The sequence below is a fragment of the Lygodium microphyllum genome, chromosome 15, assembly GCF_053477565.2.
Source record: "Lygodium microphyllum isolate KBCC chromosome 15, Lygodium_microphyllum_v1.1.10, whole genome shotgun sequence".
Taxonomy (NCBI): Eukaryota; Viridiplantae; Streptophyta; class Polypodiopsida; order Schizaeales; family Lygodiaceae; genus Lygodium; species Lygodium microphyllum.
The window spans coordinates 105805087-106093444 of NC_141149.1; the positions used below are offsets into that span (position 1 = coordinate 105805087).

At 41.5% G+C, this 288358-nt stretch overlaps 3 protein-coding genes and 2 pseudogenes across 11 annotated transcripts; 3 read left to right on the forward strand and 2 right to left on the reverse strand.

The window, feature by feature from the left end:
- Positions 1-8447: 8447 nt before the first annotated feature.
- LOC148024862 (uncharacterized) lies at positions 8448-198247 on the reverse strand. 8 transcript variants are annotated; one of them, XR_015693366.1, is made up of 6 exons: positions 197002-197082; positions 71709-71868; positions 12377-12429; positions 11765-11846; positions 9408-11669; positions 8448-8846 (listed from the first exon to the last, which is right to left on the reverse strand). XR_015693366.1 is itself a non-coding variant. In XM_087694537.1 (4 exons), the coding sequence occupies exons 1-4, from the start codon at positions 198181-198183 to the stop codon at positions 8760-8762; spliced, it is 348 nt and encodes a 115-aa protein (XP_087550663.1). In that variant the 5' UTR covers positions 198184-198247; the 3' UTR covers positions 8448-8759. The 8 variants fall into 8 exon arrangements, 1 of the variants encoding a protein (XP_087550663.1); XR_015693365.1 differs by lacking the exon at positions 12377-12429; XR_015693368.1 differs by lacking the exons at positions 12377-12429; positions 71709-71868 and adding an exon at positions 143850-143884 and having other exon boundaries at positions 197002-197013.
- Positions 9807-194695, forward strand: SHOC1 (shortage in chiasmata 1). Its single transcript, XM_087694536.1, has 8 exons — positions 9807-10274; positions 10550-10627; positions 10796-12744; positions 71826-72027; positions 143468-144016; positions 192262-193324; positions 193423-193802; positions 193891-194695. The coding sequence occupies exons 1-8, from the start codon at positions 9807-9809 to the stop codon at positions 194002-194004; spliced, it is 4803 nt and encodes a 1600-aa protein (XP_087550662.1). The 3' UTR covers positions 194005-194695.
- LOC148024864 (uncharacterized) lies at positions 151703-153171 on the forward strand. Its single transcript, XM_087695048.1, has 3 exons — positions 151703-152003; positions 152053-152279; positions 152694-153171. Exons 1-3 carry the CDS (start codon positions 151722-151724, stop codon positions 153169-153171), a joined length of 987 nt encoding a protein of 328 aa, XP_087551174.1. The 5' UTR covers positions 151703-151721.
- Positions 170946-171498, forward strand: LOC148024865 (uncharacterized; annotated as a pseudogene).
- LOC148024866 (uncharacterized) lies at positions 194534-196470 on the reverse strand (annotated as a pseudogene). Its single transcript, XR_015693443.1, has 2 exons — positions 194771-196470; positions 194534-194666 (listed from the first exon to the last, which is right to left on the reverse strand). The product of XR_015693443.1 is annotated as an uncharacterized LOC148024866 (transcript).
- Positions 198248-288358: the final 90111 nt, after the last annotated feature.

Here is a 288358-nt window from a genome sequence, read left to right on the forward strand (position 1 = left end):
GAGGTGGAATTGTTAAATGATCATGCGTTGCATTTGATGCCAAGAGAGGTCAAAGAATATTATAGTGTTGATTCTCTTACAGAGACTAATGAGAACTCCTTCCTGTACTATGTGGAATATCTTAATTCTCTTGACCTTGAAGGTATTCCTCCTCATGTCTTGCTATTAAAGATAAATGCTCCATTATTGTTGTCTAGAAATTTGAATCCTGCTAAAGGTCTATGCAATGGCACCAGACTTATACGGAATGCATTTTACAAAAAGGTCATCAAAGATAAATGCTCCAATACTGTTTTGAATCCTACTAACGATCTATGCAATGGCACCAGACTTATATGCAAGGCATTTAACAGAAAGGTCATTGAGGCTAAGATAATAATAGGAACCAATGTTGGGGAAAGAGTATTCATCCTAAGATAACATTTATCCCAACTGCATTGCAACGATTTTACTCAAGAGAAATCATATATGAATATGTTATTAAGAATATAAGTATTAAAGTCTTAAAGCACGCAATGAAATACTTTACACTTGCACAAAAACATTGAAAAACTATCAAAGTAGAAAAAGGGAGATTACAATACTCTTCGTAGAACTTCCTTAGATACAATGTTGATGGTGGTATATACCATATCCTCTTTCTCATCATTGAGCAAAATTTTCAATCCGTGTGGTCATTTTACTTGAGAGAATACAACATAAAGTTGCCTATGAGTAAAGACTGGGGTCTTTAGATATAACCCCAAATATGATAGTGTTTATAATTGAGATTAATTAATTGTCACTATAAATGTTAAATGGATAGGGAATTGTATATTTTTCATAGAGAAAGGGATTGAAGGTCGTGCTTAGTGAGAAAGAGGATATAATATACACCACCATAAACATTGTATATAAGGAAGTTCTGCAAAAATCTCTCATTTTCTACTTTAACAAATTATCACTATTTAGTTTGGTTTATCATTTGTTCTTTGTGTGTTCTTAGTTTCAAATGTATCTTATCTTTATAATTGAGTTTATTAAATATTGTTAACAAATACTAGTTTTGATGCTTTTTAATTATGTTTTGATAGATGGCCCAATCAGTCTTCCAACATTATCGTACTTAAACTTATCAAATGTAGTTGCAAGAGGCATTACAGCCATTAGCAAAACAAATGATATTATTCATAGATCTCTTGCAAGGGTGATCAAAAGATTGCTAATAGATGAGTTAACTAATGGAAACTCTCCTTCATATAGAGAGATTTTGTATTATGGTTATATCTAGTGCTACTATGTTGTGCAAATAGATGATGACTACTATATACACAACTCACACACCAATTGGATACCAAATAATCAGAGTAAATGAGAGTTTTAGGATCTCCCACGTTTTGTTACTTTGCATCAATTTCATACAAATTTTGCATATTGCTCTACCAATGCTAGGGATCAACATATCATCACCCCATATAATAGTTACAAAATTTTGATTCTCGAACAGATTTTACATAAAATACATTCAATAAAAACTATTTTTCTATTTTTTTAATTGTTTAAAGGTCTGGTAAGCAATGTTGGCATGTGATATAGGGTAACATAGTTTGAGAGGGGATGTGGCACATCCCCCTTAGATGTTGTGCAATACATGTTAACTTTGAATAATTCAAGTAGAAAGAGGATCCTATCTTTCCAATAGCTAATGTAGGGTGATTTAGAATGATGGATGTATAAGTCAAATTTTATATGAGCAATGTGAAAAATGTTATCCATTTCTTTTTGGATATTGAAGTTTTTAAAAAGTAAAACTATGTTTTGGAAGATAATGTTACATTTTCTATTTGATATGGGATAATGAATCTATGTTACCAGAAAAATGTATGTAACTTTATTCATTCATCTTTTTATATATATGGTTGAGATACAAAAAATTGTATTATGCACTAATCCTTTTCTGATACTTTGATATTGTTATAAGTAGGGATTATATAAGAAAGAATTTGAATAACATTCTTAGTTCAATTTTAGATGGATCCTAAAATTATATTGACAATATATTTAAATATGTTTCTAAATTTATAGAAGTGCTTTGAGCTTCAGTACAAATTACCAAAAGAGAACAATAGTGGTTCTTTAAAGTTTGGTGTGAAGTACCAAACGTAAGCTAGCATATAGTGCCAGACCCAATGCGAAGCACCAAGAGAAGGCCAAGCATGGAATGCCTAGTTGTAGTTTACAGGAGAGAGTTGCTAGAATTTTTTTAAGCCAAAGAAGGGGGCACTACCTTCTTTAGCTTTAAATTTTTTAGCAATTCTCTCTTGTAATACTACCTTAGACTCTCTCCTACATTAATAGCTTTAGAACTTTATCAATACACACACATACACATTCTCTCTCTCTCCCCCCTCTCTCTCTATGTATGTGTGAGCATAGAGTGCGTGTGAGTGGCTTAAAACAATTCTAATCACTCTCTCCTATAATATCATAATACTACCTTTGGGCTTCTCCTACATTAATAGCTTTGGACCTTTATCAACACACACACACACACACACACACACACACACACACACACACACACACACACATGCATGTACACACATACATACATACTCTCTCTCTCTCTCTCTCTCTCTCTCTCTCTCTCTCCAACTTGTGATCAATTTCCTCTATTTAAAAGTTTTTTCCCTAAATACAATTAGACTAAAAAGTAACATTTTGATTATTATTTCTATATTAGAAAACTTTTAAATATTTGATAAGGTCTTTATTTTCCCAAACACACAATGCCAAGACAATAGCCATTATGTGATATATCAATTGTTAGTTTTCTATGTTAGAAGAAAATATTTCGCCAAAAGAGAGGGTTGATTTTTGTTCATAAGGTCCAAACATTTCATTATATTTCATTTACAAAGTTTGTCTACTATGTCTCACATTAAAAAAATATCATAATTACACACATAATATAATATTCTTGGCTAGTAATCATTTTCTATCTCTTCCCTCTCTCATCAAATATTATTTTAAAACTCACCTGTCTCATCTTCTCTTTCATCAAAAGTTTATTTCTCTCTCTCTCTCTCTCTCATCTATTTGAGTCCTAATGGAGAGAGAGAGAGAGAGAGAGAGAGAGAGAGAGAGAGAGAGAGAGAGACACACACACACACATGCAAAGAGAGAGGTGTATACACATATGCACAACTTAATTTATTGCTTATTAATAACTTAACCACTAATCATTTTTAAGTTATATATATATATATATATATATATATATATATATATATATATATATATATATATATATATATAGAGAGAGAGAGAGAGAGAGAGAGGGGGGGGAGAGGGACATAGATGAATGAGAGAGGAGTGAACGAGACGAATGAGAGAGAGACACACACATAGAGAGAGATTATGCAACTTGCTTTGATTTTTTATTATTTATTATCGAGAAGGGGTTTGTTGGCAACCCCTTTTTGGTTTTTTAAAATTTTCCACAATCCCCTCCACTTCTCTTAGGAGAATTGTGATTTTTTTTTCATCGAACAAGGGGCTAATTTTAGCCCCTTTTGGACAAAAAAAAAATCGCATCCCCTTAAAGGGTTGAAGGGAACTTGTATTTTTTTTTTTTCATTGGAAAAGGGACAGAAAAAAAAAATCGTGAGTCCCCTTAGAGAGAAGGAGGGGAGTTGTGATTTTTTTTAAAATTTTGGGAAAGGTTGTAAACAAACCCCTTCCTAGTGGAAAAAAAGTTCAAAGCAAGTCACGTACTCTCTCTCTCTCTCTCTCTCTCAATGAGGAAACTATTACAACATTCAAGTGGACAAATATTTGTTCTTCCAATTCACACATGAGATAAAGAGAATTTCAAACTAGATGATGATATATCGGTGTACTAAAATATTTGATTGTTGAAGTTTAGAGTATAAAATGAAGAATTCTTGGAAGGAATAACACTAAGTAAGAAGCAATACAATGCTACATTTTATGGAGATTATGAAGCAATTGCTTATAAGGGTCTATTATAAATGGATGTATAACTTCAACCCATACATAAGCCTAATCAAATGAGAAAGAGAGGAATGTGTAAGTATATGTGTATATGTATGTCGTTTTGCTCGTTTGTGTATAATTGAAGTACTAACACGTTAGGATATAATTATAAAATACTTGCAAATAAAGAAGAGAGGGGAGATATGAATGTGTGTGTGTGTGTGTGTGTGTGTGTGTGTGTGTGTGATATCACTTGTGTATGCACAATTGAACCACTAACGTTATGATAATATTATAAAAAATAAGCACATAAGCTTAATCTAATGATGTAAATAAGTTAACTAGAGAGAACTATTAATGCATTGTTAGAGAGAGAGAGAGAGAGAGAGAGAGAGAGAGAGAGAGGGGGGGATGTGTAAGTGTATGTGGTTTTATTCATGTGTGCACAATTGAAATACTAATACATCAAGATGTAAGTATAACATATGTCAAACCATCGAGAGAGGGGATATGTGAATGTATACGTGAGTGTGATATCAATTGTGTATGCACAATTGAACCACTAACATTGTGTTAATATTATAAAAAATAAGCACATACGCTTAATGTAGTGATGTAAAGAAGTTAACGAGAGAGAACTACTAATGTGTTATTTTAGAGAGAGAGAGAGAGAGAGAGAGAGAGAGAGAGGAGAATTGGTTGTGGTGGAGATGGTGGTTACAATGGAGAAGCAATGGTGGTACTTGACATATGCCCACATGAAAAAGAGGACCAAGTGGACTATGTGGAATAAAATTAGAGGTTGCTAAGCAAATCTCGCTCAAAAGATTGCTTCTTGCACACACTTGAGAAAGCTTACCCATGGAAATGGACATCATGCAAGGATTCCTAGTAAGCACCGATAATTGTAGTTCAGTAGTCAGTGCATGGATTGCATTTCATAGAGACTTACATTTTAACACTAGGTCGACCAATGATGGCATTACAACAAGGAGTGATTCATACTAGCTATAGTGGGGGCATGGAGCAAGTTAATATTCTCTTACTAAAGTTTGGATACCCCTCGAGTAATAAGAGCATAGTTGTGCCAACTCTAGTGGGGTAAGGAGCGAGTTAATGTCCCCCTACTAAAGTTTTGGTCACCCCTCAAGCAATATGAGGAGTGAAAATGGCCATTAATGGCAATTATAAAAAAATGTTTGTATCAATTAGTGAGTTTGAAAAATGAAAATGTCATTAGCAAATAGAAAGTTGTTGAGCACCTCAACACTATGCTGACACTACTAGCACTCATGTTTTTGGTAAGGGCTAGAAGCAGCTCCAGAGTTTTAGGAAAACCCTACTCTCCTTATAGGTTATGGATGCAACATCTTGCTTGGTTGGGGTTGGGGGGGGGGGGGGGGGGGGGGGGTTGTCACTATGTAACATGGGGATCTATTCCTTGAGGAGATGGGATCAATAATCTAGTATTGACACATGGGTTTGAGAGACATCTAAATGTCCATCTTGATTAAAGTAACTTGAGATACATATAAACTAGTAACTTGAAAAGTGAGACTCCACATTTGAAAATCAGCCTTTCTTGTTTTTTCATTTGATTATGTTCCAAAGGGCGAAACCTAACATTCTTGCTTGGGCAAGTTTAGCTAGTGTAGCACGCTGGATCACAAGCATAAGTGGGACTTGAATCTACCATCGTGCACGGAGCACATTCTAAGCACTAAGAGCCATGAAAGTAGCATCATCTAGGATTGGAAAGCTATCCCTATTGACTTCAATCAACCATACAGTCCAAGTTTATCAATTAAATAGTGAGAGTTTGTTAAGTTGTGCCATTCATTTAATCTCTACAATGTTGTATTGATGCATGCAATTACAATGCATGGCATGTGTGGTTGGAATCTTATGGATTCCATTTTTCTTGTAGGTTTGTGCGCATAGATGCTTTGGTTGATGGTACAAATTAAACATCATTTGACAATATGTCCAAGTGAGCATAATAATGGCATCAAAATAGTGCCACCTTGTATGTCAAGCCCACTCTTTGGTGGCAATAGTTACTCGCTAATGGAGTTGAATTTGATTGGGTCAAGACCTGTTATGCTAGAAGTGCTAAAAGCACATGACATCATGAGGTGTTTAGACCTAAAGAAGTGGAGGAGGATGAGAGATGGGTTATGTGTAGTCCAACAACCTAATGGACTTCCACACACATGATTAAGATAAACAGGGCACCCAAGGATTGCCCATGTGGATGAGCATCACGGAATCTGCTTATATAGATACTGAAAGCCAGGCTCATCATGGGTCTAATGCAACAAATTTGACGCTTGAAAGAGCAATGGTGGTTGGACAATCACCACTATCATGGGATTTCTATTGCTTTTCATTCTTATGGATGAATTGGACTAAGGAAGGCATCATCCATACCTATTGTAGATCTATGTCTTGGCAACAAAGTTGCCACAAATGCAAGGGCAACCAATATCTATACCACTAATCGAACTGAATTAGTTAGAGTGATTATTGGTGTAGATCATGATAGAGTACAATATATTGCTTGCAATCAAGTGGTCCACTAAACATGTCCAACAATCATTGCAATCCATTGCCAACTAGTTTTGCCATGGAGGTGGCAAAAAACTATCATAGGTAGAAAGGTACAAAGGGACAAGACTTCAAAGAGATGTGGTTGCTCGTTCCAAGTCACTATGAAGTTCATGTATGCTTTGGACAAGGTCAATGTGTATGTCCGTGCTCCTCATTTTGGACATGACTCTTCAAGAGAAGATCTATATCACCTTCCAATGTAACCAATTGTGATCCAAAGCTACATGGATAATCTATTCAACATGGGAGCATATTGCCACATGGCCAAAATGAGCCTCTCCATGGAGAAATTTCATATGAAAAAAGCAATTGAGTTGGATTTTGCAATCTTCTATCCAAAAAAATGTGCAGATGATGTCGTTCTAGATGCAAATCTAAGGTACTCATTTTCGTTGTTTACATGCTTTGGTGTGTATAGTAATTGGAAATGATATCTTGACATATGTTGTGCATAGAAAGACCATGTGATAGTAATTGGATCTCTATGTGCATGGAGGCAAAGGGGCTTCTCACCCAAGGCAAAGTGCTCTACTTTTAGCCATACAATCCTAGGCAACCAATGAGATGGAGAGGCCATTCATTTGATTGGCATCCCCCTATGGTTTATGACATGCATGTGTAATGTTGGCTCTAACCAACCGAGGGTGGCTTTATGAATGACTAGTTTTTCCATGATGGGAAATCTATAGCCATCAGCAGTCATTATTGACAAGTGCCTCTAGAAGCTCGAGGAGTTCTCAAAAGTTATTAACAAATTATCCTTGTTGTTGGGTTCTAGACCACCAACTAGGGAGATGTTCGGTTGCATGTTACATTTTATTGTGTTGGTTCCATGCAAAGAAGGCATGGGTCGAGAGTCAATTGCCATAGGTGCTTCATCATGGTTGGTTGGCTTTTTAAGAAACATACTTGTCAATATAAGACATAGTACTTTTGTTATCTTGATGTTTTCTCTTCTTACGTAGGTGCCAACACGTTTTCTTAATATAGTCTATGAATCTATGCTAGACTTGACACATTCAAGCACTGAGGGTGAGTTCGATTCCAGGCATTCAACCCTCCTGTAGGAGCAGCAATTGGAAGTGCCCTATCAAGGAGCAGTAAACCCAAGCCATAGTAACCCTCGATTTTTGAACTAATCTATTAGTGGGCATCAAGCGTAAAACTAGTCGCCCTTGCTTTTTGAAGTACCTAACTGAGAGAATAAATATTAATCTAGGTAACCTCAATGAATTGAACAAATCTAGCATAAAGTACAAGGTGCAAATTTGGACACCCTGTAATAGACAACACATAGGGAGCAAATGCAAACATCCCTTGATAAATTGGCCTAGCTTACCAATAGCGATGGGGCCACTCAATTGAACGGTAACAATGCTAATAATCACTTTATTGAATCCCATTCACACCATTTATAGAGTATTTAGCAAAGGCAGCTTCATACATAATTAAAGTTTGTAGACATTGCATCGAATGCAGTTCACCACATTTGCAGAACATTGATCGCATGGCCACTTTACACCCAAGTATAGTTTGTAGTTATTGCGTTGAATGCAATGTGCAACTTTACACATGATTATCATTTGCAGTCACTGCATTGAATGCATAGTTAAGAGTAGGTCGCACATCTCAAATTACAATCCAAAACCAACTGTGCAATCCAGACATGCCAAATTACATCCCTAAACTGAATGCGCAGTCTGCGAAGTGCGCATGTTATATTACTAGACTCTATGAATAATACTACTGCACACAGAAATTTTGAAGATTTAAGTTGCCATTTTTTTTTCCCAAAAAAGTGTAAGAGAGAGTTCACATAAGTAATAGAGGATTTGTTATACCTATTTAGTCAATGGCCATGTACTTTGTAAGGGTTGAGAATGAGGGGTGATCTTATACTAGCATTAGTAAGTGCATTTACATGAGTGTTTGAAAAAGGCAAGTAGCTTTTGATTTACTTGTTCCCCAAGAAGCATACATATTCATATACCAAATGACTATCAATAGACACTAGAAGAGTAACCTAGACACCAATGTAAAAAAGCATAGAAACCAAAAGAGCAACAAAGAAATCAACATGAGAAAGTAGTAGAGTAGAAATAAGCCACAACGACACCATCCAATGAACCAAGCCATCATGAGACCATTAGGAGGTCTCTAAGCCTCCCATGTCAAGAGCAAGGCTCTTGCACCATGCATGCAAGCACTCTTTTAGTCAGCTCCAACACATCCACATGCATGAACCATGATCGCATTATCTACACATGAAAAATCACCATCAGTTGTTGTCAAGTAACCGTTGAATGCAAGCAAGTAGCTGAAAGCAAAACGAAACTACATGATGCATGCAAGGAAACAAATGAGGGACTTGACCAATTCACATGCGATCTCTCCAAAACTGCACCCTCTACTAATGTATCAATAAAAAACATCACATAAAACCCATAGTCACACCATTCGATTGCACTAGCATCTGTGTGCCCACAATCTTCAATATTTGGACATCCTCGAAGTTGTCATGGAGCTACACACACTATAAGTAGTGCGCACACATGCAAACCCCGTGAGTATATACTCAAGCAAAAGAAAATATAGTACAAGCAATATTCTTACTTTATTCTTCATTTGTAGCTATGATAAACCTATCAAGACGATTAAATCTCCTCGTAATGTCCCTTTGTAAGTATGAAGGAGGAGCTGCTGAATTTTGATTCGAGAGGGCCAAGTTGAGGGTCCTTTGGAATGAAACTCATATTATGAAATTTTGAGTGGCAATAGCCGGATATCGAAACTCATGTAATATTGCAGACTGTACTTACCTTCCCACCAGTAAGGCCTGGCGCGAGTCGCGACCGGCTCTAATCTCTTGGCATTAAAAAATATTCCAATTTCCCAGTAAGAGAATGGAATCATGACGCAGGTATTCAACGTCATCGTGGTCTTAGGACAAGGATTCCCGTATCAGACAATTTTCGAGTTCTCGAACCTTTCCCGCCTGCAATTGGTTTTCCAAAAACCAATAAAACAGCTTCTTCGATTTCCTCCCTCTTCCCGCAGGTTGCAGCCGTCGCTTTGATCATACCTATCGACGTGAAGAACGCTTCTGTGCTGCCTCGCTGTGTAGGTCTTCCGGATGCTCCGCTCTCCCTATAGATCGATCAACCTACCTTTCTTTTCACGCTCTCCCTATAGATTGAGCAGCTCGCATTTAAACAATCATGCGCTTGCGCTTTCTGTGGATTGATTATTACGGGGAAGCTTCGGAGGCGGCGGAGAAGAGCCGTCAGCAGAGCCAGCTTATCGTTCCCTCCTCTCTCACAGAACGCTTTCTTGCCGTTTTCCATTGTACGTGGTCTCTCCATCCATGGATCCAATTCCCGCCGGAGGTGTCTGTCGACGTTGTCGATCCCACAAGCTTGCAGCAGCTCTGCATCAACAACGTACACAAGCGATTCCTATCCTCTATTTTGCCTCTGAAAGTTCCTCTTGCATCGAACTCATCAGAGTCTGGAATGAGAGCGGTATCACCGAAAAGCTGTGTTTTAGCGACAGCAGCACGTCAATCAAACCCTGTTCACGAATCTATAGCTGCAGATGACGGACTTCTCACTCCTAAAGTGAACCACGCTAAAGAACTGAAGTTGAAGCCCCGACTGGAGAGCGTCAGCATCGACATACCTGAACCGGTAATAATACTTAGGGTTGCTGCTTAGAGTTTAAGATTCTGTGGACCTTTGTGAACCATTTGCCTTCAATAGTTTTTGAATAGTGCCGCACCTTTTGTGAATCATCTTCAAGGACCATTTGCATGGCAAAAGCTTCTAATAATAATCTCTATTCTAGGCATTCGGCAAGTATAGGCGCAACATGTTAATGTCCGGAACCTGTATGTCTTTTTCGTCCAAGGTGTGTAAAATATCGAGTCAATGTGCTCAGAAGTGGCAGTCTGTGATATAAGCAGAACAGCATACTGAAGGTTATTCTATCTGAAATCTTTGGCAACGTCACTGGAGACCAAGAGAATACGAAACCTTTGGAGGTATGGTTGAGCAATCAGCAGCTACTTTAGACTCTTCTGTTTTCTGCATCTAGATGAATGGTCTCTCTCTACAAACTGGAGTTTCACTGCCAGAGGCTGCATCTTTGTACGTCCAATATTAACTACTTTTGTAGTTCAAGTTCTTCTTATTACATTGTTTGTAACCAGTTGCAGAACCAGGAGATAAAAAAATCTGGTTGGACAGTAGCAAATTATTTGTTGTTCCAGTCTCAAGATGGCAAAGTCAGTTCTATCTCCAGCTCGCGTAGCTTCCTGGGGCAGAGAAATATATCAACAACAGAGCCCCTTGTTTCTGATGTGCAGACGGGCATTTTACTATCAAACTATTCAAAACTGAAATTGTTTCTTTTAGAAGTTGCTATGACTCATGAAGCCTGCCTTCATTTGAAGGCTTCATACTTGCAGCATGAGTTAGAGAACTTTCAAACTGGGGTTTATTTGCAGCAGGCACCTGTACATATAGTTGGCCTTGATGACCATCTGGCACTGGGACTGGCAGCAGAGCTATTTGCTCACAAGTTACCTTTCCAAATGCAGATTCGGGAAGATTTGGGGGAAGGTTTCTTGGAGGAATTACATGGTTCCAATGACTCATCTTCTGTTATTGGCAAAAGTTTATTATTTGAAATACCAATCCTCCTGTGGGAGACTCTGAATATTTCAGCAAGCTGGGGTTTTCAGCAGCTGTTGAAGGCAGATGGCTGTAATATTCAGAGTGTAATTGCTCCAGATACTGTCAACTCTGGGTACTATGAACAGTTTGAAACTCTTGTTGTGATGCCTGAACTTGTCTTGACTGATTGTCTTTTGAGCTCTCTTCCAGTTCCATCTTTCAAAGAACAGGAAAATAAGTCTGTCGCAATAGATGTCTTGGTTGAAGCTGTTTCTTTGAGCAAAGTCTTTGTATCACCTGCCCTCAATCTACTATATTTAAACTGGCACTTTTCTCATAAAAAACAGTGTGGGAAACATGCTTGCTTCATGCTCGACGGCAAAATCAATGAGACTCCCCAGCGTGAACCTGTTTTCCATCAGAAATATGTGGACTTTAAGCTGCTGCTTGATGAAAGTGATGTGGGCCCACAAAGAAACTGCCCTCAAGAAAGAGAGGTTCACCTTGTAAGTCCTAAACATAGTGGGAGCTTTGAGTCGAGAGAATCAGTAGGCCCGTTTATTCAACCCCAGCAAGCAAAGAAATCTGAGCAAATAAATGAAGTGTTTGTGAATGGCAGCCCTTCGAAAACACCTTCCAACATTTCACATTGCTCACCTATGGATGATTCAATCATGCAGGCGGAAATTGGAAGTCTTTTTGCATGCAATGACTTGACATTTTTCTTGCAAGCAAGAAACGGAATTGTGCATGCATCAAAAACCTTCAAGGATGCTGAAGCAAAACAAGTCTCAAATATCACAGCCTTGCACACACATGAAATTGATATTAGTGAGCCGATAGTAAAGCTGAAAGAGTCTCTTGAGCTAGATTATTCCAGAATAATAGAAACTGATCAAAGTCTTCAAGGGGAGCTGCATGCTTATGATGTCTTGCAGAAGCTTTGTACAGATGACCAGGCAAAGACTTCTCTGGTTATCTTAATTAAAGAGAGAGCCCAGAACCAGGAAACTCCAGAACAGCAAGAGCTTTTAAGGGTGTTAATTGCTCTTTATATCTTACAGCAGACAGCAGACAATCTCTATGTGTATGGAATTAAAGTTGGCCATCTTTACATGGAAAGCTGGTATCTGAATTTGAGGTTTTTGAGAGACCTGATCTGCTTCTCCTACACAGAGTTTGAAGAGGCTTATAAGAAGGTGGAAAAAGGACTACTGATCGATCATCCCAAACTGATTGTATTTGAAAACATAATTAGAAAACACAAAAGTCAGAACTCTCATCCAAAATTTTTAGTCATAGTGGAGCGCCGTGCGCTTTTTACACTGTATAAGGTTTTGGTGAGTTGCCAATTGAAGCCTTATCAGTTTGACCGAGAAGAGAAATTTCTCTATGATGACAATTTCTATGAGAATCCAGAGTTCTTCAAGGAAGCTGTTGAGGTTACATTGTTTAAATGTGACTGTCTTATGATTCCCCCTGAGTAAGTATTCTATAACCTCAGTTCACTGAAAATGGCTCTTGTAATTCTCTGATTGAAATTAGGGAGCAAAAATATGGAAATCCTTAGAGATTCATAGTGAGGTAGAAGGTTTTACTTTTTCAAGATTCTCTTCACAAAACTAATGCAAGAAATGCCACCAGTGAAGCAGCAAAAAGCTTTGATACTTGGAATTCCTCGTTATTCATTTGTGAGCATGTTTTCATGTGTACATAACTAGCGTGCTTCATGCAGATGCTGTATGTGCATAAGTTTATTTTCCTGGGTATGTACATGTTAGATATAGATGTGTTACTCTTGATGCAATGGCACAGACAAGCTTTACACAAAGCCTTGCACCTAAATTTGGACCATGCTTTTGGGCCTATTCATGATCTTTCAATTCCAGATCAAAACACACGAAAGGCTAGTTTTAATCCAGGGATTGATCTTACAAGTTAAGCACTCTTAGACTGCATCACACTGACGAACTTTTGGAGTCATATACTCATAGAAGCAACCGTCTCATCACATTAGACCTCATGGCATCACATTAGCAAGACCCTTACTAAAGCCGCTCGGCTGTTATTCATATTGCATCATAAATGGTACGTCTGGTGACTTGTTTGTGCACATGTGAGATGTCTCAACCGTACTTGCTTAATATATTTCAGTTTAGGCAGCTCGCTTTGTAACCATCATTGACCCAGATTAGTCAATTGAGCAGTGGTGTCGACATGGTGGCAGCATGACAGGCCACAAGATGCTCATTCAGACCGCTTATACAGCACTTTGACATCCCATGTGGCAGCCAAGGTGGACCCCCCTTTGGGCTGTAGGTCACCCACTTCTGCTACAGGGTACAGGAGTCTTTAAGGGTCTCTCATGTTTAGCATTACATCCGATTGAGCGCAGGCTCCCGTAATCCTCTATTCATAAGATCCTACTGTTACAGCAGATCCCTGCCTTGTGCATTGTAGATCGGTCTGATCCCTTGGCATGTGTGACCATGCATATGCTCTAAGTTGTGCGGTGGATTTGCAAAGGGTTTTGAACTCACTTACACTCTCTATTTGCATAATTTGTGAAAATTGCTGAATTAAAGAATAATCATGTGTACAATAGTCCCTCCGGCCAGCATGCAAAAGCCACATGCATGGCTAAAAAGACAAAGCCAAGAAATCCACATGAATACTAGTAGCAAAATGGAACTTGTTGAAGCCCTTGAATGTGTGATTGAATTGTTAGCATTTTTTGTATTTCTTGTTGTCATATCTTGGTTGTGAGCTCCATCAGAGTCTGACAGAGATGGAGGAGCTCTGACATAGTCTTCTATTTATATGTAATATTTCCACGCAATAAAAGTTAGTTGGTTAGTTCGAAAGTTAGTTAGTCAGTTAATAAGCTAGTAAGATTACTAACTAAAGACTAACTGAAGTAAAAACTAACTAACGTTAATAGCTAATAATTTTTATTTAATTAAAAATATATTAAAAAAACCGAGAGTTATAAATCTTATATTTTTCTCGGATTGACAAGGACCGTAGCTACCCTTCACGGAAGTTACAACATGAACGAGAGTTATGAGCCATATTAATCACTAGTGTTAATGTGTATAGTATGGACGGTTCAAAAATATTAGATTTTTGGGAAAAAAAAAACTAGTATATTTTAGATATTATCCTAAAAAGATAGAACTGGATGTCATTTAAAAGAAAAGACAGGTGATGTTTTAGTTAGTTTTTGAGATTTTATAAAAAGAAAAAAGATAAAGAGAGTAATTGACAAAATCGTGCTTGCCATGATTGCAGTCTATAGGCAGTAGACAGCACTTCGAACAGGGAGAGAAAAAAGGAGTGATCTGAAAGCTTTCTAAGAGCAAGTGTCTTGGAGTTTTACTCCCCTTTTGGAGCCAATGGAACCATCAGATTTATGGTATGAGCATCAGATCACTGATTCTTTCAAGAGCCCCTTCACTCTTATTCTCAGCCACATCCCCTCTTCTCTAATTCATTAAAAATAGGAGGCATGGGGAGGGACAAGGAAGCATAAGGAGACCCTGAGAGGTTGCGAGAGAGAGGTAGAGAGAAGGATACCCCTCTGAGAGAGAGAGAGAGAGAGAGAGAGAGAGAGAGAGAACGAACGCGCGTGAGTCGTGCAGAACGTGCAGAGAGAGAGAGAGAGAGAGAGAGAGAGAGAGAGAGAGAGAGAGAGAGAGAGAGAGAGAGAGAGAGAGAGATGTCGGGGAGCACGTCGCCTGTCGCGCCGCCATAGCCAGGTTCGCCACCGTCGTCTGCGCCCGTCGTCGCCTGCAGCTGCCTGCCGCCCGTCGCCTGCAGCTGCCCGTCCCCTGTCGCGGCCCGTCGCCCGTCGCCTGTTGCCTGCAGCTGCCCGTCGCCTGCAGGCCTGTCACCCATTGCCCGCCCCTGACGCCCCGTTGGCCGCGGCTGCCCCTGGCGTCCTGTTCCGTCGGGCGCAGCTGGGTCCTTCGCCCCGCTGCTGGTCGGCCCATCGCCAGCGGCCCCCGCCCTGTTGTCGCCCGTCTGAGTGGTGGGCTCTGCACCACTTTTTGTTCGTTTGCCCTCTGAGTTTTAGGGTTTCTGCTGGCGAGGCCCCTGCCCTGCGCCCTCGACTATCCCGTGCTGCCGTCGACTGCCAGACCTGTGCCCCACCCTCAGGCCCGTGCACCGTTAGGGTTGCGCCCTGCCACACGCGCTCGTGGGACAGGCCACGACTCAGGCTGACAGGACGCGTGTAAAGACAGCAGTATGGCTGGCCTGGATTTGGACTTTCTTGACCGGACGGTGGCAGCCCTTGGCCCTGATTCCGATGCAGAGGAGCCGGAAGACATGGTTCCATGCATGGAGGAGTTACCGCCGACTTCTGAACAGCCGCCTGCCGGCAAACGCTCCAAGTATATGCCTGATGAGCCAATGAGCCCTCCGGAACGCTCCTATGCGCAAGTGGCCTCTGACCCTGTGGATTCGCAGGAAATTGACTGGGAGCATTTGCTGGACTTCACCAATACTCTGCTTGGTGATTATGTCCAGCATAATATCGAATCTTTTTCTGTTGCGGGAACGGATGATGTGCTGGAAGCCACGGTTGACCCCAAATCAGTCTTGCAATCCTTCTCGGTGTTCTATGACCGTGCCGTTATACTTTTCTTCACTGGCAGGATCCCAGTGCTTTCGCACATTCGCCAGTGGTTGCACCATTTATTGCAAGGGGAGTCGGTTGAGGAGATCTTCCTTGGACCTCGCGGGTTTTATGAGGTCCTGCTGAAATCAGAAACGCATCGCGCTAAGCTCCTGTCCAAGTTGCCGCTATTCTTTGATCGCCGCTTGGTTCATATGGCGCCCCATGGCCGACTTCCAGCGTCTGCTTCAACGCGAATGCCCGGTGTGGGTGGAGGTGGAAAACTGTCCGGCGGTCTATTGGCCCATGTTGAAGGATGCGATGGCAGTTGTGGGAACAGTGCTGGTTCCCCCAAGCCTCAGGGCGATGAACCGCAACCGTTTATGCATGCTCTGGGACACGGCCAGGAAAAGGCCCGCGTGGCTTCGCCTCAATTGTTCGGGCATGCATCCTTTGTATTTTCGCTTAAAATGGGGCAACTTTGTGGGCCACTGCTTTTCATGTGGAAAACTGGGGCATTTCATGTCGGAATGCCCTGAAAAGCAGGCGTCTTCGGAGGATGCGCAGGTTGTGCTGCCCAAGGACGACATGGTGCTTGATGCCACGCCCCAGGAAGCCCTTCAGTCTCCTCATGTCATGGATAAAGGCAAACAACAGGTCCTGAGTGTGGATTCCGGTCGCACTGACTGGATTGAGGCACGTCCTAAAAAAGGTAAAAAGTTGGATGCAGGCCTGGCAGATCCTGGGCCTCCCGCTTCCCAGGATTCCGTGCGCACGTATACGCGCCGGAAAGACATGCCCACTTCACAGCAGGCTGCGCGTCCTACGGCCCCGTCGGGCCCCCGCAATCAGTCTCCAAGGAGAGCCTATACCGACGGCCCCAGAGGCCCACCTGCCAAGCTGGCGTTCGATGCCAAAGGAAATGTTATTACACCCTGGGATCGGCGTTATCCCCGCCCCTCTCCCAAGGTAGTGGATTTCCCTTCTACCTCCAAAGCAGGTCGCCAGAATTCTTTCGCAGTATTGGCTGATTTTCTGGATGAGGGTGTCCTGGATGCTCTCGCGGAAAAGGTGAAATCGAGGCAGCAGGCGCCTCGTTCCTGACTTCCTTCTTTGAGAATACATGAAGATAGCCATGTGGAATGTGCGAGGCATTTGCTCTCGCCATAAGCAACATGCCATGTGGACCGTCTTGCACGAGAACCAGTGGGATGTATTGTGTGCAGTTGAGCACAAAAGTCACGGTGAAGCAGGGAAAGTGATAGATTGTCATGGATTTCGTCTGTTTTATGCAGGGACTCATGCTTCGCACTATTCGGGCGTGCTGATGATTGTCCATGAGAAATATCAGCCTGTCCTTGTTAAAAATGATGTGCAGGGCCGGTTTCTGGTGATCGAAGTCTTATTTGAAGGAGAGATTTTATGGCTGTTGGGCCTCTATGCTCCGAATGATCCCGCATCCCGACGGGATCTTTGGTCCACTTTGCAAGGCTCCATGTCACTCGGCCGAAGGGGGTTCTTGATGGGCGATTTCAATATGTGTGTTGACTCTTCACAGTCCACTTCAGGGCATTCGGTAATGGATACGCCGGAAAGCCGGGTGTGGAATTCCTTTGCTTTGCACGTGGTCAAGCAAGATCTTTGGTCGTGGCTTCACCCTTCTTTTTCAGGGTTTACTTTTCATTCCGCACAATATGCAACTACCTGGTCGCGACTGGACAGAATATATATCATGCAGGGCAATGATTTTCTTCCCGAGATGCTGGAGATGAAGGTCTTGCGGCAATATGCGTTGTCGGACCATTTCCCCCTCCAGCTTGAGATGCGAGCACACTCTATTGCACCTTTTGTGCAATTCCTGGATAGGCTCCCTTTACGTTTCAACTCCTCTTATTTGAAGCATTCAATTTTCCAGGGCTATATGCAGCAGCTGATTGAGAGGTTCTTATTGGACTTCGCCTCGGAGGGCTTGCCTTCATTTACACGACTGCTCTCCAATGTGCAGCGAGTTGCTCGCCAGTATGGGATCCATCATGCCTCGCTTTGTCGCCGGCGTCGACATGCAGCAGAAGACCTACTGGCGTTGGTCCGTTCCTTGCTCCTGGATTCCCCTGATGATGATTTTCTGCTGTCTCTGGAGAGGCGGTTGGCCCATCTTATTCAAGTGTTTCAGTTGAAATCTTATCAACAGGCCAAGCTGCACAACTTGATGGACACAATGCAAGACAGCGCCTGCCAGTCTCATAAGTTCTTTCGCGCCTTGCATGCGTCTCCAGCTCGCGAAAATATGACCAGACTCCAGGATTCGGAAGGTCGCATGGTCACGGATCCGCAAACCATTGTCACTATGTGCAGAAACTATTTTATGGAACTCCTTGGTTCCTCTTCCTCGCCTTCTAGCCAGGTTACGCATGCCCGTTCGGTCTTCTATCAACTGGTCCGCCAGCAGGTTCCACTTGATATGCAAGCCGCTTTGGAGACGAATATTTGCGAGGAAGAGGTTATGGACGTTTTGTTGCACTTGTCGAATGATAAAAGTCCTGGCTGGGATGGTCTCACTAATGAATTCTTTCAGACCTCGGCCACGCAGTTGGTGAAGCCATTGGTGGCCATGTTTCAGCAAGTGTGGGAAACGGGGGTCATGCCCTCCTCATGGAAAGAAGGCCTTATCAAACTAATTCCAAAGGTCCCTTCGCCGTCAAAGTTGCAACACTGGAGACCAATCTCTTTGATGGGCTCCATGTATAAAATCTACTCCAAAGTGCTGGCGAATCGGCTTCACAAGCACCTTCCAGCTATTGTGCATCCTCTCCAATATGGCTTCATTAAGGGCCGCAACATTCTGCATAATATCTTAAATGTGCAAATGGCGATTGACTATGCGCGGCACTCCGGTCAGCAAGTGGTATTGATCCAATTGGACTTGGAAAAGGCGTTTGATTATGTGGACTGGTCGTTCATTGCAGACCTCATGTCGGCTATGGGCTTTGGTACCCGCATGTCCCGACTGATCTACACCATTAGTGCTGAGGCTTCCTCCAGAGTTATGCTTAATGGTGGAGTTACAGAGCCATTTGTCCTTGCGCGCTCGGTCAGACAGGGTTGTCCTTTGAGCCCGCTCTTTTTTGCCCTGGCGACTCACCCGGTCCTTTCAATGTTATCCTCCATGGCAGCATCTGCTCAGCTGGCCGGGCTGTCTCTTCCGTTGGGTCAGCACTTCGTTAGCCAATCTTTGGCTGACGATACCTTTATGATCTTGCAGGCGGACAGGGACAACATTCGCAGGGCATTAGATGTTTGGACACTCTTTGGTCAGGCCTCTGGGCTTCGCATCAATGCCCTTAAGTCAGCCATTCTCAGTTGTACGGAGCCTGATCTGCAGTCCTTAGGCTGGCAAGGCCAGGTGGTTTCCCGTGGCTCCATTGTCAGGCATCTTGGATACCCATTGGGGGTGGATGTACGGCCAAAAGACCTGCTGGACTGGATTTCACAAAAACTGGCGGCGAAGTTTATGTATTGGAAGTCACAAGCGTGGCCATTCCATGTCCGCCTCAAAGTGGCCCAGACAATCATGCTTCCGATGCTTACATATTTCCTGCCTTTGTTGCCATGGACGCCTACTACTTTGAAGGCCCTCACTCATCCCATCCGTTTCATGTTGTGGAAGAAGGATTCACTGCAGGCCGGCATTTCCTGGATTTCATGGTCACACGCATGTACCCCTAAGCGCATGGGTGGAGGAGCTATTTTGGATGCACACACTCATATGTTAGCTCTCCGCTGGTCCCTTTTTCGTGCCATGTGTGTGGACCATCACCCATGGACCATCATAGCCCGCTATTTTCTTGAGGACAGCGGGCTCCGCCATGGTAACACACGGCTTCGGGCCTCTTGGTGGCATGTCCTTAATGCGGACTCTCGTGTTTCCAGTCCCTCTTCCTCTTTGTTACTGCACTTGGTCGGCTCGTGGAAAGTGGTGCTCCAAAAGGCCCGTTGGCACCCAGCAGGGGACCGCTTGCAGACTAACTCCTTTCAGCTAGAATTGTTGGCAGTATCGAGATTCCTTTCATGGGAAGATAAACATCAACTCAGACCGAGATTTAATCGCATGGCCCGTTTAGGTGTGACGTCGGTGGCGGATGCTACCCTTGCCACTCGCAATGTCCTCGTATCTTTTCGGACTGCTCGGCGACTCTTCAAGATCCCGCGTGGATACCGTAATTTATGGGAGCAGCTTTCGTCGGAACTTCAGGGTCGGCAACCCTTTCCTGCCTTGACTGTGGACCGCCCTTGGCAGGACTGGGACCTTGCAGGCCGCCTGAGTCTGGAAAAGGCCTCTACTAATCAGGTGTATCATCTTCTTGTTCAAGATCACCAATGGCTGGGAGAGAAAGCTAATACTGTTTGGGGACTGCGGAAATCGCTGTCATGGTGGCAGAAAACGCTGATGGAGGGCTGGCTAAATAAGACGCCTTTCAAATGCAAGGTTTTTCTTTGGCGGGTGATGATTGGTGGTCTTCCTCTGGCCTCGGCCCTTGCCAAGCGTCGCATCTCGAATGGCAATTGTTTCTTCTGTACCACACCGGCGGAATCGGCCCGACATCGTTTTCTCTCTTGCCCGCTCGCCAAGAATATCTGGTCGCTCTTGTCGCACATTTGGCGCGCGGTGGTCGGGTCCTCGCTAACTCCTTTCGACTGGGTTTTTGTGCGCCCGAAGTATCCTGCCCCGCCACAGTTGCATGAGAAGATCTTATTTCACTTTTTCAGATATTGGGGATGCTGGCACATTTGGACCACGCGCAATGCTTTTCTCTTTGATTCGGCCTCTAATGTACCCCGACATATTGCCAGGCTTAAAGGGCTCTTGCATTGGCAGCTAGATATCATCCGACACTCCGACCTGCTCCCTCGGGAGGATTTGCATCCGTGGCATATGGCAATTGCCTCGGGGTCGTTGCCATGATTGGTGTAACCTTTTCAGTGCATTACTACGGGGTTTCCCCACATGTTGGCCTAGGGCCCTCGTGTATCCTGTAATCAGGAAATCCTCTGCATCCTTGCCATGACGTTGTAACTTGTAGTACTTAGAATCTCTTCACATGATGACTTAGATTGTCGTCATGTATCTTGTAATCAAGTAATCATGTACTTTTTTTCGTAATTAATACAATTACCTTTTACGAAAAAAAAAGAGAACGAACGCGAGCAGGCGATGGCGGATCTAGTGCCCTCTTGACCACGCGACCTGTTTTCTGCGTTGTGGGCGACCTCTGACCTGCGCGCGATTCAGTCTGCCTCGACGTCAACATCGTGTCCTTGACCTTTCGACTTGCTGACCTGTCTGAAGGCACCGCCTATTGTCTTGTTCGTTTCCGCCTGACGTTCGCGAGCAGTAGGACACAGAGCAGGGATGCGACAAATCATTCCGTTCAACGAGTAGACAGGGTCCACAGGACAGTCCGACAGGCCACGGTTTTTGCAGAAACAGGTATCCTTCGTCCGCTGCCCCGTCAGCCATCTGCATTGCACTGCGTCTGCTGTCCATGGATGCATGCCCTGTGCATCTTGCTGTGCCGAGACAGAGAAAGAGAGGCATAATCTGGCGGCACGCGACTGCAGCCCTGCACAGATCAGAGAGTTGATCTGCTTCTGTACACAGAGAGAGAGAGAGAGAGAGAGAGAGAGAGAGAGAGAGAGAGAGAGTTACAAAGGTGTAGATTTCTATTACAGCAGACAGAGATCTGTGATACAGCAGACACACAGTGAGAGAAACAGAGAGAGAGAGAGGCTTGTGCTGTCTTTGGTTTCTGTGAGCTTTTGGTGTAGCATCCAACCTGCACAAGTAGTGATACAATATGGCTAGTTTGGATATGGCCTTTCTCGACCAAACGGTGGCAGCCCTTGGTCTGGATTCGGAAACAGAGGAACCAGAGGATATAGTTCCTTGTACGGAGGAGATGCCCCCTCGTCCTGACTTCCAGCCTGTGGGCAAACGCACCAAGTATACTTCGGAGGAGACAATGGATCATCAGGAACGTTCTTATGCGCAGGTTGCTTCTGATTCTGTGGATTCTCGGGATGTTGATTGGGAGCATTTGTTGGAGTTTGCCAATACTCTGCTTGGTGATTATGTTCAACATAATCATGAAGCGTTTTCTGACTCTGGAATTGAAGATGTTCTGGAAGCTACTGTGGACCCGAAAAATGTCCTGTGCTCCTTCTTGGTGTTTTATGAACGTGCTGTTATACTCTTCTTCACTGGCAGGGTTCCAGTGCTTGCTCATATTCGCCAGTGGCTGCAAAGTCTACTACAAGGGGAGTGTGTTGAAGAGATTTTTGTTGGGCCTTGAGGATTTTATGAGGTGCTGTTGAAATCCGAGAAGCACTGTGCTGATCTGCTGTCTAAATTGCCACTGTTCTTTGATCGCCGTTTGGTCCATGTTGTGCCATGGCGCCCAATGGCAGATTTTCAGCGCTTGCTTCAATATGAATGCCCGGTGTGGGTTGAGGTGGAAAACTGTCCGGCTGTCTATTGGCCATTGTCAAAGGATGCCATGGCCGTTGTGGGCACTGTTTTGGTCCCCCCGAGTCTAAGGGCTACGAATCGTAACCGTTTGTGTATGTTATGGGACACTGCTCGGAAAAGGCCTGCTTGGTTACGTCTTAACTGCTGTGGCATGCATCCTTTGCACTTTCGACTGAAATGGGGTAACTTTGCAGGCCATTGTTTTTCGTGTGGTAAATTGGGGCATTTTATGGCCGAATGTTCAGAAAAGCAACTGACTTCAGATGCGGAGCATGTTTTGCCTCCCAGGGAAGATATGGTGCTTGATGCTCCGTCGCAGGATGCGACCCAACCCCCTAAAGTTTTGGATAAAGGCAAACAACATGTTTCGGGTTTGGATTCCCGTGATAATGATTGGGTGGATATACGTGCCAAAAAAGATAAAAGGTTTGATGCTGGCATGGCGGATATTGTGCCTAATGCTTTACAAGATTCCTTGCGTACTTATGCACGCAGGAAAGACATGTTGTTGTCAGAGCCCCCTTCTCATGCTAGGGTTTCTTCTGTTCCTCGCAATCCGTCCATGAGGAAAGTATATTCGGATGGTCCGAAGGGCCCACCTACTAAGTTGGCTTTCGATGCTAGAGGTAATGTGATCACCCCATGGGATCGGCGTTATCCCTGTTCCATCCCCAAGTCAGTGGATATACCATCTACCTCTAAATCTGCCCCGTCGGAACTCTTTTGCTTTGTTGGCTGAATTCTTGGACGAGGGAGTCCTTGACATTCTTGTAGAGAAGGTTAAAGTGAGGCAAGTGTTGCCTCGTTCTTGATCTTCTTTTTCAATATACATGAAGATAGCCACGTGGAATGTGAGAGGCATTTGTTCTCGCAATAAGCAACATGCCATGTGGAGTTTATTGCATGAGAATCAGTGGGATATCTTGTATGCTGTTGAGCACAAGAGTCACGGCGAAGCAGGAAAAGTTGTGGATTGCCATGGCTATCGCTTGTTTTATGCAGGGACTCATGCCATGCATTATTCTGGTGTACTTATGATTGTCCATGAGAAATATCAACCTGTTCTTATAAAAAATGATGTATATGGTCGTTTTGTGGCGATTGAAGTTTTATTTGAAGGAGAGATCTTATGGTTACTTGGGCTCTATGCTCCAAATGACCCTTTATTCCGTTGGGATCTTTGGAATACTTTGAAGACCTCCTTGTTACTTGGCAAACGGGGTTTCTTGATGGCGGTATTTAATATGTGTGTTGATCCTTCGCAGTACACATCAGAGTATTTGGTGATGGATACTCCGGAAAGCCGTGTGTGAAATGCATTTGCTCTTGCCGTACTTAAGCAAGATCTTTGGTCATGGCTATACTCTTCTTCTACAGGATTTACTTTTCATTCTGCGCAGTATACATCTACATGGTCGCGGTTGGACCGTATGTACATCATGTAGGATGATGCTTTTTTCCTTGAGATGCTGGAAATGAAAGTATTGTAGCAATATGCCCTGTCGGACCATTTTCCTCTACAGCTTGAAATGCTTACATAAGCCATTGCACCTTTTAAGCAATTTTTGGATAGACTCCCTCTGTGTTTTAACTCGTCTTATTTGAAGCATTCAATCTTTCAGGGTTATATGCAGCAATTGATTGATAGATTTTTATTGGACTTCCCTTCTGAGGGCAATGCTTCTTTTGAAGGATTGCTCTCTAATGTGCAGCGGGTTGCACGACAGTATGGGATCCATCATCCCTCTCTTTGTCGGCGGTGTCGACTCGCCGCGGAGGAATTACTGGTTTTGGTTCGTTCTCTACTGGTGGAGACTCCAGATGATGTATTTCTGTTGCCATTGGCTATGCGTTTGGCTGATCTTCTTAAAGAGTTTCAGTTGAAATCTTATCAACAGGCCAAATTGCAAAATTTGACAGAGAATTTGTAAGATAGTGCTTGTCAAACTCATAAGTTCTTTCGTGCTCTTTATGCATCTCTCGCTCGAGAGAATATGACTAGATTCCAGGATGCAGAAACTCCTTCACCTTCGGACCAAACTACTCATGCTCGCTCAGTCTTCTATGATTTGGTCCGCAATCAGGTTCCACATGACATGCAAACTACTTTGGAGACAGATATTTCTGAGGCAGAGGTTATTGATGTTTTGTTACACTTGCCCAAGGATAAAAGTCCCGGTTGGGATGGTCTCACCAATGAATTCTTTGAGGTTTTTGCTACCAGTCTGGTGAAACCATTGACGGCTATGTTTCAGCAGGTTTGGGAAACGGGGTTCATGCCTTTTGCATGGAAAGAAGGACTTATCAAACTGCTTCCAAAACTTCCTTCGACGTCTCTGTTGACACATTGGCGACCAATTTCCTTGATGGGTTCTATGTATAAAATCTTTTCCAAAGTAATGGCGAATCGGCTCCATAAGCATCTTCTTGCCATTGTGTATCCTCTTCAATATGGTTTTATTAAGGGCTGAAACATTTTGCATAATGTCTTGAATGTGCAACTGGCTATTGACTATGCGAGGCACTCTAATCAAGAGGTGGTATTGATTCAATTGGACCTGGAAAAGGCGTTTGATTATTTAGACTGGTCCTTCATTGCAGACCTTATGTCTACTATGGGCTTTGGTACTCGGATGGCTCGTTTGATTTACACCATTAGTGTTGCGGCTTCTTCGCGAGTTATGCTGAATGGTGGTGTTATCGAGCCTTTTGTCCTTGCACGCTCTGTGAGATAGGGTTGCCCTTTGAGTCCTCTCTTTTTTGCCCTTGCGACTCATCCGGTGCTTTCGATGTTATCTCATATGGCAGCTTCTACTCAGTTGGCTGGATTCTCTCTTCCTTTTGGACAGCACTTCATTAGTCAATCCCTGGCTGATGACAGCTTTATGATTTTGTGTGCAGATAAGGATAATCTTCGCAAAGCATTAGATGTTTGGACTCTCTTTGGGCATGCTTCTGGTCTTCGTATCAATGCTTTGAAATCAGCCATTCTCAGTTGCACGGAGTCAGATTTGCAGTCATTGGACTGGCAAGGAATGGTTGTTCCCGGTGGTTCCATTGTCAGGCATCTTGGGTACCCTTTGGGTGTTGATATTCGGCCGAAGCAACTACTAGAGTGGATTTCGCAGAAACTAATAGCTAAGTTTCTGTATTGGAAGTCACAGGCTTGGCCTTTCCATGTTTGCCTCAAAGTGGCTCAGACAATTATGTTGCCAATGCTCACATATTTCTTGCCATTGCTGCCTTGGACTACTACTACATTGAACGCTCTTACGCAGTGCATTCGTTTCATGTTATGAAAGGACTCCTTACATGCAGGTATTTCATGGATCTCTTGGTCGCATGCATGTATCCCCAAACTCATGGGTGGTGGGGCTATTTTGGATGCCGAAACTCATATGCTGGCACTCCGTTGGTCTCTTTTTCGTGCCATGTGCTTGGATCATCACCCGTGGGTCTTGATAGCCCGTTATTTTCTTGAGAATCACAGGCTTGTGCATGGTAATACTCAAATTCAGAGCTCTTGGTGGCATATGCTTAATGCAGACTCTCGGTTTTCTAGTCCTTCATCATCCCTGCTTGCTCACTTGGTATGTTCCTAGAAATTGGTTCTCCAGAAGGCTCACTGGCATCCAGTCGAGGATCGATTAGCTACTAACTCTTTTCAACAGGAACTGTTGGCAGCCTTGCGATTACTTTCTTGGGAAGGCAAACATGAGCTCAGACCAAAATTTAATCGTATGGCACGTTTGGGTTTGACTTCAGTTGTAGATGCCACCCTTGCTAGTCGCAATGTGTTGATATCGTTTCGTATAGCAAGAAGGCGTTTCAGGATCCCTTGTGGATACCGTGATTTATGGGGACAGCTTTTGATGGTGCTCCAAAGCAGACAACCCTTTCCTACCCTTGCTTCGGATCGTCCCTAGCAGGACTAGAACCTTGCAGGTCGCCTGAATTTGGAAAAGGCCTCAGCTAACTAGGTGTATCATCTTCTGATTAAAGATCATCAATGGCTGGTTAGTAAAGCCAATACTGTATGGGGATTGCGTAAACCTCGGTCATGGTGGAAGGCAACTGTGATGGAGGATTGGATGAACAAGACACCTTTCAAATGCAAGGTATTTCTTTGGAGGGTGATGATCGGTGGTTTTCCTCTTGCTTCAGTCCTTTCCAAGCGTCGAATCTCCAATGGCAATTGTTTCTTTTGCACCACCAGTGTGGAATCGGCCCGTCATCGATTTATTTCTTGCCCTCTTGCTAAGAAAATCTAGTTACTCTTGTCGGCAGTTTGGAGAGCAGTGGTTGGTTTCTCGCTAAGCCCTTTTGACTGGGCTTTTGCGCGGCCTAAATACCCTACACCGGCTCCGTCGCATATGAAGATCTTGTTTCACTTTCTTAGATACTGGGGCTGTTGGCACAATTGGACCATTCGGAATGCTTTTCTTTTTGATTCGGCCTACAATATTCAGGGACATATGGCTAGGCTTAAAGGCCTCTTGCATTGGCAGATAGATCTCATTCAGCACTTTGACTTACTTCCTCGGGAGGACTTACTTCCCTGGCATATGGCAATTTCCTCTGCGTCGTTGCCATGACTTTTTGTGACTCTTTTGGAGTTTAGTGCTTTAGAGAGCCAGAAAGATTACACATGATGGCTTAGAGCCATCGTGTATCTTGTAATCATGTAAACTTGTACCTTTTTTCGTAATTAATACAATTACCTTTTACGAAAAAAGAGAGAGAGAGAGAGAATAGCCACTCCAAGAGGTTGCAAGGGAGAGAGTTAGCTCAATTTCCTCTATCTCGATCCTCGACTTAGCCATCTTTTCTTATGCTCTCCCATCTCGAATCTATTCCGCCTTCTTAATCTCTCGAGTCTACTTGCGGGTGATGGCCTCCAAGCGAAGAATGTCGCCTGCGGATAGCAATCCTACAACTAGCAACGAAGCTTCGGGTGAAGGCATCACTGTCAATCCAACTACGGTTTCGGTCGTAAGTAATGCATTTCTAAATTGATAGATGCTTGCTTTGATTCTCACATGAGATACATTAGACCCATGCTATGATGTACGAGAATAGGCCATGGGAAGGGATAAGCCTCTTCTCACATATTTGAAGATGGAGTTTGCAAAGTGCATGTATTAAGGAAAGTTAATTGCACTTAGTTGCGTATGGCTTATTCGTTGATAGAGCAATCGGTCAGGGGTTATGAATAGCATAATTGTAAAAAGAATAACATTAGGAATTGTGCATATAAGTATTAAGTACATTTTGCATAGAATCGCTCTTTGATTCCAAGGGGGAGAGCGAATACGTGATTGAATTATTATCCCATCTATTCTTGTATTGTTTCGGAAAGATACAATTAGTTTTGTTGGTTGATTGAACAACATTCTAAATGTTTTTTTTAAATCAACTGATTGTTGCATTTGCGATTTAGGTAAATATTCCAAGTGATTGTGCTTGATGGTAAAAGCATGGCAAGGGTCAATAATGACAAGTAGCCATGGGAAATAAAGAAGATGATATTAGGTTGATTGCTTTGATTATGCTTGATTTTTAATTGGATTAATTAAGGAAGGATATTTTGCACGGGTAGATCATCTCCAAGATCGCACCGCAGATTATCTCGAGAGGGCACTGCTCGATTCACGGGCCGAAGGTCGAGTGGTGAAAAGGCCAACCACAGAAATGGCATCTCACTCCTAGACCGCTTGTGGGTCAAGTGGAGCTTTGGACACTCCTTGCTTGCCCAGAATGGAGTTGGAGATCCCCGTGAGCCCAACGTTTGGGGCATTGGAAGATCCTATTCTAGATAAAGAATGGAAATTATGGTGCCATATGATTTGGACCGGGTACTTTTGTTGGACATAAGGGATACATAATTCTCCTGTATGGGCAGGAGACAAAGATTAACTTGAAGATAAGTTAAGGAACTTGTTTGTCAAAAGGACTGCTTGTTTTGTTTTTGTATCTGTGTTGTAAATTATGCGAATAAACCCTGTTCCCTAAAAGGCTTAATTAATGAAGCTGATTTTAAATGTCGCACATAAATGTGGTAGGACCTAATTAGAAAACTAAAGCTATTAAGGGAAGCGAGTGGACGGAATTTCCGACGGGTCCGTCCTACGGTTGGGTGGTTCTAGAGAATTGGGAGGCTTTTCACAAGGATTTATCACCGTTTGACTTTAGGTATTGTTAAGTTAGAACCCGATTCATGCCGTTTTAGGGGACCGGAATGGGACTATGCTCTACGGGCAGAGAGGTTGAGCGGCGCATCTCTCTCGTTTTCCATTCTCTTTAAACCAAGTGCGATATGGATCTGCTTTGGATTGGATATCTATGTGTAAAGTAGGATGTCCAAAACCCGATGCTAAAATGCTGTTAGGAGACCTTGACAACTAGGAACCCAGATTTCAGGTTGATCCTAGTGGGTTTGGTCGCGAATGTTCCGTTGCGAGGCGGACTCGGGAAATCCTAGGCGACAAACCCCGAAACATTCCATGGGAGTGTCGGGCGATAACGCTTAGATTCGTTTCTCGATGGACCGCTTAAATGTGCTTGGACAGTCGACAGGTGGCCATGTTACATTATAGAGGCAGCAACTTTTAGATTCCTAATGTTACAGTCGATAGTGAAGAGAGTGAGAGAGTGAAGACACGACTCCTAATGCAATTACCAAAGAGTGTAATGAAAGCACAAAGTACAACCCTTAAACCTTAGGGTTGTTAATGTGGGTTCACACTTGAAATGTGTCAAACACAATAAGTGTTCGAACTGTGTAACATAAGCACATAAAATAAAAGATAATATAAATGGGGAAAAAAACCTCTCATAAGGAAAGTAAAAAGTGCTCTAGTGTCCTACCTGTTAGCTTGCCTATTTTAGCATGTCAGTCTGTCATCTTTGGGTTGTGAGCTTCTGTCAGAGTTTGGCGGGAGACAACGGAGCTTTGTCAATTCATTCACCATTTGTGTGTATTTGCATTTCTTTCTCGGGTGGCAGGTAGCACATTTTAGGGAATTTTTTGTAGGTCGGCCACGGATTTAGGGCCAGTCGGTGTGTTTTGGCTGGCCGCTAGTAGGTCAGCTAGATTTTGGGGGTGGGGGCTATATATAGCAGCTCCCGCAGTCACTCAGAGGCACACCCTTCTATAGATTTCAGCATTCTATCTCCCGTTTCTCTTCGACATTGGTGGTGCCATTCATTTCAGCCTGATTTGGTGCCCTCACTGACGCTCGAGGCTGCATGCAGGGACTGACCAGTCCACATGATTGTATTCAGCATTCATTTTAGTCAGTGTAGTATTTTTTCTTTTGTTTTTTGCTCTCTCTCTCTCTCTCTCTCTCCTTCCATTGCGCACTCACACTACTGTGGATCACTGACACTTTGTGAGTGTAGGCGTGAGTCAAATCCAACAAACCCTCCCTAGAGTGAAAAGTGATCAGCATACAAGGGTCATTCACATTTAAAGCATTGCGAAATGCTTCAAATTTGTCACGAGAAATAGCTTTGGTAAAGATGCCTGTCACATTATTGGTGGTAGGATAGTAGATAAGGTTGATATCTCTTACATGTAGCCTCTCTTTGACAAAGTGATAGTGGATCTCTATGTATTTCATGCGTACATGAAATATTGGGTTTTGTGTACTGCAATGGCACTTTGACTGTCAATAAACAAAGGAGTAGGCTTTGTGATAGATATATCAAGATCAACCAACAAACGTCTCAGCCATACACATTCAACTGTTGTAATGAAAGCTGCCTTGTATTTCCACTTGTAGAGTAATGTGAATCAAAATCACCAGCCCAATTCGAATCACTGTAAGCATGTAGTTGCAGAGGTCCCCCCTTGGCATAAAGCAGTCCAAGAGTCCTAGTACCCTACAAGTAACAAAGAACATGTTTCACAGCTTGCCAATGTGACATGTGCAGGCTATGCATATATCTGCTCAGGGCGGAAACTACAAATTGAATATCTAGCCTTGTATTGCATAAATAAATGAGACATCCAACTGCTGGAGCATACGTATGGATATCAAACAAATCACTGTCATCATGCAAGGAGAGTTTGAGTCCAGTCTCAATTGGCGTGTTAATTGGCTTGCAATCCTGTAAGCCAAACCTCTCAAGAAGTTTACCAATATATTTGGATTGTGACAATCCAACGACTCTAGCATCATGAATAAATTGAATGTCCAAATAGTAGTGCAAAGGCCCCAAATTTGACATTTCAAAAGTTTGTTGCAAATTTTTCTTGAATGCTGAAATCTGATCAGCATGTGTCCCTATGAGCAGAAGATCATCTGCATAAAGACATATGACTAGCAAGGATCCCTCCTCTTTGCATACATAAAGAGTAGACTCTGATGAGTTATTAATGAATCCTTGGCTAAGTAAAAAAGCATCAATTTTTGCATACCAAGCTCGGGGAGCTTGCTTTAAACCATATAAAACCTTTTTCAGCTTACATATCAAGTGTTCGGATCTCTCAACTGTAAAACCAATGGGCTGCTATACATACGCTTTTGCTTGAAGCTTCACATGTAAAAATGCAGTCTTAATATTAAGATGGTGCACAATCCGACCATGATGGGCATCCAAAGCAACCATAGATCAAATGGTAGTCATATAGGATGTAGGAGCAAATGTCTCCTCGTAGTCAATGCCTTTCTTTTGTGCGTAGCCTTTGGCCACAAGCCTAGCTTTATACTAATCAATGGATCCATCTGCATTTCTTTTCAGCTTATAGACCCACTTTGTACCAATGTCTTTCTTTCCGACAGGCAATGTCATTAAATCCCATGTTTGATTCTTTATGATAGAATCAAATTCAGCTTGCATTGCTGCCATCTAATGCACACTTTGTTGTGCCTCCTTAAAACATTCAAGCTCCTCATCATCAAGTGTGTGTGTTGCCATAACAAACTCCATTGTATTAACATGATCATGCAGATGCTCTTGTCTTCTAGTACGACTAGGAATAGGAGCATCCAAATGACCATCTTTCATAGTCTACAAGTACTATCTAGGCATTTGCCTAGCTTCCTGATTGTGTACAAGCTCTTGTTGAATCTCAAATTTAGCATCTTGATTCTTGTTGAATATTTAGATCAGCCATAGGCTGAATTTTTGCATTGCTCAATGGAGCAACTGGCTGAACATTGTGTTCATTTATTGAAGCTCCAGCTCTATCACCAAAAGAAATGGGCAGCAGGCCTTCAAACACATCATTTGCAGCCTGATATGTGTTAAAACCAGCAAAGGATAATTCTGATTTTTCATCAAAAACCACATTTCTACTGACAAAGACTTTCTTGAAAACAGAATCATACAGTCTATATCCTTTGCTCTCACTGTTGTACCCTACAAAAATGCATTTAACAGCCTTGTTGCCCAACTTATTTCTTAGTACTTTGGGAATACGAGCATACACAAGACAACCAAAAGTACGAAAATGGCCAACTAAAGGTTTTCTATTGTTCCAAGCCTCAAGAGGCATAATATTTTTTAATGCCTTGGTAGGGCACCTATTCAAAATGTGGCAAGCAAACATAAGTGCTTCCATCCAAAAGCCATGTGGCAAACTCTTAGCTTTCAGCATATATTTGGCCATCTCTACGAGTGATCGATTCTTCCTTTTTGTAGTCCCATTCTACTATGGAGTATATGCAGTAGTATATTGATGGACAATGCCTTTTTGCTTCAAAAAACTATTTAGCATGGAATACATGTATTTCCCCCTCGGTTCCGAACGGAGAGTCTTAATCCTACAGCCATATTGATTTTCAACAAGTGCAACAAAAGCCATGTCTCCTTGTTTCTTGCTACTCTGTGAAGTGCTTGAACTTTCGAAACTCTGCAGAGCATTTTTAGATTGGATGCCCTTGCCCTTCTGCCTTGCCATAAAAGCTTGTTTAGAGGCTATTACATCCACTCCACTGTTCTTTCTTGTTTGCTCTTCTTCTAGAGCAAACTAACCAACTGAAGAAAAGTAAGTGGCTGTGGAGAAATTCTCATGGTGAGATTTAGGGCCGTATGAAAGGCCAAATAAGAGGGCGGCAAAAAATTCAGAGTAGTAGAGATCAACTGTGCATCCGAAGAATACTCATCTATATTCATTAACTGCTCATGCAAGTCTTGAATTTTGTTAAGATGATCTTGTATGGAATCACCTTCATTTGTCTTCACATTCTCAAGCTCTTTTTTCAAGAAAGAGATGCGTGTCTCATTTTTTCCAGCAACATCTGCTTCACGTGAAGAAGCTGTAGATCGTATGTACGGGATTATAGACTGTTGAACTGCCAATGCAATCAGTAACAATGCTTGAGCATCTTGTGTGTCCCAAGCCTTTTATGTTGCTGATCTTTGGGGAAGTGGTTGAGCTGGAGTGCCCTTTGACCATGTCCTCGTGTAGGAGGTGTTGCAGGATCCACAACTCCAGGATGGACTTCTTCACCACTAACATAATCCAAAGATTTTTCGCAATCAACATATTCTTCATCATGAAAGACCATATAGAATAGTTGTTGCCATCCAATCTACCCTCCTTGGATACATATGTGAATATATCACTCTGTCCACAAGAGCAAGAGCTAAAGCTGGAACAACTTGGAAATCAAGAAATTTCCAAAAATTACAGTATGCACCACGTTGTATTTGACAAATTTGTGTCACACTCTGTCAAAATTGTCCAATGTACACGTTGTTCAGTGCACAAACAATGCTCAGCAATATAATCAATGCAAAAGGCCCAAAATTTTGTTGTCCAAAATACACAATTTTAGTCTATTTCAGATTAAACCTGAAGTACATGTGCCAATGTTTGCATTGAATCCAAACGCCCCAAAATTTTGGTCCGAATCTCAAGAAATTTCTGTAATAAATGTGTCCAAAACACGTCCAAGACCAAAAATGGACTAGCCAGGCTAAAGCTCCTCTTTGAAATCCAAAATTTTGAATATAACAAAAATGCTCTGTTACCTTTAATGCTAGCTGGCTAGTGCTAACGAGAGCTAACTGGCTGGATGGAACAGGAGACACTTGGTGGGGCAGTGCTATTTTGGCTGGCTAAGTGAACAGGTGGTGGGGGAACTAGGAGCAGTTGAGCTAGAGAAGACGCCCAGGATGGAGCTGAAGGAGGCTTTGGTGGCACTGCAGGTGCTTGCTGTCGGGGGTGGACCTTTGGCAACACTACAGGTTGGTGGCGTTGCAGGCGTAGGGGATGGTGTTGAGGAGGCGGCTTGGCGACTAGGCAGGTGGCGCCCAAGCTGCAGAGGAGCTGGCAGCTAGTGAGACAGATGGCGTTGGCTGTGGTGGTCTAAACAGAGGCAGTGCTAGTGTTGCAACCAGCGCATAGATCCGACACTAGTGGTGGGTGATGTTGGGCTGGTGGCTTGAGCTTGAGTTGATCTAGCTAGGAGGACTTGTAGCTGGGCTGAATCTTAGCTCTGATACTAAATGTGAGATGGGGTAGATTGAAGCTAAGCTGAGAGTACACAGTTGACAATGAAGAGAGTGAAAGAGTGAAGACACGACTCCCAATGCAATTACCAAAGAGTATAATGAAAGCACAAAGTACAACCCTTAAACCTTAGGGTTGTTAATGTGCGTTCACACGTGAAAGGTGTAAAACATGATAACTGCAAAGGACCCTTGGTTCATAGCAAAGTTATGGTAGATCTACATGTTCTTTGTAGTTTTTTGGACAAGATAGTACAATTGGGGCTAGGACCTCTTGGTTGGACAAATCCATATAGATGATTGGACTTGTGATGGGAGAGATGTCATGGGGATATGGAATTTTAAGATGCTTTAATCTTGGTGATGACATTTGATTAAGTTATTAATCAAATGTGCAAGGCTGTTTAGCACATGTGATGCACATGGCAATTATTTGATGGTAACAAGCCAAGGACTCCGAGGATACAGTGGGTGATAGGACAAAAGTTGTGATAAGTTATGCAAGTTGGGCTTTGGGGGTCAGTTGGTGTTAGTTTAGCCCTAGCGCTATTGTTTGGCCAAGTGTTAGTTGTGATACTAGGGACTAGTATTAATTAATTAATTAATGTCAATCTAAGGGTCAACGGAGGTTGGGGATCACTCCAGGTTGCAAATGGCTTGGCCAATTTAATTATGGATGGGCACATTTAATTTTGGGCAGGGCCAGAATGATTGAAATTAATTTTTAGGATGATTTAATTGTGAAAATTAAATAAATGGTCGGATAATGTTGAGAAATGGCTTTAGAAGGCTGCCACTTGGCAAAAATGCCCATGCCAATTGAGAATTTTTTTTTGGGGGATTGGGTCTCAACCATTCAGTTAGGTTATATAGCCTGGGAGAGAGAAGAGAGAGGGAGCTATTGGTCCATTTTCTAATTAGAGAACAACAATTTGTTGCAAAAAACCACCATCTGGGGGCCTTAGCAAGCAAGGGATAGTAGGGAGATAGCTTCTAGGGGCTGGCAATAGCATTGTTGATCAGGTGATAGCATTTTGGAGGTGCTTGACAGTAGATGACTGCATTAAATGCATGTTGGAGCAGGTAGCAAGCAGATTTTAGAGTTTTCTCGTGAAGAAAATCAGATTTTTCTCCCATTTTGGCTCTCTCACCTTCTTCAATAATTTCTCAAAAGATCTCAGTATTTCTTATCCATTTGGAGCAGATCCCAACCATATTTGGTGGATAGCAAGAGGATTTTTGTTGGAACCCTAAATTTTTGTAGAAATTAGGGTTTGACAGCCACCTTGAGACTCATGCCAATAGAAGAAGGCATCACACATTAAATCCAGTACCTGAAATTTGTGTAATTGTCGGGAAATTCAGATGCCAGCCTATTCATTGGAAATTGGGACACCATTTGGCCAGTTTGTGGTTCCGATTGTGCAAGTCTTGGGTGAAAAGTTTGTGGTTCCAATTGTGCAAGTCTTGGGTGAAAAGTCAAGGGCCAAGTCATTTTTAGTAGGCAAGGCAGTTAGAGACTTGGATGAGAGTATGCAAGAGGTGAGCTCCTTTCTTAAGGAGAAGACTAGGAGCAAAAGGGAAGGTTTCTTGGAGAGACAGAGAGAGGGCTCCAAGAGCCTCTTTGGTAGTAGTTCAAAGGGATAAGAAAAGAAACCAGGATGCAGGTGGGTGGTAGAGAGGATGCGTGTTGTAAAGAAATGCTCGTCTACAAATAGCAAATACAATTGTATGATAGAATAGACTAATAAAGAAACATACTTAGGGTCAAGGTAACTCGGAGACAATGAACACTGAAGAAGTTAATGAATAAATACTGAATGTTGAATATATGCGATACTCAATGTAGTAAACACACTATGCAAAAGTGGAATATTGACCCTTGAACTCCCATGTCTCTAGGACCAGGTAGAGAAGTACGAGTTGGAGAGTGTGCTGTACTCAGATAGAACTTGAATTGCAGAAGAAAACCTCAAAATATGTTAGATAGTAACAAAAGTGGTCCATAGAGTGGCTGGATCTATGTTAGAGGCTGAAACAATTGAGAAGCCTGCAAACGCAGTAGTAGAAGATGATTTGGCAGCTGGTCAACAGGTGGCGGTTGCACAATGCAGCCTGATCTGATGGTGGCAGCAGTAAATGCAGCCTTTAGAACAGTTGTGGCAGGTTGGCAGGTGATAATATGCTGTAAATGCAGGCAATCAGGAGATAACAGCAGTAGATGCAACACTTTCTACAATGGAACAAGCAGAAAACAGGTCACTAATAGTAGAATAGGGCTGGACAGCCGTCACTAGTACGTGAAGGAGAGGGCTGGACAGCAGGTGCCAAATAATGGACAGCAGTGGACAACAGCTAGAACTGTGATATCCTCCGCAAATACGGTGTAGATAGTAGAGATATGGCACTTGCAATCTATGAAAACAAGATTGTTGGTCCGAGTGATGGGCAGCTTGTTTATTTATAGATGGATGGGTCTTCTGAAATTAGGATTTGTCGTATGGGAGACAAATACTCTCTAAGATTGCGTTTCTTTTTACTAAAAGCTTTGTAATCTTGAGTTTTGGGATCCTTATTAAGAGTTAATTAAGTTTAGAATACCTTGTTAGCTCATCATGTAACTAGCATTCCTCCTCAGAGAGGGTGGTAAATAACTTGATTAAGCACTAATTACAACAAGCATAAAATTCACATAAATTGAAATGCACAATTTACCTTAATAATCTTGGACATTGGACACCTTGTTGGCCTTAAAAAATTGGTGTCTTTTGCGGTATTTCTTTATCTTACATTGCAAATTGAAGGAGTACAATTGAGATTCTCTAATCTCCTCCGCTAATCCAAGTGTCTCTTGCTGTGAAAACTAACTAGCAAGCTTCCAAACCAATTTACCCCTTGATTTGCTTGGGAATTGGCTTTCACTTTGCTCCTTGAAAGACAAATTTAGTCCCGAATTTGATGTTGGTTGATTGGTCTCTTGAATCTCCTTGAAATTCCTCAATTTCAGTAGGAATTCAAGTCTTAGGCCCTCAAGTCTAAGCATGCGTTCTGAGACGGTTGTCAAAACTCTAATTTTTGTTGTAAATTAGGGTTTACAATAGAGATTGATTGAAATCTCTTTCTATGATAGTTCAAATTGTTGAAAAATGCTGAGATAATTTGAGAGATGGTTGGGGGATGAGAGAGAATGTGTAGAGAGAGAAATTTCAAAGTACTACTGTTGCCCTACTCAAACATCCATGGAAGTTGTTACCTACAACTTAGGACCATCAGAAAGACTGTTGTTTTCCCTATATGTTGTCACATGCACCAAAAGAACCTTGGGCTGGTGTCACTTGCTCTTCTCACATTGTCTACTGAGTTTCGGTGCTGAGCTTCGAACCTGCCTTCTTTTCACAATTATAACTATTGTCTTTGTCACCCATTGCATCCTTGGGATGCTTGGCCTGTTACCATGAAATAATTGCCATGTATATCACGTGTGCTAAACAACCTTGCACCATGATTAATATCTTAATCAAATGTTATCGGCAAGAGTAGAGCATCTCAGAATTTCACATCTCCATGCGATAAACCTTTCCCTTGGAATCCCTATAATCGTGCTTGATTGCACTGCATTGTGCCGAAGGAAAAGCATACTGCACTAGAATTTTCATAAGGTATCACAGCCACAACATTGGCCATTGTTGTCCAACCATGCCATATGCCCCAAACCTGCTAAAATTTCCAGCTAGCATATACATAATATAAAATTGAAAATTAGTCCAAAACCGTTGCTAGAAACTCATTGGATACATCCATAACTCATGTTTCTCAACTCTTTTAACTTCAGAATCATAGTAAAGCATATTCTTAGCATAAACCATGGTTGAAACTATCAATGGCATTTACTAACATGTTGTTGTCTATGAAACCATCTGTAAACCATTGAAAATTGAGTATCAACTGTTCATTAACTGATTACTTTCTGATTTGAGAATTGATCACAAACTGCTGGAAATGTGACCATAAACAGTTCTCAAACTGATAAAAAGGTGAGCTGAAACTGCTCAAAATTTGATCTCAAAACTGAGGCAAAAACTCATGCCCAAGTGATCATGAACCGATGCAAAAGTATAGTTTCAGTATCCAAGTGAAACTCATACTCATCTATATAAATCTCACAGTGATTAGTACCTTGAGTAGTGACCTCATGGTAGACATACTGTCAGCACAATACCTTGGATTCATGTTGAATACATTTGAGATCCACTACATACAAGAGCTGTCCAAAACTGGTGGAGTGGAAGTGCTTCCTCTTCCTTGAGCATCAGGCAATGCTTTGGATCCCTACTTTGTTGAACCTAACTGAGCCCGAACTAAAGTCGGCTCTAGCTAAAAGGCATCTTGGTAAAGTTGCAACAATTGAGGATGGTCTACCAAGTCATTCTTTTTCATCCACTTTGCATCTATTGGTGAAACAATGCTGAAGCTTCACCAAGGAGTAGATGGAAACTTTATTTCTAATTGTACTTGTCTCGAAACCTCCACTAGGTTGTAGGCCTTTCTTCTTCTTAAGTATTGCAATGCTTTATACTTTCACACTGTTACAAATTCAACTTAACTAATATGCAACATTGTATCCAGTTAACTAGTCCCTCATGAGTACGTGACATGCTAGGAGTACCAAATGCATTAGGAAACATTCTTGTTTGCATACTTTGGACCATTGCAATGTGATTGTGCATGCGAATTTGCATATTATCAGGCATACCGGGATACATTTTCCCATATATTGCATGCATTACTAGTTGCATTTTTTCTCATGCAAGCATTACTAGCTGCAATTTTTCTCATGACCAATACTGTATGGAGCATTTGCATGACCAACATTAATACCATGAGTCCCAAACATAGTGGGCTGCATATATGCATTACCAAACTTGCCGCATTGTATCCCAGCATCATACCAAGATTGCTATATATGGGTTATGCATAGTACCGGCCATACTTGGGATGCACTAGGTCTTGCACACCATGCATTGATTAGCACATATCATAAGGAGTTGTGCCATACATCCTTGTATGCGGTCCCAAGCCCACCATAGCATGGAAACCAGTGCCACACGAAAGTACCATGGTTGCTCCATCACTACGTGCATGCCTTGCTATCCAAAAAGCATTGGATTGGCACTTCCAAGTTGGCCTGGCATATGCATTAATTATCCCATCTGTACCATTTGCTTGTGCTCACTACCCACATTTGGAACATCATGTTTTTGTCTTGGCTCTCCCTTCGGTGCATCTTGATGTTCCAAAGTGCTTTAAGACGATTTCTTCTTGTTGCCTTTGCTCCCCTTCTTTAAGGGGTTTAAAGAGCGCATGAACTGAAGACCATTTACCAATTGCATTAACATTTCAATTGCTGTCCTCAATTGATCTTTACATTGCCCATCAAGCTCCTCTTTCTTTTGTTGATCATCAACTTTTAAAGGCTTAGGACCCACATTTTGGTCTAAACCAACATTATCAGCTTGATATCCATGTTTCGTGCCTTATCTAAGGCTATTTTTGTGCTTGCACCTTGTACTTGCTCCGCCACCACTTGGTCGACAGGTTCGCCAGGTTAGCCAAGTCCACTCGCCTAGTCTTGCAGCTGCGCTGCCACCACAGGTTTGTCTCCAGTGCCAATTGTGCCCTGGTCCCCCAACCACCTCACTACTCATCAGTCTTGTCGGTCCATTAAGAAGATAATGGGATAATTTTTTTCATTTTTTATTTAGATTTGATTTTTAGAAAGAGGCTTTTGCCCAGATAGACTATGTCTGTTTCTGCATGTGTATGGGATATATTTATTGTAGAGAATTCTTGAATTTCAGGCTAGAAATTTGGAGCTTTTTTGGTTCAGCTCAAACATTGGCAAATGTACATCAGGGTCACTTTACAATAGATTGAATTAGTACATTTTGGACAGTAAAATTTTGGGGCTTTTGCATTTTTTGTACTGCTGAGCACTATTAGTGCATTGGACAGCGTGTACATTGGACAATTTTGACAGAGTGTGATCAGGTTTGCTAATTAAAGCGTGATGCTTGCTATAATTTCTAGAAATTCTCAGATTTCGAAGTTGGTCCAGCTTTAAGTCTTGCTCTTGTGCTCTTTGGACAGTGACATTTATCATGGCCAATCGAGGACAAGGTGGTGTATTTACATATGTATCCAAGGAGGATAGATTGAATGGTAACAACTATTCTCTCTGGTATTTCATGATGAAAAATGTGTTGATTGCAAAGAATCTTTGGGATTATATCAGTGGTGAAGAAGTTCAGCCTGGAGTAGTGACTCGTGTAACACCTCCTCTAGGAGGATGTGATCAAAGGTCCGCTCAATCCGCTCCCCTAAATCTCACCATGAGAATTTCCCGGCAGCTACTTACTTCCCTTGAGTTGGTTAGTTTGCTCTTAGAAAAAGAGCGAACAAGAAAGAACAGTGGGGTGGATGTAATAGCCTTTGAATAGGCTTTTATGGCGAGGCAAAAGGGCAAGGGCTGCATTTTTCTATAGGCGATGATATGCGGATAAAACTACTGTTGCTATGTAGCAAAGCTTTTGTATGTCAATTGTTACGAAGACATATTAACTTAATGATTCCAATTTAATTTAACGCTCATGTACTTTGAAAGGCGATATGTATTATTTAAGCGTTTCAAAATATGAGTAAATGTTAATCTTTCTATTCAATTGTGGTTAATGGCCAAAATACCCTATAATTATACTTTGGTCATCATTGATGAGATGCCCAAGTTAAATTAAAAGTTTAGTTGAGCAGTCAGATTGATCAAAAAGCTTAGATGACTAAGACTTTTACACTCAGATAATCACATTGATTAGAAGTCCATCTAAGGCATGATGTAGAATAGTTTGTTAAGACATGCATTGTATGCCAGAAGGTAAAGCATGATAGGCAAAAGATGCTAGGTTTGTTGCAGCCCTTGCCTATTCTAGATAGACTTTGGCAGAGCGTTGCAATGAACTTTATTTTGAGCTTTCTAAGACACCTATAGGATGGGATATGGACTATCATTTGCAGGCTTAGCAAATAAGCCCATTTCATTCCGGTGAGGAAGAAAATAAAGGCTGATCATATGGCATGATTGTTTTTGCAGTACATCTTTAAGTATCATGGTATGCCAGAGTCGATCATTAGTGATCAAGACTCTCGGATGACTAGTTTATTTTGGAAGGGGTTGTTTGAGAATATAGGTATCATATTGAAATTCTTATCATTCTTCCATCTGCAAATAGATGGTCAATCTGAGGAAGCAAATTCCACAATGTTAGATCTTTTGAGGTGCTATGTTTCAAACCACAAGACACAGTGGGAGCAGTATTTGTCCTTGGTTGAGTTTTGCTTACAACAACACAATGTATAGTTCTACAGGCAAAGCTCCATTTGAGGTGGTTGAGGGTGGCAAGAAGGTACCATCTATTCTGCAAACTAAGGATAAGATCTTCGAGGTTGATCGTTATGTGGAAAACTTGGATGTAGCCTATGCAAAGATAAAATATGCACTTCAGAGATCCCAAGAAAAGCAAAAGAGAGAAGCTGATCGCCATAGACATGGTTTGCAATTTGCAGAGGGTGATTATGTATTGTTGCGTTTTGAAAAGGCAAGGTTGAAAAAGATGAAATGAAGAGAAAGATTGTATCTGAAGTTGAGTATGAGATACTATGGGTCCTTCTAGGTGTTGGAGAAGATTAGCGATGTGGCATATCGACTGAAATTACCTCCATATTGGTGGATACACAATGCCTTTCATATCAGTTTGTTGAGGCCTTTTCATGATGGTGATGTGTTAGCGGATATGTTTGCTGAAATTCAGCCTAAGGTTGAGGAGCTAGATGAGATTTTGGTACCCGAGCAAATTTTGGCACATAAGGAAAAAAAGGTCAAAGGTAAAGTTTCCAGGCGATGGTGAAATTTCAGAATTATTCACCAATGGATGGAAGAGGATGACTTGGCAAACCATTCTCAGTTGTTGCAGCTTTATCTAGATGCCTTTCGGTTAGAGCCGACTTTAGTTCGGGCTCCGTTAGGTTCAGCAGAGTAAGGGTCTGGAGTATTGCCTAATGCTCAAGGGGGAGGTAGCACTTCCACTCCTTCAGTTATGGACAACTCTCGTATGTAGTGGATCTCGAATGTATTCAACATGCATCCAAGCTACCGCGCTGATAGTATGTTTGCCATAATGTCATTACTTAGTATACTAGTCACTGTGAGATGTATGTAGATGAGTATTGAGTTTCATGCGGGCACTAGAACTATCTTTTGCATCAGTTTATGATCAATTTGGCATGAATATTGCCTCAATTTTGAGACAAAAATTGTGATCACTTTCAGCTCAGTTTTTGATAAGCTTGAGAACCGTTTATGGCTACTTTTTGGATCAGTTTTGCATTAGTTTTTGCATTGATTGCTGGTCAGTTTTTGCAATGAGTTTGTGATCAATTTGGGATCACATTTACAAGAGTTTGTGATTAGTTCTCAGATCAGCAAGTGATTAGTTTATGATCAGATTATGCTCAGTTTTCAATAGTTTAGATCTAGTTCCATGGACAACAGTATATGTTATGATAACATTGATGTTTTAGCCATGGTTTATGGTTGGTTATGTTATGCTATGGTTTGGTTCTGCAAGATGAGTTGAGCTCATGAGAAGTAGACATGTCACATGATAATCTGGCAATGTTTTTGAGATTCTTTGTGAGTCTTATGTTATGTTATGATTGACTGGTAATTTTCAGCATGTGTTGGGCATATGGAATGGTTGAGCAATAGTGCACAATGTTGTATTAACTATGATGCCTTGTTGAAATTCCAATCCACTATTTTGCTTTTGATGCATTTGGCAGTGCAAATGTGGACGATTGTAAGGATTTAAAGGGGGAGGGTTGTCATGAGGACATGCATTTTTGAAACCTCAGTTAACATGTGGATTAATTTTTAATCACATGGTTAAGTAAATGTTACATGTGTGAGATTTAACTGGGGTTAGAGTAAATTTACAAGCTCGGGACCCGAGGAAATCACGAGATGGCAAAGGCAAAAGTTGTTATAAGTTATGCCTCATGGGTACTTGGTGGTATTTGGTGCTAGTTACTGGTCTAGGTCATTCATTTGGCCATAAGTGTCAGTTTTGGAGACACTAGAGAAGTGGCGTTTAATGGTACCTAACGTCAATCTGATGGTCAAAGATGGTGCAGAGGCACTTGAGAATGGAAGTTGCCTAGCCAATTTAATTATCGACTAGTCAGATTATTTTTTATGGCATCGAAATAGTTATTAGATTAATTTTCAGTATTTAAAGACTGAAAAGTAATATTTAATTATTTATAATGCTGGAAAAACCAATTGGGAGGATCCCATTGTACATCAATTTCTTCTTCAATTAAGTTAAATAAATACCAAAAGGAACGCTAGTTTTGGGGCCAACAAGGTGTCCAATGTCCAAGATTATATGGTAAAGTGTACTTTTAAGTTTTGTGAATTTGTTAATTGCTGTAAATAGTCCTTAATCAGGTTATTTACCACCCTATCCGAGGAGGTAGGTTGGTTACAACTACCCTTTTGTATATGATTCAAGCACTTGGTGCCCGTGGTTTTGTTTCAATAAATTCTTGTAAAGGGGAAGAGGTGGGTTCCCCTCTCAATGTAGTGTGGACTTTCTTTTTTTCATGAAGATAATTGAATTAACTAGCAATGTTTACATCAAACTATCAGGTCAGCAAAGAAAAACAGACCCAAATGAAAGACTACCAAGACGGTAACACACAAATATCACACAGAAAGGATAGATGGTGTGGAGCAAACAATATCCAGCCAGGGAGCCGCAATGTCAAGAAGAACCAGATTAGCTGAAACCATAGAGATCTGTCATAATACTAAATCGCGAACACAGGCCACATGACCAAGGATGCTCGAGGCCTAGTAAAAAATAAAGGCATTTCGAGTATGCCAAATATGCCAAAGAGCTATCCATCTAAGGAAATGGAAGAGTCAAGAATGATTTGATTGCAAAGTAGACATAGAAATCATCCTTCCCATAATCCACTACTGAGTTGATATCTGTCGAGCAACAAGGCAAGAGACAAAGAGATGAAGCAATATCTCATCACATATAGTGCAAAATACACACCAACCATGGGAGATCTTGCAAGTACGCAACATGTCCCTAGTTGGAAGGATCCCAATAAGCAACTTCCTAATGAATACTTTATCTTGATATAAGGAACCTTAGACTTCGAGAGTTGGATGAATCTTTCTTGCCACTTCTTTTTGCTATCGTGAATATGCCATAATTTATTAGCCTTTCTAGTGACCCATCTCTTGGCCTCGACCATTTGATGATAGATTTTATTAGTTAACCTTTTCTCGAAATCATTAGGAAGCACAAACATCCAATCTCATGAGGGAGACAATGGCTGTAAAGCAAGCAAAGGAGAGATTCTCAAAAGCTTGTCCTATATGGACGACCAAATGTCATGATAGCCTCGAGACACTCGAAAGTGCTGATGATATGCTGGAAAAATAAAGATAGAGTTGTCTAGGAATGACACCATCATGCACTGTCTGTGACCCCAAAGGAGCCATCCTATTAAACTTATCTCTTTGCAAATCTTTATCAGGCCAATCCAACAACTTGGAGGTAGTCAACACTTGTCATTGCAGCGAATTCTCCTCCTTATGAAGATCAAGGGGGCGCTAAATTGCAAAACGTAACATCTCTTGCCAGGATGCAATCAAATGAGAAAGGAGAAAAGATTGGGAGATCTTAATAGGCCTTGTGGAGTTAAGCACATGTCACCAAGAAACTTGAATGCCAGTCTTTTCTATGAAAAATTTTGCAATGTTTGACCAAGGATGACTCTCTACACATAGTGCCTGCAAAAGTGCTAGTCTCAAAGCAACCATATGCAAATTAACATCCAATAAAACTGCTCCCTCTATCCTTTTAGGAAGAGTCACATGTTGCTGCGAAATCCACACTTGGCCCAAACAATTCCCTTTTTTTTTCCACAACATGAAGCGGATAGTCTGAACCAGTTCCAAAAGAGATTCTTAGTCCAAGGAAGTAATGGCAGAAAAAATGATACCATACTGATCATGATGCATTAAGCAACTTTAAGTCTCACATGAAGAGGCCAGCGTTGAGATTTCGAGTACATGAACCGATCATGAATATGGGATGACATCCAATCAAGAAAGGCACGGGGAGCTACATCCACACCAATAGGATAACCCAAGTGTTGGGTTATCTCCTTTAGAAATCACAACTCCTTGTCAACCCAAAGCTTGCAAATCATTCTCCGTACAAGAAAGCAGTGTAGATTTCTGAGCATTAATATGAAGTCTTGACGCTAAACCAAATCCCATGATGGACATCAGTTGCCGCAAGAAAGACCAGTTGACATGATCAAATGCCTTTTCAAGATTAAGTTGAAGCATAACAACCTGTTGGCTTGAGGCTTTGGCATAATCAATCCCCAATTGAACATTCAAAATGTTATGCATTATATTCCGTCCCTTAATGAAATCATATTGATGTGGAAGAACCAAGTGCGGGAATACTTTTGCAATCTGTTGGCAATGATTTTAGAGAAGATTTTGTACAGAGAACCCATAACAGAAATGGGTCTCCTTTGTTTGAAGAGGTCAGAGAAGAAACCTTAGGCAATAATCGAATCACAACAATCTTCTAGTCTAAAGGCATCCTACCAGAATTCCACACTTGTTGACATAGGCGAGTTAATGGGTCCTTAAGTTGCTCAACATGAGCTGAAAGCAGCTCATTAGGAAGCCCATCCCAGCCAGGACTTTTCCTTCATGGTAAATGGGATAACACATCCTTCACTTCATCCTCTGAGATATTGGCCTCCATCTAATCAACCCATTCAAGCTTAACTTGATTACTAACCAAATCGTAAATGTATCGACGAGCATAGTGAATAGCATTAGAAAGAATCTCTTGTGGATCCAACAAAGATTTATAAAAGTCAATGCACATTTGAATGATAAAAGCAGGATCAGTCACCATAACACCTTGCTCATCCAACAAATGCACAATGTTTTCCCGAGCATATTTCCACAATAAACGAGTAAAAAACTGATGAGATTGACAGTTATTATCACATAAAGCTTCCGCTCAGGCCAGCAATTTGTATTTAGCATATTCCTCCTCCTGAAGAGATCGAACTCTATATTTCAACCATTCAATGCATGTGAGCAAGTCATCAGTAGGATCCCCTGACCGATACAGAGATAAGGAGTGGGCCAACAAAGATTGCGAATGCTGCAATTCAGCTCTAAAAGAAGAAGCATGTTGAATACCATATTGTTGGGACAATGCATGTGCATTATCCCTAAAAACAGCCCATGCTTCCATCCCTCCAGATAGGACCCTCGAGCTAAAAGAAGCAATCAATTGTTGAATACATTCCAAAAACTGATTTTGCAGCAGAAAAGATTGGTTGAAATGTAGAGGTAAACGAGCAAGGAGAGCCTTAAAAGGCATGAACATGCTTGTGGATCAAATTCAAAACCAAAGGATAGTCATTTGATAAGACATGTTGTTGCTCCACCCACATATCAATGATTGTAGGAAGAAACGAATCACTCTGACAAATGTAGATCCTATCAAGTCTAGCCTAGGTGCTTGGATGTTGAAGTGAACGATAAGTATATTCAGATTGTGAAGGATGCATCCAAGTGTACATGTCCTGTTTCAAAGACACAGCTGCTAGTGCATCCCAAGCCTGCCATTCACGACCATCCATGATCGAGTGCGGTGAAGTCTCCTGATCCGTAGATACACATGCATTAAAATCACTCATAACAAAACCTTGACGACCCCAAGCTATGGAAAGGCAATGCAAGTCGTCCCAAAGCTGATGTCGTTCTCGAGCAGTAGAAGAAACATACATGTCCACTAGCCACAAAACCTCTTCCTCATATATGATTTCTAGTTTTAGAAATCTGCCGCAAGGGTCCTGAGAAACCAAGGATGGTTGCAAGGAAGATCTAACGGCCAACATAACTCAAGATTTATATAGAACTCGACCATTAAAAAAACTGTAAGAAGATATTGCCAAAGCACACTGTTTGTGCTCCGCAACATAAAAAACATCCCAATTACCAGCTAACACAATTTTCCACAACCGATACTGCTTATTACTCGAAGAAATGCCTTTAACATTCCATAAAGCAAGTCTCATGATAAATCACAGGAGAGAAAACTACCGAATCACCACTTTCCCTTTCTCTTTAATATCAGTAGCTTTAGTTGCTTGAAATCTCTCCATCGCACTACGGATCACATCTACAAGATCCGCCCTCTGCAAACTAGCAATTGAAGCATGAGAAGGAAACTGATGTTGCTGAGAACGGAAAATATCCCGAGGAGGCACAAGCCTCCCACGCGCGTCAAAGCTCAAAGCAGAATCAGAAGCCCTTTTATCATCCACACCAATTGTAGAAACACGTGAAGATTGAGGTTTCATATAAAACCCCTTACCTCTGCGTTGAAAAGTTTGAGTAATAGGGTGTGGAGATGGGCAACGAACGAGATTCCTGTCTAGCGTTACGTCTAATCACAGTGACCCAAGAATCATCATGAGGAGGCAAATTTTGATAAACCAAAAGCGATGCACACTCAATACCAACTTGGGAGACATCCTTACTTCCATCATCATGTCCATGCAGGGCAAGAGGCACAGGAGCAACATCTTGTTGCTGAGCCATCTGCTGGGGATCATGCTCTTGCATATCCATGTCAGGATCCAAAGAACACTGCAATATCTCAAGGCTTCTATCACATTTTGAAATAAAATGGCCCAATTGGCCACATCTAAAACAATGTCCAGTAAATGTGCCCCATTTAAGCTCAAAAATCAATATTTGCAACCCAGGGACCTCCAAACAAATTTTGGTTGGCCGAGGTTTTCATTTGTCCCAAAGCATACAAGCCTTGTTCCTATTGCGGGAGTCCAACTGGGCTCCAACAACACCTCACCAAGGGTTCTCAAAACCAAAGGAAGAAGTCGGCAAAGATGTGCAGGAAAATCAACCACCTCCACCCAGATTGGGCATGCCTGTCTAAGCACCTCTTGAAACGTAGCCATAGGCCTCCATGGGACCATATGTACCAGCTGACCATCCATGAACAAAGAAAAATGTTGCATAATGTGAGCATGCACATTCGGGGAACAAAAAAGGGCTTCAAAAAACCCTCTCGGTCCATCATAAATCTCTTCAACGAGAGGGGCTTGCACTTGCCCTGAAACATCATCTTGACATGCATCAACACTGACAAGCATGGACTGCAGTCAAGCATGAATCTTAGGAATCAAAGGAGTCCTTCCCGTAAAATAAATGATGGCTGCCCTCTCATGGAAAGCAAGAATCTGCTGTAAAACCAGGTCAGTTCTAATGAGAACAACCACTTGATATCCTTCCGGTAAAGAGCTCACTTTACCCTCATTGGCACGAACATAATCTGACATAAGATTGTTGGCAGTGGCAAGCATAAACTGAAGAGACCCATCAGTCTGCGAGTAAGAAGGATGAACATCTTGCTGAGGCAAATTCGGAGCACATAAAACCGGTTCGTCAATCTCGATATCTTAAGATGTTTTTCCATCTCATCCCCATCCATCAACTACCCAGAATCCTCAGCCAAAGAGTCACCATCCGATTCCGCCGAATCTTTATCATCCCCATGCCCTATATGCTGGTCGAGAAAAGCCACATCAATACCATTTGACACCTGCATATTTGCCATATCAGAAATCTCTCTCTCTCTCTCTCTCTCTCTCTCTCTCTCTCTGTTGCTGAACTCAATTTGTGTGTGCGTCTCTCTCTCTCTTATTGCTGAGGTCACACGAGCTAAACCACAGATTTTGCCTGCTGTGTCAGAAACCTGCACATCTATGTGCCAGAACTGAGAACAACAGTGCTGTTTAGGGCAGTGCATGCCTGCCCTTCAATTTCTCTGCAGGTCGACACCTGAACAGCACCCACCCCCTTCTCTCCCTGCCACCAGGTCACAGGGTTGCAGGGTGACACCCTTTTGGTCTTCTTCTTCTGTGACGTTTTTGCAGTCGAGATGGCCACCGTAGGACTGCAGGTCTTCACGCAAATCTGGAGTTCTGTTTGCGCGCAGGCATCAAATACTTAAGTCTGCAAGTCTGACTGCGTGCGGTGTGGACTTTCTCTCTCTTTTTTTCTTTTCGTGAAGATAATTGAATTAGATAGTGAATATTTATATCAGACCCATCAGGTCAACATTCTCTCTGAATCTCTTACTTTCTATTACATCAGACCATCAGGTCAGCATACTCTGTCTCTCTCACTCCCTGTGTAACTAATATTTACATGAGGCCTGCAAGCTCTCAGCACAACCAGAACAACCTATTACATGAACAATACTAATAGATCACACAAAAGGAACAGCTGGAGTAGAGCGAACAATCGCTAGCCAGGGAGCAACAATATCTGGAAGAACCAGGTCCGTTGACATCATAGAGGAGATTTGCCATTAACACTATTCCACGTACACGGGCCACATGCCCATGGATGCCCAATGCTGAATAAAAAATAAAGGCATTGTGAGTACGCCATATATGCCACAGGGTTGTCCATCTAAGGAAATGAAATAGGTAGGAACAATCTGAACTCAAAGAGGGTATAGAGGACATATTTCCCATAATCCATGAACGAATTGATAGGCGGTGCTGAGTCACCGAGGATCACACATGGGAAATGAAATTCTAGATCTGTTGTGCAACAAGGCAAGAGACAGAGGTGAAGCAATGTCTCATTACACGTAGTGCAGAAAACACAACGCCCAGTAGAGCTCTTTCGGGCACGGAGCACTTTTCCCATTGGAAGATCCCTAATGAGCAACCGCCACATGAACACTTTTCCCTGGTACGGGACCTTAGACTTCCAAAGCTGGATAAATCTTTCCCGCCATTTCTTTTTATTGTCCCTATGATGCCATAACCTATTCACTTTCTCCATGACCCATCTCTTGGCTTCTACCATTTGATGATATATCTGATTAGCTGACCTTTTTCCAAAATCATTAGGAAGCACAAACATCCAGTCATGCCAAGGATCCAATGGCTGTAACTCAGGCAAAGGAAAGAACCTCTGAAGACTGTCTTGTATGGACGACCAAATGTCTCTGTATCCATGAGGCACCCTAAAGTACTGATGAATACGCCTAAAGGAATAAGGACGGGGCTGCCCAGGAATAACACCATCATGGACTGTCTTCAACCCTAACCTAGCTATCCGATTGAACTTGTCTCGCTACAAATCTTTTTGTGGCCAATCCAACAACCTTGAGGAAGCTAGTATTTCTCCTTGCAGCGAATTTTCCTCTTTATGAATATCCGGGAGATGCCAAACTACAAAACGAAGTATCTCTTGCCAGGAAGCTATCAAATGAGAAAGGAGAAAAGATTGAGTGACCTTTAAAGGCCTCGTAAAATTAAGCGCATGCCACCAGGAAGCATGAATAACCGTGCCACCATGAGAGATGCCTGTCTTTTCTATGAAGAATTTGGCAATGGATGGCACTGAATACATAGACTTTGCGATAGGGATAGCCTCAAAGCGGCCATATGCAAATTGACATCTAGCAAAGCTGGACCCCCCATCCTTTTTGGAGTGGTCACATGCTGCCACGAGATCCATACCTGCCCCAAACGATTGCCTTTCTTTTTCTAGAGCATAAATCTGATAGGTTGAACCAAATCCAAAATTGACTTTTTAGTCCAAGGAAGCAATGGTAGAAAGAATGAGGTCATACTGATCATAATACATTGAGCCACTTTTAGTCTGGGCAACTCTAGGATTTCCAATACATGAACGTATCATGAATTCGGGAGGCCATCCAATCTGGCAATGGGGAGCAACCTCCACACCAATAGGATATCCCAAGTGTCTGGTTATATTACCCCTTGTGATCACAATTTCATTCCAGCCCAATGCCTGCAGATCATTCTCCTTACATGAGAGAAGGGTGGATTTTTGAGTATTAATGTGAAGACTCGATGCCAAAGCAAAAAGATTCCAGGCCACCATTCCCCAATTAACATTAATATGCTCTGCCTTAAGGAATATGAAAGAATCATCTGCCAAAGATTGACCCACAAGTTGGTCACCGCCGGGAAGAGTTAAGCCAACTATCTAACCTTGAGTTGCCAACTTATCCAGTAATGAGAGTATAGGGTGAGTTACCAAAGCAAACAGCAAAGGGCTGAGAGGACAGTCTTGCCAAAGGGACTGAGATAAGGCAATTTCCTCCGTAATCCCTCCATTAAAAGCAATATGGGTCACAACATCCTGATTGATGGTATCAACTAGAGAAATCATACGCGGCCTAAAACCCATTGTAGACATTAATTGCTGCAAGAAAGACTAGCTGACATGATTAAATGCCTTCTCAATATCCAACTAAAGCATAACAACCTGGTGGCTAGAAGCTTTGGCATAGTCAATTTCCAGCTGAACATTCAAAATGTGGTGCATTATATTCCGACCTTTAATAAAACCGTATTGACGCGGATGAATGAGGTGCGGAAAAACTTTCAGCAATCTATTGGCAATAATTTTGGAGAAGATTTTATATAACGATCCCATAACAGAAATGGGTCTCCATTGTTTCAAAGAGGTCGGAGAGCGAACCTTGGGCAACAACCTGATGACAGCAATCCTCCAATTCGAGGGTATCATACTAGAGTTCCACACTTGCTGACACAAGCGAGTTAATGGGTCCTTAAGCAGTTGCAGATGGGCTGAAAACAGCTCATTAGGAAGCCCATCCCAGCCTGGACATTTCCTTCAAGGCAAGTGAGATAGCACTTTTTCCACTTCATCTTTAGAAATATCAGCCTCCATTAGATTCCTCCATTTTGGTTTGACCTGATTACTAACCAGGTCACAAATATATGTTCGAGCAAAGAGAACATCATCGAAAAGATTCTCTTGCGGATCCAACAAGGCTCTATAAAAGTCAACAGTCATCCGAATAATACAGGTAGGATCAATCACTATATTACCTTGCCCATCCTTTAAGCGCACAATATTTTCCCGAGCATATTTCTGATGCAGACGAGCAAAAATTGATGAGTTTGACAGTCGTTATCATGTAAAGCTTCAACTCTGGCCAACAATTTGTATTTTGCATATTCCTCTTCTTGAAGAGATTGGACCCTGTCTTTCAGCCATTCAATACATGTAAGCAAGTCATCATTGGAATCCCCAATTTGACACAGAGACAAGGAATGAGCTAATAAGGATTGAGCATGCTGCAATTCAGCTCAAAACGAGGAAGCATGTTGAATACCATATTGTTGGGATAATGCTCGCGCGTTATCCCTAAAAACTGCTCATGCTTCCATCCTTGTAGATAGGACCCTCGAGCTAGAAGAGGCTATCAGTTGCTGAACGCCTTCCTACAATTGATTTTGCTGCAAAAAAGATTGATTAAACCAGAGAGGCAAATGGGCAAGGAGACTTTCTCTCTCTCTCTCTCCCCTAATTTTCATGATGATAATTTATCGAGTTTGTTAAGTTCAAAGTATTGTCATTCTCACGTTCTTCCCAGTGCTTGCATTGGTATCAGAGCAAGGACTTCTTCTTTGCAAGAACTTTTTTGGATGATGATCATTGAGCCAACTTTCTCACCATGTCAAGAGGTGAAGAGGAGAATTTTGATGAACAAGCGGAAGGCTCTCGACACTCTATATTTGTATGGTTCTCTGATTGGAGAAGATACAAAGATACAAGGAGCTGGAAGTTGATCCAGAAATTCAATCTTTGATAGAGAGAAGGACTAAAGCATACGTTGAAGCGAAGGTCCTTAAAGATTTCCTTATTGAGAAGGCTCTTGAGATAGATGGTATTACGGTTGCGAAGGTCTATCTCAATATAAAATGTATTAATGTTATTGATGCAACTAAGTCTATGAAAGGTAACCCATCACCTATTATTCGAGGATCCACGCAAGCGGTGACTTCAAAGTTTCATCATAGAGAATTTGCTTTCTCGTCCTACGAATCCCTCCATAGAGAAGGGCTAGGAGAACATCAAAGAACCGGCCATTTTCATGGTAGTTGAATCTCCAGAGATGCTTTTAGCATAGAAAAATGATGCTAAAAGAAACTTCAAGCCTGGAGAGAAGAGCGTCAAGTTCAACATTTTCTATGGTAAGAGAGATTCTCAGAAAGATGTGTCTTTTACTAGATAGCTTGATGCTGTTTTTGGTGGTGAAGATTATATAGAAAAATAAAAAATTAGAATGGTTAAAATGTATCTAAAGGATGCCACTTTTTGAATTGGTGGCTCAAAGTTGTTCAAGAGGGAAAGGAACCGAATTCTTGGAAAGAGTTAAGGAGATGTTCAACACAAGTTTTTGTCTTCATTCTTTGAAGGCGATGTGCAACAAGAATGGGGTGAGCTGAATCAAAGCCATGGAGACAATGTTGAGATATATATCAATAGTTTTGCAGCTATTTCTCTTAAATTTACATCTCTTAATGAAGTTCCTTCCAATATAGAGATGAGAAAGTTGAGCTATAGATTACATCTTACGGTACAATGAGCTATCAAGATGACAAATCCTAATACTTTGGAAGCAGCTAAGATGTGGCCTTAGAAGTTGAAGGACTACATATGCCATGGATGCTTGATGAAGCCTTAAAAGAAAACCACAAAAGAAGAATACCGGGATGTTTGACCAAAAGAAGTGAGATAAATAAGAGACAAAGCATAAGGATGGAGGTACATCACCTTTGCCATCCAAAAAGAAGCTAATATATTAGGAGTTAGCAAAATATACAAGAGAAAAATGATGTTTCTCTTGTGGAGAAAAAGGATATATGGTTGGTCAATGTCCTAATAAGGCAAAAAAGGAAAACCAATTCCAAAACACATCTCAAGCAAATGCTCTACCTAAGGAATCCTTACAACAAATAAAACTCGGTCAGAGAAAAGGAAACTTTTTATGGCTTGGGAGAAGATTGCTAATCAACTTGTTATCATTCATTTTGATACAGGGGCTACATATTGTTATATCCATCCTCCGATTGTTGAAGCTTTACATCTATCAAAGAAGAGGTTTGGAACACTAAAAATGTTAAGTGTTGCTTTTCAAGGAATGGAGTTTGAAGTTACTTCCATTCTTGGGAAACTATGAATTGAGATAGGAGATTATGTAGGTGATGAGAGTTTTGTCATGGGAGATCTTGGTCATTGTGAAGCTATATTAGGAATATCTCAGCATAGAAGAATTGATTCAGATTCCTTAGATAGGGTAGTAAATAACTTAATTAAGCACTAATTATAACAAGCATAAAAAAACATAAACTAAAATGCACAATTGATCTTAATAATCTTGGATATTGGATACCCAGTTGGCTCTAAAAATTGGCGCTCCTTCGGTATTTCATTATCTTATATTGCAAATGGAAGGAGTACAATTGAGATTCTGTGATCTTCTTCACTAATCCAAGTGCCTCTTGTCGTCAAAATTGACTAGCAAGTCTCTAAATCAATTTGTCCCTTGGTTTGCTTGGAGATTGGCTTTCACTTTGCTCCTTGAAAGACAAATTCAGTCCCAAATCTAATAATGGTTGGCTGGCCTCTTGAATCTCCTTGAAATTCCTCAATTTAGTTGCTAGATTTCAAGTCTAAGGTCCTTAATTTTAAGCACATATCTTGAGGCGGTTGTTAAAACTTTAATTTTTGCAGTAAATTAGGGTTCACAGTAGAAATTGATTGAAATTTCTTTCTCTGATGGCTTAAATTACTAAAAAATTTTGAGATAACGTGAGAGATGTTTGGGGGATGAGAGAGAATGCCATAGAAATTTCAAAGTTTCATTACGAGAAACACTAAAAAACTGTTGTTGCCTTGCTCAAACAGCCATGGAACTATTATCTACAACTTGGGACCACCAAAAAGACAGTTACCCTCTCTTATATGCTGTCACTTAAATTAGAAGGACCTTGGGTTGCTGTTACCTACTTCCAGAGGGATCCAAATTGCTGTCACTTCTTGTAGGACTACTCCATGATGGCTCCAAATCATATCAACCGCATCTTCTTGCTCTCTCACAATCTTCTCTCTCCTCATAATGTTGAAATAGACTCCATTAGCTTCTAAAAACGTTTTCTCACTTGTATGGGCAAGTTTTGCCAAGTGACAGTCTTCTAATCTCATTTTTTAACATTATCTAGCTTATTAAATTGAAATTTAAAATATTAATTTTAAAAATTAATTTAATAATTATTCTGGAAAATTAATTTCACTGAACAGTTATTGGCTCTTAGACTGGCATTAACTAACTAATTAATTCTTAGTTTTTAATGCCACCATTCACATTAGTTGCCAATAAAGTGGTCTAGGCTCAAATTTGACATTAAGTTCCACCTAGTACTTGTTAGACATAACTTATTATAACTTTTGCCTTTGGTACCCACCACTGCATTCTCGGGGTTCTTGGCTTGTTACGATGAAATAATTGTATTGTGCATCACACGTGCTAAACAATCTTGTACATTTGATTAATATCTTAATCAAATGTTATTGGCAAGATTAAAGTATCTCAAAATTTGATGTCTGTGTGACATCACCCTATCATGTGAGTCCAACACAACAAGAGGAGATTATGAAGCAAGTGAATGAGCTCTTGAAGAACAGTCTAGTAAGACCTAGTTTCTTACGTTTTTGCTTTCCTTTCCTCTTAGTGTAGAAGAAAGCTTGATCTTGGTGCATGTGTGTAGACTACAGGATTCTCAACAAAATTACAATGCGAAATAGGTTTTCTATTCCAAGAATTGATGATATCTTGGATAGATTGGATGGATCCAAAGTATTTAGTCGGATTGACTTGAAGAGTGGCTACCATTAGGTAATGATTGCTCCTCAGGATATTCATAAAATAGCATGTAGGATAACTTTTGGTTGTATGAGTTTCTTGTGCTACCATTTGGTCTCACCAATGCTTTTGCAACCTTTAATAGAATGATGGAAATAATCTTTAGAGCACATCAGAAGTTTATAAGTACTTTCTTTGATGATATTTTGATTTATCAAAAGATAAGAAGAGCATATGTAACACTTAAAAATAGTGTTTCAAGAACTTTGCAAATACAAACTTTATATGAATGACAAAAAGAGTGAATTTTTCCTACAAGAGATTTACTACTTAGGCCATATTATATCCAAAGATGGGATTTTGATGGATCTAGAGAAAGTCAAGGCTATTGTAGAATGGCCAAAATTAACAAGCTTTCATGAAGTTCGAAGTTTCTTGGGATTATGCTCTTATTATAGGAGATTCATTAAATGGTTTGCAGTGGTTGTTGGACCATCGCATGATTTAACGAAGAAAGCAGTGATATTTTGGTAGACTAAACTAGAGAAGGAAGCATTTGAAGCTCTAAAGTTCTATATTAGCAAAGGATCTATTTTGATTATACCTAATTTGTCAAAACTTTTCTTTATGGAATGTGATACTTCAGGAGACTACATTAGTGTAGTCTTAAACGAGGAAGGGCATGCAATTGCTTATGTAAGTAGAAGGTTGCAAAATGCAGAAAAGAATGCTACTATCTATGAAAAGAAGTTAATGACTATCATTCAAGCATTAAAAGATTGGAGACACTATCTTTTAGGTGGAGAATTTCTCATGAAAATGGACCATGACAGTTGAGACATTTTTTAAAGCAACCAAAGATTTTTGAAAAGCACATTCGATGGGCTAATTATTTAGCTCAATTTAACTTTCAAATATTGCATATTCTTGGGAAGCAAAACAAGGTAGCTGATGCCCTGTCAAGAAGACCTCAGATTCATACAGTATCCATGATTCATCATATAAATTTCACTAGTATGAGGGACATGTATGCTTTTGATAAAGATTTTAAAATCATTTGGGAGAGTCTACAACTTGGTAAAAGGGTAAACTCTTATGTTATTAAAGATTGATTTCGTATGATGGAAAATAAGTTATGTGTTATTAAAAATTTCAAGCTTAAAGTAATAAAAGAATATCATGCGGCACCTTACATGGCTCATCATGGTATTTTGGTCACAACCAAGTCATTTGAAATGTATTTTTTTGGCCAAATCTTTGATGAGATATTGAGCAAGTTATCAAAGAATGTATTGTGTGTTAAAATATTAAGTTTGATCACCAAAAGCATGCAGGGCTTTTGTAAACATTATTAATTTTCAGTCAATCTTGAAAAAGCATTACTATGGATTTTATTTTTGGCTTGCTAAAATTAGCAAACTGCAATGATGTTATATAGACTATTATTGACAGGTTTAGCAAGCAGACTCATTTTATTCCAGTTAAGAAGACTATTAAGTCTTAACATATGGTAGAATATTTATTCAATAAATATTTAAGTATCATAGGTTACCACAATCCATTGTGGGTAATAGAGATCCATGAACCACTAGTCTTTTTTGGCGAGCTCTTTTTGAAAATTTGGGTAGAAAGCTTATATTTTCTTTTTCTTATCATCTTTAAACGGATGGTCAAAGTGAGATAGCCAATCTCACAATATTAGATATCTTGAAGTGCTATTGTCATGAAGCTAACCAACAATGGAAAAAGTATTTGCTTTTGGTAAAATATATCTATAACAACATAGTTAATATGTCTATAGGTACCATTTGAGATTATATATGGAAAACCACTCTTATTACCTATTCTTAAAACTAAAGAGGAGATATTTCATGCCGATGAGTTCGTGCGTGATATGAATATAACTTTCACCCAAGTTAGACGAGCTATCTAAAGATCTCAAGAAAAACAAAAGAAATTAATAGATAAGCATTGAAGGCAATTGATTTTACAAGAAGAAGATTGGGTGTAGTTGAAATTTGACAAAGCTTGTCTAAGAAGCTCTAACATGCCTTCATTCCAAGTAAATAAGCTCGTAGCAAGAAATTATAGGCCATTTCAAGTCATTGAAAAGGTTAATGATGTTTCTTATAGGTTACAACTTCTAGAGCATTAGAGAATTCACAGTGTTTTTCATATCTATCTTTTGAAGCTATATGAAGGGCTTTCACCATTGGAACTTGTAATAGAGGATTCACTTAAAGTAGATGAACATGAGGAGATACTTCTACGAGAGCAAATAGTCTTTTGTATAATCAAGAAACAAGAAATATATAAATATAAATAAATAAATAAATAAATAAATAGAAATTTAAAAATTACTCTCATTTAGATTCTAAATGGATGCCAGAAGAGTATTTTAAAGACTATCAAAAAATACTTGTAGCTTATGAAGACATTGTAGGATCATAAATACTTTAAGCAACGTCTTGAGAATAAGACAGACTTCAAGAGGGAGGGATGTAACAAATCTTTTGTATATCAATTGTTATGAAGACATTGGCTCAATGATTTCAAATTAATTTGATGCTCATGTACTTTGAAAGGCGATTTGCATTATTTAAGTGTTTTAAAATATGCATCTTTTTATTTAAGGGTGATTAATAGCTAGAACATCCTTTTTATTATACTTGGATTGTTATTGATGAGATGCCCAAGAGAAATTAAAAGTTTAGTCAAACGGTCAAGTTGATCAGAAAGCTTAGATGACTAAGACTTTTATATTTAGATAGTCACATTGACTAGAAGTCTATATAATGAGTGGTTTCAGAAAGTGAAACTAGATGCTTATAATCAAAGAAACAAACTATGAATTGGTGAACCTATATAATGAAACTCTCTAGAAGCTAAATTTGGTGACTCCTAAATTTTAAAATATTACCATTTTTTGAAAGTTATTCAAATGAAAATTCTGTTTGCGTCAAAGGTTTCGGAATTTTGCAAGGAATAATTTTGTCTTTTTAGTAACTATCTTAAATTCTTAACCATTTGAGAGATTTTTAGAGCAAAAGGTTTGGAAGCTTCTTTCTTTAAAAAAGAGACATGTGGCATTTAGAATAGGACATGTGACATTTTGAAGAGATGAGTGTCCCTATACTTGTCATTTTCAGCAAATACTTGTCATTTGTAGTCTCTACTTTTCACTTTTGAGCACCCAAGCCTAACATCTATATATTGGAGGTCTCTTTCTTCATTTGAAATAAGCTCTCATGCTGAAATTTGAGCCACATGCTTTGTATTGTCTTATCTCTCTCTCATCAAGAAGCACTTTCTACTTAGCTTGATCTAATCCAAGCACTTAAGAAGAAAATCAGCTTGCTGGTCGAAGTTTGTAAAAATTGGGATTTCAAAACCCTAATTTTTAGAATTGCAGCAAAACAATCCTTTTGTATATGGTTCAGACACTTGGTGCTCGTGGTTTTGTTCCAATAAATTCCTTTAAAGAGAAAGGGGCGGGTTCCCCTCTCAATGTGGTGTGGACTCTCTTCTCTCTCTCTCCTAATTTTCATGGTGATAGTTGATTGAGTTGGTTAGGCTCAAAGTATTGTTATTCTTACATTTTTCCTAGTGCTTACATGCCAAGCAATAGCAGTCGTGTAGGCAGGAAGGGCTGTTGCGATGATGATGGGGCAGTCATAGACAACAACAATGGCATGGTTGATGTGGTAGAGGTTGGACACTAAGGGTGATGATGTGTGAAATAATGAGGATGAAGTCTAGCTTTCCTTGGCTCTATTATGTGGACTTTAGGTATACAGTATGACTACTCGATGAAAAATTTTTGAAGTTCATTGAATTTTGGTATTTTTGGGGCTGTTCTAGAGAATGTTGGCCATTTAGTTAGCTCTTTGTTGGCTTGATTGAGCCATGCATAAGAGAGAACGAGGGGGAAACAATTAGGGATTGACCATGGAAGCCATGGGTTGGCACTAGAGAACCAAGTATGGGCAAAACATAGCACGGTGTAAGGTGTGTTGCAAATGGGTGTACTTTCAATTGGTGTTGACTGATTCTTCTTAGGAACATAAGTGTCTTTAGGAGTATCAGTAGTTTATAGGCCCCCTTGGGGTATCTTCTTGATGGTCTCTTATAATTGGAGTTATTGTTTCTCTTTGTTGTTGGAGTGTGATCATAGTACTAGTATGAGGTGGTCCATTGGGAGTAGTGTGTTACCTGTCATGTATTCTTACCATGCTGGACTTGCTGGTGGCACTTTAGTTTTCACAAGTTTTTGACATGGGCATGATTTGTAGGTGAGACTAGTATAGTAGACATTTGGTGAAGTCTCACTTAGTTAGGTAGCATTCTCCTTTCCAAAATCAAAGTTGCATGTAACATTAATATCCAGGCTAACCATGACTAGCTAGTAGACTGTGGTAGTAGCTATAATTAATTTGGCACTTTGGAATGTATGCAATGGCAGTGATTAAGGAGATGGTTGCTGACAATTGGTGCTTACTAGCACCAAGCTGTATTTCTTTAAGAATTTTGCTTCAGTTTATGAATTTGGATGATAGCAGTGTGACAAAGGACAACTATAGTCCTAATGGCAGGAGGGGTGTAAACATCACCATACTTGTTGTGATAGTACTCCTCAAATTCCTCCTCTGTCATGTTAGTGAAATTTGGTGAATGTAGAGTGTTGTTCTCCTCACCGAGTCCATAATGCCGTCTCAGGGCCTCCAATGATGGAGAAGCTTGATAAGACATTATAGGAACTCGAGAAGAAGGTGTCTAGGACATTGTGATTCGGTTACGAGTCGTATTGTGAGCCTTGTGCAAAGACTAGCTCTCCACAATATTCGTAGGATACTCTTTACAAGAGCACTGGCTCTGATACCATATGAAGAAAATTGCTAGGGTTTGCACTGAGGACACATAGTGTGTACGACCACAACACAAACACAAAGAGACAGACACAGAGGGCAAAACTCAAACCCTAAACGCAAAACTCAAAACTCAAACACAGAAACTCAAACACAAAGAGAAGAAGGGAGAGAGAGAACACAACTCGGAAGTGAATGAATGTTGTAAATGAATGTAAGAGTGTACAGTGTGCTCAAGGGCAAAGCAATGTTGGAGTGTGATGTCTATTGGAGACGGATCCCAAGTCTGTGACCACCAGTCGGAGTGTAGAGTGTTGAATAGAGAATGGCAACAGGCTGGTCACCAAAACGCAGCAGTTTGGAGGCTGGAAACTGGTAAATGCAGCAATGTACCGCCGATCGGAGGCTGGAAACTATGCACAGGTGCTGTAAACAGTAGGTTGAAACAGTGTCTGATGTGGTTGGTGATGATTGGATGATCAGATCGCAGCAGATGATGATGTCGCCAGTAGTTGACGTCAGCATGGATGAAGGGGCCAGCAGCAGGAGCATACATGGATGGAATGGTAGCAGTCTCGAGGGCTGGACAACCACATGGGAGGAGGTTGATGGCTGAAATCTGCATGTGGAGTGAGAAACTTGCACATACGGAATACGGTTGAATGTGGGCAGCCTTCCTATTTATAGATGTAGAAGGGCGTCCCAAAAATTAGGGTTTCCACTGAACTCTCTCGAACCGCTCCCCGTTTTAGGGTTTTTACTCTAAAAAAGTATTTTTTAGTGTGTTTTGGGGCTATTTAAGAGGGTAATCAGCAAGTAATGCATATTTTAGCTCAATAGTGCATACAATTGCAATATACACATTCTTGGATGTGGATCATAGAAACAGGGAACAGCCATTCCGGCGCATAGGAACGGATTAACGCGTTCCGGGAGGTCGGAGGCCAGGAAACGTCGGCGGAACGTTCCAGCCCGTTCCAAGTCCCGTTCCAACCGTTTCCTGTCCGTTCCAGGGCCGTTCCTTGTTTGGAACGGCCGTTCCAGCAATGTAAATTAATTTTTAAAAAAATTGTTTGTTGCCCGACTTCGCCTCTCCTCTCCCGCCTGTTGCGCCCGTCGCCTACCTGCTTCGCCTACTTCGCGTGGCCCGCTTGGCTTGCCTGCGTATCCCGCCAGCTCTCGCCTGTCGTGCCAGCTCCCACCTGTCTCGCTAGCTCCCGGCTGCTGCTCCCGCTTGCCCTGGCTGTCCCGCCTGCCCTTACTGCTGCTCCTGCTTGCCCCGCTTGTCCTACTTGCCTCGGTTGCTGCTCTCGCCTGCCCTGCCTATCCCGCTTGCTTCTCCCGCCTGCCCCGCCTGTCTCGCCTACCCCGGCTGTTGCTCTCGCCTATCCCCCCTACCTCGCCTGCTGCTTCCGCCTGCCCTGCCTGCCTCGCCTGCTGCTCCTGCGTGCCCTGCGTGCCCCACCTGCTTGCTCCTACTTGCCTCTCCCGCCTGCCTGGCCCTCGACTCCCGCCCGCGATCAGGTGAGGATTCTCGCATCGAGCATTGACCGAAGTGTTTCAATGTTCTCTACTCAGTACTGATTTTTGTTCTATAGGACCATTATCTCCCCCAAATTTGGGGCATTTTGGATCAGTTATCGGCAATTGCCCCAAAATTTGGGGATTTCTCAAGGATTGGGGCCCAAATTTGGCTGCAATATCCCCAAATTTGGGGCATTGGGATCCATCATCCCAGGATCTAAAAGAGCCCCCAAATTTGGGGCATTTTGAATCAATCATTGCCCCAAATTTGGGAGCTGAAAATGCGTCAAATTTTGGGGCATTTTCAGCAAGGGAATGCAGGCTAGAATGCCCCAAATTTGTGACATTTTGAATCAGTCATTGCCCCAAATTTGGGAGCTGAAAATACGTCAAATTTTGGGGCATTTTCAGCAAGGGAATGCAGGCTGGAATGCCCCAAATTTGTGGCATTTTCAGTAGAAGGAATGCATCCTGAAGTAACACCAAATTTCAGGCATTTTTGCAAACATTTAACACATGCATGTTGAAATTTTGGTGCAAATTTCTGCAATTTCATTGAACTTTACTAATTATTTGTCACTTTTATATAGATGGCAGCATTGACATCTATGGGATCTTCATCATCCTCAGCAGGTACTTCGTCAACAACTGGACGAAGTCGAAGCACTAGTTGGTCATGGTGGGATGAGATAGATGCAGGGGTGCCATTGAGAGGTGGAGGGGCTCGCCCTTGGAAATGCAAACTTTGCACTTATGCTCGCACTAGTGGGGCTGATAAAGTGAGAGCCCATCTTCTACATGAGGAGGGGAAAGAGGTGCATTTTTGCACTAATGTATCAATTGAGAAAAGGCAGGAGTTACTTGACCGCATAGCCACTTCTATGGGGAATTCACATGCCAGGAGGACGCCAAATATAGCAGTGGATCCAACAACCTAGACTCCAAGGCCAGCAGGGCATGGTGCTTCATGCAGAAGACCACCAGGATTAGTGGCTACACAACCTTTTCGTGGGCCATCAGCAGGTCGTGGTGTTAGACAAAGTTCATTGCATACTTCATGGGAACCAAAGAAAAAGGAGGAGACAGATGCAGCAGTGGCACGCTTTTTTTACCATGGCCATATTGCATTCAAATCAGCTAGGTCACCTTATTTTTTAAATATGGTGACAAAGATTGCAGAGTATGGACCCACATATAAGTCCCCTTCATCAGAAACTATCAGGACTACATTGCTTCAGAAGGAGAAAGCAGCCATAGAGATTGCAACAACAAATATTTGCAATCAATGGGAAGGAAATGGAGTGACATTGATAGCAGATGGATGGAGTGACACACACCATAGGTCCAAACATGGTGTTGTCGCATATTCTCGTGGGGATGTATACTTCATTGGTAGTCATGATGCTTCAGAGATTGGAAAGACTGCAGATGTATTGACATCCGAGTGGTGCGAGGTAGTGCAGGCTGTTGGGGCAGAAAATGTAGTGCAGTTTGTGACAGATGGTGAACCTACAAACAAGGCAGTAGGAAACATTTTAATGGCAATGTATCCACATATCACCTTTAGTCCATGCATGGCGCATTGCTTGAATAACTTGTTGAAGGATATTGGGGGCTTGCCATGGATTGCATCTCTTGTTGCGAAAGGCAACAAGATTATCACATTTATATGTAATCATCAATAGTTGCATGCTGAGTTTCGCAAAAGAAGTGACAAAGGACTTCTCAAATACTTGGATACACGATTTGCATATAACTTTCTTATGCTTGGTCGATTGCACTATTGCAAAGGTGCAATTAGGGAGCTATTTGCTAGTGATGAGTATGAAAATTGGACTAGGGCTGCCACTGCTACTGTTGTGTTATGTAATGCATGTCTCTGATAGAGATTTTTGGGATGAAGTGAATTGCACCAACCAAATGGTTGATCCTATTATGCACATGTTGAGGCTTGCAGATGGCATGGATCCATGCATTGGGAAGATCTATGAAGGTATGGATTGCATGATTGAGAGGTTGGAGAGTTTGGAACCAAATGCAGACAGGTATGAGCACATCAAGGAGTTATGTATTAGTAGATGGAATGAGTATGACTCTCCTATGCATGCTGCAGTATATGTGCTTGATCCTAAGTTTCAAGGAAAGATGCAAGAAAGAGACCTTGAGGTGGTCAAGGCTTGGAACACATTGCTTGCAAGGCTTTATCCTAGCCATGAAATGTAACGCAAAATTAAAAATCAGCTCTCTGTGTATCGGCAAACATTAGGGATGTTTGGTACAGAGGATGCACTAGAGGACAGGACAAATATTGGGGCTGCTTTATGGTGGGAGGACTACTGGGTAGAAGCTCCAGAGTTGCAGAGTTTGGCTATTCGTATTCTTAGCCAAACAGTTAGCTCTTCTTGTTTAGAGCAACTATGGAGCTCATTCAATCACATTCACTCAAAGAAGAGAAATCGTCTTGGTACAATGAAGACGAATGACCTAGTTTATGTGAGCTCCAATCTTCCCTTGCTAGCTCGTACATAAGTTGCAAAGGCTGATTCTTTTATACTTTGGGAAAAAGATGACGATGACGATGATGATGGTGATGGTGATGGTGATGGTGATGGTGATGGTGAGGATGTTGTTCAACAAGATGAGCATTCAGGCACAGTGGAGCCATCTTCCATGAATCAGAGCACTTAGCGGCTAGCCTTTTAGAAATCCCCAGTCTGCGTAACATGGATCTCTTCGATCTTTACACTGGACTTCGTAGGTATAATACTGCAATCAGAAGACTTTTTCTGCACTTTATCCTTCCCCTTGTCCTTGCGCTTCTCATTGCACAACTCATGACATTGTGGTCTGATATGGCCCTTTTTCCCACAGTGATGGCAAGTGACATTAGCGTTGCGCCAACGCGACTTATACGCGACTTTCCATGAGATTTGGACCGACCCTTCTGAGAGTCATGGCCACGGCCATTCCCACGGTCATTACTGTCATTCTTGCCTCTAACTATCAAAGCATGAGAAACACGAGAGGCATCCAAGTTCTTCCTGTTGATCTCTTCCTGCAGAAGAGCACTGTTGGAGATTCGACGCTTGGAAAGGGCTGAAGCAAGAGGAAGACCACCAATCATCACCCTCCAAATAAAGACCTTGCATTTGAAAGGTGTCTTGTTCAACCAGCCCTCCATCACAGTTACCTTCCACCATGACTGAGATTTACGCAATCCCCATATAGTATTAGCTTTAGTAACCTCAGCCATTGATGATCTTTAATTAGAAGATGATACACCTGGTTAGCTGAGGCCTTTTCCAAATTCAGCCGGCCTGCAAGGTCCCAGTCCTGCCACGGACGATCCGAAGCAAGGGCAGGAAAGGGTTGTCTGCTCTGGAGCACCATCAAAAGCTGTCCCCATAAATCACGGTACCCACGAGGGATCTTGAAAAACCTCTTGGCTGTACGAAACGATATCAACACATTGCGACTGGCAAGGGTGGCATCTGCAACTGAAGTTAAGCCCAAACATGCCATGCGGTTAAATTTTGGTCTGAGCTCATGTTTGCCTTCCCAAGAAAGTAATTGCGATGCTGTCAACAATTCCAGTCGAAAAGAGTCAGTAGCTAAGCGGTCCTTTGTTGGATGCCACTGAGCCTTCTGGAGAACCAATTTTCAGGAACATACCAAATGAGCAAGCAGGGATGATGAAGGACTAGAAAATCGAGAGTTTGCATTAAGCACATGCCACCAAGAGCTCCGAATTTGAGTATTACCATGCACAAGCCCGTGATTCTCAAGAAAATAACGGGCTATCAAGACCCACGGGTGATGATCCAAGCACATGGCACGAAAAAGAGACCAACGGAGTGCCAGCATATGAGTTTCGGCATCCAAAATAGCCCCACCACCCATGCGTTTGGGGGTATATGCATGCGACCAAGAGATCCATGAAATACTTGCATGTAAGGAGTCCTTCCATAACATGAAACGAATGCACTGCGTAAGAGCATTCAATGTAGTAGTAGTCCAAGGCAGTAATGTTAAGAAATATGTGAGCATTGGCAATATAATTGTCTGAGCCACTTTGAGGCGAACATGGAAAGGCCAAGCCTATGACTTCCAATACAGAAACTTAGTTGTTAGTTTCTGTGAAATCCACTCTAGTAGTTGCTTCGGCCGAACATCAACACCCAAAGGGTACCCAAGATGCCTGACAATGGAACCACCGGGAACAACCATTCCCTGGTAGTCCAATGACTACAAATCTGACTCCGTGCAACTGAGAATGGCTGATTTCAAAGCATTGATATGAAGACTAGAAGCATGACCAAAGAGAGTCCAAACATCTAATGCTTTGCGAAGATTATCATTGTCCGTACGCAAAATCATAAAGCTGTCATCAGCCAAGGATTGACTAATGAAGTGCTGTCCAAAAGGAAGAGACAATCCAGTCAACTGAGTAAAAGCTGCCATATGAGATAACATCGAAAGAACCGGATGAGTCGCAAGGGCAAAAAAGAGAGAACTCAAAGGGCAACCCTGTCTCGCAGAGCGTGCAAGGACAAATGGCTCGGTAACACCACCATTCAGCATAACTCGTGAAGAAGCCACAGCACTAATGGTGTAGATCAAACGAGACATCCGAGTACCAAAGCCCATAGTAGACATAAGTTCTGCAATGAAAGACCAGTCTAAATAATCAAAAGCTTTTTCCAGGTCCAATTGAATCAATACCACCTCCTGATTAGAGTGCCTTGCATAGTCAATAGCCATTTGCACATTTAAGACATTATGTAGAATGCTTCGACCCTTAATGAAACCATATTGAAGAGGATGCACAATGGCAGTAAGATGCTTATGGAGCCAATTCGCCATCACTTTGGAAAAGATTTTATACATAGAACCCATCAAAGAAATTGGTCGCCAATGTTTTAACATAGACGGCGAAGGAACTTTTGGAAGCAGTTTGATAAGTTCTTTCCATGAGGAAGGCATGAACCCCATTTCCCAAACCTGCTGAAACATAGCCGTCAATGGTTTCACCAGTCAGGTAGCAAAAGCCTCAAAGAATTCATTGGTGAGACCATCCCAACCGGGACTTTTATCCTTGGGCAAGTGTAACAAAACATCCATAACCTCCGCCTCACGAATATCTGTCTCCAAAGTAGTTTGCATGTCATGTGGAACCTGATTGCGGACCAAATCATAGAAAACTGAGCGGGCATGAGTAATTTGGTCAGAAGGTGAAGGAGTAAAACCAAGAAGGTCTAGAAAATAATTCCTACACATATTCACAATAGTATGAGGATCAATGACCTTTTGGCCTTCTGCATCCTGGAGTCTAGTCATATTCTCTCGAGCAGGAGATGCATGGAGAGCTCGAAAGAACTTATCTTGCAAATTCTCAGTCAAATTTTGCAATTTTGGCTGCTGATAAGATTTCAACTGAAACTCTTTAATAAGATCAGCCAAACGCATAGCCAATGGCAGCACAAATACATCATCTGGAGTCTCCACCATTAGAGAACGAACGAAATCCAGTAATTCCTCCGCTGCTTGTCGACGCCGCTGACAAAGAGAGGCATGATGGATCCCATACTGCCAAACAACCCGCTGCACATTAGAGAGTAATCATTCAAAAGAAGCATTGCCCTCAGAGGAGAAGTCCAATAAAAATCTATCAATCAATTGCTGCATATAACCTTGAAAGATTGAATGCTTTAAATAAGACGAGTTGAAACGCAAAGGGAGTCTATCCAGAAATTGCTTAAAAGATGCAATGGGTTGTATAAGCATCTCAAGTTATAGAGGAAAATGGTCAGACAAGGCATATTGCTGCAACACTTTCATTTTCAGCATCTCAGGAAGAAAAGCATCATCTTACATGATATACATGCGGTCCAATCGCGACCATGTAGTTGTATACTGCGTAGAATGAAAAGTAAACCCTGTAGAAGAGGGGTGTAGCCATGACCAGAGATCTTGCTTAAGTACGGCAAGAGCAAACACATTCCACACATGGCTTTTCGGAGCGTCCATCACCGAATGCTCTGATGTGGACTGTGGAGGATCAACACATATTAAAATCCCCCATAAAAAAACCCCATCTGCCAAGTGACAAGGAGGTCTGCAAATTATTCCAAAGATCCCGGCGAGATAAAGGGTCATTTGGAGCATAGAGCCCAAGTAACTATAAGATCTCTCCTTAAAATAAAACATCAATCACCACAAAACGACCATGTACACCATTTTTAATAAGAACAGGCTGATATTTCTCATGTACAATCATAAGCACACCAGAATAATGCATGGCATGTGTCCCTGCATAAAACAAGCGAAACCCATGGCAATCCACAACTTTTCTTGCTTCACCGTGACTCTTGTGCTCAACAGCACACAAGACATCCCATTGATTCTCATGCAATAAACTCCACATGGCATGTTGCTTATTGCGAGAACAAATGCCTCGCACATTCCACGTGGCTATCTTCATGTGTATTCAAAAAAGAAAATCAGGAACAAGGTAAAGCTTGCCTCGATTTAACCTTTTCTGCTAGAATGTCAAGGACTCCCTCATCCAAAAAATCAGCTAACATGGCAAAAGAGTTCTGACGGCCAGATTTAGAGGTAGGCGATGTATCCACTGTCTTGGGGATGGAACGGGGATAACGACAATCCCATGGGGTAATCACGTTACCTCTAGCATCAAAAGCCAACTTAGTAGGTGGGCCCTTCGGACCATCCGTATATACTTTTCTAGTGGGTTGATTGCGAGGAGCAGAAGAAACCATAGCATGAGTAGTGTGCTCTGAAGACAACATGTCTTTCCTGCGCATATAAGTACGCAAGGAATCTTGTGAAGCATTAGGCACAGTATCCGCCATGTCAGCATCAAACCTTTTACATTTTTTGGCACGTACATCTACCCAGTCATTGTCACGGGAATCCAAACCTGAAACATGTTGTTTGCCTTTATTCAAAACTTTAGGTGGCTGGGTCGTATCCTGCGACGGAGCATCAAGCACCATATTTTCCATGGGAGGCAAAATATGCTCAGCATCTGAAGTCAGTTGCTTCGCTGGACATTCGGCCATAAAATGCTTCAATTTTCCACACGAAAAACAATGCCCTGCAAAGTTACCCCATTTCAAATGAAAGTGCAAAGGATGCATGCCAGAGCAATTAAGACGTAACCAAGCAGGCCTTTTCCGAGCAGTGTCCCATAACTTACACAAACGGTTACGATTCGTGGCCCTTAGGCTCGGGGGAACCAAAACATTTCCCACAACGGCCATGGCATCCTTTAACAGTGGCCAATAGACAACCGGACAATTTTCCACTTCAACCCACACTGGGCATTCGCGTTGAAGCAAGTGTTGAAAATCTGCCATTGGGCGCCATGACACAACATGGACCAAACGGCAATCAAAGAACAATGGCAGTTTAGTCAGCAAATCGGCACGATGCTTCTCGGATTTCAACAGCACCTCATAAAAGACTCGGGGCCCAACAAAAATCTCTTCAACACACTCCCCTTGTAGTAGACTTTGCAGCCACTGGCGAATATAGGAAAGTACTGGGATCCTACCAGTGAAGAAGAGTATAACAGCAGGTTCATAAAACACTGAGAATGAGCGCAAAACATTTTTAGGATCCACAGTGGCTTCCAGAACATCTTCAGTTTCAGAGTCAGAAAACGCTTCATGATTATGTTGAACATAATCACCAAGCAGAGTGTTGGCAAATTCCAACAAATGCTCCCAGTCAACATCTTGAGAATCCATAGAATCAGAAGCAACCTGAGCATAAGAACGTTCCTGATGATCCATTGTATCTTCCAAAGTATGCTTGGTTCGTTTGCCCGCAGGCTGGAAGTCAGGACCAGGTGGCATTTCCTTTGTGCAAGGAACCATATCCTTTGGTTCCTCTATTTCAGAATCCGGACCAAGGGCTGCCACCGTTTGGTCAATAAAGGCCATGTCCAGACCAGCCATGTTGTATCACCACTTTAACAAGAGATCTGAAGCTACTTGCAGGGCGCTCTCTCTCTGTGTGCTATTTACAAATAGGTACAGATCAATAGTTTGCTGTCATCCTGTGTCATAGGTGTCTTCAGTCTACAGTCACTTTCACAATGACAGACCTGCTGCCACAGTCTGTCTGTACCCGCAGAATTCCAGTACTGCCTCGCTGAAGACCTCTCTCTCTCTCTCTCTATATATATATATATATATATATATATATATATATATATATATATATATATATATGAACAGAGTCAGCACAGCTGCTGTCACACAGAGTTGAAAACGAAACCCTAGAACAGTTCTGCAGCTGATTTCGAAACCCTAAAACAGGTCTGTACAGGAATTCGAAACCCTAAAACAGCAGCACAGATGAAAACGAAACCCTAAAACAGTTCTGCGCTCTCTCTCTCTCTCTCTCTCTCTCTCTCTCTCTCTGTGTTTGTGGCTGCCTCAGCTCTACACGCTGACGCAGAGCAGGATTGCGCAGGCGTTCAGGCCCCGACCTCTCTCTCTCTCTCTCTCTTTCCTTAAGTGTTGATTCTCTCTGTCTCTCTCATATATATATGCTGTTCCCTCCGTTCCCGTTCCCTACTTATGTATATATATATAAGTAGGGAACGGGAACGGAGGGAACAGTATATAAGTAGGGAACAGGAACGGAGGGAACAGCATATCTATATATAGATAGATAGATATATATATATATAGCGTTCCCCCCGTTCTGGGGGGTCCCATTCATATATATATATATATATATATATATATAGCGTTCCCCCCGTTCTGGGGGGTCCCATTCATATATATATATATATATATATATATATATATATATATATATATATATATATATATATATATATATATATAGCGTTCCCCCCGTTCTGGGGGGTCCCATTCCTGTTCCTGGTAACTATGATGTGGATACAAATAATCCTCATCCACATAGATGCCTGCTTTTGTATGACTAGAAAGACAAGCTGAGTGAGTAACAATCCAAAATGCCTGCTCTTGTATGACTAGAAAGACAAGCTGAGTGAGTAACAACCCAAAATACCTGGGAGTTACTTATTTGACTTGATGTCTTATTGATGTGCCTTGAAGACCAAGTGCAAGTGGGTGTTTGAACAAGAATATAAATCATCTTCTGAAGATTCTGGGTACTCGTTGTACGGCTCAGATGTAGATTTACAGTAGGTGGGCAGAGTGTGAACAATTCTTAAGGAGATTGTAACTGCTCGTTCTATGTTCCAGACATATCAACAACAAGATTTCAAGTGCATGTATAGTTACATTACTTGGGATGGGCATGTGCTTGGGTGCATATGCCACGCTAGATGATCACATGTGAGCGAGCCAAAAAGCTAAGAGGAGCTTTTTTGATTTGAAAGTTTCCCACTGTAACTTGAATCACGCTACACATGACCACTTTGAACAAGAGCATGGTTCTTGTTATCAAGGTTAAGAGATCAGTTCTGGCAGTATGAACAGATAATCAAAGCTGAATACTCACTTAAGTATGCTGCAGATAGATTGACACTGAATATTTGGTAACAGTACAGAAGCTCAGTTACTTTGGCATGATTCTGATTTCTGATAGACAAGTGCTTCTGTACTTCTGATCTTTCAGGTATCTGGTGAAATCATTCCCAATGGATCAGTTTACTTGTGTTCTGCATTACGGAAGTTCCATTTCCAATAGTCAATTCAATTGCATGGTAGGAACAGCAACTTGTGCTGCAGAATTCCACACCTTTAAACTCACATCAAAGCAGCCAGACATGCCAAAAGAAGGGAGTCTATTCAAGGTGGATGGTGAGACATTCCCACTGGTAGGTTTATATTGAAAGCAAGGGGCCATTCCAAAGTCATTGAGTTTCATTCGCATCTTCAGATATTTAAAGTTCATACTAAAAACAATGGGCCGTTTCAAAGTCATTGATTTTGGTTTACAATTTGTACAATTTGAAGTTTCAGGTGCCTCATGTTAGATGGTTTTCCATGTGAGTGGAGGGAACTCAGAACTGTAGAAAGAGCTGACATCCAAGAATCAGTACACTCATTGGTCAAGATATGGTTGTGACATATGATGACACTTGCTAAAGTAGCATGCCTTGCAAGTGACAAATACGTCCCTTCATCTGAAAAATCACATAATGGGGTCTCAATAGCACATCTTAGAGAATAGAAATATAGTACTAAATATGATGTGCAACTAGGTCTCTGATAAACTGGGACAAAGAGACTCTTGGCATGGAGTACAAATAAAGCATGTTCCATCCCATATTCTTTGTCAGTGAATTGCATTGGTAATTGACAAACCTCCTATGGTCCATAGTACATTACACTCTTTGATTATTGCATTGGGTGTAGTGCCCTCATTCTCATGCACTCTTTTCATTGTCAATTGTACTCTTAGCTGAGCTTCGATCTCTGTGCATCCTCTCACCTCTCACATTTGATATCAGAGCTGGCCTTTAGTTCAGCTGAGCTCTTGGCCACCACCAGCTGAGTTGCCACTAGCAGTGTCAACAACCCACAGCCACAGGTGGCATTCAGCCCCACTAGCGGCATCAGGTCCGTCACTAGTAGTTCTGCTTTGCCCCAAGTGCCACTAGCCTTCGGCTCATTGCACCCGGTCCTGTAGCTGCCCACCAGTCTGTTTGCTTAGTTCATTGGCCTATGCCCGCCAGCCGCCTATGGTTCCTCCTACCTGTGCTAGCAGTGCCCTGCCTATCTTGTGCGCCGCTAGGTCTTGTCCACCTCTATTAGCACCCGCCACCTGAGCCTGTCCGCTTGACTGCGCCTCCAGTGGTCTTGTGTGCCGCCACCACAGGCGTCTGCCAGCCTTGGTCTGCCACCACAGCTCCTTGCAGCTCCACCTCCAGCTTGACCACTGAGCACCACCTGCAGTTAATAGCTCTGTTGACCTTTGCCACCATCGAACTGCCCATCACAACTTAGCTCAGATTTGATTTACTAGAAGGGGCTTTTGTCCAGGCAATGTATCTTTGTTCTTGCAAGTGTTTGGGACAGATAGAACAATGGGGTGGATGTTATAGCCTCTGAGTAGGCTTTTATGGCAAGGCAAAAGGGCAAGGGAAACCAAGCTAAAAATGCTCTGCAGAGCTCTGGGAATTCAGGTACTTCACAGAGCAGCAAGAAAGAGGGGGCACACAAGCCAAGAAGGACAAGGGTCGGAGATAAAGAACACATGACTTTGGTTTTGACTAGTACTTTATGTCATGGGTTATGTGAGTTAGATGCTTATTTAGTTGATCAGTCAGTCTATCTAGTGCCTACTCTCACTCCTACTATGTCACAGGTAGAGTTATGACATACTTGCATGGGGCATGTTAACTATGGCAGCTTGATGCTTATGCAGTGTATATAGATGCTTGATGGCTTACCTCTCTTGGAGAGACCTCTTGAGCATATATGTGAGGGATGCATTTTGGGAAAAATGCGTCGGTTTTCATTTCCTCATGATGTTGCTTTTAGAGCAATTGCTAGATTACAAATTGTGCATTCAGATGTATATGGCCATATGCGGACGAAGTCATTGGGTGACTGTTACTATTTTGTCACTTTCATTGATGACTTTACTCGTTTTTGCTATGTCTACTCTTTGATGAAAAAGTCAGACGTGTATGATGCATTTTTTGCTTTTGTAGCACTTGCTGAAAATCAATTTGGTTGTAGGCTTAATACTCTCCACTTAGAGCAAGGGGGGGAATAGATGTCTTCCATGCTGAATAAATTTTTGAAGGAGAAAGGCATTGTCCATCAGTACACTATTGTTTATACTCCACAATAGAATGGGGTTGTAGAGAGGAAGAATCGGTCACTCATGGAGATGGCCAAATGTATGTTGAAAGCAAAGAGTTTGCCCCATAGTTTTTGGATGGAAGCAGTTATGTGTGCTTGCCATGTTTTGAACAAATGCCCTACCAAGCATTAAAGAATGTCACGTCTTTTGAGACTTGGAACAACTGGAAACCTTCTGTTGGACATTTTCGTACTTTTGGGTATCTTGCTTATGCTCACATTCCCAAGGTACTAAGAAAGAAATTGGACAACAAGGCTGCTAAATGCATTTTTGTGGGGTACTGTAGTGAGAGCAAAGGATATAGATTATATGATTTTGTTTCTTATAAGGTATTTGTCAGTAGAGATGTGATTTTTGGTGAAAAATCAGAATTTTTCCTTACTGGTGTTAATAGATATCAGGCTGCCAATGATGTGTTTGAAGGGCTGCTGCCCATTTCTTTTGGTGATATAGCTGGAGCTTCAACAAGTGAACATAATGTTTAGCTATGGCTGATGTGAATATTCAGCAAGATGCTGAATTTGAGGTTGAGTAGGAGCTTGTGCATAGTCAAGAAGCTAGGCCAATGCCTAGATGGTACTTGCAGACTATGAAAGATAGTCATTTGGATGCTCCTATTGTTGGTCGTACTAGAAGACAAGCTCATATGCATGATGGTGCAAATACAATGGAGTTTGTTATGGCAGCATATACACTTGATTTAATGAGGAGCCTGAATGTTTTGAGGATGCACAACATAGTGTGCATTGGATGGCAATAATGCAAGCTGAGTTTGATTCTATCATAAAGAGTCAAACATGGGATTTAATGACCTTGCTTGTTGGAAAGAAAGTCATTGGTACAAAGTGGATCTATAAGCTGAAAATGAATGCGGATGGATCCATTGACAAATGTAAGGCTAGGCTTGTGGCCAAAGGCTAGGCTCAAAAGAAAGGCATTGACTATGAGGAGACATTTACTCCTACATCCCACATGACTACCATTTCGTCTATGGTTGCTTTGGTTGCCCATTATGGATGGATTGTACACCAGCTTGATATTAAGATTGCATTTTTACATGGGGAACTTCAAGAATAAGTGTATGTAGAGCAGCTCATTGGTTTTGCAATTGAGAGATTTGGACACTTAGTGTGCAAGTTGAAAAGGCTTTGTATGGTTTGAAGCAAGCTCCTTGAGCTTGGTATGCAAAAATAGATGCCTCTTTACTTGCCAAGGATTCATTAACAGCTCATTAGAGTCTACACTTAACATATGTAAAGAGGGGGCATATATCTTTATGTTGATGTTTTTTTGCTCATAGAGACACATGCTGATTAGATTTTAGTATTCAAACAGAATTTGCAGCAAACTTTTGAGATACCAAACTTAAGGCCTTTGCACCATTATTTAGGCATTCAGTTCATTCATGATGCTAGAGGCATTGGATTGTCACAGTTGAGGTACATTGGTAGACTTCTTGAGAGGTTTGGCTTATAGGATTGCAAGCCAGTTTGTACATGAATGGAGATTGGACTTCAGCTGTCCTTGCATGATGATAGTGATTTGTTTGATATCCATACGTATGCTCGAGGAGTTTGATGTCTCATTTACTTATACAACACAAGGCCAGACATTCAGATTGCAGTTTCAGTCCTAAGCAGATCTATGCACCAGCTACGCATGTCACATTGGCAAGCTGTGAAGCGTGTTTTTCATTACTTGCAGGGTATTAGAACTCTTGGATTGCTTTATGCCAAGGGGGGACCATTGCAACTATATGTTTACTATGATTTAGATTGGGTTGGTGATTTTGATTCACGTCACTCTACGAGTGGTAATTGTTTCTTTCTTGGCTCATCTTGCATCTCTTGGCTTAGCAAGAAACAATCCACTGTGAAGCTGAATACAAGGCAGCTTTCACTACCACAATCGAATGTGTATGGTTGAGAGGTTTGCTTGTTGATCTTGATGTATCTCTCATGGAGCCTATTCCTTTGTTTATTGATAGTTAGAGTGGCATTGCAGTGGCATGGAACCTAGTGTTTCATGCGCGCACGAAACACATAGAGATCCACTATCAATTTGTCAGAGAGAGGCTACATATAGGTGATATTAGCCTTGTCTACTATCGTATCATCAGTAATGTGGTAGACATCTTTATCAAAGCTCTGACAAATTTGAAGCATTCCGCAACGCTTTAAGTTTGATCTCCTTTGGTGGATGATCTTTGTACATTAATCACTCTTCACTCCAGGGGGTTTTGTTGGGTTTGACTCACGCGTACATTCACAGAGGAGTGGTGTTGATTCTCCGTAGAACAGTAGGGCACTTTTTACTCTTCTTACGAGAGGTTTATTTCCCTAGATTTATTCTCTTTTATTTTATGTGCCTATGTCACACAGTTTGGACACTTATCGTATTTCACACCTTTTTGGGTGTGAACACCCTTTAGCAACCCTAAGGTTTAAGGGTTGTACTTTGTACTTGCACATTACACTCTTTGATTATTACATTGGGAGTAGTATTCTCATTCTCGCACACTCTCTTCACTGTCAATTGTACTCTCAGCTGAGCTTCGATCTTTGTGTATCCTCTCACCTCTCACATAACATACAAGAGTCGCAAGTGAACTATCTACATAGCAAATAAACTTAAGAAACTGTAGTATGCCAAGAAACCATGTTGCTACTTCCATATACCCATATTGATGGGATTGTTGGTTATATCTCTCAAGGAGAAGATAGAGGAGCTCCACTAGTTGGCACTTGGATACCTCTCCTACTATATGCATATGGCATTGTATAGATAGTTAAGTCTCCACAAGTATTATAGACTTTTGGATGTATTACACTCTTATACATTGGACAGTGGGTTTTCAGTGAACCTTGTGTCGGGATCTAAAGCGGGTTTCGCATTGGCTGTGACGGCTCTAGCTGGGCTCTTAAACACACCAAAGGATCCCACATGGCCTAGCGGCTAGGAGCATCTAGGTGCTGTAAATGATTCTTCTAATTGTTGTGCTTATAGATACAATTTTGGATTGTAGTTCAACTAATTATCCCTCTCGACTCCAAGCAAGGGAGTTTTCCACACGTACGTGACTATCTCACCTCATATCACATACACAATATGAGGCTACGCTAAAGCAATCTCCATGTTGTGGAACCCATATAAACATTGCACAAATATATATTTATTATCCCATAACATCGAGATCTATCTAATCATTTAATTCTTCTCAAAATCTCGCTTTTTGCAGTTTTACTCAATTTTACTCATATAAACACCTTTTAAAAACCATACCATTCAAGATTTTTTATTTTTAGCTCTCCCTCTCCTCTTAATTGTGATGATTTTGAAGCTTTTAAGCTTCTTAAGCTCTTAATTAGCAAATAACTGGTTTAGTTCTTGCGTGTTTGCACTGTTGATAAGTGGTATTTAAAAAACAGGAGGGGCAAATGAGCTTGGATTCGAGATCTGAAGGTATTGCCACGTTCTTGGCGTCGTTTTCTACTGAGTTGGCCTCTTGAACGCTATTTCCGGCCTCTGGATCACCTAGCTACTTTGTAACGCTAAAGTTGCACCTCTTCAAATGGGCCATCTAATGAACTTTGGTTGAAGAATGGATGCTTCCAACGCATTTCAAGCCACTTGCTTTTGCTTAGAAAATTTTGGCCTCTCTTTATTTTTACTGTAAATGTTGTTGGGTAATTCACTCACGCCTCATTTACGCTTACGCTCACATCGGAGTGTTGGTGATCAGTAGGACACTGGGGCACTTTTTACTCTCGGCAGGAGAGGTTTTTTCCCCCAGACTTATGGTATTATTTCGTATGTGCTTATGACACACACTTATGGGCACTTACCGTGTTCGGGTATGAACACCCCCCTACAACCCTAAGGTTTAAGGGTTATACCTTGTACTTTAAGTTTACACTCTTTAAGTCTATCGCATTGGGTGTCGTGCTTCACTCTCTACTGTCTACTGGTTTTCTGTGTTGAGCTTCGATCTTGTCCTCCCTCACATTTGGTATCAGAGCATTGGCTCTGTTCAGCTGAGGCTTAGTTCTGCTTAGCCTCTGGGAGCTTCTGGCTCTTTCAACACAACCTGCAGCAGCTTGACCAGTGCCCCAACAGTCTTCAGCTGCCCGTGTTTGTCGCAAACATAGCCCTTGAGCCGTTTGTTCGCCATCTGCCACGGTGCCATCTGACACGACAGTTCAATTTGCCCCCCCTCCCCTCGTCAGACGTATGTAAGTCATTGCGCTTATCAACAATCAACAGTTGTCCTGTCAACAGTCACCTTGCCTCGACTAATGCCCACCCGCTTGGACTCTGCCATAGGCGCGCCCGCCTGACGCCTCCTGTTCACCTGTCGTCTGTGCCTTTGCCTTGCCCTGTTTCGTCCGCTTGCCCGACGTCCCGCCAGTTGTTGCACGCTCCGCCCATCAGTCACGTCGCTTGACACCTGACTGACACGACCGCCTATCAAACTGTCTCGCCACGTCAGTCTCGCAGATAGCCCGTTTGAAGCGCCAGCCAACCCGCTTGACATCTGCCTACCAGTCAACCCATAATTTTTTTGGTAAATTTTTTAAAAATTTTAATTTCAGCATAAATTTATGGAAGCACGGGTTTCCAGGGCACAAACACAGAATTCAAGAAACGTGTCGGGGACACATTAAATGCAATTTCTGGACACATTCATCAAAATTTTTGGGGCTGTTATATTTTTTGGGAACATTGGCATACGCACTGCAGTTACAGTCACTGACAGACTGTTTTGACAAACCCGAGGCAAGAAATTTTGGGATTTTACTGGTACAGTGTTGCTGAACACCAATTGCACGTTGGATTGCGTGCATAACGTACAGTTTTGGCAGAGTGCACCTCTGTACACTAATTGCAGAAAGTCATTTCTTGCAATTTTCGAAAGTTTTCAGATTTTCAGTGTAGTCCTGCTTCGACATTGCTCTTTTGCATCTTTCTTTGGTAACTGAAAATCATGGCAAATCAGGGAGGAGATGTTTTTACCTATGTATCCAAGGAGGATAGATTGGATGGAAATAACTATTCACATTGGTCCTTCATGTTGAAGAATGTACTTGTGGCAAAAAATCTTTGGGATTATGTCAGTGGAGAAGAAGCTCGACGTGGAGTTGTGGCTCCAGATACTCCTCCAGGAGGACGTGGACCACGGGCACGTTAGCTTGCTCCACTTCAGCCACATCCCCAAAGAACAACAGCTCAAAAAGCATGGGATACACGGGATGCACAAGCTTTGTCGTTGATTGCATTGGCATTTCAGCGGTCAATCATCCCCCACATTCGTTCAGCAGCTTCTTCACGAGAAGCTTGGCTAACTTTGGAGCAGATGTCTGCAGGCAAGAATGAGACTCGCATCTCTTTCTTAAAGAAAGAGCTAGAGACATTGAAAATGGATGAAGGTGATTCTATTCAAGATCACTTGAATAAAATTCAGGATTTGCGAGAGCAACTCGTGAATGTTGATGAGTACTATTCGGATGCACAGATGATATCTACCACTTTGAACTCATTTACCTCCTTCGTACTTGGCTTTCCATACGGCCTTAAACCTCACTATGAGGATTGCCGCGCAGCCAATTACTTTTCTTGATTTAGTCAGTTTGCTTTTAGAGGAGGAGTAAACAAGAAGAAATAGTGGTGTGGATGCTATAGCCTCTGAGCAGGCTTTTATGGCTAGATAGAAGGGCAAAGGCAGCCAAGTGAAGAAATCTCCCCAGAGTTCTGGGACTTCTGGCACATCACAGGCAAACAAAAAACAAGGGGGCATGTAAGCCAAAAAGGGCAAATGCCATTATTGCAAGAAGCTAGGCCACTACATCACTGAGTGTTGAAAGCTCATTGCCAAAGAGAAGAAAAAGCAGTCAGGAATGTTTGTTTTTGATGCTTCTTCCACTGCTACTGAGTCTGCGTCCTATGTTGCAGACAAGGACTATTGTTTTTACACATGCAGTTATGACACTTCTTGGGCAGATCGAGCATTCAACTCTACTGAGGACGCATGCACTTGGTTTTTTGACAATGGTGCTTCTAGGCATATTACATCTCGCATAGATTTATTTGCATCTGTTCATGCAGCTCGAGTTGGCAAGTCTGTACAATGTGCCAACAATGCATCATACCTTGTTAGAGGTATTGGGGAGATTGTGCTCATAGCCATTGATGGCTCTATTCTCTGCCTACCGGATGCTTTATTTGTGCCATACATAAAGAAGAATTTGCTCTCTATTCCTTCTTTGGCACGTTGTGGATTACAGGTTACATTTGATGATGATAGATGCATGGTGAGAGACAAAGAACACATGACTTTGGTCTTGACAGGCACTTTATGTCATGGGTTATACGAGTTGGATGGTCTTTCAGTTGATCAGTCAGCGTATTTGATATCCACTCTTACTCCTGCTATGATACAGACAGAGTTATGGCATGCTAGGATGGGGCATGTGAACTTTGGCAGCTTGATGCTCTTACAGCGTACGCAGATGCTAGATGGACTATCTCTATTAGAGAGATCTCTCGAGCACTTATGCAAAGGATGTATTTTGGGAAAAATGCATCGTTTTTCGTTTCCCCGTGATGTTGCTTTTCGAGCAACAACCAGGTTGCAGTTAGTGTATTCAGATGTATGTGGGTCTATGCAAACAAAGTCATTGGGAGGATGTTACTATTTTGTGACTTTTTTTTGATGACTTTACTCGATTTTGCTAGGTCTATTCTTTGGTCAAAAAGTCAGAAGTGTATGGTGTATTCTTAGCTTTTATTGCACTTGTTGAAAACCAATCTGGTTGTAAAATTAAGACTCTCCGTTCGGACCGAGGGGGGGAATACATGTCCTCTATGCTGAATTCCTTTTTGAAGCAGAAGGGCATTGTCCATTAGTACACTACTGCTTATACTCCACAGTAGAATGGGGTTGCAGAGAGAAAGAATCGGTCACTCATGGAGATGGCCACATGTATGCTGAAGGCAAAGAGCTTGCCTCACAAATTCTTGATGGAAGCTGTCATGTGTGCTTGCCATGTTTTGAACAGATGCTCCACCAAAGCTTTGAAGAAAATTATACCCTTTGAGGCTTGGAACAGTCGGAAACCCTCTGTTGGACACTTTCGTACCTTTGGGTGCCTTGCATATGCACACATTCCAAAGGTACTCACAAAAAAGTTGGATAATAATTCTATTAAATGCATTTTTGTGGGATATAGCAGTGAGAGCAAAGGCTATAGACTCTATGATCCTGTTTCTAAAAAGGTGTTTGTTAGTAGGGATGTACTATTTGATGAAAAATCAGAATTGTCCCTGGCAGGTTTGGACACATATCAGGCTGGCCGTGATGTATTTGAAGGGCTGCTTTCCATTACATTTGGTGATTTAGGTGGAGTTTCAACAAGTGAACTCAATGCTCAGCCAGCTGCTCCGTTGGAGAATGCAGAAAATCAGCCATTGGCTGATGTGAATATTTGGCAAAGTGATGAAACTGAAATTCAGCAAGAGAGCTTATGCACAGTCAGGAGGTAAGACAAATGCCTAGATGGTATTTACAGACTATGAAAGATAGTCATTTGGATGTACCCATGGATGATCGTACTAGCAAGCAAGCTCGTATGCATGATACTACACATACCATGGAGTTTGTTATGGCAGCAAGCACCCTTGATGATGAGGAATCTGAATGTTTTGAGGATGCACAACAGAGTGTGTATTGGATAGTAGCAATGCAAGCTGAATTGGATTCTATCACTAAGAATCAAACATGGGATTTGGTGTCTTTGCCATTTGGGAAGAAAGCCATTAGAACAAAATGGGTCTACAAGCTGAAACGGAATGCAGATGGATCCATTGACAAATACAAGGCAAGGCTTGTAGCTAAAGGCTATGCACAAAAGAAAGGCATTGACTATGAGGAGAGATTTGCTTCCCGCATGACAACTATTAGGTCTATGGTTGCTTTGGCTGCTCATTATGGATGGATTGTGCATCGGTTGGATATTAAAACTGCATTTTTACATGGGGAACTTCATGAGGAAGTATATGTACAGCAGCCCATTGGTTTTGCAGTTGAGGTCTTGGAACACTTGGTTTGCAAGCTGAAAAAAGCTTTGTATGGTTTGAAACAAGCTCCTAGAGCTTGGTATGCAAAGATAGATGCTTTCTTGCTTAGCCAAGGGTTCATAAATAGCTCATCTAAGTCTTTTACGTATGTAAAGAGGGGGGATCCATGCTGATCATTTGTGTTTATATTGATGATCTCTTGCTTACATGGACTCATACTGATCAGATTTCAACATTTAAACAAAATTTGTAGGAAACTTTTGACATGTCAGACTTGGGGTCTTTGCATTATTACTTGGGTATTCAATTTATACATGATGCTAGAGGTATTGGGTTATCATAGTCAAGATACATTGGTAAACTTCTTGAGAGGTTTGGCTTATAGGATTGCAAGCCAGTTTGTACACCAATGGAACTTGGACTTAAACTGTCATTACATAATGACAGTGATTTGTTTGATATACACACATATGCTCCAGTAGTTGGATGTCTTATTTACTTATGCAACACTAGGCCGGACATACAATTTGCAGTTTTAGCCTTGAGCAGCTATATATATTAGCTATGCATGTCACATTGGCAAGCAGTTAAGCGTGTCTTTCGTTACTTGCACGGTACTAGATCTCTTGGATTGCTTTATGCCAGGGGAGGACCGCTTCAATCACATGCTTATATGATTCTGATTGGGCTGGTGATTATGATTCATGTCACCCCACTAGTGGCAATTGTTTCCTTCTTGGCTCGTCTTGTATATCTTGGCTTAGTAAGAAACAATCCATTGTTGCCACTTCGTCATGTGAAGCTGAATACAAGGCAGCTTTCACTACCACAGTTGAATGCGTATGGATTAGATGCTTGCTTGTTGATTTGGATGTATCTGTTACGGTGCCTACTTCTTTGTTTATTGACAGTCAGAGTGCCATTGCTGTGACATGGTGATATCAGCCTTGTCTATTGAGCTACCACCAGTAATGTGGCAGACATCTTCACCAAAGCTCTTCCTCGTGAAAAATTTGAAGCATTTTGCCATGCTTTAAATTTGATCTCCTTTGGTGGCGGATGATCCTTGTATTCTTGATCACTCTTTACTCCAGGGGCGTTTGTTGGGTATTTCACTCACGTCTCACTTATGCCTACACTCATATCGGAGTGTCGGTGATCAGTAGGACACTCAGACACTTTTTACTCTCAGTAGGAGAGGTTTTTTTCCCCAGACTTATGGTATTATTTCGTATGTGCTTATGACACACTTACGGGCACTTATCGTGTTCGGATGTGAGCATCCCCCTACAACCCTAAGGTTTAAGGGATAACCTTGTACTTTAAGTTTATACTCTTTCAGTCTATCGCATTGGGTGTCGTGCTTCACTCTCTACTGTCTACTAGTTTTCTGTGTTGAGCTTCGATCATGTTCTCTCTCACAAATGTTTCGTTTTTTACTTTAATTTTGGTGTCTAGTCGCACCTCTCATTGGTGACCATGGGGTAGGGCGAATCAGGCCATCGAACCCACGGATTTATTTGCACGGAAATAAAAAATAGTGAGCATCAAGCTGCTTTTAATAATATACACAACATAACACAGAACACAGCTCTCACCCTACCCCTTGACAAAGATCAATGCATGAATTTCATAAGGAATAGGCTAAGCATAATCTGACAAAGAGATCAAGAGCTAGTTGCTAACCAACTGTTTCAACCCAAGCCGGCCGAAAAATTTATCAAAGAGGTTATCCTAAGTGGTGGTTTGACCTGTCTACTAAACATAGGACAGTTGTACCGGAAACGTCTACTGGTCGAGTATTCCTATAGCCTAGTCCACTTGAGTTCATATATTTTCTCATTTTTCGCATTCTCTATTTTTCATTATTTAGTACTCGGATGTGTAAAAAGGACGGACTTGAGTGTATTGTGACCCAAGGAGAACAGAGCATTGGCCTTAGGTCAGGTCGTGTCTCGGTACCTAAGAACCTACCTAGCTCTCATGAGGCGACACTAAATTTTTTTTTCCCGCTCGCTTTTATTTTTATTCCAACCATCCTTATTTTCTTTTGGCGAGATGCTATCCCTAGGACGGCAAGGTATAATCCCCGGGTTTGATTCGGTCTCGAGGAATCTACTAGGTTTTCGCAAGGCGATGAACATCTGCTCTTTTGATTTTTTTGTTAATATTTTTATTTCAAAGGTTAGAATCGCTTTTTACACCTCTGTGTAGTGTGTATTTCAAACACATTTATCATTAAAAAAAAAAATTTGTCAGGCTTTCCTAGTTGCCTCATAACTAGCAGGAATTCCTAGAATTAGCTTCCTAGTAAGCCAAGAGAATAGGGTAATAGGTCACTAGGGTTTTCCTTTAAGACAAATCTTTGTATCTCGACAATGTCTTCGCAAGAGGTGGATAACTGCTCAAACCTCCCTAGCATATCTAACCTAATCTTGGGACTTCATGCCTTGATTGTTGGTTTCTAACAAAGAAAGAAACATCCCCAAATACACATACACATTCTACTTAAGGGAAAAGAACTCGAAAATGAAAGACACCACTTGGACTGGCCACAAGAAGCTTCTACATAGCACTATCAATCGGACACATGGCTCTCTTGGCCTAACGAAATGTAACATTTATATCCAAAATAATTAACTCTCATAAATCAATATAGCTTATACTACATTCCCCCTTGGAGTGGTATTGGACATATAACAAGATGCTCCATTCTAAGGACAAAATAAGGCTTCTAGCTTTAAACTAGGTTGATTAAATTATGACCTATACTTCTTGCATATACAAGAAGAGGCATACGTATAATATGTTGTCTAATGAATCTATGGGTACAGGATAATAATGGTAGATAGGTCTCAGCTACTTTTTACATTACCAAAACTTGCCACCATCTGCCATATAAAGTATGTTTAGATAAGAGTCTCCATAATTGACTAGTTCTCATATCATCATTAAGAGATATATTCGAGTCAAGACCATAGTTTAAAAAGAGATATTCTTCATAAGTATAATTCACTAATGAATCGATAAACTGGTTCTAGCATCGTGGAACAAGTTGAAGAGACACTCTCTTAAACTCGGTGATCAGGTCTATAGCAGTGCAATAATACATAAGAAGGATGGGATTGCGTACCGTGTACATCCCATTTAGTTGATTCAATATCAATTGGGAATCCCCCTCTACTAATAATTAGCGAATACTATCTCTCTTAGCAACATTCAGTCCCATTATCAATGCTTTATATTCCGCCATATTGTTAGTAAATCCTACCCCACCCCAAGGTAGGTAGTTAATTTTATTGTGACTACCCTGATGCTCCCTTTCTTATTGGGACCTTTGGGGGCTCCATCAAAATACAATATATAGGCCCATAAAGAGTTTACATAGCCGGCTATTGTCAATGCCTGTATTCGTATCTATGATAATCAAAGTTCAGCATATTTAGAGGGTGAACTAAAGGCTCCATCCCACCGTTAAAACCTATAGGGATACTTGTCAGGATACTCGACCAATGATGGCAGAAGAGCTTAATTTCCCGGACAAATATTTTGTCTTCTTGCTCCATCACCTTATATCCTTTGCTCTACCAAACAAGCCTTTCCTAATAGTATCATTGTTCCAGGTATGGGTGCTCCAAATAGGGGATTAGCTGTCCCATCAACCGGTTTTAACCTCTCTTGCAGGTTTCAAATCAACATGGCACAAATGTGCAAGGGCATTGTGACATTAATGTGATATTAAAAGGGATATTTAATGTCACATTAAGGTCATAAGTGTGAAATGTGACATTAAAAGGGATATTTAATGTTACATTAAGGTAAATTTAGGGGAACATGCACGAGAGTGACCGTCCGGGCTCTTGGGCGCCCGAACGGGGTCAAGGGGAGCCTAGAGAGTAAGGGAGTCCAGGAATAGTAGGACTCCAGCAAGTTGACGGCTGGCAAAGAGATAAGATTGAGGGCCAGCACTTATCTAGGCGTGGCTGGGAGGTGAAGAACACTCGTGCTTCCATGAGATTCAAGAAAATGGGTTCCTGAAATCTAACATTTTGTGCCCGTAATCTAACATTGGTATCAGAGCCTATGTTTCTGATCAAACAAGAATCTGGGAGGTCGTCAGTCAAGAAACGGGCCATCAGTTAGAAGTGTTCTGTTCCATCGCGTGAGAAAGCGTGTCGTCTACCCTGTCCCGTCGCGTGCAGTACTTCCGCCCAAGAAAATCGTCACGCGATCTGACGGATTATTTCTGTCCTGCACCGTCGCATAAGAGAACGCGCCATTACTTCTTCCGTCCGTCGCGTGAGAATCGACGGATCGTGAGGAAAACGGAGGAGACTTATCACATTAGTAATGTAGCGCCACGTCACGTAAGTGACCTTTAATACTGGTCTAACGTTACGGGGACCTGCGACAGGGCAGAAACGGGCAGAGAAAAAAAAAATAATAATAAAAAACGTGGGTCGCGAGGACCAGGCGAGCAGCCACCAGTATTCGTGAGGACCAGGCGAGCAGCCACCAGCATCCGCGAGGACCAGGAGTGGAGTCGCCAGCATTCGCGAGGACGAACCAGCTCAAATGTGAAGCTGTCAGCAGCCACGAGAAACAGATGTATTAGACTGCTGTTGATGGATAGGACTGCTCCTGAGGCGGATAAGACTGCGATTGCTGGGAGACAGGCTGAAAACTTTATATACAACTGAAGCCACAGCCTGCCATTAAAAATCAGGGAAGTATTTTATCTTGTATGCAAATTTCTTATTTTTGCTTTCCAATTCCAGTGTATTAATGGCAGAAAAAGGGAAAGAAAGGGGAATGGAAAGCTCTAGTTCCGGGGATCAACCTATGGTAGATCCCCATGAACCAGACATACAAGAAGAACAATGGGAAGAATTTTTTGCCACGAGAGAGCAATTTGATGATCTTTCTGCTCGTGTGCAAACTCAAGGGGTTCAAATGGAGTTTTTAACTCAAACACTAACTGAAATAAAATCTCAGTTAACTTTATTGTTGGAAAAGACAAAAATAAGATAGAAATCTCGGATGTCCCATCTTCATCGAAAGATTTAGATGTGACTATGCGAGATCCTAAGGAACCCCAAACCTACCATAAATTGAGGGATAATCCGGTTTTAAAGGATATGAAACCACCTCAATTTTACGGGGAGGAAAAAGATAGGAATAAAGATACAATCTTTAATTTCCTCCAGAAATGGGAAGATTTACATAAATTAAAAAACACCCCACCACATCTCCAAGCATTGGAGGCCAGTTTAACTTTGGGGCCCAAAGCATATAAGTGGTGGCGAACCTTAAAGGAGGCGAATAAAATACCTGAAACTTGGGCTCAATTTGAATCCGTATTTTTAAAAGAATTTCTTCCTGAAAATGAAATGGAAAGAAATTGGGAAGATTGGGATTATGTCAGACAAAAGGGACGACCCCTACTGACATATTTGGAGGAATATCGTGAGATAATCCTCAAACTGGAAGGAATTGATGAATTCCAAAAAACTAGAGGATTCATTAGGGGACTGGATAAAGCCTGTAAAAAGGAAGTAAAACGGAGTTTACCTAAGACGCTTGAAGAGGCAATTAAATTTGCATTAATTTATGAAGATAGTACGCGTCCAGGTACACTCACCAGTTTCACTGATATGGAGCCCAAGTCTAAGGAATTAGAAACCTCAAAATTTGTGGGCAAATTTAAAAGAAAAATGCCATTTTTCAAAGGTAAAAAACAACCTTTTGAAAAGAAACCATATATGAGGCCAAAGCTAAGTCCTGATGACTTTGATAAGGCCAAAAAACAAAAATTGTGTTTTAATTGCCTATCCCCTAACCATGCTGCTTGGAATTGCCCTCAAAAGAAAAAGGGGGAAGACAAAGAAAAGGACAAGGGCAAGGGAAAAGAAAAACAAATCCATGTAGTGCAGACCTTAGAATTAAAGGGCCATGAAAAGTATAAATCTTTAGAGGTCTTGCACATGGATGTACAACATAAGTGTTGTATGTCAACTTCTTTGTGGCAGCCTACCTTTGGGCCACATGATTTACTTAGAGTACATGGATTGATAGCTGGAAAACGGGTTAGAGTCATGATTGGTGACTCTGCCACACATAATTTTATAAATTATGCACTTGTCAAAAAATTAAAACTTCCCCAACAAAACAGTGAGCATCAATACGTTGTGCGTATGATGCAAGGCCAAGACAATAAAATATGGGATACAATGGTATCCAATTTGGAAATCGAGATTCAAGGATATAAAGATAAGCTTGATTTCCAAATAATGAACATGGAAAGAGCTGACATTGCTCTAGGGAGGGAGTGGCTATGGGGATTGGAACCATCCTTAAAACGTAGCTATCACCATAATACACTGGAATTTGAAAGGGATGGTAAGACTTTTGTCATTCAAGGTGAACATGAAGTATCTGATAATCCTTTGCTGTGTTCTACTGAAGTTCAGAAGCTGATAAAGAAGGAAGTTTGTGAGGTATATATGCTATGGTCTCTTCCTGTACAGAGTACTTTTACTTTCTGTAATATAAAGCAACAATTTTCTTATGTTTGCGAATTGAATGTAAATAATGAATTGAACAGTTTGTTAGATGATTTTAAAGATGTGTTTCCTTCTGATTTACCTAGTGGCCTTCCACCAGATAGGGGTGAAATAAATCACCCAATTGATATAAATAAGGACACACACCCAATTTCAAAACCACCATATAGGCTAAGTGAAACACAGCATCAAGAAGTTGAAAGACAAATTAAGGATTACCTGGATAAAGGGTTTATTCAACCCAGTAATTCACCTTGGGCTTCACCAATTTTATTGGTAAAGAAAAAAGATGGTTCTATGCGACTTTGTGTTGACTATAGAGCACTTAATAAAATAACGGTGGAGAATAAATTTCCTATGCCCAGAATGGAAGATCTTTTTGATCAATTGCAAGGGGCAAAATTCTTCACAAAGATAGACTTAAGATCAGGTTATCACCAAATAAGAATTAAGGCACAAGATATTTCCAAAACGGCATTTCGTACTAGATACGGGCATTATGATTTTTTAGTGATGCCTTTTGGTCTCACTAATGCACCAGCTACTTTTATGAAGCTGATGAATAGTGTTTTACGGCCCTATCTAGGACATTTTGTAGTAGTCTTTTTGGATGATATCTTGATCTTTAGTAAATCAAGAGAAGAACATTTGGAACACTTATTATTAGTATTCCAACTGTTAAGAACACATTCCCTTTATGCGAAGAAAACTAAATGTGAATTCTTTGCACAAGAGGTCAAATATTTAGGGCATATAATCTCGAAAGAGGGAATCAACATGGATCCAGAAAAAGTAAGGGCAATTATTGAATGGCCACCTCCACGGAACCTGGAAGAGCTGCAGATCTTCCTAGGTTTATCTGGATTTTATCGTAGATTCATTCGAGATTATGCCAAAATAGCTGTTCCAATGACAGACCAACTTAAAGGGAAAGGGAAAAGTTTTAATTGGGGAACAGACCAAAATGAAAGTTTTCAAAAACTTAAGGTAGCTATTGCTACAGCTCCAGTATTATTAATAGTGGATCCCAATAAACCATTTGTGGTTGAAGCTGATGCCAGTGATAAGGCAATAGGCGCGGTCTTATTACAAGAAGGTCGACCAATTGCTTTTGAAAGCAAGAAACTAGATCGTGCAAAACAGAATTATTCTGTTTATGAGAGGGAGCTGTATGCAATAGTACATGCAATGAAGAAATGGAGGCATTATTTGTATGGTGCCAAACTTTTGATCTTATCGGATCATGAAAGCATTAAGTGGCTTAATGATCAACCAGATTTACATGGGCGTAAAGCCAGATGGGCCGAACTCCTCCAAGAGTTCGACTATGAAATAAGATATAGAAAAGGAAAGTATAATATAGTAGCTGATGCACTCAGCAGAATGCCCATCATTAATGAATTGAGTTTTACTCAGTTCACTTCCAACTTGCTTGAATCTTTAAAAGGGAAATGTCAGGTTGATCCGGCATATTCCAACATATGGGAAGCAATAAAAAATGGGGATCCAAATAAAAGTGCTTCTACTGAGGAAGGAATATCTGAGGATGTTCAACTAGGAAATGGAGCATCAGGGGTTGCTCAAACTGGATTCAAGTGGAAGAATTTTACCATTGATAATGGTTATTTACTCTACAAGGGTAGGGTATGTGTCCCGAAAGATATAGAAATAAGGCGCCAGATACTCTTTGAGTGTCATGATACCCCTAGTGCGGGACATCCAGGAGTTAATAAGACTTATAGTCTTATTAAAAGGCAGTTCTATTGGCCTGGAATGAATAAGGACGTCCTTGACTATGTGGTCAAATGTAATAAATGCCAGGTTAATAAAGCTGAAAAATTAAAAATGGGAGGACTTCTCCATCCATTAGAAATTCCTTCGGGAAAATGGGAGAGTATCTCCATGGACTTTATTGTTGCTCTACCTAGAACACAGAGGGGGCACGACTCTGTGTGGGTAATTGTGGATAGGTTAACCAAAATGGCTAGGTTTATTCCAACTTCAACAGATGTTAAAACACCAGAATTGGCTAGATTGTTCGTAGAGAACATATACCGATTGTATGGCCTTCCGGCAAATATAGTTTCTGATCGGGATAGAAAATTTGATAGCCATTTTTGGCGTGCGGTATTTAGGAAATTGGATACTAAACTTAGCATGAGTACGGCGGATCATCCGCAAACAGATGGTCAAACTGAAAGGGTTAACCAAATTCTTGAAGATATGCTTAGGGCATATGTAAGCAAAAGGCAAACTAATTGGGAAGAGTATTTACCGATAGCAGAGTTTGCATATAACAGTGCCAAACACTCTTCCACTGGATATAGTCCGTTTATGTTGATGTATGGGTTTCAGCCCAGAGCTCCTTTTGCAGTAGGACTGCATAAGGAAAAGGTTCAGGCAGCTAAAGACTTTTTGGAGGATATGAATAATATGTTAAAATTTGCTCAAGAAAATATTAAAAAGGCTCAAAGTCGAGCTAGAGCATATGCAGATCCTCACCGAAGAGACATCTCCTTTGAAGAAGGAGAATTGGTCTATCTTAAGGTGCCTGAACAAACTAAAACTATGAAAAAGGGACATTGTCCAAAGCTTTCACCAAGGTATTGTGGTCCTTTCATAATACTTAAAAGGGTGGGAGAATTGGCTTACAAGCTCCAACTACCTGCTGATAGTAAAATACATCCAGTTTTTCATGTAAGTAAACTAAGGAAGAAGCTGGGGGATTTGGATAATCTAATCCTAAATGATGATATTGAGGAGTTATTCTATGACCAATCTAATCCACATGAACCAGAAAAAATATTAAATGTTCGTAATAGACGAACGAGGAATACTATTTATCAAGAATGTTTGGTTAAGTGGAAAGATTGTTCAGAGGAAAGCTCAACATGGGAGCGAGTAAGTACTTTAAAGAAAAGGTTTCCCGATTTACAATTAGACCTTCCAAATATCGTTTTCGAGGACGAAACCGATTCTTAAGGGAAAGGAAATGTGACATTAAAAGGGATATTTAATGTCACATTAAGGTCATAAGTGTGAAATGTGACATTAAAAGGGATATTTAATGTTACATTAAGGTAAATTTAGGGGAACATGCACGAGAGTGACCGTCCGGGCTCTTGGGCGCCCGAACGGGGTCAAGGGGAGCCTAGAGAGTAAGGGAGTCCAGGAATAGTAGGACTCCAGCAAGTTGACGGCTGGCAAAGAGATAAGATTGAGGGCCAGCACTTATCTAGGCGTGGCTGGGAGGTGAAGAACACTCGTGCTTCCATGAGATTCAAGAAAATGGGTTCCTGAAATCTAACATTTTGTGCCCGTAATCTAACAAGCATTCATCTCATTAGTATGCTTATAGATAATAAGGCTTAATCTTGTTAAGATTAACCTTATTCTTAAATTTTTTCCCTTGTTAATCTGCTAATAATGGAGTGGATTTATTTTTATCCATTCTAACTATTTTGTAGGGACCATCCCACTTAGGCTCCAGTTTTCTAGGAAAAAGTTCCCTTTACACATCATAGTACAAGACTAGTTGTCCTTTTTCAAAGGTATACTTCTTTGCTTTTACGTCATGAAGTTGTTTTATTTGACACTTGGCCACCTCTGTAATAAACTTTGAAGTTTAAGCTTATTGAGATATGTTAAGGTCGTAAAGTGTTCGAAAAGTGCATCTTCATCCCCCAAATAATGGTTGAGCACGAATCTTATGTTTAGGTAATTCGATCTCAAGGAGTAACACACACCTCTCTGTAGACTAATTTGAACGGGGTATGCCCAATAGCTTGTTTAAAGATCGTGTTGTATCCCTATATAACCATGTATAATTTCCTGTTTTAATCTCGTTTCTTTTCTGAAACGATATTTGACAAGATTCCCACAAGTTGCTTATTGGTTCAACTTGCCTATTTGCCTGTGGATTGTAAGGTGCCATTTTATTATGCTTAATTTGTCAAGCTTTAGTTAATCACCTTATTTAGGAAATGAGTTCCATGGTCCGACACCATCTCTTTTGGCAAACCAAACCGATAGATTATCCATTCAAGAAGGAAACTAGCAGTCTCCTTTGCATCATCCTTCCTCGTTGCTTGTGCTTCTGACTATTTCATAAAATAGTCAGTTGCTAGTATGATATACCTCTTCTGTGTAAAAGATGACGAGGTAATTAGGCATACAAAGTCAATGTCCAATTTCTTGAATGGTAATAAAGCCATAATAGGAGTTCGTGGGAAGTTCTAATTCTCTTTACTATCATGTCTTTGGCATATATCGCATCTCAACCACCTAGCAAAGTATCATCCACAAGCGAGTCATGACACTTTTCCAAGATGAATGGAATTTCATTAGGTATAATGCATCCGTAATAAACATTATCTATCCCTTATCGATAGAGAGTTCCTCCAATCAAGGCAAACTTTAAGGTTTGCTGTTTAATTTTCGTTTTCTTAGCCTTAGACAAAGAAGCTTTAGTTTTTTCTCTGGATAGATAATGCGTTATTGCAGCATACCAGGATGGAATGGAGGTTATGTTAAGTAACTTGTTCAATAACTCAGCCATCTTGTCTTTGTATAAAATACTACTTCTCTTGCAAAATATAGTGCCTAAATTTCTTCCTGGCAAAGACCATCCCAACACAATTTTTTCTATATATGTATAATTAATTTTGGACCCATTCGATTTGCGATTAGAGAATGCAATCGAGTGGTATCTTTTCTCATCCCATATTTGAGCTAAGCAGCAGTTGATACTATACATCTTGGTAGTCGAAAATACATAGAATGTCTCATCTCTTTTAGGTATTTTCAGGACTGGCACTTTAGCCAATTCTTGCTTCACATCCTCAAAGGATATTTTGCATGTATCACTCCAAATAAATGAATAGTTAAAGGATAATAAATTTGTCAACGGCAACATTTTTTTAGCTAGTGCATTAATGAGTCGTCGGTAATATCCAACTAACGATAGGAAACTATGTACTTCCTTAGGGTTTCGCGGCGGACTCATAACAACAATTACTTAAATATTCTTTGAATTAGTCATTGCAATTCACGCAGACCAAACTACATGGCCTAACAGTAATCTGTAGGGCACTCCAAAGGCATATTTTGCTCGGATTTAAAGCAATGCAAAACTGTCTGCAATGCTCAAAATATTTTCTTAAATTTATTAACTACCTATCCCTAGCGGTAGCTATCCCTAGATCATCAATGAAAACTTTTAACTTTTTTGGCCAAACGTCACCGAAGGTTTTGTTGGCCGTGCATTGTCAAGAACCTGATGCATTATATAATCTGAAGTCTATGACATGATATGCAAAGGTTTCAAACATGGTTACGAATGTTGTTATTAACTTGCCTTCCTCTGCGATGGCCATTTGATTGTAGTCGGAACAATAGTCCATAAAGGAGTATATATCCCTTGCTACTAGTTGATCTAAGATTTAATTAATGAATGGCAATAGATAATAATCCTTAACTGTCTGTTTGTTATGCTCTCTAAAATCAACACAAAGCTGAATTCGATTATTATTATTCTTTTTGATAATCACCAACGAACACCACTTCATGTGTTGCATGGGAAATGTCAAGCCAGTCTTACGTAACTTTTGTAACTCTTTGAATAGCCTATCTCTTAACTCAAAAGGCATGTGCCTTTCTTTTTGCCAGATAGGGCAATGTTCCTCTTTCAGGGGAATAGTATGCACTGCTAAACTAGGGGAAATATCCCTCAATTCATCATAACTCCAAGAAAATATATCGCAGAACTCTTGGATTAAGGACATTTAGTCCTTTCTTTTTTCCATGCTGAGCATAGATCCTATTTGATCAGTGATAAATCATTCAACGAACCAAGGTCTATCTAAAACCAGCCTTCCTCCTTAGATAGGGTGGTAAAACCTACTCAAGCACTTAATTACAACAATTAATAATTGAGCATAAATTGAAATGCACACATTACCTTAACAATCTTGGACAATAGACACATGGTTGGCCCCAAAACTAGCACCCCTTTCGGTATTTCTTTACCTTTAATTGCTAATGGATAGTGTATAAGTTAAGATTTGACAATCTCCTTTGTTGATCCAAAAGCCCTTTGCTATTCATACAATTAGCAAGCAAGTTGGGCCAATCGCCCCTTAATTTTCAGCCAGGAATTACACAAATGGAACCACCAATTGGCCAAATGCTACCCCTACTTACATTGGATGACTTGGCATTTGAAATCCTTGTCAATTCCATGAATTTAAAGTGCTGATTTTAGTGTACAATACTTTTTTTTGTTGGTAGGAGTTCCAAGGTGGTTGTCAAACCTTGATTGCAAAAATATAGGGTTCAAAGTAGAAATCCTCTTGATGTCCACCAAATTTGGTTGAGATTGATTGAGAATGGTTGAGAAATGCTGAGATCTTTTGAGAAATTACGGGAGAAGGTGAGAAAGAAAAAAAGAAAGATCCAATAACGTCTCTAGAAGGCCAGAATGGACTATGAAACCATAACTAATACAATTGGTATCATCGTGTTTCATCAAAGAAGAAAACATAATTATGTCTAGGCCTACAAGATAAATTGAAATGGAAAATGAAACATATGGAAAATTGAAAAACTCAAAAGAGTATAGAGTATCTCCCTCTTAGTGTATGGAATCCACCAAGACTTTGCAAGCTACTTCGACTGAGTTATCGTGGTAATCTTCGTTTCTAACGAGCAATTATGACACAAATATGTCACATATTAGCATGCTTACATTGCCGAGCAGGTACCCTAGGGCATCATGCTCTGTCATAGCGCTGTAGCTTAGTCTACTGTGATGCCACTTGATGATGTCCCTTGATGGCATCTGTTAGTAGGAGATGTAGTCTCTAAGGTAGTAATAGTAGGGGAGTCAGCTATATTGAAAAAGTTTGTAACTGCTCTCTAGAGGGGTGGATGTGGCTAGGGTTGCCTCCGATCTTGTAACAATGCTGCTCTGCGCTGTTGGAGATCCAATAAGAAAAGGCCGAGATATCTCTGGTTCTCATAGTTCATCACCCTTCTTAATGGTTCAAAGCCCTTCTTAAAGAAGCAATGGTAGTGGCCTCGAATATAATAGTATATAGTGTATCTACAAATGTAGTGTTCCTCCATCTCTGGCTTCTATCCACAAAGCTAGCACATCCTCTCATTTGCTGCAACGTGCTTCATTGCTTGTCTCAATTATCAGCTGATGTGATGAGGTGCGGATCTGTCCAATAGCAATTCGAAGCCGGTGAGAAAGTTGAGCATCCATACATCTCGGCCTCACTATGAAACCATCATGGGAAAGTTGCAAGAATCGACACTGGTATTGTGCCATCTTCGTGCTTAATGGGAAAGGGGGCTTGGACCAAGTCCTCTTTGTCTCTACTTTAGTGATGTTTGCTTTGATCACTGTATTGAACTTTGAACATTTGAGACTCAAAGTGGGACAATCAGGGCTGTAATCAAACAGTGGCAATTTGTCTATATTCATGCCATGCAAGTTCAGCCATGTGCTCATATGTGCATACCAACATTGTCTCTCTCTCTCTCTATTGCAGGCTGTCTTGAAGATTTCAGAGCTAGCCTAGGGTATCGGTCTTTAGGGAGTTGCCATATCCTCTGGAGGAAGGTGATTGCATTAAATAGTGCCTCCACTACCATGGGTGTTGCATCCAACTCTACTCGGATGATCTCTTGTGGTATTGAGGCTTTCGCCCTTATCATACGTGCTAGCATCATGACCAGCGGTCTCTCCATATGTTCCCAACCATCATAATGTTGTGATTCAGGTTTGTTACAGTCCATAAGAGGCGCCCATCTAGTATGATAAAGGCTTGGGCCCCAAGTGGTTGCTTCATAGAGTAGCGTGGGCGTAACTAAAGTGTCAAAGAGCCACAATTTGGTATAGGGCTCTTGGAACTATATGTGTGCACACTGTTGCTCTAGAGTGCCCAAAGCTACATATGCCCATGCGAGCCTAGCGTTTGAAGTCTCCTTCCATGAAAACTATGGCCCTTTGAAAGTGACCCCAAGGTATACATATTGTCTAACCATTTCCACAGATTGACCATCATACATAAAGTGATGCTCTAAGCGTGTCACCCAAGATGTTGAGGTGTTAAAGACCATAATTTTAGTCTTTTGAAGGCCAACTTGAGGCCTTCTCTTCACAAAACACATGCAATGTGTCCAGGTGTCGCTGTAGCCCCTTAGGTGAATTTGATATGAGCACAATATCGTTTGCATATAATAAAATTTGTAAATACCCCAGCCAAGCTGGCTCCCATACTACCCCATGTTTGTATGCAATTTGAAATCTCGTCAATGTACAATCCAAACAGCAAAGAAGAGAGCGGACAACCTTGCTTTACACCAACCGTGCTAGACACTGAGTCTGTTGTGCCTCTAGACACTCGTACTCTATTCTGTCACTGTCTCATACAATGTATAAATACATCATTGCATATCCTCTGGGACCACAACTATTCGCAACCTCTGCATGAGTCTTACACGTGGTACCGTATCAAAAGCTTTGCGGAAATCCATGAAACAACAATAGAGTTTTTACCTTAATGATTGTCCCTCCTTAATAAAGGCTCTCAGCGTGAATATATGGTCTAATGTATTGTATCCTTGGCAGAAGTTAGCTTGTCTTGCAGACTGTATCCCCTTTGTTTCAGCCCACCAACTCAACTCATGCTCCACAATAGAGGAATATATCTTTACTAGCATATGGCCAATCATAATAGTGTGGTAGTTGTTAGCGATCAATGAGAGAAAGCCAAGACGAGAGAGAAATGTGATTTTCTTCTCAAGAAAACCCTAAAATCTACCTGTTGCTTGCTCCAACTTGCGTTTAATGCAATCGCTTATTGCCAGGCACCTCCAAAATGATCTCACCTGATCAGCAATGTTGTTGCTAGCCCCTAGAAGGTGTCTCCTTGCTATCCCTTGCCTGTCGAGGCATCAAGATGGCTGTCTTCTGTAGCAAATTGTTGTTCTTTGATCAGAAAATGGATCAATAACTCCCTCTCTCTTTCTCCCAGGCAATAAACTGATTGAATGGTTGAGACCTAGGTCCAAAAAGGTTTTCTCAGTTTGCATGGGCGTTTTTTCCAAGTAGTAGCCTTCTAAACCCATTTTTCAGAATTATCCACCCATTTAATTAATTTTCAAAACTAAATCATATTGAAAATTAATTAGCCCTTTTGACCTTGTTGAAAATTAAATGTGCCTATTCATAATTAAATTGCTAGGCCATTTGCAAACTGAAGTGGTTCCCAACCTTTGTTGACCCTTAGATTGGCATTACTTAATTAATTAATGTTAGTCCCTCACCACTGACACTCATTGGCCAAACAAGTGTGCTAGGGTTAAAACTGACACCAACTGACCACTAGGGTTAAAAATGACACCAACTGACTCCCAAAGTCCAACTAGCATAACTTATCACAACTTGTGCCTTTGACATCCACTACATCCTTGGGGTCCTTGGCTTGTTACCATGAAATAACTACCATGTGCATCACATGTGCTAAACAACCTTGCTTATTTAATTAATAACTTAAACAAATGTTTTTGAGAAGATTTAAGCATCTCAAAATTTTATGTCCTCATGACACACCTCCCTCTTGAAATCCTTGCAATCGTCCTCGATTGCACTGCATTGTGCCAAAGGAAAAGCATATTGCACTGGAATTTCCATAAGACATCGCAATCACACCATTGGCGACTATTGTCTTGCCATGCTATATGCCTTAAAGCTTACCGAAAATTTCCATCCTGCATAAACATAAAATAATATAGAGAAATAGTTCAGAACTGTTGCTAGGAACTCGTTGGATGCATCCATAAGTCATGTTTCTCAACTATTTTGGCTTCACAACCATAATAAAGCATATTCTTAGCATAAACCATGGTTGAAAACTGTCAATGGTATTTATTAACATGCTACTGTCCATGGAACCCATTGTAAACCATTGAAAACTGGGCGTAATCTGATCATAAACTGATCACTTGCTGTTCTGAAAACTGATCACAAAATGCTGTAAATGTGACCTCAAATTGATCACAAACTGATTGCAAAAACTACCTAGCAATCGATGCAAAAATGATCCCAAAAGTGACCATAAATGGTTCTCAAACTGATAAAAAACCGAGGTGAAACTTATCAGAATTTGATCTCAAAAGTGAGGCAAAAATTCATGTCCAATTGATCATGAAGTGATCCCAAATTGATGCAAAAGTATAGTCTAAGAGCTGTGGTAACAACTGTACTCATTTGCATACATCTCACAGTGACTAGTACATTGAGTAGTAGTGACCCCATGGTAGACATAATATTAGCAGAGTACCTTGGATGCATGCTGAATATATCCAAGATCCACTACATATGAGAGTTGTTCAAAACTAGTGGAGTGGAAGTGCTACCTCTCCCTTGAGTATCAGGCAATGCTCTGGACCCTTGCTTTGCTAAACCTGATTGAGCCTGACTGAAAGGCATCTCGATAAAGTTGCAATGAGTGAGGATGGTCTACCAAGTCATTCTCTTCTATTCAGTTTGCATCTATTGTTGAAAAATGCTAAAGCTTCACCAAGAAGTATATGGAAACTTTACCTTTAACTTTACTTGCCTCAAACCTCCACTAGATTGTAGGCCTTTCTTCCACTTGAGCATTGCGATACTTTCATATTGTTGCAATTCCACCTTAACTAATATGCAAAATTGCATCCAGTGGACTAGCCCCTCATGTGTACCTAACATGGTAGAAGCACCAAATACATTAGAAAACATTCTTGTTTGTATGGTTTGGGCCATTGCAATGTGATTGTGCGTGGGAATATGCATTTTACAAGCCATAGCAAGTTACATTTTTTCATACATTGCATACATTAATAGCTGCATTTTTCTCATGATCAACACTATACAGAGCATTTGCATGACTACATTAATAGCATGAGTCCCAAACACAATGATTGCATATATGCATTGTCAAACTTGCCACCCTAGCATCATGCCAACATTGCTCTACATGGAATTATGCATCTTACTAGACATAGCTGTATACATTGGGCCTTGCAGACCACACATTAATTGTTGCATATGATAAGGATTTGTATCATACATCCCCATATGCGGTCCTTGACCCACATAGCATAGAAACTAGTGCCACTACCAAAGTATCATGGTCGGTGCATCGTTGCATGCATGCCCTGTTGTCCAAAAAGCATTGGATTGGCACTTCCAAGTTGGCCTTAAATATGCATCAATTGCCCCACTGGCATCTTTTGCTTATGCTCACTACCTACATTTGTAACATCATGCTATTGTATTGGCTCTTTCTTTAGTACATTTTACTATCTCCAAGCTCTCGAAGACGATTTGCTCTTCTTATCTTTGCTGCCCTTCTTTAAGGGTTCAAAAAGCACATAAACTGAGGATCATTTACCAATTGCATAAACATTTTAGCTGCTGCCCTCAGTTGATCTTTAAACTAGTCATCGAATTCCTCTTTCTCTTTCTGATCATCAGCCTCGTTATGCCTTAAAGTCCCTTCATGTTGCCCAACAACAACACTTTCAGCTTGCTATCCATGGTTTGAGCCTTGTCCAAGATTAGGCATTGCATTTCTTTTTCCCCATGTGATTGAGTGTCCATATCGAGAGGCATCGTCACTGCTTGATTGCATCTCACTGTATGAAGACATATTGTTGTAATTTCTCAACTCACAGTAAAAATCAGTACTAGCACAAAGATTTAGCTTGTAATTAGGTGCCTTGGGCCCACCAAATAAAGGGATTGAGTGGAATCTTGGTGATGGAACCATGAAACTAGTCTTCCTCCTCGGATAGAGTGGTAAATCTTGATCAAGCACTTAATTACAACAATTAATAATCGAGCATAAATTGAAATGCACACATTACTTAAATAATCTTGGACAATAGACATGCGTTTGATTTCAAAACTGGCACCCCTTTCGGTATTTCTTTACTTTTAGTTGCTAATGGATAGTGTACAAGATAAGATTCCACAATCTCCTTTGTTGATCCAAAAGCCCCTTGTTGTACGTTCAATCACTAAGCAAGTTGGGCCAATTGTCCCTTGATATTTAACCAGGAATTGTACAAATGTAACCACCAAGTGGCCAAATACTGTCCCAATTTAGATTGGATGACCTAGCATCTGAAATCCCTATCAAATTCATGAATTTTAGGTGCTGATTTCAGTGTGTATGATGCCTATTCTTGTTGGCACGAGTCCCAAGGTGGTTGCCAAACTCTAATTTTTGCGGAAATTTAGGGTTTATAGCAGAAATCCTCCTGTTGTCCAACAAATTTGGTTGAGATCAGTTGAGACATGTTGAGATCTTTTTGGAGAAATTATTGGAGAAGGTGAGAGAAAATCAAGATGAGAGAGAAATTTGATTTTTTTCTCGAGGAAAGCCTAAAATATGTCTGCTACTTGCTCCAATCTGCATTTAATGCAATCACCTATTGCCAGGCATCTCCAAAATGTTGTCACCTGATCAGTAATGCTACTGTGAGTCCTTGGAAGGTGTCTCCCTGCTGTCCCCTGCTTGGTGAGGCTTCCAGATGGCTATCTTATATAGTAAATTGGTGTTCTTTAATTAAAAAATGGACCAACAGCTCCCTCTCTCTCCAAGGTTGAAAACTAATGGAATAGCCAAGACCCAATCTTCAAAAACGTTTTCTTAGTTTGCATGAGTATTTTGTTGGGTATCTCACACGCCTTACTTACGCCTACGCTCATATGGGAGTGTGCGGGTGATCACTAGGACACTGGGGCACTTTTTACTCTCGGTAGGAGAGGTTTTTTCCCCCAGATTATGTGTACTATTTTGTATGTGCTTGTGGTGCACACTTACGGGCACTTACTATGTTCGGGTGTGAACAGCCCCTTATAACCCTAAGGTATAAGGGTTATCATTTGTACTTTCAGCTAACACTCTATTCAGTACTATTGCATTGGGTATCGTGCTCAACTCTGTCTCTCACTCTCACACTGTCTACTGCACTTCAGCTGCACCTCGATCCTCTCCCATCTGACATTTGGTATCAGAGCTCAGCTCAGAGCAGTCTTCAGTCTGCAGTCTGCAGCCCACTCCAGTTCAGCCAGCCCCCGCCAGTTCTGCCCCAGCTGCCTGTACCTGTGCGTGTCCTGCACAGCGTGCTATCTGTCCTGCACAGCGCGCCCTGCCCAGCGCGCCACCTGTACCTGCGTGCTGCCACCTCTGCCCAGCGTGTCCTCTGCCCTGTGTCTGCCCAGAGTGCCCCTTCGCCTGTCAGTCTGCCTGCGCAGCCTCCCTGCGCTGAGCTAGACTGTGCCGTCAGCTCCAGCTGCCAGCGCGCCACTTGTTTCCACCACCCAGTCCTGGGTACCGCCTCCTCTGCCCAGCGCGCGCCCAGTCCTGCCTGCGCGTGTCACTGGACCTGCACGCCTGTACCTGTGCGTCAGTCCGACTGTACCCAGCAGTCATTATCTCGGGAATCGTGCCCGTCGTCAACACGCAGAGGTAACATTCTGCACTTTTCTTTTACACAGGAGTTCGTGCAACAGGTTCAGGTTCAGCATTGGGAAACGTGCTGTGTCTGTCTGTGACACATTGAATGCACATTTTGGGGCTTTTGTAACAGACATTTGTGACAGAAATTTTGGGCAGAAAATTTTGGGGCTTTTGATGTTTTAGTGCTGCTGAGCACTAATTGCACCTTGGGAAGCGTGCATCAGTGACAGTTTTTTTTGACAGAGTACCCTTTGCACATTAATTGCAGACTTGTGTTTGCTGCAATTTCTGGAAATTTGCAGATTTCCAGCCCGTACTGCATTGACATTGCTCTATTACCTTTTGGGAAATAATGGCAAATCAGGGAGGAGATGTATTCACCTATGTGTCCAAGGAAGACCGATTGGATGGGAACAATTATTCCCTTTGGTCTTTCATGATGAAGAATGTATTAGTGGCCAAAAATTTGTGGGATTATGTCAGTGGAGAGGAAGCACGACCGGGAGTTGTGGCTCCCGCTACTCCTCCTCCAGGAGGACGTGCAAGAGGGCAACCTCAGCCCCCTCCACCTCACCCCGCTCAGCCACTTCCCCCAAGAACTGCAGCTCAGAAAACTTGGGATACACGGGATGCACAGGCTATGTCGCTGATTGCATTGGCAGTTCAGCGTTCTATCATTCCTCATATTCGTTCAGCAGCTTCTTCACAAGAAGCTTGGTTGATATTGGAGCAGATGTTTGCAGGAAAGAATGAGACTCGCATCTCTTTCTTGAAGAAAGAGCTAGAGACTCTAAAGATGAATGAGGGTGATTCTATGCAGGATCATCTCAACAAAATTCAGGACTTGCGGGAGCAACTCATGAATGTGGATGAGTACTACTCAGATGCGCAGCTGATTTCTACGACATTGAATTCACTGCCTCCCTCTTACTTGGCTTTTCATACTGCCTTGAACCTCACTATGAGGATTTCGAAAGAGCCCATCACTTTCATTCAGCTTGTCAGTTTGCTTCTAGAGGAGGAGCAAACTAGACGGAACAGTGGTGTGGATGGTATAGCCTCTGAGCAGGCTTTTATGTCAAGGCAGAAGGGTAAAAACAGCCAAGGGAAAAATGCTTCGCAGAGTTCTGGTAGTAGTAACACTTCACAGACAAGTCAGAAACAGGGGGGCACGCAAGCCAAGAAAGGAAAATGCCATTACTGCAAGAAGCCTGGCCACTACATCACTGAGTGCAGGAAGCGCATCGCCAAAGAAAAGAAGAAGGAGTCAGGGATGTCTGTTTCTGCAGCTCCTTCCACTGCTAGTGAGTCCGCGTCCTTTGTTGCAGACAGGGACTATTGTTTTTACACTTGCAGTTATGATGTCTCTTGGGCTGATAGAGCATTTAGCTCTACAGAGGATGCTGACACTTGGTTCTTTGACAGTGGTGCCTCACGGCATATCACATCTCGTAGAGATTTGTTTTCTTCTCTTGGTGCACCTCCCGTTGGGAAGTCTGTTCAGTGTGCTAATAATGCATCATACCCTGTTCGTGGTATTGGGGAGATTCAGCTTACAGCCATTGATGGCTCTATTCTCCGCCTACAGGATGCTTTGTATGTGCCTGGCATTAAGAAGAATCTGCTTTCCATTTCTTCTATGGCACGTTGTGGTTTGCAGGTCACCTTTGATGATGACCGTTGCATGGTCCGTGACAAGGAACACATGACATTGGTCTTGACAGGTTCTCTGTGTCATGGGTTATATGAGTTGGATGCTCTTTCGGTAGATCAGTCTGCATATTTGACATCCACTCTTACTCCTGCTATGTTAGAGGCAGAGTTATGGCATGCTCGTTTGGGGCATGTAAACTATGGCAGCTTGATGCTATTACAGCGTACTCAGATGTTGGATGGATTACCTCTCTTGGAGAGACCTCCTGAGCATTTATGCGAGGGTTGCATTTTGGGGAAAATGCATCGTTTCTCTTTTCCCCGTGATGTTGCTTTTAGAGCAACAGCCAGATTGCAGCTTGTGCATTCGGATGTTTGTGGGCCCATGCAGACACAGTCATTGGGTGGTTGTTACTATTTTGTAACATTTATTGATGACTTTACACGTTTGTGCTGGGTCTACTGCTTGAAAAAGAAGTCAGAAGTGTATGATGCATTTTTGGCTTTCAGTGTACTTGTGGAAACTCAGTCTGGTTGCAAGATTAAGACTCTCCGTTCGGACCGAGGGGGGGAATACATGTCCTCTATGCTGAATTCTTATTTGCAGCAGAAGGGCATTATCCATCAGTACACTACTGCATATACTCCACAGCAGAATGGGGTAGCAGAGAGGAAAAATCGGTCACTCATGGAGATGGCCAGATGTATGCTGAAGGCAAAGAGTTTGCCTCATAGTTTTTGGATGGAAGCCGTCATGTGCGCTTGCCACATTTTGAACAGATGCCCTACCAAGGCCTTGAAAACCGTCACACCTTTTGAGGCTTGGCACAGCCGCAAACCTTCTGTTGGCCACTTCCGTACTTTTGGGTGTCTTGCATATGCCCATATTCCACAGGTACTTCGAAAGAAGTTGGACAACAAGGCTGTAAAATGCATCTTTATGGGATATAGCAGCGAAAGCAAAGGCTACAGACTCTATGATCCCGTGACCAAGAAGGTTTTTGTCAGCAGGGATGTTGTATTTGATGAAAAATCAGAATTATCCTTGGCTGGTTTTGATACATATCAGGCTGCCCGTGATGTCTTTGAAGGGCTGCTGCCCATCACATTTGGTGATTCAGCTGGTACTTCAGCAAATGAACCTAATGTTCAGCCAGCTGCTCCTATGGAACATGCAGTAAATCAGCACATTGCTGAAACTGAAATTCAGCAGGAACTTGTACACAGTCAGGAAGCAAGACAGGTGCCTAGATGGTACACGCAGACTATGAGAGATAGTCATTTGGAAACACCCTTGGCTGGTCGTACTCGAAGGCAAACTCGACTGCATGATTCAGCACATTCCATGGAGTTGGTTATGGCAGCATGTACTCATGATAATGAGGAGCCTGAATGTTTTGAGGATGCACGACATAGTGTGCATTGGATGGCAGCCATGCAAGCTGAATTGGATTCTATTCATAAGAATCATACTTGGGATTTGGTGTCTTTGCCAGTTGGCAAGCGTGCCATTGGTACGAAATGGGTCTACAAATTGAAAAGGAATGCAGATGGATCCATAGATAAGTACAAGGCACGGTTGGTAGCTAAAGGCTACGCACAGAAAAAGGGCATTGACTATGAGGAGACCTTTGCTCCTACCTCCCGTATGACGACCATTCGGTCTATGATTGCCTTGGCTGCACATTTTGGTTGGAAAGTTCATCAGCTGGATATAAAGACTGCATTCTTACATGGGGAACTTCAGGAAGAAGTGTATGTACAGCAGCCCATTGGTTTTGCAGTTGAAGGCTTAGAAAATTTAGTATGCAAGCTGAAAAAAGCTCTATATGGTTTGAAACAAGCTCCACGAGCTTGGTACGCAAAGATAGATGCCTTCTTGCTTAGTCAGGGGTTTGTAAACAGCCCATCTGAGTCTACCCTTTATGTACATAAAGAGGGGGGATCCATGCTGATTTTGTGTCTATATGTAGACGACCTTTTGCTCACTGGAACACGTGCTGATCAGATTTCAGCATTCAAAAATAATTTACAGCAAACTTTTGACATGTCTGACTTGGGTATTTTGCACTATTACTTGGGCATCCAGTTTGTACATGATGCTAGAGGCATTGGATTATGTCAGTCAAGGTACATTGGGCAACTTCTTGAGAAGTTTGGCTTACAGGATTGCAAGCCAGTTTGTACACCCATGGAACCTGGGCTCAAACTGTCATTACATGATGACAGTGATTTGTTTGATATCCATACTTATGCTCCAGCAGTGGGATGTCTCATCTATCTATGCCACACTCGGCCGGACATACAGTTTGCCGTTTCAGTTTTGAGCAGGTACATGCATCAGCCTCGTATGTCGCATTGGCAAGCTGTGAAGCGTGTGTTTCGTTACTTGCAGGGTACTAGAGCTCTTGGATTGCTTTATGCCAAGGGGGGACCACTGCAGTTACATGCTTACAGTGACTCTGATTGGGCTGGTGATTTTGATACTCGTCACTCCACTAGTGGCAATTGTTTCTTTCTTGGCTCGTCATGCATTTCTTGGCTTAGCAAGAAACAATCCACTGTTGCCACGTCGTCATGTGAAGCTGAGTACAAGGCAGCCTTCACTACTGCAGTTGAGTGCGTATGGCTTAGACGCTTACTTGCTGATTTGGATGTATCTGTTACGGAGCCTACTCCTTTATATACTGACAGTCAGAGTGCCATTGCAGTGGCACGGAACCCTGTGTTTCATGCTCGCACGAAACACATAGAGATTCACTACCACTTTGTCAGAGAGAGGCTACATGCAGGTGATATCAGCCTTGTCTACTGTCCTACCACCAGCAATGTGGCAGACATCTTCACCAAAGCTCTTCCACGAGACAAATTTGAAGCATTTCGCGATGCTTTGAATTTGACGCCCTTTGGTGGCGGATGATCCTTGTACACTTGATCACTCTTCACTCCAGGGGGGTTTGTTGGGTATCTCACACGCCTTACTTACGCCTACGCTCATATGGGAGTGTGCGGGTGATCACTAGGACACTGGGGCACTTTTTACTCTCGGTAGGAGAGGTTTTTTCCCCCAGATTATGTGTACTATTTTGTATGTGCTTGTGGTGCACACTTACGGGCACTTACTATGTTCGGGTGTGAACAGCCCCTTATAACCCTAAGGTATAAGGGTTATCATTTGTACTTTCAGCTAACACTCTATTCAGTACTATTGCATTGGGTATCGTGCTCAACTCTGTCTCTCACTCTCACACTGTCTACTGCACTTCAGCTGCACCTCGATCCTCTCCCATCTGACATATTTTTGCCTAGTGATATTTTTATAAACCCATTTTTCAGCATTATCTAGTCATTTAATTAATTTTTAGAATTAGATCATCCTGAAAATTAATTTTTGTCCTTCTGACCTTGTTCAAAATTAAACATGCCCATCCATAATTAAATTGGCTAGGCCATTTGTAACCTAGAGTGGTTCCTAATCTTTATTGACCCTTAGATTGACATTAATTAATTTATTAATGCTAGTATTTGGTGTCACCACTGACACTTATTGGTCAAACAATTATGCTAGGGACTATCTCTATCACATCCGCATCTTTGATTCTATCCCAATCTTCTATAGGCTCGTTTAGAGCATCTTCTGTAGTAGACTCCTCTCTTACTCGATGAAGTCTCACTATCAGAAGGTCTCCCTAATGCATCCAATTTTGTCGAGGATATGAGTGCTCTTGCTTGAACTGATACCAGATAAGTATCCATTATAACTCATTTGGCACCTCTACCAAAGATCAAACGACCAGGCGGTATGTCAACTTGATAGTCGGATTGTAAATTCGACGCTAGCTATGGTTACATGGACTTTAGTAATACAACCTTCAAGTTGTCTCAAATTGTCATTAGCCATCCTTAGAATTGTGGAGGTATCTTTTTGGATCTCTAATCTAAGCCTCTCCATCAATTTCGAGCTCATAATGTTAATGGAGGATCCTGTATAGGCAATGGCATTGTCTACCAATACACCATTAACATAAGTTAGCACCCTTGGGCAATGTTTTTTTGCGTGCTCAAGCCAATCATGACCAACACGGGCTATATCCAAGGGTTCGACAAAAAAATCCAGTATGAAGGATCTTCTTAAACTCCTTACACAATCCCGGGGATAGTTTAATTAGCTGTAGGAGGTTAATATCAAGCTTGACCTCACAAAGAGAACTTGCTAGATCAAATTTTTGAAAGTTAGCAATAGTTCTCTTCTCCCGCCAAACCATTTGCTCTCTTGGTTGCTTCATAGGCTTAGGCACCTCTTTCTTAGCCTTTAGTTTTTTCTTCATTGGCTCCTTATTTAGGTCAACTTTACCATTAGCAGTTTTCAAAGGACTACTTGTACGTCAGGGATAAGGATTTGCTTGCCCTTATTATCCTGTTTAGGAGTTGTCTCAATAAGTTTTGCATTATCTTTATCTCCCTCTTTGGCCTTTCGATCTCTCGTAATTGCTTGTAAATTAGAAGCATCAATGGCATTAATATGCATTGCTTCAATCAAACTTATGCCATTGGCACTAGACAGTTTTTCCACAACAGCCTTTCCTCTCTCCAAAGTTTACTTCAGTTCCTCATCTTGTTGAAGATTGTTTCCTCGTCCTTGGTGATTAATAGGATCTAGCTGTCTACTTTCTTGCCGAAGGGAACAAATCTTGCTCTAGAAAGTATTGGTGAAGTGGCCGGACTTCCTCTATATGTCACATTTAACATTGGGATAGTTTTGAGGGAAGTATTGACCACCACACCACTTATAACTAAATCTTGATAGACTTGTATCATTAGGGTTTCTACTATCCATCAGATTTTGTTGATGCTTTAGGAAATTGACTTTCATAGTGATTTGCCAATATTGTTCAATAATTATGTCGGTGTAATGTCTCATCACGTTCTTAACTTCCTCAACAATATTTGATGCGGAGGATTGGTAACCAGTAGCATCGTGAGCCACTTGTACACTAGGTTTCACAATTTAAAAAGGGTTTGGTGGTTGTATAGACCCTTGGTTTACGGTGGGACCTTGCTCGTTACTCATAGATGTCATGGGTCTTGGTTGGGTAACACTTGGCCCTATAGATGTGGGTAATTGAGGCAACCATTGATTTAATGCCCCTTAACTTTGATTCATGATATTATTGGATAGTGGTGGTATTGAGTTATATCCTTTTTAGCATCACATTTGGCACCATCCCAATCATTGAGAGATCGTTTAGTGCGAGGTTACTTAATTGCAGTTGGATCGTGAAATCCCACTCTCGTAAGAAGAATTGCAACTGAGCGACAAGGGGTGATTGGATAGTATTACCCAAACACTGAAAGACTTTACCTAGCTTTTGAGCATATGCTTTTACACTCATTGAATTCTTATCGAGTCTCATTTGAGACATGTAGCCAATATTGGTTCCTCTTTTCAAGAGAGAACTCCCTACGAAATGTAGTGTAGAACGCTTGCATAGTGGCAATCGAATTTGCTGCAAAGCGATAGTACCATTGGGTTACATTTTCCTTCAAAGTCATACACTGAAGAACATCAAATGATATGCTTCCTCATTGACTTGATAATTAAACATAAGTTTTTGGAAGTCTGTGATATGTAATTCTGCATCTTTGTTTGGGCTTCCACTAAAGATAGGCAACGGACACCCTAAAGTGGATAGAGCCGTTGTGCCCATTGGGATTTATATTGCTTGAGGTGGTATTAGGGTGGTTATGTCATCCCTACGGATATAGAAATAGGCTTAGGAAGGACAACTATAGTGCTGCTAATGGCACCACCAGATGGTGGGGTTGATCCTATTGAGATTCAAGCTCATTTATGTCACCGTCACTGACACCAGAGAGCTGTAGCTTAGCTGGACTAGACGTGTGTGTGCCTTAAATAAGTTGGATAGGTTAACCCTAGTTTTACATTATGGTTGTAGACTAAGTGTGTAATACATGCTATCAGAGTAGGAGAGCTCGACCTCATAGTGCACAGGAGCTTAGCTTGAAGGAGGTAGAATGTAAAGACCTGCGAGTGGTCTGCAGAAATGAAGACTTGTCTTGGAGTGCTAGCAGCCATAGCTCAAGATCTAGGTATGTTCTGTTCAAGATCTACATAATGAACAAAGCCTATTGAGGCTTGTAAAGAGGGATTGTTAGCTTGCATTGGAGCTTGGGAAGCACTCATTTGAGGCCAGTATAAGAAGCAGGAATCAAACGTGGATCTGGACTGAAGGCACCTGTTTGAAATGCTTGTTGGAGCAGCATTGAGGAGTGTTGTGCTGAAGAGTAATGTCCCGTGACTTATGTTAAGTATCACTTGGAGCCATTTAAGCATTGTGATGTACTTGTTGATGATCATGGCCAGATCTGGAACTCCCTTACAGTCGGTGTGATCTGCCCAAAACTGTGTGCATTTAGTGGTTGATTTGGAGCATCATAGTCCAACAAATTAGCTAGGCTGTGTCTAGCAAAACAATGAGTGTCATGCCTATTTAGTGGTGCTTACCTAGCACTAGTGAGGTCTCAATGTTATCAACCAAAGAAACCTGCATTCCATCAGTTTCAGGACAGCGTGATAGGCAAGAGTGTGTCAGTTTGTTGCAGACAATGCTCTGACATATCGAGCAGGCCTCTACATGATTAGTGGATGGTTTAAACATTGAAGATTGAGCAGGTATTGATCTGGGCATCATCCTTGATTGGTTGGGCACCTTGAGAAGTTGCTTGGCTTCAGTCATATGCAGAACACAGCATATGTAGTGCTGTAATTAAATCTGGATGGCATGTATTACATTGCACAACACTTATTGGAGTTTATACAGATGTCACCATGGTGATTGGTAATTGTGAAAGGCTTTATGAATTGTTTTGAGCATTTTTTGCTTAGGTTGGACTGGAGTTATTGCTGGTTATAGAAAGCAATTGGTTGGTTACTATATGGACAAAGATTTCTCTTCATGCTTGTTTGATGTGTATGCAATATATGATGTTCATAGCAACATGTATCAACTCCCATATGATGTGGCAACTATCTGAGATGCATTGAGGTGTTGTTGGGTTGAGAGTACTCCACCTACTATAGAGTTTTTCACTGCTGGTCATAACAGGCTGCTTGCCTGTCATAAACTGTGGGAAAGTGCAGTGTATGTCAGCATCAGTTTCGTGCATTCACTGATGCTTTTATGAACATAGTTTGATATTGGGATGTTTTGCCACTGCCCTAAAATATTTTAGAGCTGATTTGAGCTTGGTTTATGCTCAGTTTGATTGTGTTTTTACACTGTTGGAATATAGTTTAAAACAAGCCGTTAGTCAGTGGAAGAATTGGTCTTGGATTGTAGGGAGTCAGACATCTACAAGTGGTATACTATAGTGAATACCTTCTATTGCAGATATGGAAAATGCTATAGGGAGTGACAATATAACACAGATTGTTGGTGAGAAGCTCGATAATAAGAACTTTGCTTTATGGAAGTTCAAGATGCAAAATTTTTTAATTAGTACGGGATATTGGGATCTCTGCACAAGAGATGAGGCTGAACCTAACCTTCCCAAATAGAGTTCGAGTGCAGAGCAACTAAGATTGCACAAGCAGTTGACAGAAAGAGCGAGTAAGGTCTTGCAATGGTTCTCTTTATGTATTTCAAATGCCATGGCCATGTAGATTACCAGTTGTCGCACTCCAAAAGATGCATGGGATATTATGATGAAGAATCATGGAAATGTTACTCATGCTCGAAAGATTAAGTTGAAACAATAGTTTAATAACATGACACGGAATGACAGGAGTATTCATGCATACACTATAGAGATCAAAACTATTGCAGATCAGCTTGCATCCATTGGCTCTAAGATCAAAGAGGATGATTGGATTGTAGTCACACTGAATGGCTTGGGAAAGGAGTATAAGGCCTTCAATACATCCATCTCGGTGAGAGCAAATGCCCTTGATTGGGATAAACTACTTGCCTTGTTGGTACACGAACAAGTCAAACGTGGTTTGAACACTGGTTCCAGTACCTCTCAAGGTAGAGATACTATGTTTACTCTAGTCAACGAGCCAAAGGCGACAGAGCTTATGGAGCTTTTTGAGGTTGTGGGGATACTCCGAATGCTTATGGACGCTTGTTGTACCATCCAGATAGTCCTTAGCAGAGCATTGCAATGGATTTTATTTTTGAGCTTCCTAGGACACCTACAGGGAATGATGGGATATAGAATATCATTTGCAGGTTTAGCAATATGCCCATTTCATTCTGGTGAGGAAGAAAATAAAGGCCGATCATATGGCATGATTGTTTTTGCAACATATCTTTAAGTATCATGGTATGCTAGAGTTGATCATCAATGATCAAGACCCTCAAATGATCAATTTATATTGAAAGGGGTTGTTTGAGAATATGGATACCACCTTGAAATTCTCAGTACCCTTCCATCTATACATAGATGGGTAGTCTGAGGAAGCCAATTTCATAGTGTTGGATTTTTTAAGGTGCTATGTTTCAAACCACAAGACATAATGGGAGTAGTATTTGTCATTAGTTGAGTTTGTATACAACAATATAGTGCATAGTATCATTTTATAAAGCTCCGTTTGAGGTGGTTGAGGGTGGCAAGAAGATACCATCTATCTTGTAGACTAAGGATAAGATCTTTGAGGTTGATCGCTACATGGAAAAACTGGATGTAACCTATGCAAAGATAAAATATGCACTTCAGAGATCATAAGAAAAGCAAAAGAAGGCAGTTGATCGCCATAGACGTGCTTTGCAGTTTGTGGAGGGTGATTTTATATTGTTGCATTTTGACACGGCAAGGATGAAAAAGATGAAAGAAAGAGAGAGATTGTATCCAAAGTTAAGTATGAGATACTATGGGTCCTTCCAAGTGTTGGAAAGATCAACGATGTGGCATATCCGTTGAAATTACCTCCATATTAGTGGATATGCAATGTCTGTCATGTCAGTTTGTTGAGGTCTTTTCATGGTGATGTACCAGATAATATGTTTGTTGAAATTCGGTTGAGGAGGCTATGCAAAGATAAAATATGCACTTTAGAGAAAGCAAAAGAAGGCAGTTGATCGCCATAGATATGCTTTGCAGTTTGTGGAGGGTGATTATATATTGCTGTATTTTGAAAAGGCAAGGATGAAAAAGATGAAAGGAAGAGATAGATTGTATCCAAAGTTAAGTATGAGATACTATGGGTTTACAACTGGTTCCATGGACAGATTATGTTCAGTTTTCAATGGTTTACAATTGGCTCCATGAACAACAATATTCTAGTAAATACAATTGATAATTTTAGCCATGATATATGTTGAGAATATGCTTTACTATGGTTGTGAAGTTGGAAAAAGTTGAGAAAAATGAGTTATGGATGTATCCAATGGGTTTTAGCAATAGCTCTGGACTATTTCTCAATATTATTTGATGTTTATGCATGCTGGAAATATTTAGTAAGCTTTGGGACATATAGCATGGTTAGACAACAATGGTCAATGTTGTGATTGATGCCTAATGGAAATTCTGATACAGTATGCTTTTTCTTTGGTGCAATGCAGTGCAATCGAGGACAATTGTAGGGATTTCAAGGGGGAGGTTTGTCATGGGGACGTGAAATTTTGAGATGCTTTTAATCTTGCCGATAACATTTAATTAAGTTATTAATCGATAGTGCAAGGTTTTTTAGCACGTGTGATGCACATGGTAGTTATTTCATGGTAAGAGACCAAGGATCCCAAGGTTGCAATGGATGTCAAAGTCAAAAGTTATAATAAATTATGCTAACTGGGTTTTGGTGGTCAGTTGGTGTCAGTGTTAACCCTAGGACAATTGTTTGGCCAATAAGTGTCAGTGGTGGTAATACTAGGGACTAGCATTAATTAATTAATTAATGCCAGTCTAAGGGTCAACAGATGTTGGGGGACCACTCCAGGTTACAAATGGTCTAGGCAATTTAATTATGGATGGGACATTTCATTTTTAGTAGGGTTAAAATTGATTTTAAAGATTATTTAATTTTAAAAATTAATTAAATGGCTGGATAATGCTGAAAAATGGGTCTAAAAGGTTGCCACTTGGCAAAAATGCCCATGCAAAGTGAGAAAACGTTTTTGGGGGTTGGGTCTTAGCCATTCAGTCAGTTTACAGCTTGGGGGAGAGAGAGGGGGAGCTGCTAGTCTATTTTCTGAATAAAGAATAGCAATTTGCTTAGAAGATAGCCATTTGGGAGCCTCAGCAAGTAGGGGACAGCACGGAGGCACCTTCCAAGGGCTAGCAATAGTATTCCTAAACAGATGACAGCATTTTAGAGGTGCCTGACAGTAGGTGACTGCACTAAGTGTAGGTTGGAGCAAGCAGCACACAAATTTTAGGGTTTTCTCACGAAAGAAATCAGATTACTCTCTCATCTTGGCTTTCTCTTACCTTCTCCAATCCCTTCTCAGGAGATCTTTGCCATTTTAAGCAGATCTCAGCCAAATTTGGTGGATAGTAGCGGGATATCTGTTGTAAATCCTAAATTTTTGCAAAAATTAGGTTAGTATTTTTAAGCTGTCCCAAAACGTGCTTAATTAATGGAAAACACAAATTTGGTATGTGGTTTAAGAGAGTTTCACTGGTCTCCCAAAACTCTAAATTTTGGGGCACCCTTTAATATTTATAAATAGATGGATTCCCCACCATTTAGCATGATCCTTTTATGTAGGTTTCTCACTCTACTGTGGAGATTTCAGGCATCAGCCACTTACCATCTGTTGTCTAGCCATCATGATTGCAGCCCATCACTATTTAGCCCTAGTAAGTCTGTTTTTAGCCATCGCCTTGTTGTTTGGAGGTCTCTATCTACTATGTCATCATAGCACCTGATTAGCCTGCGTTTTCAGTATTTGGTGCTAGGTTGCAGGCTACTGCCATCTCTCCCATTAGGCGACTGTTGCAGTACTCGCGTTTTTGCTGTCCAATAGGCCATCTACATCAAGAAACACTTCTCCTGTTGTCACCTTAGTTCCCTAACACTCTGTTGATTAGTGTTTGGTGTTTCTCGTATACTAGTGGTCACAACACTTGGGATCCATCTCCGATAGACATCACTCTCTGACACTGCATTGCTTTGTCATTGGGCATTCTGTACGCTCTTACATTCATTTACATCACTCATTCACTTCAGAGTTTCTTCTCTTTGTGTTTGTCTTTGTGTTGAGTTTTGAGTTTTGCGTTTAGGGTTTGAGTTTTGGTTGTCTTTGTCTGAGTCTTTGTGTTTTAGTCTTGGTGGTACTTATGTTTTCTTAGTGCAAGTCCTAGAATATATTCACATGGTATTAGAGCTGGTGCTATTCTAAAGAGTATCGTGCGGTGATTGTGGAGGCTAGTCTTTGTGCCAGACTCACATGCGACTTGATTTTGACTCGTAATGTCTCAAGCACCTTCTTTTGATCCTATGACATCCATCAGGCTTCTCTATCGTTGGAGGCTCTTAGAAGGCATTATGGTCTCGAGGAAGATGTAGACAAATGTTCACCTTTATCATCTTCTATTTCTTTCTTTGGTCATCATACAGATAAATTTGAGAAGTACTTGCGCATCATGTATAGTTTGGTTTACACTCCTTCAACGAGTGCTACTACTTCATCTAGACCGATTGGTGAGACTGGCTATCTCTCTGATCTTGGAGGAACCACGATATTCGGTGTATTTGGTGATTCTCAACTCCATCTCCCTATCCTCCCTATCCACCCTACCTCCATTACACGCATTGTCCATCTCCTAGTACTTCCACTGTTGTTGCAATGGCTAAGAATGCCTGCACGGATAAGACTCGTTTTAATGGGCCAAATTTTACCACTTGGTTGAACTTCATGCAACAAGTGCTTGAATCTCAGGGACTTTGGGACCTTGTCATTGGTACCAAGAGCCTATGCTAGACCGTTGAGTAGCTCACCCTCATCACATCCGTCAATGGAGAGTCTGCAATGCCATAGGCAATGTTGAGTTAAATCAGGAGTTACTTCTTGAGTTTCATTCTCAATTACAACATTTTCCCCTCACATTTGAGCATTAGAGTCATCTCATTGACCGCTATGTGACTCAAGATTGCACTCGATGTATCAATCTCGATTTTGAGCTTCAAGAGTTTTCCATTAAGGAAGGGGATGATTTGAAAGTCAAGTTGGTTGAATATCGCCCAGTTTGATAGGAATTTTTTGAAAATTATCTTGCCTTTTTGTTATTACATAATCAATCCTTTGGAGATGATGTAAAACCATATTTAAGACATGATGTGGGAATTCTTGGTATATTGTTGGGCCCAACCAAGTCCTTGATTTTGGACAATGAAAACATGTACAACTAGAAATCATTTTGATATGAAGTATTGATCACTTGTAGGCATAAGTTTGCAAGCCATAACATTGAACAATAGTTAACAAAAAGTCCTCACCTTATGGCATGCTTTTGATTGGATCCCTCAGTGCTATATTTTGTCTATTTTGCTAGCTAATAGACCTACAAATAAGATGGCTATAAAGGGATGCTAAGGTCCAGTTGTCATTTATTGTGACAACATGAGCAGTATACAGTTGGCTAGGAACCCTGTGTTCCATGCATACAAAGTTGAGGCAAAGCAATGCAACCACCACATTTGCAGATACGATCTTTGCCACCTTGAAAATCATTGCTATTAATTAAGGACACATTGTGCTGTCTTGGATGATTGGAAAAATCTAACGAACACAAAGTGATAAGCATTAGACCACAACCATTGTAGTACCATGCTTGGATGGAACAATGTATTGTAAACTAGAACATCTAGCTCTTCAAATACAGATCCTTGAACCTAAAAGAAAATGAGCTAAATTGACAAAAGTTAGATTAGATCCCTAGGAGAACTCTCTTTGTTACAAGTTCATCATGCTTTTCCCACATTTGCTCAGTTTTACCTAATGAAATTTCTTATTGGTGTTAATAATTTAAAAAGACCCATACTATATGTTGGGCAACTTGAGATGTTGCTTTTATTTAAAGGAGCTTCCCTATTATAACCTCTTCAAACTGTAACACTAGTATATATCAATAATTTTTAGGTCCATCTAGCATATAGTCTTAATTGCTTGTGTTCTAGTGACATCTTGCTTTAGTGTGATTACTTCAATAGATTTATTTGACTTAATCTTTGGTCCTTTTGATAGGTGGTGGAAATAAGTTTATGATACACAAACCCAAGAATTGCATTTCTTGTGGATATGTGCAGATGGCTATTGATGGCTGCATGGGCTTAGAGGAGGACATTTGTGTGTGATGAAATTTATTTATGATGGTGCTTATGAGGATTGGAGGATAGACTCATACATTCACATCATTCATTGTTATTGGATCTCTTCATTGGTTATTCACAAAAACCTTATAATAGACTTCCATTTGTTGTATATTTGGATTTTTGAAAGTCCTTAAGAGGGCTAGCTATTTATTTTGCCTTGAAATATTTTGGTCCTAGGGGATTTATGAATAGATCATTCTTTTCTTTTGTTTTGGGGTTTGGGTGGGGGTGGGGGGAGAGGATCCTTCCCATTTTCAGTTGGGGAGGATGGTAGACTCATGAGAGAGAATGTTGATTTGGCAGAGAATGTAGGGTGCATTCAACACAAGGTTAGGGTGGTAAGTGGAAGTGGTATATTGATCTAAATTTAGCTACTTGTGCACCCATGGGTTGGAGATCTTGAGCATACTATCATATAGCTAGGGAACCAATTTGTGAATATCAGGATTTCCACATCCAAGTTAGCTACTAGGAGTTAAACATTCTTTAGACTTCACCCAAAGGGAGTGGACTACAGGACATTGTCACAAATGGGAGCCCATTTCTAGCATCATTGCCTAGTACATTTGGACCATGAGATGTAATGAGACTACAAAACAACAACATACCTGATGTTCTACAAACTCTCTCATATTTGGACATAGATCATCCATATCTGTAGATAAACCACATATTATCTTTCTCGATTTAGATTTTGGGAACTCCATAATGAAATTTATAGTTATCTCTTGCTATGGTTTTGAAGGTTCAAGTAAGGGTTGTACATTCCTAGTGACTTATGCCAATCATACTTCAGATTTTTAGGAGCCAAACACTCTTTAGAAACTGCTTAAACATCACTTTTCAAAGTAGGCCAGTGGACATACTTGTCACTTGACTCTTGTTGGGTATTTGACTCACCCCTCACTTACGCCTATGCTCATATGGGAGTGTCGGTGATCAGTAGGACACTGGGGCACTTTTTACTCTCGGTAGGAGAGGTTTTTTCCCCCAGACTTATGGTCTTATTGTCGTATGTACTTATGTGCTTATGTTACACACATTTGGGCACTTAGTGTGTGTCGGGTGTGAACACCCCCTACAACCCTAAGGTTTAAGGGTTGTACTTTGTACTTTCTGGTTACACTCATTCAGTCTATTCTCTTGGGTGTCGTGCTTCAACTCTGTCTCTCACTCTCACACTGTCTACTGAATCCCAGCTGTACCTCGATCCTCCCATCTCACATTTGGTATCACAGCAGTCTTCTATCTGCTGTCTGCAGCCCCCGCCAGCTCTGCCCAGTCGACCAGTTCAGCAGCTCGTCTGCCCGCCAGCACCGCCTGATCCTGCTCGCCTTCTGAGCGTGCCCCTGCCCCTGTTAGTCTGCCAGCGTTACAGCCCGCCAGCGCAGCTCCACCAGCGCGTTGTTTGTTAGCTCTGCCCTCGTCAGCCCAGGCGCCAGCTAAGTCGACTGTGATCCTGTTCGTCAGCACTGTCGCCAGCTGGCTCGACTGCTCGTCCACGCGACTTCCGTTAGATTGCCCTGCCGCCCGCCTGACGACCAGCCAGCCCGCTCGCCAGACGACCAACCACCTGCCACACAACTCGCGACTGTCCTGCCTACCCGTTTGACGCCTCCACGTCAGCTCGCGACTGTCCTGCCCGCCGTCTGACGAGTCCACGTCAGACCTGTCACTCTGCTCGTCCGCCTGACCACGTCAGGTGTGTTTTTCTTTAAAAATAAAATTTTTAATTTTAGTCCAGAATCAATTTCTGGCAGAGGAGGTTCATATGCAGCAGGGACCGCAGGCACAACACAGGTGTAAAATAAATTTGATGCAAATTTCTGGACTGGATCATCAGAAATTTTGGGGCTTTTGTGTATTTTGGGGACAGTTGCATATGAATTGCTGGTACAGTCACAGAAAGACTGTTTTGACTTAAATTTTGGCAAAAATTTTGGGGATTTTGATATAACAGTGTTGCAGTGCACTGTTTGCACCTTGGGAAGCGTGCATTAAAAGACAGTTTTCTGACAGAGTACGCCCTTGCACATTAATTGCAGAAACGTGTTTGCTGCAATTTTTGGAAATTTGCAGGTTTCTAGTTCATACTGCTTTGACATTGCTCATTTTGTCTTTGGAAATTTGTCATCATGGCAAATCAGGGAGGTGATGTCTTTACGTATGTATCCAAGGAAGACAGATTGGACGGAAACATCTATTCGCTTTGGTCATTCATGATGAAGAATGTATTAGTGGCCAAGAATTTATGGGATTATGTCAGTGGAGAGGAAACTCGACCGGGAGTTGTAGCTCCCGTTACTCCTCCTCCCCATGGCGCACGTGGACAACGGGGACCTGAGCCCGCTCCACCTCAGCCACTTCCTCCAAGAACTGCAGCTCAAAAAGCTTGGGATACACGTGATGCACAGGCCTTGTCGTTGATTGCTCTGGCAGTTCAACGGTCCATCATACCTCATATCCGTTCGGCATCTTCTTCACGAGATGCATGGTTGACTTTGGAGCATATGTTTGCAGGAAAGAATGAGACTCGGATCTCTTTCTTGAAGAAAGAGTTGGAAACTCTGAAGATGCATGAAGGTGATTCTATGCAGGATCACTTAAATAAGATTCAGGACTTGAGGGAGCAGCTCATGAATGTAGATGAGTATTTTTCGGATGCACAGTTGATATCCACCACCTTGAATTCCTTACCTCCTTCGTACTTGTCTTTTCATACTGCATTGAACCTCACCATGAGGATTGCTGAGCACCCACTCACTTTTATTCAGCTGGTTAGTTTGCTTCTAGAGGAGGAGCAAACACGGAAAAATAGTGGTGTGGATGCTATAGTCTCTGAGCAGGCTTTTGTGGCAAGACAGAAAGGCAAAAACAGCAAGGTGAAAAATGCTCCACAGAGTTCTGGCACTTCGGGCACATCGCAGAATCAGACACAAGGGGGGATGCAAGCAAAAAAAGGAAAATGTCATTATTGTAAGAAGCCTAGCCACTATATCACTGAGTGCAGGAAGCGCATTGCCAAAGAGAAAAAGAAGGAGTCATGAATGTCTGTTTCTACTACTCCTTCCACTGCTAGTGAGTCCGCATCCTTTGTTGTGGACAGGGACTATTGTTTTTACACTTGCAGTTATGACATCTCTTGGGCCGATAGAGCACTTAGCTTTACAGAGGATGCTGACACTTGGTTCTTTGACAGTGGTGCTTCTAGACATATTACATCTCGCAGAGATTTGTTTGCTTCAGTTAGTGCACCTCCCGTTGGGAAATCGGTACAGTGTGCCAATAATGCATCATACCCTGTTCGTGGTATTGGGGAGATTCAGCTCACAGCCATTGATGGCTCTATTCTCCGCCTGCAGGATGCTTTGTTTGTGCCTGGAATCAAGAAGAATTTGCTTTCTATTTCTTCTTTGGCACGTTGTGGTTTGCAGGTCACCTTTGATGATGACCATTGCATGGTTAGAGAAAAAGAATGCATGACTTTGGTCTTGACAGGATCTTTGTGTCATGGTTTATATGAGTTGGATGCTCTTTCAGTAGATCAGTCGGCATACTTGACATCCACTCTTACTCCTGCTATGATACAGGCGGAGTTATGGCATGCTCGTTTGGGGCATGTAAACTTTGGCAGCTTGATGCTTTTGCAGTGTACTCAGATGCTGGATGGCTTACCTCCCTTGGAGAGACCTCCTGAGCACTTATGCGAGGGATGCATTTTGGGGAAAATGCATCGGTTCTCATTTCCTCGTGATGTTGCTTTCAGAGCAACAACCAGATTGCAGTTGGTGCATTCATATATTTGTGGGCCTATGCAGACCATGTCATTGGGCGGTTGTTATTATTTTGTGACATTCATTGATGACTTTACACGTTTTTGCCGGGTCTACTGTTTGAAAAAGAAGTCAGAAGTGTATGATGCATTTTTGGCTTTCAGTGCACTTGTTGAAAACCAATCTGGATGCAAGATTAAGACTCTCCGTTCGGACCGAGGGGGGGAATACATGTCCTCTATGCTGAATTCTTTTTTGCAGCAGAAGGGCATAGTCCATCAGTATACTACAGCTTATACTCCACAGCAGAATGGGGTAGCAGAGAGGAAGAATTGGTCACTCATGGAGATGGCCAGATGTATGCTGAAGGCAAAGAGCTTGCCTCATAGTTTTTGGATGGAAGCAGTTATGTGTGCTTGCCATATTTTGAACAGATGCCCTACCAAAGCCTTGAAGACCATCACACCTTTTGAGGCTTGGAACAGCCGTAAACCTTCTGTTGGTCACTTTCGTACCTTTGGGTGTCTTGCCTATGCCCATATTCCACAGGTACTTAGAAAAAAATTGGACAACAAGGCTGTTAAGTGCATTTTTATGGGATATAGCAATGAGAGCAAAGGCTACAGACTCTATGATCCCGTTACAAAGAAGGTTTTTGTCAGCAGGGATGTTGTTTTTGATGAAAAATCAGAATTATCCTTGGCTGGTTTGGATAGATATCAGGCTGCCCGTGATGTTTTTGAAGGGCTGCTGCCCGTTACTTTTGGTGATTCAGCTGGAGGTTCAGAAAATGAACCTAATGTTCAGCCAGCTGCTCCTATGGAAAGTGCAGAAATTCAGCGATTGGCTGATCGGAATATTCAGCATCATGCTGAAACTGAAATTCAACAAGAGCTTGCACACAGTCAGGATGCTAGACAGCTACCTAGATGGTATTTGCAGACTATGCAAGATAGTCGTTTGGATGCACCCATGGCTGGTTGTACTAGAAGGCAAACTCGTTTGCATGATTCGGCACATACCATGGAGTTTATTATGGCAGCAAGTACTTTTGATAATGAAGAGCCTGAATGTTATGAGGATGCACAACACAGTGTGCATTGGATGGCAGCTATGCAAGCTGAATTAGATTCTATTATTAAGAATCAAACTTGGGATTTGGTGTCCTTGCCATTTGGAAAGAAAGCCATTGGAACGAAATGGGTCTACAAATTGAAAAGAAAAGCAGATGGATCCATTGATAAATACAAGGCACGGCTGGTAGCTAAAGGCTACGCACAGAAAAAGGGCATTGATTATGAGGAGACATTTGCTCCTACTTCCCATATGATGACCATTAGGTCTATGATTGCTTTGGCTGCACATTATGGTTGGACAGTGCATCAACTAGATATCAAGACTGCATTTTTACATGGGGAACTTCAGGAGGAAGTTTATGTATAGCAGCCCATTGGTTTTGCAGTTGAAGGCTCAGAACATTTGGTATGCAAGCTCAAAAAGGCACTATATGGTTTGAAACAAGCTCTTAGAGCTTGGTATGCAAAAATAGATGCTTTCTTGCTTGGTCAGGGGTTTTTAAACAGCTCATTTGAGTCTACCCTTTACGTATGTAAAAAAAGGGGAATCTATGCTGATTATATGTCTTTATGTTGATGACCTTTTGCTCACTGGAACACATGCTGATCAGATTTCAGCATTCAAACAAAATTTGCAGCAAACCTTTGACATGTCTGACTTGGGAGTTTTGCATTACTACTTGGGCATCCAGTTCATACATAATGCTCGAGGTATTGGGCTATCACAGTCAAGGTATATTGGGCAGCTTCTTGAAAAGTTTGGCTTACAGGATTGCAAGCCAGTTTGTACTCCCATGGAACCTGGACTGAAACTGTCATTACATGATGACAGTGATTTGTTTGATATACATACATATGCTCCTACAGTTGGATGTCTCATCTATCTATGCAATACTAGGCCGGACATACAGTTTGCAGTTTCAGCTTTGAGCAGGTATATGCATCAGCCACGCATGTCACATTGGCAAGCTGTCAAGCGTGTTTTTCGCTACTTGCAGGGTACTCGTTCTCTTGGGTTGCTTTATGCCAAGGGGGGACCACTGCAGTTACATGCTTACAGTGATTCTGATTGGGCTGGTGATTATGATACACGTCACTCCACTAGTGGCAATTGTTTCTTTCTTGGCTCTTCTTGCATTTCTTGGCTTAGCAAGAAACAATCCACTGTTGCCAAATCGTCATGTGAAGCTGAATACAAGGCAGCTTTCACTACCACAGTTGAATGCGTATGGCTTAGACGCTTGCTAGCTGATTTGGATGTATCTGTTACTGAGCCTACTCCTTTGTTCACTGACAGTCAGAGTGCCATTGCAGTGGCACGGAACCCAGTGTTTCATGCTCGCACGAAACACATTGAGATTCATTATCACTTTGTCAGAGAGAGGCTACATGCAGGTGATATCAGCCTTGTCTATTGTCCTACCACCAGTAATGTGGCAGACATCTTCACCAAAGCTCTTCCTCATGACAAATTTGAAGCATTTCGCGATGCTTTAAATTTGATATTCTTTGGTGGCAGATGATCCTTGTACTCTTGATCACTCTTCACTCCAGGGGGGTTTGTTGGGTATTTGACTCACGCCTCACTTACGCCTACGCTCATATGGGAGTGTCGGTGATCAGTAGGACACTGGGGCACTTTTTACTCTCGGTAGGAGAGGTTTTTTCCCCCAGACTTATGGTCTTATTGTCATATGTACTTATGTGGTTATGTTACACACATTTGGACACTTAGTGTGTGTCGGGTGTGAACACCCCCTACAACCCTAAGGTTTAAGGGTTGTACTTTGTACTTTCTGGTTACACTAATTCAGTCTATTCTCTTGGGTGTCGTGCTTCAACTCTGTCTCTCACTCTCACACTGTCTACTGAATCCCAGTTGTACCTCGATCCTCCCATCTCACAACTCTATGATGGTCATTATAATGACCAGTATATAGTATACTATTTCCTTTCTCTTTTACAATGCATAAATGTATATTGTAATAAAGGTATCTTCTTTTTAGAACATAGTGAGGAATGTTGGGATCAACAAATATGGCATTTCCGCATCCCGTAAGTGTTGATTAGTTCCTTATTTCATGGGCAATTTGAATGAATCATCATTGGAGATCATAGATACAAACAGAATTTGTGGCCTTGAAGCGTGAACTTGTAGAAAATCACCTCTCTTGGATAAATTTGTGAAGGTATGCTAGGTTTTGCATATAGGGCATAATATTGGGCAGTTTGGAGACAATGAGGAGGAGAAATGCTTTTCTCAGACCGAGGACTCAGGCACTTTCTTCTGTTGTCAGCCCCTTATAGTTCGGTACTATAGGCCTCTGGACTGGTTACCCATTCAATAGGCTTCCCTTGTATATTTTGGCTTACTTGATTGCTTTGTATTTTGTATTTTATCCTTACATTGTATGGAAGTCCCTTACATGATTGCTTTGTAGTTAGTATTTTGCCTTGGATACATTGTCATGAGGGGATTTGTCAAGAGATTTTTTTTCTCTTCTTTGAGAAAAATGCAGTGAACTCATACACAAACACAAAAGAAAAGAACTAGAAATTAATCAATGAATGATTCTTAATGAATGAATGAGTAAAGGGAATATGATAATTTGTAGGGAGCTAAAAGAACAGAGAATGTCTGATAGTCACTCTCTCACATAGGAGCTGACTGATGGAGAGTGTTGGAGAGTTGTCCTTTGGGAACAGATCCTCATTGCACTAAACTACCAAGAAGGATGTGGGTGTAGTGCATTGGAGCTGAGGGCATTGGAACACAGCAGTTGAGGGCCAGTTGATGTGGTAAATCTGTAGAGAGCTCAGACAGCAGGTCGGCAGGCTGGATGTTTGAGATGCAGCAATCTCCAGGGTTGGAATGACAAAACACAATAATGTACAATCTGGCGACAACATTTAAATATGCATGGATGATGTCTAGGATGCAAAATCTGGTGTTGTGCAGCTGTAGCAGCAAAAGACAACTATGGAGATGAAGAAATCAGCAATGTGAAGCAGGCGTATCAAAATGCAGCTGCCGGCTGCTATATGTCCCTGGAATAGGTTGCCTATAGGATGCTTGTGGGAAATTGGTGGTGGCTGGAGGATGCTTTGAACAGGTTGGTGGCAGCTACTGAAAATGGCAGCAGGCTGATGGCAGTTGGGATTGTTGGGTGGCGGCCTTTGATGAAGGCAGATAAGATAGATCATGGAGCTAATGATGATTCCAACTTGAAAGGATACAAGGGATGAATGGTGGTGCTCACAGCGAGTCCCTTTTATAGAACATGTTGGAGCCAAAAGAAGTTTGGTCTCTCTTAAAAAATGGTAAAAAATGCATATTTGGGGCTATTTAATGAGCCATAAAAATCCTAGAATCATAAAATGATTTAGGATGCACATTTTAGCAGCTCAACACCTCCTCTTGTGCCCAGAGATCAATGAGAGTGAGGAGACAGCTCAAACGTGAACCAAAAGGTCCCACCCTAAACAGGCCAAGGCATGAGACCAATGGTGTCACATTGGACTGGCCAAGGACCTTTCAAAACCATATAGGTGATGAATATCTTCTTTTGAGTCACCCAAATTAATGTGACCTAGTTTGTTCGTGTGTGTGTGTGTGTGCGTGTGCGCGTGCTTTTTTTGAGTGAGTTGATTTCAAAACATGCTCCATAGTTCATAAAAAAGTAAGGCCAATGTTACACAACAGGGTGCTAGTGTAGAGGTATAGAAGATGTAAAGGCAGTAGATGTAAAGTGGTAGCTGCTTAGGATCTTTGGTGAGTGATGAAGTGCTCATGAATGCTTTGCTCAATGAGTTAAAAGGGAACCATGTCACAAAATGCATGGGTTTTCGCCTTGGAATGATGCTTACTCTTGTTGGTTTCCATCCACAGGGAATAGTGCATAAAGTGGTATGCTCATGTAGAAAGGTGCCACTTGTACAATGCCCTCATGGGGGAATTCTTCACTTGTCTAGGCGCCCTTTTACAAGGACAACAATGATGTAACAGAATGCAATGATGTATGCAATGCAATGGGAGATAGCACGAAAGGGATGCCCATGTCAAATAAGAAAAAAAGAAAGAAAGATCAATGTCTACATAAAGCCAATGTGGCCTATGAGACAAAAATCCAGAGTACATCCATGTCTAATGTCGTCTCATTAGAAACATGAAGATACCAGCCAGATAAGCCATAAGGTGCTCAAGGAGGAGGAGATCCAGAATCCATTGCAGTAGTGGCCAGCCATTGATGAACATGGATATTAAGGGGTAGAGAATCTACATTGCTGCCTTAAAGAAGACCCCTTGTCAACCTAGATGGAGTGGGACTACCATTGCCAAATGGGGCTGAGGTTGGTATTGGGATATGATTTAGCTTTGGTGTGGGTAGAGTACCCTAGTTGTTGATTGTTTGATTTTGGACATGGGTCTAAGACACCTGACCTTTGAGTGACAATTGCCATCTACATGGTCATGTTTTTGCAAAATGTACAAATCTATTAATTTTAGGCATAGAGAAGCCTTTGTTTAGATGGGTGTTTATTGCTTCCTTTTTCCTTAAAAGAAGGCAAATCATCAGCACATGAACATGGTTTGTGTCGTGGATTATTTAGGGAGGTTGGGATTGGGCTCGAAGTTTTTAGGTGATTTGTTTCCACTCCTTGTTATCTTCAATGAAGGATGTGGTTCATTGACACGAGAAGGGTCCTTGCTTTTTGAGTAATTGGGAAGAGTGGTGACATGGGTGGGAGAGGGATATCCTGCACAACTGGACCAGAGGTTAGAGCGTGACTCCCTTGTTGGTATGTCGGGGGTGCAGAGTATGTGGATAGCATTCCTGGTCATAAAACATCAAGCTGCAAAGTGGTACACATCTAGGTAGCTAAAGAAGGCCTAAAGCCTAAATGTGGATTGTAAACCATGTGTGATAAAACCAGAGCTTATATGGTGGGTTTGAATGAAGGCTCTAAATGTAATGTAGACAAATCTCAATGTGTATTGAAGTGGGGAGGGATGGGCTAGAATTGTAAATGTGAAGCATCAAACTTGTGCTGAAAATGGAGAAGAGGGTATAGGAATACCTTTTGCAGTATGTATTGATCACAAGGGTTTTGCCATATCCATATTGGTATTGATATGGGTCTCCATGGTGACTTACAAGGATTCTAGCATAGCAAAAGGAGCAACATAGACAAAATCACAATCGCATAGATGGATTGTACAAATGTGCCACTAGGCTTAACTAAGATGAAGAATTTGAATTTTTGGTTATACCCTAGTGGATTGTCCTTAACTGAGAGGCGATCAGTCTCCTTAGCTGAGTGCCCAACTGAGAAGCACCTTGTGAAGAAGGACCAATGAGAAATAAATTCGGGCTTTGATGAATGGCCCTTGGAGGAAAAGTAAGTGGAAGATGATGGAGCATTGTCCTCCACATCGAGACCATAATGCCTCAATACGGTCTCCATTGAAGCACTGGCTCGGAAAGACACCAATGGGTCCCAAGATGAAGGACTCTCTGCCATTATGAGTTGAATATGTGTTGGTCATGCAGACCAATCCCTTGTGATAGCTGGTGCGCTACTCTTCAGTAGAGCACTAGCTCTAATACCATGTGAAGGTATGCTAGGGTCTACCTAGAGAAAACACTTAGACTATATGAATGTGACTAAATTACAACAAACTCAGATTAGAACATAAAAGGAAAGAAGAAAGAAGTAATGAATGGGGGAATCCTAATGAATGAATGAGTGAAGAGGATGTGATATAGACACATAAAGTTGGAGGAGTAGAGATTGTCCAACAATCACAGTCTCTCATTGAAGCACACTCTGAGAGTGTGTCAGAGAGTGTTGTCCTCAAATAAGGGATCCTCATTGCAGCAAAACCACCAAGAAGGATGTCCATGCAGTAGATTGGAGAAGAGGGTGTTGAAATGCAGCAGCTGAGGGCCAGGTGATGTAGGAAATCTGATGCATAGAGCTGTGGACAGTTAGGCAGTGGGCCAGATGATGAAACACAACAATCTCTTGGGCTGGAATGGGAAAATATAGAAGTGTACATCTTGGTGATAGCTTCTAAAAATATGTGGATGATGTCTAGGATGCAGAATCTGATGTCATGAAACCGTACAGAAAAACACAGATCTGGAGATGAAGAAACCGGCAATCTGAAGCAAACCTGATCAAAAGGCAGCTGCAAGATGCCACATGTCAAGCTGGAACAGGTTAACTGCTTGCTGGAAGGTAACACTTAGCTGTAGGATGGTCATGGGCAATTGGTGATGGCTGGAGGATGCTCCAGCCAGGTTGATGGCGGCTGCTGAAAATGGTGACAGGCTGGCTGCAAGTGGCAGCATCTTGAATGTGTGGCTAGCAGCACCAAAAGACAGGGTAACAGTTAGGATTCTTGGGTGGCAGCCTCTGATGAAGACAGATGAGGTAGATGATGAAGGCGATAATAATGGCAACATGGGTCATGTGAAAGGTGACATGTGATGTTGGGTGGCAGCCTCTGATGAAGACAGATGAGGTAGATGATGAAGAAGATAATAATGGCAACATGGGTCATGTGAAAGGTGACATGTGATGTTGCAGGATAATTTGTAGTTTTTGGAAGCTGGGAAGTACTAGAGTCGAGAATTCAGTCTCAAATCATTGATAAATGGTTAGCCAAGATGGAGGAAGTCTGGGGGAGTGGCTGGATCGAAGGTGGATGGACGAGGAATGGGGTGGGAGGGCTAGGCAGTGGGTGGTCATACTAGTGGGGAGGAGAGGGAAGGGCTATCTTATGAATAGATAGATGGATATCTTGTCTTGTGAGGACAAGAAAGTGTAAGTGGAGATCAGTCCCCATCTAAAGGGTGCTTATTAAAGATAAGTCACGGTTAATGACAATGAAACATATCTCCAATCCCAAAAGCTTCTAGGCCTTGGAAGGAGTGCTATAGCCAATGGGGATATGCTGTTTGACTCTCTTCCACCCAACCACCCCATTTACTAAGGGTTGTGAGACCCTAAAGAATTGATGTTTGATACCTTTGTCTCTACATAAGTTTGAAATTGGTGGCTGACAAAATTATTGTCGTTACCGGTACGATTCCTTTTGATTTGTCTGTGTAACTTAATCTTGATTGCTGCTAACCGCTGTAAATCTCATTGTTATTACAATTCCTCTCAACTTGTTTGCCTAACTTCTCTGGATTGAGGTTAACCACTTAGTAAACTTGGAGAAACTTGACTTATGGAAAGAAAGTAAACTGAACACTTTTGAGAGTAAGCGTAAACCAACAAGAAAAAATAAAAAGAAGCATGGGGAGAGGGAGTACTTATAGGGCCACAAAGCTTCATGTGTACCAAATGAAGTGGATGTGTATCAATGCTCTTCCATGCTCAAATAACTGTTTTTTTTTTAATTTTTAATATTTAATTTCTATTTTTTAATTTGGCTGAAACTAGTAAATTTTTGTACAGCTATCAAAAGAAATGGGAAAACTTTGCTATTTTTTAACAAAATGGGAAAAGGGGAAACAAAAAAATTAAGCTTTAATGGAAATTCTGGGAGTTGAGTCCTTCCACTGCATGGATAAGTTGATGAATTGGAAGAAAATTCATGGCAGCATAGAGAACATTGTGAATACATATGCAAAAACCATCTCATGAATCCACTAGAATGGTGCTCTCACCAACACGGTCTACAGACTTGTTGTGTCCATGCATGACCTTCTCATGGTCAGAGTAATCTCCAAGCCAATGATGGTGCTTGCATGCATGGCAGGTATTCACAGCCACAAAGGAAAATGACAGCTCTCAATTGATAGATTGCTATAAAGTGTAAATCGAAAGACATGTCACATGCTGATTTGTTGCAAAATGCAACTCGTTGTGTTTTGTATTCTCATTAATTGGGATAAATCTTGGGGGGTTTGGGTATGTGACCCTAGGCAGCTGAATTGGAGACCCATGAAGACTTCACTTGGGTTCCTTGTGGAACCTCAGTGAGATGACTTGGATGTTGTGTGGGAAATGTGGTATATCAACTCCTGTTGGGCCTTCTCAAGGTCATGTATTGGCCGAGTGAAATGCCTCATTAGTAATTTCATTTGCTAAAGAGGAGGTTGGAGTCCAATGTGAGTCTGCAGTATGAAATCAAGAACACGACAGACACACATAGAAAGGAGTCAAAGAGAGGGGTGAATGCAGAGAGAACTGAAGCAACAAAACTCTGATCTGAATGAAGACAGCTGAATACAAACAACCCTTGAACATGTGGACTGGGCACATTGATGAGGGCCTCGAAGTGCCAAGCAATGAGAGGAGAATGTGGGCAATGATGAGGAGATGAAGACGAGAAAGAAGAGGGCTTATCAAGGTAATGGAGAGAGGCACAATGGGCAGCAGCCTATATCAGTGGAGTTACCCAACCCAGATCTGGCTAACTGCAGCCCAATTGGGCCAACCTTCTGCCAACCTGCCCATAATAGATTGATATGTTGCACCACATGCTAAATCTAGCCGACTTGTACCAAGCATGCTGTTTAGCTAAAACGGATGCACTACACATTGAAGCTTCATTGACTCATTAAAACAGCCCCTAAACTCAGAGGTCACCAAAGTTTCTATATCCTGTAAGCCAAAACCCTAATTTTTGGGAGGATCCACATCTATAAATAGGATGTTGTGTGGCAATTCAATTGATCCCTTGTTTTGCAGGTTACCCTAGTTCTTCCCAACCTCCATTCATTCGGTCCCTCATTCAGCCTACTGCTGTGGTCATCTCTAGCTATCACCCCTTGGCTTGGCTACTCCTACAAAGTGTGTTTTGCTCTAGCTTGCTGATGTCAACATCATCTATAGCAGGTCATTGTTGCGTTTTGAACACTTTTCTTAATTAGTCTCTACTTTGATTGGTGGTCAGAGAACTTGGGATCCGTCTCCAGGGGACAATAAACATCAACACCTCCCTCAGCCCACTCTTAGGAGAGCCATCCGTGGTTGGGCAGCTCTCCATTTGAGCATCTTGTACACTCTTTCCTTCATTTACAACATTCATTCATTCACTTTAGAGCTCTTGTTTTTCTCTGTTTGTGTTTTGTGTTTTGCATTTTGTATCATTTTTGGGTTTGTGTTCGAGTTCTCTGTGTTTTAGTCACGGTCGTATGCTCAATGTTTTCTTTTGCAAGCCCTAGCATTTTTCCACATGGTATCAAAGTTGGCGCTCTTCTAATGAGTTACATGAGGCTATCGTGGATTGCTTTGTTCTTGATTACACTATACGTCACGTGCTGATTCCCAATGGCTTAGACCACTCCATCTTGGGATTCTTTGATGTTCTCTCATGTTAGTCTTTCAATGGCAGCTTTGTTAAGACACTATGATCTTGATCTGGAGGACAACACTTCATCTACTAACCTTTCTTCTAGGGATCATTCATCGAGGCTCAACTCTTCTTTTTCTCATATTCCTTTACAAGGTGCATCTCAGTAGGAGCACTCTACTTGTGAGGGAGGACAGGATCGAAGCTCAGCACAGAAAACCAGTAGACAGTAGAGAGTGAAGTACGACACCCAATACGATAGACTGAAAAGAGTGTTAATTGAAAGTACAAGGTACATCCCTTAAACCTTAGGGTTGTAGGGAGGTGTTTACACCCGAACACGGTAAGTGCTCGTAAGTGTGTGTCATAAGCACATATGAAATAATATCATAAGTTTGGGGGAAAACACCTCTCCTACCGAGAGTAAAAACTGCCCCAGTGTCCTACTGATCACCGACACTCCTATGTGAGCATAGACGTAAGTGAGGCGTGAGTGAAATACCTAACAAATCCCCCTGGAGCGAAGAGTGATCAAGAGTACAAGGATCATCTACCATCAAAGGAGATCAAATTTAAAGCATGGCGAAATGCTTCAAATTTTTCACGAAGAAGAGCTTTGGTGAAGATGTCTGCCACATTACTGGTGGTAGAACAATAGACAAGGTTGATATCACTTGCATGTAGCCTCTGTTTGACAAAGTGATAATGTATCTCAATGTGTTTCGTGCGTGCATGAAACACTGGGTTCCGTGCCAATGCAATGGCACTCTGACTGTCAGTGAACAAAGGAGTAGGCTCCGTAACAGATACATCCAGATCAACAAGCAAGCGTCTAATCCATACGCATTCAATTGTGGTAGTGAAAGCTGCCTTGTATTCAGCTTCACATGACGATGTGGCAACACTAGACTGTTTCTTGCTAAGCCAAGATATGTAAGACGAGCCAAAAAAGAAACAATGGCCACTAGTGGAGTGACGTGAATCATAATCACCAACCCAATCACAATCACTGTAAGCATGTAACTGCAGTGATCCCCCCTTGGCATAAAACAATCCAAGAGATCTAGTACCCTGCAAGTAACGGAAGACACGCTTAACAGCTTGCCAATGTGACATGCGTGGCTGATGCATATATCTGCTCAGGGTTGAAACTGCAAACTATATGTCCGGCCTAGTGTTGCATAAGTAAATAAGACATCCAACTACTGGAGCATATGTGTGTATATCAAACAAATCACTGTCATCATGTAATGACAGTTTAAGTCGAGGTTCCATTGGTGTATAAATTGGCTTGCAATCTTGTAAGACAAACTTCTCAAGAAGTTTACCAATGTCTCTTGACTATCAAAATACAAGGGTTATCCACTAAAGGAAATCAAATTTAAAGCATTGCGAAATGCTTCAAATTTGTCACGAGGAAGAGCTTTGGTGAAGATGTCTACCACATTATTGGTGGTAGGATAGTAGACAAGGCTGATATCTCTTGCATGTAGCCTCTCTTCGACAAAGTGATAATGAATCTCAATGTGCTTCGTGTGTGCATGAAACACTGGGTTCCGTGCCACTGCAATGGCACTCTGACTGTTAGTAAATAAAGGAGTAGGATCTATGACAAATACATCCAGATCAGCTAGCAAGCGTCTAAGCCATACACATTCAACTGTGGTAGTGAAAGCTGCCTTGTATTCAGCTTCACATGACGATGTGGCAACAGTGGATTGTTTCTTGCTAAGCCAAGAGATACAAGATAAGCCAAGAAAGAAACAATTGCTACTAGTGGAGTAACGAGAATCATAATCACTAGCCCAATTAGAATCACTATAAGCATGTAAGTGCAGTGGTTCTCCCTTGGCATAAAGCAATCCAAGAGTCCTAGTACCTTGCAAGTAACGGAAAACATGCTTAACAGCTTGCCAATGCGACATGCGTGGCTGATGCATATATCTGCTCAGGGCTGAAACTGCAAACTGTATGTCTGGCCTAGTGTTGCATAGGTAGGTAAGGCATCCAACTGCTGGAGCATATGTGTGGATATCAAATAAGTCATTGTCATCATGCAATGACAACTTCAGTCCAGGTTCCATTGGGGTACAGACTGGCTTGCAATCGTGTAAGCCAAACCTATTAAGAAGTTTACCAATGTATCTCGACTGTGACAATTCAATACCTCTAGCATCATGAATGAATTGAATGCCCAAGTAATAGTGCAAAGGCCCCAAATTTGACATCTCAAAAGTTTGCTGTAAATTTTGTTTGAATGCTAAAATCTGATCAGTATGTGTCCCTATAAGCAAAAGATCATCAACATATATAGACAAATGACAAGCAAGGATGATCCCTCTTTACATACGTAAAGGGTAGACTTTGATGAGCTGTTTATGAACCCTTGGCTCAGTAAAAAGGCATCAATCTTTGCATACCAAGCTTGAGGAGCTTGTTTCAAGCTATATAGAGCCTTTTTCAGCTTACAGACCAAGTGTTCGAATCCCTCAACTGTAGAACCGATGAGCTACTGTACATACACTTCTTCTTGAAGTTCCCCTTGTAAAAATGCAGTGTTTATATCTAGTTGATGCATAGTCCATCCATAATGGGCAGCCAAAGCAACCATAGATCTAATGGTAGTTATGCGAGAGGTAGGAGAAAATGTCTCCTCATAGTCAATGCCTTTCTTCTGTGCATAGCCCTTGGCCACAAGCTTGGCTTTGTATTTGTCAATGGATCCATTTGCATTCCTTTTGAGCCTATAGACCCATTTTGTTTCAATGTTTCTTCCCAATAGGCAAAGATACTAAACCCCATGTTTGATTCTTTATGATGGAATCAAACTCAGCTTGCATTATGGGTTCCATCTCATCCTCTCTGATGCCTAGATGGGCAGCCATGTCAACAGAGATGAAGTTGGCTCGTGCACCATTATCAAAGAAAATCAATGCATGTTATTCCTTAATTTTGCCCCATGCTTTGCACAACTCAGTAGCATTATCATTGGGCTGATCACTAACAACATTGGGCACCAATCCCATTGATGTTTTGGGTTTCTTTCTTTTAGAATCTCCTTGATTTTAAGATTTTCCAGCTTGCTACCTATTGGGGCAATCCCTTGCAATGTGACCCTCCTGCTCACAAATAAAACATTTATTTGTAGCCATCAATTCCTTACGTTGTTATGCCGATGTTTTCGAGCCCTTTCTTTGTTGTTTTGGTCTCTTTTGAAGCTGATTTTCAGATGTGCCCCTTTTTTGAGCCTTAAACAACTTTGTATTCGGCTTCTCTCCACTCTCTAGGAAGCCTGAATCCTTCCGACGCAGCAAAGCATATTGGCTGTAGCAGCAGTTTCTATAAGCTGAGACATGCTACACACGGTGGATTTAATGCAAAAATTCTTGATTCCTTTGGGCGGCCGACAAACATATTTTTTCACTTGCACATGAAGGGGTACGGGGTGATAAGAAGTAATAGGCAGCAATGCATCCCAAAACTTCTTATTATATTGCTCCAAATTCTTATAGTCCTTAGCATCTAACTTATTCCAAGCTGTCATGATGTTCACCTCAAAGGTACTTGTCAACCAATTCGATGCAAACATTTACTTGAATTGTATCCACGTTGACGGTGCTCTACCTTGCATCAAAAGAGTGGACCACCACTGTAGTGCATTCCCTTTCAAGAAAGTGGTTGCCTTTCAAATCTTTGAGGACTCCGTGAAGTTCCCCCTTGAATAGGCTGTATCAAACTGCTGAATGAAAGTCAAAGCTTTCAGCCTATTGTGTACACTGTTGAAGGTCTCAAACTTCATTGCTTTTCCACCCTTATCATAGTCTTTTGCTGCCCCTTTGGGTGTCAAGTTGTCATACACTGGCTACTGCAAAAAGGGTGCATTTGCTGAATTTACATCAAAACCAACTCCAAACGGAGCATTTGCATAACCAACATTCATTTCTTGAGCCCCATAATCATTCGGGGGTACAGATGCATTACGAAACATGCTACTTTGTGTCCCAGGAATCAAGCCAATGTTGCCATACATAGGATTTTGCATATTTCCAGCCATACCCGAATACATTGGGCCTTGCATACCATGGGGATTTGTGCCATACATTCCCGTATGTGGTCCTTGTCCAACCATAGCATGAAAAGTCGTACTTCCACTAGAATATCTTGGTTGCCCTATCATAGCATGCATGCCCAACTGTCCAAAATCCATTGGATTGGCGCTTCCGTGATGGCCTTGCATTTGCATTCTGCTGTCCCATCATAGCATGCATGCCCAACTGTCCGAAATCCATTGGATTGACACTTCCGTGATGGCCTTGCATTTGTTTTGCTTGCCCTGTAGGTACCAACTGTTTTATTTCATTAGAATCTTTGGGAGCTTCAAATGAAGAGTTTGACATAATCTTCGGTGCATCTTGCTATCCCGAAGGATGTAGAAGACGTTTTCTTCTTCTTGCCTTTGTTGTCTTTCTTTGGAGCATTCAGAAATTGGGTAAATTGAGGATCCTTTGCCAATTCAGCAAAGAGATTTGCTGTTCTTCTCATCTGATTCTTGAATTGGTGATCAAATGCCTCTTGACTTTGTTGGTCATCAGCCTCCTTATGCTTGGAAGGCCGTGCGTCTTACCCAACAACATTTTCAGCTTGCTGTCCATGGTATGAGCCTTGTCCAAGGTCGGACATTGCGTTTCCTTCATTTCCATGTGAACGTTCATATTGAGAGGCATCATCATTGCTTGAGTCTATCTCATTGTAGAAGACATATTGCTGTAATTTTCTTAGCTGAGAGTAAAAACCAGCACTAGCACAAAGCTTTGGCTTGCAATTAGGTGCCTTGGGCCCACCAAATCAAGGGATTGAGTGGTATCTCGGCAATGGAACCATGTAACCGGCCTTTCTCCTCGCATAGGGTGGTAAAATAACCTGATTAAGCACTATTTTATAGTAATTAACAAATTCACAAAACTGAAAAGTACACTTTACCATATAATCTTGGACATTGGAAACCCTGTTGGTCCCAAAACTGGTGCCCCTTTTGGTATTTATTTAACTTAATTGAAGAAGAAGTTGAAGTACAATGGGATTCTCCCAATCCCTTTCGGTATTCCAACTTGCCTTGCTGTTCAAAATGATCAGCAAGTCTTTAATTTGATTTGCTCCTTGATTTGGGCAATCAATTGGCCTTCATCAGCTTTGATGGAGACAAAAAATGCCACAATTTCAATTATTTGTTGGTCCCTCCACTTGAAAAGGCTAAAAACAACTTCAGCCTTGTTGAATGCAAGTCTTAGAGCTTCCAATTTTTGGTACGCTTCTCGAGGCTATTACTAAACCCTAATTTCTGTTGCAGATTAGGGTTTACAGCAGAGAAATCTGAAATTTCTCAGCCTTTGGTGATCTCAATGCTCCAATCTTTGATGCAAGGCTGTAGAAAGGTTGGGTGATGAGAGAGAATGCTGAGGAGAGAGAAAATTCAGACTTTCTTCGCGAATAATTGAATAAAATTTGTCATTTACTGTTGCTGCCTTATCTCAACAGCTTGTAGATGCAAAGAACTGAAGAAAATCGATCATATACTGCTGTTGCCCTTTCTCAACAACCTGTAGATGCTGTCACCTACTGTTGATTGGTCCTTTCCTGCCCCTGGCTACTTTAGAAGGTCCTCGAATGGCTGCAAATTAGACTAGCAGCATCTTCTCCCTCTCTCTTGCAGGTTGAATATACTAAAAATGCCTCTCTTCAACCTCTAAAGACGTTTTTCAGTCTTGTATGGGCATTTTTGACAAGTGGCAGTCTTTCCAAATGGTTTTTTTAGTATTATCAATAATTAAATATTAATTTTCAGTCTTTAGATATTGAAAATTAATCTAATAATTATCTCTGTGTCCTAAAATATAATCTGACAAGGCAATAATTAAATTGGCTAGGCAACTTCCATTCTCGAATGTCTTTGCGTTATCTTTGACCATCAGATTGGCGTTCGGTACCATTAAACGCCACTTCTTTAGTGTCATCAACTGACACTTATGGTCGAATGAATGACCTAGGGCAACAATTGGCACCAGTTACCACCAAGTACTTGTGCGGCATAACTTATAGCAACTTTTACCTTTGACATATGGTGATTTCCTTGGGTCTTGGGCTCATAAATTTACCCTAAACCTAGTTACACTTCACATGTGCAATATTTATTTAACCATGTGATTAAAAATTAATCCCCATGTAAGTGAGGTTTCAAAAATACATGTCCTCATGACACGGCGATTGGCGGACTGGGCGTCGCAGGCGTATAGGTCGTAGGTCATAGGGACATGGCCAGGCAGTTGATAAGGCTGCGCATGCGACGGTTTTGTTTGGTGCAAGCATTAGGCCTACTTGGAGGCGACACTGAAGGTCGATGGGTGGCGCTGCTGGCATTGTGGAGTCGCAGTTGGTGGTTTTGGCGATGCTTGATAGAGGGCGGCGCTCTGATTGGCGCCGCCTGCACGAAATGGACACGGGTTGATATTGTGTTGCCTGGCGGGGCAAACGGGCTAGTAGCTCTGCTAAAGATGGTGGAGTTGTTGATAACAGCAAAGAAGCTAGAGACGATGGTTCTAGGGTTAGGTGAGCTGAGGTTGAAGCTTTGATAGCAAATGTGAGAATAGGAAGAGATCGAAGCTCAGCTCAGAGTGGAGTAGACAATGTAGAGTGTGAGAGCACGACACCCAATACAATAATCTAAAGTGTAAGGTGCAAGTACAAAGTACAACCCTTAAACCTTAGGTTTGTAAAAGGGTGTTTACACCCGAAGTGTGTGAAACACGATAAGTGCCCAAAACTGTGTAATATAGGCAGATAAAATAAAGGGAATAAATCTGGGGGAGAAAACCTCTTGTACGAAGAGTAAAAAGTATCCCACTGTCCTACTGAAGATCACTGACACTCCTCTTTAAGCGTAGGCGTGAGTCAAACCCAACACCAGGAATCTTGTGTTTCATGCTCGGATGAAGCATATTGAGATCTTGTACCATGTCAGGGTCAGTTTGTTGACGAGCCTGCTATTTTTTGGCATTTTTTGCTGGCCTATTTATTGGCCTTGGTTTTTGCAATCTCCCTTAGTTGTGCTCCCAATTTTTAGGTTTTAGACCGTGGAGATTGCCTTCGAGGCTGATGGAGACTGAGATCTTCGAGGTGGAGACATATGCAAACATTCTTTCTGCAGCCGAGTATATTCTGCATCCTTATACAATATTTTTCATTGCAGATTTTCTGCGTTTCACTCTTTCTCTCTCTTCTCTCTCTGTTCACTCTTGTGTTGGCCAATCGCTTTGGCATTGCTTCACTCTGACAGATAGCATGATAGATTATCTTACTCACATACAAAATTTGCGCAATCAGTTTCTCAATGTGGATGAAATCATTTAGGATGCTGAATTGGTAAACAATACACTGAACTCTCTTCCAGAGTCGTATCTTGGTTTCCACACCTCTATGATGTTGTCTTTAAGGGGGGGGGGGGGGAGGCAGAAGTCCCTTATATTTGTGGAGTTGGAAGGCCTCTTGTTGCAAGAGGAACAAACTCGGAAGAATGTTGCATTGCGTTCAGGAGATGTGGCTATGCTTTACAAGTTCAAAGGCAAAGGAAAAGTCAAGCAAAATGCAAAAAAACAACAAAAGAGTGATGTTGGACAGCCATCAAATAATGCTGTCCAGGACATAGAAAAGTCTAAAAAGAAGGGGAAATCTCATTATTGGAAGAATCCAAGTCACTATATTGATGAATGCCATAAGAGATTAGCCAAACAGAAGAAAAAGAGCTCCGGTTTAGAGACATCAGCTAGCAAATCTACTGATGGTGATGTTTCAACCAACTTTGTGGTGGTGGACTATGCATTTCTGACTTGCATTTATGATTCTTCAATGGCTGATTCAGCATTTAATGCTATTGAAACACATCAAACATGGTATTTTGACAGTGGAGCTTCCAAGCACATCACTTGTAGGATGTGTTTGCTTTCGTCTTTGCATTCAGCCCATACTGGGAAGCGTGTTACATGTGCGAATAGCAGTAGTTATGATGTTCGTGGCATTGGGATAGTCACTATTATTGCTGTAGATGGTTTTGACTTCATGCTTCTAGATGTCTTATTTATGTCTGGCATTATAAACAACTTATTGTCTATCTTTGCTTTTAACGAGCATGGCTTTCAAGTCATCTTTGAGGATGGCAAATGCATTGTTAGAGACAAGGAGATGGATTATGTACCCAGGCTGTCTGGGACCGTGTATAAGGGTTTGTTTTTGCTGGATACCTATGATGCATAGCCTCATCATGCTCTAGCAGACACTACGCTATCGCCCGCTATGCAGAATGTGGAGCTATGGCATGCTCGCTATGGACATATGTGTTGACATATGTGTTTTGGGAGTTTGATGATCCTTTAGAGGTGTCATATGATAGATGCATTGCCTCTAGTGGAAACTCCATCTCCTCATGTATGTGAGGGATGTGTTTTGGGCAAGCTGCACAGTTTTGCCTTAAAAAAGGATGGTGTAGTGCGTGCTGTCTGGAAATTGCAGCTTATTCACTTTGATATTTGGGGTCCCATGAGGACACGTGTACTTGGAGGTCATCTTTACTTTGTTACATATATTGATGACTACTCTTGGTATATATGGGTGTATGGGCTAAAAGCAAAATCTGATGTGTTTATGCATTTTAAACATCTTGTTGCAAAGCTTGAGATTGAAATTGGTTTGAAAGTGTAGACACTTCTCACGGATAGAGGGGGGGAGTACATGTCTCGTGCTTTTGAGACATATTTGCTTGATCATGGCATTACACATCTAGCCATTGTTAGAATGACTCCTTAGCAGAATGGTATTGTTGAAAGGAAGAATCATACTCTTATGGAGATGACTCGTTGTATGCTCAAAAGCAAGGGGTTGCCTCATAAATTCTGGTTAGAAAGTTTTCAGTGTGCAAATCATGTGTTGAATCTTGCACTCGCTAAGGCACTAAAGACGATTGCCCCGTTTGAAGCTTGGCATGGCAAGAAACCCAAGGTTAATTACTTTCAGGTGTTTGTCGAATAGCCTATGCACATGTTCCGTAAGAGCTTCGTGGGAAGCTTGATGATAAGGCTGCAAAATGCATATTTATTGGCTATAGTTCGGAAAGCAAGGACTTTCACTTGTATGACCCATGCACAAAGAAAGTTTTTGTCAGTAGGGATGTCATATTCATTGAAAATGCTGCATGTTTATTTTTACACTATCAGTTTCAAATGCTAGCCACCCATGACTTTGGTGATGTCTTTAAGGGTCTCTTGCCACTTTCTTTGGAGTCCGTGCAACAGACACAATACAACAAGTTGTTGCTGCACCATATGCGCCTAAATAGTAGCGTATTGATGATGGTTTGCCACATGCAGTGGAAGATGCAGTACATCATGAAAGGGCTGCAGTAAATGCAACAGTCCCGAGATGGTTGTTACAAACTCTCCAGGAGAGTAAAATGGATGCTCCTTTAGCTCAGCGCACTAGAAGGGCTGCTAGACATGCAGCACATGATGTAGGGGGAACCCATTTGACCGATTTTATAGAAGTAGATGATTGGGATGAGCATGTATTTATGAGCTCACTGTTGGATGATGATGAGCCTACTTCCTTGGACAAAGCTTAGCAAGATGTACGTTGGATGTAGACCATGCAGGATGAGTTAGACTATATTGTCACTAACTCTACGTGGGATATTGTGGATTTACTACTTGGCAAGAAGGCCATTGGCACAAAATGGGTTTTAAAACTCAAACGCAAGGTTGATGGTTCCATTAACATGTACAAAGCATGGTTGGTAGCAAAAGGCTATGCACAGAAGAAGGACATAGATTATGAAGAGATTTTTGCTCCTACATCCTATATGAGTACAATGAGATGTGTAGTTGGTATGGCTGCAAATTATGGTTGAAAGGTACATTAGTTGGACATTAAGATAACATTCTTGAATGGGGATTTGTACGAGGATGTTTATGTGTCACAACCTCTAGGGTTTGTGGTCAAGGACAAAAGAGCACATGGTATGCAAGCTAAACTAAGCTCTTTATGGTAAGGGTTAGAAAATAGTCAAACTGCTCCCACTCTATACACTAAGATTGAAGGGGGAGGGGGGGGGGGGGGAGACTTGCTGATTATCATTCTTTATGTAGATGACATGCTACTCGTTGGACCTCCAGAAGCAAAAATTGCAGATTTCAAGGCTGAATTAAAACATGCAAACCCAAGATCAACATGGTATCATCATGCCACAATCACAGTATGTGGATAAGCTGTTACATAGGTTTAATATGCAAGATTGCAAATCTATGTGCACTCCTAAAGAGCCAGGTTGAAAGCCATCTATGCATGATGGTGAAGAGATGTTTGATGTTGCAACTTACAGCCAGGTTGTTGGCTGTCTTATTTATCTTTGCAACACATGCCCTTACATTCAGTATGCAATATCTCTGGTGAGTAGGTATATGCATAGCCCACGGCAGACTATACATTGGTAAGCTATTAAGTGGACCTTTAGATACTTGCAAGGTACTCAGTCACATGCATTATTACTTCCCAAGGGGGAGACTTGCAATTATAGGCTTACAGTGATTTAGATTGGGCTAGTGATGTAGACACTAGGCAATTTACTAGTGGATACTATTTCTTTTTGGGCCGTTCATGCATTTCATGCTAAGCAATAAATAGCCTACAGTGGCTACCTCGTCCTGTGAGGCTGAGTATTGGGCAACCTTTACGGCAATAGTGGAATGCGTATGGTTGTGTAGATTGTTGGTTGATCTACATTTACCATTGGAGGGTCGTACACCTTTTCTTTTTGACAGTTAGAGTGCTATTGCAGTGGCACGAAATCTTATGTTTCATGCTTGCATGAAACATATTGAGGTGCATTACCATTATGTCAGAGAGAGATGGTATGTAGGAGAGATTGGCTTGATGTATGTTCCTACATAGAAAAATGTTGTAGACATTTTCACCAAGGCATTGTCTTGTGAGAAGTTTGAGGCTTTTCACAAGTCCTTAAACTTGCTACCATTTGGTGATTGATCATTCTTGTACTTTACCACATTGGTATTGCAAGCGGGTGTTAGAATTTGCCAATTCTATGGGCAATGCCTAATGTTTTAGACTTTAGTTTTTTTTCAGTTCTTAGTGTGAACACAACTAAAGTTATAAGTTGCGTCACCACTCTTAGAGTTGGAGTTAAAGTTAGTTAACTCTAGTTGAGTTAGAACTAGGTCTATCTTAGACCTATCGTGTATCTTTCATTCTCATTGTTTCACTTTAGCAAGTACAATCTACTCTTTTGCTTCAGCACACTCTCATTGTCTCTCTTTTCTCTCCTCCATAGCTGGCTGTCATTTTCCAACAGCAATACATCACAACTCTCAAGTGGTGCAATGAAGAACTCTTTCCTATCCACATAACCTTGAATGTGCAAATGAAGCTTCCTAATAAGAGGTGTGATGGGCACTGCCTGCCCCTTGCACGCCATACCAATCTCTTCCACGGGTCCCATCTCACCCTCTCTAATGCCTAGTTGCCATGTGTGAAGAGAGAAAATTTGCTTATGCCCCATTGTCAAAGAAGATCTTAATCAAGTTAAGTCTTTTCCAATTCAGATGGACAGTTTTCCCTGTAGGAGGATGGACTTGGGTATTTTTGGCTCTTTCCATCACATGAAGGAAAAATTGGAAGCTTGGTCAGTATTAATTATTATTCTTAGAATTGATCCTAGTATTAAGCATGCTGATCTCTGACTCTTCCCCGTGCTCCCTCCACAAAGTAAATTAAAGGAATATGTTTCTTGGCATTGTCTTTGTGTCTTATACATTCCCTTTAGACCTGTAATTGGATTATGAGACTCGTATGTAGTTAGTTTGTTCGTGGGGTTTGGCCTTTTGCTGCCAAGGTTGCAAGCAGCCAATATTCTGTGTGTACTTAAAAAACAAATAAAAAGTGGTTGTTGAGTTTACATTGGAAATATTGTTTCTTAACATCTTGATTCTATACTCCTATTTCCTTCTCTTTTTCAGTAGTAATGCATTAGTTGTCTAAGACTGAAGAAACTTCTAATGTGGATCGCGATTATGAACAGGACAATCTTCCTCAAGAAAATACTACTTGCAGTGTTCATCAGAGCACAAGAAAAGGCCAAGAAATATGTGATTTGATGCTGCCAATGAACCAACTACCTTGTGTAAGGACTAAACAGACTGAAAATAAGCTTGATGAAGATGAAACAATCCAACTTAGAGAGAGTATGGAAACAGATGTTTCAGCCAGACAAAGGTTGGAACTGCAAAATAAAAACCTGCCTGGCCAGCTCTCTCATTTGTATCGACAATGTGACATGAATATTGTGGTTAACATCAACCACTCGAATGGGCTATTACTAACTGCTGAGAGAAATTCATATCAAAAGATAATTGCTCTAGAGAAAATTGGGATGCATGTAGTTGAGAGAGATCTGATTTTACCTATTGATTTGATAATAAGCTCTTCAGTCTGCCTTCTGAGGTACACCCAAGATAAGTTTTGGAATGGTCAGCCAGATACAAGTGGAAGATTCCAGATGGCATGCATTGAAGAGATCACCAATAATATAATCAAAGCAGTCAGCTTCTCTTTTGCGGTCTGTATTATGGTAAGAATACTGACACAATGCCAATGACTGCTGGTACTTTATTTGCAATTGTGAACTCACAGAGTGTGTAAATGTGACTCATTGAAGAACTTAGATTAACATACTGGTACTAATAATGCGTACTTCTTTGTTTGAGAACAATGACGTTAGATGTGTAGTCTCCCTTTATTAGACCATTGGTAGAAAAATTGTCCTTTCTGTGATCTGAATATGCTATCATCTACATTTGCTTCCATATGTGAAATTTTGTGTTGAAAATCACAGTTCTAAATCATAGTTTTAAAAGTGGGCGTGTTCTTATCCTATTTCAAATAGCAACTGCAAGGTATTTCAAGGCATGGGTGCCACGAAGCAAAGTAGGTAGTACTTTTCACACTCGTTTGAGCATCTGAAGTTGCTTAGTATAAAAAACCAGACGGTAAGATAAAATTCTTGCAAACTTTTGCCATGATTTGCTTCTGGTTTATTGCAATGTTACATGAGCGAGATACAAAGAGAACAGCTGTATGAAAACTCTTGCTCTGATACCATCCATAAATTAAAAGAGAGATGCACACACACTTACTCATAATAAACTGTAACACATGAAATCAATAAAAGGAATGATAAATAGGGAGATACAAAATAATATCCCCCTATTTGATCATCATAAAATAGAAACACTAGTGACTAGGCAATGATGTATGTCATCTCTAGTAGAGACCATGGTTGTGACCTGGGGGGACTATAGCTTGGTCCACAAATAAGAGTTTCCCTCTCAACGTGAAGTTGACTCCTCTCTCTCTCTCTCTCTTTTCATGAAGATAATTGAATTAAGTAGTAAATATTTACATCATACCATCAGGCCAGCATTGAAAATAATAGACTTAAAGGAAAGTCTACACAGACTCTAAAACAGAAATGTCACAGTGAAAGTATAACTGTTGTGGAGTGAACAGTATCCAGCCAAGGAGCAGCAATGTCAGGAAGAACCAGATCAGTAGACACCATAGAGGTGATTTGCCACAACACCTCTAAACCCCGAATTCGGACCACATGACCATGAATGCCAGATACTGAATAAAAAATGAAGGCATTCTGAGTACGCCAAATATGCCACAAGGCTGTCCATCTAAGGAAATAGAAAAGGCAAGAAAAATTTTAACTTAAAGAGGTCATGGAGGTCATCTTCCCCATAATCTACGAATGAGCTGATATTTGGTGTTGAGTCAACGAGGACCACACATGAAAAACAAAACTCCAAATTTGTCTTGCAACAGGGCAGGAGACAAAAGATGAAGCACTGTCTCATCACATGTAGTATAGAAAATACATCACCTAGCAGAGATCTTATGAGCACGCAGCACATTCCCAGTAGGAAGAGCCCCAATAAGTAGCCTCCACATAAACACTTTTTCTTGATACGGAACCTTAGATTTCCAAAGTTGGATGAATCTGTCCTGTCACTTCTTTTTACTATCCCGAATATGCCATACTTTATTTGCCTTATCCATGACCCATCTCTTGGCCTCTTCCATCTGATGATATATTTGATTGGTTGACCTTTTCTCAAAATCATCAGGAATCACAAACATCCAATCACGCCAGGGAGACAAAAGTTGCAATGCAGGCGCCCAAAGGAATAAAGACAAGCCTGCCCAAGAATGACACCATCCTGGATTGTCTGTAACCCCAAACGAGCCATTTGGTTAAACTTGTCTCTCTGCAGATCTTTATTAGGCCAATCCAACAACCTGGAGAAAGCCAGTGCTTCACTTAGAAGGGAATTCTCCTCCTTGCGAAAATCGAGGGGACGCCAAACCGCAAAACGTAACATCGCCTGCCAAGATGTGATCATATGGGAAAGGAGAAAAGACTGGGAGATCTTAATAGATCTTGTGGAGTTAAGCACATGCCACCAAGAAGCATGAATAACCGTGCTACCATGAAAATGCCAGTCTTTTCTATAATTTTTTTGCTATATTTGTCCAGGGACGAGTCTGTACACACAGCTCCTGCAGAAGAGCTAATCTCAAAGCAACCATATGAAAATTAACATCCAAAAGAGCTGCTTCCCCTATCCTTTTAGGAGTAGTCATGTGTTGCCATGAAATCCACTCCTGACCCTCGCGATTTTCTTTCTTCTTCCATAACATGAATCAGATAGGTTGAACTAATTCCAATAGGGACTTCTTAGTCCAAGGAAGCAATGATAAGAAAAACGAAATCATGCTGATCATAATGCATTGAGCAACTTTAAGTCTCGTATGGAGAGGCCAGCCTTGAGACTTCCAGTACATAAACTGATTATGAATATAGGATGTCATCCAATCCAACAAGGCATAAGGAGCTACCTCCACACCGATAGGATAACCCAAGTGTCTGGTTATATTTTCCTTAGGAATCACAATACCATTCCAATCCAAAGCCTGCAAATCATTTTCCGTACAAGAGAGCAATGTGGACTTCTGAGCATCAATATGAAGTTCTGATGCCATAGCAAAAAGTTTCCACGGGACCATTGCCCGATTAACATTGAGCAATCAGCCTTAAGAAACATAAAGGAATCATCTACCAAATATTGACCCACAAGTTGGGCTCCAATGGGAAGAGACAAACCAACTATCTCACCTTGATTGGCCAACTTATCCAACAAAGAAAGCATTGGGTGAGTGACTAATGCAAATAACAAGGGATTGAGAGGGCAGCCTTGCTGGAGAGAGCGAGATAAGGTAATTTCTTCAGTGATTCCTCCATTAAGTGCAATACGGGCCACTGTCCCCTGTCCAATAGTATCCATAAGAGAAACCATACGTGGCCCTCGTGAACATTAGCTGCCTCAAAAAAGACCAGCTTACATGATCAAATGCCTTTTCAATATCAATCTGAAGCATGACCACCTGCTGGCCTGAAGCTTTTACAAAGTCAATCCCCAGTTGAATATTCAAAATGTTATGCATTATATTCCGACCCTTAATGAAACCGTATTGGCAGATGAACCAAATGCGGAAATACTTTATGCAATCTGTTGGTAATGATTTTTGAGACTTTTTTGTGTAAAGAGCCCATAACAGAAATGTGTCTCCATTGCTTCAAAGAAGTAGGAGAGGGAACCTCAGGCAATAACCAAATGACTGCAGTCTTCAAGTCTAAAGGCATGACACCAGAATTTCAAACTTGCTGACACAGGCAAGCCAACGGATCCTTAAGTTGCTCAACATTAGTTGAAAACAACTCATTAGGAATCCCATCCGAACCAGGGCTTTTCCTTTTAGGCAAATGGGACAGCACCTCTTCCACTTTTTCCTTTGAAATATCAGCCTCCATTAAGGCTACCCATTCTAGCTGAACCCAATTACTAACCAGATCACAAATGTATTTGCGAGCAGAGTGTACATTGTCAGAAAGAATCTCTTGAGTGCCCAACAATAATTTATAAAAATTTACACACATCTGAATGATGGATGCAGGATTTGTCACCATAGCACCTTGCTCATTCTTCAGACACAATATTTTCCTAGGCATATTTCTAATGTAATCGAGCAAAGAATTGATGAGATTGACAATTATTATCGTGCAAAGCTTCCGCTCTGGACAACAATTTGTACTTAACATATTCCTCTTCCTGTAAAGATTGAACTTGGCCTTTCAACCATTCAATGTATGTAAGCAAGTCATCAGTGGTATCCCCGCACTGACACAGAGACAACAGATGGGCCGACAAAGATTGTGCATGCAGCAATTCAGTGCGTAAAATGGAAGCATGCTGAAAACCATATTGTTGGGATAACATACGCGCATTATCTCTAAAAACAGCCCTTGCTTCCTTCCCTTCTGATAGGACCCTAGAACGAAAATAATCAATTATTTGCTGAATACATTTCAGAAACTGATTTTGCAAGAGAAAGGATTGATTGAAACGAAGAGGCAAATGAGCCAGGAGAGCCTTGTAGGCATGACAAGTCGGTGTGTCATTTCCAAGATCAAACGATAGTGATTAGACAAGATGTGTTGTCGCTCTATCCACATATCAATGACTGCAGGGAGAAAAGACTCACTTTGACAAATATAGATCCTATCCAGTCTGGCCCATGTGTTTGGATGCTGAAGAGAACGATAAGTATATCTTGAGTGTGAGGGATGCGTCCAAGACCACATGTCCTCTTTCAAAGACCCAGTTGCAAGAGCATCCCAAGCATGTCGCTTAGGACCATCCATAACCGAGTGTTGTGAAGTCGTTTGATCCAGAGATGTATAGGCATTAAAATCTCCCATTACAAAGCCTTGACGAGCCATAGCAAGGCAATGCAAGTCATCCCAAAGCTGACGACGTTCATGAGTAGTAGATGGAGCATACATACCCACTAGCCATAAAACCTCTCTCTCATATTGGATTTCCAAAATCATAAATCTGCCTCGATGTGCTTGTGAAATCAAAGATGGTTGCAATGAAGATTTGACAGCCAACATTACTCCATATTTATGTGGAACATGACCATTAAAGAAGAGAGAATAATCCTTGTATACATAAGATGATCCTGCCAAAGCATGTTGTTTATTTTCCACACACAAAGAACATCCCAATTGCCGGCTAACACAACTTTCCACAACCGATAGTGCTTACTGCCCAAAGAGATACCTTTAACGTTCCATAAACCAATTCTCATGATGGATCACATAAAAGGAAACTACTGAATCCCCACTTTCCCTTTCCCTTTAATATCAACTGCTTTGGCTACCTGAAATCTTTCCATCTCTCTTCGAATCACATCAACTAGATCTGCCCTTTTCCAGCTAGCAATTGAAGTACGAGAAGGAAACTGTTGTTGCTGCGCACGGAAAACTTCTCGAGGAGGCACCATCCTCCCTCGTGAATCAAAGTGCAGAGAAATATCCGAAACCCTTTTATCATTCGCACCCACTGCAAATTGAGGTTTCATATATAACCCCCTACCTCGGCGTTGAAACGTCTAAGTGATAGTCTGGGGAGCTGGGTGAACAGAAGTAGACCGAGGCTCCTATCTAGCATTACGACGAACCACCGTAGCCCAGGAATTATCCTGAGGAGACAAGTTCTTACCCACCGAAAGCGATGCACGCTGAATATCAGATTGAGAAGCAACCTTCTTTCCATCTACTTCTCCCTACTGGACAATTTGTTCAGGAACAGCTTCAGGCTGCTGAACCATCTGCTTGGGGAAGATGGTCATGCATATCCAGATCTTGCTGAACCATCTGCTGGGGAGAAGACAGTCATGCATATCCAAATCATGATCCCTAGACGGCTGCATTACCTCCTGACTTTTATCACATTCAGAAATGAAATGTCCCAATTGTCCACATTTGAAACAATGTCCAGCAAATGTGCCCCATTTCAGCTCATAAACCAAAGTTTGCAACCCCAGAACCTCAAAATGAGCTTTGGTCGGGCGAGGTTTCCATGTATCCCAAAGCATACATGCCCTATTCCTGTTACGGAAGGCCAACCGAGACTCCACCAGCACCTCACGAAGAGATCTCAAAACCAAGGGAAGAAGCCGCCAAAGATGGGCAGGAAAATCAACCACCTCGATCCAAATTGGACATGCCTGCCTAAGTACCTCCTGAAATTTTGCCATAGGTCTCCAAGGAACCATATGAACTAACTGACCATCCATGAACAATGGGATACGTTGCATAATATGAGCATGCACTTCCGAGGAGTGGAAGAGGACCTCAAAAAAGCCCCTCGGGCCATCATAAATCTCTTCCACAAGGAAAGCGTATCCCTGCCCTAAAGCATCATCCTGACACATCTCCACATTGGCAAGCATAGATAGCAACCATGCATGGATTCTGGTGATCAATGGGGTCCTTCCCATAAAGTAAAAGATGGCTGCCCTCTCATGGAAGGTAGCAATCTGTTGTAGAACCAGATCAACACCCATAACAACGACCACATGTTCCCCTTGTGGTAAAGAACTCGCTTTACCCTCGTTCGCTTGAGCATGTTTCGACATCAAATGATTGGCAAAGGCCAGCATAAACTGAAAAGGCTAGACGTTTAGCCATCTCATCCCTTTCCATTAACTGCCCAGAATCTTCAACTCACGAATCGCCATCCAATTCCGCCAAGTCTTTGTCGCCCCCATTTTCAATATGTTGGTCTAGAAAGGCCATATCAATACCATTAGATTCCTGCACATTCGCCATTTCCGAGGTTTATGCTGATTACACAGATTATTCCAACCCTGGCAGTCTGTCACAAAATAGACATGAATCTATCTCCTTTTGTAGGCCGTTGTACCTTAGGACCTTTGCGCCAATCTATACTCTATTGTTCAGTTTAAACAAACCTTTTACAATCTTTGTCACTCACAGTCTGTCTTACCTGGGATTAGAGCAGGTCGTCACACCCTCGCTGTCAAACGCAGCTCAAGGCGCCACGGGAATGTCAAATTAGGTTGACAATCATTGGCAGTGGTGTTGGGACAAAGTGTGTGCTGGGCAAAAGACGGGGACTTAGCTTGAGCAGGCGGAAGACAGGGCGTTTGGAAGTCACGGCTAGGAGACGAAGTGACAGGCAGGACAAAACGAGACCTTGCGCTGGTTAGAGCTAGGGAAATAGGTAGCGTGCGGGGCAGGAACAGAACGACGCAGGACAGGGGCGCCATGTCAGTCTGTGCCGGTAGGAAGGCGAAACCCTCTCTCTCTTTCTCTCTCTCATTCGTACCATGATTGCTCGTTACAGACGAAGATTACCATGTTGAGTCAGGCAGGGGTAGCTTGCAAAGTCTTGGTGGATTCCATACACTAAGAGGAAGATATTCTATACTCTTTTTAGTTTCTCAGTTTTTCATGTATTTCATTTTCCATTTTAATTTATCATATAGAACCAGACATGATTTTGTTTTCTTCTCTGATGAGAGATGATGATACCAATTGTATTAGTTATGGTCTCATAGGCCATTCTGGCCTTCTAGAGATGCTAATAGATTTGAGGCTATCATTGCCTCTCTAAGGGGGGTTTTGGACCACTAAGATGGGTGATGGACTATGAGGACGGCCCAAAGATGTTTGGGCCTTTTCTTGCTGGAGCTCCAACGACGCAGAGCATTATTGTTACAGGATAGGAGGCGACCCCAGCATCATCCACCCCTCCAGAGAGTAGTTACAGACTACTTCAGCGTAGCTGAATCCCCAGCCGCGACCACCCCAAACACTACATCTCCTACTGATAGGCGTTGCCGAGATACAACTTCAGGAGGCATCACAGTTGAAAGAGCTACAATGCTATGCAGAGCATGATGCCCTAGAGTACCTACTCGGCAACATAGGCATGCCCATATGCGCCACATTCGCATCACGATTGCTCGTTACAAAGGCAGATTGGTGCGGTGACTCAGTCAGAGGTAGCTTATAGAGTCTTGGTGGATTCCATAGACTGAGGGGGAGATACCCTACACTCTTGATCTTTTTAAACTTAGTTTTTTTTTTCCAACTTTTTTAGTTTCCATACATCTCATTCCAATATACCATGTAAACTTACACATAAATTTTATCTCTTCTTATCTGATGAGAGATGATGATACTAGTTGTATTGGTTATGGTCTCATAGGCCACTCTGGCCTTTTAGAGACGTTAATAGATCTCCAATTCACCAGAGGGACTACAACGGCATCTGGATGCATTGCATGTGTTTTGTGGAGAGAAAGGTATCAAGGTTAATCTCAGAAAGACTAAAATCATGGTCTTTAACACCTCAGTAGCTTCGGTGACACGCTCAGAGCATTACTTTATGTATGACGGCCAGCCTGTGGAAATGGTTAGACAATATGTATACCTCGGGGTCACTTTCAAGGGGCCACAGTTTTCATGGAAGGAGACTTCAGAGGCTAGGCTTGCACGGGCATGTGCAGCTTTGGGTACTCTAGAGCGGCAGTGTGCACACATACAGTTTCAAGAGCCTCGTACCAAATTGTGGCTTTTTGACACTTTAGTTAAGCCCACACTGCTCTATGGGGCAGCCATTTTGGGGCCCAAGCCTTTATCATACTAGACGGATGCCACTTATGGACTGTGATGGACCGGAAGCACAACATTATGATGGTTGGGAACACATGGAAAGACTGCTAGTCATGATGATAGCACGTATGATAAGGGCAAAAGCCTCAGTACCACAGGAGATCATCCAGGAAGAATTAGGCGCTGCACCCATGGTAGTTGAGGCATTATTCCAAGCAATTACTTTCCTTCAAAGGATATGGCATCTCCCTAAAGACCGATATCCTAGACTAGCGTTGGAGTCTTCAAGACAGCTTGCAGCAAAGTGAGATAGATAGTGTTGGTATGCACACATGAGCACGTGGATGAATTTGTATGGCATGAGTATAGATAGACTACCACCGTTTGATTACAGCCTCGAGTGCCCTACTTTGAGCCTTAGTCGCGCAGAGCTGAATAGTGTGATCAAGGCAGACATCACTAAAGTGGAGATAGAAAGGACTTGGTCCAAGCCCCCTTTCCCATTAGGCACGAAAACGACACAATACCAAAGTCACTTCTTGCAGCTTTCTCATGACGGTTTCATAGTGAGGCCTAGATACATGGATGCTCAACTGTCCCACGGACTCTGAGTTGCTATTGGTCAGATCCGCACCTCATTGCATTAGCTGATGATTGAGACACGTCGATGGAGCCATATTGCAGCCGATGAGAGGATGTGCCAGCTTTGTGGATGGGAGCCAGAGACGGAGGAGCACTACATTTATAGATGTACTATATACTATGATATCCGAGGCCACTATCATTGTCTCTTTAAGGAGGGGTTTGGACCACTAAGACAGGTGATGGACTATGAGGACCAAAGATGTTTGGGCCTTTTCTTGCTGGAGCTCCAACGACGCAGAGCATTATTGTTACAGGATAGGAGGCGACCCCAGCATCATCCACTCCTCCAAAGAGCAGTTACAGACTACTTCAGCGTAGCTGAACCCCCAGCAGTGACCACCCCAGACACTACATCTCCTACTGATAGGCGTTACCGAGATACAACATTAGGAGGCATTACAGTTGACAGAGCTCCAACGCTACGCAGAGCACGACGCCCTAGAGTACCTACACGGCAACATAGGCGTGCCCATATGCGCCACATTCGCATCACGCTAGCTCGGTACAGAGGCAGATTGGCGCGATGACTCAGTCGGAGGTAGCTTGCAGAGTCTTGGTGGATTCCATAGATTGAGGGGGAGATACCCTACAGTCTTGATCTTTTTAAACTTAGGTCTTTTTCCAACTTTTTCAGTTTTTTCAGTTTCCATACATCTCATTCCAATATACCATGTAAACTTACACATAAATTTTATCTCTTCTTATTTGGTGAGAGATGATGATACCAGTTGTATTGGTTATGGTCTCATAGGTCACTCTGGCCTTTTAGAGATGTTAATAGATCTTTCTCTCTTTTCTCTCTCTCTCTCTCTCTCTCTCTCTCTCTCTATCTTTTGATTTTCATGGTGACAATTGATCGAGTTGATTAAGTTCAAAGTATTATCATTCTCACATTCTTTCCCGCACTTACATGGAGCCTCAAGAGACATAGGCTCCACAAGCACTGGCTTAGATGCCCAGCTATCATATGGGTTTCCAAGAATAGGGTGCTCCTTGTGCCCCTCTGTAGTTGGAAACTCAATGAACCACACATCTTGGCTTGCATAGACAACTTAAGTTGTCTAATGGCTATTACAAGGTGAAGAAGAGCTATCAAGACTTCTAGGTGTGACCCAATGTGCGTAGTTGCCATGTACCTATGAGTGTTGGCAATTGTTTGAGTCTTTTCATTAGCTAAGCATCTACTCCAATACCCTCTGCTTGAGAAACTTATCATGGAGGAAGGGTTGCATGTTGCTAGTCAAATGGTCCAAAACAATAAGATTTAAGGCGTAATTGTTTACATCTCATTCCTAGCCATATCATGACATCTTCTTCATGCTTGTGCAACTCTCAATGCAATCCAAACTTTTATTAGTGGCTTATTCTAGGTTTGAGTGACACTGTATCATTACCCAAATTTCTTTGATTGTATAAATGCTAGATGCTCATCATTCGTTGGTTCTCTAGTGGAAGCAAGGGTCTGAAATCGATGGAAAATAGAGTTCTGAATATCTTCTAGTCTTTTTTTCAATTAACGGATTTTGAGAGCTAGTAGGTTTTCGTTGCTGAGCTCTTCTTTCCATGGCAAGACACTCCATGTTGCAACCACTTCTTCAGTTGGCATGATCAATTTTTGCGCATACAACAGATTTGCTAACACATATCTTGTCACAGCACTATGAGTAGTGTGATCAGCCCATAATGCATATGGAAACAATCATGGCCACTCTCAAATTTTTACTGCTACATGTCTTTGCTGAGGCCTTAACAATTGGAGGATGCCTTGTTTTGCCTTTTCATTTCCCTCTAGATTATATACTGATGTTAGTGCAAGTTTGATCCCCAATCTAGAGAAGAAGTCTCTAGCCTTATCAACATCATGCTCTTGTCTGTGAGCAGCATGTCAAAAGATGACGTACCAACAAGACAGTAGGGTTTGTGGAGGGAAACATAGAGTGAACTCGGCAAACATGGAGAAGAGAAGAGAAGAAACTCTGATGAATGTAATGATGAAGATTTGAATCATGGAGTGAATGTGATACAAGGGAACAAGGGTGCCGTAGTACAAGGAAGATGATGAAGACAGTCATGAACCATGAACCACAATGTCCTCTTGAAGGGGTGTGAGGGCAGTGGTGGAGAGGCTGGAGAGAAGAGGTGACGGATTGAATGAATTAGCCGTAAGCAATGCATGAGAGAGTGGCCTATAAATAGGCATAGTCAGTCTAGGATGGCACCCCCTTTTTGGGGCTGCAAACCCTAAACGCAAAATGCAGAAACGCAAAAGTGCAAACTACGGGTGAAGGGTGAAGGGTTTCTCAACACCCCCTCTCAGACCCAAAAAGGGGGAAGAAGAGAAGAGAGAGGTGGAGATGGAATGCTACATGCTGAAGAATGCTCAAGCAGTAGGTGCCACTTGGACAGTGTCCCTCGTCGGGAAATTGTTCACTTGCCCAAGCGCCCTCGTACAAAGATGATGAAAACATGCAATGCATAGGAGGAATGTGGGACTTTGTGTGGTGGCGAGAACCATAAGGATATGCCCGTACTTGATCTTGGGAGTTGGCTCCATACTGACCAAGTGACCAAGGCAAGAAGAAGAAGAGGAAGAAGATGTAGAGGATCCCTAAGATCCAAGATTTCCACCTAAAGGTAACCTACAATAAAGAACAATAGATAGAGTGAACTGGAGAACCTGAAACTCAACCTCGGGAGAGAAGTCACTAGGTCTGTGCATCCATGCAAGAAGGAATACAAAGGCCTCGTCACCAAGTTGCGATTGAATCTCCAAGGTGCCGATCTAGGTAGATTCTCGAGATCATGGGTATCAATAGGTGAGATGACCGTTGGAAGAAAGCCACCCCATCCAAGGGTAGAAGAAGAAGGTAAAAGGCCTTTGCCAAGGTGTGCGAAGGACTCAGCGGTGAGTTGGGACCCCCTGTGAAATTGGAGGAATAGGAGTCCCCTTTGAATTTGCAATAGATGTAGATGTTCCCTCGGAGGGCAAAGAAAGACTATCCCCCTTTGAATTCCCCTCTGAGGTAGATAGGGAAACCAAAAACTCATGGATCACGGACCCCGAAATGTCTGAGGATGAAGTGCGTGCCGCTGGTCGTGCAGAAGAAGGTATCTTGGGTGGTGAAGAATGCCCAGAGGTGGCCTCTCGAACCTGAGTAGGCGAGGGTGAAGGGTGGGGCTCAATTGCATCCACTTTTGTTGGCGATGGTCTTATGCCATATGGTCCACACATATGTCCAATAATGAATAATTCATTCACATCAAATATTGACTTTTGATCTAAAAGAGTGAGATTCACCTTTTCCAGTCTAGTTGGGATCCACTTGTAGTCAACAATATGATCAACAATGAAGTTTTTGCATCCTTGTTCATTCAATTTCTTATCCTTATCCTCTTCTGCACACCCTTTTATCAGTACATTATCTAGAATAGGTATAGTCAAATGAGGTATATAATCTTGTAATGCCTTATTCATAGCATTCATCATGTGGGCAACAAAATATGTTGCCCCCTGTAGTAAAGTGCACATGGGCACCAATGCCAATAGTGTTTGCATGGTGGTAATATTTCTGCTTTCAATTGTTGAAACTGATCATAGTCAGAATACAGGTCCCCAAGGAATATAATGCTATTCTAGCAAAAGCTTTTGCAAACTCATTAACCACGAGACTTGCTCCCACATTCTTGATAGTCACCTTATTCACTAGCTGCATATCCTATATAAATCTCAAAGCTCCATTTTTCTTAGGTACAATCTCAAGAATTCCCATATTTATTTTTTCATTTAGAAGGTCAATCAACTTTTACAAATGGGCTTTCAGCATTGGAATTCGTTGTAAGTTCCATGGTACATGTGGAATAGTAAATATTACCATAGAAACAACTATCCTAGGATCTACATAGCCAATCTCATGAGGCTGAAATGCAAATGCCATGCCATGCCTAGACATCTCCTTAGAGCATCGTTTTTTTGCAGACAAAAGAAACTCATCACAACCGATTTTGAGCTCTTTGAGTATTTCTATAGTAAATCTATGACCAATCTTCTTTGGATCCCTCAATTTGGCTATCAAGAAGCCAACTCAATTGTTTCCTCAACTATCTTGAAGCAATGGCACTGCAACCAATTTGGCTTTTTTTAATCTACACCTATACTTTGTTTTGACTTTAGCTTCAGCCTTATCATTTGAGCATAAATCCTCTTGCATCATAAAATCAGCAATCTCATAGTGCATATCCAAAGAACACACCTATATCAACCCATTTTCAGATTTTTGCTCAGATTTTAGCGTGATTGAAATTTTAGCCAAGGTATCTACATAAGACAATCCATCATATATGCCAGAAATACATTCATTTACAGCTAATAATCCATGCCTTCTCATCTCTTTTTCAGTCCTCGAAACATATTGTTTTCAGCCCTATTCATGGTTTCAATTTTTTGAAAGCATACGGAAATCCCTATTGAAATTCCAATGAGGCCCAAAGAAAAAGCACTAGAGCTTGCTATTTGAGGCAAGAGCTTTTCCCACTTAGTACCATTGTAGTCGTGCTTCACAATGGCACTCATTGAAAACTGAGCTCTTTGAATCCTTTAACATTTGGTGCCAATTGATAATCTCTCAATGTATCCCAATTTTTGGAATGATTAACGCATATAGTAAAAAGCTGAACAGCCCTCTTACCATCTTGATTCCTAATCCATGCATGGGTTTATCCATCATCTAAGATTTTCAGCTCCATACATACGGTAGTGATGTACGGCTGTCCAAGAATAATGGGATAAGAAGAGTCATCCTACATGAAAAGGTGCTGCTCATCTTGTATATCATTGATAGTAACATTGATATTTAGTTACACTACATATAAATCTTCTGCAGAATTGTTGGCTGTCCTCATCCTCTAGCCATGATCAACATTTACCGGCCATCTTCCATTCTTATTTAAGCTGTGAATCATGATATTAATTTCTAAATCATGATCAATGAGCACAATACAAGGAGTTTCAAGGTTCTTAACCATAATAATTAGTCAAAGTTTTGCCAACCAGCCTTAAGCTCTTCACCTATCATTTGTTTGGATTGCTATCTAAGCTTCACAGTGAAAGTATATAGGTGGATAGAGCCATCTTTGTATTAGTTTATTTAAAATTAAAGTAGTTCCTATTATTCTCATATTTGCTGTGTGTTCTCTACTCCTTACTCTTATTTTGTCTATTGTACTATGTAATTTTTGTATGGTATTAGAGTCTAAGGGGCTCTGAGGAGTGAAGAGTATGTGAAAGGCAAGGGGTTGAATAGCAAAGTAGAAATGTTGTCTGTTATATTTGGTAGTGGTGGTGGCACATAAGGTGACGGTGCTGTTGTATCAACAATTCAAACACTCATTACTTATGTCTCATTATGATTGTCTACTTGCTCATGAGTGATCCACCCTAGCATGCATCCTTGATATTTTAACATGGTATCAGAGTTGGTTTCAATGCTAATGAGTCATTAGGCCACTAGTTAGGTCAATTAGGTTATTACAGTTTGAATTTTTGGCTCCTCCACTTTCCCATGAATCTCTCATCTACCTCCATAGTCACCCACCTTCATTGGAGGGCTTGAATCTCTCAAACCATGCCATTTCAGCTCGTGATTTCTTCTAGGATTATCTTCTTCAGCTCTAGACGCAACTGCCTATCACTTCGCATGACGACATTGACCTCTCATTGCTCCAGCATTGCGCTTTCTCCTGCCCGCTGCCTGTATTCGCCTGTTTCTCAGTCATACGCTGCATGCAGCCTGTGCACTCTACAATGTTGATCTGAATCATAGGGCTTTAGAAGCTTACTATCTAAGCTACCTCCCCATAAAATCTTATGTCAAATAATCACCTGTACGAGCTATTGCAGTCGAAAAATCAGTTGCTTGTCAAAATCCTAAACAAAGTAGCCATAGCTATCAAACTTCAAGCTCATGCTTCACTTCTTTCTCTCACTCCTTTGGCTCAAATCAAGTCATTGACTCTCTAATATGCCCCAGTACTCAGTTTCTAGCAGAGCTCTCACATCAAATCAGCAAGGAAGGATTCAACTTTGAGATCGAACATCAAATGTTCAACTTGCTAGTATCTCTTGATACTCACATAGTGCTTTTTGGCACTAGTGCTTCTTGTGTCTTTTGACACATTCAACTTCAACTCTTTTGGTGGTCTACTCTCAGTTAATTGCTGTTGCTCCTACCAACAAAATGGGCAAAGATTTATCCTTATGCCGATTCAACGGTGTCGGGTTTGACATATGGCAAACAAGGATTAAACTCATCCTGATGAAGAAAGGCTTCAACGGTGTCGGGTTTGACACATGGCAAACAAGGATTAAACTCATCTTGATGAAGAAAGGATTCAACGGTGTCGGGTTTGACACATGGCAAACAAGGATTAAACTCATCCTGATGAAGAAAGGCTTGTGGTCAATCACAAATGGTCAGGAGAAGAAACCAAGGGAAGCTGCACTCTCAGTAATATGGGATAAAAATGATGATAAGGCTCAAGCTATTATCAAGCTTGAACTTGATGACAACTATATTCATCATGTTGATGATTGTGAAACCTCTCAAGCAACATGGGATTGGTTAGAAATCTTGTTTAGAGCTCACTCAAAATCCGCCAAATATGGTTTGCTAATTGAATTCTTTAGGCTTGATATGAAAAGTAGTATCTCACTTACAACTCATTTGAATTATATGGAAAGCTTGTTGACACAACTTGCACGAATCAACTTGAAGATGGATGAAGACATTTGCATTGGAGTACTCTTCAAAAGTCATCCACCTAAGTATGATAATATGTCTACCACATTAATCAACATGCCAAAAGCCGAAGCTTGTGGATATCAAAGCTTCTCTCATTGAAGAGGAAAAGCGAATCAAGAGCAAAGAAGAAGTAAGCAACCCAAGAGGAGACCAACAACTCCTCTATGTGAAGCACAAAGGGAAGAAGAACATAGTTTGTGATTTTTGTAAAAGAATTGGGCATATTGAGAAGTTTTGTCATGCTAGGAAAAGATTTCAAAGAGCATATCTTGCAAAACAGCCAAAGAAGATGAAGACAACAATGGAGAAGAAGAAGAAGAAGAAGACACCCAAGAGCAAAAGGATAGGACTCACTAGTCCCTCTTTTGTAGCTGATTTTCTGATAGACTTTTTTAGGTTTTGAATGTGTACTTGCCTAATGTTCTTACTATAAGCTCTTGTACTCCTATTGTAACCTTTGCACACTACAGCCTCTACACACTTAGTGAGGCCTTGTGACAGCCTCTAGCTTTATATGGTTGTTTTTTTCCATGTCTACACTTAGCAAGGTTCTACTCATGACAACCTCTGTATACTCAGTGTCTTTATTGGTTGTGATTGAGGAGAAGGGTGTTGAGAAATGTGCAATCACACCCACTCTATAGCCCCTTTGTAATGAACAACAAGGTAAAGGATCACATTGCAAATAAAGCCTTAGACTAGGTCATGTATGTATGGTTTATTAAAACCACAGTTGGTGAATACCATGGTCCCTTTCCACCTTTTTCCACCTACCAATACCACCTATTGTAAGCCTATAAAAGGCACTCATCCGCACACTGAATCCATCTATCATTCTCATTCAGTTGTACTTGCATTATACTTGAATAATATCAGTTGTTCTTCTTTGTCATTACTTATGTCTCATTATGATTGCCTACTTGCTCATCAGTGATCCACCCTAGCATGCATCCTCTATATTTTAACAGCATTCTGTCCATGGATGGTACCATCCTGTCCAATCTGTCCAGTTTGGTCGGATTTGTCGGATCTGTCCGGTCTGGACTATACTTGTCCAAGTGACAGTTGCCCAATGTTAAAGCTGACCATTTTTGCTCGTTTTTTACTGATTTTTTTTTTCTTTTTTTTGCCTGTTGTTTTCCCAAAAAGTTCTTTTTTTCAAATTGTCTTGGGCCTTTATAAACCGCCCCCTCCCACTTCAATCTTCACAGTTAACTTTCAAACATGTTGCCTTTTCCACTCAAGCCTCATTGCTCAAGTCTCTTTCTCAAGCTCACGAGTCGTCTCGCTCTCTTCCTCTTTCTTCTCTTCCCACTTCTTTTTCTCTTCATATCTAGTATCTTCTTGTCACAAGACTGTGACAACTAGTACATTTTTGTTGATTTCTTTATTACATATTTTATTTGGTTTTTCTTTTTGGAAGGATCCCTTTTGAAATCTAAACGCCTGAGTTGCATGGCCAGTATGTGAAACAGACAGGAATGTCTAGTGAGTCAAGACTGGACAGTTAAGGTCCAGTACAAGTCTGGAAGAGACTGATGGCACTGTAGATTTACAAGCTTGGAAGAGACTTGTGAAAGTGTATATGGACAAGTGTGTTGAAAAACTAGTCTGGAAGAGACTACTTCAAAGTGAAGAGACTACTTCAAAGTCATCAGTGGAAATTCACTTTTAGTTGAGCTACATTTCAAATTTGGATGTAGCCATAGTCTGCAAAGATGGTCAGAAGACTAGTGGGATGCAATGGAAGCAACTCCTAAAATTTAGGGAGTTACTATTTTTGGACCTCAGAATCTGTTTGCGTCATTATCTTCGTTTTTGCATGAGGATCAATCTTCTGGTCTGTGCCGAGGTCAAATTCTGCACCGAGGATGGAGAATTTTAGACCGGAAGGCTGGAATGGGAAATATCTTCCAATGCTGCCACTTGGCACAAATTTGTGCACTTACCTCTTTAAAGAGGGGCTGGCGTGCAGTTTTTTGATGGTTGGGGGGCTCATTTGTGAAAGGGGAGATGGATTGTTGTAGATGGAGAGCTCTTGAGAGCTGGTCTACCTTGTCTATGAGGCACAGAGGGCTGAGGTTGCTTCCTATTCTCTCTTTCTCTCCCTGACAGTATGGTTATGCTACATAATCAAGGGCCTTTCTTTTGATTCAGGTACAGCTGTGTGGGAATATGCTGTTTTTGCATGAGGCAAGAGCCTCCTTTCTCCAGGAACAGGAGCAGTTGTTCGCAGTTCCCAGCAGGGACAGGTGAGGGTGGTAATCTCACCAAGCAAGTGTCTGAATCAGCACTAAATCAGTACTGATTCTGGACTGTTTAGAGATTAATTCAGAGCCCAAATGATGTCAGAATCAAGGGGCACTTGGCCCAGATGATGCAGAACAGTACAAGGATCAATATAAACTGAAAACAGGTTTCAGAACAGGTCTGAACCAGTAATTACAGCGGGCTGAACAGTACAGGGAACAGTATGAGTTGTAAACAGGTCTCAGAACAGGTCTGAACCAGTAATTACAGCAGACTGAAATGGTCAATTCTGCACTCCAATCAGAAGTTTCAGACTTGGGCAGAGTTTCCCCTCCTGGTCAACTTGATTTGGGTCAGTAATTGTACTGTTATGCTGTCAAATTTCACCTAGAATAGGTGAAAGACAGCCCATTGTACTTTCTCTTTTTAAAAATAAAGAAATACCGCGAGGGGCGCCTGACTTAGGGGCCAACAGGGTGTTTGTGTGGCAATAGGAGCATTCTAGCTTCCTATATTTCTTCTTGATTCTGTGTCTTTAAGTTCAGGTAAAGTGGACGACTGTAAATTGGGTGAAAGCATTTATGTATTTTGGTTGTACACTACCGCCCTTCTAGTGAACAGGCCGGTTTCACTTCCCACCTCTTCCTCTTCCTTCCAACTTCCAAGCTACCACCTTCTCTTCCAAGTTCCTCTTTCTATCTTCCCACCTCTTCCTCTTCCTTTCAACTTGGAAGTTCCATCTCCCTCTTCCTCCTCTTCTTTCTCCATTACCACTTCCAAGTTACTTCATACCATCTTTTCTTAGCACATCCTCTTCCACCTCTCTTACCACCTCCTCTATCTACACCTTGATTTCTCTTACCACCTCCATCTCTTCACCATGCCTAAAGTCCTTCATGAGCCTTTTCTCTTCACACCTCACACCTTGAGAAAGCCAAGGATCACACCAATGCCTATCATTGGACTTAGAAGTATTGCAGCAAGGTCTAAATGAGTAGTGTAACACGACTTCTCATCCACTTGTCCAAGATAGGTGGAGAATGTGGTCCATGCCCAAAGACTCCTCAAGCGATGGCCGATGAGTTCATCAAGAAATATTCCCCCATTTCAAAGGCATCGAGCAAGGTATCCTCTAGTATGGTGCAAGCTCAAGAGGAGATAGTCTCCCTTAACATATGTCATAGTTGTCAGGTACAAAAAGTACGGTACGATAGAATACAGTACTAAATGGTACCTGAAGATTTTATAAGGTACGGTACGATATTAGTACGAAAAAAAAAAAACTTCATTATTTTGAACTATAGATGATAGAACAGATGTTTAAAATCTAAATAGCAATGCTATTGAAGTATATAAGATGAATACTTGAGGGTAACACGCCAAAACCTCTATGGCATATGCCGCATGCGCAACATGCGCTACAACTTACAAGTACATACATAGGAGTGGATACATCATACATGAATGATCATACAAATAAGAGGCATGTATGCTTCAGAGAGAGAAGGTTGAGAGAGAGAGAGAGAGAAAGAGAGAGAGAGAGAGAGAGAGAGAGAGAGAGAGATGGCGAACGGAGAGAGAGAGGGATGACGGGAGCGGGACTGAAACCCTACTGTCGGCCTGTCCTTTCCGCGCCTATCTGGTCTGTCGCCGCCGTCGCCTGACACGTTTGGTCTGTCGCCGCTGTCGCCTGTTTGCGCCGCGTCAGTCGCCGTCGCCTGTGCTCGTCCGCGCCTGTCTGCGCTTGCGCGTGCCCGTCCGTGCCTGTTCGCGCTTGCTCGCGCCCGCTCAGACCCGCCCGCCCTGGTCCGCCCTGGTTCGTGCCCGCCTGAATCCTGCTCAACGTCGACCTGAGCTTCTGCGAGCCCTCGTGCGCACGTCTGTGCCGTTTTCCCTGTCTGGCGGTCCCTGCGTCTGCACGACGACTTGCCCCGCGATTCCCTGTGTTGGTGCGCCCGTCTGGCCCCTCGTCTGACCCGCCCTGCTGAATCCGCCCTGCTGAACCGGTGGTGTTGGCTAACCTGCCCTGCGGACCTGCCCTGCGGACCTGCCCTGCGAACCTGGGACGTCAGCTGACCTGTGACCGGGCTGACCTGCCCTGCGGGCTTGCGACGTCGCCCTTGGTTGCGCGCCCTGACCAAGAGAGAGGCCAGTAGTATGGTTGGTCTGGATATGGCTTTTATCGACCAGACGGTGGCTGCCCTTGGTCCTGATTCGGATACAGAGGAGTCGGAGGATATGGTTCCTTGCACGGAGGAGATGCCTTCTGGTTCTGACCTGCCGCCTGCGGGCAAACGCTCCAAGCATACTTCCAACAAGATAATGGGTCCCTCGGAACGTTCCTATGCGCAGGTTGCCTCTGATTCTGGGGATTCACAGGAGATTGACTGGGAGCATTTGCTGGAATTTGCCAATACGTTGCTTGGCGATTATGTCCAGCATAATCATGAAGCTTTTTCTGACTCGGGAACGGATGAAGTGCTGGAAGCCACGGTGGACCCGAAATCAGTCCTGTGGTCTTTTTTGGTGTTTTATGACAGTGCAGTTATACTCTTCTTCACTGGCCGGATCCCAGTGCTTTCCCATATCCGCCAGTGGCTGCACCATTTATTACAAGGGGAATGTGTTGAGGAGATCTTTCTTGGACCCCGCGGCTTTTATGAGGTGCTGCTGAAATCAGAGACACATCGGGCTTATCTCCTGTCCAAGTTGCCATTGTTCTTTGATCGCCGCTTGGTCCATGTTGTGCCCTAGCGCCCTATGGCAGACTTTCAACGCCTGCTTCAACGTGAATGCCCAGTGTGGGTTGAAGTGGAAAATTGTCCGGCGGTCTATTGGCCATTGTTAAAGGATGCAATGGCAGTTGTGGGAATGGTGCTGGTTCCCCCAAGCCTAAGGGCTATGAATCGAAACCGTTTATGCATGTTATGGGACACGGCCAGGAAAAGGCTTGCGTGGCTTCGTCTCAATTGCTCTGGTATGCATCCCTTGCACTTTCGCTTGAAATGGGGTAACTTTGCAAGACACTGCTTTTCCTGTGGAAAATTGGGGCATTTTATGGCCGAATGCCCAGAGAGACAACCGTCTTCAGATGATGCGCATGTTATGCTACCTAAGGATGACATGGTGCTTGATGCTTCGGCACAGGAGGCCCCCCAGCCACCTAATGTTGTGGATAAAGGTAAACAACAGGTCCTGGGTTTGGATTCCCGTAACAATGATTGGCTCGAGGCACGTCCCAAAAAAGGTAAAAAGTTGGATGCAGGTCTGGCGGATTCTGGGCCTAATGTTTCACGGGAGTTCGTGCGCACGTATATGCGCCGAAGGAAATGTTCTCATCACAGCATGATGCGCATACGATGGTTCCTTCTGCCCCCCGTAATCAGTCTACAAGGAAAGTCTATACAGAAGGTCCAAAGGGCCCACTTGCTAAGCTGGCGTTTGATACTAGAGGTAATGTGATTACACCCTGGGATCGTCGTTATCCCCATTCCACTCCCAAGGCAGTGGATATTCCATCTACCTCTAAAGTGGGCCGCCAGAATTCGTTTGCAGTGTTAGCCGATTTTCTGGATGAAGGTGTCCTGGACGCTCTTGCGGAAAAGGTGAAATCGAGGCAACAGGTGCCTCGTTCCTGATTCTCTTGTTTTGAAAGATATATGAAGATAGCCACGTGGAATGTGCGAGGCATTTGTTCTCGTCATAAGCAACATGCCATGTGGACTGTCTTGCATGAGAACCAGTGGGATGTCTTGTGTGCAGTTGAGCACAAGAGTCATGGGGAAGCAGGAAAAGTTGTGGATTGCCATGGGTTTCGCCTGTTTTATGCAGGGACACATGCTATGCACTATTCGGGCGTGCTTATGATTGTCCATGAGAAATACCAGCCTATTCCGCTTTGTGGTAATCGAAGTTTTATTTGAAGGAGAGATTTTATGGTTGCCGGGCCTCTATGCTCCAAATGACCCTGCATCCCGACGGGAACTTTGGAAGACTTTGCAGAGCTCCATGTCCCCTTGGCAGAAGGGGGTTTTTGATGGGGGATTTCAATATGTGTGTTGATTCTTCTCAGTCCACTTCAGGGCATTCGGTAATGGATGCTCCGGAAAGTCGGGTATGGAATGCCTTTGCTCTTCATGTACTTCAGCAAGATCTTTGGTCTTGGCTCCACCCTTCTTCTTCAGGGTTTACTTTTCATTCCGCACAATATGTAACTACCTGGTCGCGGTTGGACTGAATATATATCATGCAGGGGGATGATTTTCTTCCCGAGATGTTGGAAATGAAAGTCTTGCAGCAATATGCCTTGTCAGACCATTTCCCTCTCCAGCTTGAGATGCTTGCACAACCTATTGCACCTTTTATGCAATTGCTTGATAGACTCCCTTTACGTTTCAACTCGTCTTATTTGAAGCATCCAATCTTTCAAGGCTATATGCAGCAATTGATCGAGAGGTTTTTATTGGACTTCGCCTCTGAGGGCTTGGCTTCCTTTGCACGGCTGCTCTCTAATGTGAAGCGGGTTGCTTGGCAGTATGGGATCCATCATGCCTCTCTTTGTCGGTGGCGTTGACACGCAGCGGAGGACTTACTAGCTTTGGTCCGTTCGCTGCTGGTGGATACCCCAGATGATGAATTTCTGCTGTCACTGGCGATACGTTTGGCTGATCTTATTCAAGTATTTCAGTTGAAATCTTATCAGCAGGCCAAACTGCACAACTTGACTGACACATTGCAAGATAGTGCGTGTCAGACTCATAAGTTCTTTCGCGCCTTGCATGCGTCTCCTGCTCGAGAAAATATGACTAGGCTCCAGGATTCAGAAGGTCGCATGGTCACTGATCCGCAGACCATTGTCAATATGTGCAGAAATTATTTTATGGATCTTCTTGGTTCTTCTCCATCGCCTTCCAACCAGGTTACGCATGCACGCTCGGTCTTTTATGATCTGGTCCGCCAGTAGGTTCCACTTGATATGCAAACTTCTTTGGAGGCAGATATTTGCGAGGAGGAGGTTATGGATGTTTTGTTACACCTGCCTAAGGATAAAAGTCCTGGTTGGGATGGTCTCACCAATGAATTCTTTGAGAGCTCGGCCACCTAGCTGGTGAAGCCATTGGCGGCTATGTTTCAGCAGGTTTGGGAAACAGGGGCCATGCCTTCCTCATGGAAAGAAGGCCTTATCAAACTGCTTCCAAAGGTCCCATCACCATCAATGTTGCAACACTGGAGATCAATTTCTTTGATGGGCTCGATGTATAAAATCTTTTCCAAAGTGCTGGCGAATTGACTTCACAAGCACCTTCCAGCTATTGTGCATCCTCTTCAGTATGGTTTCATAAAGGGCCGCAACATTCTGCATAATATCTTAAATGTGAAAATGGCTATTGACTATGCGAGGCACTCCAGTCAGGAAGTGGTATTGATTCAATTGGATCTGGAAAAGGCTTTTGACTATTTAGACAGGTCTTTCCTTGCAGAACTTATGTCTGCCATGGGTTTTGGTACTCCCATGTCCCGATTGATCTACACCATTAGCGCTGCGGCTTCTTCATGCGTTATGCTTAATGGTGGGGTTACAGAGCCATTTGTCCTTGCACGCTCGGTGAGACAGGGTTGCCCTTTGAGTCCTCTCTTCTTTGCCTTGGCGACTCACCCGGTCCTTTCAATGTTATCTTCAATGGCGGCTTCTGCGCAGCTGGCCGGATTGTCTCTTCCTTTGGGACAGCACTTCATTAGCCAATCTCTGGCTGATGATAGCTTCATGATTTTGCGTACGGACAAGGACAACATTCACAAGGCATTAGATGTTTGGACGCTCTTTGGTCATGCTTCTGGTCTTCGCATCAATGCCTTCAAATCAGCCATTCTCAGTTGCACGGAGTTGGATTTACAGTCATTGGGTTGGCAGGGTCAGGTTGTTTCCCGTGGCTCCATTGTCAGACATCTTGGATACCCACTGGGGGATGATGTTAGGCCAAAGGAACTACTGGAGTGGATTTCACAGAAATTGGCAGCTAAGTTTCTGTATTGGAAGTCGCAAGCATGGCCATTCCATGTCCGCCTTAAAGTGGCTCAGACAATTATGCTACCAATGCTCACATATTTTTTGCCCTTGCTGCCGTGGACTCCTACTACTTTGAAGGCTCTCACTCGTCCCATTCGTTTCATGTTATGGAAGAAGGATTCACTGTATGCCGGTATTTCGTGGATCTCATGGTCACATACATGTCCCCCCAAACGCCTGGTTGGTGGAGCTATTTTGGATGCTGAAACTCATCTGCTGGCTCTTCATTGGTCCCTTTTTCACGCTGTGTGTGTGGATCAACACCCGTGGACCATTATCGCCCGTTATTTTCTTGAGGACAACGGGCTTTGCCATGGTAATACACGTCTTCGGTGCTCCTAGTGGCACGTCCTTAATGCAGACTCTCTATTTTCTTGTCCCTCCTCTCTGTTACTGCATTTGGTCAGCTCTTGGAAAGTGGTGCTCCAAAAGGCGCGTTGGCATCCAGTGGGGGACCGCTTGCATACTAACTCCTTTCAACTGGAATTGTTGGCACTCTCGAGATTACTTTCATGGGAAGACAAACATGAGCTCAGACCAAGATTTAATCGCATGGCGTGCTTGGGTGTGACTTCAGTTGCGGATGCCACCCTTGCCACTCGCAATGTCTTCGCATCCTTTTGTACTGCCAGGAGACTGTTCAGGATCCCGCACGGATACCGTGATTTGTGGGAACAGCTTTTGTCGGTGCTTCGAGGTAGGCAACCCTTTCCTGCCCTGGCGGTGGATCATCCTTGGCAGGATTGTGCAGAGCACCACTTGAGCGGATCCTAAGCTGTTTCCACCGGCGGCTGTTGTTACCACACCACCATCCTTTTTCATTACATGGATACCTCATCACCTACTTTTCCTCGTCATTAACACCCTGAGTGGATGGGTTAGCTTGTACTGTTTTGTAATGTGTTGGGTGTACCCTCCCTACTCCCGTCTTCTGGGTCACTATTACTCAATCAACCGCATCCCATAAAATTTACCAGACTTATTCCAAAAAAAAAAAAAAAAACACACACATAAAGTTCAATGTGGTTCCATCCGCCATCATCTTCTCATTAAAGGTAATCAGTGGCTGGGTGTGAAAGCTAATACTGTATGGGGATTGCGGAAATCTCAGTCATGGTGGAAGGAAACTGTGATGGAGGGCTGGTTGAATAAGATACCTTTCAAATGCAAGGTCTTTCTTTGGCAAGTGATGATTGGTGGTCTTCCTCTTGCCTCGGCCCTTTCCAAGCGGAGAATCTCTAATGGCAATTGTTTCTTCTGTACCACTACTGTGGAATCGACCCGACACCGGTTTATTTCTTGCCCCCTCGCCAAGAATATCTGGTCACTCTTGTCACAAGTTTGGCGCGCAGTGGTGGGGTCCTCACTAACCCCTTTCGATTGGGTTTTTGTGCGCCCAAAATACCCCACACCGCCACAGTTGCATATGAAGATCTTATTCCACTTTTTCAGATACTGGGGATGCTGGCACATTTGGACTACGCGGAATGCCTTTCTTTTTGATTCGGCCTCTGATGTACCAAGACACATTGCTCGGCTTAAAGGTCTCTTGCATTGGCAGATAGATCTCATTCGGCACTCGGACTTGCTCCCTCGGGAGGACTTGCTTCCCTGGCACAGGGCAATTTCCTCTGGGTCTTTGCCATGACTTGTGGAACTTTTTCGTGGCCTAGTTCTGGGATTTTACACACGTTGGCCTACGGCCCTCGTGTATCTTGTAATCATGTAAACTTGTGCCTTTTTTCGTAATTAATACAATTACCTTTTACGAAGAGAGAGAGAGAGAGAGAGAGAGAGAGAGAGAGAGAGAGAGAGAGAGAGAGAGAGAGAGAGAGAGAGAGAGAGATTTGGGTTGGGTGGTGCAAAATGAGCTGTGAACAAAGGTAAAATCAATAGGATTAAGCTACTTGATGATTCTCAAATGGTGTTGAATTTATTTATTGATGACACTAACATATTGTGAAAAATGATAGGACATCAATTAGAAACGTTTGGAACTGCTTGAATACCTAATGTATGGCCTTTGGCTCTAGGATAAATCATAACAAAACATGTAGGAGGAGTCTAATTAAGCTTCCACCCCCTTGCTTAGTTGATCGATCAAGGCTACAAAATCACCACCACCACCACCACCACCACCACAACAACAGTCAACAACCCAAACCACCACCACCACCACCACCAACAACCACACCAAAAAAAAAAGTGCTTGTTTTTTGGTTCGAATTCGTACGGTACGGTACGAACCGTATAGTACGAACCAGTTCGTACTACGTACGAGTGCAACTATGACATATGTACACCCATGGCCATCCCTTCGGCTACACCTATGGCTACCATGGAGGGATTCATAGATCCCTCGGATTCTCCTTCCCCTTCAGTCGCCTCCATGGCCACCGCTACTCATGGATCCAAGAGGCTCAAGAGACAAGCCACACTTAGTGAGACAACAGGATGTGTTTTGGACCCACTCTCATTTCTTTGGGCAACAAAGGAATGCGGAAATTGAGATTGCATGAACCATCATTAAGTGCAATCTCCCTTTTCACATCCTAAGAGTGGATAGGTGTAGAAGAATGGTGAAGATTATCGCCGCTGTAGGTCCATGCAAGGGGTGGCATGGAGTTATCTACAACGACATGCACACAAAGAAGCTAGATGAGGAGAGAGAGGATCAACAAGTCCCTTGAGCCCGTTCAAGCCGGTTGGGTGAAGTATAGGTATTCCATCCTCTCTAATGGATGGAGTGACCGAAAGATGAGAGGTATTATTAATATACTTGTCTCTTGTCCTCTTGACACCTACTTCTTGCATGTCATGGATGTGGGCATAAAGGAGAACAGAATGACCAGACTATTCATCTACAAGCACATCCAGCAAGCCATTATACATGTGACTTTACATTTTTGAATATATTATATTTTATAAATAATCTTTCATATTTTATATTTCTTGAATATTATTTTTAATGCTTTATATTTTATCATTTATGTTTTAACTTTAAACTTTTATGTTTCTTAAATCTTGATTCTTGAATATCTCCACCTCTCTCTATATATCTAACTTTACCTCCATATCCGATTATCCATCTCTAAGCCACGCTATATTCTAAATTTTTATATGTATGTAGGTGGGAGTGAGCAATGTTGTCTAAGTTGTCACTGACAATGCTTCAAATTGTCGGAGGATGGGACGATTGCTTGAGGAGAAATTTCCCTCTCTAGTGTGGACACCTTGTACCATACATTGCCTTAACCTCGTTATGGAGGACATAGGCAATTTGGAGTGGGTGAAAAAAATTGTGGTGGATGCAAATGCAATCATCAATTTCATCACAAAAAAGGTAAAAGTGCTTGCTATTTTTCGGACGTATAGTGACGTGGAATTAAAAAAGCTATCAAAAGCTCACTTTGTTGTCACATGGTTGCTCCTTGAGCAACTCTTATGACATGCGGAGAAAGTTGCAAAAGTGTATGGTCTTCGAGGAATTTAAAGCATGGATGGATGAGGAGTTCGTAGCAAGAATAGAGGAAGACAAAGCCATTCAATGGCTTTGCCTAAAGGAATCATTTTGGGCTGAGGTGCGAGCCATGGTCATTCTGATCACACTCATGTATAGGGTTCTTCACATGACAGATATGGAGGGCATCATTATAGGCCTTCTCACTCATTTCATGAGAGAGACCGTGGAGGAGATCAGGGCTTCCACCGTTCTTGATACTAGGATTCCATGGCAATAATTTGAAATTAGATTTATTTTTAAAATGCACATAGAGTTTTTTTTAAAAAATACAAAATAAATCTCACTAATTTTAGTATCTATTGGTTTTTTTCATAAATAGTGGCACAATTGATATTTTGGATTATATCCTGCGAAAAAATGAGTCCCATAGTTGTTAGGTACGAAAGGTACGATACGGTACGGTATGATAAAATACCGTGTTAAATGGTACCTTATGAATTTTTACGGTATGGTACGATATTAGTACGAAAAAAATTAAGATGATTTTTCAAATAAGAAAAACAAAAAAATAAATTATGGATCATAGAATACATGTTTAAAGTGGAAATAGCCATTTCGTTATAGAATAAGATGAATACATGAGGGTGACCATTGCGGTCGCATGGGCTGCGTAAAACATGTAATACAACTACAGTCTAGACTCTAGTATATGATATATTTGATACAAAAAAAAAGAGAGACCTATGAATCTATGATGAGGCATCACTATCATCATCATCAGAACCATTTGAGTGCTCATCAAGAGAGTCTAAATATGACTTCTCGGCATCCGATGATGAGACACACTCATACTCATCCTCGTTGATGTACCATCATCATCAAATGATGCTCCCTAGGTGGCGGTTGTGTAGGCAAAGGAGGATGTCATCATGAGGCACAGGATGTAAGCTACTAGAGCCTCGCCTTACATATGTCTACAAGCCAATCTAACCACCCCTCCTCGATGATGGAGGCATCGAATGACCATGCCGCTAGTACTATCTACTCGAACTCCTTGCCCACGAGCACGCTGATTGTGAGTGTTACGAGTATCTGCTGCTATAAGCTCTCTATAGAGTACTGCAAAAATCATCTCCTCCTCCTCGTCCATCTCCTTATATATACTCGGAAGAGTGTCGCCCATCAACTTGAATGTATCAACATTAACCTACACAATGCAGTGATGCACGTAAGATTGATCATTGTAAATGCTAAAATCTAAATTGTAAAGTATAAACTTCAAAGTTCAAAGTTTAAAAGTTCAAAACAACAAATTTTAAATGTTATGGTTAAGTGTTTCAACTTTACCTGCTTCGGACTATCCATGCTCATCAGAGTCCTCATTATGAGTAAGTTAGTGCAGCAACCGGTCGCTCTAACTGTTGTATGCTAAGACGATTTGCGAATCTTTGTGTGAATGAGAGAATAGGCACAATTTCTTTCACATGCACCCGAAGAGCAATCCTAGGCAAGGACCCTCATCGCTAAGGGTTGAAGGGTCTCTAGTGTGTATCCAAAGTTTTTCCATCAAAATTAAGGCTTCACAAGTGACTCTCTCCTCCAACAAGTGGGAGAAGCAAAAGCCACATGCCCTCTTTGTTCTGCATAGTATCCTAGCTCCTCCAGCACTGCATTGTGGTTATCCACAGGGACCACACGAGTCAAATAAGCAAGCTGGTCCAAACGAAACTGTCTATCATCCATGACCGCTAGTGACTTGTAGGCCGGATGTACCAATGCAGCAAAACCATGGATGGGCTTATGTATCCACGTCCATCTTCTCTCTGCTATCTCTAAAACATGTGCATGCTGTGTCTCTATGATTACTGTACAAGCACGTGGCTCCACCAATGCCGCTCTAAAGAAGTGAACAATAAGGTCCATGGTGGACCCGTCGCAATCACTCATATGTAACACCCTATAAAAGGGAGTTACGACAATGGCAACGGTATGGAATTTTTGCCAAAACTGCTCATTAAGGCACAAGTGCTGCATGGCTTTGGCCTCCTCTGTCTCATGCTCATCCCACTCATTCCATAGAGTGGATACCATTGTCTAGCACAAGGCAGACCGCACCTCATAAAGGTGCTTCAGCAATAATCACATGTAAGCAAAGCGAGTTGAAGAAGGATTCTTCAACTCCAATGTGTTATGCTCACGATACATCGCAAGCACCTTTACCTTTACCATGAAGAATGTAACAATGGATGGAGCTTTGTAGACCACCCTCTACATCCACTTGAGCTTCCCAATGTTCTCCATGAGCAAGTCCAAACAATGACTTGCACATGGAGTCCACACAATCATAGGGAACTCGGCCTCAAACAAACGAGCCATGCGCCAACAATTCGATGCATTGTCGGTAACAACTTGCACCACATTTGAGGGGCCCATCTACAACCACAATTTACAAATTACAAGTAAGTATACTTATTACTAATAATACTTGGAAATTGGAGGTTAGAGAGAGAAAGAGTCTAGAGAGAGTTGAAACTTGAGCATTTCAAGTTTCAAGTTTCAAGTTTCAGCTTTTAAGAATGAAGAGAGATGGGGCCTGGGGGTTGGGGGCCTTGCGGCTTGGGGGGAAAGAGAGAATCGAGATATTAAAGATAAATTAATTATTAGAATAGGCAGATAGATAGTTATGCATAAATTAAATTTCAATTATGAATCATTCAATCATGATATTATCATAATGAAAGAAAGTAAAATAATTTAAAAGGCAAATTGCCATGTATACCTCAATGATAGCTTGTCGAATGTGGCGGTGGATGATGCGCCCATCGTTTTCCTTCCCCTCTTGCTGGTATCTACGGCTTGCAAAAAGTAAGTGCCAAGTGGACATGAGACGAGTATGTTGATGATGCCCCATTTCTTACAATCACTCCATCCGTCGGTGAGAATGGAGCAACCATATTTTATCCATGCGGCCCGAATAGGATCAAGGGCTCTATCAATCCTCTCCTTCTCTTCATCAATCTTTTTTGTCCTCATGTCATTGTATGTAACACCGGTCCATCCTTCACATGGACCCACATTGGCAATGGCTTTTACCATCTTCCATTGCTCTTGCTTTAGGACATTGAATGCAAGATTGCACCCAATTACCGTGTGTGCAATTTCAATGTCCGCAAGTCGTTGCCTTTCTCTAAGAAAGGCAACCGATCCACGCACATGACTGGGAGCTTGAGAGAGAGGATTGTCTCTGCGGCACCGCATGATTCCCACTCTTTGTCTTTTACCGGAGCCGGATGTGGACGTGGATCCCCCACCACCAATGGTAGAGGCCTCTCCCGCATTGGTTGAAGATACGTCCACATTTGATACTTCCTCATTAGTAGACATAGGAGTTGGTGCCGATAAGCCACTTCCTCCTCTTGTAGATCCGCTTCTCATCTTGGGGAGAATCTCCTCCGCGATGTTTTTAGGGATCTCCTTGCATGGAGCAACTTGCTCCCTCGTCTTGGAAAGATGTTGGAGAAACGGAGTTGCACCACTTATATAGTGCTTCTCGCAATACTTGCATGTCCAATGGTGGGAGTTGGACTTCTTTGTATCCCTCTCTACATGGACCGCATGCAAATTGAATGCCTCGTGCTTCTCACGAGTCATGGTGTCGATGATGGATAAAAGGGCCCAAGAGAGAGAGAGAGAGAGAGAGAGAGAGAGAGAGAGAGAGAGAGAGAGATGCTTGAGTCTTGACTCTTGAAACTTGAGTCTTGAAAGTTGAAAGGGAGGGAGACTCGAGAGGCTTGAGGGTTGGGGTAAAGTTGAAAGAGTAAGAGAGAGAGAGAGAGGATGGGAGATGAGAATGACAAATGCTTTGATAGGGTGCGGGATAGAGGGGATGGGAGATGAGATTTGAGAATGGCAAATGCTTCGATAGGCTGCGGGAAAGAGGGAATGGGAGGTGACTCGTGAGATTCAAGAATGACAAATCACAAGTCCATTCAAGAATTAAGATCCAAGAGAAGAAGATAAGAATCAGAGAATGGTAAGTGCTTGCTGAATTGGTGGGAAAGCATGGAGGAGAGAAGCACCTTTGTAGATGAGAGAAGGGTCAAAGTTCAAATAGTCAAAGAGAGAGGGGTCAATGGTCAAAGAGAGGGTTGCAAGTTGGAAGGAATCTAAAGAGGGTTGGGTGTAAAGAAATTCCCTAACACAGAAACATAAACGGAAACTGTACGACAAAGCACAAACTGATAAAATAACACAATTAGAGTTAGGGTAACTTAGAGAATGAACACAATAAATAAATGAAGTGATATAACTACTGAATAATACGATGCTCATGTAGCAAACACGCTATGCAGTGAATGAATACTAGACCTCGAACTTCTATATCTCAAGGATCAAGGCAGGGGTAATGAGCTGGAGAGTGTGTCATACTCTGAATGGATCCCAAATCGCAACAAGCTAGCCTCCGAATGTCGAACACCAGCAAACGCAGGCAAGACAATAGGTGAGAGAAAGACTAAAAACGCAAGCAACAGGTGAGAGAAAGTCTAAAAACGCAGATAGGACAGCATATAGGGGAGAAAGACTAAAAACGTAGGCAATAGGTGAGAGAAAGACTAAAAACGCAGGTAGGACAGCCTACAAGAGAGAGAAAGACTAAAAACGTAGGCAGTAGTACTGTGATGATGTGGCAGGCTGTACGGTAGCAGGTCTACACAGGAACAGCAGTCGCTTGGATGGAATTAGCTCCAAACGCGTGAAGAGGGTTGAAAATCAAGCGCCAACTGATGGAGACAGCAATGGACAGCTTCGGTTGAGATGTCCTTCGTGAACGGGGTGTGGGTAGCAAGCTGAAACACTTGAAATTTGCAAAAACGAGATTAGAGAAGAGTGGAGGGCTGGCTGCCTATATATAGACAATTAGGGTTTTAGATTCTCTCCTACTTAACTCTCTCGATCCTCTCTCCATTTTAGGGTTTTGGCTAAAATAAACCTAAAAAACTGAAGAATCTGCGGGAAGGTCAAGAGCGGAAAGTAGACCAAGCTCAGTAGGCACAAACTCCGATGATGTGGAAGAAGGAATCGGATCGGAATCCGATGCAGAAGAGTAGACAATATCCCTCTCGTCAAAGACCACATCCCGCCTAATGATCACCTTGTTCGTTCGAGGATCGATAGTCTTTCGCCTTAGAAGAATATTTTAAAAAATAAGATCAGCTCGGGGAGTGAGCTTTTCTATCTTGTCATTAGGCGTGTGTGTGTACGCACGGCACCGGAAGAGTTTGAAGTGGGAAATAATAGGCCGAGAGCTAAAGAATGCCGCATATGGGGTCTTTTGAGGAAGAGCCGCAATTGGGCACCTGTTAAGGATGTACACCAAATTGTTAACAGCCTCGATCCAAAGGCGCTCAGGAAGCTCTGTTGCGAGAGCATAAAGCGTGCCGTTTTCATGACTATTCGGTTCCTATGCTCTACGACTTCATTCTGAGAAGGGGAGTTGGTAGAGGTGAGCTGGCGAGAAATGCCATGTTGCTGTAGAAACTCAGAGAACTCGTGGGAGATAAACTCACCACTGCTATCACTCCTCATGCAATTGATACGACGACCAGTTTGGTTATAAACCAGCAGCACCCAAGCAGAAAAGTACTTATGCTTGAGGAAGTACACCCACATGTATCTAGAATGATCATCCACTATCAAAGAGAAGTACAGTGCGCCATTCAAGGCAGCAGTGGATGTCGGCCCATAAAGACCAACATGAATCAATTCTCCACCAAAGCTTTTGTTGCAGGTTCGAGCGGTGGAACGCAGAAGAAAGAGAGGTCACAGGCTAAAACACAGGAGAGTTCTTCAGGTTCTGACTCTGAATTGGAGAAGCCTAAATGCCCATATTGTGGGAAGGGGACACATCCAAAGGAGAAATGTTGGAAGAAGTATCCTCACCTTCGTCTGGGAGCAAAGGATGGAGCTAAAATATACAAGCCTTCTACGTCTACTCCGGCGGTTACCCATGAGTTAGTGTTCCTTCATATTGTTGACTTGGAGGAGCCTTCTTTAGTGGTTGCCTTATATTCTGAGAGGCCTTGGTTGGTTCATAGTGGAGCTTCTAGTCATATGACTCCACGAGGTGATTTGTTGCAAGATCTCTGCTCTTTTGAGGGTTTAGTCATTGTTGGTGACATTGTTTCGGTGCCTATTTGTGGTATTGGCACTTTGCCTTTATTTCCCGACCGTGTGTTGAGCTCTCTTTCACAGGCTCTTTCTGTTCCAGACGACTCGGGCTTTCCACTCCTTCAGTTTATGGCCTTACAAGGCTTAGTACCCGGGTTGTCTTCATCGGGCAGGCCATTTGGTTTGAGGATTCTTCTACAGGGGTTGTTATCGTGACAGGTTGGCAGGAGAGCGGACTTCACAAGCTCCATTCCCCTTTTCTTATGTAAGGTTCTCCAAGGCAGTTGTCTATTGCTACACCTGTTCCCACTTGTGCACCCTCTTTTCCATAGGTTCCTTCCTATTCCCCACTCTCTCCAGTGGTTTCCTTGTACCCCCATCCCTTTCAAAGGGGGACAATCTCGGTGATGCAGCTCTGGATTTTTGGGCCCCTATTGTTTTAGGGGGATCTTCCTAGGATCACAAGGAGTTTCTTCATTAGCAATCTTCATTGATTGACTTCATCGACATTGGCATTCCTCTTGCCATCCCAAGATCCATTTCTCCCTTGGCCTTCTGCCACATCCAAGATCTGAGAGAGGGTGTTAGCAGTCATGTTTGTCATGCCTTGTCATCTCCTGCATGTGAGTCTCAGTTTGAATCAGACGAGGACTTTAGGAGCTCTGATCTATCTATCACTTGTTTTGACGGAGGAGGTAGCTCATTCTAGAGCACTCGGTTTATTGCATTTTAGTGTATTTTCTCCTCAAGTCGGGATTTTATGTGTATTTCCCACTTGGCAGTCAGTTAGATTATCATCTTCCCTCCCTCCTTGGCAGGTGCACACTCCGATTGCATCTTCTTCCTCCATCTTCGATGTTGTTGTCATCATTAGCTTGATCTGGTGCCCTCACTGATGTTGTGGGCTGCGTGTAGGGACTGATTAGTTCTCCTTCTGTATTTAGCATTTGTTCCTTGTTCAGTGCAGGTTTCTTTTCTTTTTCTCTTGCAGATTGTGTCTCGCTTCCTCTATGTTCGAGTTCCTTTTTTTGTTGTGCACTCTCACAACATCCCTAATATTTGGCAATACACAAGGAACTGATTTTAATTTTGCGTTGCATTTCACAGCTAGGATAAAGCCTTGCAAGCAATGTGTTCCAAGCTTTGACCACCTCAAGGTCTCTTTCTTGCATCTTTCCTTGAAACTCAGGATCAAGCACATATGCTGCAACATGCATAGGAGAGTCATACTCATTCCATCTGCTCATGCATAACTCCTTGATTTGCTCATACATGTCTACATTTGGTTCCAAACTCTCCAACTTCTCAATCATGGGATTCATACCTTTATCGATCTTCCTAATGCATAGATCCATGCCATTTGCAAGTCTCAACATGTGCATGATAGGATCAACCATTTGGTTGGTGCCATTCACCTCATCCCAAAAATCTGTATTAGAGACATAACACAGCAGTAGCAGTGGCAGCCCCAATCTAATTTTCATAACTAGCAAATAGCTCCCTAATTGCACCTTTGTATAGTGCAATTGACCAAGCATAAGAAAGTTATATGCAAATCATGTATTTGAGTATTTGAGAAGTTCTTTGTCACTTCTCTTACAAAACTCAGTATGCAAGTATTGATGATTACATATAAATGTGATAATCTTGTTGCCTTTCGCAACAAGAGATGCAACCCATGGCAAGTTTTCAATATCCTTCAACAAGTTATTCAAGCAATGTGCCATGCATGGACTAAAGGTGATATGTGGATACATTGCGATTAAAATGTTTCCTACTGCCCTATTTGTAGGTTCACCATCTGCCACAAACTGCACTACATTTTCTGCCCAACAGCCTGTATTGCCTCGCACCACTTGGATGCTAATACATCTGCACTCTTTTCAGTCTTTGAAGCATCGTGACTACCAATGAAGTATACATTCCCTCGAGAATATGTGAGAACACCATTTATGGACCTATGGCGTGTGACACTCCATTCATTTGCTATCAATGTCACTCCATTTCTTGCCCATTGATTGCGAATATTTGCTGTTGCAATCTCTATGACTGCTTTCTCCTTCTGAAGCAATGTAGTCTTGATAGTTTCTGATGAAGGGGGCTTATATCTTGGTCCATACTTTGCAATCTATCACCATATTTAAAAAATAAGGTGACCTGGCTGATTTGAATGCAATATGGTCATGGTAGAAAAAGCGTGCCACTGCTGCATTTGTTTCCTCTTTTTTCTTTGGTTTCCATGAAGTGTGCAATGAACTCTGTCTAACACCACGACCTGGTGCTGCACTGATGGCCCACGAGAAGGTTGCGTAGCCACTAATCCTAATGATCTTCTGCATGAAGCACCATGCCTTGTTAGCCTTGGAGTCCATGTTGTTGGATCCATTGCTATGTTTGGTGTCTCCTTGCATGTGAATTCCCCATAGAAGTGGCTATGTGGTCAAGTAACTCCTGTCTTTTCTCAATTCAGCCTGTATTCCTTTTATTGAAAATGCCACAAATTTGGGGCAATGACTGATTCAAAATGCAACCAAATTTGGGGACATTGCAACTAAATTTGGGCCACAATCCTTGTTGAGAAAGCCCCAAAATTTGGGGTAATTGCCAACAACTGATCCAAAATGCCCCAAATTTTGGGGAGATTGCAGCTTGAATCATAGATGCTTTGAATTGGGGCAAAATTGCAAATTCCTATTGAATCACCCCTAAATTTGGGAAAAGCCTCAAGGAGTGAAGACCGATCTAAAATGTGTGTGTGTGAGAGAGAGAGAGAGAGAGAGAGAGAGAGAGAGAGAGAGAGAGAGAGAGAGAGAGAGAATCATCTAATCATGAGCAATAGGGGCGGACCGTGGACGACAGGCGCGACCATGGATGGTAGGCAAGAGTTAGGGTAGACATGGGGTCGGACGACAGTTAGGGGTCGAGTCGGGGCAAATGTCGGGTCAGATGATTGGCAATAGGTGGGAGTCCAGGCTAACGACAAGTAGGTGGGAGGCAGAGCGGACGACAAGCAGGCGGAAGTCGAGGCATGGGACAAGGAACGACCTTAAAAAAAAAAAAATGCCCCGTTGGAACGGCTGTTCCAAACAGGGAACGCGGCGGAACAAGTGGCAACAAGGCAGGAAACGGGCTGGAATGTTCCACCAGCATTTTTTGGGCTCAAACCTCCCGAAACGTGTTAATCCGTTCCTAAGTGCCGGAACTGGCGTTCCTTGTCTCTATGAGAAACCCAATTGTAAATTATATTTTTCGCAAAGAAGCTTTGGCTCAATCCCCGTACAAGATATACATCTACGTTCAAATGGTATTTCTAAGACTATGGCTCAAAGAAATCTCAATAACTAAGATTATGCTCAGTGAAACCCAGTTACTAAGACTATGACTCAGTGAAATTCTGATTTCTGATATTCCATATAGAATAGCAATACAAAACAATGTAGCTATAGCCCAACATCAAGCCTCGAAAAGTATAGAACAATCTGGTACCAAAACAGCCGCATACATCATAATACCCTATATAAGAGCAATATCAGCCCTCTAAAACATCACAAAATCTTTCCTTGATCTTCAAGTCAGTATACATCCAAGAAGACCATGTAATAGTCACATATTCATTGAGACAACAGTCATGTCTTGAACTTGGTTGCAACTTGTCTCCACCATAACTTTCACATATGGACTTTGAATAGGATCATTTAGGTACTCAAAACGAAGTGAATAGACTTGATCAACAAGCCAACACGGACAAAATCATGAAAATCCGCCTTAGAATAGTCATAAACGCTACTTCTCTATAAACATGTCACTTTTTGATATTTTTTCGGCTTGGACAACTTTAACCACTCGAGATAAGCCTTGGAATGTTTTTAATTTCACCCCAATGTTCGTATTAAGTCATTAGAACTTAATATTGGATACTTGGACGATCTCAAAGACTAGCTCTCTTCCTAGAAAACCCTGTAAAGAATCCTTGCCATGTGTCTTTGTATAAATGGTCTTTCATACAATTTTCTTGCACTAAACCTGTAACCACATTACAACAGGTTTCACAGCTCAAATGCAAGGGTAAAATGCTATAGCTATGAATGGAATTCAAGAAGTAGGCCTTGCATTTACCCAATAATAGCTAAGGCATTTCATGCCTTCCAAGAATGGATAATCTCAAGTGGAACAAGGTGAGAATTCAGTTGGGGTTTCAATCCTTGTACAATGTTTCACAAGTTTTGTGAGTCTAAGGCATGTCTCATTGGATTTGACCAAGTATTGTAGTTTGGCCCGTTAAAATGAGTCTTATTAGTGAATACATGCTTGAGTGATGAGGAGGAATAACTTTGAGATGTCAGGTAAGAGGAGTAAGGAGGATAGAGAGGGGGAAAGGACGGGTAGGTAGAACTGGGATGGGGGTTTCCATAAGGCACCAATCGAGGAGGAACTTGATAACCTTGACCAACTATTGGCTATGATAGTGGTACTTAACTAGAAGGTTAGTAAGCACACATACCTGGCATAAGAGTAGATGGACAAGAAGAATGGGTAGGCTTATACTCTATGCTAGTTTCTCCAATAGGATGGCGAGTCTTGAGCGGAGGTTTTGTCCTCCATGCAAAACTAATAGATCTATGCACTAAACCTAAAGGGAAATAATCAATATTAGTTTCTAGTTGATGGTTTGATGTAATAGGATCAAGTTGAATTCAGCTTGTGAAATCTTGTATGGTCTATAGACGCCATGGTAGTCTAATATCTCTTCACTAGTGTTTGAAGTTCGCGGAGCAAGCCGAGAGGTCCACTCCTACTCAGTTCTTGGCATAGCCTACTTTGGAGACTGAAGCGGTGATGATGTATTCGAATTGATCTTCCCTCTAAGATTCTATTTCTTATGTTGAGCTTTCCAATCAAAAACTCAGGTTTCTTCAAAGAAATACCTAGCTGTAGTACCATGTAAAGAAATACTCAAACACAGTAGACACACACACTCATACGATAAAGCACAAACTGATAAAAGAACTCAGTAGAGTTAGGGTAATGTCACCAGGTGGTGATACTTCTTGCAGTTGCTTTCTTTATTTACTTATGTAAATATTTTTTTTTCTTTAGTTACTATTGCTTTTTACTCTCAGAGTTCTCTTGGATTAAGCCGGGATCTTTTCGTAGCCAGAATAGGCAGCCATTGAGACAAATTGGACTAATGATTTGTCTGAGCCTTGGGACCGGATTGAATGGGCATTGAAGAATAGAATGCAAGTGGTTTGGGAATGTGTCCTTAGCCACTGGAAATGGTGCAGGACAATGAGCTTCGCCAAGATAGAAGATGCACATGTGAGAATGCCCACACAATAAAAGTCACCGTAACTGAGCCACATTATACTTTTTGATGTGATTGCAATGATAAAAGCTGCTTAGAACAACTTGAGGAATGCTAGGGTCACCATTTCTAAAATTTAGGGAGTTACTATTTTTGGACCCCAGAATTTGTTCGCGTCATTATCTTTGTTTTTTGCAGGATGATTAATTCTCTGGTCTGTGCTAAGGTCAAATTTTGCACCGATCATGTAGAATTTTAGAACGGAAGGTCTAAATGGGAAAATTGTTATACGTATGCCATGTGTCACAATTTGGGAACAAATTCCCAAAAGAGAGAGAGCAACAACGTTAAATGCAGAAGGGGTAGATCTAAGCGTGAAATTATGTGAGTCTGAGGGCAGATTGCTGCAAGTACATCAGCTATAGAGAGTACTTCGTCTCTGACTCATGTGCGGAGGTAGAGCTTGCTTCCTCTGGTCAACTCTCTCTCTATTCTTAGAGGAAATGCTCAGCATGATGGGCTGATTCAATTGAATGTACAGTTCTATGTTTTCTTTGCTCTTCTGCTGGAGCAAGAGCCTCACTGTCCTGGTTTAGGAGCAGCTGATTGCTTCTCCAATACAGGAACTAAAGAAAGTGATGACCACGCCACATAGGAACAATGTTTTCAGCTCTGATTTAGTGCTGTTTGTGGGATTGTTTTACTATTGGAATGATGTCAGGGTCAAAGGGTTTGTAGTCCAACTGGTATGGAACAGATATGGAATGGATTAAGGCAGAGAACAGGTCAAGAAACAGGTGAAAAATAGTAAATATAGAGTTTTGCGGATTGCAATTCTACACTTGAATTATTGAGTTATAGTCACAGAAAGTGTTTTCTTACTTGAGATGTTGTTTTGGATATGCTGTACTGTCCTTACGCAGCTGGAATTTACTCGGTAAAGAAGATGAAAGCCAACTGTTCACAGGCTTTGTACCTTGGAACATTTCATTTTTGTAACTTTCCATCTTTTAATTGATAGAGAAATACCGAAAGGAGTGCCGGACTTCGGGGCCAATCTGGTGTTGAGCGAGGGAGTGAGGTCTCTGTTTGTGTGTGTAGGTAAAAAGACCAGGTATTAATTGAAGGGATTATCACTTTATGTGAGTCATAGACCGGTTTTAGGTAACTCAAACAATGAACACTGAATATAGATGAATGAATAGATACAATTCTCAATGCAGCAAACACACTATGCAAGGAGAATACTGAACCTTGAACTCTTGTGTTGCTGGAGGATTGAGGCAGAGGATATGAGTTGGAGAGGTATATTGTACTCTATACAGATCTCAAAACATGGCAAACGACCTCCAAATGTGTATGGCATCATAAAAACTGGAGTCTGGATTCGAACAACTCAAAACATGGGCACTAGGCCAAACAGTCAGAAAATGCAGGCGACTGCTGGCAGCAAAATGCAGCAGTTTTTGTGATGTGGCAGGCTGTATGGCAGCAACTGATCAGCAAACCCAGCTGCCCTGATGATGTCGGTAGTCAGGCAGCAGCAGCCGAACAAAAATGCAGGCTGAAACAGGCTCAACAGCAACAAACACAGCCTAGGAAAGGTGTCTCCAAGTGTGTGAAGGCTAGAAATCCATCGCCAATAGCAGGAGAGAGGCTGGATGCAGGCCCCCAGCTGATGGGGAGCAATAGGATTAGGGCCGAGTGGTGGGCAACTTGTCTATGTATAGATGAGTGGATCCTCCCAAATTAGGGTTTGGTTTATGGGACACAACCACTCTGTAGGAAATGCTAGTAATACATAAGTTTTGGTGTTGCAATAAAGAGCTAATCGAAATGTAATGCATTTTTTAGCTCAACAAAAGATGCATCTAGTGTTTCATGTGAGTAATCTTGCAAAGTATCATGGATCTATTTCTATCACAACCCTAGATCACGAGGAGCTACAATTAGTGGATGCTAATGGGCTTTAAGAGAGGAGTTGATGCCAGAATAAGTGTTGCTTCATAGGTACAAGAAGGGTGCATGGAGGAAGGAGCTCTAGTATTTGTTTCAAGGTTACCCCATACACAAGGCAGTATGGTTGGATGAGTCTCACTTTGGGGATGACTCTTTGCCTTTGCTTTGGATTTACCAAGAGGCTATGCGATTGGGGACAGCCGCAATTCTAGTAGGGGAGAATGTAATGTACCTAGGCACCAGTCACATAACACATGCTCATATACCGGTGATGGGACATGCAGAGGTGAATGACTTAGACAAATGAGGACACATGAGAAGGACATATGCATGGAAGACGAGGTAATGGCAGGTCATGATGTGCAAATCATGGGCAGTAAGATTGTTTCTTGTGTAGGGACCGGTTAGGGGCCGACGGTCGAGACAGACTGTACTACGCGCAGTGAGAGCCACAGAGAGTGAGAGAGCGCAGAGTAGAGAGTGAGCACGTTTTCACGTACAATGACGAGTGTGTACCTTTAGGTTTTTAGATAGATATATATGTGTAAGTACAAGTGCTAAGGGTGTGTTCACACCTAAGCACATTTAAAAGGCACAAGGCCTTTATTCCCAATAACCTCCCACCTAAAGTCAATGTGCCTTAAGAGGAGAAAAGAATCAGCTAAGTCTAGGTATGTACAAAGCTAATATCTATCCAACTCCCATCATCTATCAGCAATGAGCAAACCGCTCTGTAGGAAGACCCTTCGTGAGAAGGTCTGCAGGGTTATCATCTATATGCACTTTGACAAGCTCAATGCTTTTGCTGTCAAGTACATCTCTAATGAAGTGGTACTTCACCTGTATGTGCTTTGTCTTTGCATGAAAGACAGGATTCCGTGCTAGCATGATAGCACTCTGACTATCACAATGGAGAACAAGTAACTCTGTGATGCCAAGCTCTCCCACCAGACGTGAAAGCCATAAAGCCTTCTTGCATGCCTCAGTGGCAGCCACATACTTTGCCTCTGTAGTAGACAATGCAATACACTTTTGTAGCCTGAAGATCCAAGAGACTGCTCCTCCTATGAAAGTAAACACATACCCAGAAGTGGACTTCCTGCAGTCCACATGACCAGCATAGTCTGCATCCGTAAAGCCAACAAGAGATGCCTTCTGCTTTCCAAAGTAGATGCACAACTCCTTTGTGCCTTTGAGGTATCTCATAATACCTTTCATTGTATCCCAATGCTTCTTGCCAGGGGTTGCCATGTATCTGCTAACCACTCCCACTGCAAAGGCAATGTCAGGACGTGTAGCAACCATAGCATATATCAAACTGCCAACGACTGAAGCATATGGTATCTTGGCCACTTCAGCCTTTTCATCATCAGATGTAGGGCTGTTCTCTGCACTAAGTTTCACATATGGAGGCAATGGAACCCCAATTGTTTTCCCCCCCTCCATATTGAAACGCTGCAAAACTTCGGAGATATACTCCTGCTAAGATAGATAGAGTAAGCCTTTCGATCTATCTCTGAGTATTCACATGCCAAGAATGTGATTTGCATCACCAAGATCCTTCATGTCAAAGCTGCCATGAAGATTTTGCTTCAATGAATCCAAGGCATGAGTATCCTTGCCAGCAATCAGCATGTCATCAACATACAAAACCAGGATAATCAGGCTGCCATCTGTTGCCTTCTTGGTGTACAAGCAGTGATCCACTTGACTTCTATGAAAGCCTTGGGACTATATGAATGTATCAAACTTATGATACCATTCTCTTGGTGCTTGTTTCAGCCCATATAAACTCCTTTTGAGTTTACATATTACATCCATCTATATGAGCTCCATATCCTCAATTGCAACCAAGCCCAAAATGGTTCTCAATGTAGTCATCTTGACCACAGGAGAGAAAATCTCATAAAGTTAATTTCCATGCTTCTGCATGTACCCCTTTGCAACCAATCTTGCTTTGTACTTTGGTGAGGAACCAGAAGTGACTTTCATCTTGTAAACCCATTTGCATGGAAGAGTTTTCTACCCTTTTGGCAACTGCACGAAGTCCCAAGTGCCATTTTTTTTAAGAGATTCCATCTCTGACATCATGGCTTTATACCATTTCTTGTTGTCCTGTCTGTCCATTGCTTCCTTGAAGCAAGACGGTTCACCATAGTCTATCAACATGACATAATCAACCACATTAATTGCACTAGGAACAAACCTGTCAGGTTGTCTGGTAGCTTTAGAGGATCTCTTAACCCAATGGTCATTGTTTGCTGGCTGTTCCTGCACATGTAATGGCTCATTTTCATGGGCCATAGCTGGTTGATCATTTCTAGCATCATTTCTTGTATTTACAAGTTCATTTACAGCAGGTATTTGCTGCTGTACAACGGGCACATTTTGCTGTCCAAAAGGTATTTCTTCTCGGAATACAACCCTACGGACCTCCTCAGTCTTTTCGGGGTTGTTTGTGCATGCGATCTTCCTGGAAGATAATATCATTGCTGCGTACTACTTTCCTTTTCTCGAGATCCCACAATCTATATCCCATTTCACCCTCGTCACCATATCCTAGGAAAATGCATTTATTGGACTTTGGCTCAAGTTTGCTGCGTTTTTCTTTACGAATGTGCACAAAATCTTGGCAGCCAAACACTTTCAGATGAGCATATGAAGGTGGCTTGCTTGACCACGCTTCTTGGGAAACTCCCCCTTCCAAAGACTTGTTTGGTGATCAATTAATTAAGTGAGCATCTGTCATAACAGCCTCTACCCAAAAACCATACGGTAATGCAGCATAAGACAGTCTCGTACGGATCTTATTCTGTATGGTCCAATTCATACACTCTGCAACTCCATTTTGAGGCGGATTATGAGGGGCAGTGACACATATTCCTCACCATTGTTAGAGCGAAGACCCCTGTCAGGGGGGTACCGGGGAGAAACTCTGTTCCCCCACGAGTGAAGGCCCACTGCCCGGGTTGGGGAGGTAACATGGACACTTAAGTGTCTTATCTGTCTGATTTTCAGCCAATGCCAAGAATTTTTTAAACTTATCGAGCACTTTATCATTGTTACGAATGGGATAAACCCATATCTTCCGTGTAGCATCATCAACAAAGGTGACAAAATATTCATTTCCCTCTAAAGATAATCCTGGCATTTGACATATATCTAAATGTACTAACTCTAGAGGAGAAGATTTCAAAGAAAGAGACTTTTTGTGAGACGTCTGTGTGTGTTTGCCATAAATACAATGATCATAATGCTCAAAGTCAGTATAACGAAGACAAGGCAAGTAACCCAAACGAGAAAGCACTTTCATTCCTGTTTGACTCATGTGTCCCAACCAGCCATGCCACAAAGAAACGCTTGGATGCAACATGGTCACACACACTAGACACATGAAGTGGATACAAAGTATCACTCTTGCAACCTCTGGCAATAACCCTAGATCCCTTATAGATCTTCCATTTTTCATTACCAAAGGTGGTATGAAAACCATCATCATCTAGCTGCCCTGTGCTAATCAAGCTCTTCTTGAGTTGAGGTACATGCCGTACATGTTGAAGTGTAAAGACAGAGCCATGCTGAAACTGTAACTGCACACTGTCAATACCTGCAATCTCACATGTATAGTTGTCTCGAATATGGACAACACCATGTCGACCCCCTGTATAGGCGGAAAACCATTCATGATGAGGGGTGACGTGAAAGGAAGCATCTGATTCAAGAATCCAGGTATGCATGTCATCATCTGTATCTGCAAGTAAAGCATGTGCACCAAAGTGTGAAGAGACAAAAGAGTACACTCCCACTGTCACTGTCATGAGTGACTACATTCACCTCTTCAATTTTTACACTACTCTTCTTAGGTTGACTGTCCTTCTTCTCTTCCTTGCTATCATATGTCTTCTTGCATTTTCATTTCTCTTTCTTCCATTTGTAGCAGTCACGTTTAAAGTGACCCTTCTTGCCACAATGATGGCATTCAACATCTTTGCTACGTGATTTATTGCATCCCTTGCCATCATATTTGCCCTTTTGTTGTGATCTGCCCCTAATATGCAAAGCACTGGAAGACCTACTGGATGCATTGTTCTGGCGATTCATCTCTTCCATAAGTAGAGCACTCTCTACATCAGCATACAAAAGGATTACATTAGAATTGCTCATAGCAGTCCTGAATGTATCCCAACTCTCTAGTAGAGTGCAAAGCAAGAAAGTAGCCTTAAATTCCTCATTAATCATGAACTTCAAGGCAACCAGCTGGCCTAAAAATGGAGTTAAACTCACTCAAGTGAGTAGACATTGCTGAACCCTCTTTCATACGCAAATCCATAAGCTTTTTCAGCCAATACACTTTGCTTGCAGCACTCTTTTGTGCATACAGTTCTTCCAGTCAGTCCATATAACATATGCAGAATCCAAACCTTCAATATTGAAGAGCAAGGCATCAGAAATCGATAGCTCTATGGTTGAGTGTGCAAGCTCATTTAACTCATCCCAATCATCCTGATCCATGTCCGCGGGCTTTGCTCCTTTGGTTTTGATTGGCTTTGCCTGCTTCTTTTGTAACAGGATATTGTAGCACTACTTTTGCCAAACTACAAAATTATGTGCGCTTTCAAGCTTCTTTATGTGCATCAGATTACTGCTGTCATTGCTGCCAGCCATGATTTTCAGCCCAAATATGACAAAAAAACCAGCAAATGTAGGTCCAAACTGTCACCCAAGTGACCAAGGTACAAACAAGTACCAATCAACAATAAATGACCACGCAGAAGCACAAATTTCAGATCTATAATTAAATTTTCAAAAGCACCAAACCATGTGCTACAGCATTATCCAACTGATTACAGCTGTTCCAAGTGCATGTGCATCACATTACATGAGGAATCCCAAAATTTCAGTTGCAATTTTTGTTGTACATGTACCCACGGGCATAAAATTTGACACGAACGGTCAAGCTCTAAAATTTTGTGCTCAAAGCATCAAACACGCATCTGCATTTTCTCTTTCATGCATAGGACAGTTCAATTTTGCCAAAATAGAGCAATTTCAACAAAGCCCCCAAATTTTATTACCAAGTGTTGATGTCCAAATCGTGTGGAATTCAACCTGCATTTACATAAAATGACCAAATGTTGCACAAATTTTGCCCAAACTGCAAAAGCCCCAAATTGCAAGGGGTCCAATGTGCATCAACGTCGAGAAATTGGATAAATTTCAGCCCAATCTGCGCATGTACATTAAAACCCCCAAATCTCAGGGACAAAATGTCACAAATTCCTGCAATTTCCGAGACAGATATCATTGTTGCATCTTGCTCGCATCAAATCTGGACAAATCCCCAAATTTTCTTAGTCTTGCGTACACTAATTTCAGTGAAATTGAAAAAATTTTACTAAAATTTGAAAAACCCCTAAATTTCCAGGCAAATGTGCACCGACTTTGCAATTTCTGAGTCAAATTGTCCAATTCTGCGTTGAGATCCCTAAATTTGGGAAAAGCCCCAAATTTCTGGCTCAATTTGGCACAGGTCTGAGGTCTGTGCCTCCAACGCATGAACCCTTGGTAGGGGGAGAGGCCTTTCAAAAATTTTGAAGAAGAAAAAAAAAATGGATGACAGGTCTGTTGACCTGTCAGTCGTGTGCCATGAGCCCCGCTGACGGTTCCATCCGTCGCGCGCCTGCCATCGCATCTCGTCAGCGCCCGCTGGTCAACACCCCGTCAACAGCTGCCCGCCGTGACCAGTCCCGCCGACTGCAACCCGTCACGTTTCTGCACAGGTCAACTGCCTTGCAGGCGCCATCTATCAGGTGCCGTCCGTCAACTCGCCTGCGACTACTCTTCAACAACTGCTGTCGCATGTCCAGCCCGCCTGAACCTTTGGCAATCTATGCCTGCTTGATGCCACACATTGCCTTCTGCCTCAGCCCAACACACAGGTCGTCAAGAACTCCAGTTGTCTGTGGTCTTGTCAGATCTCGGGAAGTGCACAGAACCTGATGGCTCTGATACCAGTTTGTAGGGGATCGGTTAGGGGCCAATGGTTGAGACAGACTGTCCTACGCGCAATGAGAGCCAGAGAGAGTAGAGTAGAGAGTGAGCACGTTTTCAGGTACAATGACGAGTGTGTACCTTTAGGTTTTTAGATAGATATATATGTGTAAGTACAAGTGCTAAGGGTGTGTTCACACCCGAGCACATTTAAAAGGCACGAGGCCTTTATTCCCAACATCTTGCGGACCATGGGAGCAAGTTAATGTTCTGTGCAAAGGTGACTTAATGTGCTTTCTTGGCTTATCTTTTCTTCTTTTGAATTGTGTATGCTTTAGGACTGAGTCTTAGATGAAGTGATGTGGCCTGCTGCATCTGGAACTGCTGGTTGACCTTATAAAATTTTCACTTCCTCTATTTAAAGTAAAGGGCATTCTCCAAAACATAAAGACTTAACGAAAATGCATCTCTGTTTTTCCCATTTTAGTTTCCTGTGGCTCAACTTACCACTGTTAACTTTGATCTCAGCCTGTGGCTACAGTGTTTTCTCAAACCTAACCATAGTTTTTCCATACGTGAATCAAACGTCAAACGCAAACGCGTATGAAAGTATGAAACGAGTATGATTCAGACCCTAGACCTGAATCATACGTGACCCTAATTTTTTAACATATTCTTAACAAAATATGAGAAAAATACACAACCAAAAGCAAAACTGAAAACTGCATAATAGAGTCACATCATATATCATGATTCATGATTCATCTGTCATCAACTAATCTACTCATCATCTTCATCATTCATTAAATTTACTCATCAACTAAGTATGTCAGGCAGCAGTATTTTCAAGTAGAGAGCTGTGTTTCCCACAGTTTGTGGAGTTCCTCAGGCTGAGTTCAGTCGTTTTCAGTCACGATTCCTCAGGAGTGTGTGTTTCAGACTGCCTGGATCCAGGGAAAGAGTCGGCAGATAAAGGCGACCACATTCTGTATGCTTTTGTGTAAAGTCGTCAACATTTTTTAATTAAAAAAAACATCAAGTCTGATATGGGGTTTTCAGACATCTGTTTTTCAGACATTTACAGACGTCTGAAATTCATTTCAGATGCGTCTGAAAACAACTATGAACCTAACCATTAGACAATTCATTGAACCAGTTGACTGCAACATTCTCCTAAAAATCCCTATTTGATTAATTACCAACCTAGATAAGTGACCATAATACTCATGGAGGACGACCTATAGGCATCAGTACAAGAAAGAAATGCTACAAAAAATGCTTGATTTTGGCAGGCAAGGCAGTCTTTGCTCCACACATCATTCTTTGCTAAACATATACTTCAATTTTACGTAATTGCAAACGTGAAATCTCTGTGCCACTCAACATCGTACAATGTTGTCTTTTTTTAAAAAAAATTTAGCATCAAGCTTTATCTTGAAGTGAACGGTAAGGTGGAGAGAAAGAGCTCATTGAAGTCTTTCAAAAGCTCATAAAGCTGTATTGAATTCTCATACTACAATTACTATTTGAGAAAAAAGGTTTCTGAAAGTCTTCAAAAAGTTGATTGGCAGTAACTCTTGCAGGAGCGGCTAATTGACCTTGTTTGCTTCAATGAAGGTTTTTGAAGGGTCAATCAGTTTTTGGGAAAAAATGCTAGTGTCTTTTGGATACCTTCATGCTGCTGCTATTGAACTGGAGATTCAACTTCAATGCTTCCTGTCTGACAGTTTACCAACCACTGATATGATTGTTAAGCAATGCATAGATAATGTCAAAAGATCAAGAACATCTCACCTAGTTCCTGCTATGCTGGAGGCAAAAACATACGCAGAGTCATTCCTTACAAGTTTTCCCTCAATCAATGCTATCACGGCTCATGCAGTATTAACTTGTGGCAGTCAGTTCCATGACTTCATATCCCTAAAGGTTGAAGAACAGGTTGACATCACTGACCTCTTTGACTTGAATGAAAGAAGTATGATGTTGTTCAAGAAGCAATGCCAAACTGGAAGAAGTGGGAAAATACATAAAGGACTCAAAATGAATAGCACAACAGATCAATATCAATTGTTGGGGATGCCAGATGTAGATCATGTGAGTGTTCCAAAAACTGCCCTTAATGAATTCGATTCTGAATGTGGAAAGGAAGAAAAAAATGGTGAAGATTTATTGCATCCCTGTAATCCGCTTTCAGAGGAAGTATTATGGGATATCCAGCAGAGTAATGACTACCTCAACCTGCCACGTTGCCTTGTAGGATTAGACAAATTTGGCGAATCTGACTTTGCTTTTGGAAAGGCAACTACCCCACATATTTCGAAAGAATGTGATTCAAAGTTAAAGAAAACATTGGATCTTATCCTGAACAGGAAGCAGCATCCGATCGGTGCATGCAGAAAAGAGCAGTTGGAAGACTTCTTAGATCCACATAAATCAAGATGCTTTAAACCTTTCGAGCAATCTAAGGACTTATCAGATCCACATAAATCAAGATGCTCCAAACCCTTCGGGACACGCGAGCGTCTATTATCTGCATACGATGACTTTGATGAAGTCAGCTCCAAGCAGCCGTGGGATTATATTCCTCTTGATGCTGAATTGGGCTCCAAAAATTGGCAAAATAAGGTTACTGGCACTGACGGGGTGGAGTTAGCACAAGGTGCCCCATGGAGACATCAAGGTTGTTTCTTCCTTCTAATCATCAGTTCACCCCTCTGTGTATGAATGATGCAAAACTCATTCCACCTTTGGAAGTAATTAATGTTAAGCGTGATGCAGTGAGAGGCACACCTTTAGAGGAGAATTTAGACGACCTATTTGATTGTCAACGATACGAAGTCCTAGAAGGATACCCAATGCAATCCGCTAAAGAAATCAGAGCACACTCGAAGAGACGATATTCTTCCACGGGACGAGACTGCAGAAGACAGCAAGACGTTGAAGGGCAGCGAAAATCTGAGACGGGTTTTTTTTCAAGGTACAGGTTTGAGAGCAGAGCTGAAGAACAGAACCCTGCAAAGAAGAGAGCATTCTCAAGTAAGGTACAAAAGAACAAATTCTGTGACAGTCCAAATCTTTGCACTGAGCAGCAGGGGGCATTTGCATCGTCCAAACGACTCAAGGCTTGCTGGACGCCGGTCGATAAGAGATCGAAGAAGGTACAGTCCGTGTTTTTGGCGGGATTTCTGAGGGGAGTACATAAATGTTAGATCCCTATGTTCAACCCGACCGATTCTAGTATCGCAGGTGCTATCCTTCGCGAGGAGAGGAACTGATCCACAGAGTCGCCTCGTCTGGGAAGATTCCAAACAGAGCGAGTACCGTGCTGGTGACATTTTTTGCAGTCATTACATCATCTGACCATACATGATACGGGAGATGCCATTTGTCCTTCAAAAAAACCGAGCATCTCCGACAGGAAATATAAGCGGTAAGTCCGCGTGACTCACTTGCTACTAAGTAGTAAGAGTCGCGCCACATTTTTTTAACTTCGTGTGGAGGGGGCCTTTTTATCAAGGCACTGCAGTCACACACAAGTCAAAACTTGTGTGGACCAGTGCTCGAAAAAAAACTATTTTTCCAAAGCTTGTGAAACCTTTAAAGTAGCAAACTTATAGGTTTCAATGCAAAGACTTGGGTGAAATATTTTTTCCTTGATAAAATTAGAGGCAGGTTAAGGCCAACCCAAATTTTAACACTTTGAAAACTTATCCATTAGATGTTCAAAAGTTTTATAAAAGACAAATCAAATTTTTTATAAGGTGCAAATTGCAATGATATTGAAACATAGTAACAAGATAAATTCCAAAGGAAGTCTTCATTGTATCATTTTGGAGAGACCAAAATAATATTACAAAAGGGCTTTCATTTGGCTTTGTGACTCGTAAGTCATGAACTTATACAACATCCATGGCTCTCTAAATATGGCACTCTCACTGCAACAATGGCTTCATCACAATATCAAGGAAAAAGCTCTTTGATGCTTATGGATCTTTGTTTTCTTTTCATCTTCATATCTTCACCTAGACATAAGAATCCAAAAGAACACCAAACTAGCTTATAGGGATTGTGATTCGTAAATCAATGCATGGATTATAATGGTTATTTATAAGGTTATAGAGCTTACATTTTAATCAACATCAGAGATGTGAGCATGCCTTGAAGTCTTCACGTCATTGCGCCATAATGTAATTGCTTTGTCAAAGTCAAACTCAGACATTGGAGGACCTTCAATAGAAATTCTCATTAAAGTACATGTGCCTTTGGTAGTAAGAGAATTTTTTAATTTGGTCTTAATCACATTTTGGATGCTAAAGCCACACTCACAAATAGCAATGCTACAACATTGTACTAGGACTACATGACCAAGCTTTAATAATGATCCATATTTCTATCTCAAAGTTTCATTATTACTAATTTAACACCATGTGTTTTTAAAATTCCATCCTTTCCATTCATTGAATGCTTGAAACTTAAAGGTTTGAAACTCTTTTCTCACGCAAGTAGGATCAATAATTCTTTCAAAAAACATGTCTCCTTTTAAAGTTTATCTATCCCATAAAATTTTATGATCTCTTCTATTTCATCATCTCCATAATTCTTTAGTTTTTTTCTAAATTCTTTGGTAGGAGGATAACATGATGGAGACAATAGTTTAAAGTGACCTAGGATTGAGCAATCATCAAATCTTTTTCTCAAGTTCCCTATAACATGAGCAGTGAAGGTCTTTTGAAAAGCTATTGCCTCTCAAGGTCAGAGCCACTTTAATCAAGCACAAGCTCAATGCTCCTATACTTATGACCTCTTATGGAAGATCTTGACTCATATAGAAGACATTTTGAGGGCCTATAGTCAAGAATAATGGGATATCCACAACTATCTAACTCTAGGGTATTAAGATCCAAGCTAGGTCTCATGATAAACTCTCAACTCCATAGTCACTATTTCTACATCTATTATCCTAAGGATTGCAATGACATCTACATATGTTTTTTGGAAAAGTTTGCTCAGGCTTGTTAATTGGAAGAATAGATCTCCTAAGAAATGTATGACATATATAGCTTCTAATGAGGAAACTTTAGCAAAAATTGAACTATTTTTACTTTCAAATACTCGAGCAATGGTTCAAGCAAGTCACAAAACTTGCAAAGGACTTTATGTCTACTTAACCAATGAATTGAGTGTATTATATCAAGCTTAAGAAAAGGCAAGTCAAACTCTTGTTGTAAAACCTTAAGCTTTTCTATTCGAACAATACTTTTTCTAAAGAGTTGCAATTTCATTCAAAGTGGAATCTACATGTTTTGCATATGAAAATTTCGCAATTGCCTTACTAGCACAAAGGTTAGTGCAATGTGCAACACAATGTATAGGTGTTAGAAATGCACATGTATCCTTTAACCTTCTTGCAACCTTGCCTTTTTTACCAATCATAATTGAAGCACCATCAAAACCAAAACTAACCAATTTTTTCTCATCAAGGTTATGCTTTAATAGGAAAATTTTAAATGAGGCAAAAAGTCCACTTTGATCACCAACCTCTAAGAGGTCTAAAATTGAGACTTTTGGTTCATGATTTTTTATATAAGAAACATAAAAAATTAAGTTCTTTTCCATTGGTATGTCAGTTGATTAATCTATCATGATATCGTAATAAGGTGATTCCCTAACATATGTAATGTAACTTTCCTCTAGTTCTTTTCCTAGCTATTGGGCAAAGGTGGCACAAGATTTATCATTATTATACATGTTATTTGGAATATTTAGGGACTTGCACTCCCTAAGAAGGTTAAGGGTAGGAACAAATTTTGTAAAAGTAAGGTCATTTTATGCTACAAAGCAAGCAACTCGAAACAAATTTTTCATGGTATCTACTACAACCTCAAAATGTTTAGATACTCCCATTTCAATACATTTTTTTCCATTGTGCAATGCCCATACATTGTTGTTGGTGTCTCTTGGATTGGACATGATTCACTAATGCACTATGCTGAATATTAATAGCCTCGGTCTTGTACTTCAACTTTATCCACTTTCTCATCATGAACTACATTTTCTAAATTTTTCTTTCCATTATCTTTATTGACTAAAATATGCTTTGAAAAACCAAGCAAGCCAAGTAAAGTCATTTGTTTAGACAATCTTGAAGCCATTGGAAAGACTTACTCAATAGTTGAAATGTAAAACTGAGATAAAATCGAAAGTTGCATCTTGAGGTCACAACTAGCTCATATTATGTAGTACTTGAAGGTATTCCTTTAAGAAATAAAACTTTGTCAAATAAAACATGATGAATATATATTACTTATAAGGCATTATCTAAATAAAAAAGAAAAAAGAGCAAAAGAGAGAGCTTACTTTTTGTGTTTGATGAGATTAATCCTCTTTGAAAGTTTGTAGCCTTCTTTGCAAGGTGCACAACATTCAAATCCTCATTGTTTATGATGAAAATAGAGAGATTATTAATTAACCTGTTTTTCAAAATCAAACAATTAAATTAACTACATATGATGCCAAGTTACTGCCACTGGAACCATGGGTGCTATGGGTATTTCTTGCTTTCTTGGTTGTGTATTGTTGTTGCCTTGAGTAGCCCACATCCTCAACTAAGATGTAACTAGAACACGAATCATGGTTGGAAGTTGAATCTGTATAGTAAGTGAAGGGACGGATTGCATCCATGAGGTCACCACGAGAGTCTGTGTGTAGAAAATTGGGTTTGGTGTGGGGAGGGGGGCTCCGCATCTACCCATAACCCAGTGAGAGATCTGCTTGCAAAGATGAAACTTTGAAGGTGGGTGGGTTTTGTGGTTTTTGGGGAGTGGGTTGAGGGGAAGTAGAGGTATGGGACAATTAAAAAAAGACCCCATGGTGGAGGGGTGGAGAGAGAGCAAAGGAAGGGGGGGGAGGGGGGAAGAGAGGAGATATAGTCGATATGTTGGGAAACAAGAAAGGTATTATCTCTCCCAAACTGCTAAGGATTATACGCAGGCTCCTACATAGCAGTATTTTAATAGAAGAAAGGCTAACACATATGGAGGTGCAACTAAGCTGTTGTTGTAATTGCTTTGTGCCTATCAAGTTGCGTCATGAGTCTATTGACTCATGAGGACTCGTTATTGGTTAATTGAATCTCAATAACACAGGTCAGATTTGATTATACAGGTCACAGGTGGGGAGTCAGGACTCACGACTCAACGAGTTGTGTCACATGTGTGAGAGAGAGATTGATCATGATTCATTAGCGATTTGCAGGGTCACGACTCACTTGATGCTATCATCTCTCTCTCTCTCTCTCTCTCTCTCTCTCTCTCTCTCTCTCTCTCTCTCTCTCTCTCTCTCATATTCATACAAGGTGCAACCTACGCTTATAGAAAACAGGCTTCACGTAGCATTGTAGATAGGTCATTGCCACTATTGATTCAAGTATTGCTCTCAACCTTGAGATTCTATTGCGACAGACACACAAGAGGGCGAGAAAGAGAGAAGCAATTACATACCAAAGTTTGAGCTCGAGACTCGAGCTGAGTAGGAGCACATGTACTTGCTTGTGAGTCGTTTGACTGGTGAGAGTCAGAGAACAAAGAACTTGAAAAGATAAGATTGCTGCAATTTGAGCCTCTAGGTGGGAAATTGTGGTTTTTATACTTGTAGTTTTCTTTTTTTTAAAGAATGTAACGTTTGCATTCTAATAACGTTTACATTTTATACTTAGTATATGCACAAAAATTATTGATTTTAAAATAATTGATAAATTAATTCTTTATGTGAACTTCATGCACACTAAAAACCCAAGTTTCCACAGTAAAAAGATAAAAAACCATTAACTATAAGAAACTCTAAGGTAAGCCAAACCTTAAAAATTAAAAAATTCAAGTGAAATCTCAAAATTGAAGATGCAATCACACTAAACTTAGGTTTTTTTCGAGCATTGGTATGGACCCTCTTGTACAACTAAGGAAAAGACAAGAGTTAATGGGGAAAAAAAAGTGGGTATTTTAAAAAACGTTTTTAAAAAGAGAGAAAGAAAGAGGGGGGGACTACATATTGCCCCGCATATGCATACTTATGGTGATCTTCCTAGTATCACCATTTTCATTTTTGGTGATACTTGTTCCACTTGTTGGAGTCCTACAATTTTAGGACCACAAGTCTAAATACGAGCCACACTTCGATAAACTTGGGTGTATGAACTTAGATAGGTCAAATGGACCTAGGCATGGCATGGCCCTAAGAAAAGTATATTCATATGTGCTTTTGACATGGACTATTCGAGTTGGTTTCAACTTTTTTGCAAAATCATGAGAAACTAGCACTATGTATTGCAGGTGGAGCAACTATCTAGCATGAACGTATCAATTTTGAAATCCCCTCCCCTTCTCAACAAAAAGCACATATACACACAAGTTACCATTATCTTATAACTCTCTAAATAGAATCACTATTGTATATGTTGCTAATAAAGAAGTCTTTTTCTATGTTTTAATAGCTTGATGGGTCAAACTCTCTCCCCCTCTCCTTGCTAGTAAGATACTTAAATATCTTACATCCTAGGCAAATATACAATATCCTAATACAATGGGATGTAGAGTAAAATCACAATAGTATAGGCTTTAGATTTACATGCTAGATTTAGCTTATTCATCAACATGTTGTAAGATATATACATTTACATGTCTCACACTAACATATGTGTACATATAAGTCTGTGATTTGTAGGATTCTCTCTCTCTCTCTCTCTCTCTCTCTCTCTCTCTCTCTCTCTCTCTCTCTCTCTCTCTCTCTACACATGAGATAATGCTATAATGAATCTCATGGTTCATTGAAGCTTGGAGGAATCTACATTAATTTATAGATAATTAATTGGTAGATTAATCAAAGCATGATAGAGAGCCACATCTTTTATAGTGTGAATGTACATGTGAAATTGGCCAATCTTTCTAGTTTGAATTGAAACATGTAGCGAGTGGAATACAATCTAGTAAGCCATAAAGCAACCGTATTGGAGCGTCAAATGGATTATATGTCAATATAGCATCCAAGTAGATGAGAATAATAATGAGATGTCAAAATATGAAAGTAATAGGCGGCCAATAAAACCATCCATGGTATGGGTTAACCTTTTAGTGATGTAAATTTATAAACACTTTAACATCAAAAATGTATTTTGTCTAGCCCTAATGTCATATCATGGATCCAATTATGAAAGCAATCTCACATACAATATGGTTTATTTCTAAATCACCTCATGATTTAGTTGTGCATTTGTATTCACTTATTTTCATTCACTTTCATTTAAATTATTTTCATTTTTTTAGTTTAAATACACAAAAATGAACAATCAGTACATATTTTTAAGCTTGTAACACATTGAGAGTCATGAAGGATTTACTCTAGTTATATATGTATTGGATTTAGGGTTGTAAGGATACATATACATAGCTTGGAGCAAAAGTAGCTTAAGATTACACTACATAAACTACATTTGAGAAGTATCAATTGAGAAGCTTGGAGCAAAAGTAGCTTAAGATTACACTACATAAACTACATGATAATGACCCTCACTACATCAACTAAGGAACCCTCACACTCATAGTCGGGGCGGGCGCGATTTTTGCAGGGGGGTGTGCGGGTGCATGAATTGACAAGCATGAAGGAAAACTAACTTGTGGATACATAAGTATTATAATGGGCAACTCATCAAAATCCCAAAAAACCATGTAAATCTAGAGAGAATGATCTACTCTTGGGATAAAATAACTCAATATAATTCTCAAATAACAAAGATATGTTTCATTGTTTTTATTAATGTTTGATGCTTGTGCCATGTATTGATCTACTCCATTCGTAAGATCGCAAAACTTCAAACATGTCTTTGTTGGAGTAGAAATAAATGTATATCCCTCCAAACCAAATCTTTGTTATGTATCAACATACTTGGTTTTGTACAAATCAATGTCTCCATCAAAGTACTTGAACTTAATGGCCCAAATTTGACATGTTAGAAGCCAAATTCAAATCATTCTTAGCATTATCAATATGTATCTCATTACAACTAGTGAAAAACATGTTAATAATATAAATTGCAATGATCAAAGGCACATTATTTTCATATCTAACATAGAGAATGCTCTCAATTGAACTTTTCTCATATCAAGTCTAGATACTTGCTTTAGATTATATAATGCTTTAGGTCAATTTGCACAGCTTGCTTTCCTTTCATTTTTTAATAAATCACCATATTAAAATACATATACTTTCTCATATAAATCATCATTTAAAAATGAAAATTTAATATATCAAGTTAATACACATTTCAACCATTATGAGCTAATGTATAAATGTTTTGAATTGTTATTATAAAACAAGTAGCAGTGAAGGTTTAATCAAAGTCAATGTTTTTTTAAAGCATAAATCTTTACCAGAAGTGTAGCCTTATAATTATTGACACTACTATTGTAGGGTGGCCATTATCATGTATCAATGTGTGTGAGGGTTCCTTAGTGTTGGAAATTAGAGTTTGTAGTATGACAAGAAATGTGCATAAGAGAAAGAAGAGAGCTCAAGAAGTACAAGAAGAAAATCTTGCATATTCAATTGTTTATGGAGTACAACTAACACACTCTCTCTTTTTTATAAGTGACCTCTTGGTTGTTTAAGTAGCCTTTAGATGGCTAGGGTTAGGTTTTCCCCTTGCCCTCCGGTCCATTTACATCCAGCTACTCTTATCCACCCTTGCATACATAGGGTTCACATCTTAATTTCTCAACACCCCACCTCAATGCCAAGGTTGCATTGGACTACATGACATGTTAATGTTTCCCCCCTCAAAAAAGTGGCATGCCTTTCTAACTCAGGCTACAAGAGTGCTTATAGATAGAGGACTTATAGATTGAAAAGAGTCAATCATCATATCTTTTGGAGATAAAGTTGGCCTCTAATTTTTTTGGTACTTTGGGAGTCATAGAGCATTTACTGGGAAGATAGCCCACTAGGGGGGTTATCAAAGCCCTAAGGTAGTTGACATTAATTCGTCCCTTGTTGAACATGCAATCGTATGAATTCACACACTACCCTAGTTTGTGCTTGTATGTGTTTTTTGATAACGACATCTTGCTGTGTGACCAATGGTGGGGTTTGTGGTACTAGGAAGAAGTGCTTGATGCTCAGGAAGATTTCTTGTGAAGAAACCAAATGCCAATATGCTCTCTTTTGCTCACACAAGCTCATCTAATGGAGGTGGGTGTTGGTTGGCTATGGAGGTTGAAAGACCAAGATGGGAAAATGAAGCTTTTCTTATGCACTTAGGTTAAGCTGAGGTTCACACACCTATCTCTCAACACTGAGTCGTGTGCCCGCTTTGTAAAAATTGCATATTACATCTCTAAATTCCTTAATGTTGCTTGTTAATGCAAAGAGAACTAAGGAAGAAGATTTGGCAATAAAAGGGGAGAGAAGTCTAGGAAGGGAAGGGGGAGCTCAAAGAAAAGAGGAAAAATGTTGCAAACAAGTTAAAGAAGTTTGGATAGAAGAAGTCTAAAGATAGAAGTTTAAGAAAGAGAAGAAAGTGAGGTAGAGAAGTTTGGATTTATAAAGTCTAGAGTCAAAGAAGTTTGGGGGAGAAGATTAGGAAGTCTAGAGAGAAAAGTCAGAGCAAAGAAGTGAAGTCTAGAGAGAGAGAGAGAGAGAGAGGTCTATATTTGGAGAGAAGTGCATAGAAGTACTTTGATGTTGGATTCTATATTTTATTTATGACAGTACTCAAATACATTACATACTATGCTTATATCAAATTTCATGCCATATACACATCATTTCCATAATCAAACATAAACAAAGAACCAAATTCTCATTAAAAAACAAGGTTTACAGTAATTTTCTATCTTTCATATTTTTATAATTTAATATATAACTAGAAAATTGGTTTGAATTCAAGCTCTACTTAGTGTTGGTCATCACATCTCAATATCAACATCATCTCATATTCATCCAATTCAAGTTGGGGTTCAAGCTTGACACAGCCATCTCCCATCTCGAACTTCTCTTGATTCACCACACATGAATAGCCCACAAGAGGTGAGAGACAAATGAGAGAGAAAGAGACTAGAAATGAGTATTTGCAACCATACCACCATTCATAGAGCCGGAGACGGTGTTAGAAAGTTGAAAATTGGAGGAGAATCATGCTGCCATAAGTTACTATGGGTATGTTGAGACTACCATAGCCCTCTCACCCCCTCCTCATCTTCTCGTGTTTGCGCCCTCTTCCTTCTCCTTTTTTTTGCATTTACCCCCATCACATGAATTTTTTTGGGAGAGGGGAGGCCCCAAGGGTCACACCTTGCCCCCCACTTACTTCAGAGCCTTTTCACATTAGCCACTTTCTTAGCCTCCTGCTTGGGCACCCACAACTTTCACGCTTGGCATCGAAAAATGAAGTCCAAAATTTTTTGTCTGCCCCTCTCGGACTCCCACTTTGCCTAGCACTTGAGGTTGTTGGTCCCACCACTCAAAAAAATTTATAAAAATACGGGACCGTTGTGGGGTTCAACTTCAAATGCAACTTTGAAGCATGTCTGTAACTTATCTTAAAATGATTGGATATGCCTCTATCACTTCTAGTGGGCTTGCATTTCCTCTTTAAAATGATACTTTCAGCCCTTTATATAGCTTAAAATCTCGCTCTCATTAGTAAACATGAGATAAGGCAACTTAACCCATCAAATCCACGAACTAATCTGCACACAGAAAACAAAAAAAGAGCGTTAAGTTGCTTCTAATAAAATACACAATATAGCACAAAACACAGCCCTATCCCCTAGCAAAATCAAGGCATGAATCCCACAAGGATAGCAATTTGACAAAGAGATCAAGAGATAGTTTTGGTTATCAACTGCTCCAACACAAACCAGTAAAAGAACTATCAAAGAAGTCGGTCTTAGTGGTGGTCTAACTCACCTACTAACCTAGGATAACTGGGCCAGGAACTCCTACTAAGTGAGGAATCCTATAGCCTGGTCTACTTAAATTCATATATTTTTCATGTTTCCACATTCTTTATTTTGCAGTACTAGGCATCGGCGGCCTCAAGTCCACCAATCTCAATATCCAATAACCTACTAAGCTCTCGCAAGGCAACTCTAAATCATTTTTTCTTGCTCACTTTTATTTTCACTCCAACTATCCTTATTTTCTTTTGGCTAGATACTACCCCAAGAAGGGCAAGGCATTGACCTGTCCCCATGAACCTACCAGGCCTTCGCAAAAGGCAATGAAGATCTTCTCTTTCTTTTCCTTTTATTTTCTTATTTCAGGGATTATAGCTTCTTTTTACTCATCTCCATATTGTATGAATTTCAGATACATTTATTATTTTTTTCTTTGATTCATCAAGCTTTTCTAACTACCTCACAAATAAGAAGAATTTCTAAAACTAGCTTCCTAGCAAGCTAGGAGGACATGATCACTAGAACTACCTCTAAGGAAAAGTGTTCTATGCTAAACAATGTCTTCACATGAAGCATACAACTATTCAAACCTCCCATGCATATCTAATCTAATATTGGGACTTCATGCATGGCCAATCCCCAACAAAGAAGCATCCCCAAGTACACATACATATTTTGCTTAAGAAGAAAGAAGTCCGAAAGAAAAGACATCACCTGGACTGGCCACCACAAGCGTCCATGCATCAATTGGCTCCCTCCAAGTGCTTCTTCAAACCTATCTAGTGGAACACTGAAACAAAAAACCATCAAACATACTCGCACTAAATAGACACATGGCCCTCTTGGCCTAACGAGATAAATCAATTCAATGCAAAAAAAGTGCCCCTCTTGGCCTAACGAAATAAATCAATACAAATAATATGACATCCCCCCTTGGAGTGGCATTGGGCATACAACAAGGTGTGACATTCCAAGGAGAAATTAGGGCTCTTAGCCCTAAACTAACTACATCAAATTATGGCCCATACCTCTTGCCCATATGATAAGAGGCATACACATAACATGTCATCTAACGAGCCTATGGGTCCAGGATTTCTGCATTACCTAAACTAGCCACTACCTACCATATAAAGCATGTTTAGATAACATTTCTCATAATCGACTAGGTCCCATATCATCATCAAGAGATATATCCAAGCTAGGACTACAGTTGAAAAAGAGGTCTTCTTTGTAAGCATAATTCACTAATGAGTCGACAAATTGGTTTCAATGTCATGGAACTAGTTAAAGAGATGCCTCTTCAAACTTGTTGATTATGTCTATAGCAACATGATACATACGAAAGATACGATTACGTGCTATATACATCCCATTTAGTTGATTCACTATCAACTGGGAATCCCCTTTTACTAATAGATGGTGAATATTGCCTCTCTTAGCAATGTTCAATCCCATTACTAGGGCTTTATATTCTATCATATTGTTAGTAATCCCTACCCCAAGGTAGGCAACTAATTTCATCATGACCCTACGTCGGGGATCTCTAATGACTATCCCAATGCTCCCTTCCTTATTGGGACCCCTAGATGCTCCATGAAAATAGAGTGTAAAGGTCCATAAAGGGTTTGCTTAGCCAACCATCATCACTGTCTCTACTCATAACTATGATAATCAAAGTTCAACATATTGAGAGGATGAACCAAAGGCTCTATCCCACCTTCTTCATTGAAACCTACATGGATATTCATCAGGATGCTCAAGCAATGATGGAAAAATATCTTAATTTCCAAACAAATGTCGTCTTTTCTTGCTCAATCCCCTTATACCCTTTGGTTCACCAAACGATCCTTTCCTAATAGTATCTTTGTTCTAGGTATGGGTGCTCCAAATAGGGAATTAGCCACCCCATCAACCAATTGTGACGTCTCTTGCAAGTTTCAAATCAACATGGTATAAACCTACAAAGCATTTGTCTCATTAGTATGCTTCTTGATAATAAGGTTTAATCTTGTTAAGATTAATCTCATTCTTAAATTCCACCCCTTGTAAATTTACTAATAATGTGGTGGTCTTATTTTTATCTATTCTAACTATTATGTAAGAACCATCCCACTTAGGCTCTAATATGCCGGGAAAAAGCTCCATACGCGCATTACAGTATAGGACCAATTGTCCTTTATTAAAGGCATACTTTTTTACTTTTACGTCATGAAGTTGTTTCATGTAATGCTTGGCCACCTCTTGATGTAATAAACTTTGAAGTTTAAGCTCATCAAGATATGCTAAGGTTGTAAAGCATTCAAACGATGCACCTTCATTCCCCAAAGAATGGTTAATCATGAATCGTATTATAGGTAACTCAATCTCAAGGGATAAAATATACTCTTCCCTGTAGACTAATTTGAATGGGGTGTGGTTTGCAACTCGTTTAAAGATCATATTATACACCCATACAACACAGAATATCTCATCTCTTTTGGGTGCTTTCAGGAGTGGTGCTTTAGCCAATTTCTGCTTCACATTCTTGAAGGAATTTTGCACATATCACTCCAAACAAATAACAATTGAAGTATAATGAATTTATCAATGGCAATGTCCTTTCAGCAACAAAACAAGTGCATTAATGAATCATCAATAACATCCGATTGTCGATGAGAAACTATGCACTTCCTTGGGGTTTCTCAATGGACTCATAGCGACAATGACTCTAATCTTTTCCAAATCAGTCGTCGCAATTCCAACCAAACTAACTATATGGCACAACAGTAATCCATAAGACATCTTGAAGACACATTTTCTTGGATTTAGAGCAATGCAAAATTGCATGTAGCGCTCAAAACATTTTCGCAAAATTATCAACTACCTTTCCCTAGTGGTGGCTACCCCCAAATCATCAATGAAAACTTTTAGCTCTTTTGGTAAAATATCACCAAAGGTTTTGTCAATCATGTGCTAATAAGAATCCGGTGCATTACATAATTCGAAGGCTATGACATGATATGCAAAGATTCCAAATATGCTCAAGAATATCGATTTTATCTTGTCCTCCTCACGGGTTTTTTTAGGGAGGGGGATGCCATGGTTTGGGTGGAGTTGGGAGTTGTGCCATGTCGTGGGGAAGGGGTCTATGATAGCCATTTGATTATAGCCAAAAAAATAGTCTATAAAGGAGTATATATCCCTATCTACTAGTAGTTAATCTAAGATTTGATCAATGAATGGCAATGGATAATAATCCTTAACTATTTATTTATTGAGCTCTCTAAAATCAATGCAAAGCAAGATTTGATTCTTCTTCTTCTTTCTAATGACCATCGATGAATACCACTCCATGTGTTGCACAAGAAATATCAGTCCAACCTTACATTATTTTTGTAACTCTTCAAATAGCCCATCCCTTAACTCACAAGGCATGCACCTCACTTTGTTTCACAAGTCAACTTCCCTCTTTCAAGGGAATAGTATACATAGCTAAACTAGGGGGAATACCCCTCAAATCATCTTAACTCCAAGGTAATATATCACAAATTTCTTGGATTAAAGACATGTACTCCTTTTCTCTATGCTAAGCATAGATCCTAATTCAATCGGCCGTGAATCATTCAATGAACTAAGGTCTATCTCTATTACATCCGCAAAATTGATTCTATCTTGAGCTTCTATAGGCTCATTCAAAGTTAGCTAGTAAACATCTTCCATAGTAGACTCCTCTTTTGATTCATCAATTGACAAAGTCTCACTATCAAAAGGCCCCTCTAGTGCATCCAATTCCGTTGAGGGTATGGGTGCTCTCTCACTTTGAGGTGATTCCAGGTAAGCATCAATTATAACTCGTCTAGCATCCCTGCCAAAGATCAAACGACCCATTGGTATGTTGAATTGACAATTAGATTGCAAGATCCATGGCCTTCCTAATAGCGCTTGATAGCTTGGCCACCCTACAAACCTAATGATACTAAATTCTAGGATACATTTGACATTAGCAACGATTACATGGACTTTGATAATACAATCTTTTGATTGTCTCAAATTGTCATAGCTATCCTTAGAATTGTGGAGGTATCTTTTGGATCTCTAGTCCTAGCCTCTCCATCAATTTTGAGCGATTAATGTTAATGAAGGATCCTTTATCCACAATGGCATGGTCCACCAATATACTGTTAATATAAATTGGCACATTTGGGCAATGTTTTTTGGCATGCTCAAACCAATCATCACCAATGTATTCTATATCCAAGGGTTCGACAATGTATCCAATGCTAAGGATCTTCTTGAACTCCTTGCACACTCCTAGGTATAGTTTGATTAGTTGGAAGAGGTTACTGTTAGGCTTGAGCTCACAAATAGAACTTGCTACATTACATTCCTGAAAGTCTGCAATAATGTTTTTATCTTGCCAAAGCATCCACTCTCTTTGTTGCATCATAGGCATAGGTGCCTCTTTCTTGGACTTCACTTTCTTCTTCTTTGACTCCTTATTCAGGTCTGCTTTGTCATTAGGATTTGCTTGCCCTTATAATACTGTTTAGGGGTTTCCTCAACAAGTTTTACATTACATTTATCTCCCTCTTTGGTCTTCTGACCTCTCATAATTACTCGTAAATTAGAAGCATCAGTACCATTTACAAGCACTACTTCTATCCAACTTACGCCACTAGCACTCGACAGTTCTTCCACCACCTTTCCTCTCTACAAAATCTACTTCGACCCCCCATCTTAGTAAATATTCTTTCTTTGTCCTCGATGATTAATAGGACTTGGCTATCTACTTCCTTACTAAAGGGAATTAATCTTGCTCCATCAAGTGCTAGCTAAGTGGCCGGACTTTCCATGTATGTCACATTTAACATTGGGACAATTTCAAGGGAAGTGTTAACCACCACACCATTTATAGCTAAACCTTGACAGACCACCCTCTTCAGGTGTCAACCTCAACACAAGAAGAAAGCGGAAATATTTGGAAAAGCGCAAGTCAGGACCTAAAAGAGGTGGCCCATGAGGAAATAGGACACAACCAAAGAAGCAAAAAGGAGAATGACTAATAGCGTAAGGGCGGCCTAAAAAATCAGGTCAGAGGAAAAAGTGCATTTTAAAATACAAGGCGCTCCTAGAAGTGTTGTAAAAGAGTGTCAGTTCCCTCTGGTGCAAATTGTAAAGGTAGATGGGCGATAGGACTAAGCTAGGAAGTTAGGGCAAAGGGAAAAAGGGCCGATCATGTAAAAAGGGGATGACCGCCCAAGGGAAAGAGGGCATGTATATAAGCCAAAAAGTTAATGGAAACTCTCATTCTTGGTGTGTGGCAAAAAGCTTCTTCTTCTTCTTCTCTTCTTCTTGCTTTCTTGTGTGTGCTTGAGTCAGGGAGTGAGGGAGTGTGAGAGAGTGAGGGATCAAGGAGAAGAAGCTCCCCATCTCCTCTCTTCATCTTCATCTTCTTCTCTCCTCTCTTCATCTTCTCCCCATCTCCTCTCTTCATCTTCTTCTCTCCTCTTCTCTTCTCTTGTCTCACGCAGGTATGGAGGATGGAGATTGAGGAGAGAGATTGAGGTTGCTTGAACTTGCCTCATGAATCGTGGAGCTACCAAAGTGCAAGAGGAGGGCACTTGATGGAGCATCAAGGTAATCTCACTACACCCCATAGGTAGGGAGAGCACGTCAGCTATGTGAAAGGTAGCCATTGCCGCTCAACTTGAAATGCTTGACCAATAAGCAGTCAGTAGGTCTGGGGGGTTAAGCGAGAGAGCTCCCTTCATTTTGGTTCCGTTGCGGGGACCAATAGATTCGATCCTTTAGCACCACACGCTTTGAATTGAGCATGGGAGTAGAGTTCCCCGAACCGATGCTTGAGATAGATAGGAGATTTAGGAGCATTAATTTTCGAAACAAGTAAGTATTTTGGGATTCTGATGTATAGATGAGTAGGTTGATTTAGCCCAAGCATTGTCTTGTGATTTTTATTTGCATTAAGGTAGGATATGGCCAAAAGATTGTGAGAAAATAGTAGGGTTTTACTACTATAAATAGGGCACAACCAAGAAAAGAGTTGGAAAAAGATGGGCTTCCAGGCCTAATGACTAAGGAGGGTGAGTTGGGAGGTAAGGATTGAGTAAGGTAGGACCCTAAAACCCCAAGGATAAGGGGAAAGAGCTTTAAATGGTAACCCAGCCTTGATAGAGCATAGAGGGAGCAGCATAGACCCCGGACAATCCTTAGGAGTGACCAGAGAGACCATGCTTAGATCCATACTAGGTCATAGACAAGCCAAGGGGGTAGCCATACTTGTATGATTGTTTTGTTTTGTTTGCGCACCCCACAGTGATTTCTTTCACACAAGTGCACCAAAAGAACGGAAAGCTTGATTCTGCATTGTGCACACAAAGCAACAGCACAGAGTGTACATAAGTTGAGGATTGTTTTTAGTAACAAGGAACACACTCAGACTTAACAACTCAAAGGAACCCACCAATAGGAGAAGACCCCAAGACATAGACGAGTGCCCGAGAGCCCCACTAATAGGACCCTCTAAGATAGCAAGAGGACTGAAAGGACAACAAGATTGAGGGCAAAGCGCTACCAGAGCTACTCGGACTAATCGATAACCTTGTGGAGCGGGAAGTAGAGACGATGTCAGGAGCGAGCATAGACACTTGGGAGATGACAGCTGGACTTGGGTGAATTCCTAGTCACAGTCCAAGACATGGTCAATGAGTACGACGTGCTTACTAGGACAATAATCCATGGTAGACCAGTAGAGGAGGTAGTGTCAAGCCTAGAGGAGGAGGGAAAAGCAATTAGGAAAACACTGCAAGGCATAGCCTCCTACAACCACGAGTAGAGAGCTAGGAAGCTGCAGCAGGACATAGATGTGCATGAGGCCACATGTGCTAGCACTAGCGGGCAAAAGCAAGGTAGGACCAAACACCAAGAGGGAGAGAGCGCTAGAGGTAGACATTACGCTTAGTGAGCTTGTGACCAAGTGGCTCATTGACGACACGGCTACCAAAACAGAGTGCAAGAGCACTAGTGCCTCGCTACTCTTAGGCCTAGGAATTACTTAGGGGGTGAAGAGCCCATAAAAAATCCCTGTAGTAGCTAAGCAGATGGACAAGTACCATCCTAGTAGCAACTTTGTACAGTTTCATAAAGCAGTTCGAGCAAGTTTTCGAGGCCAATAGTCTCACGAACCTTGCACAATGCTCCCAGACTTTTGGGCTTTGCTTAGGTGATAAAGGTAGGACGTGGTACACTAGCTTAGACACGGCAAAGTGAGCAAACTTTGCCTGGCTAAAAGATCTCTTGATTAAGAGATTCTCAAAAGAAAGACACTCTGATAACCTTATAGTCTGACTGATGAATGTCAGTCATCAAAAGGACAATGAGGACATAAGAGACTACGTCACCCATGTGTAAAGCCTCTTTAAGAGAATCCCCATGAATGAGCGACCCCATGAAAGAGCTATCTCCACCATGTTCATAAATGGAATCCGCAACGAGGAGTTGTACAAGGCTTTAGCGAGTAACTCTAGCTTGCAATGAGATGTGTTAGCTAGGGTCTTTGACGAAGCAATTAGGATGGATGACCACCTGAGAGAGAGAAGCTCTCAAAGTTCAAACCGTGACAACTCCAGTCAAAGGACCTCAAAGAGGACCACAACCTCTAGCGAGGGGTTAACCCCTAGCACGCAAGACACGGGGAAGAGTGTAGATCAAGGCCAAGAGCTAGTCGAGGTGAGAATGGAACTAGCATGACTGCAAAAATTGGTGAGGAAACCAATGCGATCGCACGTCCAATGTGTGCATTGTGGTGGCAACCACCTCCCAGCCGAGTGCTAGGATCCTAGATCTAGGCCTTGTGTGAATTGCGGTAGGTTCGTTGGCCATGATGCCATGCATTGTAGGCTGCCTAGGAGATTCCCTTATGTCTAGCAGTACAATCTGCCATACCTAGGGAATAGGCTGCCAAATTTCTTCGGAAGGGGAGCCCAACTCGCGCTCCCAACACCAAACATTGCAAAACCAACCATTCCTAGGATGGAGATCAACCCAACGAGCATACAAAGGCCACCAGGACCCTACGTAACCCATCTACCAAGCGATGCTCTAGTCCACTATGTGGAGGAGCCTAATGAAGATGAAGCCTATGTGAACCCTTACATCTTGTATGACAAAGAGGGCAATCTAGTCATGATGGATTATCGACCAGTACCACTGATGGCGTTAGGTAGAGGTAGGGGCAGAAGATTCACATGACCGACCCAAGATCCAATCTCGTGTTAGACTTGCAATCAGTCAGGCCACATCTCATCATAGTGTCTAGAGAGAGAACAAGTGAATAGGGAGAAAGCCGACCTCAAATGTGTTGAGTGCGGCATCACTCATCTCTTCGCCGATTTCCCTAAACAAAAGCCATTATCTCTTGCCTTTGCTTGTATGCCAAAAGGTCAACTGACCTCTTCTTCCAAATTTTCGGCCCTAATTTAACCAGTGCGGGAGTCTCATTTTTCCTTCCTTTCTAGTCATGGCTATGTCAATGCCACATTGAGAAGGCGCACATGTGGAAGGGCAGATGAACCAATGCGAGGTGGTGATTGATCCCCTACCGTAGGAGCCATGGCAACACGAGGAGGTAGCCCATCTACAGGTGCCAGTGATGGCGGCGGTAGCCATATATGCCATTTCCTTATGCCTCGACTAGAATGATGGTTACATCCATGAGGGTAGATGGGCAGGCAATTACCATGGTTGCAATGCCCCTTATGTCTGCACATGCAAGCGTGTGTGTTCTCTCTCTCTCTCTCTCTCTCTCTCTCTCTCTCTCTCTCTCTCTCTCTCTCTCTCTCTCTCTCTCTCTCTCTCTCTCTCTCTCTCTCTCTCTCTCTCTCTCCCTTTCCTTCCTGTAAAATCCAAAGAGAGAATGATGAAAACAACTGAAGGAGGAATTTGTAGGTGATTGGTGTTTTTCTGGTAAAGGTAAGTAGAGAAGGATGGGCTTAAGGTATGGATACGGCAGAGGGCTTTAAGGTGGGTTCAACTCCTACTATCCATTTATGCTAGAGTATGACTCACTAGTGACGCTAGAACTAGCTTACCATGGCTCTGATACCATGTCAAGGAACACGGATCTAGAGCTAGATTGGCTATGGTGGACACAAATCATACATATGATACATTATCAGAATAAGGAATTATAACTCAAGTGAATTAGATTCCAAGATAGATTAGCTTGGACTCATAAACACAAACTTGAGTGACTCTGATACCATGCCAAGGAACACAAATCTAGAGCTAGATAAGCTATAGTGGATGCAAATCATACACACAATACATTATCAGAATAAGAAATTATAACTCAAGTGAATTAGGTTCCAAGATAGATTAGCTTGGACTCATAAACACAATCTTGAGTGACTCAAATTGATTGTACCATTACATTGAAATGAGTGTCAAGTACATGCCTTTATAGCTTTATGGATAGTACCAATTTTCTTCTCTGTGCTTATGGGATTTTGGACAACTCTTTCGAGAGCTTCTAGAGCATACCTCTTAGTCATATCTCTCATACAAAGCCATGTATGGGCAAGTATCATTTGCTATTCTCAACATCTCCATGGATTAGTTTGAATGTAGGAGGACACTCGAATGCCAAGGGGCTCTGGCTATAAATTCCTTGCCTTCGGGTCCTACTCAAGCGATCTACATGAACTCAAGATAGAATCTTGAGGCCCTATTACTAGTGCAAGGGTGAAACTTGGAGGAAAATAAGACGCATCCTTACAGATTGTGGGAAACGTCCAATGGATGGAACTTGTACCTCAACTGAAATGCTAACATAAAGTTTACTTCAAGGAACTTGTCTAAGCCGCTTTCATGTTAGCCCCATAAGTTACGCGAACGAACACTGTTCACTAAAAGGCTTAATTAAGGAAGTTGATTTTAAATGTCATACATAAATGTGATAGGACCTAATTAGATAACTAAAGAATACCTATTAAGGGAAGTGGATGGTGGGCAGAATCCCTGACGGGTCTGTCCTATGGCAAGGTGGTCCTAGAGAACTAGGAGGCTTCTCACAAGGTTCTAGCGTTGTATGACCTTTAGGTATTGTTAGGTTAGAACCCGATTCATGCCATTTTAGGGGACCATAATGGGACTATACCCTACGGGTAGAGAGGTTGAGCGGTGCATCCCTCTCGTTTTCCATTCTCGTTAAATCAAGTGTGGCATGGGTCAGCTTCAGCTTGGGTATCTCTGCGTAAGGTAGGATGCCTAGGACTCGACGGTAGAATGCTGTCAGGAGACCTTGACCATGAGGGACCCAATTTTCAGGTTGATCCTAGTGGGTTCGGAGCCGTGAACGTTCCGTTGCAAGGCAGACTCGAGAAACTCTAGGTGACAAACCCCGTAACATTCCATGGGAGTGCCCGGCAGTGTCGCTTAGATTCTCTCGATGGACCACTAAAAACATGCTTGGATAGTAGCCAATAAGCGGGCACGTTATAGTTAGTATCAGAGCAAACCAAGGAATAAAACAATCAAGATAGGAATAAATCAGAAAGAGTGAAGTGACATTTTCACTAGAAAACATTTTTTCTTTTACTCACTTGGGATTGTTGCTGCTTCCAGACCTATGAGGCATGGAGCAAGTTTCTCATATTTCATATCATGTTCAGAACGGCTATGAACTCTTCAAGTTATTGTAGAAGATCCGACATGATGGGGATCCTGGATCTTTGGCTCTACAACCCTTCACTGCTGTATGCAGAAACGTGTTGGACCTGGAGTGTAGGTTATTGCTACATAGATACAACCGGCTTTCCTATCTTCAAAACAATCTGAAGAGGCTAAAATGGTTGAAGAACTTGAAGATTATCAAGTTATTCATCTTCTGCAAGGTGCATTTGAACTCGGTCCTACACATCGGATGCTGGCAAGTAGAACAAACTCACTACATCTATGAGGAGGTAGTCAAAATCTTGCCAGCATACAAAATTAAAGTAATGGGGCAAAACGAATGCCGTGGCTATCAAAAACGGGGATTTCCTGAACTTCCCATGACTTACTTCTTGAGAATCCATTCCCCAAACCCATATTACTATTCTGTGCCTGTAGAGCTGAATCCAATAAGGAATTATTAACCTGGCATTGATGTATCTCTTGGAAAGAAAATCATTCCATCCAATCTCTATCTATCCCCAAAAAATTGTACTTGAGGCCTACACTTCTTTATGGTTAAATAAGAATTCTATGATTACCTGATTTGTTGCACAATATTGATGAAAAATTATTTGCGCATTGATATAGGTTGTGTAGAGATGTGTAATTGCAATCCTAACATGAAAGTTTGAATTGAAACCAGATACAATTCCAAACATAGAACCATAATCTTGTTCCTCAGTAGAGGCACAAGAGAAGAAGTTTCTTCTCAAACAGATTAAACCACCAGAATTTGATAGGAAAGGAGAGATTGTTGAAGCCAATGCTGAGGTATGGATTAAATCCATGGAGGATTACTTCAGTGCAACAGGAACAGCACCTGTAAACTAGGCTATGATTGCCAAGCTCAAGCTCACCAGCAAAGTTAGGCTCTGGTAGAAGCAATGGTGTAAAGACCAAGCAGTCACAGAAAGCACAGTAACTTGGGATAAGCTAAAGGAACTAGTGCAGGGAAGGCACATGCCATCTGCATACAGAACTCAAAAGATGAATGAGTTCTTTAAGTTGAAATAGTTGGGCTTGTCTCTGAGGCCTACTACTCGAAATTTGTCTCCTTGTTAAAATACGCCCCGACAATGAGTATTGCTCGACAAGTCTTGAAGTTCTATAATGGGTTAAACCCACCAATGAACACTCGATTGGAATCAATGCGTCCTTCGGATTTACAAGATGCATTAATAAGAGTGGGACCCATTGCCCAATAACTCCAGCCAAAGTCCAAGAATAATAGACCCCAGTCTCACAAAGACCAGAATTCAGGGATGTTGAAAGCTCAATTTAAAGGATGCAAGGACAAAGTCAAAGCCAAAAGGAAGAAGCTGAGGGAAAATGCAATTAGTGACTTTGTCCCCAGTCAAAGAAACAACCAAAGCTTGCGATGTTTTCACTACAAGGAACCTGGGCACTTCAAAAGGGAGTCCCAAACTTGGCAAAGATCGTCAACAAGGAAAATTCAGTGGCCAAGCCAGGGCTACCCATGGCAGTGGGAAGGGCAAAAACTTCTAATATCACCAGTAAGGAAATCAACGAAGGATAAGACCTGTCCATGGAAGCTGAGATTGAGAGGGCATCAATTCATGCTGCTCTCCATAAAAAGGGCCCGAATTGTCAAATTTTGGTAATCCAAACTCCCTCTGATTACCAAGGTAAGAAATTCAAAACCCTGATTGATTATGCTAGCACTCATTCTTTCATTTCACTAGCTTGTGCAAGAAGGTTAGGGATAGCCACTGTAACTGTACCTACTTTGCTTGTCAAACTAGCAGATGGGCTAGAAATTACTTGCACTAGACAAACTACTAAGGTGAAATTTCTACTTGGAAATGAGCCCACATCTGTTAAGTTCAGGGTAATGAATCTATGAGTCCATAAATGCCTAGTCGGGATGGACTGGCTAGCCCCAATGATGTTCACATCCATTGTGGGAAGGGCCAAGTCTCCTTTCGGAATCCTAAAGGTGAGCTAGTTACAACTCAAGGTGAAGCACGTAAACCAAAAATCTAGCTAGCCAAGGCAATTCGAATATCTTAAGAAATAAGGAAAGGATTACCCGTCTATCTGATCAAGCTAAACAAGCCAAAAAGGTAGAGGACTCCAATGAAGAACCATCATGGTTAAAAGAGTATGCGGATGTATTCCCGGAAGAATTGACAGAATTACCACCACCTATGAAAGTTGACCATGAGATTAAGCTGATGCCAGATGATGCACCAGTTGCAAAAAGGCCCTACAAGATGTCCATTCTTGAAGCTATTGAGTTAAAAGAACAACTCAAACAACTATTGGACCAAGGGTACATATGCCCCAGCAATTCTCCTTGGGGGGATCCAGTCTTGTTCCAAAAGAAGAAGGATGGTACACTTCACCTTTGCATCGATTATAGAGGCCTGAACCAAGTAACCATAAAAAATATATATCCTATTCCAAGGATAGATGAGTTACTTGATCGATTGCAAGGGGAGCAAAAATCTTCTCCAAGATTGATTTGAGGTCAAGATACTATTAGATCCGCATCAAGGATGAGGATATTTCTAAGACAGCATTCAATACTAGATATGGTCATTTCGAATTCACAAGAATGTCTTTTGGATTGACTAATACCCCTACCACATTTAATAGGCTAATGTAGGTCATTTTTAGACCTTATCTCGATGATTTTGTACTTGTCTTCTTTGATGACATCTTGGTTTATTCCAAGGAAGAGGAGGATCATGAACCCCAAGTTTGCATCGTCCTTGAGACCATGAGGACTCAATAAGCTCTATGCTAAGAAGAAAAAATGTGCCTTCCTCAAGAGGCAGATTGAATATCTCGGATTTATTATGTCAAATGAGGGAATCTCTGTAGACCCTACAAAGGTTAAGGATGTCCAAGAGTGGCCTCCACCAACCACCATCAAAGAAGTGCATAATTTTCTTAGATTAGCAGGTTGGTATAGGATCTTCATTAAGGACTATGCCTTAATCGCAGCACCCCTCACAAATCTACTAAAAAAGCAGTTTTCCATAAAGTGGATCCCCACCAAACAATCGAGTTTTGATCAACTCAAGCATAGCTTAATGACAACACCAATTCTAAAACTCCCTAACTTGAGCAAGGAATTCAAAGTTGTCACGGATGCTAGCTCACTTGCACTAGGTTGTGTACTAATGCAAGAATATCATCCTATAGCATACTCTTCGAGAAAGCTAAAAACCCATGAAAAGAATTATGCTACTCATGACCTAGAGCTACTAGCAGTTATTCATGCCCTCAAACTTTGGTGACACTATTTGTTGGCAACAAGTTCTCTTTGGTAATGGACCATAAGAGCCTTAAATAGATATTCGCCCAAACCGACCTCAATATGAGGCAACGTCGTTGGATTGAAGTTCTATAGGAATATAACTTTGAGATCAAGTATCGATCTGGCAAAGAGAATGCGGTCACTGATGCCTTAAGTCACAAGGCATTTCTCAACTCTCTTATTATGGAGGAACCTTCAATGGCAAAATCATTAGCAACTATGGTATCAATGCCTAGTAACCCTATCCTTGAATTAGCTAAGGAGGAAGCTAGCCATGACCCAGAATATCTAAAGATGATAAATGAGATTTTGAAAAAGGAACAAAACCCCAGAATTAAGGGCAAGTATCAAGAATTTTCTATCAATGGGGGACTTGTCTATTTTAGGACAAGATTATGTATACCCTCAAGTAAGAAACTCAAACAAAGAATACTTTGAGAAGCACATGACTCCCCCTTTTCAAGCCATCCCGGATATGTCAAAACCCTCAACACGGTTAGGAAGAGCTACCATTGGGAAAGGCTTAAGGGAGATGTACTCAAATATGTCACGAAATGTTTGTCTTGGCAGAGCATTAAGGTAGAGCATGCCAAGATGCCTGGGAAGATGTAACCTCTTGACATTCCACAAATGAAATGAGAATTTATTAGCATGGATTTTGTTGTTGGGTTACCTCCAGTTCAAGGAGGTTATAATTCAATTATGATTATAGTAGATATGCTCACCAAGGTTGCACACCTCATTCTAGTCAAGAAAAACTATAAAGCTTCAGATATTGCTAGATTATTCATCAATGAGATATTCAAACTCCATGGGTTGCCTACAAGGTTTGTTAGTGACCGTGACTCCCTCTTCACATCTCACTTCTAGAGAGGGATATTTGAGGCCATTCAGACTCAACTCTGTTTTAGTATAGCCTATCACCCTCAAACTAATGGCTAAATGGAGAGAGCAATAAGCTGTTGCGAACCCAAGAAATGGATCCAATATCTACCATTGGTAGAGTTCACCTATAATGCTTCTTACCAACAAAGCATTCAAATGACACCTTTTCAAGCATTGTATAGGCATTATTTTTGTACTCCATTGAATTTTTTGGATCCTACCTTAAGGGTAGAAGATTCCAAGAAAATGCTTGAGGAAATGGATGAGCATGTCAAAGATATCAGATAAGACATTAGAGCCGCCAAGGATTGGCAGAAAGCCTATGCAGATCTAAATAGACAAGAGCAACTCTTCAAAGAAGGATATATAGTTTTTATTCATGTACAACCCAAGAAGAGTTCCTTATCATTGGGAGAATTTAAGAAACTGATTCCAAGGTATTGCGGGCCCTACAAGATCCTCAAGTGCCTAGTGCCCAACGCCTACAAACTCCAACTTCCCGAGAATGTAAAGGTTCACAATGTATTTCATGGTAGCCTACTAAAGAAATATGTATCCAATCCTAGTCATGTACTAAATGATCAACAAGTTGTAATGCCAAGCCAAGGAGTCCTTGAGCTCTGGACAAATAGAATCCTAGACATTTAGGAAAAGAGATTGAGGAGTAGAACTCTCAGAGAGTACCTCATCCAGTGGAAGGACTATCCGGAAGAAGATGCCACATGAATTGACAAGAGTACGCTCAACCAATAATACCCCCAAAATTTTTTGAGATGAGGACATCTCGATTCCTTAAGGGGGGAATGATGTAATAACCCATAAGACCCCCCTCCCGTTTCAACATAATTAATCGATTTTTTTTAAAACACTCCCTATGGATGCTGCCAGCTACTAGCGAACACATGGGGAGCTACAGTAAAGAAACGAGCATGATGGCAGAGTTGCAATTGATGATGATGTCGAGGACACCAATGAAGATGAGGGTGACGACGAAAACAATGATGGGGCAGAGGGGCACAAGTGTGCCACCTCCAACCACCCCCACTATCTCTCTTTTCCCCCAAAAAATAGGCTGCATGGTGGCGAGCTCATTTGGCCACCCACATGTAAGTGGAGGAGAGAACCTCCATCATGCCTCCCCCCCCCCCCCCCCCCTCCCATAATAATACCCTTCTCCCCCCTATAAAACCCCCCCTAAGAAAAGGAGATCCATACTTCTTTTCCCCCTATTGTTGAATTGAGAGAGAGAGAGAGAGAGAGAGAGAGAGAGAGAGAGTCTCAGAACAAGAGGGAGAGAGAGAGAGAGAGAGAGAGAGAGAGAGAGAGAGAGAGAGAGAGAGAGAAGAAGGCTCAAGGAAATTCCTTCCCTCCCTCTCTAGAAAAGATATCACAAGTACCCTCCCTCCCTCACTATTCCCGTGGTTTTTCTATCAACCACCCCTCTATTTGGAAAAAGGTTGCTGGAATCAAAGCAGAGCGTGGGAAATTCTAGCACAAAGGAGTGCACCGAGAGAAGAGAGGCCCGCATTCCAAGCTCCGAAATGGCCCCAAAGCACAAATTCTCCCAAGTAACGGGAAAGGCTGCAATCACGGAAGGAGGATCGGATAAAGATGCCACCACTAACATGAATGGGTTATTGGGTATAAATGCTAATTAATCACTCCAAAAACAGGTACCACTATGATGTCTTATCCTATGAACGGAATGGTAGAGCATAATTATCATAGAAAGGAATCATACATTTGCATCACGTAACTTGTATAACTGGAAAGGTAGATGCATAGGTTTGAATCAAGTTCATGATGGTCATGATATTTTACGAGTTGATTAAGCATTTATGGGTTGTCTACAATACTAAATTGATTATTAGGCACAAATTTTGCGAGTGCATCTTAAATTACCAATATATATAAATATACAAGATCGTGTAAGATAATTGCATCCTATAAATCCTTAAAGAGAATTAGCTTGCATTTACATTAGGCATGATGAATTCATGTACCTCACACTTAAAAACATAAGTCACAATGTATGACTTGCATAAATTCATTGAAATGAATTTTCAAGAATAGAAGCTTCACATTGTATCATCAACTCAGGAAATACTTGTATCTAGATTTGTGTGACATCGTGAATAGTTTTGCGTGGATATAGTTGAATGGTAAAATATCTCATTGCGGCTGACCCACTTTGGACAAAAAAACACCATTTCATAGAGTAAAAAGTTCAAATTCATCTTAAAAGATAGATTTAAGTTGTGCATGTGGGATCTCTCGCTCGACCGCCAAGACCCACGGACCACTTATTGTTTCAAGCATTCCAAGGGAGCTCTAATGGCTACCTCTAACATAGCCGACACGCTTCCAAACCTACGAATGAAGTGAGCTTCCCTCGATGCCGAAATGAGTTGCCTCCTCCTTCACACACACCAGTAGCCCCACGATCCTAGATGCTAGCTCAAGCATCCTCAAGCCTCCTCCGTCAAGCTCCATCCACCATAGCCGTGTGTGCACGAGAAAAGGGAAAAGAAGAGAAGAAGAGAAGGAGGAATGGTGAAGAGCTTCACCCTCTTGATCCCTCACTCCCACATGCTCATCCCTCACCCTCTCCATCTCCCTCTCTCATTATTAGATGCACACAAACAAGGAGAAGAGAAGAAGAAGAGGAGAGAGATCTCTTGTTAGCCACGCACCAAAGAATGAGCTTCCATTCACTTTTTGAACTTTATATACAAGCCCTAACTTTTCATGGGCGCCCATCCCTTTTTACATGACCGACCTTTGTGGCAAGGTCCTTTTCCTATTTCCCTTTTCTTGCCTCATGCCTTAAGCCTACACCCATCTATTCCTTTACAAATGGCACATGAGGGAGCCTGGCACTCTTTTACAAGAGTTTTTAGAGTTTTTTGAGGCGCTTTCTATTTAAAATTGCGCTTTTGTCTTAGCTTAGCATTTAGGAGCTGCCTCTACGTCTTTGCTCTTTTTGTGTTTTTCTTTTTTTCTTTTTGCTTCATTTTTCTGCCATCTTGAACTGAGGTTAACATTACCCCCCTCTGAGATGGGTGCTAGTCCCATGGCACTTCGAGGTCTCTGTTGTGGAAGGGTGGAGTCTAGGCCAGGGCTGGGGGACTCATTTGATTTTGGGAAGCTTCGGTAATGATTTGGATGGAGAACCCAAGGTGTGTCAAGTGGATGATGGGTGCCTCCAAAGTTGGTGGTTTGTAGTATCTTGTTGTACCTAGAAGGAGAAAGTGCTTGTCCTAAGGGGAGTGTCTATCTCGTCATGCGATGCTCAGTGCTCGTGCTAGTGGAATAGGGAGTTGGGTCTAACCCTAGGTAAGCCTGGGTAATGTCCCACACTTGAGGACCTTGTTCATGCAAAGGGAGGTGCGGTGTGTGTAGCTTAGGTTGACAGGTCTAACCATAGGCAATTGTTATGTTCTTAGGTGTGTCCTACCCTTGGGGTGCCCTAAGCATGAAGTGGGGAGGCAAAAAGGGCTAGAGGGTTAGGAACGGGGCCGGCCGACTGAGGTCACCGGACGTGCCTAACTTGAGGACCCCTAGGTGCAATGACTGTGAGCTATGTGCCGCAACTTGCATGTGGACATGTCACAGGCTCCATTTTTTTCTTTTTGGCCTTGCTGAGGTACATGATTCGAGCAGTAGCTAGTTGCTAGTTGCTAGTTCTCTTCATCGGAAGGTGGTGGTGAAGGGGATTTAATGGAGTGGCTCAAAAATTGTTGGCTCTGCATGAAACCCTTAAGGTTCAATCGGACCTAGAGAGGGGTGGTGGAGAGGAATGGGTGGTTGTAGTGGGTGAACCGACTGTCACTCATGTCTTCAATAATAACAAGGGCAAAGGAAGGTAGAAGGCTGGCTCGCATCATTAGGTGGGTCATCGCGCAACTATCAATGGCGTTAGGGTCAAAAAAGAGAGGGGGGAGGCCACGTTCTACCAAGGTGGGGTCTTGCCTAAGTAGGATTTTTAATAGCCTAAGATAGTTGCATGTGGTAATGAAGGCGAGATCTGGACAGGAGGAGAAGTCAACAATAATGCAAGTCATAGTGGCATCTAGGCTGTCGAAGGTGAAGGTGAGGGCTTGGGCTAAGGTGGTAGTACAGGGGTTATATATGACAGGGAAGTCGTAACGGCCATGGGTGTTTGCATCAAAGTCTACTCCTACCCTACGAGGATACGCCATGTAAGTGGGGTTTTTTCTCTCAATAGGGAAGGTATTACAAAAATCCATCCATGCAAACACATTGTCGTTGCAAGTGCGTCTCCACCTCAGTGTTTGACACTCGTATTTGGACACGGATCGAGGCATTTCAAAAACCTTATTTTTCCAGTACTCCGCATCCTTGGTGCCCCAAAGGGTGGGATTATTCGCTCTTTCTTCCAACCATTGTCGGCTTAGCCGGCTTCCGATGCCGATCACCTCATCCACTGTTTTAGGGGGAAGGACTCTGCACAGGGCATTGGGGATGAGGAAGCTGAAGTTGAAGGGCAATTTCTCTTTTTCTTATCTTTCCCAGACTATGAGCTCCGCATGGAAACTGGCTGGCAGGTCATTTGGGCATGGGGGAGGGGTACAGACGGGTGTGCCATAGGGTTAGCCCTCAATATTTGACTAGCTTCTTCCACCATCTTCCTTCACTTCTCCCTTAGGGTGGTTTTTCTTTTCGCGAACACCTTTGCTGGGCTGTCCTTGCCCTTCAGAATGGGGTGAAGGGGTTTGTGGGATCACATCTTCTTCGAATCTGCCTAGTTCAAGTTGTAGTTCCAGCTTCACTTCCTAGGCCCTCTTTCTGTTGTACCTCCTCTAGAACCCCAGGGCATCAATCTCATGGGGGGTTAGGCCAACCAACAATAGGTATTTGCATTGTTCATCAAGGCTCAACCCAACTGCAACAGGTTGGGAGGGCATGTGTAGCCATGCTCACATAGCTCTGCATGCTATGCTCAGCTTCTTCTTTACCACCTCCAAGGACTCCCCTTCCTTTGCATGAGTGGCATCCATCAGGGTATACAGGAAGATTCCTTGTTGAGTATTGAAAGCCACTTGGGCTGCCTCTGCTCTACTTTCTGCTAGGACTTTCTCTCTTTCCACGAGAGCCAAGCGATGCGCCAAGGTCTTCACTCTTCGTTCATTTTGGCCTACCCACTCTTCAGCTCTCTTTTTCATTTCCTTCATACCCTCTCCTTGTCTTTGTACCAAGGCCATGAGTCTCTACTCCTGGTCTTCCAATTCCCTACTCATTCTCTCCTGCTCCTCTCTTTCAAGACTCAGTTTTTTGTCATGGTTTCCATTTCTCTGTGGTGTTGTTCCTCTTCTCGCTTCCTTCCTTCTTCCCCTGTGGCAAACTCTTTCATGCCATGTTTGATCCGATTTATTTTTTCTACCAGATCCTCATGTTGCATTATTAGAAGCTTATACTCTCTTTGCATTTTCACTAGCTCTTGATTTTCATCTATGAGTTGTTGCCGTCAGCTTTGCTCCCTTTCTTCTTTGGCTTTTAGTTCCCATTTTCAGATCAAGGATTTCCTTTTGTTGCATAGACATTTTCCTCGTCTTTTCGAGCTGGAAGGCTGCCATCGACTCCTTTTCCGCTTCCAACTTGGTCACTGCTATCTTTCTTTCCTCCCTTGCCTTCTCTAACTGAGAGATAAATTCATCCACATGTTCATCATGGTTTGCTAGTGGTGTCATAGTGGTAGGGATTGGGGTGGTCCAAGCTTTCATATTTTGGCGTTTCGGATCTTGCCTAGACTCGGCATCTGTGGTCGGTCTTTTCTGCTCAGTGGCCATAGTCTACCTGCTCTTTCCTTGTGCTAGCTCCTTATTGATGAAATACTGCATCCAGGCCACAAAATTGTTCACATTAGTGCTGGTTAGGATGCTTGGGGTGACAGTGGTTGCTTCACTAGCGGGCACCAAGAGGGATGGGATGGGATGGATGGGAGCCTTACCCTTGCCTTCGATGACCATGAGTAGCATGACTTCAGATTCGTGAGCGCTTGAGCTGAGTCTATCCTCCTTGGGCGGACTTAAAGCGCCTAGGCCATCAAGTCGGTTTTGTTGTTCTATGGACCGGCGAGTTGCTTCGGCCATGTCTTCCTCCTCCTACCTCCTCAACTCCGCCTCCTTTTCCATAGCTCTTCTATCTCTCTCTTCCTCTGTTTTCCTTGATTCTTCTACCAACTTTTCAACTTCCTTCTCCTTCTTTTCCTCTCTACTGCCTCTCTTAGGGATTTCCTTTTGGCTCTCTCTAGATCTTCTTTTTTCTTCTTCCTGCCCCCATTCTGTTTCTTCTTCTGAGCTGTGTTTTTAGTGGGCTTCTTTGTTTTTTTCTGTTCGGATTGAGCCTCCTTCTTTGCCTCAGTTTCTGTCATGCCCATCGATGGCTCTTTCCCTTGGTGGATCGGTGACCTATCTAGGGTCTCATCCACTCCTTCATTTCCTTGTTGGGCTTCTTTTACAACCTCCTGGATGATGGCCGTCAACACACTTCCATACCCGATGAAGGAGGCTTTCGAGGAAGGTTTTTTCCTCTCTTTATTTTTAGAGGTTAGGGATTCTCCACCTGCCTGTCTGCTACCCAAGGCTAGTGCTTTGGCTACTTGGTTTATAGTCTTGCTCACATAGCTGTTCTAGTCCACCTCATCCAAGGTGTGGGCTGCCACATTCTCTAGCACAGGCACACTGATTTGGCACATGAGGGAGTTATAGCGCTGGTTGGAGAAAAGTTAGTGCACTAATTTTTTCTGTATGCAGATCTTAGCATTGGGGACATCCTGTATGCTGATGCCGTCGTTTGTCAAAACATCCTCCCTCTTCATCTTTAGCATAGCATACACATATCTCTTACGTTTTTTCTCCACCTTAGGCTCCAGCCCCAGTGCCTTCTCCACCAAGGCCTAGTTTAATGGCACCTGCACCTGTCAAGCATTGTCCCCTCTTCCCACAGTCACTATTCCGCATTCTTGGTCGGGGTTGTACATTCTTAGAAATTCCACACACTTCGTGTGGTCAGGCTCTTGCATAAAATTCTCTAGGTATTTGGAGAGGTTACACTGTTCCACTACTCTCCTTGCGGCCTGCTCCTTGGCTACCTCAAGGATGTGAATGTTGTGAAATTTCAGCTGACTATAAGCACGGTTTTCTAAGCTGATGCCATACTGTGTTCTCTCCTCTGTGAAAGGGAGTCGGTGAGTGCGATCTTGCTGCAACATCTTTCATTCCTGTCATGAACCATCATTCCCATTAGTGCTTCTGAAAGAGTTATTTGTTGAAAAGAAAGGCTTCGTGTTTGTTGAATGAAAACATTTAAGCTCCAATATAAACTTTCCTTTCAAACTTTTCACCATTAATTCAACATTTTCATGACATTTTTCCTCAATCGCAAATTAATGTGTTTCTTTTCTTCCTGCGTTTAAATGTCGACTGAGGTTTTCACAGCGGTGTGTTTTTCCATATGTGTTTATGCATTTGCTTGATTTTGATTGGTTCCGATTTGACTCACCCACCTTACCTTATCCCCTCCCCTTCTGGATTTGGGGAAAATCCTTCCTAGGATTGAAAGCTAGTAGGCCCAGGGCTGTCAGCTTATGGTCGAGTGTTTACTTTCAAATGAGCCAAGCATAGAAGTCTGGATTGTACTCCAACTGAGCGTCATCGGAATCAATGATGGCTTATTCTATAGATATCTCACTGCGGAGCAACTCTGCAGGGCTGAGTGGGGTGCTTTGACAAATGCAAATTCTAGTGTGTCCCATGAACAAGGCATTGTATGAACTTCTGTTGCAAAGGGCTCTTGCAACAAGTCCAAATCCAAGCAGTCGTAGCTTAGAGCTAGCGACATGGGTGGCATCTAAGCATCTGAGGCAAGCAATGATGTCATCCCCTGTGTCTTCGGTGAGATCTACGGCGGCCAGTGACAATAATGATTTTCACTCATAGGAGGGTCTAAGGCTTGTGGGCGGTTGAGGTTTGACAGGACTAGAGAGTTTGGTAGTAGATCATTGCAGGCTCGATTGTTCTTGAGATTGTGGTTGGGTCACTTGCCCAGCGGGTTGGGACGACTGGATTGCAAATGGGACATCACTACTTGCGAATGCGGCCTTTTGAGTCTTGATTGAGTTGCATAGGACTGGTTTGGGAACAACAGGCTGAGATTTGGGCTGGTAGACCTGGTCGGTCTCCATGTGCATAATTAGTTGTCAATCAATGTGCTTGGTGTCTCGAGTCTTCTACAATGTTAGGCCTTGACACGTTGTATGGTTTGGTTATGTGTGAGGGTGGCACTTGGTCAGTGCTCTTGGCTGTTTTATAGTTAGGGATCCATATCCAGACATTACCCTCATAATAACCTTGCACTTGCAATAGGCTCTTAGGAACCCATCGTGGCTTGACCACACGTCGATGTTTGTAGCTTTGTGTTGGCCTCCTAGGTTTTGAGGTTACGTTGTTAGCCTTGCAAAGGCGTGGCTGATTGCTTTTTGGCAATAGGCTCTGACATTTAGGCACCCACCTTAAGTGGGGTTCATGGGCATTGACCTTCGTTTCAGCAGGTTGCTGGCATAGAGGCTTGGGAGGGTGTAGCAAATCACAACCCTCCTCCTTGGGCTTGGTTGAATGCGTATCTACCGGTGGCATTGCGGGTCTGGAGGGAGTCGCGCAGCCTTGGCTGAAAGCTGCCACTATGTGGACATTGCCAATGGCTAAGCGGATACGTTGGGACTCATAATTGACATTGTAGTGAGCTTGCTTTTTAAAGGTTTGACCTAGTAGCGATTTGGTGCCTGCATTTTCAACGTTCGGCGACACATAAAATGTCATTGGTATGCTCTTAGACCCCATAGAAACTACGGCCCTGCATTTCCCTAGGAGTGCATATGATCGACCCCCATATGGGCTCAGTTTGGTGGTAGTGGAATGTAGTTGTGATTTGCCAATATGGGTCCAATGATCATGGATTAAGACATTGAAGTTTGCTCCCTCATCAATCAAGGCATTGACAGTGCATGTTTGCTTGGTAGTGATTGCGATGCGGAGGCCGGCAGGTTGTACGGTTTCCTCATGTTCATCATCAATCTCCATGATTGTGGCTATCCGTACTTTGACCGGTGGTTCTAACATTAGTGGCTCGTGCAAGGGATGTATGGGGGGGTAATACTTCTTGATGCGACTGCCATTGAAGAAGCCTACGCCCTCGCCTTCCAAAGTCTCGAGTTCGACATTACCGATTCGACTGATGGCATGAACCTTAAAGAGCCCTAGACCTTTAAACTTAATTTTCTATTTATGACCCTTAACGGAGTACAGAAGCACTAAGTCACCTTTCAAAGTTGCACTGCTTGACATGCTTGTCAAACCAGATTTTGCATCGTGCTTTCTCACATATGAGTGCATGGGTAGCTAGGAGGCGAGTTTTCGAGAGGTGTTCGAGTTCAATTAGACATTTTGTCCATGCTTCCTTCCCTTCCCCATTGTTCTGAAGTGCGATCCTCAAGCTAGGAACAAAGAATTCTACAGATAGAATTTCTCCAATTCCATAGGTCAACCTAAAAGGTGTCCATCCTACAGCCATCTTGTAGGCTGTGTGGTAAGCCCACAAGGCTGCCATCAGTTTGTTATCCCAGTCACTGCCGAAGCAGAGAATACCTTGGTTAGGATGTTTACTAGAATTTTATTGGTGGATTCCACATGGCCGTTTGCCTAAGGGTAGTATGGTGAGGATTTCTTATGGATAATTAGAAAGGTGGATAGAATATGCGCCTCCAGTTTGATGGGGCAGCCGAATTGTGAGATTACCTGCTCCCATAAGATTTTGGCAGTCCTTCTCGCATCATTCTTTCTTGTAGCCCTTGCCTATTCCCATTTCATCAGATAGTCAATGGCTACAATGATATACTTGGGTTGAGAGTATTGCTGCAGGACTAATAGGTCCTACAAAGTCAATTTCCCACTTCTCGAAGGGTTTTCCTGCAATTAACGAGGTAAGCTCCATTTGATCCTTGTGAATCAGGACCTTTGTCCATTAGTACTCGTCACAGTGCTTAACGAATTATGCCACATTGCGAAAGAGCATGGGCTACCACAGTTGAGACTGCAACACCTTGCGGGTTGTTGTTTCTCTACTAAAGTGTCCTCCAACGAGTCCACTGTGTGCTTTGGAGAGCACCCCATGCATCGCATGCTTGCATACACATCTGTGCAACAATCCGTATTGCCCTAGCCTATACAGTTGACTTGCTATCAACTAATAGGATTGGATCTTGAGGATGAGCCGTCTAAGTTAGGCTTTTTCTATTGGTCGTTCAGGTAATCCATGCTCAAGCACTTGGACTATGTCATCTGCCCAATATAGTGTCAAGTCGGCTCGAAATAAATCTCTCTTGCTAGACAAACTAAACAAGTGCACGTCTAGCAAATCATCCACAATGCCTCATCCAATGGCCTCTCCCGTGGAGATGTGTGACATGTAGTCGGCCATGTAGTGCTATTTCCCTTTTCGTACAACCATGGAGAAATCGAATTCCAAAAGCAAAAGGAGCCATCGAGCTATGCGGCTTGTAGCACAAGGTTTGTTTACTAAATATAGTAAGGCTTGATGATCCACAAAGAAGGTGAAAGGAGTGGCTAACAAATAATGCCAAAATTTCTTCACGGCAAATACCATGGCCATACCTTCTCTTTCCGTTGTTGAGTAGTTCATCTCGGTCTCAATGAGTTGTCTTCTAGTAAAGCTCACTGGATAGTCGAGATTGTGTTCGCGAGGTTGACACAACACTGCCCTACAGTGAATTTCAAAGCATCAATATGCACATGGAAGGTAATGGTCCACTGGAGCCCCAAGAGGAACACCAAGGAAAGGGGGATTCTACTGCAAGAAAATCTATCTTGTAACATCAACAAGCTTTTATTTCATTCTTCTGATGACCAAAACAAAGAAAACAACAAATCTTCACGCAACATCATAGTAGATATCTCCCACGGATTTGATAGAATCAACCATAATCTTCAACATCTTCATAGAATCCATCAATTGAACAAAGAACATAGAAGAATACACCATCTTTGAATGGAAATCAATCACATAGTATTCATCTTCAATGTCTTCATAGTTCTCTCTCTCAATCTCTCATACACAGTTATACTGTTTTGATAGAATTGACTATCTCTTGCTCTCTCTCTCTCTCTCTCTCTCTATATATATATATATATATATATATATATATATATATATATATATATATATATATATTGAGAGTTATTATTGTAGTGAGGAGATGATGTACTATTGATATATATATATATATATATATCAATAGTACATCATCTCCTCACTACAATAATAACTCTCAATAATCCTTCTTAGGTCGTGGATATACCTCCCAAGAGGTATGTTTGATATGAAGAGTCACCAGAGCCACTACAGTGTCTTTTCACAACTCACTACTGTCACTATCACTTCAGTCTTCTCTTCAGTCTTCAGCAGCTACTTGTTCCATTTGTTTTAGCTCTTTTGAACTTAGATTCATCCTTTCCAAAAGTTAGAAAAATTTCCCAAAGTAACACATACATTCTATAGAACATTACAGTACAGTACCAGAGCAGCTACAGAATAGTTATAGAACAGAGACAAAGCAGAGACAGAGGCCCTACAGAAGGTCTACAGAGGGTTACAAAAGGTCATCAGAACCTCATAACTCATACTAAAACCATTCCAAACTATAAAAAACTATTCAATAGGCTTTCAAAAGATCTCAATCTTCATCAATCATCAATCCATGCTTCATACAGAAGAAAATCTGAACAAAACAGAAGCTATATAGAAGGTATACAGAACCAATCAGAACCTCAACAGAACTTATCAAAACATCACAGAGCTTCATATCTCTATTGAAAATCATCATGAACTTCCAAAACATGATTAATATCTTCCAAAACACTCTCAAACACTTCCTTTAACAACCATACATCACTCTAAATCCATCAAAAATCAATCATTCAGTCCTAAAAAACAACAAAAATCAGTCAAAAATTCAGTCTTTTTCCACTCTCAATATATCCCCACACTTAGAAAGGAAGTGTCCTCGCGACCTAAGAAAAAGAAGAATATAAGTTCACTAAAGAGCTCAATTTTGATCTTCCGTAGGATCTTCAATAATCTCGCCAAACCACGACCCCAACTTATCACCTGTATCTCTAAAAAAAACTACTAAAGGAAAACTTCATTATTCATTAACTCATTTGATAACCATTTAAAAAGTCATACCAAATTTGTAAAGGATATAAGAGGTTATTCTTCAGCTTTCCACCATAGGCGTTCCATCCACCATCAATAGTTTAAAAAGAGCTCTCGAACAAATTATTCAACCAGCACGAACTCATCACATACAATTAACCCACAACAGACACACAAACACTAACACAACCATCTGAATGACACCTCCAAAAAGAGATATATATATCATTAAGAATCATCCAAAATACATTGCAAAGGTATTAATGAAGGTGATCCCTTTTGAAGGCTTGGTGGTTTCGAAAACGATCCATGGAGAAGGACTCATCTACAAATGTCTTTGGAGGATTTTGAAAGAACTGTAGGCAGCACATCCTTTCTAGCAAAACAAGGTATCTGCTAGGTAGACATAGGGCATGAAAATAGAGGACATCCAACTGTTGGGAATCAATGTTCACATTGACATTCATATAAAGCTTTGGAATGGCCTTTTGATAATTATGGGAATGCCTATGCATGTATGCTAGATACCAAGCAAAATGAGCTGTCAATCTCACTGAAGGATCTAGAGATTGTGACTATTGGTGAGAAAAATGAAGGTAATTCTGGTATACTTTACTGGTAGTAGTCCAGTCCCCTGGAATTATTGGCCAGTTAATCTAGGGTCCCGTGAGAGAATCAGTCGAGCTCCATCCTCTTCTTCTTGGAATCTGCTGATCAAATCCATCATATTCACTAGCCAACTGAGGGGGTTGAGAAATAGAAGTGGCAGGAGATGGAAGTGGAATAAGTAAAAGTGGATGAAGAGATAGGTAGGCAAAGTCATAAAAGGAGGAATAAGATAAAGGAGTGGCTGAAAATTTAAGTGAATCAGTTAGGAAAGGTGTCAATTGATAAACAGGAAAAGTAGAAGGTATATGGATAGATGGTGAAGGGCATGGTGGAGAAGGGGAAAAAACTCAATCTTCGATAAAAGAACAATAGGTTAATATAGGAATTTGAGGAAAACCCTGAGGTTGAAAAAGAAGAGGTAAGATAGCTGTTGAATTGGTTTGATAAAGGGAAAGATAAGTATCGTAGCGATGGGCCATTTGTTGGTAGTGTAATAGGCTAGGAATAGAGGGACCTAAGACAGATCTTCTCTGGTAGGCATAAAAAAAGGATGAATCAAATGGATGGTGTTTGGAAAGATAAGCTAGGAGATCCGCCCTCAGTTGGTTAGTGCTCTGCACATAGGTAGAAGCTATATTCTGACATTGATTTAGGACCATAGAATCAATCATTGAGTGCCATGAATTATCAGGGCAAGTAGCCACTTTTGAGGAATAACATTGGAACATGTCATCTATCTGCAACTCCAAATAGTTGACATACAAGACAGCTTGCAAAACTACATCCCCCACATACCAGGCCAAATCTACATCATCTGAAATCAAGAGATCACCTCGTAGATACATGTAAGACAGCAAGATGGTATCCGTCATCACAGAATCTTCAAACACCATATGGACCACTTCTGTTAGCAACTCAGGAGACCAAGCCCCACTCCAACCATCCTCTGGAAGAGGAAGATCCATCATTGAAAGCTTCATATAGAAGGCCAACTTTTGCAATTCATAGTGGACAATGAAAGAATGGTCCGGAGGAATATACTCCTGAAAGTGCTCAAAGGTAGACCATAACAAATCCATCCTGGACTGTAATATTTCCACTTTATCTTGAAACAATGGACACAATGTGGCCTATCTCTGGAGAACTGCCAAGTCCTGCTTAGAGATAGAAGGAATCATAGGAACATTGGGGCTTGGAGAAATGGACTGTGACTGCGCCAGTTGGTCTTGCAACTGCTTAATCTGGGAAGCTTGTGATTCCACTGTATTATGAGCAATATGTAAAGCTAATAGCTTTGCATCTAAAAGAGTCTGAAACTCTTGAGCTTCTTTAGACATCCTCTCTTTCTCCTCCGAGACTCTAGGACCTCTGACTGAGCTTCTGTTAACTGAATCTTCAAAGAAGATATTTCTTCTCTCTAGGTCTCAATCATTTGGGTTTGCTGCTCCATCTGCTTAAACAGATCTGCAAGTGTGTCTTTAGTAGAGGCCAACTCTGAGGTTGCCTTATGCAACTGGTCTTTGGACAGCATCAGTTCTTCATAGAAAGAAGCATACAACTGTTGAACACAAGCTGTCACCGAGAGTTCAATCGAACTCTGGATGCCATTACAAAGGAATGGAATAGCATCTCCTGACACTAAGCTGTTTAGTGAAGGGACTGATATTTCCAAAGAACCCTCCCTATGTGCCCTAAACAAATTGTTACATGTGAGGTAAGCAGGGAGGTCACTGCCAGAAGTAGCAGGAATTGTGACTGAAGAAAGAACTGAGGGAGTTTTATCTGCCACACGCTTCAAGCGCTTCCGCTGAATGACCAATGGAGGGGGGAATCAAGATCCTTGATGTCAATAGGTTCTGACTCTTCTGGAGGTGGAGGGGGAGGTACTGGATCTGATGGAGGAGGTGGTAGCACACCCTTCTTTAGGCCTGAGTATGTCAAGAAAGCATATAGATAGGAACCATAAGTGACATTTGTGACATTCCCTCTGGTTACTTTGACAAAATGTTGGTCCATCTTTGTAAGCAGGTAAGTACTTCAATCAATGGCCACCCCTTTTAACACCATCTTGGAAGCTGTGAAGAGTTCCTTGGACAAGTAATGGGATGGTGTTTTGGCAAGCATAAACCTGTCTTGGAGGAATTGGCAGACTAACTTCCAAAGAGGATCAGTGATCATGGAAAAAGATACTCCTGAAGTGTATATTACTTTCTTGACATCTAGAATCTCTTTGGTCTGCTTCTATAACAGCTTGAAAATCTTATCGTTGGAGAATAATTGTCTAGCTGTAACAAAGGGCTCTCCTTTGTAGGGAAGAGACAAAGCCTTCCCTAACCCTCGGGGTGTCAACACCATGGAAGCACCATGAACCAGGCCTGACTTCTTACTGTATGATGCAATAAACTCATCACGCATGGATGGATCATCTCGAATCAGTGGGAATGAAGCAGCCACGAAAGTCGCAAGTCCTGCTTTCGCTATAGGCTCAAAAGTTAGTAGGGAAGAATAATCCCTACTGATCAATGGGACATACTAGATAGGAGGAGGAGCGTGAGACACCATTCACATGGAAAACACACACACCACAACACACACAATCACAAAGAATGCTTGCAAAACAACCAAAATAGCTATAAAAAAGAAATCAATCAAAAGAAGGATACACACAAACGTAACTAACCAATGTACCACCCCAAACAACCCACATCCTAGAAAAAATTCGGCATGACCTCTACACATATGCGATCGAAAACTTCATGCGATGCAACAAGCAGGCACCCAAAACCCTGTATCAGGTACAAAAGAAAAAAACTACAAACCGCACCCGTAATCGTAACACATAAGCAAACCATAATACCAGAAAAAACCTAATCAGAACCTGAAAATTTCAGCTAAGAGGACTTCACACGTCTATCCCACGAAGCATGTTTATTAAAAGGGAAAAAAAGTGCAATGAGGGGAAATGGTTTTAATGAAGGATTCATTTTAAGAAATTATTAACAATGGGTGACATTTTATTAGGTTATAAACCTTAATAAGAAAACGGTGGTTCTTTCTTAAAATTTTAATTACAATTTATTAGGGTGAAACGGTGCTTTATCGAAACCCGGACTGCGATTCCCAGACTAGGGTCTCTAAATACAAATTCATTAATTAAAAATTAATAGTGATGTGGAGCGTTTTTTTGCCAGCACGTGTTTTTTTGTGACGGTTGGTTCATTTTTAATAAAAATTAAGGTGCCTCTTAAGTGCACGTAGCGCATGCAAAGTGAATGGCTGGTTGATTTTAAATTATTAGAAACTGTGTGTTAAGCGCGAATGCACATGAAAAAGTGTTTGAATATAGTTCATTTTAGTAATTAATTATGGTTAAGGAATAATAAAAATGAATAAATCTCAAAAAGTAAATACCTAGTATGGGTGTGTATACAATAAACTGAAGGCGCACAGAGTAATCCCCCAAAATGTAAGGAATCCAGTCAAAAAAAAAAACACCACTGACTGGAAAAAATAAAGCACCTTCGTGTTTTTGTGTGATTTGAATTTTATTTGTATTTTTCTATTTTGTTATTTGTTTATGGCTTTTTACTTGTATTTTAGGTGTGTTTATATTTTGTATATTGGTTGGTTTTGGTTTATTTGTGTTGTTATTTTTTTTCTTTTTTTCTTTTTTTAAAAATTAATAATTAAATTAGGATATAGGACATATGAATATATTGTGAAGTGTAAGGGTGGAATTTTAGCAATCTAACAAGTGTCAACAATGTGTTGTAATTTATCCATGATTTTTCAGCTGATTTTTGGAATTTAAAATGAATTTTTATGAGAGAAAGTATCAAAATTAGGGTTTTGACTTCAAATAATATTTTTGGCATTTATAAAAGCATTTCCAATTGAGAAATTAGTGGCAAAATGTGCAAGGGGGTTTGTGGAAATTTTTGGAATTTTTTTGGATTTGTTTCTGACTTTTTACCAAATTTTAATGAATTTTACTCATTTTGCATGTAATTTTGAAGGAATTTTCAAATTTTGAATTTTTTGCAATTTATTTTCTTGAATTTCCACTTTAAAAAATATTTCAAATGGTTTCAGCAATATTGGAAAATTTTTAGAACTTTTTATGTATTTTTTCTAAATTTTAAATGAATTTTAATAAATTTTTTGAATTTTTATGTATTTAATATTTTTTAAATGTATTTTTATGTATTTTGCGGGTTGGAAAATAAAAGGCGGTACCCCAACTGCGTGTGAATAGCGAAGGATGACTGCGTGTGAACACCTGATTGCAACACTCCACTGCACGAACAAGTCAAAAGCGCGTCCTCGCGCGTGAATGCCCGCTAGCACACCCGTACACCGAGAACGACCACACGGCGTGGGAACAGCGGAGGGAGAAGGGGCAGAAACGGGGGTTGTTAGGGGGTAACCTAAGTGAATTAGGTGACTGAATAGGTTAAGTGAATTAGGTTAGCTTAGTCTGAGAAAGGCAATAAAGTTAAGTTAGTGTGTTAAATCAATTAAGTTAAGGTAAGTTAGGTGAGTTGTAGTCAGGGTAGTCTGGTGAAGTAATGTAAGTTAGGGTAAGTAATGTTAGTCAGGTTAAGCTATGGTTAGTCTTTGTAAGTAAGGTTAGTTAAGTCTAACTAGGGTTAATTAGGTCTAACTAGGGTTAGGTAAGTCTAACTAGGGTTAGTGAATTTAACTATGGGTGAGTTAATGTTAACTAGGGTTAGTTAATTTAACTAGGGGTTAGTTAATTTAACTAGGGGTTAGTTAATTTAACTAGGATTTAGTTAATTTAACTAGGGGTTAGTTAGATTAACTAGAATTTAGTTAATTTAACTAGGGTGAGGGTTAGGTAATTAACTAGGGGTTAGTTAGTGGAACCATGGGTAGTTAGTGTAACTATGGTTAGTGAGGGTAACTAAGGTTAGTGTAAGGTGGTTAGGGTGGAGAGAGAGGGGTTGGCCGTCGCATGGAGGAGGAGGAGGAGGAGGAGGAGGAGGAGGAGGAGGCAGGTAGGTTTTTTTTTCTTTCTTTTGTCTTTTCTTTTTGTTTCTGCCGTTTTTTCTTTTGAGTTCCTAGTTCTTTTTTTTGTTTTTCTCTTTTTCTTTGTTTTATTTTTTTCTTTTTTAATTCTTCTCCTTTTTTTCTTTTTTTTTGGTTCTTTTTTAAAAAATTCGATGTCTTTTAAAAAAAGGAACGCACCCCCGTTTCGTGCGCATGCGCGAGGCGGGAGTTTTAAAAAAATTGCATCGACGGTATCAGATGGGGCAGGAACGGCGATGCGCGAACCATAGACGCCACGAGTGCATCCTGAGGCGCATAAAACCAGAAACATGCATGTTCACGCGCAACACGAGAAACGCTATTACACAGCAAAAATGAATAAAAATTAATAAAACTCAAACCGTACGTCGGATTGAAAATCCATAAAAAGGAAAAATGTGCCGAGAGATGAGGGAAAAATGATGGAAACATGTGACACCATGTCCGGGGCAAAATCAGGGTGTTCACATGGGAAAAATACAAAAAACAAGCCTGAAAACACATACGAGTATTAATATCGGAAAATCTGCACATCGGAACGAAGTGCGGAAAGAAGGAAAATTGTGCAGAACAATGTACCCCACAAACTATCACGGAAAAACACAGTTCCGATGGAGATAGGATGCATTTACATGGGAAAAACCCCAAAAAGGGACTCAATAATTGACTCGAAAATTAATACGAGAAGAATCGTGCACCAGAATAGAGGACAAGAAAAAAGGAAAAATATCTGAAAGAAAGGGATTCACAAGGCTGGCGCATCAAAACTCAGTTTGGGGGAAATTAGGAGGGGTTCTCATGAAAACAACATGAAAAACACACCCGAAAATGCACGGAAAAATTAATAACTAAAAATATGATAGTCGGAAGAGGGTGGAGAAAAAAGAAAAAAGTGGAGGAAAGGCCGGTGGGACACGGGTGTCAAGTTAAACTGGAACTCCAGTGCAAATAGGTCATGTTCTCATGGAAAATTTTGAAAAATAGGCACGAAAAAGGGCTCGAAAACCCGCAAAAATTAATATGGATGAACCGTGCATCGGAATGACACAGAGTAAAAAGAAAAAATGTCAAGGGGAAGGGGTAGGATAGGGTTGGCACATTAGATTAGGGTTTTCAAAGCAAGAAAGATGCATTCACATGGGAATTTGTCCAATTTATGGGAATTGCTTCAAAAATTAATAACTTTAGAACCGTCTGTTGGAACAAGGGTCGGTAAAAAGGAAAAATAGGCAGTTCAAAGAGACGAACATGGCTGTAAGGTTGGATTGGGATTTCGGTGAATGTAGGGTGCATTCACATGGAAAAATCACAAAACAAAGAATAAAGAAAAATGACCAAAGAAACAACCCCAGGGATAGGGTGAAAAGAGAACGGAAGAGTGGGGAAGGGACCCCATCAGGGTAAAACGAAGTCATGGCATAGATATATGATCTGAACAGGGTATATGCATGGGGTTATGTATTGTAGACATGCAGGGACGCATCCCTACACTTTGAACCTTAGCAGGAAGGGTAAACCGAACATCAAGGACCAAATTCTACACATCAGACCAACCACGAACATCCCCACACTTAAGACATGACCATCACTGAGAAACAGAAGGTGTAGGGTTAGAAGAACTTGGCCCATATTGCCGAGGAGGAATGTCGATGATCGAGATTGCGTCTTGTATCGTTGTCGGCTGCAGGAGGTACCAAGGTGTCTTCACAGCACACATCCTTCATGGCAGGATCCATGTGGCAGCACCCAGGGAGATGCCTGGTTGAAGGAATCGCAGGAAAGTCGTCGATGACGAGGGATATTGCACTCAACTCACGATCACTCAAATGGAATAAAAGAGCAGTCACTCGCCCCATTACTAACATCACTCGAGGAAATAATGATGAAAACCCATAGCTCACACCCTGTTTAGGAATCGACAAGGGGGCATTGTAGAAAGAGTATGCCATGGTGCACAATCGATGGTGCATTAGTGCGTCCAACCCGTCTGGCATAGGTGCAAGGAGAAAGGCCAGGGAGCCTTGTAGTGCAGTGTATAGAACAGAGTGACGTGTCCTGTGTTGATGGCAGAGACCCATCCCATGGGTGTAGAGGGAAACAAAAAAGTACCTGACTCCAATCGTCGTAACGTCCCTCAATCCTCACCTCTCAATAATTGATTAAAGAAGCACCAGTTACACTCAGCCCACCCTCTGTCTCACGCTCTGTTGAAAGATACAGAGGGCAGCCCATTCCTGAAACCCATTGATGTAATCCTCACTGTCACCTGTACAGAGCTTGTATGCCTTGTGTGCAATTGATGGTGCAATTGTGCATCCCACCCTATACCGACATACAGTGCAAGAAGGAAGGCCAGGGAGCCTTATGGTACAGTGCACAGGAACAGATCGTGCATTGTGCATTGAGAGGCCCATCCCGTGCGTGCAACACTCCGTTCACACATCTCACCTCTCATTTGATTGGAAGGGAAAGACTGGGCACTCACCCCACCCTCTGTCTCACGCATACTGATAGACACAGAGGGCAGCCCATACTCACGTCCCCATCCTGTTAGGATGAAAACTCACATCACTCAAGGGGTTGGCGATGAAGATCATGGCGGCTATTGTTGTCATCAGGATCTTGAAGATGAGGCGTACCCAGGGAGGCAACCTACAAATCTCGTACTTCAATAATTGGTAAGAAGGGTCGTCTGTTAAGAAGGATAGACGGACTGATATTGCAGAGACAGTGCACCAAGGGAGGTGGTGTCAAATTACTTGCTGAAAAGGGTCTACTGATGAGTCAGCTATCCTGAACTGCGGGGTGTGTCCACCTTTTCCACAGTCAGCTTCTCGCCCAAGGGTGTTTCCACCTTTTCTTGGAACGAGGCCTATTATGACAGGGAATTTCTTCCTTTTCTCCCATAATAGTTTGTTTGTTTGTTGTTTTTTTCTTTTTTTTTTGTTAAGAAAGAGAATGGTAGACATACCATATGTCAGGACCCACCTCGCCACTGTTGTTGGATCAGACGAGAAGAGAACAAATTTGGATTGAGATGTATCTGCGAGGGGTTAGGAGAACGAGACCGCCTCATGCGAAAAATCATAAGGGCTATCAGAAGCACGACGAGAAGGACAGTGTGACGCCCGAAAGGGAAAGGGTAGGTCAACTGTGATTGTCAAGATCCCCAGGGAGGGAAGTACATCTTTAGGCGATAGCCATTGATTAGGAAGGGATCATCAGAGGTGTCAACGGTCTGCACTTGGACATAACCGTTAGGATTGACAGCAAGTACCTTGTACGGGCCCATCCACCATTGTTGAAGCTTACTAGGAAACTTGCCAAATCTTGAATCATAGGCCAGGACAAGATCACCTTCTTTGAACTCCTTGTGCTTGATGAAACTGTCAAGGCCTTGCGTCGCGCTTGAGTGGTTTCCATGCACTGTAGGGCCATCCGCCGTATTTCATCCAAGCATTCTAAGTGCAGGAGACGGCGTTGAAGTGACTCATCATCTCCCAAGCATTCTTTAACTACCACTCGCAAAGAGGGCAATTCCAATTCAACAGGGAAGACGACTTCTGTACCATGAACTAACTGGAAAGGGGTATGTCCTGTAGCTACCTTATGAGAGGTTCTGTATGCCCAGAGGGCCTCTGTAAGTCGATCGTCCTAGTTGCGACGATGTGCAACAATCGTTCTTGTCAGAATCGAGCAGAGGATGCGATTGGTGACTTCAACTTGGCCGTTGGCTCTGGGATAGTAAGGAGTGGACTTGCGATGGCGGATCTTATACAGTTTCGTCAGCTCCTCCATGATTTTGTTAAGGAAATGAGTATCTCTATCACTTACAACTCAAGGGGACTGCCAAAACGGGTGATAATATTCTCGTACATGAACAGGGCTACATTGTTACCATCATCCCGCTTCAGGGATTTAGCTTCACACCACTTTGTGACATAGTCCGTACATACTAGGATGTATATGTTCTTCTTCTGTTTGGTGGGTGGATCAATGGGACCCACAAAATCAATCCCCCACTTCTCGAACGACTTTAGGGGAAGAATGGGTTGTAGTGGGATGGCACTTGTTTTGGTGGGCTTCCCCATTCGCTGACAAGCATCACATCTCTTATTACAGTAGTCATATACATCCTTGTGGAGGGTCGGCCACCAGTATCCTGCTAACAGAGCCTTCCTGGCTATCACTTCTCTTGTGAAGTGTCCACCACATGTTTCGTCATGGCATGCTTTCAATATGATGCCGATTTCTTCCCCTGCAACACATCTTCGCAATACTTTATCTTTTCCTCTCTTGTACAGTGCACCACCGAGCAAAGTGTAGGGGGCTGATTCTAACAGAAGCTTCTTCTTCTCACGGCTTGAGATGCTAGGAGGATACTGTTGAGTTGCTAGGAGATTGGCTATGTCTACATACTAGGGAGTAACTGTTTCAACTTGAAACAAAGAAGCATCAGGAAGGTCTCGATCATCCTGTTCCTCTTTCTCTGTTTGAGGGATCCGTGATAGATGATTGGCTAGGACATGGGAATGGCCAGGCTTAGTGACCACTTCAAAATCAAACTCCTGGAATAGGAGCAACCATCTCATTAGTCGTCCTTTAACATCTACTTTGTTCATCAGGAAGGACAAGGCTTCATGATCCACATAAAACTTGAAATGCATTGACAATAGATAGTGTCTAAACTTCTCTAGTGCAAACACCATTGCTAAGCACTCAAGCTCTGTCACTGTGTAATTCCATTTCCTATCAGTGACCTTTCGACTTGCATAATAAATTGGTTGATCTAATTTAAAGGGGCCCTTTTGACATAGAACAGCACCTAGCCCTTCAATTGATTTATCTGTGTGCACATGGAACTCCTTTGTCTAGTCAGGAGGCTGCAAGATAGGTGCTTGGATAAGGCACTGTTTTAGGGTATTAAAGGCCTCTTCACAGTCATCAGTTCAAAGGAAATCCGCATCTTTCCTTAGAAGCTTGTGCAGAGGGGCTACCTTGGTTGCAAAATGTGCAATAAATCTTCTGTAGTAGCCCACATGGCCAAGAAATCCTCTCAATTACTTGAGGTTTGTTGGTGCTGTTAAAGCGGCAATCTTCTCAATCTTCGCCGGGTCTGTTGCAATCTCTTGTGCAGAGACAATATGGCCCAAAATAACTCCCGAGGAGATACCAAAGACACATTTGTCAGGGTTGAGAGAAATCCCATACTCTCGGCATCTGTCAAAACATTGCTCTAGGTGTCCCCAGTGCTCTCGGATCAAACTATAGACACAAAAGTCATCAAGATACACCTCAATGAAATCATGAAGATGATTCTGAAAGGCAGCCATCATTACTCGTTGGAAGGTGGCAGGAGCATTACAAAGCCCAAATGGCATCACTCTATAGGCATAGTCCCCCATTTGGTAGTGAAGGTTGTTTTAGATTGGTCCTCTTCTGCGATTTGGACTTGGTTATATCCGCTGAATCCATCCAAGAGGGAATATAGCTCATGGCCTGCCACTGTGTCCAACAGTTGGTTTGTAAAAGGGATAGGGAAATGATCCTTTTTTGTCTTCGAATTGAGCTTTCAAAAGTCCACACATATTCAAAGTTTCCCGTTCTTCTTGGGTACTACCACAATGGGTGAAACCCATTCACTGTTAGCCACGGGATAAATGAACTCAGCTTTAAGAAGTTTCAATAATTCAGCCTTCACCAAAGCAGAGTAATTAGGATTCATTCATCTTTGTCTTTGCCTTACAGGTTTGGCATCAGGCTCTAGGTCAATGTGATGTTGACAAACTGTGGAATCAATCCCCTTTAAATCTTTATATGACCAAGCAAACACGTCTAAGTTCTCCTTTAATAAGTCTCGCAGGACCACTAGTTCTTCTTCTAGAAGATTGAGACCCATTTTCAGGTGACGTTTAGTACCATCAGTATCCAAGAACGTTATTTGTCTTTCACCTTCCACTTCGTGGATAAATGTCCCACGGATTGCTTCTGGATAGAGGTCTGACTCTTTCAAGAGAGTAGTATCCTCGTCTGATGTTCCACTAGAACTAGTGTTCTCCTTCTGAACAGATGACTCATTTGTCTGTTGAGGTTGCTTGAAGGGTATCAGAGCTTTGTTTACTTCTGTGTGAGTGGTGATTTCTTCTAGACTTAGGTATTCATCTTCAGAGGATGCATCCAGGAATGTTACATAGCATGGACCTGCTAGAAGCTGAGGCTTTGATGGCTGTAGCTTCTGTTGGTAGGGGGCATCATCATCATCTTTTCTCCGGACTGAACAGTTAGGGCAATAGGAGCCACTAGTGAACTTAATTTTTATGCTTTTAATCCATTTCTTATACAGATTCTGCATACTTTGTGGTCCATTGGCCAACCCAAATGGAACCATGGTCATTTCATCCAGCACCTTGAGATCTTCGGCCTCTGAGGTCTCTATAGGGACATTAACAAGATCATCCGCTATTGAGGAAATTCTTCATCTATACTTTCATAACCTGTTTCATTTTCTTCCTCATCATTTTCATCCTTTTCCTCTGGAGGCTCTGTCTTTGCTTTTGTAGAGGCTCTGTAGGAGAAGAACAGATCTTTTGCCTCTGCATCTGCTTCTGCTTCTGTCACAGCTTCTGACTCTCTTTCTGCCTCTGCCTCTGCCTCTGGCTCTGTGTCTGTTACTATCTATGTGACTGTCTCTGTATCCGCTCTGTCTCTGTTTTGCCTCTACTCTGTCTCTGTATTACTGCTCTGTCTCTGCGACTGTCATGTAACAGGGAGAATAGTACATCCATGCTTCTATTTCACTGTCAGAGGTGATTTCAGAAGTTAATTCTAGTTGAGGTAGGACGTATTCTCCCATTGACAAGGACTTTGCTTCCCTTGGCAGTTGGCTTACAATGCCCACTGTTAGGGACTGTGCCTCTATTTTCTTAGGAAAGATATGCTTCACAGCCTCTTCGTCTCCTATTGTACCATCTGTTACCTCATTGGAGGAGTTAGTTATGACTTCGATGGATGTGGATCCATTGCCTTTTTGCAATCCATACAGCTTTAACACCACTTTGTTGGGTCCTCTGCCTAGGGTCAAGGTTCCTTTGAACTAGTCTGTCCTAGCTCTTGCTTCAAAAAGCCAAGTTCTTCTCAACAGCAGAGAGTATGAGGTCCCATAAGAATTTGGTTTGACCACTAGATATGTCAGCCAATAGTCTCTTCCTGCAAGGGTTGTTTTGACATATGGGAGGATGCCCAACGGTTTAATTCTGCTTTGGTTTGCCAATCTGATAAGCCACTGTGTAGGTTGAATTTCTTGCAACCCTAAGTCCTTCATTGTCACATCTGTCATTATGTTTACTGATGAGCCTCCATCAATTAATGCATCTAAAATAAAGCATCCTTCTATCCGTACACTAATCTCTGGGGTTCCAGGATCTAGGAAGGCATTAGCCACATCTACTTCTTTTACAGGCTACGGGGCCTTATTGGTCTGGGTCGTTGTTGAAGGAGCGATCCTTAGTCCACGTCTTCTTGTCAAGATGCTTTTGAATTTCTTTCGGCAGCTGGGAGACAACATCACTAACTGTTGAAATGTTAGATTTGGTTTAAAGGTGTCTACAGGTCATATTCTTTGATAGGATCCACAGGCTTCTCCAGTCTGCTGGGGAATGGGGCTACACCCATTTTTATATTTTCTTTTTCTTCTAATAATTGCAGCATCGACACTTCTTCTGTTTCTGGAGATGCTTCTGTATCATCTATCTCCTGACCTTTGGTCCTGTCTCTGGGACTATCTCTATAGCTCTCTGTGGCACTACAGTGCTTTGGACTGCATTGTTCTGTCTTGTACTGCTCTGTCCCTTTGTTGGCAAGTTGAACTTCACAGTCTTTGTAGGAGAGTTATTTTCGTTCTGAACAACTGTTTCCTTCTTCTTGGTGCATGTGACAGTGGTAACTTCCAACTTTACCAAATTGGAGACAGGCTCTTATACCTTCTGTTGGCTAATAGTGGAATTGGCCTTTACAGGGGCTGGACTTGGTCAGTCCTTTGCAATGTGGCCTTCTCCTTTGCATCGGCTGCATAAGGGCTTGTAATCCACAGATCGTCTAGGGTTTGGACAATTTGGGGAGATATGTCCCTTTTCTCCACACCTGTAACATTCCATCTCTGATCTCTGACCACCGCCAGACTGTCGTCCTCTGTAACTTTGAGAGGGAAACCTCCTTGGACCGAAATTAGGACCAAACTCCCTAGGCTTTGATCCAATATCCTGTGTTGTCATTTTGGATTCTAGCAAGTTGAATCTTGCATATTCATCCTTCTATCTTTGTTCATGCATCTCTTTCAGAGAGCAAATATCCTCTGTATGGTTCTTCCGCAAACAATAGGAACAAAAGGCTCCAGGAATGGTTGGTTTTCGTGTACATTCAGTGGCTAAATGTCCCGCTTGCTGACACTTTCCACACCATGTATTAGAGCACATCACATCTCTTCCAGCTCCCACAAGAGTGGATATATTGACGGCATTCACCTTCAGCGTCTGTAGTTACTCTGTAATCACATCCATAAGCTCTTTATTGATACTTGCAACTGAGTTGGATAAGTGGTCCTTCAGATTTTCACCTCCTGAAGTACTTGTAGTAGGGTTTTGGGAAGCTTTTGTAATTACTGCATACACTGGTTGGGTCGATCCAGAAGGTCCTTTGTTTTGGTTCTGATTCAGAGCTCTTGCTAAGACTTGGGATTTTTTATTCCAGTTGGAAGGATTCCACTATTGTTGAGTCACCATTGGGAGAACTGTTTGAGGCCATTGTTGTTGTGGTTGAACCATCATTTGAGGCACTGTCGTTTGTGGTGACCACAGTGGATTTGATGCATTATACTGCGGCACTTTTTGCATATGGAGATAGGGGTAGGGAACTGTCCGTGGGTCTGCATTTGGTAGGTATACCATTCCAGGCATGGGACGAGGTAAGACTCCTCTTCCTGGAGTCATTGATAGTCTTGCTTCAACTTCGTCATACAATCTTGCACCTTCCACTGCAACTTGCTGATTGATTGGTCTTCTCAATTCCACGAACTTGCGAACTTCTAATTGTAGGCCTCTGAGAAACACTCCTTTCTAGATTCCTTCGTCCAAATGATGGTTAGTCTATCTCTTCAGGATGGATTCCATTCGTGAGACATAAGCTTCTACTCTTTCTCTAGAGGACTGACTTAGGTTCATGAACTCCTCTCGCATCCGCTCTTCAAAACCTTCACGCTTGAATTTAGTGAAGAAGGCCAACTTCAGGGCATCCCAAGTGCCAAAAGTTCCTCCTGCTTGTTTCTCATACCATTGAAATGTCGCGCCCTTGAAAGTGGCGGGGAATATTGCTAACCAATGCTCAGGGGTTCTGGCATTGTTAGCCACACATGCTACCATGAATTCTGCTACATGAAGATCAGGGTCTTCATTGTACTCTCCCTTAAAAACTGGCAATGGGACTACATTTGCTGGCCTGTCATCAATATTTCCAGGACAAATCTAACTAGGAAGGGAACCTTGAGTCGCCATGGGACTTCTGTAAAGAGTGCTTTTAGGGCATCAAAGGAAGCTTCTGATGCGAGCTCGTTCTCAGCTTTGATTTTTTCCTTCTCTCTTCTTACATACCTCTGGACTCGTTCTAACGCTTGCCTCTTGATTGCGTCATTCATCAGGGGCTTGGCTTCAACCAGTTGGTCTGTACTCAACAGGATAGTATCAGAGAGGGCTTCGGTCTTTGGGGGATTCTCTGGCCAACATCTCCTCTACTTCCTTCTTCTCAACATCTCTGAATTCGGCTTTCAAACCACTACAGAGGGGGAGATATTCCATTCTGAAAGTATCAAAACTCATTCTTCTTAGGATCGTTGTTGTGTCATTATAATGATGCCAGCTTTTGAGGGTTTCAACAGTGTATGTGGTGAAAAACACTCTATCTACCAACTTCCAGTGGGTTGCTAATTGGACAAACAGAAGATTGTCAGTACACCAAGCATCCCATGTATCTTGCTGTTGAGCATCCATGAACAAATTCCAACTCTTTTCCTTCTTGTTTTCGTGAACCTCCACAAACCACGACCCCTGAAGCTTCTTCACGATCTCCCACTCGATGATGTCTGGAAACTTCTCAATGAATGCCAAATCTTCCATGGATGGTCATTCTCTCTATTTCTGCTCTTCAGTTTGTTCCCAAACAGTTTGCCACCAAGATGCAAGTTTCTGCTGCTTCAATAGGAAGAGGAAACAGTCCACCACATAGAGCATGCATCATGATGGTGATATGTTTCCGCCATTGTGGGATGAACTTCTTGTGGAAAGTGGCTTTGATAATGAGAATCTCCAACTCTTCGATGGAAGAATGAACTTTGCAAACATCCATTGAATTCTCCTCTTCTTGACAATGCCATTTCCTTCATTTTCAGCCTCTTCGGATGCTTGTTGATGGCAAGTTTCCTTGGCTAGGCACCAAAAACATGGAGCCCCAAGAGAAACACCAAGGAAAGGGGGATTCTACTGCAAGAAAATCTATCTTGTAATATCAACAAGCTTTTATTTCATTCTTCTGATGACCAAAACAAAGAAAACAACAAATCTTCACGCAGCATCATAGTAGATATCTCCCACAGATTTGATAGAATCAACCATAATCTTCAATATCTTCATAGAATCCATCAATTGAACAAACAACATAGAAGAATACACCATCTTTGAATGGAAATCAATCACATAGTATTCATCTTCAATGTCTTCATAGTTCTCTCTCTCAATCTCTCATACACAGTTATACTGTTTTGATAGAATTGACTATCTCTTGCTCTCTCTCTCTCTCTATCAATAGTACATCATCTCCTCACTAAAATACTCTCATAATAACTCTCAATAATTCTTCTTAGGTCATGGATACACCTCCCAAGAGGTATGTCTGATATGAAGAGTCACTAGAGCCACTATAGTGTCTTTTCACAGCTCACTACTGTCACTGTCACTTCAGTCTTCTCTTCAGTCTTTAGCAGCTACTTGTTCCATTTGTTTTAGCTCTTTTGAACTTAGATTCATCCTTCCAAAAGTTAGAAAACTTTTCCAAAGTCACACATACATTCTATAGAACACTTACAAAAGGTCTACAGAATAGTATAGTACAGTACCAGAGCAGCTTCAGAACAGTTACAGAACAGAGACAGAGCAGAGACAGAGGCCCTACAGAAGGTCTATAGAGGGTTACAAAAGGTCATCAGAACCTCATAACTCATACTAAAACCATTCCAAACTATCAAAAACTATTCAATAGGCTTCCAAAAGATCTCAATCTTCATCAATCGTCAATCCATGCTTCATACATAAGAAAATCAGAACAAGACAGAAGCTATATAAAAGGTATATAGAACCAATCAGAACCTCAACAGAACCTATCAGAACATCACATAGCTTCATATCTCTACTGAGAATCACCATGAACTTCCAAAACATAATCAATATCTTCCAAAACACTCTCAAACACTTCCTTTAACAACCATACATCACTCTAAATCTATCAAAAATCAATCATTCACTCCTAAAAAACAACAAAAATCAGTCAAAAATTCAATCTTTTTCCACTCTCAACATCCACCAATCTGGAGCTCGTAGAATGTATCCCAGACACTGGCTAGACTCAAAACAGAATCACAAACTCGGAGCATCAAAATAAACACAGACAAATACGACCAACATCTTTGATTAAGAAATCTTAATCCCTGTAACATTGGCATATACCTAAGGTGCGGTGAAGTGAGCAAGTGATCACTATTGAATTCATTTTTTTAAATGATCAATTAAGCTTCGTTTATTATTAAATTAATCTATTAATACAAGGTAAGTCATTTACATAGCTCATCCCCACTCATTTTGACTTGACTGGACTGGGGGTCTCTACTAATGCAATTCATTTTTAGAAATTACATGATCTTTGATGCAAACACATGCATGTGTAACTTTGGGGGGTTCATTTTTAATTACAAAGATTAATTGTGTCTAAATATCGTGTGTGCGCATGCACTGTGGATTAATTTTAGAAATTAGGTGGGTTATTGTGCCAAGTGTGTGTGCAACGTGACAGGGGTAACGTGACAGGGGTTTCTTTTACAATTAATGGTCGGGTTCATTTTAGTTACAATTTTAGGAAAGTGCATTGTGTTAATTTTATGGGTGCAATAGTCGGGTTATGTTTATTACAATTACTTGTGTATTAATGTGTACGTGAAGGACAAAAAGAGAAACATATGGCGGCATGTGGACACCCACAAGGTCTGTCATGCGAAATCCCATTTGTAAAGTATCCAAAAGACAAGAAAAATCCTTATACACAACCAACAAGGCAACCAAAGAACAGTCGACCTCCTGTCATTTACAAAACACCACATTCAAATATAAAAAATGAACAGGGACAAAAGAGAGTTTGGCATTTATGTAATTATGTGTTAGGTTTGTGGGTTTTTGTTGTTTTTTTGTTCATTATTTTATTTTGTTTTGTTTTATCATATTTTTAAATAAATGTATTTGTGTGTTTTTGTTGTCTTAATTTAATTTAATTTTGAAAGATTTGTATGTATGTATTTGGAGTTGGGTTTAGGCTTAAATCGGTTATAAGATGACTGTGTGCTTAATATATTGTTAGTTTGTTTTGGTTTTTTTATAAAAAAATTGTTCATTCATCCAAATATAGGTTGAAAGCTAAGAAGAAGGTCCAATCGATTTTTCAGAATCTTCCAAAGTTTTCCAACCATTTTCGAAGTGGAATTTTATTTAAAAATAATTTATGTAGAAAATAAGAGTTTTTGTATTCAATTAATTGTTTCCAATTAATTGTAATCATTTTAGCACATGTAAGTGATCCAATAACATAAAGAAAGGTGAATATAAAGAAAGGGGAGAAGGGTGTGGTGTGTGGAGGACGGGAGGTGGAAAACGGGGCATATGGGGGGGTAGGGTGGATTTCTATGGGGAAGGGGGGGTTTAGTGGGGGTGGGGATAATGGGGGGTGGTGGGGTAAAGGGTGGTGATGGGGGGAAGGGGTTAATGGGGCAGGTTAACGAGGGTGGTGGGGTAAAGGGTGGCGGGTGGCAAGGGGGGCACTGGGAGTGCGGGGGGCTGGGAGACAAGGAGGCGAGATGGCAGGGGGGAGGCCCAATGGCGGTGGGGCCAGGAGAGAATAGGAGGAGGAGAAGGAGAATGAGGCAGAGAAGGAGGAGGAGGAGGAGGAGGAGGAGGAGGAGGAGGAGGAGGAGCAGGCGCAAGGGGGAAGGGGGAAGGAAGGAGGGAGGGGAGAGAGAAGGAGAAGGGGTCGAGGAGAGAGAGAGAGAGAGAGAGAGAGAGGAGAGAGAAGAGGGAAGGAGAGGAGGGGTGAGGGGATGCATGAGTGTGGTTAGAGGGAGGAAAAAGAAAGTTTTTTTAAAATTAATTTTAAAAAATAAGAAAAAAGAAGAAGAAGAGAAGAGAAACGGTCCCTCCTACAGTCCCGTGCATAAGCGCGGAAGGGGGGTAAAGCAATTTGCGGTGTTGAGAACGGGGAGCGAATGTATGGCAGACAATGGAAAGAACGTGACACGCACGTCGAAAGATGGAAACGAGGGCATTCGCATGCAAACTCGTGCGACTTCGGGATGCAAAAATAGATAAAAATTAATTCTAGACAATCCGTCCACCAAAACGAAGTGTGAAAAAAAAAGAAAAAACATCTAAAACGACGTGTCAAACATGCCTATCTTATTAGAATGCCATTGCGATAGAGATAGAACGCGATCACGTGGAAAATGTCCGCAAGAATAGGGTGGACATGATGGGAAGATACATTTGCATGGGAAAAATTAAAAAAAAACACAAATAAAAATGGAGTCAAAATTAATACAGAGAAATTTGTGCATCAGAATGAAGAGCAACGAAAAGGAAAAATGTCAGGGGAAAGGAGTGGGATATGTTGTCCGATCAAAAAGTAGTTTCGAGGACGTTAGGGAAAATTTTTTATAAAAACGCATGGAAAATTTAATAAAATAAAATCGCTAGGCCAGAACAGGATGGGGTTAAAGGAAAAATCATGCAAGGGGCCAAATCAAATATGATTATGCAATCAAAATTCAATTTAGAGGTAATTGAGGTAGATTCACATGAAAAAATAGTGAAAAACGCACACAAAAAAACCCCGAATTAATAGAGAAATTAATAACAGACAAATCGTACATCGAAATGACAGGTAATAAAAAGAAAAAATATCAATGGAAAGGTGTAGAGTAGGATTGGTGCATCAATTTGCTGTTTCGATGCAAAAAATATACGTTCGCATGGAAACACATGAAATAGATAGAAAATTCTTCAAAATTTAATAACTCAAGATCACTGGCTTAGAATAAGGGTTTGTAAAAAGAAAAAGTAGCCAAGTCAAAGGGATGAATAGGGCTATCATGTTGGATGAGTGTTCTAGTGAACGGAGGATGCCTTTACATGAAAGAACGGCAAAACATCGAATAACGGGAACCAAAAAAGAAGTGGCCGTAGGAAGGGGGTAAAGAAGAACAGGTGGGTGGGGAAGGGATCCCAACAGAGTAAAATTAGGACATGGCATACATGCATGATGCCAGGAGGCATATTCCACCATGGATTTCGTAAGACAACGGTGGATTCCGTGAGGTTTTCCGGTGGATTCCCTAAAACTATATTTATTTGCCAGGGCTCGTACACAAGGTGGATTCCTTGTGCAAGAAGTTGATGGGGACGCCTGTCCTTTTCGGGCATCAGATTAATTTAATGTGCACGTGGGTGATTCCACAATTGGTGATTCCACAAAATACATATTTAAATTAATGGATGTTTATGAGTTTAGAGTGCACTCATATTAAATTAAGGTTAGAACATAGTTCTGATCTATTTATTTATTTTATAGAAGATTGCTAAGTATTCACTTTTATCAATTTAATTATATTATTTTCTAACAATTGTGAATGCTTCAGTTGATGTGTAGAGCAAGCAGCGATGGCGTTGGGAAGCACTAGGCGATGGCGTGTATTCAAATTACCTAGAAGAAATTATCATTTTTTATGGACGCGCGCCTTATAATTAAAGGTGTGGCACTAATATTTATTTAGGCACACTTATTTATTAAAGCGCTTGACAAACATTTATTATTTTGTATGTGCATAGGCGCTCGGTTTAAATATTTCATTATTGGACATTGTATTTGGGCATAGCCTGACTTTTGGGACACCCAACCGCTTTATTCTTTATTTGGGCAAAAGCAAACACAAAAGCCAAAGCATGCTAATTGTAAAATTTGGCTATTTTTGAGCTTGGAGATTAATAAATTTATAAATACATACCCTGTGGAGCGCTCACACAAGGCATGGAGGGAGATTGTACCCGATTGGAATTTTTGTCTCATGTCATGCAAACTCTCTTCTTGCTTTTATGAAGTTTATGTAAAGTACTTTATTATTCGGGACCTTCCGGTGCTCACTACGCGCATATTCAGCATCCGATTTGTGCACTAGCAGTATCAGAGCGAAGCTGAGATCAAGGGCTTCCAATCGCTTACCATCTCGCACGAAGGCGAAGCTCCTAGAACAAATGGGCTCTACATGTAGTCTCGCAACCAACCGTCACTACCATTGTGTTCCTGGCAATGAAGAACCCCCTGTTGTGTTGTCAGATCACGAAGGACCACTCTCTGGAGGTGGAGGACCACTCGGGAAGCTCCTTCATAAAGACGTTTTTTCTCAGAGAAGGCAGACAAGAAACTTTCAATAAGATTAAGTTTATAAAGCTTAATAAGCTTTATAAAAAGCTTAAGCTCGTCAAAATCCAACGTCTATGGCAGAAGCATGTACTAATCGTCACCAAATCTGACGTCAAGCTGCCGCCATCCTGCAATGAAATTTTCAAATTCCTTAAGCTTTTTATTATAAAGCTTCAAAGTTTCAAGCCTTACTAAGGATTAAAAAGTCAATCCTAAACCTCCTACATAGCAGCTATTTCTATAGCCATATTCTCGAACCATCCTTCACCTTCAGTAAGCCTCTATTCACACTTGCGATTTGACAACAAGCAGATTGTCATACGCAAGCTATATGAAAGACGTATACACTTGGAAGAGGACCGTCATCAATTACCATACCCGCAAAAGAAGCAAGATAACAAAAAATCATATATTTTTAAAAAAATCAAGCCTTGTAAACCCAAACTTAAGCTACACTCATCCCTCTAACGAGATTTCGAGTGTGTGAGGTTGTTTGAGATTTTGCAAGATGTTCGATCAAAACATGGGAGATTTTATGGCCGAAGGTGATTTACCGAAACCACTTATGGAGCAAAAATTGGACCTAATTATGATGCAACTTCAAGAGAAACGAAGAGCATATCAAAATTTGCAAGCTCAACTGGCTACTCTTCAACAATCCACTCTCGATCAAGATGGAACACGACCTGAAGATGTTATTTGACATACGATTGATGCGACACTCGAAGCACAGTCTCATAGGGAAGAAGCCAAGTTAAGTAAAAGAAATTTAAAATTTTGTACTTTTAATGGGCAACGTGATGGAAAAACAGTTCTTGCATTTATCAGTCAGTTTGATGATTATTTCCATGAAGAGTAGCATGCTGAAAAAGATAAACTCAAATGCTTCACTAACCATCTGGTGGACAAAGCATCATTATGGTGGACTGTTGTCAACAAGAGTATTGATTGTCCTACTACTTGGGAGGCCTTTCAAAAGAAATTTTTGCAGCATTTTCTTCCACCTCAATTCCATGAAAAAGCAATCAAACAGTGGGATCTTCTGCAAATAGTGGGATCTTTTACAAATAGTGGGATTTTATGCAACAAAGAGATCGTAAGCCTATGCATTACACTGAGCGTTTCTGAAGTGCCTTACTGCAACTTCGAATGCTTAAAGATGTTCCTGAAGTGATCCACAAGTGCAAGTATATGTCTAGTTTACTTGGTCACTTCTATGCAGAAGTGAACATGTTCAAGCCAAAGACTTTGAAGGATGCGATTTCTTTGGCCCATGATGCTGAAGACAAAATTCATGGACGAGAAAAGTGACCACAACAATTTTCAACTAACGGTAACTTTGGTACAAAGCAATTCAATTCTAACTTTCGAAGATTCAATCAATATTGCTTTGTTCTTTCTTCTTTCCATAAACCTTGGACTTGACCTCCTCCTTTACCATCAAACACAAATTCAAACCCTAAGCCATCTCTCCAGCCAAATCCCAACATATCCAAATTTCCAGCCATTACCAATAATGTTTCCAAAGCAAAGTCTATAGTTTGCTACAAGTGCCATCAACCTGGACACTTTTAGCGGTGACCTGTCAATCCAAGAAGCCAACTGTTCAAATAAATTACTTGGGAGCGACTGAAGATGAAGACCATGAAGATATGCCAAATTTCACTGAAGATGATGATGATATCGGTGATGCTTCAGATACTTTACTAGGTATGCCAAATCCTCATTCATTATTAACAATGAAATGTTTTGTGCATGGTCACAAAAAGATTGTTTTACATGATGATGGGAGCACACATGATTTTATTTCTGCAAAGTTGATAAAAGAATTGAACTTACGTATTGTTCCAACTCATTATCGCATAAAAGCTACATTCTTAGGCACTAGATACAATGGTGCACAAGAAGTTCATGATTTAGAAATTAAAATTGGTGATTATGTTGAGCGCAAAAATTTCTTGGTTGTGCCTTTGCAAGCTAGTGACATTATTTTAGGAATGCCTTGGCATCACAAATATAATCCCAACATAGATTATTCCACACATTCAATAAAAATTCATTCTAATGGAAAACAAATCACATTACATGGAACACACACCAATGATAATTTTCCATTGCTTAGTCACACACAGGCAAAATGTGCATTGAGAAAAAGTAGCAAATCATACTTAGTATGGGTGAATGAAATTGAAGCTAAGGAAAATCAAATGTATCTTAGGCATGCACAATTTCTTTCACAATTTAAAGATTGTTTTGTTGTTGATTTACCCCCTAGTTTACCACCTACACATCCTGAAGATCATAAAATAGATTTAATCCTAGGTTCTCAACCACTATGTAAAGTTTTGTAGCTAAAGACTGCTAGGTATTCACTTATGTTGATTTAATTTTATTATTTTCTAACAATTATGAATGCTTCAGTTGATGTGTAGAGCAGGCAACGGTGGCATTGGGAAGCATTGGGCGATGGCATGTATTCAGATTACCTTAAAAAAATTATCATTTTTAATGGGCATATATCTTATCATTAAAGGCGTGGTGCTAATATTTATTTAGGTGCACTTATTTATTAAAGTGCTTGATAAATAGTTATTATTTTATATGCGCATAGGTGCTCGATTTAAATATTTCATTATTGGACATTGTATTTGGGCATAGCCCGACCTTTGGGACGCCCAATCGCTTTATTCTTTATTTGGGAAAAAGCAAACACAAAAGCCAAAGCATGCTAATTGTAAAATTGGGCCATTTTTTAGCTTGGAGATTGATAAATTTATAAATACCTGTGGAGTGCTCACACAAGGCATGGGGGGAGATTATACCCAATTGGTCTTTTTGTCTCATGTCGTGCAAACTCTCTTCTTGCTTTTATGAAGTTTATGTAGAGTTCTTTGTTCTTGGAGAGCATGCGATGCTCACTACGCGTGTATCCAGCATCCGATTTACGCACCAATGCATGAGAAAATCATTACCGGGAAGGGTGGACTGAGCAACAAGGACCTAAGACCACACATTAGACTAAACTGTAGACGTCCCCACACTTAAAACATGACCATCATTGAGAAATAGAAGGTGTAGAGTTAGAAAAACTTGGCCCATGTTATCGAGGATTGAAGTTGATTATCGATGTCACGTACGGTGTCACAGTCGATTGTGCTACATGAGGTACTAAAGTGTCTTTATAGCACACGTCCAACGTGGCAGAACCAAAGTGCCTTCACAGCACACATCTAGTGTGGCAGGGACCATGTAGTAGCACCCAGGGAGGCAACTGTGCTGATGGAATCGTGGAAAATCGTCGACGGCAAAGGATATGGCACTCAACTCACGTTCACTCAAATCAGAATGAAAGAATAGTCACTTGCCCCACAACGGACATCACTCAATTTGAATAATGATGGAAACCCAGTCTCACACCTAGTTTAGAAATCAACAAGGGAGATGATTTAGATAGAGTATACTAGTGTGCACAGTTAATGGTGCATTAGTGCGTCCAATCCCATCTCATATTGGTGCAAGCAAGAAGGCCAAGGAGCCTTATAGTGCAATGTATAGAACAGGGTGATGTATCCTAGGGTGATGGCAAAGACCCATCCTGTATATGCATAGGGAAACGAGAACGTACCTATTGCCAAGTGTCATAACGTCCCTCAATCCACACCTCTCAATAATTGTTTGAGGAAACATCATTCACACTCAACCCCTCCTCTATCTCATGCTCTGTTGGATATATACAAGCCCATTCATGAGACCCCTTGATATAATCCTCAATGTCACTTGTGCAGAGGGTGTATGCCTTGTGTGCAATTGATGGTGCAATTATGCATCCCGCCATGTGCCACCATTCGTTGTAAGAAGGAAGGACAGGGAGCCTTATAGTGCCATGCACAAGAACAATTTTGTGCTTTGTGCATTGAGAGGCCCATCCCGTGCGGGCAACTCTCCATTCACACATCTCATCCCTCTGTTGGATATAAAGGGCAACAAGATTGGTCCCTCAACCCACCACCCACTGTCTCACAATCTGTTGATGGATAAAGAGGGCAGCCCATAGTCACATCCCCATCCGATTAGGATGAAAGCTCACAATGCTCTAGATTTGTCGATGAGGATCAGCTTCGTCGGGTTGATCATGTCAATGTGGATTGGCTGATGAAGAGGTGTACCTAGGGAGGTAGCCAACACGTCCAGTGCTTGGATTGCATAGGAGAAATACCGTCTATTGGGGGAATCAAAAGCGCTTAATGAAGTTACAAGATATGCTTAGGCTAAACCCATCATCATGAACCTACCAAAATACAATCTCATGCCACAAGAAAATCCATTAGTCATGCACCCTAAAGACACCCATCATCTTCACCCTCTTCATCACTCTCAACCTCCATGAGAGAGAAGAAAAGACAATAGAGCACAAGAGAGGAAGAGCATTCTGCAAGAAGGTGCGAGGAGAAGAGAGAGAGAAAGAAGAGGAAGAGGCACCTAAATGTCTCGTGCCCTCTCCCAAACCAACTCCCCCAACCACCTCTCTTTTTTTTATTATTTTGATATTTCATAATACAATGCTGAACTAAGGTCCAAGAGACCCTTCCATTTGTATGTGAAATGAAAATCTCCTAGCTCTTTTAAAATGCGAAACACACATCCACAAGGTCATGACTTTATAGATTTGAGCCATGCCTTTACAATGGTTTTAAAATGGATTTTGCACAAAAATTACATCATTTGAATGTCTAGAATTTTGAGATTTTGCCAATGAAGCTCTGAAAATGTTCCTTTTTGTAGCAAGAAATGTGGGTTAACATTCCTCCTCCACTTGAACTACGAAAATAGTTGTGAGCATCTCGAACAAAGCTTTGCCTTTAACCACATGATGTCGATGAAGAACACCACACGAACACACTCAACTTCACATAGTGAAATGACAATCTCCTAGCTCTTTTGAAATGTGAAACACACATCCACAAGGTCATGACTTTATAGATTTGAGCCATACCTTTACAATGGTTTTAAAATGGATTTTGCACAAAAAATTACATCATTTGAATGTCTAGAATTTTGAGATTTTGCCAATGAAGCTCTCAAAATGTGCCTTTTTGTAGCAAGAAATGCGGGTTAACATTCCTCCTCCACTTCAACTACGAACGTCATCGTGAGCATCTCGAACAAAGCTTTGCCTTTAACCACATGATGTCGATGAAGAACACCACACGAACACACTCAACTTCACAAACTTTTGCCTCATTTGGGCTATCTCTAACACTTTCTTTCTTCCTTTCTTTCAATTCTTCTTCTCAATCTTTCATCAAACACCTAGAAGAAAATATGAGGCAAAAGCAAAATCCAAAATGCCATTGAAGACCACCCGCAAGCGTTAGCAAAAGAGAGAATGTGAAAACCGCATTTGAAGAACCAAAATACTATCCATGGAAGAAATCATGGATAAATCCCCAAGATAAGATTTATCGTTGAAGTACACCCTCTCGAGAAATATGTCAATGAAGACCTCCACCCGGTTCCATTTGTATGTGGCCATCTTTACAGAGCAAGGAATTTGAGGTAAATGGAAAAAAAGAAAAGAAATTGCAACCTCTTGATGAATGAGGCTCTTAGGTGTATGACTTCAGTAGCTTCCTTGTGATAAGAGAGTTGAAGAGTAGGGACAAGAAATTGGCATGTGAAGAAGAAGTTAATTTATGCTTGAAGAGAACCTTAGGGTTTTTTCTTGTTTTAAAGTTTATCTTATAACCTCTCTTTTTGTGTTTTTAGAGGTCGTCGTCTGCCTGCTCTCATTCTCATTGTTGTGAAATATGGTGCCTCTTCTTCATATTATTTCTTGATTGATCTCTTTCTCTTGGTCGACGATCATTATCTTCAAAACCTGCGCAATTTGTTTTTGGGTGTTCCACTCTCGTTGTCCTTGTCTTGAAGTCTCTGACAGAAATGACAATGTGCTTGCCATGATTAATTTTTCATTTGGTTTTACAAGCCATCGTCCTCTCCTCTTGATGCTTCGTGACCTTGATTCTTTACATAACTACTCTGCGTGGCTGCTCTTTCATCATCTTCCGCCTTCTATTCTTGCTTTCACCTCTTTGTCTACTACACCCAGACTGAATCGCTATGTTTGAAAAGCTTCATTAGAACAGGGACGCCATATCCTCTCCATGTCGTCAACAATAAAGGCAGAGCCAAGATGATGATGGCCATGGACTGCGTGTACACCTTTGCCTTGTCTGTGTTCCCCTTCTCAATTTTCTTCTTCTTCATGCCTCTGATTCATGCAGATTTGTTTCCTTTAGAGAAGAATAAAAGGAAATTTGGTGACTCCTTTGAGATTCCTTTGACCTCTTCTACTCGTTTGTTTTGCAATAGTAAGGCCCTAGGCATAGCCCATCTTATGACACAAATCAAACCTTTCTTGACCTCCCTTCTTTGACAGATTCATGACTAGCATTTCCTCGGCTACGCACCAGAAATGAGGTCCCTCCCGTGGACACCAAAAAGGCACAAAACCAAGGATTCAGGTAGCAAAGTATATGCTTAGGCTAAGCCCATCATCATGAACCTACCAAAATACACTCTCATGCCACAAGAAAATCCATCAGTCATGCACCCTAAAGACACGCATCATCTTCACCCTCTTCATCAATCTCGACCTTCATGAGAGATAATAAAAGAAAATAGAGCACAAGAGAGGAAGAGAATTCTGCAAGAAGGTGCGAGGAGAAGAGAGAGAGAAAGAAGAGGAACAAGCTCCTAAATGTCTCGTGCCCTCTCCCAAACCTACTCCCCCAACCACCTCTCTTTTTTTATTATTTTGATATTTCATAATACAATTTTGAACTAAGGTCCAAGAGACCCTTCCATTTGTATGTGAAATGACAATCTCCTAGCTCTTTTAAAATGCGAAACACACATCCACAAGGTCATGACTTTATAGATTTGAGCCATGCCTTTACAATGGTTTTAAAATGGATTTTGCACAAAAATTACATCATTTGAATGTCTAGAATTTTCAGATTTTGCCAATGAAGCTCTCAACATGTGCCTTTTTGTAGCAAGAAATGTGGGTTAACATTCCTCCTCCACTTGAACTACGAACGTCGTCGTCAGCATCTCGAACAAAGCTTTGCCTTTAACCACATGATGTCGATGAAGAACACCACACGAACACACTCAACTTCACATAGTGAAATGACAATCTCCTAGCTCTTTTAAAATGCTAAACACACATCCACAAGGTCATGACTTTATAGATTTGAGCCATGCCTTTACAATGGTTTTAAAATGGATTTTGCACAAAAAATTACATCATTTGAATATCTAGAATTTTGAGATTTTGCCAATGAAGCTCTCAAAATGTGCCTTTTTGTAGCAAGAAATGCGGGTTAACATTCCTCCTCCACTTCAACTACGAACGTCATCGTGAGCATCTTGAACAAAGCTTTGCCTTTAACCACATGATGTCGATGAAGAAGACCACATGAACACACTCAACTTCACAAACTTTTGCCTCATTTGGGCTATCTCTAACACTTTCTTTCTTCCTTTCTTTCAATTCTTCTTCTCAATCTTTCATCAAACACCTAGAAGAAAATATGAGGCAAAAGCAAAATCCAAAATGCCATTGAAGACCACCCACAACCGTTAGCAAAATAGAGAATACCAATAACCGCCTTTGAAGAACCAAAATACTATCCATGGAAGAAACCATGGATAAATCCCCAAGATAAGATTTATCATTGAAGTACACCCTCTCGAGAAATATGTCAATGAAGACCTCCACCCGGTTCCATTTGTGTGTGGCCATCTTTACACAGCAAGGAATTTGAGGTAAATGGAAAAAAAGAAAAGAAATTGCAACCTCTTGATGAATGAGGCTCTTGGGTGTATGACTTCAGTAGCTTCCGTGTGATAAGAGAGTTGAAGAGTAGGGACAATAAATTGGCATGTGAAGAAGAAGTTAATCTATGCTTGAAGAGAACCTTAGGGTTTTTTCTTGTTTTAAAGTTTATCTTATAACCTCTCTTTTTGTGTTTTTAGAGGTCGTCTTCTACCTGCTCTTATTCTCATTGTTGTGAAATATGGTGCCTCTTCTTCAGATTATTTCTTGATTGATCTCTTTCTCTTGGTCGATGATCATTATCTTCAAAACCTGCGCAATTTGTTTCTGGGCGTTCCACTCTCGTTGTCCTTCTCTTGATGTCTCTGACAGAAATGACAATGTGCTTGCCATGATTAATTTTTCATTTGGTTTTACAAGCCATCGTCCTCTACTCTTGATGCTTCGTGACCTTGATTCTATGCATAAGTACTCTGCGTGGCTGCTCTTTCATCATCTTCCGCCTTCTATTCTTGCTTGCACCTCTTTGTCTACTACACCCAGACTGAATCGCAATGTTTGCAAAGCTTCATTGGAACAGGACTGCCATATCCTCTCCATGTCGTCAACAATAAAGGCAGAGCCAAGATGATGATGGCCATGGACTGCGTGTACACCTTCGCCTTGTCTGTGTTCCCCTTCTCAATTTTCTTCTTCTTGATCCCTCTGATTCATGCAGATTTGTTTCCTTTAGAGAAGAATAAAAGGAAATTTGGTGACTCCTTTGAGATTCCTTTGACCTCTTCTACTCGTTTGTTTTGCAATAGTAAGGCCATAGGCACAACCCATCTTATGACACAAATCAAACCTTTCTTGACCTCCCTTCTTTGACAGATTCATGACTAGCATTTCCTCAGCTACGCACCAGAAATGAGGTCCCTCCCATGGACACCAAAAGAGGCACAAAACCAAGGATTCAGGTAGCAAAGTATATGCTTAGGCTAAGCCCATCATCATGAACCTGCCAAAATATACTCTCATGCCACAAGAAAATCCATCAGTCATGCACCCTAAAGACACCCATCATCTTCACCCTCTTCATCACTCTCAACCTCCATGAGAGAGAATAAAAGACAATAGAGACAAGAGAGGAAGAGAATTCTGCAAGAAGGTGCGAGGAGAAGAGAGAGAGAGACACATAAGAGGAAGAGGCACCTAAATGTCTCGTGCCCTCTCCCAAACCAACTCCCCCAACCACCTCTCTTTTTTTATTATTTTGATATTTCATAATACAATTTTGAACTAAGGTCCAAGAGACCCTTCCATTTGTATGTGAAATGACAATCTCCTAGCTCTTTTAAAATGCTAAACACACATCCACAAGGTCATGATTTTATAGATTTGAGCCATGCCTTTACAATGTTTTTAAAATGGATTTTGCACAAAAATTACATCATTTGAATGTTTAGAATTTTGAGATTTTGCCAATGAAGCTCTCAAAATGTGCCTTTTTGTAGCAAGACATGTGGGTTAACGTTCCTCCTCCACTTGAACTACGAACATCGTTGTGAGCATCTTGAACAAAACTTTGCATTTAACCACATGATGTCGATGAAGAACACCACACGAACACACTCAACTTCACATAGTGAAATGACAATCTCCTAGCTCTTTTAAAATGCGAAACACACATCCACAAGGTCATGAATTTATAGATTTGAGCCATGCCTTTACAATGGTTTTAAAATGGATTTTGCACAAAAATTACATCATTTGAATGTCTAGAATTTTGAGATTTTGCCAATGAAGCTCTCAAAATGTGCCTTTTTGAAGCAAGAAATGTGGGTTAACATTCCTCCTCCACTTGAACTACGAACGTCATCGTGAGAATCTCGAACAAAGCTTTGCCTTTAACCACATGATGTCGATGAAGAAGACCACACGAACACACTCAACTTCACAAACTTTTGCCTCATTTGGGCTATCTATAACACTTTCTTTCTTCCTTTCTTTCAATTCTTCTTCTCAATCTTTCATCAAACACCTAGAAGAAAATATGAGGCAAAAGCAAAATTCAAAATGCCATTGAAGTCCAACCGCAAGCGTTAGCAAAAGAGAGAATGCCAAAACCACCTTTGAAGAACCAAAATACTATTCATGGAAGAAACCATGGATAAATTCCCAAGATATGATTTATCATTGAAGTACACCCTCTCGAGAAATATGTCAATGAAGACCTCCACCCGGTTCCATTTGTGTGTGGCCATCTTTACAGAGCAAGGAATTTGAGGTAAATGGAAAAAAAGAAAGGAAATTGCAACCTCTTGATGAATGAGGCTCTTGGGTGTATGAGTTTAGTAGCTTCCTTGTGATAAGAGAGTTGAAGAGTAGGGACAAGAAATTGGCATGTGAAGAAGAAGTGAATTTATGCTTGAAGAGAACCTTAGGGTTTTTTCTTGTTTTAAAGTTTATCTTATAACCTCTCTTTTTGTGTTTTTAGAGGTTGCCATCTGCCTACTCTCATTCTCATTGTTGTGAAATATCTTGCCTCTTCTTCAGGTTATTTCTTGATTGATCTCTTTCTCTTGGTTGATGATCATTGATCTTCAAAACCTGCGCAATTTGTTTCTGGGCGTTCCACTCTCCCTGTCCTTCTCTTGATGTCTCTGAGAGAAATGACAATGTGCTTGCAATGATTAATTTTTCATTTGGTTTTACAAGCCATCATCTTCTCCTCTTGGTGCTTCGTGACCTTGATTCTTTACATAACTACTCTACATGGCTGCTCTTTCATCATCTTCTGCCTTCTATTCTTGCTTGCACCTCCTTGTCTACTACACCCATAGTGAATCGCTATGTTTGCAAAGCTTCATTGGAACAGGGCCGCCATATCCTCTCCATGTCGTCAACAATAAAGGCAGATCCAAGATGATGATGGCCATGGACTGCGTGTACACCTTCGCCTTGTCTGTGTTCCCTTCTCAATTTTCTTCTTCTTGATGCCTCTGATTCATGCAGATTTGTTTCCTTTAGAGAAGAATAAAAGGAAATTTGGTGACTCCTTTGAGATTCCTTTGCCCTCTTCTACTCGTTTGTTTTGCAATAGTAAGGCCCTAGGCACAACCCATCTTATGACACAAATCAAACCTTTCTTGACCTCCCTTCTTTGACAGATTCATGACTAGCATTTCCTCGGCTGCGCACCAGAAATGAGGTCCCTCCCACGGACACCAAAAGAGGCACAAAACCAAGGATTCAGGGAGTAAAGTATATGCTTAGGCGAAGCCCATCATCATGAACCTGCCAAAATACACTCTCATGCCACAAGAAAATCCATTAGTCATGCCCCCTAAAGACACCCATCATCTTCACCCTCTTCATCACTCTCAACCTCCATGAGAGAGGAAAAGACAATAGAGCACAAGAGAGGAAGAGAATTCTGCAAGAAGGTGCGAGGAGAAGAGAGAGAGAGAAAGAAGAGGAAGAGGCACCTAAATTTCTCCTGCCCTCTCCCAAACCAACTCCCCCAACCACCTCTCTTTTTTTATTATTTTGATATTTCATAATACAATTTTGAACTAAGGTCCAAGAGACCCTTCCATTTGTATGTGAAATGACAATCTCCTAGCTCTTTTAAAATGCAAAACACACATCCACAAGGTCATGACTTTATAGATTTGAGCCATGCCTTTACAATGGTTTTAAAATGGATTTTGCACAAAAATTACATCATGTGAATGTTTAGAATTTTGAAATTTTGCCAATGAAGCTCTCAAGTTGTGCCTTTTTGTAGCAAGACATGTGGGTTAACGTTCCTCCTCCACTTGAACTACGAACCTCGATGTGAGCATCTCAAACAAAGCTTTGCCTTTAACCACATGATGTCGATGAAGAACACCACACGAACACACTCAACTTCACATAGTGAAATGACAATCTCCTAGCTCTTTTAAAATGCGAAACACACATCCACAAGGTCATGAATTTATAGATTTGAGCCATGCCTTTACAATGGTTTTAAAATGGATTTTGCACAAAAATTACATCATTTGAATGTCTAGAATTTTGAGATTTTGCCAATGAAGCTCTCAAAATGTGCCTTTTTGTAGCGAGAAATGTGGGTTAACATTCCTCCTCCACTTGAACTACGAACGTCATCGTGAGAATCTCGAACAAAGCTTTGCCTTTAACCACATGATGTCGATGAAGAAGACCACACGAACACACTCAACTTCACAAACTTTTGCCTCATTTGGGCTATCTCTAACACTTTCTTTCTTCCTTTCTTTCAATTCTTCTTCTCAATCTTTCATCAAACACCTAGAAGAAAATATGAGGCAAAGGCAAAATTCAAAATGCCATTGAAGTCCAACCGCAAGCGTTAGCAAAAGAGAGAATGCCAAAACCGCCTTTGAAGAACCAAAATACTATTCATGGAAGAAACCATGGAAAAATTCCCAAGATATGATTTATCATTGAAGTACACCTTCTCAAGAAATATGTCAATGAAGACCTCCACCCGGTTCCATTTGTGTGTGGCCATCTTTATAGAGCAAGGAATTTGAGGTAAATGGAAAAAAAGAAAGGAAATTGCAACCTCTTGATGAATGAGGCTCTTGGGTGTATGAGTTTAGTAGCTTCCTTGTGATAAGAGAGTTGAAGAGTAGGGACAAGAAATTGGCATGTGAAGAAGAAGTGAATTTATGCTTGAAGAGAACCTTAGGGTTTTTTCTTGTTTTAAAGTTTATCTTATAACCTCTCTTTTTGTGTTTTTAGAGGTTGCTGTCTGCCTACTCTCATTCTCATTGTTGTGAAATATCGTGCCTCTTCTTCAGGTTATTTCTTGATTGATCTCTTTCTCTTGGTTGATGATCATTGATCTTCAAAACCTGTGCAATTTGTTTCTGGGCGTTCCACTCTCCCTGTCCTTCTCTTGATGTCTCTGAGAGAAATGACAATGTGCTTGCAATGATTAATTTTTCATTTGGTTTTACAAGCCATCATCTTCTCCTCTTGGTGCTTCGTGACCTTGATTCTTTACATAACTACTCTACGTGGCTGCTCTTTCATCATCTTCTGCCTTCTATTCTTGCTTGCACCTCCTTGTCTACTACACCCATAGTGAATCGCTATGTTTGCAAAGCTTCATTGGAACAGGGCCGCCATATCCTCTCCATGTCGTCAACAATAAAGGCAGATCCAAGATGATGATGGCCATGGACTGCGTGTACAGCTTTGCCTTGTCTGTGTTCCCTTCTCAATTTTCTTCTTCTTGATGCCTCTGATTCATGCAGATTTGTTTCCTTTAGAGAAGAATAAAAGGAAATTTGGTGACTCCTTTGAGATTCCTTTGACCTCTTCTACTCGTTTGTTTTGCAATAGTAAGGCCCTAGGCACAACCCATCTTATGACACAAATCAAACCTTTCTTGACCTCCCTTCTTTGACAGATTCATGACTAGCATTTCCTCGGCTACGCACCAGAAATGAGGTCCCTCCCACGGACACCAAAAGAGGCACAAAACCAAGGATTCAGGGAGTAAAGTATATGCTTAGGCGAAGCCCATCATCATGAACCTGCCAAAATACACTCTCATGCCACAAGAAAATCCATTAGTCATGCCCCCTAAAGACACCCATCATCTTCACCCTCTTCATCACTCTCAACCTCCATGAGAGAGGAAAAGACAATAGAGCACAAGAGAGGAAGAGAATTCTGCAAGAAGGTGCGAGGAGAAGAGAGAGAGAGAAAGAAGAGGAAGAGGCACCTAAATTTCTCCTGCCCTCTCCCAAACCAACTCCCCCAACCACCTCTCTTTTTTTATTATTTTGATATTTCATAATACAATTTTGAACTAAGGTCCAAGAGACCCTTCCATTTGTATGTGAAATGACAATCTCCTAGCTCTTTTAAAATGCAAAACACACATCCACAAGGTCATGACTTTATAGATTTGAGCCATGCCTTTACAATGGTTTTAAAATGGATTTTGCACAAAAATTACATCATGTGAATGTTTAGAATTTTGAAATTTTGCCAATGAAGCTCTCAAGTTGTGCCTTTTTGTAGCAAGACATGTGGGTTAACGTTCCTCCTCCACTTGAACTACGAACCTCGATGTGAGCATCTCGAACAAAGCTTTGCCTTTAACCACATGATGTCGATGAAGAACACCACACGAACACACTCAACTTCACATAGTGAAATGACAATCTCCTAGCTCTTTTAAAATGCGAAACACACATCCACAAGGTCATGAATTTATAGATTTGAGCCATGCCTTTACAATGGTTTTAAAATGGATTTTGCACAAAAATTACATCATTTGAATGTCTAGAATTTTGAGATTTTGCCAATGAAGCTCTCAAAATGTGCCTTTTTGTAGCGAGAAATGTGGGTTAACATTCCTCCTCCACTTGAACTACGAACGTCATCGTGAGAATCTCGAACAAAGCTTTGCCTTTAACCACATGATGTCGATGAAGAAGACCACATGAACACACTCAACTTCACAAACTTTTGCCTCATTTGGGCTATCTCTAACACTTTCTTTCTTCCTTTCTTTCAATTCTTCTTCTCAATCTTTCATCAAACACCTAGAAGAAAATATGAGGCAAAGGCAAAATTCAAAATGCCATTGAAGTCCAACCGCAAGCGTTAGCAAAAGAGAGAATGCCAAAACCGCCTTTGAAGAACCAAAATACTATTCATGGAAGAAACCATGGAAAAATTCCCAAGATATGATTTATCATTGAAGTACACCTTCTCAAGAAATATGTCAATGAAGACCTCCACCCGGTTCCATTTGTGTGTGGCCATCTTTACAGAGCAAGGAATTTGAGGTAAATGGAAAAAAAGAAAGGAAATTGCAACCTCTTGATGAATGAGGCTCTTGGGTGTATGAGTTTAGTAGCTTCCTTGTGATAAGAGAGTTGAAGAGTAGGGACAAGAAATTGGCATGTGAAGAAGAAGTGAATTTATGCTTGAAGAGAACCTTAGGGTTTTTTCTTGTTTTAAAGTTTATCTTATAACCTCTCTTTTTGTGTTTTTAGAGGTTGCCGTCTGCCTACTCTCATTCTCATTGTTGTGAAATATCGTGCCTCTTCTTCAGGTTATTTCTTGATTGATCTCTTTCTCTTGGTTGATGATCATTGATCTTCAAAACCTGTGCAATTTGTTTCTGGGCGTTCCACTCTCCCTGTCCTTCTCTTGATGTCTCTGAGAGAAATGACAATGTGCTTGCAATGATTAATTTTTCATTTGGTTTTACAAGCCATCATCTTCTCCTCTTGGTGCTTCGTGACCTTGATTCTTTACATAACTACTCTACGTGGCTGCTCTTTCATCATCTTCTGCCTTCTATTCTTGCTTGCACCTCCTTGTCTACTACACCCATAGTGAATCGCTATGTTTGCAAAGCTTCATTGGAACAGGGCCGCCATATCCTCTCCATGTCGTCAACAATAAAGGCAGATCCAAGATGATGATGGCCATGGACTGCGTGTACAGCTTTGCCTTGTCTGTGTTCCCTTCTCAATTTTCTTCTTCTTGATGCCTCTGATTCATGCAGATTTGTTTCCTTTAGAGAAGAATAAAAGGAAATTTGGTGACTCCTTTGAGATTCCTTTGACCTCTTCTACTCGTTTGTTTTGCAATAGTAAGGCCCTAGGCACAACCCATCTTATGACACAAATCAAACCTTTCTTGACCTCCCTTCTTTGACAGATTCATGACTAGCATTTCCTCGGCTGTGCACCAGAAACGAGGTCCCTCCCACGGACACCAAAAGAGGCACAAAACCAAGGATTCAGGGAGTAAAGTATATGCTTAGGCGAAGCCCATCATCATGAACCTGCCAAAATACACTCTCATGCCACAAGAAAATCCATTAGTCATGCCCCCTAAAGACACCCATCATCTTCACCCTCTTCATCACTCTCAACCTCCATGAGAGAGGAAAAGACAATAGAGCACAAGAGAGGAAGAGAATTCTGCAAGAAGGTGCGAGAGAAGAGAGAGAGAGAAAGAAGAGGAAGAGGCACCTAAATTTCTCTTGCCCTCTCCCAAACCAACTCCCCCAACCACCTCTCTTTTTTTATTATTTTGATATTTCATAATACAATTTTGAACTAAGGTCCAAGAGACCCTTCCATTTGTATGTGAAATGACAATCTCCTAGCTCTTTTAAAATGCAAAACACACATCCACAAGGTCATGACTTTATAGATTTGAGCCATGCCTTTACAATGGTTCTAAAATGGATTTTGCACAAAAATTACATCATGTGAATGTTTAGAATTTTGAGATTTTGCCAATGAAGCTCTCAAGATGTGCCTTTTTGTAGCAAGACATGTGGGTTAACATTCCTCCTCCACTTGAACTACGAACCTCGATGTGAGCATCTCGAACAAAGCTTTGCCTTTAACCACATGATGTCGATGAAGAACACCACACGAACACACTCAACTTCACATAGTGAAATGACAATCTCCTAGCTCTTTTAAAATGCGAAACACACATCCACAAGGTCATGAATTTATAGATTTGAGCCATGCCTTTACAATGGTTTTAAAATGGATTTTGCACAAAAATTACATCATTTGAATGTCTAGAATTTTGAGATTTTGCCAATGAAGCTCTCAAAATGTGCCTTTTTGTAGCGAGAAATGTGGGTTAACATTCCTCCTCCACTTGAACTACGAACGTCATCGTGAGAATCTCGAACAAAGCTTTGCCTTTAACCACATGATGTCGATGAAGAAGACCACACGAACACACTCAACTTCACAAACTTTTGCCTCATTTGGGCTATCTCTAACACTTTCTTTCTTCCTTTCTTTCAATTCTTTTTCTCAATCTTTCATCAAACACCTAGAAGAAAATATGAGGCAAAAGCAAAATTCAAAATGCCATTGAAGTCCAACCGCAAGCGTTAGCAAAAGAGAGAATGCCAAAACCGCCTTTGAAGAACCAAAATACTATTCATGGAAGAAACCATGGATAAATTCCCAAGATAAGATTTATCATTGAAGTACACCTTCTCAAGAAATATGTCAATGAAGACCTCCACACGGTTCCATTTGTGTGTGGCCATCTTTACAGAGCAAGGAATTTGAGGTAAATGGAAAAAAAGAAAGGAAATTGCAACCTCTTGATGAATGAGGCTCTTGGGTGTATGAGTTCAGTTGCTTACTTGTGATAAGAGAGTTGAAGAGTAGGGACAAGAAATTGGCATGTGAAGAAGAAGTTAATTTATGCTTGAAGAGAAGCTTAGGGTTTTTTCTTGTTTTAAAGTTTATCTTATAACCTCTCTTTTTGTGTTTTTAGAGGTTGCCGTATGCCTACTCTCATTCTCATTGTTGTGAAATATCGTGCCTCTTCTTCAGGTTATTTCTTGATTGATCTCTTTCTCTTGGTCCATGATCATTGATCTTCAAAACCTGCGCAATTTGTTTCTGGGCGTTCCACTCTCGCTATCCTTCTCTTGATGTGTTGAGAGAAATGACAATGTGCTTGCAATGATTAATTTTTCATTTGGTTTTACAAGCCATCGTCTTCTCCTCTTGGTGCTTCGTGACCTTGATTCTTTACATAACTACTCTACGTAGCTGCGCTTTCATCATCTTCTGCCTTCTATTCTTGCTTGCACCTCTTTGTCTACTACACCCATAGTGAATCGCTATGTTTGCAAAGCTTCATTGGAACAAGGCCGCCATATCCTCTCCATGTCGTCAAAAATAAAGGCAAAGCCAAGATGATGATGGCCATGGATTGCGTGTACACCTTCGCCTTGTCCATGTTCCCTTCTCAATTTTCTTCTTCTTGATGCCTCTGATTCATGTAGATTTGTTTCCTTTAGAGAAGAATAAAAGGAAATTTGGTGACTCCTTTGAGATTCCTTTGACCTCTTCTACTCGTTTGTTTTGCAATAGTAAGGCCCTAGGCACAACCCATGTTATGACACAAATCAAACCTTTCTTGACCTCCCTTCTTTGTCAGATTGATGACTAGCCTTTCTGCGGCTGCGCACCAGAAATGAGGTCCCTCCCACGGACACCAAAAGAGGCACAAAACCAAGGATTCTTGCACTAAAGTATATGCTTAGGCTAAGCCCATCATCATGAACCTGCCAAAATACACTCTCATGCCACAAGAAAATCCATCAGTCATGCACCCTAAAGACACCCATCATCTTCACCCTCTTCATCACTCTCAACCTCCATGAGAGAGGAAAAGACAATAGAGCACAAGAGAGGAAGAGAATTCTGCAAGAAGGTGCGAGGAGAAGAGAGAGAGAGAGAAAGACACCCATCATCTTCACCCTCTTCATCACTCTCAACCTCCTTGAGAGAGAAGAAAATATAATAGAGCACAAGAGAGGAAGAGAATTCTGCAAGAAGGTGCGAGGAGAAGAGAGAGAGAGAAAGAAGAGGAAGAGGCACCTAAATGTGTCGTGCCCTCTCCCAAACCAACTCCTCCAACTACCTCTCTTCGAAGAGACCCTTCCATTTGTATGTGAAATGATAATCTCCTAGCTCTTTTAAAATGTGAAACACACATCCACAAGGTCATGACTTTATAGATTTGAGACATGCCTTTACAATGGTTTTAAAATGGATTTTGCACAAAAATTACATCATTTGAATGTCTAGAATTTTGAGATTTTGCCAATGAAGCTCTCAAAATGTGCCTTTTTGTAGCAAGAAATGCGGGTTAACGAGGTGGCTGTACAAATTTGTGCTATGAAGGCTTTGCTAGTACTTCAGTTGTCCTAGACTGCGTGGTGTTACCACCTTTTCCACAGCTAGCTGCTCGTCATCCAAGGGTGTGTGCCACCTTTTTTTAAAGAACGAGGCCTGTTATGACATGGAATTTCTTCCTTTTCTCTCATAATAGTTTTGCTTTTTCATTTTATTTTATTTTCTTTTTTCCTTACTCCCGAGAGTGTTGCCACCTTTTCTCAAAAAATAGATCGGCATGATAAGGACCAAAGTCCTTTTCTCCCATGATCGATTTTTTTTCCCTCTCTCTCTTTTAGATTATTTTTGAAGGGTAGAATGGCAGGAATGCCATGTATCAGAACTATCCTCGCCACCTCTGCTACATCGGATGGAAATGAAGCCAAGGGGGAGGGGAAGGTGGCTGCAAGGGACTATCAAAATGGAACCACATCATCAAGATCAGCAAGAGGGTTATCAGGAGCATTAGGTAAAGGCATATCAACCATCGTACAAGGAATAAGAAAGCTATTGATGGTGATTGTCAGGATCCCCAGTGAGAGTAGTACTTCTTGAGGCGATAGCCATTAATAAGGAAATGATCATCCGAAGCATCGACTATCTAGGGCTTGGACCAACCCATTACGATTGACGAAAAATACCTTATAAGGACCCATCTAGCGTTGTTGAACCTTGCCTAGAAACTTGCCAAATCAAGAATCATAAGTTAGGACTAAGTCACATTTTTTGAAGTCTTTTTGCTTAATGAAGCTGTCATGATAGGCCTTTTTGCGAGCTTGCGTGGCTTCCATGCACTATAGGGCCATCCTGCGAGTCTCATTGAGACACTCCAAGTGCAAGAGATGGCATTGTAGGGACTCATCATCTCCCAAATGTTCTTTGATGGCCACGCGTAGAGAGGGTAGCTTGAGTTTAACAGGAAAGACGGCTTCTATTCCATACACCAGCTGGAAAGGGGTTTGTCTTGTAGCAGCCTTATGGGAGGTTTTGTATACCCAAAAGACATCTGTAATTCGATCATCCCAATCACAACGATGTGCGCTATCATTCTTGTTAGAATCGAGAAAAGAATGTGATCGGTAACTTTTACTTGGCCATTGGCTCTAGGGTAATAGGGTGTGGACTTACGACGACAGATCTTATACAGTTCTATCAACTCTTCTATGATCTTGTTAAGGAAGTGAGTACCTTGGTCACCACTAACGAGCTCTAGAGGACTACCAAAACGGGTGATGATGTTCTTGTATAGGAACAAGGCTACACTATTACCATCATCTCGCTTCAGAGCTTTAGCTTCACACCACTTGGTTATGTAGTCTGTATAGACCAAGATGTATATATTCTACTTCCTTCTGGTTGGCTGATCAATGGGGCCCACGAAATCAATTCCCCACTTTTCAAACAGCTTGACGGGAAGGATTAGTTGCAAGGGCATAGCACTCGATTTGGTAGGCTTTCCCATTCAGGGATAGGCATCACACAGTTTGCAATAGTCATAGGCATCCTTATAGAGGGTTGGCCACCAATATCATGCAAGAAAGGCCTTTCTAGCTATCGCTTCTCTTGCCAAGTGTCTGCCACATGGCTCATCATGGCATGCTTTAAGAATAATTCCAATCTTGTCTCCTACAACACATCTTTGCAAGATTTCATCCTTGCCTTTCTTGTACAGAGCACCACCTAACAGGTGTAGGGGGCTGATTCCAACATAAGATTCTTCTTCTCATGGCTTGAGATACCCGAGGGGTACTGTTGGGTTGCCAGGAGGTTGGCTATGTCTGTGTACCATGGGGTAACTATTTCAAATAAAAACAAGGAAGCATTAGGAAGGTCTGGATCATCTTGCTCTTCTTCATCATTGCTTTGAGGGATTCACGAGACAAATGATAGCCAAGGCATGAGAGTGACCAGGTTTGGTAACCACTTCAAAATCGAACTCTTGAAACAAAAGGATACATCTCATCATTCTTCCCTTCACATTAGCCTTGTTCATTAGGAAGGATAGGGCTTCATGGTCTACGTAGAATTTTGAAGTGCATTGAGACAGCATATAGTGTCAGAATTTCTCCAAGGCAAACACCATTGCTAAACACTTAAGTTCTGTCACTGTGTAGTTTTTCTATCTGTTGGTTACATTCCAGCTTGCATAATAGATAGGTTGATCTAACTTAGAGGGACCCTTTTGGCATAAGACTATACCTGGCCCTTCAACTGATGCATTAGTATGCAATGGAACTCCTTCATCCAAGCGGGAGGCTGCATGATGGGTGCTTCAATCAAACACTACTTTAGGGTGTTGAATGCCTCGTTACAATTAGTGGTTTGTGCGAACTCTGCATCTTTTCTTAGGATTTTGTGCAAAGGGGCTACCTTTGTTGCAAAGTGCACATATGGCCAAGGAATCCCCGCAATCGTTTAAGGTTGATTGGTGCTGTCAAAGCAGCAATATTCTCAATCTTGGCAGGATCTGTTGCTATCCCTTGTACAGAGACAATGTGACCTAGAAGAACTCCTAATGAAACTCCAAAAACACAATTTGTCGGGGTTGAGAGAAATCCCATATTCTCGACATCTGTCAAAGCACTACTCTAGGTGTCCCCAATGCTTATGGATTAAGCTATAAATACAGAAGTCATCAAGGTATACCTCAATGAAATCATGTAGATGGTTCTAGAAGGTAGCCATCATCACTTGTTGGAAAGTAGCAGGAGCGTTACAGAGCCTAAACAGCATCACTCTGTAAGCATAGGTTTCCCATTTTGTTGTGAAGGTGATTTTGGATTGATCTTTCTCTGCAATTCGTACTAGATTGTATTCGCTGAATCCATCCAAGAGGGAATAGAGCTCATGGCCTGCCACTGTATCCAACAGTTGATCTGTGAAAGGGATAGGGAAATGATCCTTCTTTGTCTTGGAATTTAGTTTTCGGAAGTCCGTATATATTTGCAATTTTTCATTCTTCTTGGGTACTACCACAATGGGTGAAACCCATTCACTGTTAGCCACTGGATAAATGAACTCAGCTTCAAGGAGCTTCAGTAATTCGGCCTTTACTAGGGAAAAATAATTTGGATTCATGTGTCTCTATCTTTTCCTCACAGGTTTGGCATCAACCTCTAGGTCGATGTGGTGTTGTCATACTGTGGGATCAATTCCCTTTAAATCTTTGTAGGACCATGCAAACACATCTAAGTTCTCCTTTTAGGTCTCGTAGGACTAGTAGTTATTCTTCTGGAAGATTTAGACCCACTTTTAGGTGACATTCTGTAGCATGATGGGTAGAGATCCAACTCCTTCAAGGAAGTGGTCTCCTCTACTAATAATTCACTGAAACTAATGTCCTCTTTTAATAGAGGCTTAGCTCACTCTTCGGGAGAATGAAAGGGTATCATTGCGATTTCCAGTTTGGGTTGGGAATGAGTTATTTCTTGGCTCAAGGATTCGTCTTCTAAGGATGCATCCAAGAACGTCACATAGCATGAACCTTTTGCGTTCCATTTAAACTACCGTCTGGGGGTTGTTAGCAAGGTGCATCGTCATCATGTTGTCTTAGGAAGGGTAACTTTGGGCGACAAGAGCCATTGTTGAAGGAAAGCCTATTCTTCTTAATAAATTTCTTATAAAGGATTTGCTCATGATGTGATTCATTAATCAATCCAAAGGGTACCAAAGTCATTCTGTCAAACAAAAAGGGATCTGCTTCTGTGACTTCAGAAACTTCAGGAATTTCTTCCTCATATTTTCCTTCTGTGAGTAGGATAGACTCTTCTAGCTCGCTTTCATAATCTTCTTCTGCATTATCACTTTTGTCCTCATCAGACTCAAATTTTTCCTCTGTGGAGGCTATGTAAGAGAAGAACATGCTCTCTTGTATGTCTTCTGCTTCTACTTCTACTTCTATCTCTGTCTCTGTCCATGTCTCTACTCCTGCCTATCACTGGCTCTATCTCTGCAACTGCCATGTAATAGGGAGAACAGTACATCCATGCTTCTATCTCGCTGTCAGAGGTGATTTCAAAAGTCAATTTGGGTTCAGGCAGGAGGTATTCACCCATTGACAAAGACTTTGCTTCTTTTGGTTGTTGGCTTATAGTGCCTATTGTTAGGGACTATGCCTCTGTTTTCTTGGGAAAGATTTGTTTGATGGCATCTTCGTCTCCTGATGTACCATCTATTACTTCATTGGAGGATTCGGTTACAACTTCGATGGACGTGGATCCATTGCCTTTTTGTGATCCATACAACTTCAACACCACTTTGTTGGGTCCTCTTCTTGGGGTTAGGATTCCTTTGAACCAATCCGTCCTTGCTGTTGCTTCAAAAAGCCAAGGTCTTCCCAACAACATAGGGTATGAGGTCCCGTAGGAATTTGGTTTGATCACTAGATATGTCAGTCAATAGTCTCTTCCTGCGAGGGTTGTCTTTACGTACGCAAGAATTCCCCATGGTTTGATTTTACTTTGGTCTCTCAATTTGATAAGCCATTGCATAGGTTGCATTCCTTGCAAGTCTAGATCCTTCATTGTCACCTCCATCATTATGTTTATTTACGATCCTCCATCAATCAATGTGTCTACTATAAGGCATCCTTCAATCCATTTGCCAAATCTCTAGGGTTCTCAGATCCAGAAAGGCGTTAGCTACATCTACTTCCTTCACGAGTTTTGAGACTCTGTTGGACTTGGTTGCCACGGAGGGAGCAATTCTTAGGCCTCTTCTTCTTGTTAGTATGCTCTTGAATTTCTTTCAACAACTAGGAGACAACATCAGCAATTGTTCAAATGTTAAATTTGGTTTAAAAGTGTCTAGGTCTTTAACCAAATCATATTCTTTGATAGGATCCATAGGCTTCTCCAAACGGTTGGGGAATGGAGCAACACCCACTTTTATCTTCCCTTTTTCTTCTAGGAGCGGTAACATCTACACTTCTTCTCCCTCGCGAGGTACTTCAACATCCTCTATCTCCTAGACCTCTAGTCTTGTCTCTACAACTGTCTCTGTAGCTCTCTGTGGCTCTTAGTGCTCTTTACTACATTGTTCTATATAGCATTATTTTGTTTCTCCCTAGGAAGGTTGTAGAGGCGATCGACCGCCAAGACCCATGGACTGCTTATTGTTTCAAGTATTCCAAGCCAAGCACTAATGGCTACCTCTTACATAGCCAACACGCTATCCATCTTTATGAGAGTAGTGAGCTTACATCCATGCCCGATCGAGTTGCCTCCTCTCCCGAGCACTCTGGTAGCTCCACGATCCAAGTGCAAGCTTCAAGCAAGCTCCATCCTCAAGCTCCATGCTCCAAGCTCCATTGCCACGAGCAAGATAAGAGAAGAGAAGCAAAAAAAAGAAGAGAGGAGGAGATGGAGAGCTTCTCCACCACGGTCCCTCACCCTCACACTCTCACACACTCTCTCTCAAGCACAAACTCAAGCAAGCAAGCAACAAGAAGAAGAAGAAGAAGAAGAAGAAGAAGAAGAAGAAGAAGAAGAAGAAGAAGAGGAGGAGGAGGAGGAGGAGGAGGAGGAGGAGGAGGAGGAGGAGGAGGAGAGCTACTTTTGGCTACACACAAGAATGAGCTTCTCATTCAATTTTCAACTTTATATACAAAATCCTAAATCCTTTTTGGGTGGTCATCCCCTTATCCCCTTTTTTACATGGCCGGCCGTGGCCTAGGCCCTTTTTCCCATTATCCTCCTATCTTCCTAGCTTCCTTCCTACCGCCCATCTACCTTTACAATTTGCACAGGTGAGAGCCTGGCGCTCTTAAAATAAATCATGGTGCATCTTGTGCTCTTTTACAAATGTATTGACTTGCGCTTTTTCTTGTGTGTCTTTCTCCCTGATTTAGGACTTTTCTGCACTTCTTGTGTTTCCAGATTTTTCTTGGTGTACCTTCATCTTTCATTCCACTTTTTCCTTGGCCTTGTCTTCTACTTTATATTTTCCACCTTGTTCATTCAAGGGTTAACATTACCCCCCTCCTAGATGAGTGCCAGTCCCATGGCACTCACCGTCATAGGTAGTAGGCTTTGGCATGCACCGAAGATATGGTTGAAAGGGACTGATGTGGTTTGCCGTGGAGGAGTTGTGGTGGTGCAGATAAAGGTCGTTGGTGGTACTTTGGTGGTAGGATTGGATGTTGATAGGGTTGTTGTAGTTGGAGATAGGGTTGTTCTTTGTTGGGAGTTGCACTCATGGCTGTCACAAGTGTTGGTATTCTAGGGATTCTACATGTGAAAATTCTTTGGTGGGCTTGCATGATGATAAAGGATAAGAATTCAAAGTTGAGTGTTGATGAAGACTGACAACACTTTCATTGGAGTCTTCAATACCGGAAATTGAAAACCTCTCATATGTGGTCTCTCCATGGGGGTAGTGCTAGTCTTCTTATTGTGCACAAGACATAGTTTGATTAGTTTGGGAGATAGGTCAAACTCTAAGCAGGGAACTCTAAGCAAGCTGAGAGTATTGTCCTGCACTTGAGGACCCAAATTGTGTATAGATTTTGGTGCAAATATTATGTGAGTGCACTTTCATACTTAGATATTATGTAGTTAGAAGACTATTGGTTTGGTTCCTTGTAGCATTATGTGGACGAAGCAAGGGTTCAATGGGGTGGAAAAAAAAATTAATGTTGAGGAGAAGTACACTTGAAGGCTTCTTGAGACATCATTTGTGCTTTTATCGACATGATGTAGGATAGTTAAGCTCATTGACACCGAGATTAGATTGCAGAGGCCGAGATTAGATTTGATCAAGTAGTGGGGGCCTTCAATGTCAGTGGCGATTTATACCTGAAAAAAGAAAAAGGAAGTGCACTACTTGGGGGTTCAGCTACCTCACTATACAATGTTGCATGGTGTCCGTGCTAGTAAAACTGGGAGTTGGGTCGAACCTCAAGGAAGCCTCTGGTGTTGTCCCACACTTGAGGACCTAGTTTGTGTACAGGGGAGGTATTGTGGTTGTCACTTCGAGAGACAGATCTAACCATAGGCAAGCACAAACTCCGTATATGTATCATACCATTGATGTGCGCTAAGTGTGAATTGGGGGGATGTGAAGGGCTAGGGGGTTAGACACGGAGCCGGCTGACCAAGGCTTCCGGACATGTCTAACCTGAGGACCCCTAGGTGCAATGTTTGTGGCACTCTGATATGCATGGAAAAGCTCATTGTTTCTTTCCTTTTTCTTTGTGGGCACGCTAGACATCATCCTGATGCATTCTGAGAGGGCCTAAGAGATTTACCAAGGAATGCATGGCTTGGTATGGAGCCCTTTTCTTCTTCTGACTATACTTGTTGTGGCCACGGAGGGAGCTTGGTTCTTGCACTTGTTCTTTCTTTTTTTTATCTGATTCAGAGTTATACCCTTATTTGTGGACCAGCTCTAGTGGCTCCTGTTGAGGCAGCTGCATTGGTTGTTTTGGCTCCCCAAGCCCCTAGCAACGAGAGTTCCTGTGAAGTTCAACTAGGTGAGATTAGGGGAGCACATTGCTCCTCTACCCCATGTTGCAGTGATGTGCTAGCTTGTAGGCTAAATCTTTGATTCCATCTTCATTAGAGTAATCTCCTCCTCCCTTTTTGCCTTAATCATTCTTTCTCCTCTTCTAGCGTTTTCTTGTGCTCTTCTTCTAATCTCTGTGATTCCTCCTCCACCCTTTGCAGCTCTATATTTTCTTTGGAGGTGGATCAAGTTCTTCTTATGGGGATTTTGAGAGTGTGATCTTTCCTTTCCAGTTGACTTGATAATTTTTTAGCCTTCCTGCTCAAGGATTTTCCTTCTGCTCTCTTGCTATTGAGATGGTTGGTCATTCTCCTTTTTATTAATAACTCTCTCCTGTTGTTCCTTGTGGACTTTGTCTCCCTCTTGTTCTTGGATTGGTGATACCTCACCCCCAGCATATTACACATATCCCTCCTTGGTTGTTTCTCAGCCCTACTCTGCTGGCTAATAAACCCAGCGCCTTCTCCACCATCGAAAGGCTCAACTTCACCTCTACTTGACGAGCTTCTTCTCCTTTTCTTACAGTCACCATGCCACAATTTCCTTCAGCATCGAAGCTCCTCAAAAATTCTGCACACTTACTGTAATCGATAGCCTGCCCGACCTTCTCTACATACTTTTGTAGACTGCACTAGTCCAGGAGTTGTTTTACAGCTCACTTGTTCATGATGGCATCTTTTAGATCTAGGGTAAGCTTGAATGTTAACTAGATGAAACCCCTCATTTCCACCATTAAGTCGTACTTTTCTTTCTCTTCCACCGTGAATCGGAGCTTGCCACCTTAATCTTGCTTTGGATGTAGAGTCTGGCCAAGAAAGAGAGAGTAGCCAATGACTATGCTTTGGGCCATGCTGAAATGCAATGTGTGCTTTCTGTAGGGTGATTTTCTCTTCCAGTGGGGCTTCTGTCACAGCTCTTTGTTTCTTGGTATTTTTGTCGCTTTCTCCATAATGGTTCTTGTGGGGTTGGTGGTCTTGCGGTGACTTGGACATTGAATACTTTTGTACAGAGACCTATGTCGTTCTACATTCACTTGGCAACTCGTGAGAGTACATGCAAGTCATATGCTTTGACCATAATGAATAGGTGCAGCTAAAAAAGACATCACTTATTTGAATCCCACAATGTTGACTTCGATGCATATCACCTGCGCTTGATTATCATTGCTTGTGTGTGTGTGTGTGTGTGTGTGTGCGCTAGCTTTGCCTCTTTTGGTATTATTTATACACAGTCACAAAACACATTGTTTATTTATATACATGTTTATAAATCCATGTCACTTCGTGAGGATAAAAACCAATTATAGAACTCAGGATTGTACTGGAGTGTGGCACATGCATCTAGTACTCGTGGTAGCCTACTCAATAACAATAGCTTTTTTGCAACATCGAGTAGCATGGTACCTTGTCTCAGTCTATTGGCAACATGTAGCTCCTTCTTAGTGAGAATTTTATTAATCAAAGAGTTGTCTTTGCTAGCTCCGGCTAAGTCCATACCCCAAATGGCAGTTACTCGAAAGGAAGTTGGAGCCACATAGGTTGGGTCTCTTTGAGATTGCCATTTGGCTAGTCGCTCCTCTGAGACTGTGGGCTCCAAGTTCAGCTATTGTAGCATGGTTTTCAAACCAACATTTTTCAAATTAACTTTGACCCTCTAATTGTCGATTTAGTTGCTCTATCTCTAAGAGATTTGGTTGGCAAAGCACATCATTGAATGTCACAATTAAGCATAGTTTGTCGGCCTCCTTGTTAGTGATGAGTTGCATGCATTCATGTAGGAGCTTGTCATAATGCTCGTTAAGATGTTCTTGCTCTTCCCAAGATAGTGGATATGGCAAGTATTCCTCAAGATGCTCCCTAGGGAATGTGCCCATGTCTGCAAGGACATAGACACGTGTGAATAATTTGAGTTTAGCATCTAACTTAGTCAAGCACTCTGTGACACTTCTATGTTCAATGAGGGCTTGCTCAATTGCTATCTCATGCAAAGTTCTCGTACTCTCCCTAGGCTTTAGCATAGTTAGGGGTTCACACCTAGATGAGCAAGATTGGTTAATGCTAGGATTGCTTATGTCCTCCGGGTTTTCATGTTTCTCTTGAGACTTTGCTACTATTGTGTCATGGTTTTCCTTGAATGTGATTGGTATACTTTTTTCAACCTTTTGTGACAATGTTGTATCCACTCTTGATTGGTCAATGCAAGTTCTGTTTGTTGGTGGATTGAGTGTTGCAAGTAACCGTTGATGGCAATGGTTGCTTTGACTTATCAGAACATACGAATGTGTCTGAGGTTTTATTGTAGTTAGGAGAGATGGCAATGGGTTTATTCATGGGTGGAACTCGATACTTTATTCCTCAGCTCTTCAGCATTCTTAGTCTCAATCTTCTTAGTGTCTACAACCACTTGCAATTACCATTGTTTTCGTTGTTTTTCCCTCTTTTTCTTGGGCAATGGAGGTGTATCCTCTGAAGACTCGGAACCCTAAACTAGGTCAATTGTTGATGTGTTTGGTTGGGCCTCAGCATTCTCTTCCTCTAGCGTGTCCTCATAGGACATAGTTGCGGCCTGCTGAATAGCCTTGCTAGGTTGTGAGGGTACAACTCCCTCTCTTTTTGGAGAGTCTAGCTCTTCAGCTAATTCCTCTGTGTTTAGCCCCTCATTTGATTGCATTGGTAGATGCTCTTGGTCGGGCATTTGCTCTAGACTCTTGTCCTTACCCATTGGAACATGTCTCCATTGCTTTTCATCGGAGCGGGTGTTGTGTTTAGAGTTGTTTTTCTCTTGCTCTGGAGGTTCAGGTGACTCTAGTGTAGAACCAAGAGACAGTTTAAGCTTGGAGACGAACCAACTTAAGAAGTCAAGGTTGTATTGGTGGGAAGCATAGAGATCTAGGATTACAGGGTCTTGAGTGAGGCAAAAGGCATATGTGCTAACATCAAATACCATGCTCCCTACTCCTAGCCTGCTAGCCACGTGTAGATCTTCTTTTAGAAGCAGTTTATCCTACAAGGGATGTTTTTGGATAGTGGCAGAAAGTTGGACCTCATGGACCATTGCCAACACTCTTAATGAGGTCATGGCAACATACGTGGGATCATGTATTGATGTCCAAAGGGCTATCCTTTGCTCGGTGAGTGTCATTAGTCCATGGCCAATTTTGGCTACCAAACTTTGATTGGAGTACCATTTCTGCACAAACTCACCTTGTCCTTTCCCTTTTTTTTTAATTGCTTCGATCTTTTCCTTGTTTGTCTCACATTGAGCAGTATAGAGTGAGGGTATCAAGCGCAATCCTCTAGCTGTGGCTTTTGGGATGTCCTTTATGACTTCTTCAGTAACAGCTACATAGTAGGAGCAAACATCTTGATGCTGATCCCAAGCCAAGGGTTTGGCTATGAGCTTTGTGTGCTCTGGTGTTGGCCTTCCAATGTCCACATGGATGTATGCACGTGTGATGGTTGTTAGCTTGTGATCAAGCTTCATCAGTCACTTCATCTTTGGTTCATTGGTCAGATGTGCCATCTCCTTGGCCAAATCTTTGAAAGATTTCTCCTCAAGCCTAGGCTTTAGGTGCTTTGGTAGTGTTGAAGGTGTCAAGGATGTTGGTTGCGACACCTCTTCCACATGTGAAATGCTAAGGACACGTTCCGCAAGAGGCATCATCACGATCAAAGGCTATGATTGCTGTGATTCTTGATTGGAAGTAGTAGCGACTAGTTCAGTGGACTGGCCACTATTGGTAGAATGCGGTGTCAAGTACTTCAGAAAATCAGAAGTAGCCATGTCTTTTTTTGCCCTTTGTGCATTCACTTGTGCAGATCAAGCTAGCCACGGTGGATTGCACAGGCATATCCCTAGGTTGAGAATTAGGGGTGCTCTCATGTCCCACACCTTAGACATTTGGAAGCTCAGATGGAGATAGAGATTAGGATTGAGCAGCTACACTTGACGACTACTATTGTGCTTCCTATGTCCATCTAGGGAAAGAGGGTGTAGGAGATTTGGGGCTCCTAGATGGACTTGGTACTAGCCAAAAGATTTGCTTGTTGCTATTAGATAAATTCCGCCATTTGCTTTGTTGAGCAATTGGCCTTATCAAGAGCAGCATTGTGCTTGTGGTGCTCATTATCCTCTTGGAAAGTCAAAGGCTCCTTGGGCACTAGTGGTCTTTGTGCACACTCGACGGTTATACCTGACATCTGCTTGTTAGGCATGCTAGGCTGAGGATCTACCTTTCAAATAATCATGTTTGGTTTCTTGCCTTGAGACTTGGTTTTTCATTTAGATTTCCTCCTGCACTTCTTTGTTTTTGATACGGTCTAGCCTTCAGCTAATAGAGGCAGTTTAGCAGGGGGTTTTGGTACCCAAATCCATTGGTTACCTGTGTAATACCCTTGAGCACATAGCAGCGCTTTGGATATCCATCGTGGTGTTGTGCTGGCTCTCCATTGATACCTTTGTCTATAAGGTTTGGGCTTCTTTTGTGGTCTTCTACGATATTTGTGAGTCCAAAGCCTATCCTTGGCATTGTCTCATGACCTTCTTGTTTCAAGCATGGCCTTTTTCACTGGTTCTATCTGTTCAACATGTGCTTGTGTCAACTCTTTCAACAAGTCCTTGCTCTTGTTACTAGACTTTCTTGGTATGTCAGAATGTTCCTTGTCTTTCCCTCGAGGTTTGATGAGGTCACCCTTGCTAAAGGTTGTGACTATCCTCACACCCAATAGTGTCAAGTGTATCCTCTGTGGTACATAATCAGCCTCACACTTTGTCGCCCTTTTGAAGGGTCATTCTAAGAGGGTTTCCTTTCCACAATCTTCACTATTTGGAGGAACATGGAATAGGATAGGCTTTCAATTTCAATAGTTACAAGGATTTTGCACTTCCCTAAAAGTGATTGTGGGTGTCCCCCATAAGGACTAAGATTTGCATTAGTTAGTGAGAGCTCTAGTTGGCCTAGTAGGGTCCATGCTCCATAGGTCAAGATATTAAAATCATCTCCTTCATCAATGAGAGCATCGACACTATGCTCTCTTTTTGCGGTGAGTTTGACCCTGATAAGCAAGTGGTACTATGTCTTCATCTTTCAAGTCTTGGCTTATAGATTAAAGCCTTCTGATACATGCCTTTGAGTTTCCAACTACACAACTAGATGTGGATTCTCTACTGATGTCTTGGGCCACTTGTGCTGTGCCATTCAAGGTGCACGTATCATCAAGATTATCATGTCTAGTCATTCTCGCAGTTGTAGCTTGATGTTATTCCATTCCGCTTTGACTAGATGCAGTCCGAATGCAACATATACATGTTTTTGTGGTGTGGCCTTTTTTCCCTTATTGGCTAGACTTGCCCATTGGGGTTCTAGGGTCTCTGTTTGTCTTTGTTCGAGTGTGGGCTTTTGGTTGTTGTTTTGCAAGTAAGAATCTACGCTTGTGTAGAGCCATTACTACACTAGGATCTAATTTGTAGGACTTGTCACAGCGCGCATTTTCTCTTCAGTCTACTTGGGGGAGGTGCGGAGGCGGCAGAGCCCCACGGGGGTCCGGGGGCAGACCCCCTGGCCCACAGGGCCGGTATGCTAAATACCATGTGCGATTGGAAGGACCATTCTTGGCCAAGTTTTGAACTACTTGCTCTAAATTTTAGCTCAATGATGCATCTATGATGTGCTTTTGGCTCTATATAATCTCTGGGTCGGTTTCAACATTTAGATGTGTCAAAATTGTATTCTATTCACCTGTCTGATTTCAACAATTTTCTATCCGATTCTCAGAGGTCCAATTCTTAGGAGTTCGATTATTAGAATCAGACATCCAATTCTGGGTTAGTCTGATCGACGGATTGAGTCCATTTGAAGTGGTCCGATTTTCGTGCGTCCAATTTGACAGGTGTCCAATCTTGGTGTCCAATTAGGGTAGTCCAATTTTGAGTGTCCGATTCTTTTTTGACCAATTTTTGTATCTGATTATGGGATGGTTCGATTTTTGTGCGTCCGATTTGGGATGTCTGATTTTCAAAATTGGATAGGATATGTCCAATCGGATAGGATGGGGTTTTCCAATTCTGGGAATCGAACCATCCAATTCTGGGAATCAGACCTAGGAATCGAACTCTAGTAACAGTGTCCAATTCCTGCGAAGAGTTTCAAGGATAGCAAAAATCAACTCGATTCTAATGATTTTGGTTATGGGGGGTCACACGAACTTCCAAAATGTAAGAATAGACCCTAATGAAGGATTGTATATACCTAGAATAGCAAATAAACTCCAAAATACAAATTGGAAAACAAATCAAACTCTCTTGCCCTGTTATGATAGCAGAAACCCCAGTGCCTGTTTTCCTTTCTTTTCTTTGTTTTTTCCTACCTAATGCATCCAAATCACAAAGAAAACACCTACACTACTCCAACCTACTTTTCCAAATCCAAAAAATCAAAAATCTACTTGCTAAGGAGATCGAATACCTCTTCAATCTCCCTTGCTTCCTACTTATCTACCTTAAGCACCGGTTCGAGGAAAACCCTACTTCAATGCTCGATTCGAAGCGCACAAGTGCTCTTGAATCTATTGGTCCTAGCAACGGAACCAAAATGTAGAGGCAATCAACCGCCAAGACCCATGGACCGCTTATTATTTCAAGCATTCCAAGCTGAGCACTAATGGCCACCTCTCACATAGCTGATGCACTATCCATCGCTATGAGTGTAGTGAGCTTACCTCCATGCCCGATTGAGTTGCCTCCTCTCCCAAGCACTTCGATAGCTCCACGATCCAAGTGCAAGCTTCAAGCAAGCTCCATCCTCAAGCTCCACGCTCCAAGTTCCATTTCCGCGAGCAAGAGAAGAGAAGAGAAGAGAAGAGAAGAGAAGAGAAGAGAAGAGAAAAAGAGAGGAGAAGATAGAGAGCTTCTCCACCACGGTCCCTCACCCTCACACTCTCACACTCCCTCTCTCACACACAAGCTCAAGCAAGCAAGAAGAAGAAGAAGAAGAGAGCTACTTTTGGCCACACACAATAGTGAGCTTCTCATTCATTTTCAACTTTATATACAAAACCCTAAATGCCTTTTGGGTGATCATCCCCTTATCCCCTTTTTTTCATGGTCGACCGTGGCCTAGGCCCTTTTTCCCACTATCCTCCTATGCTTCCTAGCTTCCTTCCTACTACCCATCTACCTTTACAATTTGCACGGGTGAGAGCCCGTGCCCTTAAAATAAATCATGGTGTGTCTTGTGCTCTTTACAAATGTATTGACTTGCGCTTTTTCTTGTGCACCTTTCTCCTTGATTTAGGACTTTTTTGCACTTCTTGTGTTTCCAAATTTTTCTTGGCGCGCCTTCATCTTTCGTTCCACTTTTGCCTTGGCCTTGTTTTCTACTTTATATTTTTCAAATTTTCCACATTGTTCGTTTGAGGGTTAACATAGGTTAACTTCATAGTCTTGGTAGAGGGAACTTTCTCTTTTTGAACTATAGTTTCTCCTTTCTTTGCACGTGTTATTGCGGCCACTTCCAATTCCACAAAATTGAAAGCAAGTTCTGGGGTCTTCTGTTGGATATTAGAAGTAGCTTTCACACGAGCTAGATTTGGACAGTCTTTTGCAGTGTGACCTTCTCCCTTGCATCGACTACATAAGGGCTTGTAGTCTATAAACCTTCTAGGGTTTGGACAGTCCGATGAGATATGACCCTTTTCTCCACATCTGTAACACTCCACCTCTGATCTTTGACTGTCATCCTATGTAGCTTTGAGAGGGAAACCTCCTTGGACCAAAATTAGGACCAAACTCCCTAGGCTTTGGTCCAATAACTTGCATTGTCATTTTGGATTCTAGCAAGTTGAATCTTATGTCTTGATCCTTCTTTCTTCTTTCATGCATCTCTTTCAGAGAGAAAATGTCCTCTATATGGTTCTTCCTCAAATAGTATGAATAGAAGGCTCCAGGAATGGTTGATTTTTTAGTACATTCAATGGCTAAATGTCCCCCTTGATGGCACTTTCCGCACCATGTATTAGAATGCATCACATCTCTTCCACCACCTATAGGAGTGGATATATTGGCAATATTCACCTTAAGTGTGTGTAGCTATTTTGTAATCATATACATAAGCTCTTTCTTGATACTTGCGACTGAGTTGGATAGGTAATCCTTTATATTTTCACCTCCTAGAGTGCTTGTAGTAGGATTTTGGAAAGCTTATGTGATTACTGCATACACTAGTTGGGCTGATCTAGAGGGTCCTCTATTTTGGTTGTTCTAATTCAAAGCTCCTGTTGAGACTTGGGGTTGTTGATTCCAGTTGGTAGGTTCCATTGTTGTTGAGTTGCCATTGGAGGAACTATTTGAGGCCACTGTTGTTGTGGTTGAACCATCAATCTACGGCACTGTGGATTAGGTGCATTGTACTGCGGCATTGTTTACATCTGGGGGTAGGGGTAGGGAACTATCCCTGGGACTACATTTGGTGGGTATACCATTCTTGGTATGGGAGGAGGTAAGACTCCTCTTTCTGAGGTCATTGACAACCTTGCTTCAACTTCTTCATACAGTCTTGCACCTTTCACTACAGCTTGCAAATTAGCTAGTCTTCTCAATTCCATGAACTTGTGAACTTCTAGTTGTAGGCCTTTGAGAAAAAATCCCTTCTGGATGCATTCATCCAAATGATGGTTGGTCCATCTCTTTAGTATAGATTCCATTCGTGAGACATAAGCTTCTACTTGTTTACCAGAGGACTAACTTAGATTCATGAACGCCTCTCGCATCCGCTCTTCAAAACCTTCATGCTTGAATTTAGTGAGGAAGGCCAACTTTAGGTCATCCCATGTGCCAAAAGTTCTTGCTCCTTGTCTCTCATACCACTGAAACGCCACACCTTTGAAGATGGCATGGAATATTTCTAACCAATGCTCGGGGGTTCTTGCATTATTAGCCTGCTAACCCAAATGACATCATAATAAACTCATAGTGACTGTACCTTGTATTAAAAGAAATTTTAGGGATATCTTCCTCCCTAGTTCTTATTTGATAATATCCTGATCTAAGATCGATCTTTGAAAAGACCTTTGCTCCTTGGAGTTGGTAAAGCAACTCATCTATCCTAGGAATTGGATATTTGTTTTTCACTATCACTTGGTTTAATCGACAGTAATCGATACAAAGGTGGAGTGTTCACTTTCTTTTTTTGAAATGGAACTGGGGCTCCCCATAGTGAATTACTTGGCTAGATGTATCATTGGTCTAAAAGCTACTTGACTTGTTATTTCATCTCAATGGCTTCAGGAACTGACATTTGGTAAGGTCATTTGGTGACGAGGGCAGCGCCTAGAATGAGTTGAATTTCATGATCTACTTCCCTTGCTGGTGGGAGCTCTGTCAGGTCTTCTGGAAAAACATCTGCATATTCTTTTAGCCAAAATGGTTGATCCTTGGCTTCACTATCCTGCTCAGCCTTGTTGAGTTTAATTAGATCGACAGGTAATCCTTTCTTCAATCCCTTTACTATATGGGAGACTTTAACCAGTTAAACCTTAGGGTTTCTTCCTTCTCCTTGAGTGATTACTTGTTCTTGCTTTGAGTTCTGGAATGTGATTTGGCCCTTTCTGTAATGGATGTGGGCAGTATTTGGAATTAGCCAATCCATTCCTAGCAAACACTCATAAGCCCTAAGGTTCATAATTCGAAAGTTTATTTTTGAAGAACTGCCACCCAAGCTAAATTTTACCCTGCTAGTTTGTTGTATTGCTAGAACTTCTTTGTCGTTTGCTAATTCCACAAGCATTCTAGGTGCAAGAATAGTGCTTATGCCTAGCCTTTTTGCACATTTTGGTGATACAAAATAGTGGGTACAACCACAATCGAGAAAGGGTTTACCTTGATAATTTGCTAGTGTTTGAATTATTGAGGATTGGCAATTTAGACCCTTCTTATTGAGAGTGGTGTGTACTCTGGCTCTTTCCATATCGGATTCCATTGTGGGATCTTTATCATTACTATCCTCCTTTAGGTTTATTCTAGCAACCTTTCCCCTAACATCTTGGCTTTGCCTGCGAAACTGAATTTGGCCAAGCTTTGAGCACTGCCCCTTGAAATGTCCTAGTTCGTTGCAATAGAAATATCTTGGAGTCTCATTGCTCCT

Coding starts and splice junctions, on each gene's coding strand:
- SHOC1 (XM_087694536.1), top strand. CDS start 9,807: ATGCGCTTGCGCTTTCTGTGGATTGATTATTACGGGGAAGCTTCGGAG. Junction 12,745..71,825: donor TGTCTTATGATTCCCCCTGA/GTAAGTATTCTA, acceptor CTGATCTTTCAG/GTATCTGGTGAAATCATTCC. Junction 193,803..193,890: donor TCGATAAGAGATCGAAGAAG/GTACAGTCCGTG, acceptor CTAGTATCGCAG/GTGCTATCCTTCGCGAGGAG.
- LOC148024864 (XM_087695048.1), top strand. CDS start 151,722: ATGGTCTTTAACACCTCAGTAGCTTCGGTGACACGCTCAGAGCATTAC. Junction 152,004..152,052: donor CACTGCTCTATGGGGCAGCC/ATTTTGGGGCCC, acceptor CCACTTATGGAC/TGTGATGGACCGGAAGCACA. Junction 152,280..152,693: donor TATCCTAGACTAGCGTTGGA/GTCTTCAAGACA, acceptor AGCCGATGAGAG/GATGTGCCAGCTTTGTGGAT.
- LOC148024862 (XM_087694537.1), bottom strand. CDS start 198,183: ATGTGCTCCTACTCAGCTCGAGTCTCGAGCTCAAACTTTG. Junction 197,083..198,143: donor AGTCTCGAGCTCAAACTTTG/GTATGTAATTGC, acceptor TTTTCATCATAA/ACAATGAGGATTTGAATGTT. Junction 99,416..197,001: donor AATCTCATCAAACACAAAAA/GTAAGCTCTCTC, acceptor CTACCATGTTAG/GTACACATGAGGGGCTAGTC.